Source organism: Lagopus muta, chromosome 8 (genome assembly GCF_023343835.1).
Source record: "Lagopus muta isolate bLagMut1 chromosome 8, bLagMut1 primary, whole genome shotgun sequence".
Classification (NCBI taxonomy): Eukaryota; Metazoa; Chordata; class Aves; order Galliformes; family Phasianidae; genus Lagopus; species Lagopus muta.
The window spans coordinates 35,491,722-35,780,079 of NC_064440.1; the positions used below are offsets into that span (position 1 = coordinate 35,491,722).

A 288,358-nucleotide genomic window follows, 5' to 3' on the forward strand; every position below is an offset into this window, starting at 1 on the left:
CAAGGCTTCTCCTCTTGGCTGCAGCAATATCAGCCCAGGACTCCTCAGACTTGGCAGGGTTACTGGTGGGCTTGGGATGCACCAAGGCCTACTGGGCAGGGGGGATAGGCAGGGACCCTCCTCAGCGCTGGGACCCACCTGGTTTGTAAGCAGCCCCCAGATCCACACGGATTCCTGCCGAGCCTACTGACGGGCAGCTGCTAAGCTGAGCTGGCTGCGTTATTCACGGGGATTGGGAGGATTGCAGAAATTGCTCTGTGCAGTGGGGAAGGAGGGATTTTGTTTTTCTTCTCCGTCAAACTAAAACACGTAATTGAAGAGTGAAATTTGGAAAGCTTTCTCAAGGACTCTAGATATTTAATCCGCTTTAAAACACGGGAATTGCTCCCCGTTCTCTGCCTTATTTAATGGGAAACAGGTCTCTTGCTCCCGCAGCCCTTCTGTAACTGCTGACCGTTTGATAATTCTGCCTTGACACAAAGACAAATGCACTGTGCTGTCTGTACATGCATCCCCAGATCCTCCCAAATAAAATAAAAGGTTATTTTTCCTTTAACATACATTGAATTTGCAGATTCTAAACCTTTCCTTTCATGAACAGCAACTTAGCAGAATGGAGACCACAAGGAGCAGAAATTGTGGCTTCAGCACATGCTCCAGAGCTGCTCTCCTTGCACATATGGAAGATGCCTAGGCAGTGTGCCATCACCCCCAGGTGGCTTCCCAGATTTCTACACAGAGCCATAGAGCAGTCATTTAGGGTCTGTGTCCTTTAAGATCAGAAGTCCAACTATCAAATTGACTTACTGAGTCCTATGGCTCTTGGTGCCACAACCACATCTCTCAAATACATCAAAGTCTCCCATCACCTCTCTGAGCAGCCCCTTCCAATCCCTGACCACTCTCTCCACAAAGAAAGTCTAACATGCAACCTAAACCTCCCCAATGCAACTCGAGGCCATCTTTTTCACATCCCATTTCCTGTCACCTGTGAAAAGAGACTCCTCACCTATCCTTATAACCACCAAAGAGAAATCCCACAGACAAACCCAGCGAGTCCCCACAAAATACAGAGATGATTGCTTTTTTTTCTCAAAGCCCGTAATTAGTTCTTCTGGACTTGCTTCTTCTCTGCTGAAACTTTTCATTAGCACAGCCTGGGAGAGGCTTTATTTGCACAGCCATGAAATATGAATATATTCTCAGCAGGCACTGTTTGTGCAAAGTTTGCTGTTGCAAAACAGGGCAGACAGTGGCTTCCTCACAACCTATGGAGGTTTCCCTTTTATCTCTCACTCAGTTATTAGAACATATCTAGTGGTTGGCAACCCAGCTTGCAGTGGGGTGCTGAAACCTGATGATCCTTGAGGGGACCTTTATTTAAAGCACAGTCTTGACTTCCTCTTCCTCCTTTAAAGATAATCAGGTGCTGCTGGTCCCATAGACACCAAAGGAGGCACTGTCACAGACTGTCCTCCAAAACTCCAAACCTGACCCTTCTAAGAATCCTCCCTCCACCATCCCAGCTTGTTGGGTCTCAAGCCCATCACTCAGCAGTGGGCATTTATGAGAGCCCAAAATGCACATCTGGCTTTGCAGAACGAGACCTGGGGCTTCTTAAAACATTAACAGCTTCTGATGAGCATGCTGCACCCATACTGAAGATGTATCTGAGCATGCTTCACTCTGCCATCTCCAGCCCTCAGCCCCAGGGCCAGATCACCCCATGGTGGCAATCTGCAGCTCCTGAGGCCCTTCCCACCTTGCTGTGAACTCTGGAACGCTGTTCTGAGGGCTGCCCTCCAGGGCAGATGGCATCAGGCTTGTTCTGCAGCAGTTTGCACATGATGGATCTCTCCACTCTGCAGATGTAAACGAGCCTCAGCTCAAGCAGGAGCCCCAGGGACTTGTCTTCTCCATCCAGGAGAATGAAAATGATCCCAACAATGAAAGTATGAAATGCACGGTCTGAAGTGCAGCTTGCCTTGAGGTCAGATGATGCTTCTGCTGATGAGTGGGGAAACAGGATTTTGAATGGTTCAGAGAGCTCCAGACACAAGAAGAAAAAGACAGAGGCTAAAAGAAAGAAAAAAGGGTGAGTCTGCTGCACGCACTGAGATCCTCAGCCCTGCTCCTGGGGAAACCCATGAAGGAATCACAGAATCATAACATGGCTTGGGTTGGAAGGGGCCTCAAGGATCTTCAAGCTCCAACCCGCCTGCTCCATGCATTCAAGTCCTCCAAGACAGGATCCTCTTGAGAGTGGAGCCACTCCCAAAAGCCAGCCCTCGTCAGCTCCTCTCTCCCAAAGGACGACACACCTGTGGTTTCATTTGCAGTGAGTGAATGGGACGTGCCACGACCCTGAAAATGTGCTGTGGGACTGCATGGATGCACTGCAGCTTTCACAGAGATCTTTTTTTCTTCTTACAGACTCTGCATGCAGATGGCTGGAAACAGAAAGGAGACTGGGCAGAAGCTGCAGCAATTCTCTTTGCATGGATATCATGGTATACACCTGGATGTGGGCAGATCAAACATCACAGAATGGTCTGGGTTAAAAGGTGCCTTAAAGCCCATCAATTTCTAACCCCCCTGCTGTGGACTGGCTGCCTCCCACCAGCTCAGGCTGCCCAGGGCCCCATCCAACCTGGGCCCTGAGCATCTCCAGGGATGGGGCACCGGCTCTCCGGGCAGCCTGTTATGATGTCAAACACGACACAAACCCGAAAGCATCGGATGAGAAAAAAGATCAGGCACAGAAACAAAGGTGTTACTATAATTAACTTTTTCTTTTTATTTACACCACAAGAATAACAAGTTGTCATAATGTGGTACAAAATACTGGACTCCTAATAAAGTTGAAATTGAAGTCGGTACTGTCAGAGAAAGACACCATTGGCCAGTTAAAAAAAAACAAAACAAAACAAAAAAAAAAAGAAACCAACAACAACAACAACAAAAAACCCCACGAAACCAAAAAGAGAGAAAAGAGGAAAAATAAAAAAATAAAAAAAAAAAAAAACAAGCAAAAACAAGAGTGAGAAAAATATTCCAACTCCATCAAGTAAAACAAAGGACCATCAGAAAATTTAGCACAAAGAATGCTACCATCACTTAAAGAAGGGTCCATACAATAAGAGTGAAATTGTGTCTAAATTACAGCGTAAACCGGTAGCTGCTACCAATGGTGACGTCATACTGAGCATGTATAGGTATAAAGTAGAATATAATATAGTTACAACTTTTTGATACTACATATCTGTAATAAGCTCTCGGGTGAATAATGTTTCAACCCCTCCCCCCACTTTTATATATATATTATATATATAAGTTTGTCATCCTCATAAATTGGAAAATAGCGCCTCCACTATGGAGCACAGAAAAGTGTTAATTTATTTTCTTTCAATAGGATACTTTTTCATCAATATCAAAGACAAAGTGAAGATGAGCTGAGAACGAGCTCAACTTCGTGACAATGAAGAAACATGATTTTCCTTTCAATGTAAAGTCTTGTTTTAAACCACAGTGTTGCACAGTACACGACTGCTTAAAGTGAAACCTAGCAAGACAGCATGTAAAAGTAATTGTAAAAAAGTTAACACAGCTGTGCTGCAGAGTTAACTCCTTAAAGTCCTCGTCATTCATCACCTCAGAATTAATGACTGCGTGTGTTGACAAAGGGTTGCATCCGACCTCCCCACCCAGCCAAGAAATCAAAATAAAATACCCAACCAAATTAAAAAAAAAGAATAGTAATGACACAGGCAGTTAACTTTGTGTGTTCTGCGTAGCTTCCCTAAAAACACTGTTTCCACATAAATACAATAAACTCTATTATTGGTAAGTCACAAGTGCTAGATAAACGTCTTTTTCTTCTTCTTAAAATGAGAAATGTTTAAGTAGTCCTTTTTAACTCTTTCTTAACAACAAAAAGCACGATCTCTTAAGTTCACTGAGACGTGACAAACGTTTCCCACTCTCCTTCCTTTGCGTGTGTGTGTGTGTGTGTGGGTGCGGGTGCGTGCGTGTGACAAAAACGTCCCAACCTCAGTCTCCGCAAATGCCACGAGAGGAAAAAAACAACAGGAAAAAACAAAAAAAAAACAACAAAAGAAGGAAAAACAAAACAAAACCAAAAAACCAACGCAGCTTTTTTTTTTTTTTCTTTTTTTCTTTTTTCTTTTTTTTTTTTTTTTCCTCCGTTTTCAAAGCTGCCAAGTTTGGCGTGCAAAATCTGTATACAATATAAAGACATGCCAACCTTACAGACCATGCAACCTCAAAGTGTAGGAAACTTAAAAAAATATATTCATATATATTTATATATATATTTATATATATCAATGCCCATAAAAGACGTGGGCCCAAAAAGTTTACAAAAGGAAGAATGGAATGAATACATGACCGAGACTAATAAAAAAGGAATGTTCCGTATCGAAAGTAAAAAACAAATGGTTACTCGTGTACTGCCAGCCATGCCGGCGGGGCCGTGCCGTGACACTGGCACCCGAAAGGAAGAAGCTGTAGGCTCAAAAAGGGAAAAATGCCTCAAAACAAGGGCTCCTCCTCCACTGTGCTGCCCAGAGCTGGCCTGGGCCACGGGCACAGCTTGGAAGCGGATCCACGTGGGCTGGGATGGGGAGGAGACGAGCTCCGGAGCCTCGGGAAGCCCTTCTCTCCTTGGGCAGGCTCAGAGAAATGATGGCAAGAAACAAACGTGGCATCCTGAAAGCCATGGGAGGCCGGTTTTGTAAGAAACCAGCCCAGCACGGCCGGCTCTCAGGAGCGCAAAAAGGTTCGCCCCAACGGAGAGTGGAAATACAAAACCGCCAGGAAGATCTGACAACAGAAATGCTCATGTAAACGTGGTCACTGCCCACAGCTCAGAAACGGCCAAAGGAAAATGGAAAGTCAGTCACCAGATCCTGCGGCCGGGTTGAGTTTAGATCACAGCAGCAAAGTGGTCATTGGAAAAAACAGCGCCTGTGGGCACGCCGTGCGTCCACACGGGAAAGGCTGCGTGCAGAACGCGCCGAGGATGGTCCTAGTGACCAAAGCTATTTGTGACTTAAAAACGTACTTGGGTCTGCAAAACTCAAATACAGTAGTGTCTGGTTTTTCAACTGCATTATAAACCGAGAAACAAAAAACAAAAGCCTCTTGCATTTGCTCACACGTATGGTATGCTTCAAATTCCTTCCACAAGCGAGTCTTGAACGGAATGAAAACAGCCCCTTCAAGAACTGGAAAAGAAGTTACTAGAAATGACCCCGTTGGTTCTCCTAAGAACAGAATAAAAGAAAAATCTACCCTTGGTTGTTCAGACGAGGGATCTGTGCTATCCTACGCTGCTGCAAGAAGGTACACTCGCCAATCTGGTCTCCTCTAAGCTGCTCGCCTCTTCCTTGAGCCAGGGATGAGGGGCTGCTCCCGGGGCCGCGTTCCAGCTCGGCTTGGAGAAATCGCTCAGGAAACAGTTCTTCAGGCAGCTCGAGTTGCAACTTCTTCAGAAAGAAGGGGAGAGGGGAAGAGTATGTGGGGTGTGTGTGTGTGTGCGTGTCTGCGTGTCCGTGTGCATGAGAGAGAAGATGCCAGCTGTCCCACGAGTGTCTGACAAGCTTTCCGTATGATAGCTACTAAAGCCGCGTGGAATCCTCACTACAATCCACATGGAGGATAAATACGTCACCCATTGTAATACTACTATGTCGAAGGTAAGAAAACTCCTTATTTTCTTTACAGAGCTACTATAACAGAACTGAGGAAATATACAGTCGGCGGTATTATACAAAAGAGCTCATTGCATTCCCTCCTCCTCGGTAAACGCACGCTTTCCAAAAATAAACTCTGACAATCTGCAACAATTCCTTACGCCTGCAGAAAGCTGCTCACTGTACAAAAGACTTAAAGGGGGAGGGGAAAGGGGGGGGGGAGGAAGGGAGGAAAGAAAGAAAAAGAAAGAAAATAATGTACAAGCAAGAAAAAAAAATGGGAGGAGAAAGGTTTGGACACTATTGCCATTCGGAAACAAAACCTGCCAAATAGAAAACAAATGTCAGATTCACACAAACAAGGCTTCTGTAGGGTTTTGTGAAATATCGATATAAAAATCAACAGCAAATTCATAGTCTTTGCTATAAAAAACTCATTCTTTTTTTTTTTTTTCTTCTTTTTTTTTCTTTTTTTTTAGAAAAGGATCGTAACTAAAAACCTTAAATTAAAATACAAATGTTTAGGGTAGTTGCCCAGTGGCTAACGTGTTGGCAATCTGAAAACTTTCCAACCTGTTGTCCGAAAGTCCTCAAGTTTCTACCTGGATCCTTTTCCAAAAGCACCTCGACATTCCAATTCACAAATCTGTCCCTAGGGAACTTTCAATGGCTACTGTTATAGTATGCATTTATTACATATATTTTTCTATAAATGCATTATAAATATTTTATCAATAATTCATAGGAATCCGGTTTCTAAGCTTGGAATACATTTGGAATATACATTATACACATATATATATTTATACCTAACAATTTAAGCAATATCTCATGCTAGTTGCTTTTAATAAAAAGCATTCCAGTCTTAAACCTGCATTTGTGTCTAATACATGCTTCAACAACCAAATTGATAAGTTCAATTACTAGATAATGTAGAAGAGAGAAAACGTTTGAAAATTTGATTTTAAAAATGGTTGAATTTCAAAGACCCAACAGTATTTGCCACTTTCTTGGCAACTACCTTAATTTTTTTCTTTTTTTTTTTTTGTTTTTTTTTTTGTTTTTTTTTTTTTTGAAACAGCAATGAAAGAAAACAAAACAAATCCAAACTTGTAGACAGTTTTTGGAGACGCTCTGTTCAGCTGATGCCTGCTTCCCACCATCATGCCAGCACAAGCCAAAAAGTCTTCCTTCCTGATGGCAGTTCTTGGCTTTCCAACCAGAGGAAAAATATTCATGAACTGCTGCGTTTTCTTTTTTTTGTGTGTGTTTTTTTGTTTTTGTTCTTTTTTGTGTTTTTTTTTTTTTTTTTACTTAAGGCATTGTTCCTCAAACTTCAAAAATCCAGCTGCACCATATCCATCAATTAAAAAAAAAAAGGCACAAACTCATCTTCAGATGGCTTTGGAGACAATAAAGCCGACTCCATCTGGGCTACCGTTTCCTTTTCTGCGTTTCCCCCTCTCTTTCCCTTTCCTTTAGATGTAAGACTAGTCCTCTTTCCCTGTCCCTCCCCATTAAAAATACACCATCTCACATTGTTCTGGTTTCGACAATAGCGTCGTTGACTCACAGGCAGGCAAGAGCCATTTAAAAAATCCAAGAAATGAAACTACAAGATGGGTCAAAGTGGTTCAAGCGGAGATTGCTGAATTGTGGGTAATCAAATTGTAAGCACCAGTTTCACGTTAAGGTCTGTTTGTTTTATTTTCACGTGTGTTGTTGAATCTTTGACTTTTTGGCAACTCTGCCAAAGACTTCACGGGCGTCGTTCCCCTTTCCACTCCCGGTGAGGATCAGAGGAAGAGTGCCCAGCATTGTCAGTCCTTTACTGCTCTTCACCAGCATTTTTCATTTTCAGCAAATATATACTGTAGACGCGTATAGATATGGAGAGATTTTTCGGTTGCTTTGCTTTACACCTGGTTGTCCTTCTGTATTCTGGAAAAAACCATGACAGGACGCAGGAGTAACAAGAGAAAGCTTCTTGGCAGAGCTTCAAGACGAAGACAAACAAACAGGAGAACTCCAGCTCGAAGATGAATGCTACAGGGGAGGTTCCTCTTCCATCGGTTCATCATCGGGTCTGAGCAATTTCACAGCCAGGCAGGGAGGGAAGAGGGAGGAGAGAAAAGATGGTTGAGCACGAGAGCCGGATAATTCGTAGCGCTAAATCTCACACCTTATGTTCCTATCACCTTCCCTGCAGGTAATTTTGCTCAGCTGGCTCACCTAGAATTAAAATTTGCCTCCAAAAAGGTTTTTTTCAAACAAAGTGCTTCCACTGTGCAACTCTGAAATTTTTGCAGAAAAATTTATTTCCTCTCATGGTCCAAAAACACATTCTGCTCTGACTGGAGCACAGGGATCAGGCAATGTGTGCACAACACTAAGGTAACATCCGGGGCTCATGCAAGTGAACTTCTCTTGCAGCCCAGGTCTTTAGAGAATGCACGAAAGGAAGGAGATGGGTGAATGCATGTGCAATGGGTAAAAGGCGAAGATTAACCCAGCAGGCTGCCCCCAAGGCCACCCGTGATGACAAAAGCAACTCACCGCTTCTCAGCTGGCTTCACGCCTACCGACAGAGATGCCATGGCTGTCACTGTCTCAGCCTCTTCGTTCTCACACTTCTGTGCCTCAACCAGGGAATAGCCCACTGTGGAGGCGTAACGCTGGAGTGAATGCCAATACTTGCCTGGGGAGAGGTGAGAAAAGCAGCAGTTAGGTCCCCTGCATCAGGATGGGTCAAGTCACCTGTTCAAAGAATCACAGAATGCATGGGTTGGGAGGAACCTTAATGGGATCACCCAGTTCCAACCTTCAGCTGTGGGCAGGGCTGCCATTCATAGGTCAGGCTGCTTACAGCTCCACCCAACCAACCTTCCTATGCCCAGTGATAGATAGCTGAGAACTGACTGGGGAGGACACACCAGGCTCACCCAAAACGCAGTCTTAAGCCATACTTGCTGCCACTTCCAGGCCTGCCATGAGGCTCCTGGGTATGGAGGGAACTTCTAGGGGCACAGCCAAGGGAAACCCCTTGGAACCTTCCAGGCTTGGTAAGTGATGAGACGGATTCCTCTCTCTTGCTCACAGCTCTCTGTCACGAGCTCTGATACAGCAGGAGATCATCGCTGACCCTTATGGTCAAGTAGGCTGCTTGTGAGAGAGGCTGCTCTGCTCTCTGTGCAGAAAAATCCAATTTATTTTCTACACAATATCAAAAGCAACATCCAAGAACTGCCATAACTCCTACTTCTTGCCACATATTAATCAATGGTGCTGCAATTCTGCTGTGTCTTGAAGACCTATGTTTTGAATAAATGTTTGTCTTGTTTTGTTATGTAGGCAAGCATACCATCAGCAGGACATATTTCAGCAGAAAACTGTGCAGCAGGATAACCAAGGTATTCCCTGTTTATAAGGGGTAAAACCCTTGTTCATAAAAAAGAACTAAAAATGGAGGAGGGAGGCTAAAGTAACAGATTTCCACAGCTGGAATCACACAGGAAGAATGGAGACATAACAGCTCTCCTGGGCTGAGAGATGTTTTGTAGGGGAAAACATGCTTTAATAAAGCATCTACAAAAATGAACCAGTTCTCTCCCCCAAAGACAACCAGGATGTCAAATCAGGGCTGAATCACTGGCTTGCAATGAAAGAAGCTCTTCTCCTTTGGCTACGGAAGAAAGGTGACCTGACGGTCTTACTTAAAACCCCTCTTCCGAGTTGCTTTGCTCAGTTTAATGGAAAAAGAAAGAAATGCCACTAGTTGACTCAAGGTGTCACATCGCTGCTGAGCATTTTGAGTCAGCAGAGTGGCTGCTGGAAATGGAATTGAGATTTCTAAAGCTACCGGGCACTTCTGAGGGGGGGGAAATCATTTGGCCTTTTTTAAGCTCTACTTTATTCCTATAAAGAGGAGACTAGCCTCCCTCCAGTTCTACACCACAAGTGTTTGAAGTGGGAAGATGTCAAGACCTAGCACAGTGGGATTTCCATGTTATTCAGACTCTTTTCACTCCATTCCTCAAGAATATCCCCAGGAAACCTTTAACCACAATGATTTTAATCTCAACTAAATAAACCCACAATATTAGCAGTTTCATGCAATGTTCTTTCATCCCTATCCACTCTTCACTAACGAATGCAACAATGCATGATGAGACTTGTGTTAGTCAGAGATACTTGAATTGCATCTGAAGATATAAGCACCCACGCTGAAGTGTAGGACAGTCTGTCCTCTACAGTGATTTTAAAGGTTTTACTGCACTGGCTTTAATACTAATTCCCCCAGTGAGACCAGAACAACCTGCTCAATGACCAGGGTGCCTCCCAGCTTGCTTCGCCTTCCTGAACACAAACTTCTGCACTTAACAGCTTCAACTTGTGCCAGCCAAGCAGCGGGCTCTGCAGAAAAGAGCACTGATACAGTCCTCTCTCAAGAGCCAAACCACCTCCTTGAACTGACTTTTAACCCTGTGCATCACTCAATAAATTACTGAGTGTACAGTAAGACCAGTTGGTGGTTGCTTAAATCCAGTCCACAATGCAGTGACAATCCACAAAGTAGGGTGAGGGTATGCAGTGGTCTGAGGTTGAACAGAGAGCTGCCAGGACAATGAAGAATTGGAATGGGTACCCTCCTAAGGGCAGCCCAGCAGGGAACCAGCTCTGTGAATGGGCTTTACTCACTGTGTATCTCAATCACTTTCTCCATTGAATGCACCGCATTAGCATTTGCTCTCTGCTGGAGAACCTTTTCTGGAAGAGGGTCGAGCTGGAGAGGGAGAGGAAGAATGAAGAAATGTTATCTCAAGCTACAGACGAGGCATTAAGCATGATTTAGCAAACAGCTCTGCCACATTAAGCTTCCACCCCATTCCCCCGATTCCTATTATCTGCCTTTAGTTAAATATCCAAAATAGACAGACTTCCTAAGCGCTCCTGCGATATTCCATGCAGCCTCCTCCCCTGCCCCAACACTCCTCCACAAGCACAAAATGCTGCAGCCCTGGTTGGAGACTGTTTGCCATGAGCAGAAAAATAAGGCAAGGGCTGCTGTCTGTTTTCACACAATGTAAGACTAGGGCTCCAGACTGCCTTGTGCAAAGGTTTCACTATTAATAGTGTGAAAGGAAAATAAAAGCAACTGAAAAATATAACAATGACCACACTTCTTTCTTTCCTCTGAAGAAATAAAAGGGGAAGCTTTTTCATTCCTCTGCATTTACTGACTCAGAGAAGCAGCCGGTTTTCTCACTTGGGGTGCCTTCTCTCTCTTTAAGAGGACTGTCTTCTGAAAAGCTGACCTGTCCTTTTTGCCCTTCAGGAAGTTATTAAACCTTGTGTTGTTGGTATGATGCCTGCCTCGATTCTCATTGGCCAAGAAGCAACAAAAAAAGCCCCAACAACACAGCTATTACCACACATTTTTTTCTCTAAACTGCTGAAGAATATCCTAAGATACACCCATGTGGCTCCTGCCATCCTTTGCAAAGAGCAGCAGCATTTTAACACTGTGCAGGCATGGCTCTAAAAGCAGGCAGGAGCTGGGGCTTCCTCCCTCCGCAGGAAAGAAGCCAGATCTGCAGTCCGGATATATCAATTTATATTAAAAAGAAGAGAATATAAATAATTGAAAACTTTAAAAAGGATCTTCCAAGGGAAGGAAACTGGGTGATGTTGTATAGAGCACCAATTTGCAATGGCACAGCAGAGATGTCTGCTTGGTAGGTGAGGATGTCCAGCAGGGCAGCTCTACTTGGCTCACATATGTGCCTGATGGCTGGAGCCCTAGACATCTCACATCTCAGTGCTCAAGAAAAAAATTTCAGCTGAGTTGATTTTCTCCAAACCCTTTTCTTTTCTTCCCCCCCCCTTTTTTCTCCCCTGGTTCTCCACGAAGAACACACACTCATCACAAAGCCGAGTATCCAAAACAAGAAATGCTTGCAGCTGTTGACTGTGTCTGAAAATATGCACCAGTGCTCATCCGAGGGTCCTCCTCAACAAAGAAGCAGTCACAGTTTAATAGTTAATAAAAACTGTGGCAAAGTTTAACTGCAACTTCTGACCAAAGCCAAGACAAGCTCCAGCCAAGAGATCTGCTCTCGCGACCAGATGGCAGCCATTTGATAGGTGCTCCATCAGGGCTAGAAACTGCTCCGCTCCAGATTTAATAATTACGGATTGCACTTCTAATAAATTCTTTACTCTAAAAATAATTCTGGCCAACGCTAGCTTCTGTATGACATTAAGTGAAGGCGAACGCTATTCCTGGACAAACCTTTAGTAAGAGCTTCCCAGTGCCTTTCGGTTAATGCTGACATAAAGCACACAGCACCAGGCAGCTTAGCCGTGTGCTATTTCACAGATGAATCATTTCCACCGTGCAGCACTCCTCCTGAAACAACACTCACAGACAACAGCCTCACTCATCGCTCACTCGGAAAAGGAAGAAAATACCTCTGAGCATTAGGCAACGTTTTTAAACAACTGCTTATTATCACCTCCCTGTTCATTCAGGATGTCCAGAGTCTGACACTGGACACATCTCTGCTGCTCGTGCATGAAAAATGGCACAGTCTTTGCAGTGCTGTGAGTGCTGCTGAGCACATCTTGTAGCTCTGGCTCTGTCCTTGCCACCAGCAGCTCCCATTGCACAGGCTCTGCTTGGGGCACAGTGCTGGCACCGCTTCCTAACCGGCGCAATTATCTCTTAAGCGATCTTCCCTGCATTCAGCTGCAATCATGCCAGTATCGAACAACTGAATTTGTAACCAAAGCAACTCAAACATTTTCAAGCCACCCCGCACAGCTCTAACTCATTTCACATTAAAATAATCTGCTGCAAAGCTCGAGCTCCGCTTTAATTTCCTGGGCAGTTGGGAACTGCCTCTGCATAACGCTTTTCCAAAGCGGGAGTTTTGATCTCCGCCGGTGAAGGCAGACACTGTGTGGACTGGCACTGCTCCCCTCATTTCCTACCATTTCCTCACGTAACACAACCGGCTCTCTGCAGCAAGCACACTTCCCCGCACCCGTCGCCGGCCGCAGCTGGCTGTCCATGTGCACGCATGCAGAGCTGCCTAGCACACTGTATATCAAACCCCATCAAAGGGCCGCGGGACAAAGCAACAGCAGTTCCCTCCAACTTTCTTGCATTAAAAAGGCTTTATAAAAGACCTTGATAAAACGAGTGTTTCCTGCTTTTTGATGTGCGGGTAAGGGAACATTATCATGATATCTGCGCAGCCTTACAGCCCACCTAGGAAAAGTGAGAATAGCTCCATCTTTAAATATTTAAAAGCGCTTTATAGATGTCCCGATGCAGTGATTAAAAAAACAAAGATTTTTTTTTTTTCTTTTTTTTTTTTACCTTTAAGGATCAATATTCACTCTGCTAAATGGAAACACTCAGCCAGCTGACAACAGCCAAGCTATCGTGAATGCTAAGATCTCCCAGAGCTACGCGCTCCCAAACATTTGTGGCTCGGATCAAGCACTCCTTTATTGCACGCAGATCCTCACCCCACATTGCAGCCACCCGCCCGCACCACAGCGCTACATTAAGTGAGAGGAATGACATCTTTCACATGTTATTTCCTCAGTCTCTCCTTCAAAGTGCATCCTGCCATTAGAGCTGGCTGTGTCCTTATTTGTGTGGAGCTGATGGGGTCGTCTGTGCTGACAACAGTGCCATTGCTGCCAGATGAAGCGACACAGGTGCTGTTATATCAACTCTGCTCTTCCTCTGCTTACTGGCTCCTGAGTTTTTGTCTGTCCCAAGGGTTGGTGTGCTGGACAGGTTACCTATGTTGAGTGTCTTATCAGAGCTGTCTGGCCAAGCGCAAGGAATGGATACTCTCTGGATGGTTGGAGATGGGATGCTGGATGACTGAAGCAGATGCTTTTTATGAATCCCAGCTGTTTCACTGATGATGTATTAGACTGGTTGGTGAAGTTTCCTCAGGCACTGTCATCCTTCACAAAGAGTTTGGATACTGAGAGACAAAGCATTCCTTCAAAAGGCTAGCAGGCAGGGAACACAGGCAGTCTGTACCTCCCTGCTCCAGCTTCCCAGACCAGAGAAAGGCCACTCATCACTGACCTGAACTGAGTCACAACAAGCCTGCCCAGGGCTCACCATCAGTCCCTGCAGTCAGCTCCCACCACAGGCAGACTGACAGCTGAAATTCTGCTTGGTTTCTCTTCTCTGTGCTACTTACTGCACCTTCAAATGCTGACCACAGGGCTTCCATCAGCTCCTGCACTGGGGCTTCTTCAGCAAAGAGAGCCTGGCTGTGCTCTCCATGGCAGCTGAAAGCTTTGGGAGGAACCTCCTCCCTTCACCAACAGGCAGAAAGGTCTCTTGCTCTGCAGAAGAGACCAATGCCTTCAGAGGTCTGTTCTGTAAGAGGTCACCTCAGCAGCCTCTTTGTGTCCATCTACTGCAGCCTTTTGAAACTTGCTCATTAGCACGGGGTACTGAAGGCAAACTAAAAAGGTAACCTAAAAAAAATTCAAACACACTAGCCAGCCACCTCCAACTTCAAGTCTGAATGGATCCTCCAACACAAAGCTAAACTTCTTAGGTATACACAGCCAAGGGAAAAGCCTTGTGCTGCTGTTATGTGCGTCATCAACCCTCAACCATTGCTTTGAGCAGGTCCAGAGTGCCAATCATGCCAGGACAACTGCAGCAGGTAAAAAATAGGGACTGTGTCCATGGCTCCAGCTTGTGCTTCTCTGAGAAGAGTACAGTTTTCCTAAGCAGAAAATTAGTGCAAGGCACTTTTGCAGTCTACTGTACCAGTCCAAGACTCAGCCATCAGGATGAGTGTGGCTGTCCTCTGTGTGAAGAACACGTGTACGGAAAAGAAAGAGGCCAGATCCAAACAAATAATGTGTTCAAACTCATAACCCACAAATTATAAATATGCTTCTTGAACAGAAGTATATGCAGAGGTAGAGACACAACAAATGCACAAGATTCCCAATCTGAGATTTTACTGTTGGCAGCTGATTGCTGTACTTGCTGCAGTATTTCTGTAGTGGATGAGCCCGAACACCTTGAGTCCAAAACACATCAAATGCCACCACTGGGAAGCTTTCCATTATCAGTCGCGCTGGAAGAAATGGTGCCAGCTACAGTAGATGCTAAAGCCTGGCTGCATCAAGGGGAGGGCTGCGAAAAGTCTGAATCATTTTTTCTTTAATCCCACCAGAGAAAGAAGAGGCAGAGAAGCCAAAGAATCTGCCTCAGTAGGAAAATATCCCAACATTTCTAGAAACCAGAAACTAGACTTCCTTTGTGTACTTCTCTGCCTTCTTCTTATCTTGCAATCAAACACCCTGGCTTTTCCAGCCAACTTCTTTAAGAGTTCTTTCAAAACAGCAATGAGCAGAAGGTAGGAAATGAAACGTTGAGGAAAAAATAGAAAAGAAAGCAGCATCAAGCACGCTGCTCAATGGAGCAGATATACTGGCAGGGGGACTGCAAAGAGAGGGGAAGGTGTGGACAGTAACTTCAGAAGCAAATGAAGCTAATCGGTGACTTTCTTAGGAGCACAGTGCAAACTGCATGGATAAAGGTGCGGCACATCCCCTGTTTTGGAGAACAAGAAGCCCACATTTGATGCCACAACTGGAAATTCGGCAGGACGAGGGGGCAGAGGCTGTGGCACCTGGAACGTGCCCCCAAGCACGTGCCACCAGGAGGCCACGGCAGGATTTTTCATTTCTCTGTACCTCGTTTCCCAGCAAAGCAGAAACACATGCTTCTGAGGCATCGCAAATGGCAGTCAGGTCGTGGCCTCCTTCGAGGGCCAGGACGACGCGGCCTCCGGCCAGGCCCATCAGCTGCTTCGTCAGGTACCCAAAGCCTGCGAGGGGAAAAGAGGAAATGCGAGAGAAGGGCAGAGGTTGTTGCTGGAATCAGGCTCCTGGCGAAGGATCAAAGAGTTATAAAAAGGAATTACATCATATTAAAAAACCACAAGGGATCTGAGCGGACTAAACGCATAATATAAGCCAGGTTTGATTTTCATACGCTCGTTTCAGAATTCCAGCCACGCTTCCCTGCTGGAGCGGTGCGGGATGGATCCACAACCCCTGGGCCGCAGCAAGCATCTCACTGGAGGTTATCCCAGGCACCGAGGGGCAACACAGCCCCCCAGCAGCCCTCCAGCAGGCCCCAGGCTCGGGGTGGTGGCAGAGGCCAGGCAGGGAAGGGGAGGAGGAGGACGGAAGGAGGCTGCCTTCGCCCTGCTGTGTGAGAGAAGGAAAAGGCAAAGTCAGAGAAGTTGTGCAGAAGGCATGGGGGGGGAGGAGGGCAAAGGGAACTGGTGAAATTGCTGCCGGTGCTCTCGGTTCTGATCACGGCACTGCGGAGCCCCAGAGATATCTGACAACCGGCCTTTGACAGACGTTTCTTCCCGTATATAATATGCTGTAAAAATTCCTGAGGCACCGGGACTTTGATCATATGACACACAATACATTTCTGCCCTTTAAACAAAACAGAACCAAGCTGTGAGGATTTAAAAAAACATGTCCTCAAACCAACCCTCCCCCCTAAAAATAGAAAAAAAATCCAAACGAAAGAGAACCCAGCACATTTCTACCCTTCATTTATGCTCCCTGCTTTTGTTTTGCAGTGTCTTATAACTCCTACAAGTGCTTTGCAAATCAGCAAATTAACAGCGAGACAAAAGATTCAAGGCTGAGCACGTAACGTGGTACCCAGCCTCATGTTTTAGGAGAGTAGCAAAGCATGGGAAATGCAACACGCAGGTAAACAAGACCCTTTCATTACAAAGTGTTTCTGGATATCTTAAATAACTTCTCTTGTAAATCTATTCCACTTTATTCCTGTATAAAGTTTATAGGCTCAGCTACCTTACGAAGGTCTGAAGTTCATTGTGCAGAGCAAGTTTCTCAACTGACACAATCTCTTAAAGAATAACCTTCTGCTTTTGCAAGAAAAACTGGGTTGATCCAAATAATACAACCAGATAAACCCAGAACTGCAGCAAAAGGCCAGCCCAGAGCTGAGTGCATCTCCTATGCAATGCAAAACATGAAGACACGCAGCAAAATGGGCCAACTAAATTGTTACAAGGATAAAGAAAAAATATTTGTAAAAAAAATTTTGTAAGGGACTCTGGAGAAAGAAATGGATTCCTTCTAGCACTCAGAGCAGGGAATTACCTCTTTAGATCTGACACTGCCTCCCTTCTGCAATTTTGCATTAAAACAACTGTAATTTTTTCAAATTCAGCAGCAGTCTTCTGCATGGATGTGGTTTGGTCACTGAAAAGTCAAATATGCAATGCTCTAAGACAACAAAGGCTTCAGGCAGACTACAATAGTAACAAAACAAATGAAAATGCAACGGAAAATCCAAAAAGTTTGCCACTGAAATGGAAGGTTTCAACCTAGATCCTCACAGGCTAAAACCTGGAAATAGTATATATCCTGAAAGTAATGCCTCCTATTTATTTCCATGGAAACTACAACAGATATAAAGAGCACAACCACACTATTTGACAGAGCAAATTCTCAGCTATGAAACACTCTTTCAACAGTCACCACTGTTGGCTGATTTGCATGGACGGCCTGATTGAGATGTTCTTCATTTCATGACAGCTGCGCATGGCTATCCAGAACACGGCCTGTCTCTCATATTACAGTCACCGCCCAAAGCCTCACATCCACTGTTAGGTTTCCATTAATGTTCAGTAAGTGTCAATGAATGCCAATGGGTGCCATTTTTTCCCCATAGAGGAACTCAATGACACACGTTTGCTTCACCCACACTTCTGTGTCAGATGCCAGTCTGTCACAGTGCCCCTCTGCTGCCATCTGTCACACAGCAACAAAGTGTATACTGGTGAGAAGGTTCGACTTCTACTGCCATACCAACACCCAACACTGACATCCTGGGCCAACATCATAAAATAGGAGGCATTACTTTCGGAGCAAGCCTTGCACGCGAATCCCCAAAATTTCACACCAATTGCAGTATTTGCTGTTTTCTAATCCACAACTTACATTTTGCAGAGAGATTATATCCTCCCAGAGGCGTAGGATGGCCTTCCACCGCGTCAAAACCAGATGACACCAGCACAACATCCGGGGCAAACTCATTGGCAATGGGCATGACGACCGTCCTGCAACAGAATCGAACCATGGCAGATGGGTCACTTTGGATCTTGAACAAACGAAAGGAACATTTAACTGATCTTGAACAAGCCCCTTAGAAAGTCTCATCTTGCTTTTCCACAATGGTTTTTCCTTTTTCTTGGATGCTGCACTTCTCATCGCTTGCTGTGAAAGATTGGGACCCAAGATGCATGCGAGCACTGCTCTGCCTGCTGCCTCGTGCAGCTGTGGAGGGCACTGCCAGGCTTGGGGCACTGCCAGGCTTGGGGCTACAAGCTTGCTGCTCAACCAGCCCAACAAAGGACAAAAAGACAGCAGGCAGCACTTAACAGTTATCACAGGCATTGCACAGCTGCAAGGGACAAAAGAAGCTCTAACGTGCAAATTATTCCACCTAACTCCAGTTCCCCATCCTCTGATATTTTGCTCTCTAAAACGAGACAGAATTGCTTAGCATCTGCAAACTACAGCCTGTTAGGACCAGTACTTTGATGAGACAAGAGGTCCACCCCTGTGGCTTCCCAGCAAAATGCATCTTCACTCTGGTGTATCTCTTCAATATTTCTGTACAAAATCCATGTGAGGTTGCTAACATCCCATTTCCCACATCAAGATGCCAACTAAGCAAAAAGGAAAAGTTCTGCAGAGAGCAAGAATTACTTCTTCGTCTAATAGCTCCAGCACAAACGCAGCAGAACTGAAATTACAGCAGTGAAAAATGTCAAAGCAACAGAGCTTCTGAATAAACATGAGAGACACACACACAATCTTTTCTGGCAAGGTTAGCATTCTGAAACACAGATAATATGCCAGAACACACCTCTGTAAGCACGACAACTGCACCTTTATTGATGACAGCATTTACAGAATACTCTGAAAACAAGGTTCTATTTGCCCCAGCACCAATCTGAGCTCACGCCATTTCACCCTCTGCAGGACATAGTTTTAACAGAGCTTCAGCATCTCCCATGCAATGAGCTACTTGCCGTGTTAGTCAAACCCAGCAAGTCATCTCCAATGCAGAGCAGAGCCCTGGTGTGGGCAGGGACACTGGTACCCAGCATACCATGTACCATCCCAGGTCTGGTGGACGTGCTGAGGCAATGTGCAGTCCAAAAAAACCCTTCAAGCTTTCATTTTTGTCATCTTCCTGGTTGCCACTCTCCATGCACAGCAACACAGAAATCTATGCAATCTACAAAAATAAAACAATTCTCTGCTGGTGGTTACAAGTTGCAGAGCTTTTTGGGCAGCATTCACCCTCTCTGTGCTGAGAAAGTTTTTAATTCTGACAGAGTCTGAAAGGGGAATTTTAATTTTTTCCTCCAATGGCTCGATTGCCGTATACTTCTGTCCTCAGGGAGACTATTATGTAAGGAAGACAAAATAGTGCATTTTTCTGCTGATGGCTTTACAGTCGACAAACGCGCTTAGTGAAACCCACAGACATCTTAAGTGGAAACCACCTCCCTGACAAAGGACTAAAGCAGCACTTCTGTAGCAAGTGCACGTGGCAAAGGGCTTTTTTTTTTTCCCTTTCTGTTTTTTTTTCCCTGAGCTTTGAAGTACTGCTGAGCTATTTAATTTATAATCGTAGCAGAACTGCTAAAATCATCAGATTTTTTCCAAAGCTGCAATGTCGTGAGAGATGCTACAACCTCAGCTGCCATAAAGCCATTGGTGGAGCAAACCCAACCCAAAGCCTAAACCCAAACCCGAGCTGTGGAGCTGCGCGGGCTGTCAGCACTCAGCCAGCACTGTGCTGCGAGGTGATGGCATCTTGCTGGCTGTGGCACAGCTCTCTGTGCCCAGTGCACCTGAGGGAGATGCAGGGCACGATGCTCGGCTGTGAGCAGGGCAGATGCCCTCCGGCAGCACAGGTACCACACAGGCAGTGCCTGAAATCTGCAGAGATTTCAGGAGACAAAAAGCAGTGCTTGCTGTTTGAAAGTAAATCACACTGGTGATAGTTAGAAGCAGCCACACTGCAGAGGAAAATGCCCTTTTTGCTCAGATCCATCACTGTATAGCTAAGTCCCCAAGAGAAAACAGCTACTAGCCTACTGTATTGTCCTGATGACCACACTATAAAAAAAATCCACAGATTGGAGTTGCTATCAAGGTAAGCAAGGTGAGCAGTTTTCTTCAGAGCTGGGTCTTTTAGCTAAGGTGGCTGCAAAGCCATTCACTCAAGAATGAAACATTTCATAACACTGAATCTTCCCTTCTAGCCACACCGATTTGTTTTAAAGTACGAGGGTCAAACATTTAAATTTCCTACATTTTAGAAGATTGTTTTGCTTGTTTAATGCAAATTAAATCCTTTCATTAGGCTTTGAATGTGGCTAAGCTGCACGGCTGTGCATTAACTAATACCGATGGCTGCAAACAGCAAAACCTGCTGATCATGTTCTGCAAACACTTTGGGGGGAAAACAAAAACAATTTTCTATCATTTTCCTGAAGAGTGAATAATGCTTAGTCTACTACTGGCCAATCCACCAGTCAAATGCTTAACAAATGACAGGCAGATTAAGCAGTTCTACAGAGGAGTTCTCCAATGTTCTCCTCCCACTGCTGGCCATACAACACCAGGTGCCATCCCCTGCTCAGGGGCTGCTGGGGACGAAACAGGCATCAGAAAGCATGAAATCTACAAGACAGAAACAACAATTTGAGGCAAAACAGCACCAGGTTCCCCCTCCCAGTTTGTTGCTTCTGGGATGTTTTGTGGACAGAACCCCTCCACCCCACCAACTCAGCTCCCAGACTTGCTCAAGGCAGAAGGAGGGACTTCTCAGCCCTGGTTTTGCTTTTGCTCTGGGTGTCTGAAATAAAACCAAGCCCCACACAGGATTCTAATTGTGTGAGAGACCAGTGTCAGAGTAGGTAAAATTAAGATGAAAAGACAGTTTTCTAGAATCATCAGGGAAAGGTATTTTACATCATGTTTAGAGGAAAACTCCTGCATGTAACACGAATTAATCTCACTAATAACTGCTGTTCTTGTGCAATAAGGAGCTAGGCACAGCCCTCATGTTGCCTCAGCAGCTCTCCCAGTAGGGTCTGCATGCTATGCTTTTATACAGCCTTTGAAAATGCCACGGGAATTCATAGGAGCAACCACTGTTTCTTGTACAACAAGTCAGGAAACAAAAGACTCCAGTAAAAAACATAAAATAAAAAAAAAACTAAAGAGTTTTACAACCGTTTGTTTCTATAACTACGGAATAACAGCAATGAATACCAATAACGTTTTGATGAGTTAGGGACTTTTTAAATTACATGCCCTGCGTTTTACGTGTTAGGCTTTAATACATTTCTGCATAATCTGTGAGATCTGTATTGCCCGCATACTTTGGTGGTGACTTCAGCCGTGGAACATTTGCGCAGTGAACGGTCAGCTAAATTATAACGTAATGCTGCCGAGGGCTGCAGTTAGGACAGTGTGGAGGAGTGCCAAGCTCACAGCGAGCTCCCCAAAGCCTTCCATGGGCGACTCGGGTACCCCACCCTGCTTCCCCTCCATGCACAGCAGCTGGGATTTCACCCCGACCTTCTGCAGTGCTGATTTGGGAACTCAGCTCTGAAGACAACGTGCAGCAAAGCGCAAGGCACGGCCGCTCTATGCTTCAGTGATGAGTTTCATTGGGAGTTATTCATTCATCAGAAGAACAATTTGTGAAGACAATTATCTCAGTTATTATTTCGCTAGAGAGCGTGCTTTTATTCATCAATCATTTTATTTCATTCAATCCATATACCAGCTTATCCCAAAACAGAAGAATAAACGGAAAGCCTGACGCTGGCTTTTTCTTAATGTTTTTACACAGAAAGATGGCTTTCCTCCCTAAAAGTGGGCAAGCATGCGAAGGGTTAAGGCTTAAAAAAAAAAAAAAGGAGAAAAAGTATATCAGTATCTTTGCCTAGCTCAAAGGATTTCCACTGATTCCTCTGCAGACTTCAAAGCCTCACAGTTTGGCATTTGGACTGGTTTGAATTAAAGCTCAGTTCTCCACTGTGAGTTTCCAAGTTCATGGTGAAAATGCCTGCTGCTTCTGGAGTTCATTATGGCCAATTTTCTTATCTTTTCTTCATCTTAGGTTTGATCCCCAGCAAATGCAACGTGGCATTCGATGGGGTGGAATAACAAGGTGCTGCCTTGAAGGCATGCATTGTCTCAAGGGGCTAGCGCAAGAAAAGAAGAAAAAAAAAGGATATATGACCCATTCCCTTCACTTTCTAACTCTCGGGGGACTATAAATTGCAAACTTCAAAGCATTATTTTACATTAAAATCAATAGAAAGATTCAGGAAAAAAATGTTTTTCAAAGAAGCTGGTTAAGATTTGAAAAGGTCACTTGATAATGTATTATCATGACCAATCTTGGCAGAAGATTAAAAAAGCTTCCAATTTAACTTATTGACTGAAGGTGTGCACATGAGGCAGGCTACGGGAGGTGCTACCTATGAGGATGAGTCACAAAGCACTTTGCTTCCCAGAACCCAAAATAAGGGCTGGGGTTAGGTACAAAATCTGCTTCTCACACAGCTGCAGTCTCTGGGCAAAAAGACACCAGCGTCTATTAAGGAATGGCTGGCAAAGGTCTTGTGCTGCAGACTGCTCTGAACAATTTTCCAGGAGCCTTGAAACTCAATTAATATTTAATAGCAAGTATGTCACTCAGTTGCCAGCTACAGGTTCTCTTTATAATGCAGATATCAGTCTTGTTGACTGCTGGGATAAACAGACTTCCACTTTGGAGGAAAGTGCTGCTTTCCTGTACCAGGAATAAAACATCAAGACAAATGAGAGTTATTTGACTAGATGTTACTTTAAATTGTATACATTCTTTGAAGGCTTTTTAATGGCATGCTGGAGGGTAAAAGCTCTTTTTGCTCAATATAACGCAATATGAATACAGGCACAGCAAAGGACAGAAATAACGCTCCCAGATTTCACACACGCACTGCTATCCCAGGAAGGCAATATTCCATCTGGCTATTGCCAGAAATTTGCATCTCACGTTTTGGCAATCATGTGTCCCCCTGAATTTATGCAGGGTGTTTGCCAGAAGTGCACTAAATCTGGTCTGAGGACAGAAAACCACTTCAATTGGTAATTGCTAAAAAAGATGCAAGGTGGGGAGGCACGAGGCATATGGGGGATCAGGGGGTGAACAGGACAGTCTGAAGAAAAAATGAAGCCCATGTATCCACAGGTCAGGGAATTACATTCCTTCTCCTGGAAGGAGTATCAGAGAAGAAAATGTAGTCTCACACAGGACTCTATTCATTACTGTTCTGCTTACCTCTCCACCCAGAAAAACTGTCATTTTATTGTGTTATTCCACTGCTTCCATAGTTCATCTTACTACCTTCATTTTCCCATTCTCTGTGGGTCTGGGAAGCAAATGCATCACACCCCAGGCTTGCAGCAAGCCCCCAAAACACCAGTGTTGTACAATCACCCCATCAGAGCGTTTTGCCCCATAGCTGCCCGGAGCAGCAAGATGTTCAATGCGTGTTTTGCTTCACACATCTCTTCTGATGATACTGACACAAGGAGGAAAATAAGGGTCAGATAAACAATTCCTTGCTGTCCCCAGGTATCACATGTGAGCGTGACAGTAAGAGCACTGGGACACAAACATGTAGGTCAACAAACAGCTCCATGCCCTGCTCCATTTGCAGACTCAAACAATGCCAAGTTTTCTGGAGCACACTTGAATATGCTTGTACAACCCAACATCATGATTTACATTTGGCATTGCTCTTACTGCTCGTCAAGGAAGACATCTCAGCAACACATTAATTTAACTCCACAGCTTTGCTTACCTCCATTCACCCCCTATCAGTGAGTGTAACACTTATTTGGTAGAAGGTCATTAAAAGAGGCCCACTTCCCTCTGCTAGGAACCCTCAGGAGTGAGGTAGGGTGGTAGTCACAAGCAGAGCTCATGTAAGGGAGGCAATGCATGCCAGCATGCCTAGAAGTCATGCACCATCATGTATATCACAATAATGATGCCTTAAGCTTTGGGACGGCTGCACCCTGAAATTCCAACTCATGGTAACTCAGGAAAATTATTTAGGATTCCCTTCCCAATCCAAGTGTATTCATGCACAGAAGCACTCATCCCAAAGATTTTTAGCCAACAACAGAGAGCTCATTCATATCAGTAGACGTATCAGTCAGTGCTAAGCAGTGAGTACGTCAATCCCCTAACGTCACAGACCCACTTCTTGTGGCCAGAAATATCCTCTTTGCTTCATTCAGCTTTATTCCACATGGCACTGCAACTAGATGAAAATCCAGAACTTCTTAACTCGTGATTAAGTTCACGACTGCACAAGATAAAAGAAACCCAATTTAGGTGAAAAATATGATTATAAGAGGAAAACTTCAATATTACCTGAAAGCAGTTAAGTATTCTGTGTCTCCCATCGGTGGATCAAGGCCACCAGTGAAGGCCATGTTAACATTGAACCCAACTCCTGCTCCTGTGCCAACCTAAAAACAGGAAACGGTTCTCTTAATTATACATGTAGAAAAAGCAAACTCTGGCAACACCTTTCTGCTGTATCATGATTCTTCCAGTTGAATATGGATTTTGATCCAATAGCTGGGTGCTAGCTAAGTTAATTTTTCCTTCTAGAGTGACACAGTCCCCAAAGCAAGGATGAAAACAGAGCTTCTCCATGCTCACAAATGCTCTGATGCTTGTGGGAGCTGCAGGCAGGCTGCTTGCCTAAAAAACACCTCATCACTAAGTGGATCCTCTTCTAGGATCCTTTTCGTCTTTTGTAGGACATCGCATTACATGTAGTTTCTTTCCTTAATTTGTTTTCAGTTTTATTTAGAAGTACACTTTTGTGTCTTACTGTAGTGGTAACTAGGGAATAAAACAAGACAATTTTAATCAGAGCGAGCTCCCCCTCTGCTGGGGGAAAATATGATTCGCAGACATTTCCACTGCTAGAGGGACACGAGTGCTAAATGCAGCTGCATCCCCATCCTTGCCCCTACTGCAAATGTGCCTCTCCTTCCATCCACTCCAAATAATGGAGGAAGGTGAGAAGTTAAAAGTAAACCAGAGCCTTCTAGTAACCGTTTGCCAAGAAGCAAGGTCATGCTTCCCTTCATCTGGAATCCTAAAAGCCTGTGCTGGGTGCCTTCGTTGGGTGGGACCTTGCAGATGTCCCCTTGCAGTGCTGCTGCCAGCTCAGCACAGCTCTCCTATGCACCATGGTTTTGTTTAGGTCTCGGCGTGTGAAAGAAACCTAAAAATTAATGGTGTTATACAATACGCAGCCAGGTAGTTCAGCTAGATAAAGCTGCAAGAAGTAAGTCTCAGAGCTTTGCGCATTCTGAGGCAGAAATTAAGTGCCTGCCGCAAAGAGCTGCTGTGTATTCACTATACAGATGTGCACAAGCAGAGTCATGAAGGAATATCTCACTACATTTCAGTCTCTTTAGAAATCTAAATGGAAACAACAATGCGTGCTGGATGGGAAAACATAAAATGGGCAGGGAACGAATTCTAGGAGTTTTAAGATGTAATCTAAAGTGCCTCAGAGAACACAGAACTACACATTTGATAGAAGTTTACTGATAAATCACATATGAAGGATGATAATGGAACATTCCTTAGGCACGACCCATTTTCATTTTAAATTTACAACAAAACTACAGCTCAAATGAATGTACTGTACCTTAAAGGCCAGGGAAGGTTTTACCAACTACATACTTCAAACTGTGATTGTTTCTATGCCTCCTGTTTGCAGCATGCTACATTTCAGCCTGGAGGGTGAGGAAGGATGTGATGAATGTAGTAGCATCTGCCCAGAGAAGAAAGGGCTCCACCTTTGCTTGCCCAGCCCTTCTGCAGCAGTGTCTGAGAAACCACCAAGAATTAGTGGACTTGGTCCAACAGCACTGATGGCAGCTGAAGATTAGCACTGGTGTCTGCTGGGCCAGCATAAGGAGCAGATGGGCTTGAGGGTTGTGCCAGGAAAGCTGACCACTGTGCTGGTGGCATAGCCACGGAACAATCTATTCCTTACACCCACATCTTACATCCATTAAGGGGAAGGCAGGAAAAGTATGCAAAGTCCTGTTCTTTGGAGATGAAAGCACTGTCTGGGACAGCTGGCAAACGGCTCTGGAACAGGTTGTCCCATCAGGAATGGGCAGACTGACTGCATTCACTCCTTTCAGCTTGTTTGCCAAAGTGTGTGCTGTCCTGCCAGCTTCCATGATGCCCACAGCTGTGAGGACTTGGACAAGAACACACCAAGCCCACAAATGTAGGCAATGCACTACTAATCAGACACTAACAAGCAGAAGGGTGGGAGCAGTGACAGAAGCTGCCCTCCAGACCTACCCGAGGCAGGCAGCCCCCAAATTTTGGGGGACACCTGAATTGTAACCCTGAGAAGGTCCTGTTGGACGTGGGAGGGTGCTACGCAGATCCTCTTACCTCATCAGGAGCACCACTGCCTGGAAAGAAGTTCCCATCATCATAGCGATGTAGTGAAATATAAAGAACATTGGGATCATTGTAGAAAGCTTGCTGAGTACCGTTCCCATGGTGCACATCCTTTGGGGACAGAGATTGCAATACATGAGGGAGGTTCGTGTCTCATTCAAAATGACTAAAAGCATCAACCTGGGATTCGGAGGGGTTTCCTCTGGTGTTGAGCTTCATTTTCTGTGCTTCTTTGAGCTAACTGAAGCAGTTCATTGCAAACGAAAGTAATCTGCTTTGTACAGCCAGCTTCAGTCTACACTTCTCATTTAACACACCAGATAAATGGCAGTAAGCACAATCGCAAGCACTTACCTGAGAACAGGATCAATTTAGTTGGGTTTAGAGAATCACATTCATAACTAATCCTGAGGAATGTTGGGCATAGAAAGGCAGTATTAGTTGCCCCGAACTTGCACCTTTAATCAATCAACAGGGTGACCACTGGCACAAGTACCCTGCAAAACTGTCAGGCCTAGCTCAGTGATGTTAAGGGACACAAACCCGTTGCCAAGACCTTCTCCTGCAGTTCTACTTGGAGCAGAAACGCAGTCCATAGCAGGATGGGTTTGCAAAACACTCCTTCTGACATTAAAAATAGTTGGTGGAAAGTAAGGAAAAGGATGCCCATCCAGTAAGGCAAAAAGACAAATACATCCATTTTAACTTGCCCACAAGAGATTTGTTGCAATCTAATCAAACCTCTTGGCTGACACCCAAGGGCTCAGATGTCTTCACAGCCAAGAAAAAACATTTTAAAATCAATAAAATGTATCTGCCACATTTTTAAATCTACACGTCACCGTAGCAAAATGCCAAGCAAGAATATTTCACTGTCCTAATCCAACCTGGAGAACACTTCTGACTGCCTGCCCACATGCACAGAGGCTGGCCTGGCCCAGAAGCAGCACACTGAAACCGAGAGTAAAGCTGTGCTGGACAGCCCATCCCTCTCAGAAACCAGCCCTCACACCTCAGAAAGAAAGCTGGGATGGATCCTAGCAATTGAGACCAAAAAGCTTACAAAAAAAAACCCCAACCGAAGCAGCACAGACTGCAGTTACCTATGCTTGAGACTGTGCTATGAGCTTGTTTTGGAAAGCAACATCTTATTAATTACAATTCTGTTCGGAAAACTATGGACTCATTAATAAGCTTTTTGTTTTGTTTTGAACTAGAATCGTTTTTAAAAAGTACCAAGCAAACAAATTTTGGCTTACAGACTACAGACAACATTTTTTCACTGACTTACAGAGCCTGGGTTGACCTCACAGGAAACCCAAAGAAAACCCCATGAAAATTTCCACCTGCTCTCCTGATGGTAACAAGGAAGGTTTACTCACCCAGTCCACTATGAGGATTTTGCTAACATTCAGTCTTTGCTGGAGCAGCTTGGCTGCAATTGCCACGGAGTTAAAATAGCAGAAGCCCCTGGAGGTGATGAGAAGGAAGAGAAAAGAGAAAAAGGAGAGGTGTTAAATATAGGTCTCCTTGGTCCCAGTGCATCTATCATCTGAGACATAACACAGTCAGAAATTTCTTCTGCTTTCACTCTGCTTTCCTCCCTGGAAGATGTACGTGTGCTCAGTGAGAAACACAAAATAGCCACGCAGCAGCACGTGCCTTGTGATCCATCAGGAAATCCTTTCCTAAGCCCAATGCAGTGAGATGCTGCTGGGGGCCAGCTGCCCACGAGTGACCCTCAGATCCCCAGTGCTTACATGTAAGAGACAGGGACAGGTAAGACAAAGCAAAGAGGACAAAGAAAGGACAGAACCAAGGCCTGGAGTGCTGAGATGCCATCAGCTGGAAGAGAGGAGATACGCTCACGGAGGCTCAGAACTTTATACTGAAGCACAGAAACTCCACGCATGAAAGTTCAGCACGGTAAGCCTGGTACACAAGTCCAACACAATCCAAGCATGGGACCCCAAAGACTGCATGGGATATCTGGTGAAAACCCTAATACAAACCCTGCTGTTTAAAACACACGTCAGCTGCCTGACTTAACTTTGGCTTCGTGAAGTCTTCCTACTCTGCCCCTTTCCTCAGTCAGTGTTGTGACCTCAGGACACAGCTATGCTTGCTATACTGCTATTAATGGTACTCTTGCCTTCCTCACACTGTGTGAGCCATCAATATTGATCTTAAAACAACTCACAGGAGTAAACAAAAGCAGCAGCGTTATTCCAAGGCATGACTGTAATGTCAATTTGTGCTAAGAAATACCCACCCAAAAGCACAAAGTAGGAACTTGCCCTCTTCAAGGGAATTACTGGGAGCTTTGCATATGACACCGTTAGTAAACTAACAAACAGCCTTCTTCAGGCTGTAGATCACACAACAGACAAACACTGAAGCAAGATCACAGAGCACAAATGCATACTTACATGGGTGTGCTTTCTTCTGCATGGTGACCTGGAGGTCGAACAACGGCAAATCCATTCTACACACGAAAATAAGAAAAGGAAGAAATGAGACAGGTAGGAAGGTTCATCTCACAAGGATGGATGCATGCAGGCAGGAGCACTAATTGTGCCTTGCAATTATGTAGTTGTCCTCAATGGTTCCTGCACGGCAGCAGATGATGTACTCCCTTGTTCTGGAGGGGAAGATATCCACATGAATTTTAGGGAAACTGGCTGGTACAGCATTTCCTTCCACTCAGGAAAAAATAAATAAATTCTGCATGAGGTCACTGAGCTGACTGGCCCAGCTGAAGCCAGCAGCAAGACCCTCAGATAACACTGGAATAGGGATTTTGCTTGCTGTTCTGGTTTCTTTCTTCCTTTTAATCAGCACGTAAGAACATTCACCAGGAGTCTGCTGTTCACTTGCTGATATCCTCAAAGATTTTTATGACCAAAGCCAGATGGTGCCATTAAAATGAAGCTTGCTGGATCTCCTGCACAACACAGTCATGATCTGAGCCCTGCTGTTCCCGTACACACAGCCCTTTTCAAAGCAAAGTGTTGCTTATTGTCATACCAACCTTCAGTTCTCCTGTGGCCACTTTGAAAACAAGCTCAATGACGCAGCCCACAGCCAGGCGAGCAGCACCAGATGAGTGAACTTCATTCCAGATCGTGTCACTGTCGACCTAAGTGAGACACACAGGAACCATGGTTAGCAACAGTGAGGACAGCCAGGAAACAGAGACTCGTGTCTTATACAGAGTTACTTGAACGTATTAAATGTGGGAATTGGCAGAACTGATCTCAGCAACACCAGGGCCAGGACCGCCATCACCTAAAGGTGACAACACCAACAGCTGTTCCAACAAAGGTTACTCATGGGATGCTTTAGGGTCAGTGCATTAACAGAGGAGGAAATTCAGCACCGTATCTTGCAGGTGTCTCCTACCAGCACTTCTACCACCACAGCAGCACTTCCCCACAACTGCTGGAGGAAACAGTTCAGATGAAAAAGGAGGTTTTACAAAATCATTCAATAATCCTCTTAATTAAAGCACTACAAGAGGGATACTTAATAATGAAATTTTCAACAACGCCTGCCTAGCCCAGGCCTGCCAGTTGGGTAAGGTTATGCTGACACCAACTTCTCTCATCCCAGCAAAGCTAACAGCAGATCTACAGAATCTAAGTGCTGATCACAGACATCTACTTCAGTGCTGAATATCTGACAGCACCAGCATCCTCTACAGTTTCCCCCAGAAGATGTGCCAGCAGGCCAAAGGCACGGCATCCTTCAGGCATTCTCCGTGCAGTTATGCTACAAGATCCTGCCCTAACTGAAACCAAAAGCAGGGAGTGCTGGCTTTTACCACATTCACGCCACCAACTGCACAAAGATGGGATGGGTTCGAAGACAGATGCTGAGATGCCTGCACAGCTTTTGCTGTGATCCAGCTGGAGGCTGCGGGGGGACAAACGGCACGGGGCCTGGATCTCTTCCCCAGCACTCTGGCCTGTTTGCAGGCTGTGATGAGAGCAGAGCTTGTTTTCTTCCTGCCAGCCCCGGCCCTTGTGAAATTCACACTGCTGGGACTATCCCATGTCAGGAAAGCTCTGCTGTACAGTCCTCCTATCCATCACAGGATAAATGCAACATTTCTCAATGTGAAGGATCACCAGCTATTTTTCACATATTGCTCCGCGTTGAGAGCATTTATGGAAACAATGGAGAAGGAGAATGGGAGAAATGGATTATTTGCTTTGTCTGGCAGCCAACCTGCTTACTGAGTTGCGAGGAGATGCAAGTCACCCCACACAACACTGAGCCACCTCCTTCGTGCCTGTGTTGAAGGCGGTGGAAATCATTCCAGGCCCATTACTGGGAATGCTTTCTGGCACCAGCTGCTCTGAGGACAGTTCTGAAGTTGCAGTTAGCCAGTAAAAGTGCCAGGGCTCCCCTGAGTTAATAAGCTTGGGCAGAAACACGGGAACAGAAGTACAACAGGTTTGAGTTCTATACAACACTATCATAGTCACCTGTGTCTGCAGGTGGCAGACACACCTAACCTAAGCAACTGAGAATACCAGCTTGATTTGTGCAAAGAAAATTACAGCTTCAGCGCTGGCAAATTTAATTTCAGTTCTTGGTATCTTGTGGAAGAAGGAGGTTGGTAGAACTCTGCTGCCTCACTGCTACTGCGGAAGGGCCACTCTGAGCTGGTTCGCTGGTTCCATTTCCCTTAACTTGAGGGATACAGCTATGCCACGCAGCCTGGAATGGGCAGATATAACCCATCTGTCTTAAGTCTTGAAAGAAAATGCTGCAGGACAGCAATAGAAAGAGGCATCCTCTCCCTGTTTGCCCTCCAAGTACCAGGTTCCTCACTTGAATGCAGAGTTTTGCACAGGGTCACATTTACTCACCATAAAGGCACCAAGGAAACAAATAGCTAAAAGCAGAACTCATATACGACCGGTGCACAGCTTCATGTAAGGACCCTCAGATCTCCATTGCGCCAGCCTTCCCATAAAGCACACCAAAGCCACCAGTGCCCAAGCCAAACGCTGCTAAGTTCACGCCATACTGCCTGCAGAAATCAGGCTTGTGCTGGTAGCACTCCAAGAGGAGCGAGGACGGCAAGACAGGTTTTAAAGAGATGATTTCTGCAGAAATTAAGCACTTAGAAAAAGCATTCTGCCTGCAGCATAAAAGCCAGTCTGCCATGCCCAGCTACCCGGTGGGAGAATGACTGGATTAAGAAAGCCAAGCTTGGCACTGCTTTGTCCCACATGCACGCATCTCCACGATAAGGATTTAACACCCAGCCACCTTCCCAGAAAGGATGTCTGGAGATTGCCGGGCCCTAATCCAAGGCAGCACTTCATCATGTTACACTGGAAGTGTCTGAACGGTCCCACTGAAGTCATCAGCACTCTGCAGCAGAGGGGCGTAGGTTCTGCCACGGTGGAAAATCTTATTAATGTGGCCCTGAGCTGAGCTGCACTCCGGCTCTAAAGCTGCTGCTGTTCGGTGCTCGGGCTGCTGTTGACCCCTCCATCATTCCTGAATTCTGAAGTTCATTACAGGGAGACACTATTTGGCTTTCCCCATCGACGAGCCCTTTGATGTAGCTGCCATCACAGGAGTTGTTGCTGGGACAGCACATCAAGCCTTAGCATCTGGAAGGACTTTACAGAGGGAGGAAGCACATTTCTTGCCTTTTGTTGATCTAAGAGCGTGCATTTCTCTTTTTCTCTCCCAAACTGGAGGATTCAACTGCGTCAGAGATACCAAGTCTTCCACATCTGCTGGATGAGGAGTGGATAAGCACGCTTGTTTGCTTGAGAGTAATATTAAAGCCAGAGGAGCTGCTGATTCTGCCTCATGGACTTTTAGGAGAGCTGAGGATCTTTGGACGTGGGAAGAGGGAATTCAGCTCCTGGGGCCTGCTGCAGGCTCTAAAGCCTTCGTAGCATGCACAATTATTAGAAAATGATGAGGGAAGGTCAGTTTGATGGAGGCTTTGTTTTAAGAGGAATGTCTAAGATGTTTCTGAGCAAAACATGAAAGAACTTCTCCTTCCTTATAAATATGAAATGTTAAAAAATACACACGATGAGCTTCCGACTCACGCTGTGCACTAAATTACGTACTGCCAGGCAGCTATTTAAAAAAAAAAATGGGGAGGATCTTAAAAAAAGGTTTCATTAGAACAAGGGAAAACAGAGTGACGGACAGGAGCAAGGGACTGCAAAGCAGAGAGAATCAAAGGAGTTCTGCTCTCCTCTCATCACAGCTCATCCTCACATTCAGGCGACAGCAGCACTCAGCATTCACCCAGTCAGGGAGCCGTCTTTACCTTCTCATGTCTCCTAAAGCTCAGGTTAAGTCACTGCTCACATATTTTTTCTTCTAAGACTCACTATTAAGTTTCTTCTCATTTCCATTTCATGGAATATGGACTTTTTTTGGTCTCTGCTCTGCAAGAATGTACTTTGCTGCACGCTTATACCTGCATAGGTAAAGATTTTTTTACACTCTAAACAGGACCCTGCAATCAAAAATAGGAGAACAAACTCTGGAAGAGATCAAAACTAGTAAGAATCACTAGATTATGGATTTTCAAAGCCTTTTGCAAAATTATTTTCTAATTATCCAGGATTATCTAACACTCCGTGCATGTAAGCCATAGCTTAAGAAAAGTGTGTGTGCTGCAGAGAAGTGAACGGCACTAAATGGAAATGCTACTGCTGCAGATGTTGCTGAAGATCAGTGGGAATAAATGTTTAAATCAGAGCTCACATCTGTTGATATGAGTGGTTCTGTGGTTTCTTCCTTCTCTGCTAGGACTGGGACATGTGCAGGTGGGGAGGTTTGTTAGTGTCAGCTATGATGATGTGAGGGCTTCCTCGTATTAAGCAAACTGATGATGAAAAGAACCCAGAGTTTCCAACCATAGGGGAACAAACCTTCCTCGTTGATCTTGCGAAGCTGTGACTTCGTTTTAGAAGGGAGATCAAAAAGTGTTACGTGGTGAACTGATCTGCACTAAACCTTTTCCTGCTCCTTCAAAAAACTCCTGTTGTAACACCTGTGCTAGCACAAAGAACACGTGGAAATTCACAGCTTCCCTCACTGCTAGGCTGATGTATCTGCTGGCCCCAGAGCACCTGGCAGGCCTGAGCAAGGTTCTGAGCAGCACCACAGCACCTAACCCACTGCCCTAATGAGGAGATGAAAAGGCAAAGCAACACTGCCACACCACTGGAGCACAGCCACTGGAGATGTAACGGCTTTGGGGGGCTTTCCCACCCTCACCCCCCCCACAGCACTGTTCCACATCACCTTTCAGGCCCATTTATTCTTTTAACTTACATGACAACCCCTATGGACAAGAGCTGTCTGTCTGCAGGAAAAGGACTTGACTTCAAGCTTTCCATCCCATAAATACCATTCGACACCCCCAGCTCCTCTCCTGAATTACAAGGAGCAGCAATCACTCAGCTTTCACCCACTCCGGGCCAGGCCTCCCTCATGCCCTCAGGCATTATTTTGCACCCAGCAACACTGCTTTTTGTGCTCTACCTTACTACTTAACTTTACTACTGCTTTGCGTTCTCGTGACATCAACATTTCTCTGCACTCAGCTTTTGTCTTCGTGACCCTGAATAAATTTCGTACCATCACCAGCATGCACTTACAGACCAATCCTTTGCTTTGCAACATTTCAGAGCATGTGTTGGACTTATTCTGACTGCAGCTCTCTCTCTTCTCATCAGTGATGTACCCAAAAGAGGATTGCTCCCAACTCATTCTACGGTAGCCTGATTTTTTAAAACCTTTCTTTTTTCTTTATGGATCACGTTAGCCCCCGGCAAGCATTTGCCAGAACAGTATTGAGTTTTCTGGATCAAATCCTCCTTACGAAGCAGTCAGCCAGCTGGAAAGCTGTCTACTGCCTTGGTGAACCATGAATTATTCACTAGGCTGCACTTATTAAGTGACAGAGTCAGAGAAAACTACCCTTCTGCTGAAATAAATCCCTTCTCCTTCAGCTCTGGGCTACAAACCAGATGTCCCACAGGTGCTCGGATCATCCCGTGCTCCTGATGCTCCCTTACCAGTAAACCAGTGCAAAGCCATAGGAGCTCACACCAACTTCTGTCACCACCAAGGCTGCCTTCCCACAACCTCCTCAGCTCATAAGTTAAAGACAAAAGTGAGACAGTTGACTGTTCAGAAGCAAGTCATGTTCTGCCAACCTGGTGTTCCTGAACAAAGGAGAATCTAAATACAGCTCTGATGCTCCTCGTCCATCAGAGGAGCCATACGGTCACCTTGCAGCCTGCCTACAGCAGCAGGACCCCAAGCATTCTTGCTAAATCAATTTAAAATTATTCAATTATACCATAACAAGCACTCGATCTCTCAGCGGTCTTCACATGCTGAAACCTCTCAGGCTTGCATCATGCTTCCTCTCTCACCGAAATTCTTCACAACTGATACTTTACCCTGGGCCCTGATGTTTTAAAATCTTTTTTAGTTCTTCAAAAAATACTGCATGTGTCTCAAAAATGTCTCATCATCCTCTTTGATGCAGAAAATAACTTGTTTTTCATCTGCTACCGAGAGGCGTGCTCTGTGGCCCAACTAAAATCCCACTGTAGAGCTTCTTCCAACGTTTTCCCATAGCAAATCAAACCGAGAGCAACTTGTCTGACAGAACTGGCATGCTAACAAAGAGTACAGTTTTCCTTCTATTTCTTCAATAGACACGCAACGTTGCTAAGCCAGCTTTCTTGACAGATCTCACACTTTGAAGGACAGCAGAAAACAGGACTGAAAGGAGCTTGTGCGATCGGTGTGCAGCTCTCCTACCCCCAAAAGGAGGGGGTAACCACTTCAACCCACCCAGGTGTGTACTGCTCAATATGCTATAGCCCATCACTGCGTGCCGTGGCCTCATTTTCCCCACAGATGCGTAGCTGCAGTGTATATACTGATCAAAAACGCAGCCCAAAAGCAGTGAGGAATCTGTTCTCCTGCAAGTAGAAGCACACAAAGAGCTCGTGCTGCCTTCCAATGGAACTGAGGGAAAGAAAATCAAGCAAAACAACCAGAATGCATTTTTTTTTTCCTTCCACGAAAAATCTGACAAGCGCGTTGTCCATGACTGGTAAATTACCAGTTACACAAAGCTCTTCCTCCAAAACATGAAAGCATTGGTCGGGATGACTGAAACGCTGCAGAAAAGTGGAAAGCTGTTTTATTTCATATTTAAGGCTCAGTGGAGACCAGGAGCAGCAAGTACTATCTTTATCAGCAGCCTATCAGGAATACCAGCGCCGTGGCGCTTCCTGCCCTGATTTAGGACTTAATGCAAGACTTCTGGGACTGCGTTAGGCTCAGGCACTGTCTCTACTTGTTACCATTCAGTCTTCATTTGCAAATGATAATTTTTGCTTTGAATGGCATGCCTGACTGCAGGGCAGGGTAAATCCAAACCTTTTAAACTCCGGCCAAAAATTTGTCATGAATTAGGAGGCTGCAGCATATTTACAATACAAAATAAAATATCTCTACGAGTGCTCAGTTGTGGCGGTATGAATAAACGCCGATTATTCTCTTTTTTTTTTTTGACGGGATAATTTTCAAAGCAGTGATTTTGCAAAGACTCAGGAAGAAAACAATTTTGTTTCATTTCCATAACAGAATCCAGACCTCCAAATTCAACCTCACGAGCTACAATTATGCATAAGAACTACCACTGTGAATTTTCAAACACAGTGCCTTTTATTGTCTCTTCTCATTCTTTTCCCTTCCTGCTCTATGAGGGTTTCTCTGCTGTCACCCTGCACAGAAACCTTGGAGCAGAAAGTCTGAGCCGAAAGGAAAACTTTCAAGATTTCAGGCTCCAAACAACAAACAACAAACCCAAATCTTCAGCACAAGGCACTGGAATGATATTCCCTCTTTTCAGTCTTCAGGGAATAAATGTCTTTTTTTTAACTGCATGAAAGAAATCTTGACAGATGAAAACTGATGTTCAGCTGCTCTGTGATGGATGGACGGGTATTTCAGTCACTGCTTTCAGAATTCACCCTCAAAAAAAATGAAAGATGCCAAATACCGACGACTGCAATTTTACCCTTTGTAATCAGTGAGGCTTTTTATTGTAGGACGATAACACAAGTCCAGCTGCAAATAACTCACTATTTACTGAAACTTCCCAAACATCATCCTTTAGTATCACCATTTTATTAATAAAGCTTCCACCTGCCCTATGAGACAGGCAGCTCTGAAGCACAAATCCCAAAGATGAAACAGCACATCTTGCTTTCTGCGTGGTTGCAGCGCACTTTTGGGTTCGAAGGTTGCTTTAAAATTCAGTAACCTCTTAGACATTAAGCATCACTGCCTGGGAAATGAGGTTTCTTGTCCCCAAAGCCAGAGACGAAGCATGCCTATGAATGTCACCCACGCTTTCAGTGCTCCAAATAGTTTCAAATCATCGCACTGCTTTTGAAGAAAGGCACGTGAGGCTGTCACTGCAAACCCACACCCCAGGCAGACCCTGTTTATGGAGAACATCTGGTAGCAATTACCCACTTGATGGAATGCAAAGCATCGATTTTTGTTACCAATGGGACTCAGAGAACAAACAGGACATTATTTACACATTAAAGAGAGTACTCACCCCGACACCACCACAAGGAAGCCTGACAAACATCGACGTTAGAGAACCTGTAGGAAAAAAACCATACGTAGCCAGTAAGTCAAAAAGTCAAAGTTCACCAGATTGTGGTCCAATTTTATGGCAATGCTGAAATCTTTCTGAACACAGTAACAGATCACAGTTTTCTTGCAATCTTCAGAAGACACGCAGCCAACCCTGCTATATTACAACATGCACATAAACAATATACACACTTGGACATGTTCAAAAGCCTCTCTGACATAAAAGCCTTCTATAAATCACCCATTTTTATGCAATAGTTCTGCACTGTTCCACGTTTCAGGCAATCATGCTGACTATAAATGATTGAGATGCTACCAACGACTGCTCAGCATGTCTGAGGTGAACATTTTAATCACTTTCAACTGAAAGAGGATGGAAATCATAAAAACCCTCTAATTATCAGTCATCTGCACAGGCACTAGAAGACTTTTGAGTCTTCATAAAAGACAGACAGACAAAAAGTAAACCGGTGGCAAGCAAATACAACGTGTTTTCAACTGAAAGAGCAAAATCCATGTTAATAATTTGGGAAAAATGAAGAAAGCCATCTGCAGAAATAATTTTGTAACTATAATGAGTCTAACATCACTTCCTCGGCTTGTGTAGCAGCAATATTATCCACTGCAAATGTTGCATATTTATAAACCATGCACTGAAAGCTCTCATATCTATTGCTACCCTTTGTAAATGACTTGTATATGTATCTATACACAACAGGCAAGTAGGGAGAAGAAAACATGCACGTGCAAGCACCAGAAAAGAACAGTACAGTGCCAGAGATTAATTTGCCTGATACCTCCTTGAAACTAATGAAAGCTAAAAGTCAGACACATACACTGCCCTTTGACTGGGAGTGGAGTTAGTGCATCTGTGTTGTCAATCCAAGCGCACAGCGAGACTCACTGATTAGATCCACATGAAAACTCTTAGCTCATCCTGCTTTGGACCTCCTGTCACATCTTTCACTGTTAATCCACCTATTATTTCAATATTTATCTTCTTAACAACAATTTATGATTGCTATCCACAAATTAAAAGCAGTCTTATTTGCCTGCATTTAAGCTTGTTCAACAGGTTCCAAAGCTCCAGAGTGTGAAGTGATAAATGGATTCATATTCTTTATCTTGAGACTTTCAATGGCTACAGCAACCTTTCCAGGGGTAGAGTTGTGCAGCCTGCCATCTTCAAGCCCTTCAGATACAACACAGCAAAGATCCCTGTAATGCCCAAAGTTGGGTCAGCCTCTTCTCCCATATGACAGGTGACAGGAGAAGATGCAAGAGCTTTACGGTGTACCAGGGAAGGTACGGGTTGTATACTAGGAAAAATTTCTTCTCAGAAAGAGTGGTGAGGTATTGGAACAGCTTGCCCAGAGAGGTGGTGGAGTCATCATTCCTGGAGGTGTTCCAGAACCATGGAGATGTGGCACTTGAGGGATGTGGTCAGTGGGCATGGTGGGGGTGGGTTGGCGCTGGACCAGATGACTGTAGAGGTCTTTCCCAACCTGAATGATTCTATGATTCTAACTCTATGGAAGTGATCTTCACTGTCAGTGGTGGCTGCTGGTAAAGAAGGGCACCTTTTGAAGAAGGAGTGAGACTAACAACTGCAGGACTATTCTGCTGGACACCTTCTAGGAGATCCCTGTCTTTTTTAAACTGAGTAGCCCAGAACTGGACACAGTAGTCTACATGTGGCCTCACTGTGAGAGAGCAGAGGGGAAGGATCACCTCCCTGGACCTGCTGGCCATGCTCTTTAATACACCCCAGGATACCATTGGCCTTCTTGGCCACAAGGTTACACTGCTGGCTCATGGTCAACCTGCTGCCCACCAGGACCCCCAGGTCTTTCCTCGCAGAGCTCCTCTCCAGCAGGTCATCCCTTAACCTGTAGCGATGCACGTGCTCATTCCAGGCTCAATACTCTACATTTGCTCTTGCTAAACCCCATCAGATTCCTCCCTGCCCAACTGTCCAGTATGTCTAGGTCTTGCTGAACAGCAGCACAGCTTCAGAAGTGTCAGCCACTCCTCTCAGTCTTGTATCATCAGCAAACTGTCCCTTCATCCAGGTTGTTGATGAAGATGCTGAACGAGACTGGACTGAGCACTGACCCCTGGGGGGCACCACCTTCAATCAGGCTCTGCGCTGCTGATGATCACCCTCTAAGCTCTGCCAGACAGCCAGTTCTCAATTCACCTCACTGTCCAGTCATTTATCCCACATTTTCTAAGTTTCATAACGAGGATGCTGTGGGAGATGGTGTCAAACACCTTGCTGAAGTCAAGATACACAACACCCACTGATCTCCACGCATCTCTCCAGCCAGTGATGACACTGACAGAAGGCTGCCAGATTGGTCAAGCATGATTTCTCCTTGGTGAATCTATGTTGACTGCTTCTGATAACCTTCTTCTCTTCCAATTGCTTGGAGACAATGTCCAAAACAAGTTGTTCCATCACCTTTCCAGAGATGGAGGTGAGGCTGACTGGCTTGTAGTTTACCAGATGCTGCTTCTTTCCATTTTTAAAGACTGGCGTGACATTGCCTAACCTCCAGTCTTCAGGCACCTCTTCCATTTGCCAGGACCTTTCAAAGATGAAAGAAGAAAGCAGTCCAGCAGTCTTTTTCCCTAGTCTTCCTTTTACTGTTGACATACTTAAACTTTTCTTTTCATCCTTTACCTTCTTTGCAAGGTTTAATTCCAAGAGGGCCTTAGCCTTCTTCATTGCATCCCTACAGGCTCTGACAACATTCCTATATTCTTCCCAGGTGGGCAGGTCCTTTCTCCACATTTCACAGACCTTCTTCTTTCCTTTCAGTTTATCCATGAGTTCTTTGTTTATCCACAGAGGCCTCTTTGCCACCTTTCCATGATTTCTTACTCTTAGGGATGCTTGGAAGAAGTGGTGTTTAAGTGCCAACCAGCTGTGATGGGCTTCATACCTTCTAATACTCTACCCATGGGGTACCTCCAAGTAAGTCTTTGAAGAAGTCAAAGTTGGCTCTCCTGAAGTTCAAGGTAGCAATTCTACTTATGCTTTACTTCTTTCCCACAAGATCTTAAACTCCACCATCTTGTAATTGCTGCATCCCAAGCTTCCCTCAGCCATCACACCCCTGACCAGCCTTCCTTGTTAGTAAAAACAAGGTCAAGTAATACACTCCTCCTCATCAGCTCTTGCACCACCTGCACCAGAAAGTCACCAACACGTTGCAGGAACCACCTGCACTCTGTGTGCCTGCTTGTGTTGCTTATCAAACAAATATCAGGATAGTTGAAGTCCCCCATGAGAACTAGTGCCAGGAACCATGAGGCTACTTCCAGCTGTTTGTAGAAGGCCTCATCCACTTCCTCCTCCTGACTAGGTGGCCTGCAATACACACCCAAAACAGTGTCACCTATGTTAGCGTACCACTTAATTTTTACCCTCACGTTCTCCACTTGTTCATTATTCCGAGTGAAGCTTGATACATTCTAGTTGCACTCTCACATAAAGAGCAACTCCATCTCCTTGTCTTGCCAGACTGCCTTTCCTAAAGAGGACACAGCAATCCATGACAGCACTGCAGTCAAGTGAGCTGTCCCACCATGTCTTCATGATCACAGTGAGATCACGGCCCCGTGACACATCACGGATCTCTAGTTCGTCCTGTTTATTTCCAGCACTGTATGCACTGGTATATAGAGGTACTTTAGGGAAGCAGGTATCTCTTGAGGGATGCAAGAAGGTTTAAACCCTTCTGGTGATGTTATCACAAGATCCAAATGGACAACTGAGAAGTTTTTCTCCACAGTTTACTAAAAAGACAGCACTATCAGGCCCCTCTCTGTCACAAGTAACTGCATCCTCTTCCCCCATCAGATCTAATCTTAAAGCTCTGGTAATCAATCCAGCCAGCTTGCTCCCCAAAACACTTCTGCCTCATCTGCTCAGTTGCATTCTGTCTGACATCCACATACGTGGTCTCTCAAAGGCCTGCCCAAGATCACAGTGGCCAAAATCTGGATCCCAGCTCCATTTCCCCAGCCAGCAATTTTCCTGATCTGTTCTTCTTCCTTCCACGACCCAGCCAGCAGTTGGGAGGACAGAGAAGAATACTGCTTGTGCTCCTGATCCCTTCAACGTCTTTCCAAGGGATGCAAAGCCCCCTTTAATATTCTGTATTTTCCTCGTTGCAGCCTCCCCTGGTCCTACTTGAATGACAACAAGCAGACAGCAGCCATCTTGGTAGAGTCTTCTTAACATCTCTGACACATGTCCCCAGAAGATGGCAGCTCTCTCTGGAGAGGTTATCTGGCAACAAACGGAGGCCTCAGTGCCTCCTAGCAAGGAATCCCCAGTTACTAAGACTCCTGCCCTTTTTTGGTGGAACTAGTTTTAATATGATTCTTTGCTTACTGCATCCTGGGCTCTGTTTGGTATCCAGGCACTCTTTTGTTTCCAGCCCCAGAGCCTCGTATCTGTTGCTCAGGGAGACTGTGTATGTAGGAGGAAGACGTCTCCTTCTGCTCCAAGCAATCCTTGTTTTCATCTTTCAGCTTCACAAGTTCTTCCTTCTAGACTGAGATTTCTCATGCTTTCTCTTGCTCATAGACTTATCAAAGGCAAAGAGCTTAGACAGAGGAAGTTACCCCATCACAGTCACATATATGTCAAGACACTCAGGTCTTCCAAGCTAACATTTGCATACATGAGCCTCATGTGAAGCTTTGGTCTTGGACTTCAAACCTGCCATACATTTAAGCCCACAAATGTATTTAAAAGAACCCCACAAAGCTGTTATTTACATTTAAAAGCCTTTTAAACTTTCAAAAAGAGAGCACAGCTGAAGGGAATGCTTACAGGCTTGTTCACCTCTGCGCACAGATACATATACCAAGGGTTTTCGGGGGGGGTTCCCAACACATCAGAAGCTGTTCTCTCAGCTCCAGCCCAGAACTATGGAAGCCAACAAGTTAGGAAACCGTAGTGGTTTTTGAGACAGCTGAGCTCACAGCAGAGCAATTCTAAGTGCTACCAAAAGTCCCTTGCAACTAACAATCTCAATGTCCTTTCTACGTCTTCAGCCTCAAACAGTAATAGAAAAGCTGCTGGGCAATGCTAGGACATGGCTGAAGCTTCAGCTGCAATCCCAGCCAAACTCTGGTCTCAGTCACAAATAGGTTATTCTTGGAACTGATTTATCAGGAGTACAGCCCCTTGACAACTTAATGTTCTTTGCAAATTACACATACGCCTGCAACTCTTTGTACTGGAATGCCCTCAGGTGTCAGAACAATTTTTATTCACTAGAGGAAACTTAATTTCTAGAGATATTTTAAAACTGAAAGACATGTGGGGTGCACAGCACACATACTGAACTACTCAAGGGTAGAGTTTTTCCTCCTGCAGGTTCTCTGAACAGGTTTATTTCAGTCAAAATGTGGGAATAACAATAAACTTTCTTTCCACAAATACACCTGTGGAACTATTGATACAGGTTGTGCCGAGAGTTGAATGTGAATGACAAAGTATTTTGAGAGGCCGTGATATTTGAATGAGAAGGAAACACTTATAATGTTTCCCCAGTTCACTCCAAAAACTTATTTACATCTTGCAAGGGGTATCAAATGCCTGACTTTAAGCTGTTTCTGAGAGTGAGTGTAGGGTGATTCAGAGCTTCTCCCAGCCCCACACAGGGTGTCAACCCCATCTGATGCAGCTCGGTGAAGCCAACAGTGCTGAAGGACTGCCTGCATCCCACCGTGAGGAACTCGTGGGGACAGGTCATCATCTTCAGCTCTGCTTCATCATTACAGCTCAATGAAGTGAGGTCAGTCAGAATGAAGGTGGTGCAAGTGCAAATGAGGAGCCCTCTTAGATTTACAGTGGAGATTTACACCCTGTTTCTCTGGATTAATGGATATGCCTTACGAAAAGCAAGAGTTTTACACAACCAAAGATATGACATCATAAATTTCTTAAACTGCATATACTAATTGTGCTATCATTCAGCCAGAGATGTCTATTTCTCATTTCTCTGGGTTTTAAAGAGATGGCAACTTAGCTATAAATACACTGCTAATTACATGTTTAAACAACTGGCTAATAGCTTTCCTCTTTGGGTATCTAATGTACATACTGAATATGTTGCAAAAATCTTTCCAGCTCTTTTGCTATGACTGTTGCAATGTGCAGGTCATCAAGTTAATCCTCTTTTTATATCATTCAAAGTGAAGCTAATCCCAAAATAAACATTGTTAAATTCTGGATTCCAGAACTGTCTTTTTCCTGATCCCCACTGCAAAACTTCACAAACTGCCCCTCCAGATTATTACCTCCTGCTGCGAAGAGGAAAAAACAAAGGGAGAAGAAGATGTTCCATGATGGTAAGGTGCCAAAATCAATGTGAACTGGTTGCTCTGGTTGGAAATGGCTATCCAGCAACCATCCTCTACATAGTCTGCAAGGAAACAGTCTACAGAAGCAGCCCTGTTTCAGGAAGATCCAGTTCCCAGTGAAAGGAATAAACAATCTTGTTCAAAATTAAACAAATGTAGGACTTTTAATAAGAGGCCCCTGCATCTTTCTTGTGGATTATCCACACAGTCCTGACAACTACTTGTTGATGCCTGTGCAGCTGGTTGGTGCTGCAGATACAGGTCCTTATCAGGGTATTCCGGCTCCTATCAGGCAAAGGAGAACCTTCTAACGTGCTTTTGTAGACTGTGCAAAGATATAATAGACTCTAAATTATCTTTTCTCCTCAGAAAGGTTGGTTTTAGGTTTTGAAGGCATTCATTCAAGGAAGCTGTAGCTGGATAAGGTTTAGGGATCTGCCCAAAGATAGGAAGATGTATAACTCAAGACAATGCTGACAGTAGAGGGGGAAGAATCATCTTGGGAACTGCCTACAGCTGGGGCTGGTGAGAGCAACAAGTGCTCACCTTTCACACCAGCAGGACTAAGGGATCACCAGAACTGGGGCAGTGGGCAGTAGTGTGAATGCTGGGGATCAGGAAGGGCAGCCCACCGCACAGTGAACAATACCTAGAAGTTTCTTGCTGTCCAGTTTCTGTCTGTTCAGAGGGTTTGTGCCGTACAGCAGTGTATGAGCTTCCGAGTGAACTGTCTGCAGCTCTTCTAGAGTTGCTTTTCTTCCACGAATGCACTGAAAGAGGAAAGAAAAGGAGCGATGAGATCACTGGTTTAATGCTCAGCTCTCACTGCTGAATATATGTATTTTTTCTTTCCATAACTTAGCAAGTCATAAAGATAACGACCAAAAAACCTAACACTGGTTCTCACATGAAAAAATCTTTGTAGGACAGATTCTGGATTAAACCCCTGTTGAACATATTAGCTTGACATACAAAGTCATCTTTGGATTTTTTATTTCTTTATTTTAAAAATATTTACCAGAGAGCATTTGCTGAACTACACAGGAACTGCTAACTACTGGTTATTTAGGATTTCAGTTATTAACCATTATAAAATGATTTACAGATAAAAAAACTGCAAAACTTCTACTGATGTCAACAGGATCCAACTTCATTCTGATTTTTACAAACTAGGGTCTTTAACACCTCTTTTCATAGAGTTCCAGTATATCTTTCAGGTCAGACGGAGCCACAGGCAACCTGATCTAGTGGGTGGTAACCCTGCCCATGGCAGCGGTTGAAGCTGGATGGGCTATAAGGTCCTTTCCAAACCAAGCCATTCTGTGATCTTTGAGGCTTCCCTTTTTTTTCTATTGCCCATTTGTGATGTAATGTGCTGGGTAGTACAAGCTGGCCTCTTGCACAGGAGCGAGCACTCCCTGGCAGGCAGATGCTGCCTGGAGGATATCAGGTATTCCAGAGAAGCTCCTGACAGTGGAAAAAACATCTTGTCTTTTGCACTGGGAACTTGCAACTGCCTCCAAAATGGTGGCAAGGGAAATATGCACAGAGTCAGCAAGTGCTGAGGCTTGAGGTAATACAAGAGGTGGGGAAGGAGTTATTTTGAAATAGGGATGGCTTTGCTTCAGAAATTCGCATGCACTCATATCTCCAGAAAAAAAAAGAAAATAGAATTACTTTATACTTTTTTTTTCTTTTTTTTTTCTTCTACGTAATAGTAAAATACAAGTAGTTGTCAATAGGCATGCTGGAAGCTCTGAAAGCCTCTTGTGGAGATCCCAGGATCACTCTCATGCAGACATATTCCTCGTCACCTAGTGTGCGCTGCACAGTCTGTGCAGGAATGTGTATGCACACCAGTGTGCATGCACCAGCCCCTCCATCTACCCAGCAAAGTCTGCAAAATAAACTTTAGGGAATTGCATCTCAAAACTTCAGCAGAAGCCCTCATCACGTGTTTCAAAGCATGCAGGAAATCCCTTTGTAAAAGCATTTGAGCCATACGGCAGCAGAAATCAAAGCACTGCAGGAGTGCTCGCGCGCTCTGGCTCTCGTAACTTTGGCATCTCTGCTCTCCAGTTCCTCTTTCATTTTCTCCGTGCTCTGCTCCACCACCTAGCATTTCCTGGGGTTAATGATGAAGCAAAAATACACCATCCCATTAAAGAGGCAATAATCACAAAAATGCTGGACCCAGAAGGGATGGAAATATCTGGCAAATCCCCCCTGAGCTTTCATCCTGTCTTCCTTTTTTGTTCATGGTAAGCCTCTCTCAGTTACCCTCAGAGGCTTTTACAGCTTCCCTTTTGCCCATATGCCAATTCTTTCCCTTTGAATGAGACGTACTGACCCATTTTCGGCTGCTACGTTTAGCGGACAGACAGAAATAGTTTGTTGTATTTCTTGGCATCCTGTGGATGCACAAGAACAGCCGCCCACTGCAGTAAGGCGCCAGGTCCTCTGTGGATGCTCCTGGTTAACAGAGGTGGCCCTACAAGCCCATCAAAGGTCTGTGCTCAACGTCAGGGTGCGGGGACCTCCCTGGCAGTATGAATGGAATGGGAGCTGCAAGAGGACGGAGAAGTTTCTTATGTGCTTCCAGTAAAGTGCATGCGAGGAAAAAGCTACTCCTTACTGAAAAAAGCAAGTATTCACTGACTGTGAAGGATTGTGCCTGAGATGCTTCTGCACCATTCTTATCTCTCAGCTCACATGTCAAAATCTTGATCCTCAGTTCTAATGCAAAGATACCCAGAAAACGAACTCAATCCCCACCCAGACTAAAGAAGGAACAAAGCATTCCTCAGACGCGGGTGATGGGTTTCCAAATCTATCACAACATGTTACTCAGTGTGCTGTCTGTGCTCCAAATTTGAGCAGTTCTTCACTTCAAGAGCTCTTAGCCTTTTCAGTCATGATGCTTGGTTAGTTCTGAGACTTTGTAGCACTTAGGATGAGAAGAAATGGTCTCACGTTTTGCCAGAGGAGCTTTCAATTGGATATTCACAGAGTGGGTGCTCAGGCATTGGAAAAGGCTGCCCAGGGAGATGGTGGAGCTCCCATCCCTGGAATTGTTTGAGATGTGTAGGTGTGGTGCTTAGGGACACGGGTTAGTGGTGGACTTTGCATTTGGGGATGGCTGGACTTGTGGTCTTAAGGGTCTTTCCCAACCTAAATGATTCTATGATTCTATCCAGCTTCTCGCTTTTATTAACACCCCCATAGTCTAACCAACTCCCTGGCTGTCAGAACCATGCTTTACAACTCTTAACCCTACTGGAACTCTTTATCCACTTTATTTGTGCCTTCTTCTGCATGGAACTTGACGTTCACAACATCTCTCACACTGCTTGATACACTTCCTTCTATTTCTTAGCTAGTTTTCCCTCATTTCAAACCACTAAATGCCAGGTTTGCATTTTATCCACCCTTTCACCCCATGATGTTTCAATAGGAGAGGACATGAAACTTGAGAGACAGCGAACCAGATCTTGTCCCACCTACACCCCTCCCTCTGTGCCATACAAAGCCATGAAATGGCAACAAAGCTTTTTCTTTTCCCCAGGCACCGGCACCACCTCAGTGCTTTGCAATGAGGATTTTTTGGTGCACAGCTGATGCCCAGCAGTTCTGCGGTGTCGGAGCAGCGACCGATCGTGCCTTCAAGCCAAACACAAGCACCATGCATTGTCAGGATCTCTGCGTGCATCTCCGCTCCAGCAGATGGCTCAGCCCAAGCTCTATTTTTCACGTCTGTCCTCTGCAGCTCCAATTAACCCGAGGGCTTCAGCCAGCAGTGCTCGTACTCTGAACAGCACAGGATCGCTGCCAAGATGTGCCTAGAGACAGACTCTGACTCAGGAACTAATTCTTCTCAATCCTGGTCGAGCAGTCCAAGGGTTTGATTACATCCAAAACGCACAACAAAACCTATTGATTTCCTGTGCTTCTGATGAAGGCTGGGAGGATTATGCTATACAACAGTTGTGGGTTCTCGTTTGGGGGAGAGCCTATTTTATTGTGATTGCTTCAATTAGTATAATTGGTGCTTTTAAATTCTGAACATACACCAGAGTAATTGCCATATTTTATAAAGCTAACTTAATTTAACAAGTCGTGCTCTAAAACCACAGATGTCATTAAGCTTGGACAACTGCTTTCACTCCAAAGGGTCATCTTTAAACTCATGCAAACCTGTTGGACTTTTACCTATCACACTGCAAATCTGCTGCACATCTTCCCCTCAGCTGGATGTAAAATGGTTTTTGGATAACTTCAGCAAATACGTATCTGTTTCACTGCTGAAAAATGAGAGGAGTGGGTGGGCGGGAAGTGCTGTGCTTTTTCTGTTCTAAAAATATTCATGCCCCTTCTGGATCCCTTCTACTGCCTGCAAGAGAAATGACAGGAACTCGGCCCTTGGCAGGTTGTGCAGGAGCCCCTGGGATGCTTGATGAAAATGGGTTTTCACATTTCTGAAATTTCAAAGCGTGCATTTTTTTGCATGCATAACACAATATTTATCTGTGAGTCCTTCCCCGGCACGAGGCGTGTGCACAACAGAACCACCAACAGAAAACTTCCAGGTGACAGACGCAGAGAATTGCTCAAGCTCGCATGAGAATACAGAGCATGCAGTTGTGTGGGGACCAAGTGTTGAATTGCTTCTGGAAGAGGAATGGAGGTCCCAATGGAGCTGCATGATCAGTACACAGTATATAGGATTACGTGCTATGCAGGGTGCTGTTTTAATGCATTTCTATCAAACACTTGCTGCTAACAGAATCAAATTATACCCACAACCAGACCACAGCAAAAGGCCGTTCAGGAAGCAAGAGGAAACGCAAGAATAAGGAAACTTCCAATTTCAAACTGTCCTTTTACAGACATGAGTTGTAATAAATGGATTAACTAAATAATCACAAACAATTTTCACATCGGGCCCTTGGGCTTACTTAACTGGCTCATAATGTCTGTGGCACAAGACCTGCAACAGTGAATATAAAGTGAGTGCACACAGAAGTGTCACCAATGCCAGCTAAAACACAATAAAAGAGGAGCTAAGGGAGAAAAGGTATGTACACACCTGGCAAACTGCTGATTGCCATAACCCTGGTGCTGCTGCTGACTTGCTGCAGTTGCCACAGACCTAGTACTAGGACAGGGAATGACTAAATTGCTTTGCAACATGGAAATGAATTACTTTGGTCAAGGACAACAGAAGGTGAACGAGTGTCTGCAGCTGCAGGAAAAACCCTATCAAGTACAGAACACTGAAGCAAGGAGGGAGGGAGGAGATGGAGAGAGAGGGAAAGGCTGTGCCCACAAAGCCTGGATAAAGAAGAAAATTTCAATGTGGGTATGAGCAGGAGTAGGGGACAATAGGTGTAAAGGAACGGGGAAGCTGATGAGAGAAAAACAGGACTAGGTATCTAGAAAGGGCAGGTGAGATCTTTAGGAAAGACAGCAGAGAAAGAAACACAGGATCGCAGGTAGGAAACTAACATTACATAGCTAACGCTTTCAGAGAAGGGAAGAGTCAAGATGAAGCTGAATTTCACCAGTGGTCACGAGGGACACACAGGTAGGAAGCAGGTGAACATCAAATCCAGCTCCTACTGCAAGACCAACCTGACGTAACTTCAGGAAAACAACAGTTGCTTGGGATGAAGAACTTCACACACTACAGAACTGTAGGAGACAAGGCAATTACCATAGTGTGAATTAAATACTACTTCTAACCAGAGGAGCTAGACAGCAGTGAGGTGCTTAGTTTATTTTGCCAGACACCATAATCCCAGAATTCACTTGCACGGGTCTCCATAGACTGAAACAGTTCTGAAGTTCTTCCTTACTCTGCTGAGGGATAAACACGCTTATGACAGGGGAGCTTTATCTAATGGCAATGCTGCCACCACGTGGATGCATTTCTTGACTGCTCAGAAAATCCTTCTAGACAGATGCTGACATAACTCATATTTGCAGTGTCATTTGAACCCCTCAGATGCTCGGAGAACCGATGAACAAACACTACTGTTAATTTATCATCATTACTACTAGCTATGAATAATAATTTCTAAACACTAGTCTTTTTATCTTAGCAACTTTCACATACTTTGCTTTTCCAACCATCCGTGAAGGAACAACATTTAGTTGCATCCACCTACCCTCATTCTTTTCACAGTGTTTTCACTGTAGGCTGATCATTAATTACCAGAGAATATTAAAAAGAAGTTAATAAACCTCTGAGAAATAAACTTTTTGCTCCACAGCTCCTGTTATGATTGGAGCGATATCAAATGAGATGGTGACTTCATGTCTGCTCTTCTATTTGGCCATTTTGAAATCTAACAGTTGATAAGGACTTCCAGGTTACAGGGAATAGGGCTGAAAGTTACATGAGAAGCTTCACTGCGAACTCTACAGTTTACATCAGGCAAGAGCCTTCTCCAGCATCTCACAAAATTTTAACAGTCACTGCAATGCAATGAAATCAGACTGCTAGAAAAGCACTCCTGACAAGCAAACACACAAGCATTAACGTCATCTAGGTGTTAAATTTAAGCCACATATGGCCAAACGTTGCCAACAGCTGGAGCTATAAAATGATAAAGCTGGAATGCAGTATAAAGTTTGTACAACCAGGTAGCAATCAGCAGTCTGAGCTGCAGGTTCAGTACACACACATTACTTTCCAAACCAGAACCTGGCCCCTAAAGCTGCCTGTAATCCACCAGTGCAACCCACCATGCAAACCAGATGCTCTCTCCCCCAGGCCCACCACCCTTCCCCCTTGCTGGTGCTCATTTTACCTCGCACTTGCCACGGAGACCTGTCTCCTGCAGCCTGGACCAGATGCTCTGGATCCTCCCCGCATGCTCCGGGTGGCTGTTTGTGTTTCCACAGGTACACTGATGTTTCAGCATCAAGGTGTCATAGACAAGGCCTGCAGCAGAAGTTACAAAATTATCTAATTGAACGAAACTGTTTTGCCAGATATATGGAAGAAAAAAAATCTTTTTTTCTTTTTTTTCCCTTCCCTTTTGGTCTACAGCACTTTGCATTCAACTGAATACTTGCACGTCTCACCAGGAGCCACAGAGCTCTAAGAGATGACAGCCTAAGGTGCCAAGAAAGGAGATGGGCAGCTGCTTTGAAACAGAACCAAACCTACAGCAATCCCCTCCTTTAGAAATCTCAGTAGATACAGGAAAGAGTCACCACCATCACTTCAGGCAGAGGTTGTGAGAGTGACAAATGACAGCGCTGGTATGAGTGCAGTGTGCCAGAGCTGGAACATGATTTAGAAGGGGGCTGACTTCAAACTCGTCAGCTGGGTACTTTAATAGTTGCTGCTAAAATGACTCTAGGGCTTGGGATTAAAAACAAGAAGGAATAAGTCGTTAGCAGGCACTATGTTTTATAACATAGTATGTGCTGAAGTCTTCGCATCAACATTATTTGGCAACAAGCTAATTAAGACTATTAGAGCACACTTGGGAATAATTATTCAGCACGATATGCAGGTATTTAGCTAAATCCCCTTGCACTGCAACTATTTATGGCATGACAGCAGCGTTGGAGACTGCTTCGTGCTCTGGAGCTGCCCGGGTGCAGTTTTGGAACAGGAGCTGCAATTTCACTGCCAGTGTTTCACAGAACAAAGCCAGCAGTTCCTCCCTAGCTACACACTCTGGTGACACAACATTTTTCTTCCCTTATGCAAAAGAGACGCAGTGAAATGTTTCAGTCTCCCCCTCCCTTCAGCCAGGCATTGATCCTCCTAAATCCCACTGGACCTAGCAGTGCCAGGGCAGCTTGCAAGGCCAACCTGAGCCAGCCTCAGGTGAGCAGCTGAAGTATTGATAAACAGCACAATCTGCAGCTGCAAGGAGTTCAAAGAGGACTGAATACACATGGGGCATGAAACCCCAGCTAGCAGGCCTGACCAGAGCTGAAATTGCACCTTCTGACTGAGTGCAGGCATGTTCTGCCACTGCAAAACTTGGCCCTCCCCTCTGAGGCAAAGTCTGGCACTGACACTCAGCTATTGTGCCTCAGGGAAGGTACCTGGCAGCTCCTTGCTTGGCTGTAGGTGAGCACAAAGGAAAAAAAACAAAACAACACAACCCATTCAGTTCTAGGAAGGGAATGGAGTGCTGGTGAATTGATGGGCTCCGGGTTAGCCAAAGTTCAGTTAAATAAGATTGTGCCGCAGTGCTCTGTAAAGGGCTCCCCTGTTTGATTCATCATCAGATGCCATCAGGAGCTGCTGGGCAAAGCCAAGCACTGCAATGCCATCCGAGGAGAAAGTGAAGACCAGCAGTAAGGCTAACTGTCCTTAAAACCCCTCCAGTTTAATTAGACCAGTGTGAGGTCTGTAACTGCTCACTTTTCCTCTGAGGTTAATTAATGAAGTCATCTTCAGGGGATGTCAGGCACTTTGACTAAGTATTTGCTATCCCAAAGGTCTCCATGTAGGCGCCTTCCAAGATCACGTGAGACTGCACTGGGTTTGGGTAAAGTGCTGATACTAAACAAAGGAAAGCAGTTCTGTCATCTCTGGCTTCCAGACACATCTACAGGGACTTCAACTGCACGTTACACATTTGAAGCAAAAGAGTGCACATGTATATATTGAACATATATATTCAGACACGATGAACCTTGAGTTTAAGCAAAAAGAAGCATGAGCAGCAAGCAATTTGCTGCTGACTTGCCTGTGTACACCCTTGACTCAGAGCAGGACCATCCTGCTTTAGGGGTCAGGATGGTAACTTCTCGAGGCACTGACATGTGCATTGCATTCTCTTGCCAGAGACAGGCTGTACTGCAGCACAGTAGGAATACACACAATTCTTGCCAGTGCTCGGTTACTGGTAAATGACAGAACAGCAAGTCCAACTGGAATCCCATGCTGGAGATGTTCTTGCTGGCAATGCTCAAAGCTTAACTTTCTACAGAGCAAGCAAACGTGGGGATTTACTCACAGCCTGAAAGCTTTAAAGTCAGCTGTTTGGAACTGTTTAGAAAAAATATTGTCATGTGTAATCAACAGTTTCTACTAATAATGACTAGTTGGAAAAGCAATTAAAAAATACCAAAGCAATACCACTCCCCAGCAGTGAGGACAGCATACAGAGAAGCCTGCAAGCAAACACAAAAAGACAGAACAAGTGAAGCACTCTGGGGATGGCCAAAGAGAAGGGCAAGAGGAAAGCATGCTGCATGGAGAACTGGTGAGAGAGTGCACCAGGAATTCACTCATAAATTGAGAAAGTAAAATATAATACAGGAACATGCAGAATTAGAAGCTGGAAAGGACATTCCAACCTGCAGCTAAGCCTGAGGCTAGCTCAATATCACGCCCTTAGACTCTGAGGAAGAATCAAGCATTTCCAAGCAGTTGTGAGTAGTTTTTAAGCAGTCTTTAGTTTCCCAGATTGTAATTCTGACAAATCTTTTGGCTTCTCAGGAACTGGTCACAACTTGACAGTGAATTATACTGAGTGCACTGCACAGTTGGAGAAGAGGCCCAGCACTATTTAAATATTAAGTATGAGAGCCTATGTTGCAATTTGTGCTTCTTTTTAAAGGTGTTTTTCCCAAGTTCCTAAGGTTTAAATATTAACTCCTCTAATACCATCAGGATATAACCCCAGCTATGCAAACAAAACAATATCTGGCCAGATCAGCGGCTTCTGTTTCATGCCTGGGTAGAACTGGCAGGGCAGAATGCAACACAGATCAAACCAGTGATAAAAACAAAGGAAAATTCAGATTTTTGCAATGTCTTACACTCTTCTGTCACTCTCCTGACATCCTCCAATCCCAGTTTTTTTTGGAGGAGCCTGGTGTCAGCTCAGAACCAGGCAGTGGCATCTACCAGCTCACCTTATTCAGTGCCACAATGAGGAGAGCAAACACAAGCACCTGTGGGCTTGATCCCCAGCCACATAAATCAGCACCTCTTCATCCACATCTGCAAATGCCAGAAAGCTGCAGGTGTGTTTAAAATGCATCTGTACATCTAAAATGGATTTTACTAACCGAGCCTGTTAAATACAAGATAGAAAAAGGAGTTAAAGGAAAAGGTTTTGGAAAACGTGGTGGTAGGATGCCTACTCGTCCTTATTTCTGAAGTTAATGGGAACTGCAGCACTACAGCAGGGTTTATATAGCTTGGATGAGCTATGAAGTTTCTCCAAAGATTCACCGATAACAGCAGTCAGCCACCTCTCAGCGAAGAGAAGGGAACTGCTCCAAGTTGCTCACTGTGGCCATGGACACTCAGATGAAGACATATACACAAAGGAAATCTTGATAATTTAAGCTTAAAATATTTAATTACGTTGGCCATTAGGAGTTAAAGTAAGTGATGTTGGAAGCAATGCTCTTTCAGACACGACAATCATTTTTAAAGGTCAGCACTACACTACAACCAACTCGCCTTTCCTGGCAGAACAAACATATGATTTGAGGTTCAGATAATTACATCACTCTGCACAGGAGAGAACAAATGCCTTCATCAGAAAAGAAAAATACTTTAAAGCAGAACATCAGAATAATTTGTGGTGCCGTTTTTAGAGGAGATCAGAGACTGGATAATTGGAGCTATGCAAATTAATGGCCTAACCTGAGAAGCCCTATTGAAGTGTGTAGAACAGTGCATGCAGAAGTACTCATTAAAGTCAGGGGGCTATTCATGCTAGTGAGGGCAAGTTCAACAACTAACTTTCTTTCATATTTTGCTATGAAGGAAAATTTAATGCCATGCTTCAGGATACAAAATGAACTGCTTGCAGAAGTCAGGGAGGGCACTGTTTTCACTTTCATGTGCAGTAACACACATCATGTTTGAGTAGTAAGTACATCATGTTGCTGTTTTTCTTTACCTTTGAAGTCTCAGGTACTAGTCACTGGCAGAGACAGGAAAACAAATTATACATCAAGAACAGAATTACGGGCTATCTGGTCCTACTTCTGCCCAGGGAAAGCATTAGCCCTTTTCTGTACAGTATTCTGAAAGTGAAAGTGAGGAACTATCCCTTTGTTTGTTGGACAAGAATTGATCTGTAGGAGCCACATTTGTGTCTAGAGTAATCATGCTGGCTTCATTAGGGCCACTGAAAGAGGCCTGTTTTTCCACCCCTCCCACCAAATGATCACAAGAATTCAAATCTTAACTTCTCCGAAATCCAAAGCACATATTTGTGTTGGAATCAATCTCCAAAGCAGCCACTTATCAAACAGATGGGTTCTCCTAGTGAAAAAGAAGCCCGATGCACTTCGGCATCACTTGCTTTGAAAAATCCCCAAGGCTTTAATTTCCTGCCTTTCAAAGAAAAGTTCAATCCCAGCGATTAAGCTTTAGTATCCACCTCCAAAACACAATCACTGATAGACTACAGACTGCTTCAGGAAAACAGAATCAGCCTTAGCAGCGCACACATGCTCAACATTTGAGATAGCTGCCTTTCCTTTCTGTGCTCAGAGCAGTAGGCTCTCTTTCCTGCCACTGTCAGCAAATAGTGCAGGTTAACTAAACAAGTCCTTTGCCTGGGTAAGAATGCATGTGGGGTATACAGTAACTCTGCTTGTCTGAAAGATCTCTCTCTGGGAATTAAAAAGGGAAGGAAACAAGAGATTGCCAGCCTGAGTGTGCAGAGGGCTTCAAATTTACTAGTGCCAGCGAATGCCAAGAACCACCTTCTCTCTTGGCAGCAATTAATTGTGTTTTCCCTCCTCCATCTATCTATTGTAAATGAAGAGACGTGCATGAGATGCAAGGCAGTGGAAAAATCAAGCCCTTGGAGTCTGGACATGGATAAATGCCATAAAAAGGAAGTTTAACAGGTGAAATAGACTGTACATTGTGCACGTCATTGCACTGGCTTAAATACATGTACACCACCATATAAAAGCAATGCAGGGTTTTTTTTACTTCTTAATGTAGGCCGTTTTTTGTAACCTTTCCTATAAGGAACACAAATCATAACACTCTACCAGTGTCCTTCCAATGCAGCATCGTTCTCCAGACCTGTGTACTTCCTGTCAAATTCTGATGTAATTTTAACCAAATTCAGAGGCACATATCTGAGTGACACATACATCTTCTGGTAGGAAATGTTACTGTATATTCAGTCTTGTGCATGACTGACAAGGCAACTTAAGTACTGGAGGTGAAGGGAAGAGAGAGAAGAATGAATAATCTCCTGTAGTAGGGCCATGCTTCCATTTGTTTTCAAAGGAGCAAGGTTTGGGACTAGGAGTGTTAGATGCTCAAGTTTCATCTTGGTTTGACTGTGAGCTGGAGGATTACCTTTCTTTACACTCCTGGCTAAAGCCAAAAGCTAGAATAATCTTGGTGCTGTAACTGGCTACACTGGAAACGTATTTTTGCTAAAATTCAAAGTTTAAATATTAGCAGCAGATGGAGACTTGAAAGGCTGATTTTCAAAAATTAGCTACTACCTGGACTTTTAGAGAGCTGATTGCACATGCCTCCCACCCAGCAATTAACAGCTACAGAACAAAGCCAGCTTTAATGCATCACTATCACTATCCCATCAGTATCTAGTTCACAGTGCTGATTTTAATGATGCAAAAAAAGAGTGGGTGAAATAAGATTAAATGGATAGATTATGAGTTGCCCTTACTGCAGCATTTTTTTCTCTTTTCCTCAGGGCATATATCAGATGGCAAAATGTTCATTCACAAAATAAGAGCTTGACATCTTGGGAAGAAGGCAGAACCTTCAAAATAAGGTTGCCTAATTACCTAATGTGGGTTTTGACAAGTTGCACGTAATTTACTTTTATCTGTTATGAATAGACAGAAAAGATTTGGATGAAAAAAAGGCACTCACAAGCCCTGCCTGATGTAGGAAGAATAGCTATTCTCGACCTTAAATCTTTGTGGGGAGACTAACATCTTTTTTAACATCTTTTTTGCATTTCTGATTTTCGTGAGACAAATACAGAATTGCACTCATAATTTTTGTTTTGAGATGAAGACTGAACAGGTATGAAAGTGCTCTTCCCTCTGTTTCTCCACACTGACATCTTGGAATGATCAACTCGCCTCGCTTTTCCTAACCCACAGGCAACTGACTCCCAGGCAGAGTGCTGTGGAAGGAAGGGTAGTCTGGCACAAAGCCCAAACTGGATAACTTATGGCATGAGATTACGCAGGGACTGGAGAAGGTGCAGAAAATACAGCCGACTGATACTGCCTTTGGCACGCTGTCCTTCGTCAGTAACATTGCCTTCCTCCTCCTTGTACCTAAATCAGCCTTGTCACAGTGTATGACTTGCCCTTTTCTTTTTCTTTTTTTTGGAGATACATAATTAAAGTACCACGCTATGTTTCTATTGATTTTTGCAGACTGCTTTCTGTCTGGACTACAGGGTGTCTGTCCCTCAAAGGAATGCAAAAGCAGGACAACAGGGCATAGGATGACCAATCACATTCTCAAAGACGACAGGATGTTACGGAGCTCACAGCCAGCTGAGACTCAGCCCTCAGACAGGGGACAGAAAAGCACAACGTGAAGCAGAACAGCTACCACAGCCCCACCGACTGGTTTCCAGCACTCTCCAACATTACCTGTAGTGAACCTTGGCTTAGTGGGTGGCTCCTGTACGGACATAGGGAAGGTGGCCGAGGCGGGTGAGGACTGTGCACGGGACAGGGGCCGATGGCCTCCAAAGGAGACTGGCATCCCAGCTGCCTCCAGCGATGCCTGGTAGTTTCTCAGCTGGTGAATGCGCTGCTGCTCCAACAGGAGGGCTTGCTGTGGGGAAGAGAAGCAGGTAGCTACTGAAGGTAGCCTCACAGAAGGTCCAACATCAGCAGCACTTCACATCATGTTCATTTATTCATTCTTACTAGAGAAATGAGGCCTACATGTGATTGCATAAATCTAGGAGATTGCTTTGCACAAGCATGGTTGGCAATGGCATCAACCCCTCAAGGCAGCACTGTTATGAAGAGAATGCTCCTCAACTTGGGACTGAAGATGTCCCTGAGCTGCAGGCAGTGACATGTGGGGCCCACAAGCCGGCCCCACAGTGCCAGGGAGACAGCAGCAAGCAGCTCAATGCAAACATCTATGCAGAGCAAGCAATTTGCACCTGATTCAGACATTACAACAGCAAGCCTGGCACCAGTCTGCCTTCCCTAGCCAAGGGTTGTGGATTTATTCTGAGAGCTACACCCTGGCAGTGCTTCAGCAATCTGTTCTTGGCTGCAGGGGCTGTGCAGGGGTTCACGAGGCTCAAGGTACAGTCAGGCACTAAGGGCAGCAATGACAAGCTGAGCACTTCAGGTCCCTCCAGAGAATTGTAACTTTCTCACTCGTTACTGCTATCACAGACAGTGTTTTCTGGGAGACTGCCACGTAATTGGGAGGTAATGCTATACTACACGGTTACTGGATTTTATGCTTCTAATCCCAAGGCTCTGGTCTTTCCCATCAAAAGGGAGCGCACCTGTGATCTCTGGGATGTGCAGTGCTGAAGAAGGAATCCTCTCCAAAAAAATGACTTTGACACTCCAACCCTTATCTAGCCCTCCTCTGCAGTTGTCAATTTGCTTTAGAATGTTAGAATAAATGTTAGAATAAAACAAAATCCTCTGCTACGATCCCTCGCATGAGCAATTTCTCTGCTAGCATTTAGTGCTCAAAAAATGTTACGAGTAGTCACAAAAATCAGAGTGACCATTTGGGACTTGGCTAATAAAGGATTTACTTTGTAAAACAATTACACTGCTTTCCTGCAAGGCTTTTTCCCCACCGCCCTCTGTCCCAGAGGCTTGTATCATCACCCTCACAAACACCAAGTCCTGTCCTCTCTGGGACACTTAGGGATGTGTCTGCAAACACAAGCCAAGTACGTCCAATTAGTTTAGTACTAACCTTCCCATTCTCTACACATAAAAGGGAAGTTTGATATGATGATTACAAACTGCCATTGAAAGGCTGGGAAAATCTTAAGCTATTTTTCAGGAATTGGGGTCTGTAACTAACAGATTTCTGACACCCTCTCCTAGCAGCTGTAAGTATCTGTGAGGTGAGGGCTGGTTATCTCCTTGACTTTCATCCACAACAGCGTACACAGATTCAACCTGTCACTCTAGATGCTGCTAAACACCTCAACTCCAGGAGCCCCCAGCGCATTCTGAGCTCACCTGGCGGAAGAGCAGCTCCTGCTCAGCCTGCCTCTGCCCAGACTCCAGCTCCTGCTGCGGTTCAGCTTCCTCCTCATCGCTCTCGATGGGTTCTTGCTTCACTTGCACCATATTGGCCAGCCCTGGGACCTCCTTTTGGCTCGACACCCTGTCACTGTACGGCTCCTCCAAAAGGGCTTGGTGTTCTCGAAGCTCTTCTTCTGTCTCCTCTGGGTGGCTTTCATGCTGGCGAGCTGGCTCGTTGGGTTTTGATATTATCTGCAAACATCCAGGAGGTTAATTGATAGTAAAATGTAACTTACTGCAGGTCAAGTTTACTGTGCTCTCCTGAGTCAGTTTCGTGAAAAGAAAAATCATGAACTATAGCTCTTATCTTATAAACAAGGTCTGAAGCAACAGTAAAGCAACAGAAAGGTCAGTTTAGTCTCAACATTAAGCGCTACTAAAGAAATACTACATCCTAAGTAATGAAGGCCCCTTAGTTTGCACTTGATTTTCCCCCTTAAGCAATCAGAACCTCTTATGCCTACTCATCTACGGATGCTAGTGAATTCACAAATAGCGTAACAACCATCAACATGTCCTGAAAAAATAAGAGAGACAAATGCTCTCAGAGGGCTTCTGCTTCGCTGTTTGTCCAGCTTCTTCTGCAATCATCCCATGAATTTTATCAAGAATTTTCACAAATTACTGTAAATAACTGTGAGGATTTTCCCTGAAGACGCCTCCAAAACTTGTGCTCTTTTGTAGTCAGTTAAGAGGAAACTGAGGACGCTAAACTTGCAGCATCTTTACAGAAACCAACTGCAAGAAGAGCATCATTCTAATCAGACCTCTCCAAACGTGCCTGCTAAAACAAAGGGAACAATGTAATTTCACTGTAATTCAACAAGCCCAAGTGTTTTGCAAATGGATCAGTGAGGCAGAATTCTCAGCACCCGGTCTCAAACTGCTTATGATTTTTATTTGGAGCAAAAATGTATGTGCACTGTTTTTAAACCCGCAGAGGTAAATAGATTAATGTCCTTTCTTTTAAGGAGTTCAGACTGTACCCGTTTCACAAGCTTATAAAAAAAGTGCTGAACTTTGAAAGCTGTCAGGGCAGAGCTTTAATAGGGATTAGGTCATTGGTATGAAAAGCAATATTGATTTTAAATCTAATAAAGCTAAATCAAAACACGGTTATTGAACACATGCAGGAGTGACTACTTAAAAGTAACTCATTCTTTGAAGAACACTGACTCAAATTTGAAACTAAGCCTTTTTTCCTAAATGTAAGTAGAGAAGCTCTGCCGTGTAACTTCAGCAAATCTATTCAAAGAAGATTCAGGCATAAAAAGGCCATACTAAGGATTAATTGCCTGAAAGTATCACACTAAGGACAGCAACAAACTGTTCGTAACTACAGCAGAGGGTGTCACAGAAATGGGGTTCAAAACTTCCCTTATCATCAGAGCACTGTAAGGATGAGGATGCAGAGCTTGAGCTTTCCAGCACTTACAGATTGCTGAGTTTTGTATATCTCAGCTCCTGAAAGAAGCATAATATGCAGAAGGGCCTTATCTTGCTTAGCATAAGGCAAACCCTGTGGGGTTCATCTGATCCCCAATGCGTATGGTGGGTGCAGCCCGTCCATCCTAGTCACAAAGAGCCAATAATCTTGTACTGGTCAGTGACTGGTTGAATGGCTGCTGTTGGCAAGAGTGAGTTTCCATAACTACAGGGTTCTCTCTGAGAGTCAACAGCTGCTTGGAAGAGATAGAAGCTACCTACCTAGATAGAGCTTTCTCAATGGGCTGGGCAACCTGGTAGAGTCAGCCTAACCTAGAAAAGCCTAGGGCAGAGAGTGATTCCTGAACAAGCATCTAAGACACTTGTGGACACTGTAGTCAAGCCAAGGACACAAAGTGGTGTGAGAAAATAACAAAACAGCAATTAACAAAATAGCTGAAGTGGCATCCATTCGTGTACAGGCATGTGATAAAGGAGGTGGCTGCACTACAGCCTGGGGGGGAAAGCTCTCAGGTCTGTCCTGGGGAATTAGCAGACTTGGGTGATTCTCTGAAATGCCTCTGTACTACTACAGGAAGATCTGAGTTACCTGTGCAGTTCCTGGACTGTGAGCTGCCCTGAAGCATGGAGATTTGGTGGAATAACACAAATGACTGGAGTGCTGTGATGGAGGGATGTTGGTTGTTTAAGGGGGACAAGTTGGGATGTAAGGAGAAGGCCCTTTACACTGAGAAAAAAACAGTAATGCATGGAATTCTGCATGTTGGTATGGGTCTGGAGTTAATCAAGAACAAGCAGGCAGACCAAAATGGGTGCTCATGTAATTACGTAATGGGTAAGCTGCTGTAGGCTTCCTGATCAGATAGAAGTAGGTGAGGGCTACTTTGAAGTAAGTGTTGGTGCAGTGTGACATCAGTGTGACAGGTGACCCACAAGAACACTGTTTCCATATGATCTTGCAGGGATGATGCTAGGAAACCCAAAGTTGACCTGGAATTGAATCTGGCAAGGGATACGATGGGAAATAGGCAAAAGGAAGATCAGGGAAAACGTGGGCCCACTGCCAAAGGGAGCAAAGGACCTGGTTACATGGACATGGGCACGATACTCAATGTCTTCTTCACCACTAAGACTGGCTTTCAGCTATCACACGCCCATGAGACCAGCGGGGAAGTCTTGGAGCAAAGAAGCCAGTGGATGAAAGACCAGATTTGGCAGTATTTAAACTACACAAACACTGGTGTGTTTCACTCACACGACAGAACAAGAGGCACTGGACAGAAATTAAAGCATATGAATTTCCTTTTGAACACTATATAACTCTTTTTTTAATGTTTTTTATTTTTTTGCTGTGAGTGTGGTCATGTCCTGGAACAGAGCGCCCAAGAACAGTTGTGGAGGTCTCCATCCTTGGAGATACTGCAAACCCAGTTGGATGTGGTCTTGGGCAAGCTGCTCTAACTGACCCTGTTTGGAGTAGACGATCCCAAGAGAAACCTGCAAATCTAAATTATTCTGTGATAACTTTTGAGGATTTTTGCGGGTTCTTCCCCACAGAGCCTTCATCTCTCCAGTTTCATGGTTATTTACACACTCTGCACAGCTTAGCCACGTTAAGCTAAAGGCAGTTCTTCAATCAGTTTTCTTTAAGCTCACCAAGGCTTGATGAATATAATCTGGCTTAAAGGTAATTTAATCACCATAAATCGCCATTGACTTTTTTCTGCTTGGATCGCAGCTCTCAGGCTTTGAACTTGATACCTTTTCAACTTATGAACTATGCAAGGTGAGTTAAATGCTGGTAAAATAACTTACAATGTCACTGTCAAATCTAATGGAAATGAGAAGCAGCGTAATTCCCTAGAAGTTTAAAATTATTCAAATTCCATTAAGACATAGTAATTTAATGAAAAGCACATTGTAAAATGCTACAATGCGGGCTGAAAGATCAAGTGGTCCATGACAAGGTCATTTCAAACATTCTGTTTGCTGTCCTGATATAAACTGAGTCTGTCGGTATGTCACTTGCTCCAGCGGCTGCAAACCAATTCTTCTTCAAGGACAATTCTGCATAGGAAGTACTGCTATGAACAAATTTCACATCGTTCACATCATTCACAATGCTGCACGCCCCCCAGGCCCATAAAATGACTAAAAATGACTTGAAAATCCTCCTTTTTTTCTAATCCTATGGACACGTGCTCAAAACCAAGATGTCGACTGAAGAAAAGCTATGGTGATCTAAGTGCAGGGGAATGGATATAAAGTTAAGAGAGCATTTAAAATGGTCACAGATGTATCTTAAATAGTAAACAATTACGCAGTGAACCATAAACAACCCCTTCCCTTTACTTAGCTCTTTCATATCCTTTTGCAGTGAGGTTATTCCTCTATTTTTAAACACTGTCACCTCTGGCAATGACACACTGCCACCATAAAACAGTGAAAGGCACTGCCTCTCTACTCGTGGACAACTACTTCAGTACAGAAGTAACAACTCAATTCACGTGCATTATTAAGAAATAAACAGAATTATTCATTTTTCCATGGAATGCTTCATATAGAAAATTTTTAAAAAGAGGCTCTGTTCTTTGTTAGTAAAATTTCACTGGGCACCTGTTGTATCTACTACATACTTCTGTATCTACTGCTTCTCGTTATCTTTTCTGATGCTAAGAGGCAGATGAAGAGCTCCTTGGGAAGTACATGCAGAGATGAAGTATTTCAATGAGGCTCTATAGCAAAGCTTCCTATTGGAAATCTCTGATTAAACTGTGCACCTCTGAATCTGTCCCTTAGAAGATAAGCAGTTACAGAAGAAATTTCTGATCCTACACAAATAAAAGGCTTTCAGAAATGAAAGGCTGACAGAGCAGGGCATGACTGTAGGTAAAACTTGAAGATCTCAAGACCTCTGCCAATTTCTGAGTGCAACAAAGGAACCTGGTGTTTCTCCTCATTGTAGTTACTGAAAAGTTAGAAGAACTAAGAATCACTGACAGGGCTGCTTTCAAAAACCAGATTAACAACAGTTTTTTTGGAATACAGCATACCTGCTGAAGGGAATACATCAGTCATGTCCTCAGAATACTCATGGCTGCCAGACAGACTGGCGTGTACAGGACATGGGTTGGGGGCTGAAAGCACCACACACACCTTTGAACTTCAGGATAAACTGTCACAGTTCCATACAACCCGTTCAGGGTTATCTACAGGTAGAACAAGCTCATAGAGATCATGCTTGACAACGTGCCAAAAGCCCACTCCACTTTGCTAGATAAGTAGAGTGGGCCAACTTTGCATAGATAGGAAGATGCTGAAAGGCAGATCAGACAACATTACTGTTGAGAACAAGCCCTTTTCTGTGCTTGGAATGGCAGAGCATATCCAGTGGGACGGAGCAGCCTCCTTGTTTGGGTAATGGGGAGGAACAGTGGATGCTACCAGCTGGGACCCCACTCTCCTTCACTGCTAACATCAATCACGCAGAGGAAGAGAGAAGAGGAAACCTCCCTTTCCTTCCTCTGCTGGAAGATGAAAGAGGACACTCAGGGAAGAAAGAACAACTCCGGAGAGCTGGAGAGGCAGCTTTGGTAAAAATGAGAAGATGAAGCGACAATAAGGGATCAGCTCATAAGCATCCTAAGCAAAAAAAATGTCTGTCGAGTTAAGGATATAGCTAGGAATTGAAAACTGAGAGGCAGTGGAGCGACTAGCGGCAGGGATGCTCAAGGAAAAGGGAAGCACCAGCAGGGAGGCACAAAGCATCTCGCGAGGAGCAGGCACATATACAAGGTTTTGGAGGAGCAAATATAGTGCTGAGGGCTTGAATTAACCACTCACAACTGGCAACACAAGCTCTCCTCTTCTGGCTATCAAGGTTGACTCATCCCACACAAGGTATTCCCCTGAAGAATGAGAGAGTCTAGCATTTTATTTTCATAGGCTAAAGAGAAGAGATGATATGGAACAATGGGGAGAGGCAGCACTGGGCACAGGCCTCGATGCAGGCAGCTGGCAGAATGTTCTGCAGTGGCTGAAACTAAGAAAAATTCATTTCCTTTTTTTTTTTTTTTATCCTGTCAAGTGATGAGACAGCAAGAACACCACCTGCTGGAAGCAGCCTACCTGCTGGAAGGACCACCAGCCTGCTCACCTCTGTGCCTAGGCAAGAGGGAACGACTGAGCTGCAACAAGCCAAGGAACAGGGACTGTCTGGGAGGAGAACAGGAAGGGAAGCAAGAAAAAAAATGCTCTGGCAACAGCAGAAGCTGTTTTTTTCCTCCCTCCCCCAAATAATTGGGATTATGGACTTGATTATATCAGGTGTGTCGAGCTTTGCAACAACAGCCCACAGAGCAACGGCTCCTGGCAAAACCCCTTAACAGCATGTATGCAGCAACAGGCACATTTCTTGACGAAGATGAAAACTCCTTCTTACTTTATCCATCAGCCTGAAAGTAAAGAGAAGAGAGTGCAATCGTTTGAGTGATAAGTGAGTAGGGACTACTCCTAAACAGGTTTTCCTTAGGCTTCCAATGGATAACAGCCCTAGCTGAACGTTGTGCAATACAATCTACAGCGTATTTTTCCAATCGCTACAAATTGAACATTATATATTAAAAAGCACTCCAGAAGTCACTTGAGGCTAAACAGCCGACGTGTTCCAAAAAAGAAAAATGCAGGAAATAGCAAGGTTAAATTCTAGGTGTTAGTAAAAACGTACCCACCCAACGCTGCTGCACCACAGACAAGTCAAGGCACTGTAGTCTGGCATATATACATCGCCATATATACGCCACAGCTGGAGAAACACTGCTCCTTCCAGTGTGCTCAAAACGGGGTTTACCCGGGAGAACCATAATTTGACCACAGAAGCTCTGTGTTAATCTGCTTAACAGTACAATTCAGGACTAACAGGGAGATTATCTGATCTATAAAGGCTTCGTGAATTATACATTCGGCGGACTAATGCCAAAACACTCATCTTCACTACAGAAAAGCAAAAAGTTGAGCCTTCTGGCACTTGCATTTTTCTCTTCAGAAAGGGAATGGCTGCTTCAAGATCCATCGTGCTGCAAAGCTATTCTTTTAACTCAGAACACTCAGAGAACACTATCCTGCTTCTCCAGGCTCCAGAAGGCTGGCACGACAAAAATACCCCTTGATGCCAACCTCCAATGACACAGAGATCTGTAAGCAACACACTGCTTCCCTCTCACACATAAAAAGGCTAAAACTGTGTCTTAAAAGAGACCGAGGCCCGCAGAGAAATGACTGTTACTGAAGGTGAAATGCTGCCAGGACCATTGTATATATTTATTTCACAGCAAAATAACAATTCCTCACCCCCAGCAAAGCTCCTCCGACCATGAAAAACAACCCACAAATATTCCCAATGAGTGTTTGAATGTTAAACACGCAAAAAAGGTGGGAAACACAGGCGTGTGTTGCTAGTGCAATTTAAGGTCATTTCTCCAATGCACCTGTGTTAATGTGTAGCTTTTTTTTGTTGGTTTCTTTCAGGCTTGTTTAGTATTTACTGTTCCAGGGCTCATGCCTCATTCAGATCAAAGGTTGCACAGAGCTCAGTTAACAAGGAGTCATCCAGTATCTCATCCAGAATCTTCTCTACTGAACCAACCCCTGGCTCTGAAGAAGGAACTGTTGAACCTTTGTATGGACTGGGGGCACGATCATCCCTGCAAATGTTACTGCACTCAAACTCACAGCAGCTTGACTGAGGGAAAGGAGAGGAGCTGCTCCGTGCCACTCAACAAGCAGCCCAGGCAGAGCACAGGGCTGGGCAGCATCAGGGAAAGCCAGGTCTGCAGCAGCCCTTTACCCCTTCCAGCCATCCCTTGTTGCTCCTTGTCTGCCCTCCATTTGTCTCCATTTTTAAGGGAACAGTGTTTTTGGGGGAGTTGTGTGTGCTTTATTTTCCCTCCTCAAAGCAAACACAAATGTCACCACCAGGTGACAACATGAACACTGAGCGTGCAGCCCCCATACGTCTGTCAAATTCCAGGTTACTGCTCCATAGCCTCAAGCACCAAGGCTTTACAGCAGAATCCCCTAGGTGATCATTCTTACTCTTATTATCAGGGAGCAAAACTACCTATTTTCCTTAGCTGCCCCTTTGGAAACAACAAGACTTGTTTTAGCTAAAATCTAATCCAACACAGATACCAAACAGGGAAAGTTTAAGGCCAAAATCTTAAAAAATCACAAGCAATTGAAAACAGTCATGTTATTTACAGGAACTATAACCCAACCCGAACAGACAGCGCCATCAGTTCTGCTAATAATTAAAAGGCAGCAATCTATTACATTATTTTTAGTTGTGCCCTCACGCTCCTGCACACAAGGGTCTTAAAATATCCGTGTGTCTGGGAAAAGTCTTCTTCCGTGTCAGCACTTGGATGCTGTCCCACGGGATAAATTTGCCACACACATACAGAGCGAGCACCGAAACGCTGTTAACTCCTTGCTTCTATAAATCAAACACACGGAAACTGCCCGTGTGATGGGTTTAACTGCGCTCCCCCCGTCGATGTGCTGCATCCCCAGGCTAACAAAGCTGAAATTCAGGCTTCTCCAACGGCACGCTCTGCAGCTTCTGGGAGGTCCGAGTGAAAGGCTGCATGAGTTGGGGAGGTACGTCACAGCGAGCCTTTGGACACTTGCAAGCGCTGGCAATGGGAACGCTGGAAAACTAAAACAAACAAACCACTGAAATGGACTTCCTAACAAAGAAACCCTACCTGGCGCCCCGAGACCGAACGTCTGCTGCACGGAGCGTGTCAGGAGGGAGGGAAGGGAAACTTCTCTGGCGACAGCAGCTCCCAGCAGCCTGGTGTGTGGGGCCAAGCCGAGCCCAGGGCTGGCACAGGCAGTGCACGATGGCCATCATCCAGAAGTACACGACTGACGTCAGCAGCTTGTGTAATCATCCTGCCTTCGCTCCAGTCCGTAAACAGCACTTTGGGGGGCAGGGGGAGCTTTCTTTAAATTGTTGCTTTCTCCTCACTGGAAACTTGTTTTCTGCTGGTTTTTTCACCCAGCTCTCAGTAGTTCTGTTTTCTCATACGACAGAACAGTGGAAATATTTGGAGAAATCTCCGCCATAAATTAAACTGCAGCAACCCCAAAAGGTGTACGTCTGCTGTCTGACTCGTCTCCCTGAGCCCGAAGCCTATTTGTAAAGAAAGCCATGGTTTCTTGGAAATGAACCAGCACCAATGAAAGAGCCAGAAAAATATCGTGCTGCTTATGAAGTATTTCCCCCTTTCCTCACAGCTTTTTTACACTGTAAGTCTATCAACAGACTTTGTCTTCTGACAATATCTCAGCTGGGGCCAGCTGGCACAGCTCCATCCTTATCACTGGTGATCAGATCTCACCCTTAGAAAGCAAGCTCTACCTTCCAATGGGCTACAGCACCAGGACAGATGTCTTTTTACATGCATGCCCAAGCAACCACCCTAGAGCAGCTTCTGTTTGAGCTTTATCCATAACATTGGGATGCCCAAGTTTGGGCTGCAGAACAGCTGCAAAACTTGCATGCTGGCAAAGTGTTCTGCAGTGTTCACCTGATGCTGCCTAAGTGATACACAGAAAGCGAGATATTAAACGTAGAGCTTTCTTTCTTCAAAGTAATTTTTGAATCACTTCTAATTAATCTCCAAAACAATCTCTGCAGGATGTACAGCAACACAGCCTTCATTTTCAGGAGAAGAAATGGATAGAAACCTGTCATGTTTTACACAGGGACAGAGTTGAGAGAATATAAACTGGAGATGGGAACAGCTTCTCCCTTTTCTCAGTGAAAAATGCCTCAGTGTGTCTGGAAGTCTTCCCTTTCAGTCATTTTCCAGTTTTGTCATGTCTGAAATCTCTCTCTGCTTTCTCTTAAATTCATATTACCGCTCCTTCTCCTGTTCACACCAAACGTACACACAACAGTTATTTTTCCCATATTACCTGACAGCTTTTTAACTTCTCTGCTACAAAACTGACAAAGATCTAGATGTGGATGAACAGAAACAATGACAGCTTTAAAAAGTATTACTGCAAAGTTCCAATCATACTGCTTCCCACTGCTTGCAAGGGAGGCATCGATCCTCAGAGCGGTGATGCATGCCCCCATCCTTGTTGATGTATTTCTCAAAATCATGAAAAAGAGGCTCAAAGATGAAGGCCAATTGGTTATGGAGTCAGACACCACGTACGTTACAACACAAGAAACCATCAAAGTGCTGGCTACTGCTTGAGTTGATGCCACGTGAGGAGAGAGCCTTTAAAAGCGTTGTGCCTACCTTGTTGATGTGCAGTTGTTGTTGCTGGAATTGCTGTTTGTGTTTCTCCAAGAACTGCTGGTGCTGCTGCTGGATCACTAACTGCTGGAGGGCTTGGGCGTTCTGGGGAAGGGGAGCAGACTGCGTGCGCCCCAGTGGGCGATGCTGCCGGAGTTTGTGTATTGAAGGGGAGACCCGTTCTCCACCAACCAGAGACTGTGCGTGGAGGGGCAGTCCTGAAAGATACCAGTCTGAAGATAATATGGAGGAAAAAACAGCAGAGAAGAAAAAAAGGAAGAAGAAAGGAAGGGAGAAAACGGCTGTTGAGTAACACTGATGGTGACAACAACATATAACGTTAAAACCAGCCACCTCACCATTTACAGCTGAAGTATCCTTAGAAGGGAACAGATAACCGTTAATGACCACTGGATGGAATAACACTTTTGAATTCTTTGCTTGCCTGCTTACTCAGAGACCCTGGACAATATTTCATAAATTCAGCAATACCTTACAGACCCTCGTATCACTCAGTGGATGACATCAATCAGATGCACAGTGATGGCTCTGAGGAGAAGCTGAAGTCTAACGACTTGCCTTGGTACAGCAAGTCACCCCAGCTTCATTTCTAGGACAGCACCAACCTTTGCTGCCGCCCTGCAGCACGCAGCAGCTCTGCTTCAGAGAATGCTCTCAGACGTGCTGAAGGACGATGGCTGATGATGGAGCTGGTTCTCTCTCTAGATCATGTAGGGAAGCCCTTGGTGGTGCTATAACTGCTCTGTGGAAGTGACTAAGGATGTAGACATTCATGCGATGAACTGCTGACCGTGTTTGCTTTGGAAAAACATGAATGCATTTCAGGAATTTGAGAGCCAAGAGGTATCATTATTTCTTTAGAAACAAGTTAATTTAGAGGATAAAGCGTTAAAAAGATTTCCATCCCTGTCCTGTATATTCATGCTAGTAACTTAACTAAAACACAAGGCTATTTTTTGGGATGTCATGGGTTACTCATACGCCCTGGGCAATTTGGATGACTACCATGTGAAACCTATTTGAGTTCTTGTAAGGGCATACCTGCAGGAACTGTCTTCTTTTTTTCCTTGGTAAGCCAGTTCTTGCTCTGCTCTCGTAAGACATACCTTTATGTGCTTCTTAGAAAGCACAATGCCAAACCCAAGGGTGGAGTTGCTGAGGGAAAGCCTTTGCAAGCAAGCTACACCTTGGGACAGAAAGTCATAACTAGTGTGAATGGTCACCTCCCTGACGTGGATAAGGGTGTACCTGGCTTTGGGAAAAAAAGTACCTCATTGTATAAAACAGTAAAAACTGCTCGAATAGTAACGTTGAGACCTGGTTCTAGGCTTGGAGAAGTTGAAAAAAAGAGCAAAGCTGCACAGAAGTCTGCAGCCAGCTGAATGAAGCAGTTCAGAAACACCTGCAAGCTTCTGGCCCAGGACAGCGCCTCCTTGTCCCGTTAATTTACAGAACTGCCCTACATGGAGGAAACCAATTCCTTTAGAGGCCTCTTTTCTTGGGCCAGTTTGCCCTTTACTTTTCTGAAGAGAATGGTTTAAAAGAGTATCTTATTTTAGAACTGTGTGTGTGCGTGTATATACATACATAAATATACGTGTGTGTGAATATATGAATAATTTGAAAGGATGTGTCCATCTTCCTTACAGCAAAGTCCATGTTAGACAGTTGAGGAAGGGATCTTTCATGACTCTACAGGATATCTTGCAAGACTACTTGTCTGCAAGTGAATAACAAAGTCCTCCTGCGAAGGTTTCCAAGGAAGACACATTGGTCCTGCTCAGTATATACATGTCAATCTGGCAGGGTGCAGGAGCAATGCCAGATCTGCTCTAGTGGGGGATACAATCATACTGCCTAGATTCTATTCCCACTTTCTATGCAAGGTAAACCACTTACCATGCTCCAGCTAAAATCCAGAAATTAGATTTGCAAAACCCGTACCGAGCTCATAAAATCAGCACACCACTGTCCAGCAGAGACTCTTAGCTTCCCCAAATCCCCATGTCTAACTGCACGGAGCCAGCATGCTGTGTGCTGGATAATTCTGCAGTAGTCAGGAGACTATCTCCACAGCTGAAGGCTACCAACAGAATACTAATAACTCCACTTTGCTTCCAAGGAAGTTGTAAGTACTAACTGTAGTCTGGCAACCAGTCCACTTAGGGCTTTCGAGACCACGTGTTAGCTTGCTCTGTTTCAGCTGCTGCATCTGGAGCGTGTGCTTCTTGTTGCTGCTCTGCTGTATAGTGAATATTTCTCCTTGGTGTCAGTTTGTTACAAGTTGTACTTGCTCTAAAAACACCACACACTGCAGGTGGACTAGAAGGAATACACATAATAGACTGTAAACAGATGGAAGCTTTGAGAGAGGTGGAATAGGAAACAGAACAGCACTCCCTATGAGCTCTTTAATGCAAATACCTGTACGAATGGAGAAAAGTTCTGGTGATATGATAAGAGAAAAAGTCTTTTGCAATGACTCTTCATCAGCAGTCCTCAGTCAAAGAACAACTGGTGTCATGACTCTGGGCACAACATCACATCATAACAACCATGACGGAATGCAAGAGAAAACTACATTAAGGCTCAGGGAATCTGCACGCAGCACTCTCACAGCTCGGAGGGTGCTGGTTTAACACCACACTCTGTGTCTCAGATTCTCCATATGTACATGCTTATAAGCTTATCACAACCCCATGTATATTCTTGGAATTCGAATTTAAAACCAGACACGATTCAAATGCAGTGCTGTAATGTTTCAGCAATCAACATCTCTCAGTAGTTTCAGAGAAACACAGGATCTTTTGTCTTGGAAAGGACCTTCATAGCCCACCCAGCCCCAACCCCTGCTATAGGCAGGGACACCTTTAAGCTGCCCAAAGCCCCATCCAGCCTGGCTCTGAGCACTGCCATGGATGGGGCAGCCACAGCTTTTCTGGGCAGTCTCTGTCAGGGCCTCACCACCCAAGAAATTTTCCATTAGAAATGGAATGAAGAAATTAAAAATCAACATGTCTGTAACTTAAGCAGAAAATCCTTTGTCCCAATACTACTGTAAAACAGAAACGAGTCCTACTGGGAAATATTGCTTTGAATCAACCCTATTTATAGAAATATGCCTTCCCACAGGTACTTAATGCTGAAAACATGACACAGGGAGTGATTCAAAGCAATTAGCATACTGCAAATGTAACATATACAAACAAATACAATCTGTTTGAACGCAGTTGGTTTTGCCACGTTTTTGCCATTTGTAATAATGATAAAAAGCCAGTATTTTAATCTGTGATTTTGTAAATGAGTGCTTCTGTTAGACATGGAACAGAAACCATCAGTGATAAACAGGAAGGGTAATCACAAGACACAGCATTTTTGTTGCCTGTTCACAGTGGCTAGAACGATATTCTTACAGTTGTTACGCACATAAGAAAAGCAGAAATAGCAAGTTAATGCTATTTAATTTCCTTTTGCCAAACTGACAAGGCATCTTCCTCCTGCCTCTGGATGGTGTGGTTACCCTAGCTGGAAATGTATTCACTGTATACACTGGAGAGCCTACAAATTTGTAAGTTAAACCAACAAAACACATAGATAACGGTCAAGACCCTGCATGTCAGTCTCTGCACGTTATCTACCACGTGCTCACCTGTGACTAAGGGAGTTTGTGCAGTTGGCTGTTCCAGTAAGACCATGTGCTGCAGAAGAGGGTTGTGTGCTGTTCCCCCATCTCTTTCCAACGTTGTAGTGCTCAAGTAGGGAGTGAGGTGGGTGCCAGGAAATAAAGAGATGCGCTGCTGCAAGGCTGGGATAGCAAGTCTCTCAGCATCCTGCTGTGCTGATCCTCCCTGCGAACGCACAGGCGGTGTCAGGGTGGGTTAAAGGAGAAACGAAGCACCAATTCAAAGCCCGCGTTCCCCATCACTTACGCTGGAAGGGCCAGTGGCAGGCAGTCCTAGTGTGATGTTGGGCAAAGAAGGAGATGTGTAGAGTGGAAGCTGTGTTACAGAGCCTTCACGATTCACCAGTCGGTGAGCCAGGCTGGTCTGCAAACAGAATGAAGAACACTGTCCCAGTGAGACTGCACCACCGATGGGGGGGAGGACACTGCACAGGAGCTGAGGGCCCATCAGGAGAGTACAGAGCAGGAAATGTCACTTCTGACATTGAGGATACTGAAAGAGGGAGCTTCAGATCCAGCCTTACTTCTCTTTCTATAGAGAGTTTGCCCTTCTAAAGCCACAACAGATTACCGTAACAATAAAACAGGCATTACTCTGGTGGTTGTTCTCTTTAGCAAATCACAGACAATTTATTCTATTTACCAGTGTGCTTTAGCTTAAATCAGACTTCAAAATTTCATCAAAGAGCCTTTTTATGTTGCTATTCCCCGATTTTCAGGATGAAATGTGAGATTTACTGAATTACCTTGCGGCCATTTAAAGCAGGAACACTTAAGCAGAAATGCCTAATTACAAAATGAGATTGATTTGAAATAGTTGGTAGAAAGCCCATTATAAAAATTACATTATTTTAAACCGCCTGATTTTTCTATTAAGCAACGAGTGTTCCGTTCACTTAAATCAGCTTCAGTAGAACTTAAATAAACAGCTTAAATCAAACAGCCTTTAGATTTCGGGAAGATTTTCTATGGAATTTCTATCGTTTTAACTCAGTTGCTGCTGTGGAAAAAAAGTAATAATGATTAATCTGGTATGTTACAATGACATACATTATTCCCATAGTATAAGAGATCTGGATAACGGATTTATACATTTCAGACCTAAATAGTTATGTCAGGAAATGGGACTTGGCAGGTTACTTCCTTGATTGCAAGACTGGGTAACAAAAACCTGTTTTTCTCCTCAAAAGGTGAAACGTGGTGAGTAACATCACTGCAGCGACCACCAGGGGGGAAAAAAAGAGCACTAAAATAAGAAAAAATACTGAAAAACAAATAATGCACAGCAACCTTCAGAAGCAGTCCTGCCTCCTTGGTTCACAGAGATTCTGGTGGGCCAGCTGATATCTCCAATAGGAGAGCCCAACTCTGTGAGCTGGGGTTACAGATGCCCATGCAGGAAGAGCAAACCTTCCCATGACTGCATGAGTTCACCTTTATGTGATGCTGGGCTGGGCTTGCAGATGCAACCTGTGCTGTGCCACAGACCTGCAGCCCCTCGTCCCGGCATCCAACCAGGTCTGAATTCCATACATCCAAAGCAAAGCTGCTTAGCTTTCATACGATACTGTGCAAAATTTCACCTGCAGAGTGAATTTTTTATTTCCCTTTGTCTTATTGTGCCTTCATTAATGTCAGTCAAGCTTATGGGAAATACATTAAAAAGTAAATCTGCTTTTAAGATCTCGGTTACAAATTTGCTGCCACAAAGGAGGAAATTGGAAAGGAGCATTTTGCTGTTGAATGGTACCTGCTAAGGGCGTATGGTTGTGCATACCCACACGCTCATTTTTTTGAGTAATTCTGAACACTACTGGCAATTTGCCTTTAATTTAAATAACACAAAATGTTAGCATGCCACGTTGAGAGCAAGATAGTTACTGCCAGCAGAGTAATGAAATATTTTACTGATACCGTAAACGAAATAAACCAACATCCATTTTCTCCTTGAACAATCGATAAAGTGCAGTTGTGCCTCAAACCATCTCCTGGGGATTTGTTTTAAAAACAACGATGAGAAAAACAGCAGCTTGACACCATAAGCACAAGATATTTAGCAGCATTATCATCACTTTAAATATACAAATCCCATCTCTGGATTGTACACAAACAATGTTAGAATTGCACAGAAGAGAGCAATTTCAGCATGCACAATTTTCCCCTGCAATCGAATACTTTTTATAGGCTCCTACCAGCTATAATGGCAATGAATACCTCATACCTTTCCAAGGCAAAGAAAAAAACTTCAGACCTAAAAAACATTATTTAAAAATAGGCACTGTCTTTTTTAAAGGAGGCAGAGGGCTTGAGTCTTTCTATTTGGAAGGCAAGCACTTGAAACTGCCAATGAAGTCCATATGAAGTAATGAAGTCCAATACCACATTCCAACATACCTGGAATGGTTCAAGAGGTGACCTAGCAAACTAACAAGCAGAGGGGCACACTTCTCACTTAAAATTAGAAAATAAAGGTAAGCATAGAACAGAAGGCTGCCAATATTAATTTCTCAGAGGCATTTCAACAAATATTCTACACAAAAGTGGGAACATAATGCAAGCCTGGTCAGCTGGTATCAAATAAATCTCCTAGGCTGCTAGGGAGTATTTCTTACACCTAAGAGGATTCGAAAGAAACCAAAACCCTGCCACATCCAGTTCTTCCCAAATAAACCTCTCCAGGCAAAAGGATCATGCAACACAAAATGCAGGGCCATTTTCCCCCAAACTGATGCCAGGAACTAGGACACTTAGCTAAGCCATTCAAGTATGCCTGAAATGCTGGGAGAACAATTTGTGCGATGGGTTATCGACGTCCTGTTTGCCATCACACATTGATTTATACTTTATTCTGTTCTATGATGGCAGTGATCCAATACACTTTATGCAGTCCTGGTCAGCTTTTACATTAGAACTGCACAATCTTTCGTATGCTATATATTCATTATTAAAAAAAAATAGAAAAAAAAAGGAAAAGGTGAAAACACCCCATGCATTCTCTTCAGGGAGATTAACAACTACATTTTCTTCCTGCTTTTTGTATAAGAAAATGATACATGACATGTTGTTCTTTTAAAAATTTTAGCTCAAGGTGCTTCCTTCCTCCCATGCAGTGGTATTGATGTGAATTAGCCACTGCAATACAGCTGCAAAAAGAGGTGAAGGGAAGGTGGTGGCCTTTGATGCTCAAAGGCTTGCAGTTTGCTAAGTATAGATAAGATTGACAGCTTCTGCATCAGCAAAGCTGGTAGATGAGCACTCATATCCTCCTGGGGCTAACAGCTACATACCTAGGAAGTGCCTGCTGTTCAGCCAGCCTTCAGTTTCACAAACCCAACCAACAACCCCACTCATAACATCTTTTCTGAGATCTGCTCCAAATTATTAAACAGAGTGCATCTAAAAAACCACATTTGATCAGAACACCACCAGTTTCCAGGGCCAAGCTAAGACTAACTTAGACTGCTCAGCCTTCACAATACTTGACTTAATCCTTTAAGATCTGCAGTAGAGTGGATGAAGACAAGTTTTGGATAAGTCATCAGGGGAGAATACAGAGTGGAATGCATATTCCCCATGTAAAATCATAGAATCACTCAGGTTGGAAAAGATCTTAAAGACCATCAAGTCCAACCATGACTTAACCATACTACCCTAACTCTAACAACCCTCCTCTGTATCACGTCCCTGAGCACCACATCCAGGGATGGTGGCTCAACCACCTCCCCACTGCATTAGGAATAAAAATAAAAGGAAAATTTGTAAGGCAGATGCTATATTCATTAGGGAGAACAACTGAGGGCAAGCTGGATAAAAAGAAATGCCCCAATGGCGTGACACAGCCACCCTGGTTTTCTAAGGCCTGTAGTGAGGGCCAGTTAACATGGCCTACACCCCATAATATGCCTTTAGGAAAAGGTGGGCTTCAGTAACACCAAACACAGTGTTGTGTTGAATCCAGCCCTTCTACCCAGCCCAACACCCTGCCCCTGACAGCAGATGCCTCAAGCGATGGTGGGAGCTTATGGGATTGCAAACCTCAGCACACGCTATCTGGCAACAGGCTTTCAACCCTAAATGGGGAAGAAAAAGTTCAATCTGTTTAATCCAGCTCTGCTTTGGCCATACTCATAGCAACCTCCTGTGAGCAAGATCACCCTACATACAATATATGAGAACAGATGCCCGATATGTTAAAACCCTTGTGCCTGACCAGGAAATGCTCGTCGTGTTTTACCTTGTCAAATCACTCTATTTTTACCCTCCACTCAGAATAAAACCAGCACAAGTCACCACAGGCAGCTCCTGAGCTGGTTCAAACTGGATTTAATAAACAGGTAATGCATCCTGTCAGCCCAGCCCGAGAGGTAATTCCCCAAGTCTGCTCCAAGTCATGATCTGGGGTTTGCCGTGTTCCACACGCCTGTCTGTGTGCCCCAACACCTAAACCTCTGTGCAATCTGATTAGAAACCCAAGTGTTAAACTCAGAGAAAGGAAGGGCTCTGTACCTCCGCCTGAATACTCGTGACTGATCCTGTAATTCCATTCTCAGTGCTGATGTTATTGGAGCTGTTGTTTGGAGAGCTGGGACCAGATCCAGGAGCACTGTTGCATGCAGAGTCTAAAACACATCCAAGACCAACTTTTAGCATGACAAGCAATCTCTGAGATGATATTCAGACAGATAACAATCCCTCAATCCTTTGTTTTGGAGGAAGACAACCCTCCTCCCCATCTCCTCCTTAAATTTTCACAGGGCTCTTAGAACATCGATACACACTTTCAAACGGCCTCTCCAAGCACCTACTTACCTTATTTATGTATTCTCCTCATGGGGATTTCTCTTTAAAAGAGCATTCATGACTTTAAATACAATTGGAAGCTGATAAAAGACACGGAAAGCTTGCAGAGGCCAAACAGCAGTTATGTGGGATTGTTCTGCATCATTTTTCCAGTACGTTTCTTTAAACCTCATCAGCCTCCCAGCTCCTCGTCAGCACGAATTGTGCAGGACTTTGCACTTGCCTCAAAGGGAACCATTTCAGTAGGGATGTTTCAAAGAAAGCCAGGTGAAACTCCACTGGATTTAAGAGAGACTAAACCCGCTTCAAAACACTGCCTTCTTGTTTGGCAAGTCTTCTCCACTCTGAGAGCAAACCACTTTCTCACTGGAAGACCTAAAGCAAAATTAATGCCCCCGGATAATTCTGTTATCATCAGGACTTGCAGAAAATCCTCTCACCTCGCTATGTTTTATCAACACACTCCCTGTGAACTCGCCAGCCAGAACCACAGAGATGGCCAGCTTGAAATCAAAGCCTCCCCTTAATTATGTAGAACTAACAACAAACAAAACCAGAATATGGAATTGCAACAGCCAGAAAACTTCCCTCCTCACGTCTCTCACCCTGTGCATGGCACAGCTTCCAGTGTTTCTCTTTTTTTTTTTTTTGAAAGTAAATAAAATTAAAACATTTTTTTTTTTCTGAGCTTTCCTCTACCCTCAGGCACAGGATTTGCCCAACATCAGAAGAATCTCCCAGCAGCTGCAAGGGTTCAGGCTGCAGCAGTCTCATAACTGCTCTACGATGCCCCAGAAGAAATAAAAGCCAACTGTTACAACTACTTTTAGTTACTTTTATTATTATTATTGCTATTTTGATCACTGCAAGGACCTCCAACAAATTATCAGAGATGTCTGGTTGGCTTTTTTTTTTTCTCTCTCTGCATTTAACAGGCTTCTTGTTATCAAGAGCTCAGCAATGAGTAACACCAAATTAAACAGCTGACGTTGAACTTCTCTATGAAAAAAAACATTCTGACTGCATGCAGAACAGTCTGTTGGTGGGGTTCTTTTGGTACCATGTCATTACCAACAATATAGTGGATTTCACGTATACTATCTAGACGTAGGAAAACTACTACATTCAAACTTTGACTCCATGAAGATGTGTTCTTCAAGGATTAGAAGTGATTTCTTACCCTTGCAGAGGGACTGTTAAAAGTGATGTTACACTCAGAAGTCTGCCCTTACCATAACTGCTCCAACAGACATTTGAACCCCCTTCATTCACATCTGTGCACCCAGAGCCAGCACCAAGCACAGCTCTGTTCCTGCTCAGCTTTGCTCAGATATTTCTCCAGGCAGACTCCAGGCTGCCTTCCAGGACCACGTCTGTGCCCAGAGAGAAGCAGGAGCTTCCACTGCTATCTCTGAGGGCATCACTGGGATCACACAGCCAGACACTGGGGCCTGATTTATCCTAAAAGCTATGTGACATATAACAAGATATGAGAGGTAAATTCAGTTTTCAGATCTAATACAAATTATACATAGCTCTTGAAACCCATTTCCTTTACAAGCTGAGAGGTGCTGACACAGAGCCCCAGGACCTCCTGAAACCTAAAGAGAGCTCACTTGGAGTTTGGGTGAGTCATGATAGCATGCCTTAAAACCCAGATGAAAGAAGAAAGCAGTCACATAGTGGTATTACACAGAGGCATCCCTAGATGGTGCTAAGAATTAACTTTACAGTGATCTATCCAAACCAGTTTATTCAGAGCCCTCTTTACAAATTTCACTCTCAGAAGAATGCTGTTTTTCAACAAGGAACTGTAAATACGCAGTCAAAAATACCAGCTATATATATACTAAGTAAAAAAGCCTTAAATGTTTTAAAACTGCAACATAATTACTTAACAAGGAAAAATGGCAATCTTCCCAAATCCAAAAACATCCCAAGGTTGTAAAGCATTTACTGCTGGACAAAGACAGCTATGAGTTATGGCCTCCCCATGTATATTAGGAGAATCACCCTTGAGAAATCTTATTTCTCAACCACCAGTTGCTGAAGATCAGAGAAATGCTCAGGAAAAAAACAGCAGTCCTGTGGCACATCTGTATCTGTCTATGTATCTTAAATGTAGCTCAAAAAAAAGGTCATTGTGCTGGCAATGCTGTCTCTAGATGGGTACCTGAGGACTTCTGTTGCTGGCACACACCTGCATCACCCACTAGTGAACTATTATAGAATCACAGAATGGCTTGGGTTGGAAGGGACCCCAAAGCCCATCCTGCCCCTGCTATGGGCAGGGACACCTCCCACAGACCAGGCTGCCCATAGCCTCATCCAGCCCGGCCCTGAGCACTGCCAGGAATGGGGCACCCACAGCTTCTCTGGACAGCTGCACCAGGCCCTCACCACCTTCACTGTGAACAATTTCTTCCTAATATCTAATCTAAATCTCCCCTCCTTTCATTTAAAACCATCACCCCTTGCCCCGTCGCCATACTCTTCTCCAACGTTAAGACCCACACGAGATCCAGACTGCAAAATCAGCCAGATGCAAGAACAGCTTCTGGAAAGGGACGCCTCCAGTGAGTTTGCAGCTTTTGTTGCTGGCCCAACACACCTGTGACATCCAGCGGGCGCTTCTTCAGAGCAGTGACCACCGGCCCGTCCTTCCTGCGCAACAGGGGGCTGCTCCGTCGTTCAGCGACTTTTTGCTTTAGCCTGGATCGTAATTTCAGGTTGGGTTCAGACGCTGAACAAAAGGAGGAAGAGCAAACGGTGTTTTAGTCAGTATTATTTCAGTAGCTGTGTTACTCAGTGCAAAAGCTAGGTTGCACTTCAGCATCGGCAGAGCCTAAAGAAAAATAGTTATTTCATACTGTGTATCCGGAGCAGTGACTTCTAAATATAATGAATGGTTTCCCGCCTATGCAGTATCTGAATTCACTGATAATGAAAGTCAATACTGTTTTAATTAAAAATAATAACCGTCCTGCAGCATTGGCTCTCCAGCGCCTTACAATCTGCTGTGAACTCATTTGGACCAGACCAGAGAGCATAAATTCACCTCCCCCGTTTCCTGCTACTGCTCAACTTTCTCCCAGGCCAGAGGTGGAACCTAAATTAACGAGATCTAAAAATCAACACAGGGATAGGCGAGACAGCTGAGATGTTGCTGCTTGGTCAGCAGGTAGCAACACTGTGGGGCTGGGAGGCTGCCTGCTATGGCTTGGTGCAATGGGCAGCCCCACACCCTTGGAGTCATCAGACCGTGATGAGAGCTGGCCCTGGGAGGGACACCGGGAGAGATGGAGGGGAGAAAACACAAATCAAATCCCACAACAAAAAACACAAACATTTTCTCACTGGTTCAGCTCCCCAGAGCACCTCACACCGGGATGCAACGAGCATCAGCAGCAACTGGAGAAAAAGGGCATGGGAGTGCGGCCAGTGGCAAAGCCAAGGGCAGGGAGGAGGAGGTTTATTTATTTGGAGAGATACTTGATTACATCATCTCGGTCACAGAGTAACACCGTATCTAGAAAACACATCAAATACTTGGAAAACTCAGGGCTGCCCAGAGTGGGTGTGCATCTGTTTGCTGAGACCACAGTCTGACTTGCTTTGTGTACATCACACAGCTGAAATATCCTCTTAAATAAATACTTCTGTACCCAAATCCCGGGATTTCATTTCTCTGAAAGTCAAAGCAGAACTGCTGGGATCCCCTAATACCTCTGGGCTAATGGCAGCTGGCAACACCAAGCACCTTTGTACTGCGCAGCTTATCAGGTTCTTACAAAGGTAATGAAGCCTTAAGTCAAGATTCCTCCTGCGAGATGATTTTCTCTGTAAACTTTGCAACCTCCGGAGCATATACAAAATATCTGCTTTGGTGCTTGAGGGCTCCTGACAGTTATGAGATTTGTGAACTGGCCCAATCTTTTCCATTCCTCAATCTCTTAACAACTCGGCGGCTTAATCCCTTTGAACCAGCAAATCCTGTGCTCTTGCCATTAACTACCAACGCACTCAGCTCCCTGCACTCCCAGGCCAATAATCTGCATTTCTTTAGAAGACTTAAAATGGGGTTTACAAACTGATTTGAATTAACTAAGTCTGGCTGCGGATGTATTTCCCTACAATTGGCTTTGACCACCAGGTCATGTAAAAGATCAAGACCAACCGTGTTAATTGCAGGGCTCAAAAATCAGAAGCTGATGAATTCAAGATCAAATGCTTTAAGTTAAGCCATCAAAACAGTTCTTTGATGAAACTTTGGGAAGGGGAAAAAAAGAGCTTTTCATGACTGTTTGGGACAGAAAAATGCCAGTAAGAGATAAAGGAAGCGCTAAAAAAAAGTGTCACTCATCAAGATGATGCTTAAAATGCAGTATGAAGTGCATTAGCAAAGGAGAGAATCATCTTATAGGACATTTGCATATGCAATGGCAGGAGGCTGAATGCAAATCTGTCATTTGCTTGGAGGACAAAATTAGAGGAGTGGACTAGATAAAGTACAAGCGATTGCTCTGACTAGTTCCTGTATGAAACTCTCTTCAAAGCCAAAGTTGGCCTTAATATTTCTAAAGTTGTCTTTGGACATGAGGGAGTTCAGTATCTCAGGCTACGTGCTTCAAAGTTGTTGCAAGTATCATTGATTAGTAACCATCGAGATGCTACTATCGAGACCTTAAAGAATAAATGGGGATGTGTCACAGCTAGATGCTGATCCGTTCCATTTTAGACACATTTACACTGCCAGCTCGTAAATGAAATATAAGCCCATGCCACAGCTGTTGCAAGGATCTATCTTCTGACAAAGAAAAACATGACAATATAAACTGTACTTTGGTGTAAATTTCATTCACACACGATTTATATTGTGCGTGGCATTCATCTGACGTACGTCTGCTGCTGGGAACAGATGAGTAATTGTATGATTCTCAAGCACAGAGAATGAATGGATTGGGAACACCTTAAAAAACGTCAGGAAGGACGGATCTGGGGATCACAGTCTACCAAGCATTACCAGATATGCCCCCTGCATGCAGCCACAACAGAAAATCCATCCGTGTAGAAGGAAGGGAACAAACATACAGCATTACAAACCTAAAAGAGAGAAGTTATGGCCAAAATGGCGTGTGATAATTTGCCAGACAGAAGCATTTTCGGGTTGAAGTATCCTGTGCACTCCTGCTTTGCTCCCCCAGATGGAGGATCAAATTCTGAAACACAACATGTCTACTTAAGAACCACACTCGTTTAGATACAATCCCTGCCTTTGTTCCGTGATAGAACTCTGAGTTTTTCTCCTAAATATAATCCTAAATCTAACATGTCATCGAGACCTCAGAAAGCATTAATCCCTACATGCCTTTAATTGGGTGTTATACAACCCAAAGCGAGGGAATTAAGGCTCAGCACCGGCAGTGCAGAACAGCCTCCAGTTCAAAGAATGTACATCTATCACATTTCATAACTAAAGAGTAAGTTTTCAAGAGGCTTTTCCAAAACTCAGAACAGTAATTTCAGCTTATTCACGTGGCTTCTAAACTACTACAGTTTTTAAACCAAAGAGAGCTGTCCTTCAGAAGTATAAATTCTGAATTTAGGCGACATACGAATTTGAGCAATTCTCTGATTCCATGCTGCTGTTAGAGTTAGGGTAGTATGGCTATGCTGTGCTTGGATTTGATGATCTTTAAGGTCTTTTCCAATTCTATGACACACAGCTATCAATACCAGTAAACTCAATTTTCAATAACCCCAGTTCCACTGAGGACCTCTTGAGGCCCATCCTTCAGGCTTCACATCCAAAGTGTTGTTCCCAGTGACTGCTAACGAGTGTAACGTGGAGAACTTTCAATTGAAACCCAAAACATTCTGGTCTTTTATAGCTTAAGGTGATGAAGTATTTTAAACAAACGTTGTGAATTTATTAAGAAATCAGTTTGATTCCTGCTTAGCAAAGAAATGAAGCACAGCGCCAAGTCTGAGTCAGCTTCAGAGAAGCCAGTGGGATTTCTTAAGCAGTGACATACTTAATTTGGCCCATAATAGGGGTTTATTCAAAGAATATTTTGTTTTTCTCTGAGTAAATTAATAATTAGAACACAGGCCAAAAGCTTCCTTAGTTTTCACAGACTCAAACCCAAGTTACCCCTCTTTTACTTCACTTACTGCAGCAGGACTCATGTAATCCAATTCTCCAACATTTATGTCACTCTCATTGTTTTCTTCCTGGAACTGCATCCACTAAGCTGCTGAACTAATCTGACATTAAGTCTCTGCAAGTTAAAAACACAAAATCCTGGGCAGAGTTTGCCCTGTTCCCATTACACATCTACGAAAAAAGCAAACAATGCACCGTGAAAACTCTAATTCCAGTCCTCGCATATCTTAATTTTGGAGGCTGGGATTGAGAAAGGCTATTCTTTTTTTTCTTTTTTTTTTTTTAACCACATTCCAAGCCACAGCAGTCAGGCAAAGGCCAACGCAATTACCTTGTCACTTTATTCTGGAGTCCAGGTTACCCCATGGCTAAACAAAGGAGAGGAACAGAGAAACCTGTCTGAAGCAGGCCTTTTGCACAACACTGAGTCTTAATGAAGACAAATGATCTTTTGTTTAGGTAGGAGGGACCACAGGTTGTGCAATTTAGAGTCTGTCTCTCCTCCCCAAAAATACCTGATCAGCCTCAGCTGGTCAGAAGGACCTGGTAAAGCTGGCAGTGGCAAAATTCACCAGTGGCAGAGCAAAAGGCTTCAACAGCCACAGGACTGTTTCACCACGATCCCTCTGGAGCACAAGGGTGCTCACACTCTTGACTTCCAATCCCTGCAGACATCGGTATGGAGGAGAAGCATCTGATCCTTGACAAACATACCCAGAGCAGAGAGGTACCACAGGGCACAAACAGCAGCAGCAAATTCCTGAACTAGAAAGGAAAATGAGAACAAGAAGACCTGGATCTTCTGCAGAAACAAACTCAATTTTTCGTGTGCTAGGTACCATGCTAGGGAGCATGACCTGAAAGCATCCATCTTGGAATACAGATGCATTAGAAGAGTTAGAGATGATATTTGCAGAGTTTTCTCTTGTGTGCTGGCACAAGCACTGTTTAAGAGCTTTGTGAACAGGCTATTTTGTATATTTGTGGAAGGTTGTGTCCTTAAAATGAAAACGTATTGAAGGCTAATACTTGGCATTTCTTCATGCTGAAGCTTAGCAGTTTCAGCATATAAACAGTACAAAGGAGGCTTCATTAAGCTGAGCACACAACGTTCACACTTTTTTACAGCTTCACTATCATTTGCCTGACTATAGAACCATGCAGAAAGGCAGCGTCACAGAGTGCTGCAAAGGTTTCCACTGTGAACAGCCAAAACTGGACTAGAAAAACAAACACATGGAAATGCCACATCTTGTTTCTGTCTTCCCCTTTCCAAGTCTAAATAAAGACAGCAACTTTGCAGCATTCGAAGTGTTATCTGGAAGGAAAGATAAGAGATGTGGAAGGAAATAAGGAAGCGAAAGAAGGAAGAAAATGAAGTCCAGCGTACGAGTTTCTCCAGTAAGGTGTTTAACACAGCACTGAGCTCTGCAGGAGGGAAGGAGACAAACATGGAATTTCCATACAGACCCAAAAAGCTGCAGTGCTTGTCCAGAGAGAGCTCTGATTGACTCGGCACGAGGGCAGGGAGCAGCTCCAAGCAGCAGAGATGGCAGTGGAGGACCACAGCTGCTGGCAGCCCAATGCCATTTGCCTTCTTCCACCTCCTTGTCCTGTCCTTCCAGCATCGTGCCTCACTCTGATGCCGGGCTACTCCTAAGACAAACCTGGGCATGTATATAGGTATTTGCTCCAAAAGTGCTGTGAATGAGAACTCCAGTTTTCCCTTTTTGGATTCCCCATACTCATGCTAGAAGTGCACCCTGGTTGTTTTAGCAGAGCTCCGGAGCAAGAAAACGGGGTGACCCCTCCTTTGGCTTCTAAACAAACCTCAGCACTGCGCAGGAGCCCAGGCAGCACATTTCATAGCTGAATTCCCTATTATGCCAGTGAGGCCCTCAGAAGAGATGGAAGGAATAAAGAGAGCATTTGCTGGTCCTCCAGCTGCACTTTGTTCTGTTCTCCGAAATGTCAATGGTCTGATCTGAAGAGCTATTCTGTAGCATTACAGCAATAAGTGATTTTTTTCTTCATTAAGTTATTTTTGGATTTGGACTGACGTTCTCCACTTGGAGCAGAGCACTATGACAAGATAGAAGCCTTCACACAGCAGAGCAGGGCCGGGGAGGCAGGACCCCCAACCACACTGGCAGGGAGGACAGGGTGGGTGGAGAGCAACACTGCTTTTCAGCTTGAGCGATGCTCCGCGCCGTATAAAGCTCAAAGATTTCTCTAAATTACACTCCCACTACACACCAGGATTTCAGCCTACTCTATTTTCCTCTAAACAATCTTTGTCACAAAACAAACCACTCAGAACGTTCCAAAATCAGAACTCACAGAGGTATTGTGCCTTTCTTGACAAATACAGTATATTAATTATGGACTTTCATTTTGCCCTATATTGTTTCTAAGCACAGGCTCAGAACAATTTCACCTGCTTAGCTCCAACAACCCTGTGCGTCAGCAACACTGCAAGGAAACCAACAGCATCACAGAACCACACAATGTTGGGGTTGGAAGGACTTTAAGTCCATCCAGTTCAACAGCTGAACTGCCACCCACTGAACTGGGCTGCCCAGGGTGGGATGATGGCTGCCTTTCTCCTTTATACTCCTCATCAGCATCCATCTTGATCCAGCACCACAACACCTAGCTCCCTTTTAGGGCTGAAAGCTGAAGTGGTTGCTGGGATCAGCACAGGTGATGCGTTTCTCAGATTCCCTCTGTGGCACTTCCCAGAAGCTGCTGAAGAACAAGAAAACAAGCAGCTGTTGTGGCCTTCCACCTGTGCTACCCACGGGGAAGTCCAAGGAGCAGCTCCCAGTGTGCTGCCTTGCTTTGTCCCTGGAAGGAAGTCACTGCAGTGAAGAGATACACAAGCCAGGCCCTGACAATGCTGAGCCACAAACTTCTCCTTGGAAAAAGTGGGCTGTGAAGGTTAAGGACAGCTTGCTTTTACCACAAGCCCCAAGACACAGTACTTGACCTATAACCAGTTCTCCTTCGTCTGTCAAGAGGCATTGCTGGGAATTGAGCTGTTGTGCAGGATCCCTGTTTTTGCCTGGTCCCCAGCGAACAGGAGCTGAAAAAGGGGCCTGTGACACTTCCCAGTTGTCGTTTCTCCCCAAGTACACACCACACACATGCACATGCTCATTTACTACCTAGCCAGGAAATTGAGAGACAGACACTTGCCAAAGATGTCTTTGTAAGCTCCCAGTCTGGCATTACATTCAGACTGGCTTTGGAAATAGTGGAAATTCACACCCTGAGACGCTACTCCATGGTTCTGCAGTGCAAACACACGTGGGACCACAGGAATCCCTTGCCTCTCTAAGATCTCCATGCTCATCCTGATCATCACCGTGCCAAAGCAGCCAGCAGACAGGCTGGAGGCAAAGCAAAAAGCAGGAGCCAGAGCCTTGGATTCTCCACAGAACGGGGACAGTGGGTGCAGGGTCTGAGCCAAGCACACCAAGCAGCTGTCCCTCGCTCCTTATCCAACAGCAGAAGCAAAACCACAGCGAGACCTGGGCCTGCCTCACCTCACAGCCTGCCTGGATGATTCCTGCGGATGCAGGCACATTCATGCTTACAGTTTCTCAGAACATCTTTTATAAGCTTGCTGAAGAAATGGCTTTTTTCCCCACTTGGGTGTCAGGTTTAAATATAGATGCACAGACAGGGAGATGTTTCCAGTTCATGCATCCCAGAGAGCTGAACGCATGTTGGCCAGGCGAGTCTAGCAGGTGCTGTGCTTGGCAAAACCACTGATTTCAGTGACAGCTAATTGAAATGCTGTGGCTTCCATTAGAAATCCTGATTAGCTGTCAAGTCCCAAGTAATGTGAGGAATCCTCGGCCCTTTGCAGAAGCCAGAAGGAAAGCTAGTGTCTGGTGGCTAAGCCCTGCATGGCACATTAAAAAACAAGCAAAGAAAAAACCCCACACAAGCAAAAGAAAAAGCATGTTAACAAGTTAAACAATGCTCTTCAGTCTTTCACGAATCCCTGTGATGTAGGTCATTCCAGCTTTCTAATTAACAGCATGTCAAGATCATGCATACAGCAAAGGAAGCATGCATATACGTAGTTAAGGAAACTACACAAGTGGGGAAATAAGAAATCCTTGTCTGAAGTTATTTAAAGCAAAAGGAGAAAAGCATGAATGGCATCAGCTGAACTATTCTTGGTTCGGTTAAGGAAGGGAAGGCCACAAAGGGTTCAGCTAGAGAGAACTCAGTGAAACGCACCCTGCAGCCAGGCTAAGTGCAAGTTCAGGCCATTGGTAACTGCACCAGCCAGAGCCTGGCAGCACAACAACCTCAAGCAGAACCTGAACAGCCAACAAACCGAGACGTAATTTGATAAAACAAACCAGAGGGGGGATTTCAGGTGGCAGGATGCATTAAGAGCACGCTGCAAGTGTTCGCTGTTTCACATGCTGACTGTTTCCAAGCACTCTCAGGACACTGCTCACGCACACATGTACTTTTACTCAAGAGAGCATGGCCAGCCGATCACGTCTCTTATGCAACATTCACACTTGAGTGTTCCACTACCAGGCGATCCCCAGGGGTGCACAGAGGGCTGCTATACACCACTCCATGTCACAGTGCTTTAAGTAATCAGAGCGAAGAAGGGTAGCACTTTTAAACCCACTGCAATTACAGGTTCATTCTTTCTGAACAATTTCTCAACATGCAGAACGTGCTGCCAACTCCAGAAATGTACCCTAGCAGAAATCACTGCTCCAAGTGCCTTCCTGCAGCGTCCCGAGTCCCCCCTGTCCCTAACAATGACACTGGATTGATGCCAGCCCCGCGGATCACAACCGTGCTGCGATGGACTCTGTTATTTGAACTGCAAATATTTAATCTAATTTAATAAAATTGGACTACGTGATACGGCGGTTTTAAATTACAAATACAAAGCCAGAGTTTTGACTGGTGCCAAAAATCTGAAAAGCTCACTTGTAATAAAGAACTTTATTTAGGATGGGCTCCAGCCTTCCCTGCCTTTTGTTTACACCAGGCTGTTCAGGAGTCCAAGCAACTTAACATTCTTGGCAATGGGGTTTCTGCAGGATATCACTGTGTTAGAGTCTGAACTGCTGTTACATTGAAAAGAAAATAAAAGAAAACAACAAAAAAGGTCTCCTCTGAACCTTGCAAGGGAACTTGCATGCGCTGCATACAAATCCCCAGAAGATTAATGCCAGTGCCCACAAAGAATAAGCATCGGTGTTCTGGAAAAACAAAATCAGCTAACTATCCTCCCATTTTAAAACAACAATGATTTTTAATAATGCCATTAGATACGTTTATCTTCTTTAATTCACTCTGTCCGACAGCAGTTTTATCAGCAAGAGGCTTAATCAGAACTCAGTCTAGGAAACAACAGGAGTATGTTCAGACACTCTTCTGCAGAAATCCACTGTTAGAGCGTTTGCAATGAGAAGGATGATCTATTCTCAAATTAAAACTGGCAAGAAATGGCCCTAAAGAGAGGGAGGCTTTTGATAAAAGACCATTTCTGCCATGGGGTTGCTAACGTGCGCTCCCCCAAAGCGGAGGTTCTGGTTTCAAAAGAGCAGAAAGGTCTTCGGATTCGTGCTGTCCACAAGCATATGATGCCAAGGGACATTTCCTTGTGAGGACATGCTGTGAATTTCCAGAGGAGACCAACAGCCTTCAGCAGAGAAGAAGCAGACGGCATCAGTGGATTCTAGCAGCCCAGGACCAGTCTTCCTTCTTCCTGACAGATGTGTATGCAAAGCACATCTTTGTGTGCTGACAGCTCCAGAACTGAAGGAAATCTCCTTTGAGGGCAGCCCTCTAGCAGCACTCATCTCCTCCATGCAAGGACAAGTCCTGAGGCCCAGACAGCGCCACTTTGGCTGTCTCCAACACTGACTAGGCAGCAGCAGATGCTGCACCTAACACAGCGTTAGGCTTGTCATTATCTAGAAATGGAGATTAGAGGATGCTCTACACTTCAGCAAATTCTTTTCCCTCTCTGCCCTTGGAGTCCTGCAGAAAGGGCCTGCTTTCTTGTCAGTCACTTACCCTGAAGGCACAGGGTGTGTACAGGAAGAGCCCTCACCCTGGGAAGGACTCTCCCATCCTAAGTTGATTCTTGTGCAGCTGATGTCTCTGGTACCTGCTGCCCAGCCCAGCGTGCCTACTGACTGGGAGAACCATCTACAGATCCATCCAGCAGTACAGGTACTATGGTGTGGAAGCAGTTCATAAAAGGCCTTCAAAGGCACAGACCTGGGAGGCAGGAGGCACAGGGTAGCAGTGCACAAGTGTTATGTTTTTCTAGACGGATGACAGAAGAAAAAAAAAATCCACAAATAAAATATTCCACCTTCACATCAATTTACAGAGATAATGAGAATCATGGTGAGGACACATAAGACCCAATTGACTTTCAGCTATTAGGGGAAGAAATGTTGTGAGAATACCTACGCCTCTCCTGGAAGGAAACAGAGGTGCAGCCAGCTCCTGGGAACTGATTTAGGACAGCCAATTTGACCAAAGGCTGTAGTAAATCCATAGAAAGGTCTGGTTAACATACCACTACCATTCCTGACCACAACAATCACTAACACCAATGCTCATCCCTGTACATTTAAAGGTCCACAAAACAAACCTGAGAAATAGCTAGAAGCACCTGTGGGACACACAAAGCTCAGTCAAGACAGGATTATTTTCCTATTCTGAAGCAATTTTCAACATGCACCACAGTGTGCATCATCCATGCAAGCAGCAGAGCTCCCCCACATTGGGGTGAGCTTGTTGCAGCTTGGCTCTTCCCCGAAGGGAGCTGGCTGCTGAGGATCACAAGCCTGCAAGGTTAGAAGCTGAGGCAGTGTTGGCCAAGGCATGTGATACGGAGCTGAGGACCACAGCCAAACAAAACAAACTGGTTTACATAATATATAGCTCAGAAATAACTGACTTGCTTAGCCACCATGCAGAGAGAAACCTAACTGAGAAATAACTGTCTAGGTGTGAACCAAAACCTTTGCAGGAAGTCCCTACACTTTGACTGGCAGAAACGTTTTTATTTATTTAAAGTATAAACTTGTATATAAAATGCAAATCCCAGAAGAAATGAACTTTTCTTGGTACTTTTCTCACTCAGCAAAACATACTTTGACTTCAGACACGCAGATCTCTGTATTAGTTTTGACTCTGTGAAAACATCTCACAAGCTTTGACACACAACGAAGCTGTCTTCTGCATGGAGCTCTGCAAGCCTGCACAACCAAAGCCTCCCTCTAACACTGCTTGCTCAGTGACAGCTGGAAGGGGGAGAGGAGAGTGGGGCGGTGTGAGCGCTTCTTAAATAAATTGCTCCATGAAATACAGCTTTTTGGCAACGTATACTTTTTTTTTTTCTTTTTCTTTTGGAAATGTAAGGACCAAGTGTCACAGCAAAGACAGCAGGTAACATAGAAAATCAATGGGAGCATTACCTGTTTTTCTGAGTGGGAAGTCATCTTTGGAATCGTACATCCCCAGGACAGGGTGATTGTAGGTGCCAGATACGCCACTTTGAGGTGGGGAGCTCTGGTCCAGGGAGCTGTGCTGTGTCTTCCTGCATGGTCAGGGAGAGAAAGAGAAGGGAGAAATGTAACACAAGTGAGGCATAAAGGGAGAGAGTTCAGTTTCACTTTGTCTGCTCCACTGTGAGCAATGAAAAGGAAAATCTCTTGGGACCAGCTTTCTCATTCTAGGTACTAGAAAGTGATTAAAAGATCATCTGAAAGCTAATATACAGGGAGGAGACTAAACATATGCTTAATTTTCAGTACTGGAATGACCCCGCTGAGGAAGGCTCCACATATTTGGGTATTTAACCACAGTTTTCAGCACATACTTGAGCCAGGTTTCGATAAGTTCTATCTGTAAAGCTAAGCACAGGTCTCGCTGCTTCCCTTAACTACAGCATGAATGAACAATTCCCCTTCACTGCATAAAACCCTGAGAGAAAGCCTAAGGATGAAATCAAACAGAGGATGAGCACGTGAAGGGCCACATGTTTAGGCAGGCCAACAGCAGCTTTGCTGCTGCACTGTGCCCTGACCCCAGCACTTAGCATGCATCAGGCCAAAGCACTCAGCACCCTCCAAGGTAACTTCTGGAGGCTGGTGATTTATAGCTTTGTTTGAGCAGGCTGCTGGAAGGAAAGCACATGCTATTTGCTAAGGATATTAAATAATAAGAGAGTTTTCTAAACCTCCTACCTCTGTGTGTTGGCTGCACCTTCCCTACTTAATGCCTTGTGTCCAGCTTTGCCATGAACCCCAGTTGGTAAAGACTTCTGGAAACCTCCACGTTACCACGTTAGCAGAGCAGCCACATCACTGATTGAGCAATACAAGTGGCAACCATACAGCTGTCAAGCAATCTCAGGTTTTAATTCAAGTAAAAACAACCTAAACCCTGTTTTACTTCTTCAAATGATTGAACAATACAGGACAAGTACTTAGCTGAGAGACGCAAAGAGCTGAAATTCTACCCTGTTTAACAATCAGGCATTCACTGAGATTTTGACTAAAATATTCTGCTCTAAAAGGCTCTTTAAGGAACGAAATTGAGCCATTCCCAATTTGAAAATGACTCTCCAGTCCATCAGATTCCTTGAGCAGCACATTCTGAAGCTCGAGTCAGAAGGAGGCTGTTGGGTGAGATGCGGCATAGCGATTCTAGTTACACCCTTCAAGAAAACAGCAGAAAAACACACCGTGCTTTCTAAGTGACTGTCACAAACACTTCTGAAAAGTTTGTTCAGTGTCTATATAGAGTCTCATACCAGCAGTTCCCACCAAGCAGCGTGATTCAGTGCGCTTTCCTAATCCTCCCCCCTTTATATCCCGAACTTCCCTACACACAGGCTGAATAATTGTGTGTTCTCACACTGCTGCATTTCACATGAGCGTTCGCACACATCTACACATGTCCTTTGTCACGCTGGCAGCACTAAATGCCCATATGCAGCACTGTTTAATCATCACCTGAAATAAAAACAGAACCACGTTGAAAAATATTTGAATCCCTCCTGAAAACAGACGTCGCTTTCTCTGCTCATACCGTAGGAAGGCTGCACAGAGAGATGTTTCACAAACAGGAAGCCCAGGCTACGCAAGCCAAGAGCCCCTCCAACCCACCACGGCACACAATCGCATTTTTCTCTTGCCTATACAAGCAGTAGGATTTTTTTCTTTCCTTTTTTTTTTTTAAATCATGACTTAAGCTGAACAATCACGTACATTGAAGCTATTTTCATCACTTTGTTAGGGAATGCGCAGGAACTCAAAGGGCCTGTTTAGATGTGCTCTGGAGCTGCTGAATGACAGACGTTTCACTCTGCAAACATGAATGCACTGCATTGCTTGAGGACTAAGATCCAACACCCTACAGTGCTCAGAGCAAAATGCACTGGTCTGCATGCCTGTTCAGGAATTTCAGAGGTCCTGAAAGAGGTGAAATTGTATACTAAATCGAGTTTGCAGGCATTCCTGGAAGTACATACCTTCACATAACACATTCTCTGTGCTTTGGGCTGCGAGGTCCATCCAAAGCCCATGCACACAGCAAAGCATGTCTGACACTTCCAACATATTCATGCAATGTAAACTGAATATGTATTTGAACGAGTGTCTCTGTTGGAATCCTTTGCGCACAGAGAACAACAACATTTATGTACGTTGGCATAATTTAACGTGTAATTATTTCTCTCTATCTCCTTAGCATGCAAATACTCGGTTCAACTCCCTTTCACGATGGTTACTGTGTCGAGTGGCTACTTCCCAAGAGCACTTCTGAAAACTTCCAAGGGAAATAACAGCCGTTTGCTGAGCCCGAGATGCTCCATCTTTGCTCCTGGTAAGTCACTTTTAGTTATGTTAAGTGTCTTCAAGAGCAGGACCTCCTGCGAGGAGGGCTGCCCAGCAGATTCAGAATCCACAGGAGGGACAGTCTGACAATGGAATTCAAAAGAACCTCTTCTTTTGTTGCCTGCCATTAACATAATCTGAAAATTATAGTTCACCACAGAATCCCAAACAATTGCATTTAGACTGGAGCTGCATATATTAGAGAGTGTACAAAATGGCTTGAATACCATGGAGTCAAATACTGAGCAGGATCTCTGTGAAAGCCTGTGAGAGATAATAGGAAGCAGCTGAAGGAGCTGGGGTTGTTCAGTGTGGAGGAGGCTCAAGGGGTCCTCATTGCTCTACAACTGCCTGAAGGGAGGTTGTGGTGAGCTGGGGGTTGGCCTCTTCTCCCAGTTAACAGCAATAGGATGAGAGGTGATGGTCTAATGCTGCACCAGGGGAGGTTCAGATTTGTTACTGGAAACAATTTCTTCTCAGAGCAGTGCTGCAGTGGCACAGCTGCCCATGGAGTGCTGGGGTCACCGTCCCTGAAGGTGCTCCAGAACTGTGGAGAGGTGGCACTGAGGGATGTGGGCAGTGGGCATGGCGGGGTGGGCTGGGGTTGGACGTGGGGATCTGAGAGGCCTTTTCCAACCTGAATGATTCTATAGTTCTATGATTACCTAGTTCTTTCCTTTAGTAGATCTTTTGGATCATGAGTACATCTGGCAAGACCTCTGCAGCTAGCTGCTTTCCATCTCAAGGCTTGACCTGCACATCTGCCTACAACGCCCTTTAATATTGGTGATTAATTAGAAAATATTCACCGATTATAGACAAAAGACAGTGCTGAGTGAAGCTCAAGCCCATACAAGATACAGAAGGTAAATTATCCACACATCTTAGTGGGCAGTAACAGCTATTTCACATGCAAAGAGCACATATTTCATGTCAAAGCGACTGACGCAGAACTGTTGTGGTGTTCAAGACCCTTAAGAGAACTGCTGTTTACAAGTAACGCTTTTAAATTTTTTAAAGGAAACTGCAAACCTTAATAATACCAGAGGAAGTGCTTAAAAGCAGGCGTGTCATTTAAGAGACTATTTCAGCATCTGTTACCATTTAATTGGTTTGCCTGCTCACAGTAGGAGCATCAAATCTATCTTCTGCAAGCCTTGTTTGCGTGTGTCAAATCCAACCACCACCCAATTAAATCACGTTACAAGTATGTGCGTAAATATCCCTGTAACTGAATTGGTAACCTATGAGATGATATACAAATAAATAGTAATACACAATTAATTTAAAGGTTTTCTTTCTCTTTTTTGTGTGTTTTGTTTTCTTCTAAATTTAAATAGAAGGGAAACAAACAAACAAACAAAAATCTTCAGCTCATGCCTTAACAACCGAAGGGCTGCATTTAGAACTCTCATCTGCAGTTGCAGAGCCTTGCTGCCCTCCTCAAAGGCTGGGCAAAACGAGCTGCCATCTGCCTGCAACTCATCACTGAAGCATGCCCTTGGAAAGATTTGTGAGGCCTCTGAGGCTCCTTCTTCCTTCCCCATGTCTTGTGTTGGAAACCAAACCCTGCTACTAAACAGATGGAGGGGAGATGAGGGAATGGTAAGCCTGTAAGAAAGGGGCTTAGCCTGTTGTGGAACAGTCAGTATGCTGGCTCTACCTGTTGCATCCCCGAGGCACCACAAGAAAGGGATGTTCAGATGAAAACGCACCACATTAATAACAAAAAATCCTAAAGATAATGAACCTTAAAGAATGTATCCTTGTTCAGAAGGGTCTCAGCATTTGCTTGAAGTGAGGAAGGAAGACTGAAACCCAAAGCACAGCTGGGCTCAGTAAGTTACTGCACTAAAGCTGGCCCTGCAGCATACCCCATGTCACTGACCTGGACTCAGCCGAGTGCTGGCATCTCGGTGAAAAAGCAGTTAATTCTAAACTGTAAAACATAAGGCATGCAGACCACTCCCAAACTTCTTTTTTCCCTTTTAGTCACAGATTGCAGATCATAGAATGGCCTGGGTTGCAAAGAACCACAACGATCATCTTGGTTCCAACCCCCTGCTGTGTGCAGGTCGCCAACCAGCAGCCCAGGCTGCCCAGAGCCACATCCAGCCTGGCCTTGAATGCCTGCAGGGATGGGGCATCCACAGCCTCCTTTTCTAACAGATTAAATTCATCTATGATGACAGTTCTAGGTGAGGTTTCTTCAAGGCCAAAGAGCAAAGATTTTGGAAGAAGGCATTTATTTACTAGCCTTAATTCTAATATAATATTATTTCTGCATTTAGGCATTTTAAACAAATAAATAAATAAAAAGAACACAATGCCTCAGAGAGCCTTCAAATGCTTCCAAAATCCCCTAATTTCTTTGTGAGTCTCAATAAAGAACAGTGGAAAATCAGTTATTTAAAAATGCATATTTACGTTGCCATGATTTAGATTCATTTTTTCCTATTTCTTCCACTATCTTTCACACCACCTTAGCAGGCCTTAAACATTAGCTCTGCACACCCTACCCACATTTCACCACTTTAACCAACGTCACAGCCATACAATTTTCAAATCTCAGATGAGATTTTCACAGACGTATTAAGAGTTGCTCAATCTCCCCCTGGCAGAATAACATCAGAATCTTCTGCCAACTACACTTCAGCATTTCTGTTCTGGCTCATAGCTGGGATATCTTTCCAATTTAATTTCAGCTTAGTTTCTTGCATTTGGAACCATCAGCTGACAATGACCTCATCAACCCTACATAAATGCTTATTGCTGAAGACTGAAAATAATACCAGATTCTCAACTTGAAAACAATTTTCACAGCAAAATTTTCTTGGATTTTCTCATTCAAAATTTCATCAATGTTATGGTCAATAAAGCAACATTCCAAACACATTACTTTTTTTTTTTTTTAAATAGATATTTTTATGATGTTTTAGTAGTGAATTTTTTATATATTTTTTTTCAAATTACATCAAATTTCCAAGTTTTCTTTACAAAGAAGTGGATTTCTAGAACTGGAACTTATACCTCATTTCTAACGCCACCCATGGCTCTTTGGTGCATTAGAATTAATTGAAGAACTCACTCTTTGCTTCTATGACATTCTAAGAACACCTGCTATCTTCTCACTTCACATGACATTTGGATTTTCTAGGATATCCACAGCAGAGCATTTTCAGTAGAAAATGTAGACATCAGCAGAATTACACAGGGTGCACTTCGTGTTTTCAGCAGTTTACAGGGAAACAAAACTTCCAGCTTCGAGAGACTGAGATGAGCAGCAGGCAATAAAAGCAATGCTAGCTCAACTATCCTGAGTTGCAGTTCACTAAGCATAAAGCCTAATTTCCTGAAAGTTCATGTTTTATTATCCTTATCTGGAGCAAATCCTGGTGAAAAACCAAAGAACTTACAAAGGCAGATCGTGACAGCAGAACCTCTTAGTTTAAATAATCACGGATCCAAGACGTCAGCAAAGACCACTACTCACAAAAATACAGCGATAGCACTGAAGATAGGAAAAATATTCACTTTGAAACCCCTTAAAAATGCTTTTCACTCATGTCATTCATCAAATTCAAACTCTAGTTCTATCAGTGCTACGGCTGATCAGTAAATAGAATCATGGAATCATAGAATCACAAGGTTGGCAACGACCTATAAGATCATCTAGTCCAACCGTCTCCTCATCATCATTGCCACCACCAGCACTGTTTTTTTTGCATACATCAGGACTATTCCCCAGCTGCAGCAATTGTGAGAAAAGGTGGCACAGGCTGCATCACACAGACAAGCCCAGCACCACTTACCCATACCAGAAGCGAGGGTCACTGGAAATGCAGTGGTTGAGATTCCGGTGTGCCAAAGCTTTCTTCTTATTTAAAACAAATTCTTGTAATTTCATCTTTACTTCTGTGCTTGCCACTGCACCTGAGAAGTCAAGAACAAAAATTAAAGATATTTAATCAATTGACTTTGGACAAAAGCCGTAGCAAAAAAAAAACAACACAAAAAAACATACTTTAAGAATGAACATTTCTAAAAGGATTCAGAATTAAATGCTTGGTTTTTCAGTCCAATAGAGGAGCTTCTGTTTCAAAGAGAAGAACAAAGTGCCTCCAGTAAGGAGCTCTTTTTTTGCCCCTTCAGCTTTGCATATAATCGCAGCGGATGTTTGAAAGCGGAGATCTAATCAGAGATTTATCATTTTACTACAAAAGATCTCTGAAGAGGATTTTAACACTTGCATAGAAGTTAACTTAGAAGAAAGCACCGCACGAGGTACTGCAGCTTTCCTTTAATCAAAGGTATTTAAGAAAAAGGGTCTTGTGTACACTCAAATGAAATTTTAAATGTCACATCTGCAAGCAGAAGGGGAACGAAACGAATGTCTCATATGTAGATGCTGCCTTGAAAAAGCTTGTAAATAAGGACTTCTTTGTTCAGAAGTATCTGTGTACAATAAGACACACATAATATTCCAATTCACTTACAAGTGTGCAATCTGTTTCTTCAAATAGAAAATCTAACGTTTAAAGAAAAAAAGTCAGTAATTTCGTAGCGTAGAGTTAAAATGTCAACTGTATAATTTCTGATCATTATTTCCTCCACAATAGAGACCAGTCTGTTTTACTGTGGTGATGGATTAAAATTATCATTCAGTTGACAGAACAGACTCACAGGCAGAGTTCCTGATGGAGTAATGCATAGAAAGTTTGGCAAGCAGAACATGTGGAAAATTATGGTTCATCTACACCACAGCGTAAACCAAGAATTCCAAAAGGAAAATAACTGGGCTACAAGTAAATGAAAAGGCCAGGAAAATCGTCTGCTCTGCTGGCATACCTAAAATACAACAGGGTGATCTTCTGTCTCCTGGATCCTACACAACACCACGGTGCCATTTGACAGACCGGGGAAACAATTTCACTTCATTTCATTTTGTTTTTTAATATCTCCACAAGAGAAGGAAACTGCAATAATTCTGCAAAGCACTGCCTGAAAATGTAATATTGCTCAACCACTGAAGCAGAGTTGAAAAGCTTGAAAATTCACTTTTTTGGAGCCCTGCATTTCTCACTAGTTCTACAAAATGTAGGTTTGGCATGCACCCCAGTGGGAAGTTCAACTGAGGAGCTGGAGATAAATTCCTATGGGTTTGTGAGCAACATGGCTAGACCAGAATAGGTGACAAATTCACACATCAAGGCCTTCTCTCTCCAAAAAGTGTCATCTTTGATCTATTAGCATCTTAAAAATACTCAAACATGGTTGTGTTCTATTGGTTTTAGATAAATCTGACATTATTTAGAGGAATCTGAAGCCAAATGCTGTTGGATTGTGAGGTTTCCAAAAGCTTCTTTGGCACATCTTCCTCCTAAACTAGCAGCTGAAGGGCCCCACATATGCTAACAGGATAAAAACGTGGAGATCTTCTCTACCCTGAGCAATGCTGGAGCTGTGGACAAAGATGTCATGTTGAGCAGATCATCGTTCAGCTCCTGATCCTTGAGTCGGAAGATGAGAAGAAAAATCTTATTCATTTTCAATGTATCTCATATGTAGTGATAGGATAAAGGCAGAACTACTTGGCAATGCCCAGTGGAGACATTCAAGAAGAGGAAGCAAAAGGCAGGAAAGCACAAGGTGGCACATAGACAGTGGTGTGTCACCATGCAGGGAACAGGCAATGAGGGCAAGAGCAGAAGTCAGATGCCCACATGCATGGAATAAATCCACAGGCAGGAAGCCAGAAGAGACAGACCACAGAAGGGTAATATGGAATGAAAGAAGACAGGTTAAATGTTGTCCCAGAATCGAACTATAACTGTATGTAGGATAAAGCACGGGTAGAGGTAAGAGAATAAAGGTCAGAAGCAGGAGCGAGCTCTGCCAAGAAGGAGGGGGTTGCACAGTGCAAGAAGAGAGGAGCAGAACCAATGGAAACTAACAAAAGAAAGCCCTTTGTGATAGTGTAGGTTGATCACAGCCTGCCAGCTTGTAGGAGAAAGGCCCAGCCTGAGACTGCCTGAGCAGAAAGGCATGGGATGGTCCCTGCCCAGGAGGAGGGAGACAGGAAGACAGATTTGGTCTGTCTGGAAACACTGATGCACACAGCTGGTTCTAGGTTCAGTCACAGCAGTGGAAAGACAGGACAACCAACTATCACTCCTTATCCTGCCCAAAAAGCACCTTTAGTCTCATACAGACTTTCCTTCTTCTCTTAGAAGTCATGCTTTGATCATATGCTTTGTGATAACAGATTCCAGTTCATAAGGCTCAAGGATCCTGAGATGAGAAAGCAAGGGATTAATACTACGTTATGCTAACTCTATTTGTGATTTGCCTTCTAAAGGGTACAAAACAATGTCTTTTGGCTTACAGTGATGGAGGAAGGATGGAGAATAAACAACGTTCTTCAACTATTACAGACTTCATATTTCAGATTTGGACAACTTTAACTATTACTCTGTAAAATTTTCTGATGTGAGAAGGATAGGTACTCTTAAGAGGTAAGCTTCTATAGTGATCATATGCTGTAGTATTTCTCAAATAGAAGTATTTTTAAAATAAAACTGTAGACACAGATTCCTTAAGTTCTGCTCTTTCCTCTACACCTATGGTTCAACCAGAAGGTGCTTCATATGCTTCAGATTCAGGTGCGTAGGCACTCAGGAGCTTTTGTTTATTGCAAACTATCTTAATGAGAATAGCCAGATGTCAATTTCGCAGAGGGATCCATTGAAACACTGATACAGTATAAGCAGTTGATGAGAATAGCAGGATGAAGTGGAAGGACTTACAGATCTCACTCAGTTCAAGCTGTTTTTATTTGGGAAAACAGCCCAGTTCAACTGCTTCTTTCAGGGAAATTCTGATCCTTTGGTTTCTCCCCTACAGCTTAAACACAGAAAACCCAAACAAAACCCAACACAAACACAGACGTTGGACCTCCTATGAACTGCTCTGCTGAGATATTGGGGCAGGTCTGCAAGTTCCCTCCCTTGAACGCAGGTTAAACAAAAGTCTCTTCTAGCATGATGTGCGCGGAGGGAATGAGGAATTCAATGAGGAAAGTATTTGCAGCCTCCTACACCCCAGCTTCTTCCTGCTGGAAAAGTTGTTCTGAGAGCTTTATCTCATTCCTAGTCCCCAGACAGCATCTCTTCTGCTGGTAGCCCTTAGCCCTGTCTGCTGCTTCCATCACAGGCTGCCTTATTTCACACGGAATGGAGACCTAATGAGTTGATAGTGCAACTCCACAAGGTATTTTTCCTCCCATTCACTTCTAAAAGAAAACCGAACAAGTAACCAAAGTGTCTTTGATAAGGGGATTTGCGAGGCCATAATCATGTTACTGAATCTTGTGAAGTGCATAATAACACGTGGGGAAGCCAACCACAGTCTGTACCTCATGAAAGAAGTGCTTCTGAATGAAAACACTTTAAAGCTAAAAACTGAGAACTCGCCTACAACTTAAAAGGGTGAAATTAAGAAAAGAAAAAGAAAAGCAGTGTGCATCTGGTGTATTTTATGGTTTTAATATTCTGCCTCCATTAGGAAAGCTGCCAAAAATACTTCAGAAAATGTTAAATCAAATGAAGAGATGATACACTTCCTTTTGAAAAATGCTAAAACGGCATTTAGAAAGACAAAAATGAAGATAAAGCATAGAAATAAATTCCTCTTTTACCCTCAATACCTCCAAAACATTTACATAAGCTGCTGTGCAGAGAAGCTCTGTAGAAAGGCTATCAGGGAGGCTTCTTCAGCTTTATGAAGCTGCTTTATGGCTTCCATCCATCTGCTCTACCTGTCATCGCTGAACCAAGTGAGCTTTTGCTACTTACTCTCCTTTCCTTTCTCTTTGTTTTTCAGCTGTTGAAGTTTCTGCTCCCGGTGCTGCTTCTCCAGCTCCTGTTCCTGCCGGTGCTGCTCCAGCTTCCTCTGGTGCTCCAGGAGCTCCTGCTGATGCTTCATTGCCAGCATCTCCTGCTGCTGCTGCGGAGAAGGGACGAGGGAAAAGCAGCAAATTAACACAGTCAGACCTCCTGGTGCTAGAGCAGAACTTCCCATCAGTTGACACTAATCATGTTTAGACCATAGAAAGAGGACTGGCTGCATTTTCTTTCCGGAAAGAAACACTTCCAGGCACTTTGTGCAGCCCCATTTTCTAACACTGCCCTGCCAAAACCTGTGGATCCTGTCCTAACAAAGCACAAACCACTGCACAGTTGCTGGACAACTGTCTGACCCAGCTGAGTTGGACAGTTTTTTTGTTTTCCCCCTGCTATTTCACTTGGGCTTTTGTTTTCCCCCCATCGCAAAACTCCATTATGACATCTTACATGCACTCTTGCTGAAGGAATATGACTGAGCTCATGTCCAGGTGCATGAACCAAAGAATGCTACCATCAACGCTGGCTCAGCAAAACCAGTTCCACCGCACAGATGTTTTTCTGAATAAACCTTAATTACACAACTTTACACACTGGTTTCTCCAAAGGTCCCTCTCCTCTATCAGTGAACAGAGAAGAGTTCCCATGGACCAACTCAACTACTGCAGCCTTTTAATTTCATCACATGCTGGTCACCTCCTGTCTGCTGTGCAGACCTCAGACCCGAGATAAACGTTTCCTCGAGGAAAGGATCACCACCCATTTCTAAGCTTAATTATAGAGCATTCCTTCCTTAGAAAAGCATCTTCCAATAGCCTCTCAGGAAGGATACACCCCAGCCCTTCCAACACCCATGCAAGAAGCAGAGATGGGCTGCTTAATTAAGGACAAAACTTGCAAAGCTTTCATCAAATGGAGTGTTCAGGAGCTGAAACACCAAAGGCTGATTTACCACAGTGATTCTTCACAAGGCCTTCACGGAGGCAGCAGTCAGCAACAAGGGTAACTGGGATCAGGCACTTGTTTATTTATTTTTAACCAAGAAAAAATTGATTTTGAAAAGGCAGTTTTTGGCAGCTTGCCCTCTTGTATAAGATAAGGAAGGACATCATAGCATATGGCGGGGAATCATAAAAGCATTCTGGTTGGAAAAGATCTCAGATCTTTCTCAGATCTTCTCATATCAAACCCCAAATCAGCCTACCATGCCCACTGACCATGTCCCTCAGTGCCACATCTCCACGGCTCTTGAGCACTCCAGGTACATCACCTCCCTGAGCAGCTGTGCCACTGCCTCATCACTCTTTCCAAGAAGAAATTGCTCCTGACATCCAAGCTGACAAGGGGCAGTCAGGAAGCTGCCAAATGATTCCTTCCCTAAAACTGCATGGTAACCCTCCAAGCCTATAATGAGCTTCACTGCCACCAAGGCAGCTGCTCAGGGTCCCCATCCAGACCTGCAGTCTGCACTCATGTCCCCAGATCCAGCCACCTAATGGATGTATGCACACACCAACCTGCTGGGACACATGGAGTTATCCTCTCCAGCCCCAAGCATCCCTCGTGGGGCTGTTTCAGCAGTGGACTGGAGGTGGTGTGCAAGGCTGTGGGGCTTTGGGGCCCGTCTGTGATACCTGTCAGTGATCAGAGAACACCCTGTGCCCTGACAGTCAGCCAGCAGTGAGCTGTGCTGAGAAAAGCAGGTGACAAATGACAAGTCTCGGCAGCTCTCAGCTTGGCAAGGTGTGAACTGATCTCCATAGGGCTCGCAAATGGTGCTTCCCCCTAAAAAACCTCAAGTTCCACTGAAAATCGCTTTATTTGTAAGAAAAAGCTGACACTAAGATCCTACCATCTTATCCTAAGAAAGGTCACTGCTATTCCTCTGCCACTTCCCAACTTCATTTGCACCCTTCCCAGCAAGACAGGCACTGAAGTCAAATCGCCAGGCTGCTCCAATTACCCTTCATCTCCCCGGGGATGCAGGCACCCCTGTCACCTCACACTCGCCTGCACTCTTTATGTTGGCAGCTTATAAATTAGCAGATTGATCTGAAGCTGGCAATGTTAGCATTCAAAACCTGGAATGCTGCATACGCTCTGGCCGTCGCTGAGATTCTCAGAGCCTGGGCTTAATGGGCGCCTGTGCTCCGATGCCACCCACTGCTCCAGGCTCCCGAAACTCTATGGGACCAGGCCAAGCCAAAGCCATTGCGCCAGGGAACCTGCTCCCCTCCAGCCTGTGGTTCACTGCATCCTTTCTCAAGCCCTGACATCATATGTGCATGTGTATGCAAGACTTCTACACCCAAAAGACTGATTTTTTCCTTTTCTTCCACATTTTCTATTTATGATTTGACAGCCATTTCTCATTTTAACTTGCGGTATCGTGCATTTGTACTATTGAGTGTTTCAACCGTGGCTGTGCTGTACATAAAATTATACAATTCTATATAAAGATGCAAAAAAATAATGCAAGTGCTACTGTACAATCTGCTGGGCTATCTGCTGGAAGCTCCGGATCGAGGAGTCCCTGCTGCTGCTGGCTCCAGGCAGGCAGACTGTTGTACAACAGCGAGCCCAAGCTAGCACAACTCGCAGGGACTGCACTATGCTTTCCTCCATAATGCTATTGTATTCTAAGGAAACAACTAAAACTCCGACCCTGAAAACCTACAGAAGTAAAAAAAAAAACAAAAATGAAACGTTAAAAAAAATAATAATAATAATGCAGAAAACAAGTTATTTTTGTTTTATAATTAAGCAGCAGCTTCCACTAACACATCTCCATTTGGAGAAAGAGTATCTTTTCAGACTTCCAACAAGTCCACCACATGGTGGGCTTTTATAACCTAGCCATAGAAAGTATGCAAATGAACAATATTTAATGCACAATATGTTAAAACAGGTTTTGTTATTTTTATGAAATCAGGAGCCTTTTCTCTCCATCTGCAGTCTCCAAGGCTCTGCATGCTATGCTTCCCGCAATGGTTTACATACATTATGATGCTTTAGGAGGAACTGTGCTTTCATTGACATCTGTAGTGAAATGTAAATGAAAAAAACAATGCGTATCTGGACGGCTTATGGAAAGAGATGCTCACTGAGAGGTGGCTCTGATAAAGATTATTAATTACTGTGTCCGATCTGGCTCACGAGCCACACACTGCATTTGGTCTCCCTTGCTGGTAAATGAAATCAGTGCCATCCCTGCAAGGCTTGCGTGCTAATTGCACATAGTTGAAGTGGTGTGCTTTTCTGAACTGCAATGAAATCTAAATATCTGTGAAATACAAAGTGATACAGCAAGGGAAATCCCTTGCACTGACCAATAATTCAGCTCCCAACTTGAGAAGTGTGCTGAGTGACAAATACACACACTGTATTAGTGAGCACAGCTCAGAACATCTGAATATTTTGGCTTTTGCCAAAATAAATATTTGTAAATATTTATAACTATGGGGATTCCTGCATATGTTTAATGTCACTGCTTCCACTATTTATGAAAACTGCACAAATGTTCAACTGTACCTGTAGTTGGTGTTTCTGGTGCTCCTCGAGCATATATTAATATTAATAAACGTAACAGGGAACATGTAGAGCATTTCCAGCTATTTATCAATTTTCCACTGGCCGTATGGGCTCAGCAGTGCGGTGGATTTTGCCATCACATTCCACAATTGTCTTCAGTTCTCAGGCACATCTATCTGGAACACAAGCTGACACCATATCTGTACGCAAAACTTGCTCTGCACAGAGAAACTTCTTTTTAAGTTACGTGGAGCAAAATGGTTTTCTTTAGCAATTACAACAAAACTGGCAAGTGAAACCTTTCAGCAGCCTCAGCCCAAAAGAAAGCCAGTGTCCTCCTGGAAAGAGGGTGGTACTGACACCAAAAATCCCATTTACTGGAAAGAACGAGGATGTGTTTCACAAAGGTGTGTATCATTAAGGCTTCCATAACCCTTCCTTCATTTGCTGGATGAGCAGAAGAATGCAGATCCTTCCTGTGTCCCCCCATCTGCTGCAGACACCACCCTATTCTTCCCCCAGAAGCCAGACACAGCTCTCTGCCCACATTCTGCTCCTTCCTTTCCATACAACAGCTGCTATAAAGGTCCTTCTGTCATTCACTTGACACACCATGGTAAAAGTGTTTAAAATCTGCATAGCAGGAGAGGTTTTAAAGCTTCAACTATAGCTCCTACATCTTTATAATATATATTTTGAACGCTTTACCTTACAGCAATTAGTGAAAGGCAACGTAAAACTACCTGTAGCCAGACAGCTCACCCTTACTCACGCAGCTGAAGATAACCACACAGGCAAGTCTGGGTGAGCAACAGCCAGCACACTTACTGCTGATAAAAGTTTGCTGTGATCCAAAGCAGCTTTGTTTTGCATCTATCTCCTAACTGCAACCTCAACCTGACATCACCTATGGAAGGTGCTACCACGCACAACAGCATAGCAGGACATCACACTAAGCACTTCTGCTCCTCTTCGAATCTGACGTTTCTAGCTCCTTCCAGAGCAAGGCAGTTGAGCAGAAGCACAGATGAAAGGGTAGACTGGCCCCATGGCCAGCATGCAGCATACCTACTTGTGCAGGTGGAGATCAGTGACAAATGGTGTCCCTTGAGTCTGTCTTGTGACCAGTGCTGCTTAGTATCTTTATCAGTGATAAACAGTAAGACTGAATGCACCTTCAGCACGGATGATGCCACGCCGAGTGATGCAGCTGACACAATAGGAGGAAGGGATGCCATCCAAAGGGAGCTGGAAAGACTTGACATGTGGGCCTGTGTGAACCCCACAGGGCCAAGCGCAAAATGCTGTCTCTGGGTCAAAGCAATCCCAAACACCAGTACAGACTGCGTGACGAATGGAGTGGGAGTAGCCCTGTGGAGAAGGACTTGGGGGTTCTGGTGGAATAAAAGCTTGACACAAGCCAGCAGTGTGCACTTGCAGCCCAGAAAGCCAGCAATATGCTGGGCTGCATCAACAGAAGGATGGCAGTAGGGCAAGGGAGGTGACTGTCCCCTCCTGCTTTGTCCTCGTGAGGCCTCCTCTGGAGTACTGCATCCAGGTCCCCAGTACAAGACAGGGAGCTGTTGGAGCGGGACTTCTTGCAGGAAAGCTCAGAGGCTGTGTACAACAGCTTCAGCTGCTGCCCATTACCACCCCTGAACAACAGGCTGCTCAGTGATAGAGACAACAGCCTCAAAGAAGTCACAAAGATGCACAAGTAAAATACATCTTTCAAAACTGACAATGCTGGACGTTACCAAAAGCATCCCATCATCTTCTCAGCACTTGCTGAACACACAGCTTAAAGGCAGAGGCACGACCCAGGAAATACTTTCAGAGACTTCACAGGATTACGCTCTCGCCTCTCAGGCAACGAGGCTGGGGATTTGGAGCAAAGATGTTTTTAAGGTAAATCATATGCCACTGGTTTTGGCAAATTCTATAGTCTGTGAGAGGTTAAATCATATATTCAGAAGGATCTGTGGCTCGGATTGTATGAAATTAAAGGAAAATTGTAGGTGAAAATCAAGGAAGCACCAGCTGAGAAAAAATATATACATCAAATCACCTCACAAAAAAAAAAATATCACAATGTATGAGTGGACAGCATATTTTGATATACTCTGGAAGGTATACATATATATTCTATGGGGTCATTTTAAACAAATTTCAAAGCTAGCCATTCCTTTGGCTGAATTCTCCACTTCGTGTTCTCCCCATCCTGTTTACTGCAGTCTCAGGCTATTGCTCTTGTTTCAGGATTCTCTCTCTTGGCTCCGTCACAACGGGTTTCAATTCCAAGGACAAAGCCAGTCAGGCTTTATGGAAGATACCTTCTGGAATACTGGAGACAAGTCAGAATTAATTGGTTATACTGGGAAAGGAGGGGGAAAAGTTGTGGTTTTCATCAGGAGCCAAGTAGCAAGAGCTCCTAGTCACAAACATCTGTAAATACAGCTCAGGCAAACAAATGCCTATCACCTCTTTTCTTGGACATATCTGAACGTATATTCAGCCTGCCCCCTTCCAGCTATCAGACAGGCTGACAGCAGCAGTCCTGTGCCAGAATTTGCTGCAGCCAGCCTCTGCGCTGCGCAGGAAAACAATCCTTCCCTGCTGACAGCTTCCTGGGCAAGAGATGGGTCTGAGGTAGACATATCCAACTGAGACTGTCTGGTCTTCAAGTTTATGAGGCTCAGACGTCTTCAGGAAGGGGAACGATGGCTAAGTTTCCTTATTGCCAGTCCTAGGTGAAAAGATCCCACGTTATTAGTTTAGCAGTTCATACATGGATATATACTTCTGTATCTCCATTCCTTTCACACCTACGACTGCTCACCATTCCTAAAAGGCTAAAAGTTTGTGCACTAAGTTCAATTTCTGTCCTCTGCGTATCCAGAATTGACCATGATGATAAGGACTCTCGGTAAATTGGAGCCATGCAATTCCCTGAATAGGTATGAACCTCAGATGTTTAATGCCACACGAGATTTTGCCATGCCCTCGCTGATCAGATGTCAGTCCCCAGAAGAAAAATTCTGTCTTTTCAAAATTGCTTCAGGGTGCAGGGAATGGAGGAGCTGGAATGGAAATCTTATGCAAAAAATCAGTATCAGGAGTAGAGATGTTGGGCAAAGATCCTTCAGTGGGAACAACCAGAGAAATCACCATCAGATTTTGGTCATTTCAATGAAGGAAATATGAAGAGAGGAAAGAAGAAGCATGGCTGCACTGCTGATCCACCACTCCTGGTCATCTGTATAATGGAACAGGGGACAGAGCAACTGAACCAGTAAGCTGGCAGGCACAAGAGGAGGGGAGGGAAACCTCACCAGAGAACTTCTGCCAGGCTTCAACACGTGCAAAGCACCTGTGCAAAGTGAAATGAGACAAGGAAGTGCCTTCCACTCCTGAACAGAAAGGGACTGGAGGGCAGCAAGACGTGTTCAGCTGCATCTTTGGCATTCTCACTGTTGGCAGTCCAACTGCTGCCACAAAGCATCAGCCACCGCTTGTGTGTCTGAGATTTCTGGTTCAGCTCCATTTGTCAGAGTTTTAATGCCCTGAGATGAGGTGAAGCAGACCACTTTTCGTTCCTGTGCCTGAAAGGAGACAGTGACAGCCCACATGCCTGCTGTGCCTGCAGGAAGGCTACTGACTGAAAGAGAGTGGCCAACATCATCCAATGCTCATGCAAGCTGAGCAGAAGAGTCGTGTTTAAAGGTAGCATGCCACCAACTGAAATACCAAGCATCTGTCATTCTTACACACCATCACCAGTTCAACAGGAAACATAAACATGGAGATTAAGCCTAAAACATCGTTCGTACTGTGTGTAGACAAGTGAGGTTATTTACTGTATGATTTACATTTTAAGCACAACTTCACCCTCATGTACACCAGCTGAATCTTGCTGAGACCATAGACAGTAACAGGAATTCTCAGTTTATGAACGTTAATTTAATCAGTGATAGTGTATATTAACAGGTCACTATTTCTGATATTTTAACAGGATTTGCTTGGGTGTTTCTCTGCTCCTGCCCTGATTCTCAACGTATTCTCTTAAACCTTATACCGATCTAATTTTATCGAGTTCAAAAATAACATAAAGTTGAAGCTGAAAATTTAAGTGTGAACTGGAAATGTGCTTTTTTTTTTTTTTCCCTGCTGTTTATTTTGAAATTCTAAACTGAATAGAAACCATAAGGCCTTAAGCTTTAAAGAAATACCAGTGTGCCCCACTCACATTATGCCAGGAGACAAATTCATGCTATGAAAAGAACACATTTAACCACTTCAAAAGTAGCTTGGATTCCTCTGAAAAAAATGACTAAGTGCTATCAAGTAAGCAAGATCTTGTTATTTGTGAGCCAGTGAACCCTGGCATTTCTCTCATTTACATCAGTCAGGCTTTCAGAATATCCAAGAGCCAGCCCAATTTAAGACTCCACAGAAAGACTCCACATTCTGATAGAAAGCTGGGAACCTTGAAACAAAGGTGATGGTGCAAGGAGGGCATGGCTTGCTCCACAGCCAATGCCACAGACGCTGGCACAGGGCTCCACAGGATGAAAGCCACCGAGTCCACCTGCTGCAGTGAGATCTGTGATTTGCCATTCTGCTCCTTCCACCCAGCAAACAGGGTCCATCTCAGAAGGATTCAAATGAAAACATGTTCCTTTAACCACTTAATCTTATGAGACTGTCTGTAAGGACTACTGCAGACAGTTCTCCCGGCCAAGCAATCCAGCCTCGGTCCAGAAACCACTGATGCTTCTCAGAATTCTCTATGAACCCAGCATTACACACACCTCCGCGTGCAGATCTGCCCCTCACTGTTCTTGGAAAAGATCTTGCCTTTGAGCACGAAGAAAGTCACCCCCAGCTTTCAAAGACAGCAAACGCTCTGATCTTACAAAAGCTTTCCCGGGGGCTACTGCCATCAGAAGTTAAGTTTTGCAGGATCCAGGTTTAAGACTTTCAGGCCACAGAGTCAGCTACGTGTACCAGAAGAACAAGAGAAGGTCACTGACAAAGAAGAGAAAACCATCTAGAAATAGCAAGAGAACACTGTGCAATGAATTCAAGTCGTAACGAGGCACAAAATGTTCAGTCTGTTTTTACCACTGCCTGTACCCAGCTGCAGTTCTCTAAGATGAATAATCTATCATATCAGAACACAGAGGCAGACACCTGGTATCTCCGGGCTTTTTAAGTTTCTCTTGAAAGCGGTGCAGACTGCAAGGAGTGGGTGCTCTGCAGAACAGTCACAAAATGGAGCTGAGGGAGTCTGGCTACATGGAGGCAGGTCAGATCCAACAAGCAGCTCAGCAGCACAACAGAAGGGGCAGCAGCAGGGCAGGACAGGCCTCTGGCCAAGGCTTCAAGGTGTTTCTTCAGCATCCCCAGCCCACTGCATGGGGAAGGAAGCAGCCAGCAAAGACGTGGGATGAAAGCAGACGACACCAACTGTGTCAGCAGGTTTTTAACAGGAGTACTTTTTCCTGTTTGGAAAGTAAGAAACAACTCATCTCAAAGAGGCCACCAAGAAGAGGCTGGGCAACACAAGGGCTGAAAAAGCAGACACACTAACAAGGGCAGCTGTCACCAAGTGAAAGCAAAGAGCAGCTTTTCACTTCAGCATCAACATGATACAAACTCTGGATATCGTTGGAAAGAAATTCCATTTTATTTACAGCATTGGAAAATCTTTCAGATTCCCTGGAAGACCTCTACCCTCAAACAAAATGAAGGAATGGCTGGAGAGCTCCTCCCCATGTCTCTGAATAACCAACTCAGATGCTACCAGCTTTGGTATGTTATCTCCCCTCCATCAGTTCCATCAGAAGTCGTGCTAATGGAAAACACGTCATTTGAAAACAGCAAAAACAAATCCATCTCCCTGTGTTTTATCTGAATGTTGCTATATATAAAGCCAATGTCTGAAAACATTCCACATATTTTTATTTATTGGCATGAGGCCACTCAGCAGCACAAGCATACTGTTGAAAGTATGAAATTTCTGTGTTAATAAAAAAAAAAACCAACAATTCCAGCATCATTCCTTGGTGAACACTGTTGCAGAGCTCCCTCCTATGCACAGTGCTGTCACTTATGCACGAACCCACGATGTCTCTGAGCACCATATAGATGCACTTCTCTGCCTTATATACACACAAACAGCACTGTGCTCTAATACACATTCTGACAGTCTGTTACCTGATGCCAGAAAAAAAAAAAAGAGTTGCATGGCAGAATTAACACCACTGCATTCCTCCAGGTTAAGACTTGAGTTTCACAAGGAACCGTGAGCCTTAGCTGCTTGCCTGCAGCCGCCCCATCGCCATCAGCACACTGCTGCAGCCTGCTGCCACGTGCTAACACTGATGTACGTCAGCATCCTGAAAAATTTTCCGGCTCTGGCTATAAAACAGCCAGAGCTCCTCCGAGCCCTGCTCCAACCTCGAGCAGCGCAAAGGCAGGGATGAGCTGCATCACCCACCAGGCATCTCGCTGCTCTGTGGAGCTCACGCTGCCCCAGATGCCTCCAGCACCGCCAAAGCACACGTCCTGCCCCTCTTCGATCGTTTAGCTCCAGCCCTTGACCAGAAGGCAAATGGAAAAGCTTTTGGTAACTTCCAGCTGATCTTGGCTGGGAATCAGTGACTCAGAAAGGAAAATATTCCCTGCCGGTGGCTTCACAATCAAAGGTCAGGCCGAGCTCACGCTGGAACCTGCAGAGAGCCTTTCCACAGTCTCACCGGCAACAGCCTGGGCGCCGGGCTCCTTGTTCCATCCTTGTTTTTATTTCAGAAGGCAGATTGGAAGGCTACAAGCACTGCTGCACATCTGGTGAGGCACGCCTCCGTGGAAAATCTGCTTCACCAAAGGTGAGCGGCCGTGCTGGAGCCGAGCTCCTGTCCATCCCTCCAGCAGCCCCGGCTCCCATCCTGCTCCGCTTTCAGATGTCAAGTTGCAGCAATTTATAAAGCTGCACTGTAGTTGTGAAAGACAGTTTTCTGTATTTCCATATGGTGTGAAGTCTTCAGAAGGCTCAGCTAATTTTCCCTAAACAAGTCAGACTTTTCTCATTCCTCCCTGTGCGCGACGATCCCGCTCCCTCAACACGTCGAGCTGCAGCTACGTCCCATTACAGCCTTTCCTTCCACAAACATCATTCTGCTCTCAGCCTGCTCCTCCAGATTGCACCATCTTCCGGAATGTGCCCCCTTTTACATGAAGACCATTTTTTCCCAAACGTCAGTTCTGCTCAAATGCGAGCAGCTGACGAGTGCCTGTGACAGCAGGGACGGATGGGGGGACAGGGGACGGTGGCCACCCGCCTGCTCCTGCTCTAGATCAGATGATTAAAGCCTGCTGGAATAAAATCAAGTTCTGGAAAATACCAGAACTTCAGATTAAGTTATCTACTGGAATAGAAATGCAGAAAAACATGCCAGCATTTCTCAAGCCAAATTTAATTGACTTAAAAAGAATTTAAGATGTTTCTTATAGTACTGCTTTGGCTGGGACGGAGAGGGAGAGATACCACCCCACTCCCTTAGCCTTCTCTTGAATCAGAAGTTTCTCTGCTCATACCAACAACATGGTATTCAAAAGAAAGAAAACAAACACAAACCACAATTGCAGCTGTATTAGCTGAGAGTTTAACACATTAAACAAAGAAGTGCTTTAAAATCTCAGCTCTGCTTGCTGCAACTCGAAAACGCTAAACACAAACTCTACCTCCTTTGGGTATAAGAGCTGCTAAAGAAATGCATCAAAACCATTCTTATCCTCACCTCTACACCCCGTGTGTGACACTCTTTGGAGCAGACACCCAGCCGGCGTGTTCCCTGTTGAAAAAACTATTCAACATCTACAAGTGGAAGAGTGCAAAGGGATTTGATCCAAACGTCTTGCCAAAAGGGAGACCCAGTGCCGTATTTGCTCTGTGTATGGAGCTGCACCCAGAGGCTGCCCCAGCACACCGAAATACAGTCCCTACATTGTAGGTGTAGGCATGACGTTTCAGAAACAGGCACCAGACAGGGTAAAGCACAGAAAGCCCTGCCTTTGCACTTGTTGGTTAAAATGCTGGATGCTAGGCAGCAATGAGAAAAGCCAAATTAATAAATTCTAAGTAGCATCACCAAGATATGCAAAACACAGGAAGGTGCAGAACTCCCCTCTCATTGCGGAAACAGTCTGCAACAAAGCAATTTCAGAATTCAACAGCATGAATAACAAAGGTCCTGACCATTTCCAAGGAAACCAATGTCAGAGAGAAAGTCAAAGAACTGCCATTTTGTTTGATACGACTGTAAGGTTTGAACTTTTATGTTTGTATTTTAATTTTTTGATCTGTCTCAGTACATTTTGAGGTTGTTCTGACATTGAAAGTTCTAGTTAATCTGCAGGAGCCACTACTTTTTTTTTTTGAAAGCATGCAAGCTTGCAAGGTATGCAATTACCTTGCAGGAGCTGCTGAAAGGTTGCTTTCTGCACCAAAAAAAACCCAATATCTGGAGGGAGCTGAAAACATCTTAGAACTAAAAGTGATGTCGCAGTAAGGCACACTGCAAGTCCACTCTAGTTGCCAGTGTTAACATGCAATCTTAACAGAAATCAGGCAAGCTCAGGCTCTTCTGCAGCCTTCAGGCAGGCTACACGTCTGCCTGAAGAGGAAATTGGGAATATAAATTTATTAATGAGAGTGATAGACACCTTCACTGCAGTGCTGTAAACTACTCAGGCTACAAAACAATATTTTCAGTTGAAGAAACTCATAACTACATCACTCAGTCTGAATTATTCCTGCATACTGAACAGTTTGCTTTGGAGACAAGAGACTAATGAAATTCTTAATCTCATCAGTGACAACATAAACCAATCATCTAATTCTGAGTGTCAGGGATTTGCTGTTTCCTTCTCACAGTTAATCTAAAGACTCGGCGTTGGAGTGAACAGAAAAGATCAGGAACTGCATCCCTGTCTTGTGTTTCTGTTAAGAACACAATGGATCAGAACCGCTCTGCAACAATGCTTTAGACCCATCATCTTCACATGCACCAGCATTTAGGTCCCAACGACCTTAAAGTGCTGTGCACCCCAAGTCAGCAGCATCAACAGCAAAGAGGAGGATAAAAGCAGTGGGAAGCTCTCTTGACTCAATGTAGAGTCAGTCCTCCCCTTGCATGCTTGGAGCAGAGCGGTATGTATGCATGATTTTCTAGAAGCACATGAATTTCTCCATAAAAAACCTCTCCACCTTCATTCAGAGCCGCTTCTATACCATATTTCACATCTCAACCCCTTATGCTCAGATTTTTATTTCTTTCCTTTAATATTCTCTCCCCTCCCATGTTATTTTTCATGAGCCATAAAGCAGCGGAACAGATCTGAGTTCAGAGATCAAATATGTGGTTGTAAGTTTAATTTCTCCAGACAAACTAACAAATTCCCTGCACTTACAGCCACCACACCAAGAGCAGTTGTCAGCCTCTGAAACTCAGTAACCAAAAAACTGGTGAATCTAGCATCCAAATGCTGACTGACAAACACAAACACAAGAAGTTTGCTCTCACAAAAAACCTACATTCCTAATTGCTCACTGGTTGGTCTGGGGTTTGTTTTCTTTGTGAGATACAGTGGGATTGACTTATTTTAATATAACATGCCATTTCATTTTAAAAGAAGTTCTAGGCAAGATGACACACTTACTACAGGAGATGGCCTCACAGGTCATCATCCTTCATTGTACAGGATTGCTTCATTTCTGTTTTAAGTTTTTATCCAACCAGCCCTACAGACTAGAGGAAGACCTTCATTACTTCATGGTCTAGATATACCATGAGAACTGGCTTCTTAAAACTTGATCTTGATTTTCTTCTAATGCAGACTTTTACCCAAATCAGCTTACACATAGGCACACATGTACACAACAATTACACACGCACCCACACACATCTGTGCATACAAACATATGCATGTACATCAGTGCATATACACACGCACCTGCCCACACCTCTGTCCCAAAGACAGCAGACTGCAGGCAGGACCCACTAAGGACAAAGGCATTTGCTGTTAGTCAATCTACTTTCAAACAGCCTCTATTCTCGCAAAGGCAGGCTAATAACGGTGCTTGAAAAGTCTGTAAATAATACAACATTAACTTTTAATCCTATCTTCCCCGCTCTGACATATACTTTATATTAAAATGAAAGTTATATAAGGTTGAATTGAGGTTGCTTTTTAATATTACATTAACACTATTTACCATGTGCCATGCTAATCCCCCTTTGAAAAGGGAGCCTATTAGCAATTCTGAAAGCTTATGTTACCATAGCAATAGTCTATCACTGTGAAATATTTATATAATGTCTAACATTTTCACTATGCAACAGCCATCTTCTGAGCTGCACTTCCTACTTACCCAGTGTGTAAAAAGATTTCCTTTTTGTCCTGCATGACGGAGCCAGGTAAAGCGCCCGGCCTGAGAGCTGAACTGGGAAAGCCTTGTGGCGTGCCGAGCCCAGAATGTCATCTCCATCCCCAACCAGCAGCCCCCCGCAGCAGGGCCGCCTGCCGCTTACCTTGATGTGCTCGTGCAGCTGGGCCTCGTGCTGCCTGGAGAGCTGCTCGTGCTGCCGCTGGAACTCGGCAATGAGGATCTGCCTCTGGATCTGCTGCTTCTGCTTCAGCGCCAGGAGCTCCTGCTGCAGCTGCTGCTCACGGAGCGTCGGCTCTGTCACGGGCATGGGGAACTGGTGGTCCAGGCGCAGATCCATCGGGACTGAGGTTGGGGCAACTTGCAAGGGCAGTGCTGTGCTCACGTCAACTGCAGATGGAGAACACACGGGAGAGATGAGCGGTAAGAAAGCACTATGGGAGACAGAGCTCAAGCAGTTGTTCTCCAGCCACCGTCTCCTATGAATACGTGCATCTTCTCAGAGCAAAAACTTCAGTGAACTGCACGTGACCCTACCTGTTATCACTCCAAGCCTGTGTATTCAAGCACACGTCCCTGTTGCACTCTTCTAGCATCACTTGAGATTAGATGGATAAATATTACTCTGGGACTTCACAGCAAAGATCCATCTTGTCTTACAGCTGATCAATTCATACACTCTTACGGTCAGAAACATGAAGCTCTCAATAAAAATTACCCAAAAAATCACTACACACTGTATCCTTCATAATATTTTTCTGAAAGGAGCTTGAACAAAAGCAAATGGATAATGAAGGGCTCCTGTGACAGTCTAGAGTTCGCTGCTGCAACAACCAGACAGGTGTAAATGTTTGGGCACGGGGAAGTGCCCCAACGTGCCTCTAACTCAGACTCTGAGGAGACAATGCTGAAACACAACCAAGAGAAGGGCAAAGGACAGCAAATTTCCCTACAAATTAAGCTCTTATTTCATTTTAAGCCTGACCAGGTAGTACTCCAGCCACCTTCCCGGGGAGGTGAGACAAGCACACAGGGCGAGCAGCCCACATCCTTCCATTCACTGCACTCTCTGGGGCACCTGGACCCAGCTACACAGTGCCCAACACAAACAAGGATGCTTGCTTTGCTGTCAGCACCCTTGCCATGCAACACCACAGCACGCAGCCAGATTTGGGCTGGGAGGAGCACGAGGTGCCCGCAATGAGACCCGCAGGCACCTACCTGCACTTTGCCCAGGGAAAGGAGCTCAGCTCATGCAGGGAGGAGGAGGCTGTTCTTGGGTGGAAATATTTTCTGTAAAAGGTCACGTTGCTGGAAGTGCTGCCGTTATTCAGCCCATGAGTTCTTCCCCCGTGTTTTCCTTCCTGCATCCCTCTCTCCAGGGCTCTCACCTGCAGGGCAGGCTGGCAGCACAGAGTGTGGGGGGCAGTGCCTGGTGTGGCTCTCAAAAACCCAACCGAATCATCTGAATCTAAGCATTATGGCTCTCACACTCTCACACTAACGTGAGGACCGAATGTTGTGACAGATGCTGAGTGGCTGCTCTTGGAACAGCAGCAACTTTGTTTGGCAGCAAATGTTGGGGACTTTGTGCTTCAGCCCCATTTTCTGCAAGTGTAGCAGCTCCACAGCAAGGTTCAGACTCATCTCTAAAAGGAGATGGAACCAAATTAAACAACTCAGCAGGGCTTTACTCTACTTCAGCCCACCAAATCATAGGATCACAGGATGGCCTGGGTTGAAAAACCCACAGTGCTCATCCAGCTCCAACCCCCTGCTGTGTGCAGGTCGCCAACCAGCAGCCCAGGCTGCCCAGAGCCACATCCAGCCTGGCCTTGAATGCCTGCAGGGATGGGGCATCCACAGCCTCTTTGGGCAACCTGTTCCAGTGCCTCACCACCCCGTGTGAAAAACTTCCTCCTAATATCCAACCTAAACCTCCCCTGTCTCAGTTTAAAACCATTCCCCCTTGTCCTGTCACCACCTACCATCACACACAGCCATTTCCCCTCCTGTTTATTCGCTCCCTTCAAATATGGAAGGCCACAATGAGGTCTCCCTGCAGCCTTCTCTTCTCCAAGCTAAACAAGCCCAGTTCCCTCAACCCTTCTCCATCCTCTGACCATCCAAGCCCTCTGACCATCTCAGTGCTCTCCTCTGGACCCTCTCCAAGTCCTTCCTGTGCTGGTGGCCCCAGGCCTGGAGATGGGGCCTCACAAGAGCCGAGTAGAGGGGGACGATCACCTCCCTGTCCCTGCTGGCCACCCCTTTTCTTAATGCAGCCCAATCAAACCCCAAGTGATCAGAAAGCCAACCCTGATGTAACAAACACATGAACCCACAGCTTCTCCCAGCCTGCCTTCTTCCCTGTCCAAAGGCACACATTGTCTTTTTCCAGAGCTCCTGGACACACCAGAGTATGGTTTGGTGTAACTCCATAGTCCCAGTGCTGGAGAAGAGCTCCAAGTATTTAATGTGGGAGGATCAAACCCACCGATCAGGACAGCAAACCAGGCACTCGCTACCTAGGAGCACGGGAGCTGGGAGCTCAAACTGTGCCAGTGACAAACTGCCCCGCTCTGCTCCACAACAAGGGCCCGAACCCGCAGAGAAAGGCAGCCGATCTCCGGGGAAGACCCAACAAACGCTCTGTTTCCTGGAGCTGGGGACAGCAGCACGCAAGCCTCCCCAGCGCCTGGCACTGCGCACAGCTGGGGCGCCGTGGCCACAGCTCCCATTCATCGCCCCGCAGAGCTGCGTCATCCCGGCCTCTTGCTATTTCGGTCTCAAGAAACTCTTGGAAACGCCATGAGTTCCCAACAGAAGCTGCGAGCGCTTCTGACCTGCGGGGCCCTCCCGAAAACAATAAAACCTTCTCTAGTTAATGAACGCATCATCAAAACAAAAAAAGCCTGTATTCTTATGAATTTTTTATGGTAGACTAGAAAATTGCTTTTATAGGTTCTGCCTTGAGAACATATTAATACAATCAGATTCATGACGTTAGCAAAAGCACAAAGACTATATTCAGAGTTTTAATGAGAAATGCCAAACCCATGAATTACAAGACAAGATCTCAATTATGAATAATAAACTATCTCATGTTACCCTGCCTCTTCCTTCACTGTAAGAACACAACGCAAAAAACAGGAGGAATTATCAGCATTATTATTATTTAACCTAGGCGTGCAAAGATTTTTTCCACAGTCCGGTTACCACTATTTTTACACCAAGTTGGAAACACTCTGATGCTTTTCCCTCCCCGCATAAATAAAACATGGCTATACATCAAAGGCCGCCTGCGTGCCGCACGTTAATTAAGACCTAAAGCATTCCAGCCCTCATCGATTGCAGGCACAGAGCAGCCTCGTGGCTGGGACTGTAAATTTGGCATCTCCCAGCTCTGCCCACACCATCTATCAGATCAACAGAGGACGGAATCTATCAGTTAAATGTATTTGCTGTAACAGACCGATCAGCTCAGTTTGCAAAGCAAGGGTCCATTTCCTACAGAAAATGTCTGGCATTAAAATCATTTCACATCAAGGCTGCATATAAATACATTATCAGAGAGTCATACGTTGGGCTTGTCTGCAACAGAAAAATCACCTCTCTGCAAGCATCGGGCAGTTTGGAAGGGATTAGAAGAGGGAGATGCTATTTAGATATGTGCATGCATTATTTAAATAAGAACTGCAGTAATAACTGTGTTTTCTCCCTCTTCTCCGAAACGGCATTTTCTTGGAAGTCCTTAAAGGACTGACAAAATAGAAGGATTCAGTCCTGAAAGCACGCTGAGATGTACGATAAAAGAAGATTTCAGTATGAGAAGGACACGGGATATCTGAAACATTTAAATTCAAACCTTGTTTCAGCGTAACCTTTACTGAAGCTGAACTTTAAGAACATTTTCAAAACTACTTCTTTAAAAACCAAAAGCTGTCGCCAGAAGGACTCTTTTCATTTCAATTTAAGCAGCACAGAAAGCTGCCTCCCCTCTATTTCAAACCAGCATCAGCTTCAAATACAAAGTGCACGGAACGTGCTCCCCGAGACCCCCCTCCCTCCAGCTCAGAAGTCCCCACATCCACTGCTGGAGCTGCAAGAGGACAGAAAGTGACAAAGAGGAAGGGAATCACAGACGTACCACCACATGCCTGTGACAGCATGAGCTTAGCAACCCAGGCACACCAAACCCTGCTGGGCGAGCAATTGGGCTCCCATAGAAACCCACAGCTCTGTGGGGCTGTGACTGGACATCCCTGGCCAGCACTTTCCAGACACCACTGACTCAGCTTCTCCCCCGTGCTTTATTTCCAACTAATGAGTTTGCTTTCTAATTACTGGTGTGCCAGTGTTGCCCTCTGGCCGGATTTTGCCAACAGCAGAGCAGCAGCCACTCAGCAACAGCCAACAAAAAACTGCAAAAGCGAGAGTCTGTGCTGTGCAGCCTGATGGCCGGGGACGTGCGTGCACAGACCTCAACCCAAGCTTGATTTTCGGCTGCTTGCATGCAGGTTCCAAAACCACGTTGTACAATTTGCAGGGGAAGAAGGCACGCCACCAGGCTCAGGGCAGCGGCCCCAGGCAGGCGGCTGTGACCGTCACCCTGCGATGGGGACACAGCTCTGCTTGCACAGCTCGGCTTCCCAAAATGTCACAACTTGCCGAAACACGGAGAGACAGTGAGATCAGGGCTATTAATAGCAACAAGCTGCTGCAGTATCTGCCTGCAGTGCCAGGATGAAAGCAGCATGCATGGTGCTGTGCGCACCGTAAGGAAACGGCTGAGAGCACTGCGCAGCGCTGTTAGAACGCCTGGAAGACAGAGCTGCTCTGAGCCGACAGCACGCCGATTACTACAGAATGCCTCAAAGATAAGCAGTATTTCTCCAGAAGAGAACAGTGAAAAAAAAGGCCACGCATCACCAAATGCGTTTGGGCCACTCTCTAGGCTCAATCTCAGCCCGATCCCCGAGCTCGGCCATGGCACACTGCAAGCATCCGAGGGAGCTGCAGGCCGCCATGATTCCTCCTCCCCTCAGCCTCCTCTGCTCCACACTGAACAAACCAAGGGACCTCAGCCGCTCCTCACGCACCCTGCCCTCAGACCCTTCCCCATCTTTGCAGCCCTCCTTTGGACCTTCTCATACTGTGGCAGCCAACCTGCCCCCAGTGCTCGAGGTCACACCAGGCAGGGCAGAGCAACACGATTCCTTTCCTCACCTGGCTGGCAGGGCCAGGCCTGTTCAGAAACAAGAGTTTTAAAGGAAGAAGGTTTTAACCTCTACGTAAAACTAAAACAACGTTCCCCTAGTCCAATCAGGAGATGGAGCCATCCGCCAGAAGCAATCAGCTCAGCACACACCGTTATTTTTGCAGAACTGTGTGGGTGAATGCGAAAGCAGCCTGGATCCTTCCTCAGCACACAAGCCATGAGCAAACAGCAGTGAGATTTCCTGCGAGCACCACACATGCTGCAGTTCAGCAAGGGCTGGAGTCATTCCCCACTATGAGAACATGTCATGCTGCATGAATGGGAACCGAAATTAATCATCCCATCAGCCACTGAAACACATCGTGAGGCACCACACCGTAGGCAACAGATGGAGTTTTAAATGTCACTCATTCATTCATGGCAAAGAAAGTTTCTTCTCATTACTACCAAGACCTGAAGTCATGATCAGGATATAGGGATTCTGGATTTCTAGAATCAACTTGTTTTTATCCTAATACCTTTTCTTGCAGATTGCTCGTTAACATGTATTAGCAACCTGTGAAAGATAAGCATGCATGTTTTATTCATGAATGTAAAGAAAGTAACACTGTAAGACCTGACCACATATCCCACTCTCTCCATCTTAGGCTTTAAACATTAGAAAGTATCTCTATAGTAAAAGAAGAAAAAGAAGTCACTAAACTACATCAACAACAGACACGGATATAACACACACTGCAGTGTTTTGTAACCTCAGAACAGCACATCACAGTTGGGAAAAATGCACTCTCCCAGCTACACACCAGGATCCTACAGGCAGGATGCATTTCTAAGGGTCCCATCTGAAGGACCACGAAAAACTTGGGGACTTGAAGCACCCTGATCAGCTGAGTACCTTCTGAGCTATGTCCTTCTGCAGCAGGAAAGCCAAGTACTTCGCAAATGAAACAGCACTGCAGAACGCACAGAACAGGAAATAAATCCTTAACGAGACTCTAAGGATTTCACATTATAGCACCTGCAGGAAGGCCAAGCATCAACCCTTGATCAAGAGATGAGCATGGGCAGGACAGAGTGCTCCAGAGGGAGACATTTCCTGCACTGCTGCCTCCTTTTCTCATTGCTCCAATCAACACCTTTAACAAATGAAGATGATGTCAGTTCTTTTACTGAAATTTTTTAAAAATGGAATTGAAAGAGTAAGCCTGGAAGGTATCTCACTTTAAACGTCATACAACCGGGGTGAGTCCTTCCTCACACAGTTCCCTTGTGCCACCCTTTTGTCCTGAGGGGAACAGCCAAGTGAAAGCCACCTGAGTCTCCATGGGGAAAGTGCCTAAATAAATAAATAATAATTTAGAAGACATTAAAAAGAAAAAAAATAAATAAAATCATACCGCCCTTCTTCAAGGACATACCTCGGAACATAATTTCGCCTGCATCCTCATTTCAAGCATTATTCAACAAATGAACTTCTTTGATCCATCTGTCTGGCTGTTGGCTTCAGAGACTCCTCACTTTACCAGATACCCGACAGAAAAGGGAGGTAACAAACCCACAAGATTTTTCCAATGCTTTTTCTAATCTTACCCTGACCTTCCTTGAAGAGAAAACAGTACTTTAGAAAGGAGGGCAGGGGAGATGGGAGAGGAAAAGGAATCAAGTCTCATCTTGAGATAATACATCAAAAACACCACCCAACCAGGTATGCACAGCAGGGCTTGAGGAACCTGGGCAACCTGATCTAGTGGGTGGCAACCCTGCTCACAGCAGCGGGGTCAGAACTGAATGATCTTGAAGGTCCTTTCCAATCCAAGCCATTCTATGGCACACAGCAGAACTGAGGCTACACAGATGTCTGGACAACCTGATGAGCCAGCAAAGCAGCGACCCTACATCATTAAGAACACAGCAGGTGAAGCAGCTACAGGGCACCTCAGGAGTGCCAGGAGTCAGAGAGGACTTCTAGGAGGACGGCACATGCTGCATCTCCTCCTCACTCTGATGTTTCAAGGTTCTCCCATTGTAACCCCTGCTTTGCAGACAGACGAAGGGGATGCTGGGGCAAGATCACAGAATCATAGGATCTTCTCAGTCGGAATGGATCCTTACAGGCCATCTGGTCCAACTCCCCTGCAGTGAACATGGACACTTACAGTTCCACAGGTGCTCAGAGCCCCCTCCAGCCTGACCCCGGGTGTCTCCACAGACAGGGCATCCACCAGCTCTTGGGGCAACCTGTGCCAGTGCCTCACCACCTGCACAGTAAAAAACTTCTTCCTTATATCCCATCTAAACCTCCACTGTTTTAGTATGAGACCATTTCCCCTTGTCCTCTCATCACAGGCCCTGCAAAAGTCTGTCCCCTTTTGACACTGAAATGCTGCTATCAGGTCTCCAGTAGATGCAATGAGAACTGAAATGGTTTGCCTGCAACTTGGGATGGTGCCAGCTGGTGAACAGCCAGGCCATTTGAACGAGTTGTGCGATAAAAGCAGCTCTTGCTCGGAGGAAATGCTGTCAGCTTCCCAAAGAGATGGAGAGAAGCTGGGAGATCAAAGACACCTATCTGTTGCTGGAGAAATGCTGGTCCTCTGCCAAAACCTTGTGGAGCACACACAGCCAGCCCGCCTTCCTGTGCCTGCTGCATCCACCAATTCACCAGGCAAGAGACTCAGGATTGCCAAAAGGGGAAAAGCAGCAGCACCAACAGTGCAGAGCACAGAGCTGGTTGCCACCAAGGGAACTGCACAGCCTCTGAGATCAGCATGGTTGCTCTGTGAGAGCCAAGGCTTTAGCTAACAGCTCGAGATCTAATGCACTGATTTATCCAGAACGTAAGCAAGAGTATGCAACTCCCCATGATCAAAAGAAAATGTAAAATGGAATTCTAAGGAATTTCCCTCCCCATTACATGCGTGTGCTGTAGTGTGCCAAAAAGATATATTCTGACTGTTTCAGGCCTGGTTATTATTAATAGGCTAGGTAGTTAATTTATATCACCACTCAAGTGATAGAGACTCCCAGCTTTACAGCAGGCACTGAAACATGCAATGCAATCTCTTCAGTCATGGAAAAGCAGCAAAAATAGCAGCTAAATCACAAGCTGTAAGAGGAAAGAGTTCAGCAGCTCTCACAGAATTTCATGGATTGCTGAAAGGCTGCAGTGTTTTCAACAGTTTATTAGAAACCAAGATCCCGATCCCACACAACCAGCATATGTTCATGCAGGCAAATAGCCACAGCTTTCTGTATTGCCCTCTGGGGGCTTTTGTTCTCAAGCAGTTCTAACACACAGGTGCATAAGCTGTGTCAGGACCCAGGATGGTACTTCTAATCCACTCAGAACGAATAAAATTAAAGATATATATATATGCTATTTTAAGAGAAGGTAAAAACCAAACAGCTTTCTAGAAGAATTCAGACAAACACAGAACAGTCAGATTCCAGGACATAATGGAGAAACTACACCGAAGCCCTTCCTCGTTTCCCCAAAATGAGCAAATGCTGTCTTTCAGCTCCTCAACACAAACACTTAAAACTCTCACTTCAGATTTCTGTAAAAAAAAACTTTTTTAAAAAGAAAAGAAAAGCACCAGATAAAAGTGAGCGTATTTAAACACAGCAGGCTGATAAAGGACAGAGTAATTACAAAACCCTTTTGTTAAGGAAACCCATCTGAACCAGCATGGACTAAGAGAAACAATCAGCCTTTCAGTTAACTGGATCCAAAGCCCTAAGAGCGGATGGCAGATTTCTCTTGCACCCCCCATCCTGGTAGCACTCCATGCATGACGAGTTTCCCAGCGTCACAGCAACGATTCTCACTCAAAGCAAGCTTTTTCTTGGCATTTATGTACAGCCTTCAAGCCACTGACATCAGCATGGCCTTTTAAAGATGGAACAACAATTCAGCAGTCATCCTGCTGAAAACATCCCCAGCCTGGGAAGACAAGAACATTATTTTCTTTACTGTATTACATAGGCGCTTCTTCCCATGTCGAGAGCCAGAGTGACACAGGGATGAATTTTAACACGAGAGCTTCAACAAAACACAACCACAACAATGCAACAGTTCAGATTCAGATTCAGTTATAATTCCACCGAATTCTGAATTCTGTTCCTTCCAGTTTCTAGAATTAAAGTTGTATTTTATTAAAACGTAGAAGCTGGGTGGTTGCCAGCAGCATCTGACACTGTGACAGTGCTGTCACTGCCCATCCACCCTGTGCATGCAAGTCTTTAAGCAACCTGTTGCAATTAAAGAGTCTGAGCCATTGAGAACAATATTTGAATTTAGCAAAGCACTGCATATATGAATAGTAGGTCAAGCACTCACAATGCCCATTTCCTAGTTTTCCCAACATCAATGAAATGTGGAACACAAAATGTGTCCTGCCTACCCCTCACCATTTCTCCTGCCATTCAGCTACAGTTTACCCGCTGACTAATGGGTAAAAGCAAGAAAAAAGTACACACTTATTGTAGGGCTCACAAAAATAGCTTGCCCTAAAAAAAAAAAATGCTCTGTCCCCTTCCTATATTTTCCTTCTGTTGGATGACTGCTTAAGTACAACTGAATGCTGGAGCAATGACCAGCACTCCCACCAGGCTCTGCAGTACTCTACTGTGATGCATATCATCAGCGAAACAAAACACACTTAAAGGGTGGATGGAAGAGGACAGACATCTAAATGAGGTCCCTCTTCTCCTATTCCTTCATTGTGTTTTCACCATCTTCTCCACGGCACCCATCAGTCTCCAAAACCTTGGTAGCATGCATGGAAGAGTAGGAAGCTGGGCAGCAGCTGGGCGCAGAAGTGAAAGCTTCAACTTTGCTTTGACACCGCTATAAGAAACTTTTCCGACATTCTAACTCAGGAAATAGTAAGAGTTTCTTCCACAAGAAGAAACAAGATGTCGTGAGAAACAAAGGTGAGAGACTCTACCTATAACTCTGGAGATATATATGTATCCTTACCCAAAATAAAACAACTGGAAATATACACAAAATAAACTGGAACACAGGGCAGGAGCCAGTAACAACCCTGGGGAGCTTCTCAGCAGGAGAGGGAGGCCAGCACAGGGAGGAGGAGGATGCTTCCCATCACATCTCCTTTCTCTGACGGTTTAGAACGGGATCAGCATCCCTGCTCTCCCCAGAGGGAAACAAGAGCAGCAGAAAAGCAAAGGCTGGGTATGACCTTATCAGAGTCTGTCTGCAGACCCAGAGTCTATTTTTACAGCACATTTCAATACCTGAAATGTGTGACAAAAATGGAACGTTCAGTTCTTCTAAACGCTTCAACATTTCTATACAAAAATTTGTTTCAAAGGTGGCTGCCAGAGCTAACCAGGCAGATGATCACTCCCAAACCACAGCTTCTTCTGGTAAAATTCCTGCTTGATACCGATACACAATTCATCTCTGTTGATTATGTTCTCTACAAATACTAGCTTATTTTTAGGTCGCTTTAGGTAAGCATCATTTGCAGCTTCATTCCTCTCGTCTGAAACTCTGTTTTCTAGGAAATGTCCAAAAGCCATTTGCATTAAATCTTTTTTAATGCTTTTTATTTTTCTTCTGAGCAATAAATCTGAAAAAACAAAGAAGGACAATGCTGCTGAAGAGGCACAAATGGCAGTCCAGCAAGTGGCATCAGATCGTGCTTAGCTCTGGGGCAACTCACCATTGAACACACTGCATGTATGAAAATGAGCTGCTCAGCTCTCTTTAGAGCATCAACCTCAGAAAAGCAATTCTTGCTCACAAATCCTAAAAATAGACATAGCATAAAGAGAATTTTAATTATAAATACTGCTGATAAAAATTCACAGTTCCAGTAACTAGTTTTTAAAATGTGCGTTGAACTCGAGCAGCCACAGAGAAGAAGACCACAACAGCCAGAAGGCAGTGGAGAATACACCACTGTGATGGATGTGAGGTGGGTAAATCCATGGAAACTGCAAAGCTATCAGGTTATAACGTGCAAGCAAGAGGGCTCTTGAGCAGCAGCGGAGGGCCTTTCAGCTGGAAGAAGCAAGTTTAGCTGAGGTCAAAGTAATTATCAAGATGGAGACGCATAGTAACTACTGAGAGGAGTGGTACATCTGCCCCCCTCACTTCACAGCTCTGTCTTACCAGATGGAAATCCTTTGCAAAACATAAGGAACTGACCTAAATGTCTCTGGATGGCATTTAGTTTTAAATATAGTGCAAAGCCAGGCAAGATAGTCCAATGGCTTTCTATGTGATGGACTCCTAGAGTAAATTCAGAGCTGCAAGATGAATCTCAGACCACGCATCTCCTGCCATGCCAGAAGCCATTGCCTGAAGGCCACACAAAGCTCTTACACCCTGCAGCATGCCAAGGCTGCAAAAGCCCCTTTGCTTTGCTCTGTTCTGCTCTCCCAGCTCCCAAAGGAGCTGGAATGGAGCTTCGGAAACAACCATTAGCAGAGAGGGAAGAAAAGAGTTACGCAGAAAGTTTATTAACTATCCTCTGATCATCCTCTGTACCACCACAGTGGGGAAAAAACAAGCATGCAATTCCATAATTTAACCAAACATAAACCACACAGGAGTGCTCCAGTCTCTTCCTAGAGGCTGCTCCTTCCCCCAGCACACAGTACTGCCCTGAACTCTGAGCCTTAAGATTACAGATTAGTTCTCAGCATTTCCAAAACACCATTGTTACAAGTTTGTGTATGAAGAAACTTCTAGAAAGAGGGAGATTTCTGTGTTTGCCTATGGGTCAGACCACCCATCTGAACGACAAAGAAAACAAGTAGAACCTAATGCACAGTAAATTTAATGTAAATATGTTTCCATGCTGAAATAAAGCAGTCTTAAATCACTGCAAGTCTAAATCCTCCCATGATTTAGCGTGCTTTAATTTGCATGTTTCCACTTCACAGCTGATTTGCCTCAAGCTTGCTTCACTCAAGGTAGCAGGCTTTCACTGCGGAGCCCTGCTTTGGCAGGTATCGTGCGAGAGCACCGTCCCCACTGCGCTGATCTGAAGCCTTGCAAAAAGCCAAGGAGATCTGCTAAAGCCTTCACTGCTCATGCATAAGGTACTTGGGAATCCAGAAGCGATGCCTGAAAACGAGGGAGGGCTGGAGCAGCAGGAGCTGGTAGTTCTCCAGCCTTCTGTGGCAGAGGGGGTCCTGCCACCCATGCCCTGTTTCAGCACAACAGTCCATCCCCAGTGGGCATTGTGAAATTGGGTTATTGAATGACCAGAGAAATGGGTGCTGCTCTGCAAGAGGAGGCAAAAACTAAACAGAACGGAATCAGTTTGGCAAGAACCAGGCTGGTAGGCACAGAAAGCTGCTCGGACTAATCTGATCCAATGGATGATGTCCCTGCCACCGCAGCATCTGTCTGACTAGATAGCCTTCAAGGGTCTCTTCCAACCCAAATCACCCTGTGATTCTCTAATTTCTAAGGATGTGTATATGAAGTAACTGTAAAGAAGCACTATTTGCTGATAGTACATTATTTAGCAAGGAAGTTGAGCCCTATTTCCAGGGAGAAAGCATAGAAATAGGAAAAACCAGAGCTGTTTCCCACAAGACACTTAGGCCTTCAAACTGATACAGAAGGTCTGCTGTAACAACTTTGTTTACAGATAAGAATGGAACGAGATAAATCTGACTGCAGTTGCAGGCAGGAAATAATATCTGATCGGCAGTGTGTACTTACAGGTAGCAAAACTCATCCTTGGCCTTACCCAAACTTTGACTTCCTTGTACAATCAACATTTTGTCAGAAATGTCATCTCTGAAGCTTTAGGTGACATTACATTTGTCTGTACTGCATATTTCTGGAGAACAAGCCTGCTGTATTTGGTAGGTCACTTTGCTTTACCATCTGCCTCGATTTATGCTTAAGAAACATGTTGTTTCTGAAATCCCTGGTGCTGTACACAATTGCATCATGACAAAATCACTGCAGGCATAACAAGAAGCCATTCGATTTTGTGTCACCTCAATGTAAATACTCACGGCTAATGGAAAAAGCGGTACTACCAAAAGCTTGCACAAGAGCTCCACAAAGGTGCTTCGTGGTACTTGTCCTGCCCACTCAGCCCCACACTGAGCCAGAGCAATTACTGTTTTCTCTGGAAAAGCCATTGTGGGACAGCCTGAAGGACACGGCCAGTGCTGGGCACTGCTGATGGCACCACTCAATGAAAGAGTCACAGGGAGATGCCTGTCCACCACCACCTGTCATGCAACAACTGGAACTCATCCACTCCTGCATCCACCCCTGGGAAGATTCACAAGTGGGAACACAGGCAGATCAACAGTAGATTGAAATGAAATCACACATTCAACATTTTCTCCCAAGAAAACAATTGCAAGGTTTCGCAGGAAACCTTTCACAGGAAAGGTAGCAGTGTTTTTCATTAATCGTGTTCTAAACTTCAATAAAGAAAGCTTTTAAAAGCTTAGCACCATGGTGTGCTGAAAGCATTGGCCCTGGGCTGCAGATAAATACAGGTGTCAGTGCTGCTCACCCTCAACTCAAAGTGACCACGCTTCTGCAGCCTGACATATGCAACAGTGCAGAACACAGTTAATTCATCAGAGCATGCATGAGAGCAAGAAGCCCGCGCAGTTGTGTGGCACTACACAACAGGAAACTAAACCCATGGCAGGACAGATCCTTCACTGCCAGGTTCTTCCTCTCACTGTGATCTCAGACGCAGAAAGAAGCTTTCCCAGCCATACTAGCAATGACAAAAACACAGCAACACAACCAGTGGTCCTGTAGATGGAAGAAAAATATTCAGTAAGGTCTTGGAATGTATGCCTGATTTCTCCTTGCTTTGACCATAATCTCACATGTGACGCCAGTAGCAAATCCATCTGGCACATATAAAGCTAAATATCTACTGCTCGTGAAAATGACTGTCTTAAAATTAGCATACATGTTAAGATCTGGCTTACAAATAGCTCAAAGAACAGGAATTTCAGTGTAATTTAAAACTCTCTGCGCCTTTACCAAGGAAGCTTAAATTGGTTTAAACCTAAAGGAAAAAGGGAAGGTTCCAAAATTCAGGCACACTCTTAGCATAGCCCTCGGCTGCCTGAATCTGCCGTAACAGTGACTTGGTTCATCTCACAGGAGGCAAACAGCTTCCTGACCACAACACTGCGGGACACCCATTACCTGATGAAGACCAACAGCACAACATTCATGACGTTACAGCTCTCCTTTGCTCAACAGGATCGACTGTGGCAGGTAATGAGGCAGAGATAGCACTGAATCCATTAAGGAGGCAGGAGATTTAAAAAGGGTTTAATCTTCATTATCAGCTGTATTAGAGCTAGAAGTGTTCTCAATACTTGCAGACAGCTAGAGTCACCAAGTGATGCGCAACACGCTCTTTTAGATGTAAAGCAGTGTTTAGGTATAAAACAGCAGTTAATACTATAACTCAAAGGTGCAAAATAATATCAGCATCATATAATGGGTACTTAGAAGCAGAAATTTTCATCATAGGCAGGAACCTGCTTTCTGGGATAAAGAGCAAAGAGCATTTCAAGCTGCATGCCAACTTAATATCAAATATGCTCTAGGAAAGCTTGAAGAAAATGAAGAAAGTAGCTTTGAAGAGCTAGAAACTTAGTATTGCTGACTTCTACACTGCATGTAAATCTTACTGTCTGTCCCCTCATGCACTTCGTTCAAAAGTAACTTTTTTTCTTGTGTAGAAAAACTGTCGTATGTTTCCTGTGCTCTATCCTGACATCGGTAACGTTGACCGCATCAATTATTTCCTCAGCTCTTTCACACACAGCTACATCCCTCAACTGCAGCCTAAGTTCTTAGAAGAACACAAGGAAAAGCACACGTTGGTAAGCATGTGAGAAACAGCACAAGAGAGCTATTGCTTGGCAGAAGCATATGAGTATTTACGAGCTTCAGGAATTTGGTCTGATTCAATGATGTACAGAGACAAGTTGCCAAGTAACTGCATTTTCTGCTTCTCTCTTGGCGCGGCACTGCAGCAAGCCTTTTCAAACCTAGCGAGCAGCATCAAAACTTCAAAGCTCCTGTCTCTGTGCAAGAAAACATGAAATGTTTCCTTTTTACAAGAACCCAATTTCCTTTTTACAAGAACCCAATTTCACAACAGAGTTTATCCAACAAAGGATTCTCATTGAATATGACTAAACCATCTTTTTTGACTCTGAAAATGCACAACTGGCATCTGTAAGTCAATGTTTTTTTGGGGGGGGAAAGATGGTAAATCAGCACAGGTAGCATCTAAATCAAATCCAAACTATCTTCTCTTCTGTTGAAGGGGGAGAAGCAGTTACAGCCTTACATTTCGATGAGGGCAGCGTATCAGCGCAGCCTGCCTGCGCTTACCTGAAATGGCTTACAAGGCTGTTATCAGCACCCTGAGGGCCACACTGAGTGCAACACTTACAGGCAACACAACTATAAACAAGAAGAAAGTCAGCACTTAAGATGGCTGCAAAGAACCCAAACGGCTTAAAAGAAGAGGGCTGCCTCGGATGTAATATTTGAACGGTGTTTCGGAAAGATTTCAGAAAGGTGAGCTGGATTCCAGGATGCTTGTGCAGTAGCTGTGCCATTTCATACCTTTGGTTGAGTTTACACACGAAAGCACCCACAGCTATCGAGACAAAAAGAAATCCTCTTCAACTCAGCAGCTGGTGAAAGTGCATTGAAGACTATGCTCTAAGATGACTCTATGTGCAGAGCTGCAAGGCTCTTACCTTCAGATGGAGGGACCTCCAACAACAATCAACCCAAGGGACCTCAGGCACCCCTCACACACGTTGCCCTCCAGATCCTTCAGCATCTTTGCAGCCCTCCTTTGGATGCTCTCCAATAGCTCTATTCTCATACTGTGGTACCTAACCTGTCCCCCGTGCTTGAGGTGAGGCTGCACCAGGTAAAGCACAGCAGGACAACCCCTGTCCTGTCCCTGCTGGCAGTGCTGGGCCTGCTGCACCCCAAGGTATGGTTGGCCTTTTCACAGCCCTTCTCCCCATGGGGCACAGAGGAAAGCTGGTGATGGTGACGGCAGCTCCAATCTCAGCCTGTGAGCCAACATCATGGCCACTGCAAAACCAGACTGAGCCCCACATTCAGGCTGCCTTTGCTGCTCCCTTATCTCCCCAGGACTTGCACAAGTCTCAGGGCTCTGGAAGGGTGCAGAGATGAGGGCGACAGATCTTTGTAAGCCCATGATCACTTCTCACAATCACGGCTCCACTGCCATCTGTGGGAGCAGCACTTGCAGGGAAGCAAGTCAGGCAGTTGCTTTTGAAAGGTTTTGTGCCCCTTTCAAAGCAGCGAAATCAGCCCTAAGCGCTGCGGCTGCTATAAAAAAAACTGCAAAGACAGCACAAGAAAAGGATACGGCACAAGGAGTAACAGTGAAAAACGCAAACAGGAATCCATCAGGCACCCAAGGCAGGCATATTTTCTGTATCACAGAAGGTGCAAATCAATGGCGTGAACATTCTCTAACCAACATCCCCTGTGATGCTCTGGGAAGGCAGAAGAGCATCCGCAGACCTGCAGTACGTGGTCTGACACCAGAAGCCTTTACTAAGAGCAAACTTCCAAACCCTCTGCCACCATTGCTCAAAATACAAACCAACCTCTTTTCTAAGAGCATCCATATAGTGTCATCACTGTGATCACTGTGAATGTATATGTTAAAAAGGGAAATCTGTTTTTTTCATTTTAAGATCCATGGGTATTGCTTCCATTCTGTTCGTGCACACAACCTTAATTTTTGTATGAATGGTGAGATCCCCACCAGCTAGCTTCAGGAACAAACAGTTTAAAGCACAGGGGATTAATCTCTGTGTCCCCAGCACATGATGAATAAGGAATTTTTGTGGCAGTTCTCCTAACTCCCTGTTACACTGAACAAGATGAAATTACACCCCTCCCCACCTCTTGCTCTGCCTCAGCACAAGAAAAAGCCAGTTACAGACGTTGTACATATTTGGCTTCACAGAAGGCTAGATGGAGTTTCTTGGCTGCCAATGTCTTTCCGGCTATTTTATTTCCATCTCTTATCAGTATTTAGACACTGCCACATCATGTCTCAAGGCAAAAAAGCAATGGTCTAAACTGAAGTTAAACTTTTCCCTACGCTTTCATCCCAGTTCTCTGCAATTTCAAGGATTACTTTCTTACTCATTTTTTCTTTTTTTCCAACTATTGATTTTTCATTTTAACTACCTCTCCCTTTAAAATACAAACGCACCATCAAAAATAAGCAGCCCACCACTAATCCTCAGGCCTCTTACATTGCAAGCTCACTTGCTCAGCCAAGAAGAATCTACAAACGATATGAATTCCAAAACTGGGAACTGTAACTCTTTCCCCAAAGAGCACAGGATTTCAGAGCAGCATCTGCACAGGAACATGTCTGAGTGGGGCACCATCCTCCTCTTCTGCTCCAAATGAAGACACGGCACAATTAACCACAGAACAGAAGACCCTGTCCTGTTGGAGAGCACATACTGTGACAGAGAGAAACGCAAGCACTGCAATTACTCCTCAGCTCTCCCTTCCCATCCTACTTGCTTGAGTAGCACTTCATTTTTGAAGCACGCAGGAGAAACTCTTATCAAATGGGTCATCTAAGTACATAACAGGAGAAACAAGTATCGTAAAGTTATTCAGGTGCCGGCTTTTCCCTTATTCGCTCTAATTGCACTGTCTAGCTCATAACACAGTTGACTGGTAGACAAAAAAAAGCCTCCACGAACAGAGAAATGCAGCATGAGTTTGTTTGCCACTCCAACACTCATCTCTTAAAACACACTGAGTTTTAATGCTGCCAGTTATAGAATCACAGAATACCCTGAGTTGGAATTAGTCAAAGGGGTTGAAGGGATCATTTGGGAACTGATTGTTTATTTTTTTCCAACAAACTTTTCCCCCACAAAGCGCCATTACCAATGCTGCTGACTTCATAAGAATCCTGAAACACACTTCAAAAAAAAAAAATAAAAGGAAAAGTGAAGTGAAAGCTTCCTATTCAACCACAAGCATGCAGTCACTGTTACTGACCCATATACCTGCCTGATACAAGATGCATGGGGCTCTCCAGCTTCCTCAGGCCATGTTTGGACCAAAATACTTCTGTCACAGCCCTGTCTCAACCCTCTTCCTCTCCAGCCTTTATCCTATCTTCATCACACCACTACCTTATAAACATGAAGGAGCTGAAGGGTTGCAACTCCACAGCCTGAAAAACAAAGCTAAGGATGGAGGACAAAGATCTAAAGCAGTGCCATACAAAATCTAGGACATGACAGTCTGTCACACAGCAATGCAAACATGATATGCACTAAATCTTATGGGTTTCGTACCTATGTATACATAAACAGGTAGAGAGATGTGTGTGCATGTGCTTTTTCCCTTCCCTTTTTAATCCCACTTGCAGCTTGCCTGCACAACATACTTTCCACCGGGAAAAAAAAGGCTGCTTTTTAGCCCCTATATACTACCTGAAGCAGAAAGCCATTCCCTCTACAGCACCCTAACCAGCTCTAAAACCCAACACATAGCTTGTGAGGCTAAATACCCTAACACAGACACTTCAAACAGCCAGCAAACCCAAACTGTGCTACATATTTAGATTCAAGAGGATGGTGCTTAGTGCTTCTGTTGAGCTCCGTGCCTCTGCTCCCACCTGGGAATGCCCCATGGCTACTAGCAGCAGCATGGCAAATCCTGTTCAGCTTGTGTAATGCCATCTTTCACTCTGAAACGCAGTAATGAAGTCTGCTCAGAAATAATTTAAGAAAATTCATGCAAGTGACAGACGTACTCCTGAAGCAGTTTTTTTCTGCCTGTATATTTAGAGGTAAGTAGCGCTTCCAGCTCAGGCTGCATCTCAGTCTGGGTAAGCAAACGTGCAACTGCTGAGCACAGAATCACAGATTCTTAAGGTTTGGAAGGGACCTCTGCTGCTTATTTAAATGGTGCTCTTTTCTGAGTAGCTGGAGGAATCAAATAAATACACTCCTGGACCCCAGGACCGAGGTGTGCTACATGTGAGTGTATCACACCAGAAGCATCAGCACATTAGGTAAAAGGAATTACTGTCACTTTTATCAGCATAACTTCACTGCTCAGTTAAGCAAAATCCTTCGCCATCTAGCCTGTGCTGAGACAGATGGGGCAGGTCTAATACCATCTTAAGAAACTTTCAATTTGAATAAAAAGCATATCGGTTTCTTGGCTTACTGTCAGAAGAACACGAATTAGATCTGCTTGCTTTTTCCTGCCAGTGGATCACAAATATCTTCATAAACCTATTTCTGAGACCTCAGATCATTACCTTTCCCTAACAACAACAAAGAAAGAAATACCACTGATCATTATACAACAATTCCAGAAATGGAAGAGTAAGACCCTCGGGCTTCTTGTGAGCTCATCTGCCATCTTGTGAATCCCAAAATGTCTCGAGTAAATGCCTGAGTGCCTAATGGGCAAGCAGCTAACAGCAGCAATAATGTGTTCATTTGGATACCAGACCTTGTGAGACAAAGTTGTGCCGTGTGATGACTGCGTAGTGACTCCTCCTAAAAGGAGATCTCTGCTCACAAGCCTAAAGCACTGCAATGCTTCCGTGTTCCCTGTTCCTGCAAGTCCTACAACATGGGCATGGCATTTGAAAGGGTCTGCTTCGCTCTCCTCCTCTTTTTAACCAGCAAAAGATGCCTTGCAAATTAGTGGTCATAATTATCCAAGTGCTAACAACGCTGTATCTACCTTCCAGAGAGTTCATGTTACAATTCGGCCATTCTTCTCTGTATTGCAGTAGGAACACAACAGAAGCAACACACATCAAAATGAATTTAAGAAAAAAATCACAACAGACTGAATAGATTTAAAAAATGATGACAGTGGCGCACAGAATTCATAAAATCTACATAAACATGAAATCTGGTGCATTCACCTTCAGGTGCATTTAAGCAACGACACAAGGAAATAAGAACATTTACGACCACGAGGATTAAGGAATGTTATCTTTGTGACTGCACACCAAAATAAAAAGCAGCTCTGTGTTATAAATATTTATCGCCAGTAAGGAGATCAGAGACATGAATATGCAGATAGGACTCGTGACACTGAGCTGTCATGTGTTGTCTTGAGCAGCACCAACTGAAGTGCAACACGACGGACATCCACTCCTCATATTGCACACCTAGCACTAAGTTTTTGGGTACTGAACAGGCATTGGTTGCAAGAGCAGGTGAGTCCCCTGGGCTCCACAGGCACACACATCCATGCTGACAGCAGGAACATCTCAGGGCTTCCATATCCACCTGGGCATTACGGCAGACCAGCTCTACTGGCCTACACCAACCAAACGAGCAAGAGGGGAACTGCTTGTGAGCAACCAGGACTTCGACATTCCTGCTCTGCAATTGTTTGGGGAGCGGTTTTTTGATGTGGGAAATGATTTCTGAAAGAAAATATATTATATGTATAAATACACACACACGAGCAACGAGGTGGGTGCAGGATTCGGAGCTGCCCATTGCACCATACGCCTAAGGGAAGATGCCCACAGCCCTGCCGACACCACACGGGTAAGATAACACTTCTCTGGCCCTGAGGCTTATATCAGCACAAGTTACACTGCCTTCCCCGTGCAGTAAGCTATAAATAGGACAGCTTATGGGAAACACAACAGAAGTAAATGCCAGTTCCTGCTGGCTGATTCAGGGCACAAGAATAATATTCAGACTGCAACAACTGCATTTACGTACAATTAATCAGTCATGAAATGCAAAGCTTTAGCCTCTTATGAAGTCAGTTACCAAAAGAAGGTATGAGCACAGTATTTTGTTCAGGTCTCCAAAATCCTCCATTTAAATGGCAGCAAGGAAGGCTACTGCTGTTTCAATTAAGGACAGCAACTATCAGGAGAAGCCCGACCAAAACGTTCCAAGTTCAAAGAAAGTACAAGAACAAAGAATTCAGACAGACAGTATTAAAAGAAGAAAAACACACTGAAACGCAGGAAACCACTGCCACTTCTCTGAAGTGTTCTTTCGCCTCCACCATTTCAACTTTTCCCCATTTAAAACTCCCCTGGTGCTGATTTAACATTGAGAATATTCTAAACATCTTCCAGACATTGCTATGGCTTTCATCCTCACACAAGGTTTTCTCAGTTCTTGTCACCGTTCTATTTTCCTTCATTTCCAACAGTTCCGAAGCCCAGATTATTTCCTGCAAATTCTTTTCACCTCCCTCCAACTCAGTCGCTCTCACAATACATTATCTGCGCAATAGGAACTAATTGTGGATGCACATAAAAATACAGCCGTGGAATGAGTTAGTCAATGTATTAACATTTAACAGAACCTATGTTGTATCAGAGCAAGAGATTGTACAAATAAATAAATAAACAAACGAGGATTAATCTTACATTTACTGCACACGAGCCCTGATGCTAACAGTAGGCTTAACATGGAAAAATCGATTTTGTTCAGAGAACCACCAAGTCAAGCTTTGGCTTCCCAAAGAGGACACAGACCAACAGCTGGTAAGACAGACTTGAGGTCAGATGCCCAGACGATCACCCAGGACCAAATTAATTTTAATTCCCTACTACCTGCTGCAGGTATTGAGCAGGTGACAGCTACAGCAAATCCCTAGGAAGACAGGCAGAGTCTGTTATTTTGGGGGGAGGAAAGCCAACTCACTTGCCAAAGGTCACCGAGCAAGCTGGCACCAAACGCAGAGCCTCTCATACCAGAATAATGAACCTCTGGAACAAATCCTGGATATTTTAAGCCTCGTGAGGAGCTATCGCATTCCCTCAGAATGCCTGGATACACACAAGCCATGATAAAGCACTGCTCACACAAGCCCAGAATCTATGCAGGGGTTACAGACCAGGCCTCGAGGTGCTGGAGATGCTGTGCAAGGAGCCTTGCTATCTATGCCCATCTACTTCCAGGGGGCGGGTTGCAAGCATGAGGCTTGTATTTGCAGCAACCTGTGCATTCATTCCCCTTCTCGATGAAGATATATGCTTGCTGGCAATTTTACTGATCTTTTGCACAGCTGGCATCTGCAGACAACCCGCCCATGCTCCAGCTAATGGGCCTAAATCTCCCAACTCCTCTTCATGTGTACAAGCCTTATCCCCACACCTCGGGCTCCATGCAGCGCCCTTCCAAAAACCCCTCTGAACCCAGGGCTCCACTCCTGAATCCGACCGCAGATGAGGAGCGGCCATTTTCTGCCACCCCTCCCAAGGAAGGCAGGCCCAGCAGCTGTGCTGCTCCTCTAACACATTATACAGGAGTTTGTGTGCTATACCTTTTTGGGACTGCCTTCAGTGATCTCCGAGCCGTGCTAAATATGCTGCGTCATATCTTGTACATCACTATCTTCAGAAGAATACGTTGTGGCTGAGGAGCAGCCTGTACAGAGCAAATGGTACAGAAACTACAGCAGAAAATAACGTGCTCTAATATTCTTCTAATAAAACAAATCCCTAAGTATTCAAAGGACAGATATGAGCTGTTATTACGTACAACTGAGAAGTCTGTAAGATCTTAAGGTAGTTTTGGAACAGTAAAAAACAGTGCACAAATGCAGTTCCTCCCGTTACTTTTATTGTTATTATTATTTCAAACACTCTATTTCAGCAGCTTAATCAAGCTTTAGAAGAAATTGAAAAAATACTGCGTTCATTACTTTCATCTGAGAAACAATTTGCACACAAGACCCACTCTATTATTGAAAATAAAAACCTGCCATTTGCCAGATACCCCAACAACTCAGGATCTTAAAGACCTTCACCATACCGTTACGGCATGACTGCTGTTATGAACAGGACTATAAATATGGGTTAAGGAGGGCAAAGTCTGACCTAAATTTCACTGACTTCACCCTGACGTGCCACCTGGATACAACAGCATTGGAAGAGCTCTTCTGAACAATGTTAATGCTCAGTCCCTGAATTCTGTTAGAAACTTTTAAACGAATTCACCTCACACGATCCACTAGCAAGAACTGCAACAGGAGAGAAAATATATAGAAAAGTATCATTAAAAATGTGCAGTATGTTTATTCTGTATGATATTACAATTACAGCTCCAAGTCAGTGATTCCGAAGCCTTTTATTAGATCATAAAAACTGAAGACCAGCTTATAATGAAATCTCTAATCAAATATGAATGAATCATCCAATATGACACAATTTCTTGAATGAAAAACAGATGGAGAAGTAGTAACAATTGAGTGGTTTAAGTCACAAGATATTAGTCAAGCCAAAGGAGCAGATATTTAATCATAAGCACTTGTTTTAAGTTAAAGGAGACACCGGCTGAAGGCAGACCTCGATTCAAGCCATTTAATTGGCAAATGACAACTCAGCGTTAGCTGTAAACTTAAATGAGACCCCTGTAGTGTGAATGAACGTGTTCCTCTGTACGTGATGCAGAGAAAATTCTGACCGCACATTTGCTTGGTGACAAAGCCATTGGTCTGACTGCAAGAAGATGGCAAGGAGGTAAAGAGGACATTCCCACAGCAGCTCTTAGAGAGGTTGGAGAGGAAGGGATTTTGGAGAACAAGGACACAGAAGGACAGTACTCGTGGGTTGGAGTGTTTGCACCACAATCTAGCTCTCAAAAGAGCCAATCTATTGAAGGCAGTGTCCCTTCTTTCATGGCCTGAACACGTCAGACATCCACACAAAGTCAGGCCATTACACACTGGCAGCAGTCTCGCATTAACTTGGCCCAGCGGTGTCGCTGGGACTTTTCGTTTTGAAGTAACTAGGTTACAGTTTTTATTTGTTTACTTGGCAAACTCTATCTTCATCCAAATTATTTTGGGGTTTGGAGTGGATGCTTTGAGGCAGGGGTAGGAAAAAGCAGCGGAGAGTAAAGGTGTGTTCCATTAATTAACAGCAACTCTCCAGATCAGCATCTGGATGATTTTAAGCATCGCTGCAAAAGCCGTTCACCTGATATTCCCTCTACTGCCCAACAACAAAACAGAGCCAAATACAGTCCTGAAAACCAATATATGCTGGGGAAGAGCTTCTAGGATTTTGATGAATGCACGTCAAAAGAGGTATTTCTAAAACCCCTGGAACGCACATGGCTGCTGGGCACAGACCTGACATCTATTTCCCCCATAGCAATAAACCATACCTAGTTAATTTTGGCATAAAGCACTCTAGGGAGCTCTGCAGTACAGAGCACACCAATAAAAAAAGAACTTGGATCAAAGTAAACACACTGCAAATGAAGCAGCTAATGGGCACGGCCACCTAGCAGGCATTAAGAGCAGCTGGTGGAAGAAGAGGACAAGGTAAATCAGGCCGCTCCAGAACCCTTATCAGCCTTGGAAGGGAAACACACAGGTTTGTCTTCCATCCAGATGAAACAAAATGTCTGTTACGAGCCATGGGGCAACAGTGTCACCTGGAAGAAGTAGAGAACAAAAGGCTTCATCTTGATTTTCAAGCCTCTCCAGGGCTGCGGATGAAGACAAAACACAGACTATGCTGCACACACGGAAAACACGATGGCAAAGGCACTGAGAGATCACATCTGAAAGAGGCACAACTCTCCCCCAAGAAGTGCCTGATTCCGTGATCAACTTTCCATGAAATATTTATCACTTTTCATTCACTGCACAGAACTGTTATTTTTAGAAGAGCCAGAGGCAATGGGAACAGATTACTGATTAACAATTCAAGTGAGCCTTTAAATGTCTGCTTGTATCTTGCCATCTCCTCCTTCGCTAAGAAGTCAAAAAGTTTAATATAAATTCTGTCATGCATTCAAAGGCTCTTCCCTCCTTCACCTGCTTTTACACGACAGCAAAGGCACAAAGCAGCCTTTCCCTTGGGGGGGGGAGAAGTGAGAGAAGAAGTATTGTGAAAATAACACTTGGTGAACATTCAGGGCCAAGCAAATCCAGGGAAATCTATAGTCAATTACTACAAACTTAAGCTTAACAAGATGAGGGAAGAATAAAGAAAAGCAGCATGTTGAGTCTTGTGATAAAGCAGACTTGCCTGCCAGTTACCTCTCATCAAAGAAAAACACTGCAGTGTTCACACACTCAAGATTTAAGTGTTGCTTTCAGCTTTTAGAACAGGAACAAGCCATTAATTCTTCCCACCTCCTCTGTTTAATAGCCGTTTCCTTGTGCTTAAGAAAGGAAGTGACAAACGTGTTTTTTTTTCCCAAGAAAAAGCACAACAAAATAGAAGTTAAGAGTTCTGAGCTCCTTCCCATCACCCAAGTTCAGGGACCACGCTGTGGGAAAGCACTCAAGTGGTCCCCACTCCAGCAAACCCAAAGCAGAAGGAAAAGTGGTTCAATCTCTTGGAGCTTCACATGCTCGACACTCACACCTGGGTGCTGACTGGAACAGCCAAATTTGGAATTTGGCTGAAGCATAACACAACGCTTTCCTTGCTGAACAGTGGATTGCAAAGGTGAATTTCACCTCTGCCTCCAGTTGGAGAACAGTAACTGCCATCACAGAGGCTGCATTTTGCACTGCTAGCTTAGGGCAGGAAAAAAACCTTGTATTTACTACAACAGGTACTAACTCGGTTTTACAGAGCAACTACCAAGGCTCTAATCTACATCAACCCACAGTTTCTTTGCTGTCGTATGTCAGAGCATCTTAACGGTGAAAAAATTCACCCACCAGGTCTGACAAAAACAGCTGCAGCTAATAAATAAGCAAACAATAGGCTAACAAAAAGCTAATAAGCAAACGGTGATTCGATCCTAGCGTACTGTTTTGACATTACAGTGATTTCTCCACAACTCGCTTTGCCCCCCTTGCATGGAGAACAGACGAGGATATTTTTAACATTAAAGCACTGGCCTTTCAGAACGCGAGCTCCCCTCCTGCAGCACCATAAAATTGCACAGCATCCCCATTCCGACACGTCCCAGTGTGAACAAGGAGCAACGAGCTCCTGTCTGCAGAAGCACAAACCTGTCGGGAGCTCCAAATCCTGACTGACCAGCAGCAACCCGGACCTGCTTCAAAGCCCCACCGCGCCACACCGGCTCGGTATCGCTCTGAAGGAGCTTTTGAAGCAGACGTGCTATAGAAAGCAAGCAAATATCTGAAAATGCAGTGTAGCGAGAGGGCATTCTCTTCCTTTGAAGGGATAAATTAACAAAAGCACGCTATTCAGCTCTGTTAGGCCAAATGCACTACCACTCCTTCCTCGTCAAGGCTGGGATTAATCTTGGATTTCAAAAGCCTGTAAAATCGTGTAACAATATTAGTCCGGAGGCTCTTGCAGACCATTTGTTCTCAGATACATCAGCACTTTTTCAAATGAATGTGGAAGTGAGACTGGATAATGAGACCAGGGAAGAAGCAAAGGCTCCGGCTGCCCGGCACGGGCTGTGTGCTCATGGCAGCACCGAGCCCAGCGGAGCCCCAGGCCCATATGGGACAAGCAAAGGCCTGTGGGCAGGGCTGCGTGAACAGGAGATGGGGCAGCCTGCTCAACACTGCCACTGGGACATCCCCTGCTCATGGTTATTGCTACTGCCTCTATCACAGCTTGACCCAGAATGCCACAAACACAGCCTTATAGAAGAAAAAAACACCCATTCTAAGTAGTGAAGGTATGCTTAAGGATGATCTGTTTGTCAAATCTAGAGGATGGAGTCAACAGTACATAAGTGATGTTCTTAAGAGGATTATCTACAACATATCTCATACATTTGAGGTCTTTAAGACTGGCTCCCCAGACGTGCGGTATGGAAAGGCATTCTAAAAGCATGGAAGAATAGGTAAGGGGACAAGAGAATTCTATCCCTCCCTCCTTCATGTTAATCTGTTCCCAGGCTGTGTGCACTCACTGCTAAGAAAAAAACAAGAACAGTACCCTAAAATCACAGGGCACTTAAAACCAGCATTCCATCACGCTTCTGCAAGTGATCCACTGCCACTGGTCACAAACAGATAACAGCCACCTGCGTGCTCACAAACCTGAATGCTTTCTCTCCTGCTGACCATAGCGTCTGTACCTGTGCAGCCCCTGCTCTGAACCTCTATGAACTCGGCAAGCAGAAGTTAAGGAAAGGAAACACAGCACCATCACCTAACAACTGATACCCTTTCCGACCCCAAGCCAAGTGTGCAGCAATATTCTGATGCTGTACAACCAGAAAGCAGCTGGAACGGGTTGTTTATCATTAACAGCAGCTGATAATATTCCTGAGCGAGATACGGGTTGTAGGGAGTTTGTCTTGTTTTCCTTTTGCAAGCAACTGAAATCCAGAAGCACCAATTACAGACGATACATTTTTGAAAAGGGAAATTGCATCTTTTCTCAAATTCATCCTTACTTTTTGTGAAAGGGAGACAAAGCACCTCCATAAAACCCGACTTTGTTGCTGACTGAACTCCATTCTACTCAACCTCACTCACTCCTGAAGCAGATTCATAGAAATGCCTTAAACACTTCAGTTCTGTATTTGAGGTGCTGCCACGAGACAGGACAGAGCGTGCTTTAGACTTGGGTATTTTACATCCCTTGGCTACTTTTTCACACCAGAGAAGAACAGTGAACATAGATCAGACTTCTCCTTTGCTTGGTTTGTCTGAGAAAACATTTTGGTTTCCTATAAACTCACCACAATGATTTTATCTCAACTGTAAATGCAGTACTGGGGATACAGGTTGCTCACCATCCTCTGCCACACAGCAGTGGGTTTATTCATCATGAGGGCTACAAATCAGTTGCTTTACCACAAGGGGATGAAGTTTGGAGGGGAATATCCCAGGACATGACTGAGCATTTTCTTTTTCCTTAAGCTGTTTTTCAATCCCATTATTTCAGCCATGCCTGAGACTTGGAGTAACACCCCACAAAACCAAATGCAACTTCCTTCTCCAAAGCAAGACTTGGCATTTCTTTCCCTTTCCTCTCTCAGACGGATCTGCAACAAACTTTCTATACACAGCAATGACAAAAAACATGGAGGACAATGGTCTGCTCACCATTATTCCATCAGTTCATTTCAAAAACTCATCAGGATACACAGGTATAGGCAGGCACCACACTTGAAAGCCAGCTGATAAGCCACTCAAAAGGTCGGTGGTATCTGCTTGCCATTACAGATTCACCAAAATACCTTTCTGCTTTTTGCCAGGCTCTGCCTCCATGCTTTAAGATTAAATTAAAAATATAAGATGCACATTTCTGGCTCATGTACAAGCAGCAAGGCTGAGAAGATTTCTTCAGCAAAACCCAAGTTCAGGATCCCAAGTGAAAAGCACCAAGGTGACTGCTGATCAGAGCTGATGCTGCTTCTTGTGTAAGGTCACTTTTTCATTTCCCTTCCCTCAGAAGTCTCTCCTGCCCTTCACCCACCACGCAGCCAGCATGACCTAAGCTTTCAAGCGTGAGACAGAAGTTTCTGTGGCTCAAACGCTGCTGGAAGTCATCTAACAGAGTCATTGCTGCCTGTCTCACATTATGCCCACTTCACATGAGCACAGCTCTCCATTGATGTCTAGCTGCTTATTTTTCAGTAGGCAGAGAGCTGAACTATTGAAAATACTCAAAATGCAGTACAAAAGGTAAGAATTCTATGAATCCTGAAGAGTTCATAGCCCTTTAAACAACCTTCTAGCATCTGGTGAACACAGAGAACGACGAACTCTAGCATCAGGTTACCCAAGCTGTTTAACCAGCAGCACCCTTTGTCCTGAAATACCTCTAAAGAAAATGTGAAACATTACAAGCAACAATGAAATCAATTCCAAAATAGAGTAGAAGGCTAAAAGTCATCACACATTTATAATACTGCCCATTGATCTATTTACTGACAGAAGTGAGGAATGTGATTCCTCTTGTGCACTTAAGCAGTCTCAGAAAATTCCATCTAGCACACAGATACAAAACTAGTAGGAAAATCTTTAAGTTGACCTGTGTTATCAAGGAAGAGTTAAAATGAGAATCTCTCTCAGGGTTAGGAAAATTTAACCTGCCTTACTTGACAGACGAGCTTTGGAGCACATGCAGTGAAAAGAGATTTCTCAGAATGCAAAGCCAAACCTCCATAGCTGGTAACAACGGTCTCCTCTCTTCCCCCAGCGCAAAAGCTCACCCTCCTTAAAGGTTTCCTTTCCCAGAAATGCATTTAAGTCCACAAAAATCTAGGTTAGATCGCAGCCCATTTCCCTCCTCCTGATCTACTCAAATTGTTTTGAATATACTTCATTTACATTTTCCCAACTTGCATTACCAGAAGCTCTTACATCTTCTGCAAGATCTCTTCCTTAATATAAAAGGACCTAAAGGGATTTTGGAAGGCAATCAAGAAGAGAAAGCTGGGGTTTGGGAAAATTTGAGCTCCTACCTGGAAAGTAGATGATGCTTCATATATCAAATCATCCCTAGTATAAACATTTTTATCAGTATGAGCCTGGAAACAAAACACTTTTGGAAAAGAGAAGGCAGAAGTACAAAAGAAAGCAAGAGATTGCTTTTCATAGCATTTCATGTATTTTGGATGCAAACAGTTGCTTTTGTTTTTTGAAGTGCTCTAACTGCAAGCCGTAAGATTTCTCTCCTCTGCCCTGAAAGAAGCAGCCAACCTCCAAGAGCAGCACTGGCTGCTTTGCTTGCTTCATACCAGAAGGACAAGACACAGGAGACAGTGCAGCAGGATCATTAGGACAGGGAAGAAAAGCAAACAGCCAGGAGATCAGCATGATATGCTTTGATCAGCCTGAGTTTGGCTCCGACTTTTTACTCATTTCAACAACAAGGAGGTTTTTCCCCCAAATAGAAACTCAGAAAACCTACTTTGGTTTGCAGCTCTCCTTTTAAGCTGTGAAAACTCTCATAGGGTGCTGCACTGCACTGCTGCTCCCTCCTTTCTAAGCACAATGAGAAGCTCCCTCTGTCAGGCCAGCCTCCCCTTAGCTCCCTGCCGAGGGTTGGGGCTGAGTTATTTAAGCCTCCACAACTGCTGTGCTCTGTTCTCCCCCTCCACTCCCAAACCCCACTTGCTCAGCCTGGGAAAGTAGATGTGTGCAAGTTCTGACACACTTTGTTCCAGCGTACTGCATTTGCATTCTGCTCATCCACTTGTAAGACAGATCTGCATAACATTTTACTGCATTCCCAGAATAGGAGCAACGTTTAATAAAAGTTTCTTCTTACCAGAGCTGGGCATGTGGTTCACTCTAGGTGGATTCAACAGCTCTACTGGCTGGTCTCTGCCAGAAAGCCCATCTGGAAAGAGAAAAAACATCACAACAACTCTTTGGTTAGCTGAGCTATTTTAGACATTCCAAGCAGAAAAATAATAATAATAATAAATCACTAACCAATCAGCAGTGAGAATCAGAAACACACAAGTAACACAAATCAATAGAAACAAGAACGTTAACAGCACAGCAGCTGCCTAACAACTGCTTGCTCTACAGCAGAAAATAAAAGACTCCCAAACCACGCTCAGGTTTTCCTGGTCTTTAAATCCAACTGGTACTGCTCCCAGCTCACAAGAACAGGCACGGCGGCTGATAGACCTCACCATACAATTGCTAACCAGCTATTCCTTCCTTCTTCAGGAGAACGGAGCAGAGTTCAGACAGAAACACATCCCTGGTGAAGCGAAGTTGAGGAATGGTTATAAAATGCCAGGGAGATGCTAAGGAAAACTGGCAAATCACTGCCGGAGATTAAAATGCGCAGACATACATAACAAGTCCCATTTTGCATAAGTTTGGATTTCAGAAAGGCATTAAAAACATACTTTGTAAATGATATGCAGAAATCCATCGTGCTGAAGCAGTTCTCTGTTTAAAATATTTCAAAGATTACATCTCGCATTCAAGTAGAGCTAAAACAGAAAAACATGATCCCTGCTGCTGTAGACTGCCAGACCAGATTTTCTAGTCATCCACTCCCCTCCACTCTGCCCCCCCAATAGGAGCTGAAGCATAAAAATGCTAAATTCAAGTAAGTGATGCTTCACTACAGTACGTTTCCAGTACTTCGGTTATGAATACTCCATCTCAGATTGGTTTGTTCCACTGTAAATACCCACACCTTTGGCAGTTGTGTCTCACTTGATCTCCTCTACCATGTTACCGTGCTGCAGCACAGATACCATCAAGCCAAACCCCGTCTGGAGACATCAAAGAAGCCACCCCATCTCTCAGTCAAAGCCAAGTTCACTGCTATAGAACGTTACGCTGCTGGTGGAATGTTAAAAAAGAAAACAACACAAATCACACTTTGTTTTCTTCTCCCTGTTTGCACCGTTTTGGGCTCCTGGACAGAAAGAGTGGTTGGGTCTTCTCCATCACTTACACGGCTTTGCCTCCACTGCCAACGCCCAAGCATCAGTGCTGCCCCAGGCAACAAGTAAATGAACCAAACTACAGCCACGCTGAGCTTTCCTTCCCAAGCAAGTAATTACTGTCCTGCAGATAAAACAGGTTGTTCCCATCACACGCTATTTGCTTTTGGATTGTTACCATGAGACCAACAGCACAGCTGGGGCGGACAGCTTTGTGTCCACAAGCAGTGGGACGTGCACAGAGCAGACTCAAATGACACTTGAGTCTTTATTTCGGTCTGTGGACTCGCTCCCACACTGCTGTGTGTGCTGAGTGTCACCAGAGCATCACCAACACGTGTGTTGGCAAGTGGGGATTTAGGAGCTGTGTCTGCTTTTAATTCTAAGAATCGAAGTATCTACATTTTCAATCAAATGAAGAACCCAAACCAACAGTCTCTGCTGCAACATGAATGATAATCACAGAAAAACACGGATGTTTTTTAAAGCACTGCAGTCTAAATAATTGAATCAGGCAAGACAGAGGTTCTGTACTCCCTGCACTCACTGACAAAGGAAGGCTCCACTTGTAAGAAGGGAACATTTGCACCAAGCACCTCTTCTACCGGTAACGATAAAAGAGGTCCAAGCAGGGTTTGAACATGCACACTCATTGAGGGGTGAGCTAGCTCACAGCCAGAGCATGCACCTGGCCACCCTGACACAAGAAATAATGCACTACCAGCTCAGCTTCCTACAGCCACCCAGGGATCCTACAAGAAGCAAAGGATCCATTTCAAGAGAATGGGTTTGTTCAGAAAGTCAGAACAGCGCTGCATTTAGTGAAGCATCCGATCTGCTGTTACTGCTATGCTGCTTTCTTCTTACAACCGTTACCGAAGCCTCTCTCCTAAATCAGCTGCTACATAACTGACTTCTGCATAACAAGAAATGCATGATGTTTTATACCAATACGTATGAGGAAGCAATAAGATAAAGACTGGCCTTGGTCTGCAAATGCCAAAATGAATACCATCGGTTTCTGTCACAAAAGTAAAAGCTTTTCCCCCACTCCCCCCTTTCCAAAGAATTCAGCTCCAACCCTCTAGAAGCTTCACCCTGCATTTCTAGAAACAGCTTTGGCAATTACAGAACTAAAAAAAAAATCAACAGACAGAAGATGCTAAAAATATCTGTGCCACACACACAGATCTCCAGTTTTGTCCTTGCTATTGCCTGGAGGGAATCACAGGGTGCTTCTGCAATGCTGAAAACCTGGGCAGGGATGGGAAGCAGCTTGTCTCACTGCTGCAGAAGGGCAGCAAAGAACACGCACAGAGGGCAAGCTGTGCAATCGCTGCTCGGCACTTCCACCAGCCACAATCTCGCAGCTACACACAACAGCACAAAGCAGATTACCTACGAAATACTTTCAGCTCTCTACTAGACGAGTGTTTCCTGAGATACTAAAATGAGATGCCGAGAAAACACAGTCTTGAATGGACTGTAGATGACTCCACTAACAGGCAGCACCCCCAGGCAGAGCGAGTTGTCCCAGCCATGTGGGAGCCCTGCACCCTGCACACAGACCCAGGCTGGCTGCACGCAGGAGATGCCAGAAGCGATGCTGCAGACCGTCCAGCCCAAAGCCAGGCGACAAGGAGATGTGCTGCAGCATCCAGCAGGTCTGCGAGGAGGCACACGTCTCACTGATGGCTCAGGTTAGATGAGATTTAGCGCAGCTTCATTTTCAAAGGGGTAATTCTACTCACTAATTAATGAGATGAAGCTATTACTCATTGACGGGGACTTGAACATTTCATTTCTATCACAGTCCGTCCTGAAGCGTTCCACAGAGTTACTTTAAAATATATCCAGGTCACTTTCTGAAGTAGCTGGGCTTGCAGGATTTAACCTCATTGAAAAGAGCAAAACAAAGACAAGATGGCTACAGTACACACAGAACAACAGGGAGAAACCTGCATGGATAAAAGCCTCCAGAAAAGATGAAGAAGCCAAATGAACTAGAACAACATCCAAGGTGAAACCAGATTAGACAAGGAAGCGCAGCTTTATTCCTTCTTCCCACTAAAAAAAGGGCAGATGATGAACGAAACAGAAGGCTGGAGCACTCAGTTCACTTCCACCAGAAAACTGTATGCAGCCTTCCTATAATTAACTCTGATGAGTTAAAAAATGCGGGGCAGAACTGGAAAAGGTTATTTAAATAGCTTTTCATGTATTCAGATCTTTAGGCCTGATGCAAATCAGCCTGCTCTACTTGAACTCCCCACGCTAAGTGATGAACAACCAACAGTTGTCTTTAAAGACCTCCCAGAGAACAGGGAAAGTCCTAAAGAGACACAAAGGCAGTTTCTGAGGGAAGGTGGGAAACAATTACAGTAAATAGGAGTTATTTCTGTCTTCCAGAAAGAAAGGACGTGGCAGCACAGAGATTAGTGCCGCCAATGGATGGAGCTGAAGGCAATTACTCAGTGTTGTCAGTGTGTCAGCCCAGTAAAGTGGTGGTTTTTAAAAGATGTTACTTATTATTTTGGGGGATTTTACCCAAGATTTATAAAAAAAACTTTGAAAGGTTTCAATGGGCACGTTATTAAGAAAGTCAGGTCTGCATGAATCACCCTAAAGCAAGCACAAATCTACTTAAAAGGTCCATTCAGTCATCATCTGCTTTTAGATGGATTATACCCAGCATGGTGTGGTAGTTCACTATTTAATGATAATGCATTAAAGTTGTATTTAGATCTCAGACCTGACATCACACCACAGAGGTCACACTTGGGAGCACGGCAAGAAGAATTCAACGACAAGTTGGCAAACGGGTGCAAGGTTCAATCAGAAATGGGAAGATCCCTCCCCCCTAAATAACAATAATGGTTAAACGCACAATTAGAGGATGAGCAATGCCCGGCCGAGCAACAACACAACAAAAAAGAAGCACTTTGCAAACTGAGAATCCACCGCTTGGCAGCGATGCAGAAGACACAGGTTCATTCCAGGATGCATTAGCAGGCACATATGCAAGACACGGGAGGTAATTACTCAGAGACGTGACAGCCTGCTCGGCAAAAGAGCTGCCCTTGGTTTTAGAAGATGAATTGCAGGCAATCAAGGAGAAACCTCTGAGAAAACACTTGAGAAAAGTTGGCATCTAAGAGAACATCCCAACCACATCCTTTCAAGAGCGTGCATCCACATTTAAAATTCAGCTTCTGCTACGGTCTCTACAGAGAGAAGGGATGTTTCTGGATCAATGACTCCTGAGTTTATATTTGTCATCGAGCAAATAACTACCTTGCTCTCTTTACTGCTTTCTAGCAAAAGCAGTTGTGAGCCTGTCTCACAAAGGAGAAGAAGAGACCCATTCCCCTTCTCCCCAAGCCCACAAGGATCCTGCTTTAAGGTACGACCAACACACGCTTAACACAGCAACACACAGAAATGCTCGAAGGCAGATGACCAGCCTTACTGAAGATGGAGACCGACTTTGTACATGACAGCAATAGGACAAGGGGCACCATTTTAAACCAAAAACCGCAGGTTTATGTTAGATGGTAGGAAGAAATTCTTCACTCAGGGGGCAGTGAGGCGCTGGCACTGCTGCCCAGAGCTGTGGGTGCCCCATCCCTGGAGGTGCTCAAGGCCAGGCTGAATGGGGCCCTGGGCAGCCTGGTCTGTGGGGACAACAGCAGGAGCTGAGATTGGGTGAGCTCTAAGGCCTCTTCCAACCCAACTGTTTTATGATTCTTTGATAAGAGCTCACTTTGATAAGACCAGCACCACATCCACAACCTGTAAGAAGACAAGCAGGGTGGTGGCAGATCCCCCTCCATCTGCACACCACCTTGCAACTGCAGAGGGCTTACAGCCAGCCCCAGGCCGCGCTCCTGGCCGCGCTTCTCCTCTTTGCACGTGTTCAGTCCCAGCACGGAGCAGGCTGAGCACAGAGTTGCATTTGAGAGGGATACAGCTCCAACTCGGTGCCTGCCAGTTCACCTAATGCAGTCCAGCCACTAATGCAGACCCTTGCCTGGGAGACTGAGTTTTAATTCAGCCCTAAAGCAAGCTTAAAAAAAAATAATAATAATAATAATAATCAAATCAGAATTCCACTTTCACAGCCTGCACACAGCCTCCTCAGCACCAACTGTCACACTCGGCAGAGCTGACCCTTTGCACAGCGCTTGCTCTCCCAACCACAGCGCTGCACACAACCTGCGAGCAGCATTCATCTGCAATGCCTCCTGGGGGTGGGGTTCTGCTCAGAGGCATCACTGCAGTGCTAAAAACAGGTAAGTGCTAACCTCACAGCCTTGGGATACCAGGTGACAAACACAGAGTGGCTTCGGAATAAAAGTCTGCCCCCGACCATTAGGCACAGCCCGCTAAAACATCCTGACTTGCATATTAACAGCTGTGGTGTATAACAACAAGTTAAAATATTAGTAATGAGAACAGTAATTATCATGGATGTATTATTTATTTGTCTACTCATTCGGAATTTACAGAGAAAAAAAAAATCTTCAACATTTACAAGAAAGCAATTAAGGCAGCAAATGGATTATTTCTCTTTAAACCTATGAGAAAATGCTCAGCGCATATTTCCTCTCTAATTTGTCTGCACTCAAGAATCTATTTTTGGACGTCTCCCTAGACTGTATTGTAGCACCACATGTACTGTAATGGCATTTTAATTAGCCCAGAGAGCTGGAAGATGCACTGTGCATCCGAAAGAGAAGCAGCCTAACAAAATGAGAGCATCCTTCTCTTCCTTTCTTTGAGATTTACAGCAGCTATCAAGTAGAAATACCAATTATGGTTTCAATTGGAATTGACTGCAACTACTATAAAAACCCACTGCATCGCAACAGCATATAGAATTGAACAAAAATAAACATAGTATTTAAGCACTGTTTACTCATACTTTAAGGGTGGATGGTAAAAATAAAATGCTGCAGATACCTACAGGAAGAACAAGGGATTAGAGCAGAGGAGACAATTAAAGTATTTTAGAGTTGGGCTCTAAATATGCATGGCCTGCGAGCATAATGAAGAAGCTACCCACAGAAATGAAAGCCAATCCAGTCCTGTTTAGGTAGGGTTGGATTTGTTTTATTCTTATTTTTATTAGCTCTAATGCTCAAGGTTAGCCACCTTCCACTGCCAGCACGTGCCACAGCACAAAAACACTGTCAGCAAGTCTTGCATGGAGCCTTGTTTCCACTGCTTTCCCATGCAGAACCCAGCAAGCAGAAACCCAGCAGACTTCCCTACAGTTAATCTTAAGGTAGAAACAGCACTCAAATAGCTAGCACGAAAAGCAACCTTGCATTGATTGCCATGAAATTTTCCTAGAAGCCAAACAGCAAAGATGTGAAGCAACGCTGAGGTCCTCGAGGTGTCTACAGACCACTGCAGATGTGTCCACACACTACTTGTCAAGCACCAGATGATAGAAGTTCTGTGACCCACCTCTTAATGCCACTGTTTACTTCAGTCCCTTGCTGTCAGATATTCGTATTTCATCTCGTTTTTCATTCCATTCTTCTGTATCCATTTTCCAAACCAACTGATGAGCAGGAATCAACCCATTCTGGACAAGCTGGAGCATGCACCCGCACGAGAAGCAAAGCAGCATCCTACACCCCGACTACTGATTGCATGCACACCGGCAGGCTGAGCGATCACTCAGTCTTACAGGCAGCCAGGCAAGATGGGAAACCAAGCACGGAAAGCTTACCTGCTCCTGTTTGACACCAAGCACGACCCCTAAGTCGCACTAAGCGCCACTTACAGCATTTGTTTCTTCACAAACACCCTTCTGGATCCCAATGTGAGCGGCTCAGCTTCCCTGCGACACTCAGCACCTTCTGCACGTGGTCAGCCCAAACACCCGCCGGTTCTGCTCTTCAGTTACAGGCAGAAGAGATTGCTATTACATTTCATACACACAGCTGTAGCCCAGCACGCGATACCAGGAAAGCACGGCATCAGATTCAGCTCTATTTTTGGTTTATCTTACCCAACCATCTCCCATAGGCTCTCTTCTGCAGCCATCCATCCAATGCTCCCACCTGCCTGTGCTGTCCTAGAGCTCCAGAAGGACAGGAGCTCGGGGCTTCCATGGGGAATGAAACCGGGATGTAGCCGTGCCCACGTCCTCAAGGTGGAGGCTGCCAGATCCCGCTAGGGCCTGACACTGATGGCTCAGACACGGTGCTGTGTGCAGAGCCAACCTGGTACCTTGGCACAGCATCTCCCCGTTATCCCAGCCCTACCTGATGGGAGGGCAGCTACTGCCAGCTGCAGACAGCAGGAAAACTGCCCCAAGATACCTGTTCCTGAATACACCAACGCTGGTACCTACTGGCTTCAGACAATCCGTACGTAACAACTTAGTGCCAATTAACGTTCAGATTTCTAAAATCTGCAATTCAGATATTTCTAAACCCCAGAAGAATGAAGAAGAAAAAAGAAAAGACTACCATTTCAAAGTATCTAAAAGTAGATTTGACTTGCACAGACTGGGTGGAACAGCAGTACCCCTGCTTGCAATGAAGGAGCTGAGACTACACTGTTTGTTACTATAAATATATGCCTAGATATTTTCCCTGGCATGAAGCACTTTGATTATGCAGGCAAGAGATTCATCAGCCCTTACGGATAGCTCCATCCCTCCTGCTTTTACCCTGCCAGTGAGCACGCACTGCTGGCAGGAGGGGAGGAGGGTGCAATCTGCCGCCATCTGCAGGGGGCTGCCATCTGAAGAGGTGACTGTCCTCAAGAAATTAGCATAGTCCAAGTACTGAGCTTAAATATGGAACAGAAGTTCAGCCAAGCGTTTCTTTCACGGGCCGTTCTGCAAAGCGTTCCCTGTTAACTGTATGGTGACTTCTTCTTAAGTTTTAATGCAGATTCGTTACCGAAAGGGAACAAAACTTTCCATCCTAGCTAGATACAGGAAGATGAAGCCAATATTCCTACAGGAGATCCCCACTGCCAGTGGAAGGTGCTTCATGTGCTGAGACAGATGCCACGAGCTCCAGCACAGCAGAAAAGCAGAACCCGTGCAGCAGGAGAGGTGCTGCTGGCTCCCAGCCATCTCACAATCACCGACTATTCAGAGCACAACAATTCACGTTTGATAGCTACGAACTCACAGACACAATGCCTCCCCTATCACAACTAGTATTTAAGCAGGTTTTAAAAAATGATCGGCGACACAAAAGTGAAGAGAGAGAAGAAAGAAAAAAAAACCCATGAAATTATCACCAATTCTCAGCAGAAGGAAACCTAGGAAGCACATTACAAAGGCGGGAGAGAAGGCTGAACAACCGGCTTCAATTTCCCTTCTCTCCAGGTGAATAAACCAGCAGGAAGAAAGAAACCCAGCTGAAGGACAGCCTGGGTCTTCCACAGGTTCCAATGGGATTCCAGCTCCGATTCACACGCTCCCATCCCGGCCCTGAAAGAAAGCCTGCACCAAACTGACTGCTCTGACACCTGCATTAAACACTGAGTGCTGGCAAAACTCATAAACCATGGCAGAATTGTTTGCAACTGCAGCTTTGAAGCCTCCCAAAACAAGCTGCAGAAGAAGAGTGAGATGTACTGCAAAGCTCAGCTCACCCTCTTAACTCTTTCTTCTATTCCTGCCTTGGCCAGCATAAATTTGCTCACCTGAAGAAGTAAACTAACAAGTTGTATTGCATTCACAGTCTTCAAGCTAATGAGCTGCTAGTGGGGAAAAAAGCTTGTCTCTTTAAAGAGGGAATGGATGGCATTCTACTTGCACAAAGCAGCACGGGTTTTTTCCTTCTTCCAGCCCACACCACACAGGACTTGTCCGCGATACTATTTCCATGGCAATCTGTGTCCAAAGGCTCTGAGCATTTCCAGCAGTGAAGGGAAGCAGTAATAATTCCTCAGCAACCCATGACACCAGCGCTTTCAACAAGCAGACAAAGCTGGGGAAAATTCCTGGATGGAGCAGAGGGCAGGGAGAAAGGAGGCAAAGGAAACTGATGGTCCCTGGACACTGGCAATGGGATCTCGCTAGCTGATAACCAGATGCTCCCCAGCCTCACAAGCTGCAGCTGCTTGGGTGCATGGCAGAACTGGAAAGAGCAGAGGAAAAAAAGGAGAATTCCTCACTGAGGAAAATAAGTACAAAGACATGGAAACAGATCTGTCAGCAAACAGAGGACTTGGGTTTGATGGAGCTGCAGGGTCCCAGGCAGCTGTCAGCGTGCCCAGCAATCAAAGCTGCAAGCTCTCAGTGCTCCACCAAGTCTTGGTGAAAAAGCAGGAGCAAAAACACCTGTGAAGACATCCCCCAGCCCAGGTAAAAGCCTCCCACAGGGGTCTGAGAAAGCTTCCAGCCAAAGGTGCAGAGGCACAAGCAGTAAGCCCAGGGTAGCTGGACTGGACGCATCTCCTGCGTGGGGAGCAGCTATTGCAGAAGCTTGAGGGACCCCGAGAGGTTGCACAGCCCCCGGGCTGCATTACAGAGAGCAGCACCATTTGTTTGACCCAGCTTCTGCTGTTTTCACAACACATCCAGCTGGCAGAACTCAGGAACAGCCCTCACCAGCAAGCAATCCTTTCTGTCAAACGTTTTAAGGACCAGAGCCGAGCCAAGCATGCTTATCAGCAGCCTGAACCGTAGGCAGGTTGAAGATGTATGCAGGAAAAATGTTAGCATTTTAAAATGCAATCCCTCCTCTTAAAAGACAAGACAAGAGACGAGTTTTGTTCGCTTGCTCCATTCATAATTCCAAGAGGTATCATAAAAAATTAAGAAACTGGTGTATAAAGTTGAGATAATTCCTTCTGCTCACTCCTGTGGAGGACCAAAGCAGCACCTACCAGACGTGCTACAGCACAAAGACTTGCGGCACGGTGAGCATGTAAAGTAACAGCCCAGGTGGAAGGAGCAACCACTAATCACTGGGTTTTTAATTGCTAAGAACAGAACTAAATGACACACTTCCAGCTGCCATTGCGTACCGCTCCAGGATTAGGATTTTGGATGTTAGTGACTGAGAGATATCCCGAATCCAGCCCGGAGCCCTGCTCTGACATACAAGCACTGCAGTGAAGGAGCCGCTGGCCATTTTTCATGCTATACTCCAAATCTGCTCTAAAAATAAACAAACCAACCCAAGGAAAACGCCAAGGAAGAGAGCTGATTTTTAACAGAAGGTAAGGATGCAGCAATCAGAGCCACTCAACAGCAAACTCTCACTTTAAAATACTCAAACGAGGCTGCTTTTGTGGAAATGACCATCTTAGAGCCAGGAAGACCCGTGCTTTGTGCAGAGGACTGGATGGAGATAGAGAAAACCAATTAGATGTGTAACAACGTGTCTGTACTCACATGAGAGGAGGACTGCAAAGGACACTCGATGGATGCTGTCACCGTAATGCTGACAGCAAGGACAAGCCTTTCATTTATTGCCAGAAAGGCAGAAATCCCATCAGAACCATTAATGCACCTTTTAGATTGCATGAATTTTAGTACTGTCTCAGCAATGGAGTATGTGGAAGAGCCCCTCCCAGAGTATCTTATGCTTTCTTTTACTGCATTAATCACCAGCACATGTGCTCCCCCAGCCTCATAACAGACCCCAAAGCCAGCTGAAATGGCACAAGATCTCAGCATAGAGAGTTTCAGTAGGATGCAAATAGCAGCATGCTGCTTCATGTTTTTACATTGCATTTTTAGCAGCTCTGACCTCCGCCCATAATGGTACCAACAGCTTAATCCTGCATGCCACCAGCTCTGACTTACTGCCAAGTTCAGGCTCTTCTGCTGCCATGACCCTTTCTGCTCTCCAAGTTCTTCACAAGAAACACCGCTCCTCTCACTCCACTGAGATGGGATGTTGCAGTAAATTCACATCAGCAGGATGCTGGGACACAGGTGAGCGTTTGGGTAAACAGTGGGCATCTGCACCGAACTAAATAGAGTAACCTGAGAAAAGCAAGTTTTGAAGCAGAAACTTCAAACCCTGGGTCTGTTCAGGAGCAAGCCCAGTTTTCAAGCCAAGTAGAATAGAATAGTTTCAGTTGGAAGGGACCTTTAAAGGCCACCTGGTCCAACTCCCCTGCAGTGAACAGGGACACCTATCTTGATCAGGTTGCTTGGAGTCCCATACAATCTGGACTCGAATATCTCCAAGGAGGGGCATCCAACACTTCTCTGTGCAACCTGCTCCAGCGCCTCATAGCTTGCGCTGTGAAAAACTTTATATCCAATCTAAATCTCTCCTCTTTTAGTTTGAAATCATTTCCTCTCGTCCTGTCACAACAGACCCTGCTGCGACAAGAGGCAGCCTGTCCTTGTAGGAGAGGTGTTCCAACCCTGGAAGTATTTTTTGTGGTTCTTTTCTGGATGCCCTCTAACAGCTCCACATCTCTCCCGTCCTGAGGACTCCACATGTGGAAGCAGTACTCAGCATTACCGTGGTGTCAACCCAAAGCACCAAGCTCTGTATAAGTTCAGAATGAACTCAGGCTCTTGGTAGCAGGGCTGCAAAGGTGATCCTTCCTCCTCCAGCCTACCACAACGGCAATGCTCCAGTTGCTCATCACTGTAGTCAGCTGGAGGTGTGCAGTCACAGGGGATCATGAAGGTAAGGAACATCACCTTCAACTGACTACAGCGATGAGCAACTGGAGGATCCACCCACACTGGCATCGTGTACTGACCTCTAGAACGGCTTCGTGGAAGCTCAGGATTATTCCTTCCTATATGGACTCGACTGAGCCAACACCTCAGGCTACAGAGTGTAGCCACGCTCTGCTCAACATACAGCTCAGTGTCATTCCCTATTCAAAGGGACTACTGAGAGCTGCAGGATGGGCTCCTCCACACGGGAAAACCATTGGACACAGACTGCAGGATGTGCAGCGGTGCCGTGCAGCTTGATGAAAACTAAGTCTCCATTCCCTACCCAACCAGCACGGGCTCCATTTCCAGCCCAACAGCACACCTGACATTAGGCTCACCTGCTCGATGATGCTGAATGGCTTCAAAATAAGGGAAAAGAGTGCTAACTTTAACAGCAAAATGTGCCAAGAGAAATTCACAGCACCTATATTCTGTGCTACGTGATAAAGAGGACAAAATAAACATAAGAGCATATTAACAAGTATTACTTGGTCCTTCCTTTTGAGCCCACGAGCTTTTACTTGCAATATGAAATCACACAGAGGTCTGAAAATCAAGAGCAGCAAACAACCCCATAGATTGCATCTGTGTAAATACCACCAGCACCTGCATGAGGAGAGTGCTCAAGGTCTGTCCAGAGACCGTGGTAACGACACAGTAAGAAAACTCAGGAGATTGTTAACGTCAAGGTGAAGCCCAAAATCCACGGGGATTTCTTTGAACGCAGACCCAGATGGCTGCATGATGAAATGTTTCTTGTGTATTACAAAAGAAAAAAAATGTTTTCGTTAAAAATTAGATCACAGAATGCTTAGGTCGGAAAAGACTCTACCAACCATCCAGTTCCAACCCCTCTACCATAGGCTGGTTGCCACCCACCAGATCAGGCTCCCATCTACCCTGGCTCTGCCTCCTCCAGGGACTGGGTGCACTCACAGCTTCTCTGGGCAGCCTGTGCCAGGTCTGGACCCATACAGGTCTACAGATGTTACAGAAATGGAATATGTGCTGCGAGCGTGGGTATCTGACCTCCTTCTCAACTGAAGACACTACTGCCAGGACTCACACCTTCAGAAGCAGAGAAATTGCGAGAGAAACAGAGCAAAACCTACTGGAACCAACCCAAACATCACGCAAAAGAACGCACTGAACGTCCAGAAGAGCAGATACAGCGACCCAACAGCCTGCGTGCCAGGCAAAGACTTGTTAGGAGGCCTTTCCAGCCTCCTTGCCATTCCCTCCAGGATGCTGCCTTAAAGGTAAATGAAAAATGAAAGACAACAGTAAGAAGCTAATTCCAAAAATGAAATGAACGTTAAGTTTCAAAACAGAATTTCCCCTATGATCACGGCACATTACTGATGTTTTACTTTAAAATCTCACTCCACACTTCAGCAGAACCCAACGCTGACTGATGGCACTGACAGTACCAGGCTCTGGGCTGCACAAGTTGGCCAAGCAGAGCCCAGCAGGTGGCTTGCACGGAACCTGAGAGCTGCTAGAGGAAAGGCAGGCCCACTATTGGAGCTAAGGGGAATTAACAAACACAGGCCCCACCGCAAGCAGGAAATTCAAAGCCACAGCTAAATAAAGCAAAGACTGAGAGTTGCAAGCAATGCAATAAGGCTGCTTGTCAAAACAACCATGCCAAGAAGTTTCATCATTCTTAGTAATCAGAAAGTATCTGAAAATCAAGGCTTCAGCAAATGGGGGCGTGGGGAAACCCACATGAACTGCTGACAGCACTGCAGAACAAGGTGAGCACGGCCACGCAATGCTCTGCTCCTGGAGCTGCTGGGCTGTTCCCTCTGCTGTGATGCCATGGAGCAGGCAGCACGTGGAGCAGGCAGTGCCACCAGGAGCTGTTCCACAGCCTCACAGGCAGCAGAACGGCCCAAGGGTGATTTCACATTTCAGAAAGGCACAAAACAGATTCAGGGCTGCTCGGGGATGGAGGAAAGCTTGTTATTTAAGGTCTATAGGTATAGCATATCAGTACCCCATGTGGCTGCTGCTCTGCTGCTGGAGAGGCTGGGCTGTCCCTGTTCTTGCTGGAGGACAGGAGCTGCTGCTGGGCACAGCATCTGAGGCATCTGCTGCCAGCACAGCGCTCACCTCCTTGGTTTCTCAAAGCAGTGTATGTGGTTATTCTGAACATGATCCCACCTTATAATAGTTAAAGAACAAGAACCAAGCCCCAGCTGCAAGCTGTGCACCAATGCTCAAAGCCACATGTCTGACACAGTGTAGGCCAACAGGAGCACCTTTCAATGTGCCGCTGATCTTGCTAGTGGGATCCCATCAGCAAAGCAAACAGAAGCAAAGAGTCCCAGCTCCTATAGTTCCTCCCCCTCCCCAGCTGTGGATCTGGCCTTTCAATTTGCCCTCAGTTCAGAAACCCCTGAGTAATGCTGGAGAAGTAATGCTGGAGAAGTCAATGCTGCTTTACCCCCAGTACCCAAGGCATGTACATGAAGAGCTTTCTCTGAACATATTGTTCTCAACCTACAGTTTAAAATTCATCCGTGCCACTGCGCTGTTGTCATCCCGTATCCCCATCTCCAGTACATTGGGGATTGACCTTTTCAGATTCGCATTTACAACATACAGCAGCTCTGCAAGCTCTGTTACAGAGAAAAATGAACCGAGAGGAATTTCTGGAATGGTGACTGGACTGCTGCTGTTTCCTAGGGCAAAACACGCACTGTTTGTGTAGCAGTTTGCAAATACCCTGGTAAACAAGGGAGAAGCGAATGAAAAAAGCAACCTCACAGGCTGGAATCTTCTGAAAGATGGAAAACAGATCTCCACGTCTGCCCACACAAAACGAAGATGCTTCAGTAGTCAGTGTTCGGGGTAATGCAAACAGCTCTCCAAATTCAGAATGAAAATAGTGGTAAGACCAGCAACTGCAATTCAAATAAAAAAATACACAAACCACACACACAAGGCACCTGGTCGGACACTTCTCATGCTGCTTTTCTTTTGTTCTGCAGATGCCTGGTTTTACTAAAACAGAGACCCTCCCCCCTTTCCCCCCAGCACAGGACTTGTGGGCACAGCCTTACTGACTTTACCTGCACAGGACTGCAGAACCAGATCCCCAGCTCCATTTCCAGGCACAGTCACCCTTTTTACATGCACAATCCTTACCCTTGGGCTCGGCTACCTAAAGCATCACCCAAACCAGGTCTCCTCAGTCCTAAAGCATCACCCAAACCAGGTCTCCTCGGTCCTAAAGCACCCACATCCAGAAACCCTACTAAGAACACGAAATAGAAGTTATGGCATGACAGACTTCTCTCGTTAGGGGAGAAATCCTCTTGGCCAGTAATCTTACTAATTGACTGTTAAAGCCTTTTTAATATCCTTTAGTCTTTAGCATGTTGATTACTGCAAATAAACGGCATAATGAGGAAGAGATGGGATATGTTAACAGAGATGGGTTAAGCAGCATCCCCAAGCATCTTCCCACACATCCCCATACCCAGACACGCCACTTCACTTGGAGTTTTACCATCCTGCAAAGCAATGGGGCTCCTTTCTAACACCCACACAATTTCTTCTCATTCCCCAAAAGTTCTGCAACATCTCATTACCAGCATTGTACGTGGCATGGTACATGTAGAGCACCTTTGTACAAAATGAGAAATACTCGCCTGTGTTTTCAGCAATTATTCCTAAACTACTGAAACGCAGTCTGTTCATCTCGTCCCCATCAATAAAACCTATTGACCAGTGTCAGGCACAAAAATCCTGCAGAAAGGTAAAGAGAGAGAAAAGAAATTGATAGCTGACTGCAGAGGAGACAGCACTGTGCCTTAGCAGGGCCAAGTGTTGGGAAGAACTTTGCAACGTGAGACAAGGAGGAGTCCAAGAAATGTATCAGGAAATGGGAAACGAGCCAGAGCCAGCTAGAAACACACCCTGACAGTGCTGCTTGGGGCCACCCGCTTGCTCACCACCAGCATTTCTCTGGTAGCATCCCCACACTCAGCCTAAGCCACCGCAGACTTAAACCCATAGAGGTGGTGTTTGAATCATGGAATCATTGAATCGTTTGAGTCGGAAGGGACCTGTGAAGGCCCAACTCCCTGCAATGCACAAGGACACCCACAGCTCCATCAGGTGCTCAGAGCCCATCCAGCCTGAAGTTGGGTGTCTCCACCTCTCTGGACAACCTGTGCCAGTGGAAGAGTTAAAAACCAGCCCCAAAAATACACGTTCATTTTCTTTCTAATCAAAGCTGCACCCCATGTTGCAGTGTACACGGCCTGGAACAAAGCTGCTGGCCCTTACGTGGGAGCCTTGAGATCTCAAGGAAAGCAGCTCCATGCAAAGCAGTGCTCAGTTTGAGAGCTGAAGTTTCCAGAAGTTGCATTCTATTCAAGTGTCCTGAGCCCATTTTCTACTAGAATATCATGCATCAGCCCCACGTGCCAAGCAGCTCCTAATGAATGAGGCTCGTCAGGTGCTACGTGCAATGTAGTAAATGTGAGTAAGGTTGCAAAGTGCAGGAGTTTAAGTCACAGCTCCTCCACAGCAGGCAATGAACTCATGCAAGGAGCTGGAAGGCAGGAGAATTTAGAAAGTCGGGCTGCAGTTAAACCCTGATGTATGATTCATTGTCAGTCCTTAAGAGAATGCCTGCAATTAAGCCGTGTTAATGATTAAAGCAGACTAAAAAAGCACACAGCTCCATTATTTTGGATGTTATTCCCAGGCTGTGAGGCAATCACTTTGCTTATCAATGCTGGAAAGCGAGTGGTTTGCTCCCTTTGAAGACAAGCACTTTACTTGAGTTAGGAGGCAAACAGAATCAAAGACACACACAAATACAGCCTGCATTGCACAGCAGCAATCCCCAAAGCCAAAAGCTTCACGTGTGACTTTGTCAGGGCTCATTTGGTCTCCAGTTTGCACAGACACACAAACAGATACAGAAGATGAGGGGAAACACTGCATAGTGGGTTTGTGGGGTGAAAGGCTGGAGCTCTGGTGGAGCTGTGCTGCTCCATGAGTGCGCCCAGCAAGTTCCTGCTGTCCTGGAGGACACAGGACCATTGTAAATGCCTTACGATATGTGTGTGTGTTGTTTTTTTTAACTCACAGGGTGCTATTATCTGTTCTCAAAGGAGATGCTATACATAAGAGAAAGAAGGACTTTGAACGCACAGTTTGGAAACACACAGATCAATCAAACAGGCTCTTGTTTACCTGCAGCAGGGGCATTTCCCCTTTTAAGGAGGCACAGCACTCATCTGGTGCTGCAGCACCGCAGCTCAGCCTTCCATAGGCACAGCCGGGCTCCACCAGGCACACAGCACCACGCACTCACCACGTGTGACAAAAAACATTCCAACCCAGAATGACAGCAATCCCACTGCAAACCTTTTTTACTACAGGGTTGTCAAAGGTCCCCGCAGACCAGGCTGCTCAGGGCTCCATCCAGCCTGACCCTGAGCACCTCCAGGGATGGGGCACACAGCTCTGGGCAGCAGTGCCAGCTCCTCACTGCCTTCTGAGTGAAGGATCCACGGGGATATCAAAGAGCTCAGGACTCAGTGCTGGAAGGACATCAGTTTCTATGCCGCCAGCACGTAAAAGCTACGTAGTTATCTCATAAAACCTAATTTCACCAGTAAAACACCATAAAACAGGTGGCACTGCCTGGTGGATTTTGTGTTTACTTCATATTGACAGGTCTGAGCCCAGGAGTGCTATTTACAAAGAGTTTAAAATAAAACAACACACACACAACAGAAGATCCTTTCGTTGCTCAAACACTGCCGAGCCACCCAAGCACTCAGAAAGGTGGAGAAGCAGTGAGAAAACATCCCAAAAATCTTCTCACTGCAGCTACAGCATAACAATATCCTGGAGGATTTAATAATTTCCACTGAACTCAAGCAAATAGAAAGATTAACTTGAATTTCCACTGAATTACAACCAAAAGCTTTCCTTTGGTTCAGGATGGAAATATTTCCCCTCCTACTTTCTCGGCTCGCTTCGGATACAGCTCCAAACAAAGACGAGGCACAAAGGTGCCAAAACTTGAGCGCAGTTTGACTGACTGCATCTCCCCTTTGCATTTGGCCCCTGCTGGGGCAATCCCTCCCTCGTGCTGCTGGACTCGCGGGCCGGATCACAACCCACTCCATCAGAAAGCAGCTGCTGGGTAAGACCTGCATTCTTCCAACATTTCAAAGCTTCTGTGGGTATAAGAAATTTGGAGATGGACTGTCAAGCTGGTCACATGCAGCCTTATAAAAACAAGCCTGCACTATGCTGTTTTTGTAAGCTTTCCCTTTTCCAAGTCCAAGAACAGCCTCGGCTTCTTCAAAGCCTTTTGTGGCACCTCCACTTCAACTCACTCATTAGCCTTAAGTGCAGCCATTTGCTAATTTCGAAATGCAGTTATTCGTAAGTCAAAGTTCAAAAGGTGCTTAAAAACAATTCAGTCACTGCAGCTGATGACCGCTGATCTTTCCAGCTCTGGAAATACCCTCCTAATGGCAGCATCATCCTAGGCACCTTACCAAGTACTCCCTGGTTTGGAGCAGTGTGCTTGGGCTTTATTAGAGGCAAGGACAGGTGGCCAAGTGTCAGTGAGAGCACTGATGAGAGGGCTGTGACCAACCACACAGCTGCTGGGCATCCGCAACAACCCGCATGAGAACTCAGAAGGGACCCAAAGAGGGGCTGTCTCAGCCAGACTGATAGGCCAAGGGCATTTCCAACTAAAAGGAATCCATATGTGCACCAGGTGAAACAACTGCCAGATTGTGGCACCTTCCCAAAGAGCTCCTGGCCCCACTGCAATTTATCCAGTGTTCTTATACAAAAGCTCTGCTACACAGAAGCTTTGTCTGCACGTGGTTATCTGTGATAAAACACAGATGACCAAGATTTCTTCTTAAAGTTCTGCTCCTTTAGCATAGCAAAACAGGAAGTTTTCACTTAAAAACCTCAATAAGGAAAGATACGGTTCCCACACACGCCCCAAACATCTCCTCCCATGTACCTTCAATCAAATAAAACCAATAGTGCAGCCAGCAGGACGAGAAGTCATCGTCCCCTTGTAGATGGCACTGATAAGGCCACACCTTGAGTACCATGTTCAGCTTTGGGCTGCTCACTGCACAAAGGACATCACTCCTTCTGTCTCTATTCACAGAACACAAAGAGGAAAAAAAACAACCAACTAGTTTCACAGTCATATAAACCACAAGCATCAGTAAATGCATGGAACGGCCCTCTGCCACCACCATGATCAGTTCTTTGGCCCATGATAAATCCACCGGCGTCAGAACACTGAGCAGGGATGGGGGTGGTCACTGCTTAAGAAGAATATGACAGTGGTTAGGAACAGGAGAGCACTCTGCAAAGTTAAAGACTGTTTCCTACCTGCCTTCAAGTAATTGTATAGATGCTAAGAGCTGCTATGCCATAAATACATGATGTAATGAACTGAGAAAGCAGGCTGAAAGTAAAAGCATTTAGAAGTGTTTCGATTCTTGTTGTTGTTGTTTTTTTGTTTGTGGGTTGTTGGTTTGTTTGGGGTTTTTTGTTGTGTTTTTTGTTTTTTGTTTTGTTTCAGGGCGGAGGTTGGAGTTGGTTAAAATAAACCTGCTTACCGGCAGCTCTCAGCATTTGCTAATTACTTTTTATCAGTCATCTTCTTTCCCTCTACAGGCAGCCAATGCCATCCCCAAGCCCAAAGGAAGAAGAAAGCAGGTCCTGGTGTTTATCTCCACAGGGAGGCACCAAGGCTGTCCAAAAACAGGACAGTTAAAACCAGCTAAAAGTTAATATTTACAAGTCCAGATGAGTCAAATGCAGAGAAAAAACACCGCCTGCTCTCTAGTGTTTTATCAACATTTGTTGGTTTATTTAAAAAGTTGGGTAGAGTATGAGTAATTAATAGACTGCCATACGCCCATATGCTGCATCTGCTACAGCAATTTATTCCTATAGTTATTTTATCACTTTCTTTGGGAACTGAATGAGATCAGGATCAGCATTCTGACACTGGGAAATTAGCTCTTTTCCATGGCTGTCAGAAGGAAAGCAGGAATTAATCCTCTAATTTCATTCTAAAAAACAGCGAGAACAAATCCAATGAAGAAAAAAATATTGTCTCTCCGTTTGTAAGAGGGGAAAGAAAAGTGTTTGGAAGAGCAGTGGCCTTATTATGCTGGCAAGCTTACAGCCCATGAGATCAATGTTTTGATGAGCACAAGGACCGGTGCCAGAGGGGGACGGGAAGGAGGAGAAAAGGCTTCAATGAGCTGCAAGCATGGGGAGAGAAAGAGGTCTGAGGATGAACTGGGTCGGGTGGGTTGAGGAAACAAGGAAGCAGAGTGCACTCATACAGGGATGATCAGAGCCAGCGAGGAGCAGCGGACCTCACACACGGATTCTAAAGGCTGGGAGAAAATGGCTGCTCTCAACTGCAAGGGCAGAAACGATAGCAGGGGGTTAAGCCAAGGAAGAGAACCGACGCTTCACGAAACACGACAGCACAGACCTCAGTGCGTCTCACTTCGAAGGCGTCCCTTCATCAAGGGGAACAAACAAACTCGGTGTATCTCTGGGAGCAGCCTGCTAACTGCTGGAGAGACCTCTAGCAGGGCACAGCAGCACTCTTAAGTGAAGAGCAGAGAAAACTCCCGGATCCAGACTGTTCTTTTTTCCAGCCCCTCTGCAAAAGGGTTCCTGCACATCAGTGGCACCAAGTTGTCTCCCACCCCATGGCTGAGCTTGTCGTACAGATTTATTTCTGGGCTCGCAAATTGCTTCAAGGTGGGAGCTCTGCTCCAGTGCTGACATCGCCTGGCTCACAGTCCTACTGCAGTCCCAGTTTCTAGGTCAGGAAGCACAGAGTCACTGCCCAAAACTAGAGAGAATTCTGGAAGAAAGGACTCCCACGTCTGGAGATGCGGAAAGGTGATTCTAACAAGCTTAGCTTCATTGAAGCCCTTCTGATCTTACAAACAACTGAATGTAAAGACAAATCTATATCCTTTTTGAGAAAACACTGAAGAGTAACCTTGGGGGAAAAAAACAAAACCAAAGAAACAACCACCACACACAGAGAAACCTGGGTACATAAGTGTCTCCAATTTAAGCCCAAACTGACAAACAGTTCGGAGCTCACCCAGCACATCAGCAGGAGAGAATGGCAGCTCTCCATCTCCCACTGCAACCACAGCTCCGTCCCCAGAGCCTGAGCACCCACCGTTGAGCCTCCATTCCAAAGAATTGAAGCCATCGCTCACACACTCGCCTGGGTCTTGTGATCCCAACAGCGAACAAAGCTTCTCTTAAATGTGGTTTGATTGACGCAAATCAAGAGCTGAGCGGGTGATTCATAGTTGTCAGACCGTAACGCTCGCATAAAAACAGCATGTGGACAAACTTGCTGATGCACTCAAATGCTCAGCACGTACCGTGAGAGGCAGAGCCGAACACAGACCTCTTCCATAACGTCATTTTTAGTCCCCCTACTCCCCTCTAGGACACGATTTGGATTTTCCTAGGTAACAGAAAGCATCATAATAAATCTCCAAGCATAGTGTGTGCAAGAGCCATTTTGCTGCGCTTCCCTGCAGCTTGGCAGGGAACATTTATACAGTGAACAGAGCGAAGGCATAATCCAAGCAGAGCTCAGGGATAGCCCATAACCACACCCCAGTTGGACACAGTTGCCACAGTGCCAGCCATGCATTCTGACCTTTCCATTGCCTTTTGCAGACTACTCCCTTTTTCCTTTATGGTAGACATTTTTGCTTCCTTCTCCTTTTCCCTTTCTCCATGTGAATACACAGGATAGGGTTATAAGGAAGGTCCAGGGAACTACATGACCATCAGCCTGAGCTGCATGCCAGGGATGGTCACAGAGCAGATCACCTTGAGTGCAATCACATGGCACGTATGGGACAACCAGGGGATCAGGCCCAGCCAGCATAGGTTCATGAAAGGCAGGTCTTGCCTGACCAACCTCATCTCCTTCTGTGATTGAGTGACCGGACTGGTGGAAGAGCATGCAAAAGCAGTCAGCCCTTAAATGAGGTCTGAGAGGTGCAGTCAGGCTCCATCCCTTCTGGTCACACAGCTGAACTGCCTTCACCTGTGCTCCCAGGGCTGACCCAGTCCTTTCCCCAGGTGCTCAATCAGTGCTTCAGGCTGTGACTCAACAGCTCCCATACAACGGCACTGCATTCTGACAGCTCCATTAGCACAGCTGGGACCAGCCTAAAGAAGCCTTCCCACCCACACAGGTCCAACAGATCTACTCACCAAGATGGAAATAGGGAGAGGGGAGCAGAAACTCAGAAGAAAATTTGTCAGAAGGACAAACATCATGAAAGAGTGAATTACAGCACATTTAGCACCGTGACACTGAAGCAGCCAGCCCTCCTCAGTTTCTGGTTTAGTCATCATTTAAAAACAAACGCAACCTAAAGCACAAAATCCTAATTGAAATTAGCTGATGAAGCACAGCAGCACATCGCTGCAAAGGAAATTAAGAAGCTAATCTGACGCGCTGTTTCTCGGTATAAACACACACGGTCCCACGTTGGCTTTAAGCACTCTGTCAAACACACAGCCACCGGAGCTGAACAGCCTCGAGATTCCAGGTATTACAAGCTGCTAGAAACAAGTGGTGCCTAAAAACCTTCTGGCAGCTCGTGCATTTCCAGCGACCCCTCAGTAAGTACGGCTGCAGGTAAAGAGGTGCTGTGGGAAAACAGCGCTGGAGCAACCGCTTCACCAGAGTTCCCACAGCCTCAGAACTGGTAGCTTTAAATTTAGGGCCCTCCCATCTATGCTCTGCTTTTTAGTAAGTAATCTGATTGATTGCAAGATGTTATGGTTGGTTTTTGTTTTGTTTTTAAGTAGCATTGAGTTCCCATTTGCTATGAGCTGACCACTGAGCGCCCATGCAGCCACGGCAGGATTTGTGTCCTGTTACACTGCTGCCCAAGAACCTGGCAGGCTGTGCCTTCAGCTGTGCTCTCCAAACAACAGATTGCCTCTTGTTGCGCTGGCCGAGGGAAGAGAGGAAGGGATTTTCAGCAGGATGCTACCAGCAGCTGTCTGCGAGTGTCAGCAGCTGGAAGCCAAAGCGTGTTCTCTTCAAATAGAGGAGAGGGCGGCAGCAGCACGCCGCGCGAGGCAGGACAAGGTGACAGACAAGAACACATCAGTGCTTTCCAATATGGTCCCCGCAGGACGTTTCTATAGCTCCTGGGGCCAGGGCTTAAGCAAACATCAGTGTGACTAATATATTTAGGAAGTCCAGAAACTGAAGCTTGTGTTGTCTTTGGCTTAGTGCAGCGAATCGGCTTTAATGACGACCTACAGTCAGCTCTAGAAATTTTCTTTCTTCTTCACTGACATCCATGAGAAGAGTTTATTAGCGGGGCTAAAATTAAAAACAAAGTATTTTTCCCTGCTGTGAAGCACGTGTAAGCATCCATTGACATCTTGTATTAGGAGACCAAAAAACTCTGTTTCAAAGCAATTCCATCACCTCCTTGTATGTCACTTCTCCCTAATATTGCACATTGGAAGTTTTATGCTTCGTACATCCACCACTGTGGATTTTTCACAATCAGGATTAACTACTGTGGAAAATAACTGCCATAGGAGGAAGGATGCATTGCTTTATCACAAAAATTATCACTTATAGCTTGAAAGCAATCCTGTTGGGCACCCCCAGTCTGAAACACAACTTACACACAGTATCACCCCCAATGGCATTCCAAATCCAAGCAGTTTTTATCACACCATTTCTCATCTCCTTTGCCCAGTGGCTCTTTCTAAAGACTTTTCAGAGGCTCGGTGGTACCTTGGGCTCCCTTTGAGGAGCCAGAGCCTATTAGGACCCCCAACACCATAGCAGAGCAGCTGCTAACTGATACAGAAATGACACGGCGCAGTCTGAGATTATTCCTCCTGAATTTGAGCTGTTCTTGAAGGCTCACAGCAGAACTGTGTAACACAGTTGAAGAACACCATGCCTTCCAGTCCTCCCAGCACAGCTTTCCAGACAGGCCCAGCACCCCAGCGCCCCTATCAGGAGAGCACTTCTATGCACTCTACAGCAGGCTCCAAAAGCACCAACCCAAAACAGCTTGCAATCAGTAAATAGATTACGGTAACAGGTTGACAAGCGGGAAAAAGAGCTGCTCTGTTTATTTCAAAAAGGTTTCATTTCTAGCAGAACTTTTCCTGTTTTTAAATTTTGTACAGTAATAATCTGCCTTCCTCTCTAAGGACCTCCCCCTTTTTCCAATCTCAACTGTTAAATAAAGTAAAAAGACAGCAAACTACAGCAACGTGGAGAATAATGTGGTTGGAGGTTTTATTGATGCTTGTTTGGAACAACCTCGGTAGCTCATAGGGCTTCACTGTTTGTGAATAACGGAGACATCTGCAACCCAAAGTCACTAAACAGGGTGCTACATAACCGTGAGAGGTACGTTCAAAGGGCAGGTCTGTTTTAGGGTGTTCACTCCTCAACTTTCCTGTATTAACGCTAGGAATTAGCGAGAACACATTGAACAGAATGAGGGGCACTCAGAGCCACGTGAGAACAGCAGATCAGGTGATGGATGGAAGAGACACAGCGACAAAGGTCTGTGCTTATACCTCAGGAAGAGCTTCCCATCAATAGCTACAAACCACCAAATCCGAAGCAGAAGCATGTTGTTTCAGAAATGTAAAGCACGATTGGTGTTGGGAGAGCCTTTAAGGACTCTGAAAAAAGAAATCAAAACCTGCAACAGATTGTTCGATCTCCTTTCTCTGAGGTTAGAGAACCTCAACTTTAGATGGGAGAAATAATAAATAACAGCCGCGGCAAGGAAGCTTGTTTTCCCTAAATCCCCAGACTCCTACTGGGAAGGGAAGAATGCAGGCAGTCGAACCTGCAGCACAGACCTCCCTGGACTTCCCAATCCAATGGAAATGCTCACCTAAGAGCTCCCCAAATCCCAAGTACAGGAAATAAAGCATTCCCCCTTACTGGAAGCGAGCGCACGCAGAGGCCTTGACACGGCTGCCAGTATCTTCATCTGGCTGTAAACGCTCACAGTGTGACCGAGGAGAAAGAAAGCCCTGCTGTCTGTGTAATGAGTTACCAGGCTATGCAGAAAAATAGGATGAAGCAATAAGAAATCAGGGATGGCCATCAATGCCGCAGCTCAAGGCTGCAATACCTCGATTCCTCTTTGCTCCTCGCAGCTGGAACTCCTCGTACTAGTTTATTTTTTGCATGTCTGTCAACAAATTCATCTGATGCAAGCTTGTGAAGTGACTGCCATGTCTATATATGACTCTGGATTTGACCTCAAGCATGCTTTTCACACGTGCAGCTTCAGTCATGCTAAGTCACCAGCTCTGAGTAACACAGAATGATAAGAGTTTTCTAGATGCACAAGGAACCAGCAACTACAGGAACCCCCTGGGAGCTCTGGCTGATAGGTATTTGAGAAATAAAGATGATCTATTTGGCAATTAGCGGAAAGAAAAGGAAGAAGGTGTTATTTAAGAAGTGAATGCGAGCAGCAAGTCCTGTGCCACTGTGGGAACCGCTCTCCCTTCAAGGATCAGCTCCCAATCCGTGCCCACACTTGCAGAGCACAGAGGTGGTCACTTGGGTTGCTTTCCCTGCAACGCTGCTGTTCGCAGCCATGCACAGCCCAAGGTGCAGCAGCACCAGACACGTAAACGATTTGTTCTCGCCATCACTGATCTATAGAGCATGGATTACATAAACAGTTGTTTCTTGCTCATTTCCACTCCCCCAGCATCTCCCCTGATAGAAACGTGCTTGTCAATACAGCAGCTGCCATCAGGCAGCAGAGCTGTTAGCAGCTGCAAGGTCTGTGGCTTGGAACTCTAGGTGAGCTTTGTGAAGATGTGCAGAAATACAGCTGTGAGGCTGTCACGAGCAGCTGCATCCAGGAACAGGAGAGCACTAATCTCTTCCCACACTGTTCTCCTGCAGCTTAAACAGAGCACCAAGCCAGTTTTCCCACTTTGAGTTGCTGAAAATCCCAGTTTGAAAATATCTGCACAGATCTTCTGGAATTTTTATAGCAAATTTCTATCTAGATTCCACTTCCCAAAAAGGCAGTCCTACTTCTCTTAAAGCCATTACCTATGTGTCAACAGAGTGTTATTTTCTGCACATACCCTTACCTTTCTGCATCTCTGCATAGAGGACACAGCTACAACATGCCCTGGAAGCAGGCACAGCGCAGTGCATACAAAGCTGCAGACCTCTCTCTTCTCAGTGCTGTAGGACTGGATCATCGTCTGCACTCTGCAGGGCTGCCAACCACTCTGCCTCAACAGCCTTGTACAGAAGCAACCCCAAATGTCAGGAGAAGCGGTTCATTTGTTCAAGAGAGCAAAAAAAATTCCCATTGGCAATGAGAAGAGGAACCGCCGCCGGAGACAGAGAGTGCTGGTGATGGCTGGGAGCTCCAGGAATAGCCGTGCACGGGCAGAGATCAGTGGGTGAGGTGGTCAAAGGTACGTGACAAACAGCTCAGCGTGCTGAGGGCTTGTGTTCTCTGCTGGAACACCTACAGCTGACACCAGTGACTCCAGTGAGAAGAAATGCTGAGAGATGTGCTTCCTTCTCCACCTCCTTAGAGGGGAGCAAAACCTTTCTACGCCTATCTATCTCACCAGGCTTAACACAGAGCTCTGCATCACAGCTGTCCTCCAAGAAAGAGTTCCTGCTCCTCATTCTGGGGGCATCTCCTCTGGCACACATAGGCCTGAGCTGCTGCTGCTGCTCCCCAGTGATGGTATCACAGCAAACAAGGGCTAGAAAACTGCTCTAAACAAGCAGAGATGCAACAAGTGAGCTGTTAAACACGTGTTTGAGTGCCTTCTTCTATCTGGCATCAGCCAGTGCACACCTTGTGTCTTTTGAGTCAATCAAGCTATCAGAGCTCCATCAGAGAAGGACCCAATGGCTGCATTTTAACTTTATGGTGCAAGGAGAGTCCCCTGCATGCAAATTTCTCATTCCTCCATTTTAAAATTTAATTACAGCTTGAAGAAGAGAACGTGGTTAGCATACATTTAGAGCTCAGGGGTCTGAAACTCACTTTCATCCACAGATAGAAGCCATTGGGAAAAAAAGAAAGAAAGAAAATCTTTGTTTTCCCATCAGTGATTTACCCAGCTTAATTTTGCTAGTTGTGCATTGCAAAATCAATGCTTACCTAAAGAGCAGCCTGTTAAGCAATATGCTCTACAGCTCTGTTGTAACCGAAACCGAGCTGGACAATGCACTCAGGAATACCCTCTGCCTGCTCCTCCCCTCAGGTTCTGCTCCATTCCACCAACAGGACACTCCACTCTGCTTTGCAGAAGGCAAGCATCCATTGCAAAGCAGAGAGGATCATAACAAACAACCTCTGGACAGCAACTTTCAGCTCTGCTTCTAGCAGTTTGTTTCTCTATTTTCCAGATCAGGATTTCCAGTCTTTAAGCAGGAGTATTCATTCAGTGCTAAGCACATACACAGCTGCCCTGTCCTGTGCCACCCTTTGCATAGCTCAGACCTTCCTCTTAGGGTCTACAAGTTTCTCATCAGAACATTTGCTTTAAAACCCAGATCTCAAGTAACCATAAACCAGCAGGCCTGCCCAGAATCACAGAATGGCCTGGGCTGAAAAGGAGCACAGTGCTCATCCATTTCCAACCTCCTGCTGTGTGCAGGGTCACCAACCAGCAGACCAGGCTGCCCAGAGCCACATCCAGCCTGGCCTTGAATGCCTGAAGGGATGGGGCATCCACAGCCTCCTTGGGCAACCTGTTCTTGAAGAACTTGTACTTAAAGAGCATTATCTGAACATCAATTATCCCTCTTCCTCTTTGCATGAAAAGAGCCATACACCAACCAAAGATATTACAAACACTTTCTTGCAGCCTCAGAGCCACTTGTCCCATCACAGCCCACACCTGCACAACACGTGACCAGCAGGTACTTTATTCCCCTTTGCATTTAAAGAGAGCAAGTTCAAGTTAGCCTGTCACCCTAGCTTATAAGAAACAAAATATCTGTGTAATGGAGCCATTCTGTTGAACCAGTACCATCCCTGCATATACCACCAAAGGCAAACAGCACACAGACACAAGGTGCCTGCTTCCCCTTGGAAGATGCATATACGTATGTGCAGATATTTAACAGCAGCAGAGTTCCTATTTTTCATGAAAGCCCCATTAGCCAGTGATGCTGCTTCAATACACACAGACTGTTCTATTCCTCCTCCAAGTACGCGCTCCACGGAGCTCCCATTGCTCACGGAGCTCAGCAGCAGGGAGGACAGCTTGCTCTGGCGTTGGAAGGCACTCTTTGCATCCATCACAGTGAGGAGGTGCCTCCCCCACTCCCTTCCCAACGTGCTGAAAAGTTCATTTATTCAGGAACCGACTGCAGCGGTTCTCTAGCTTACCTGGGAAGGCTTCCCATTCACCACAGGCGAGCGGAGCTCTCAAGACATGAATGTCTGTTTTATGAACATCTGCACTCCATGAATGCTCAGACTAAGATGTGTATAAATGCAAGGACTGTGAACATGGCAATGCATTATATCTTCAAGAAAAGAAACATCAGATGCAGGATGGCAGAACAGCTGAAGACAGCACCAGTCAGAGATCTAGTCATGTTGTCTTCTAAAACAGCATTGCCACCCATTTCTCTCCAATGCACTCTTTCAACACAAATCAGAGAATGCCCCACAAGGTAAAACAGTCCCCAGCTGAAAGATGGAAGGTATAGGTACCACGGATCCCTAAAAGCCAGCCAGAACTCATGGTTCCAGCATCTTCAGCTTCCCCACTGTAAGTCCGCATAGAACCCCCAAACCAACATCCCAAGGACTACCTTACAACCTTCATTGAGATTCAGGTGACACAGTGGAAATTAGATTTTTGGGGAGAAGGGACAGAAGGAATGAAGGCAACACCTCTCTTCAGAACAGCCGACACAGGTCAGCAGCTCTTCCGAGCTCTTTTTTTCCAGATCACAGAACTCAGAAAACAGCAGCTGCCTTTGGGCAAATATGAAATGATCTGCTGGACTCTGTGCCATGCTTATTATCTTGGTGTCAGTGACAAATTAAAAGTCAATATAAAGATGCCAAGTGCGCCTTCATAATCATCAAGCAACTTCAAGACTCACCACCACTGGTATCTGTTGCCACAGTACAGCTCAAATCCATAAGCAAAAGACACATATGCAAGCCCAAATAATATCAACGCCTTTTCCTTATGCATACAGTTAAGTTTCTCCCATCTCCAGAGGAAAATCCCAGCATTCAGGCCCGCAAAGCCCTCATCCTCTGTTGGGTGCATCGGACAAAGCTGCATCCTTGGAGAACTGGCCCAGCCATGAGTGAGGAATGCACCAGCAGCTCTGCAAGGCAGCTGAAGCCATGCTTACAACACGTAATGTCTCTTTAGCTAAAAGTTCTTGGTTAAGTGTGTGGTCATGGGGTAAACTGAGCATGAGAATAGACTGTTTTAGTACCTGGAATTCAATCCTCTGTCACTGGCTGTTTGTTCATCAGGTACTGTAACAGCAGAAGCTTTAACACTTGTAGCAGAAGCTGAAACTTTCCCGTAGATGCCAACCTAAGTAAAAGACCAGTACTGAGGGTGAAAAATATTCAAGCTGCAAGGTGAACTTTCTTCAGCTTGTTTGATCCAACTACTTGCAATTTGCCTGAAATTTTTATTGTTGGGCATTTCAGTGTGAGAGTTTTTCTGCTGTTTAGACCCAAACAGGTTGCTTAAGGACCATCTCAGAACCCCTCGTTCCCAGGAGCTTGCTCCTCAACACAGTCCCAGTTGATTTCAGGCTCCACCTGGACATGAACCCATCCAGCATTCTGCTTAACTTGCACTGGTGCTTCAGCTGTGCTATGTTCCGCATGAGTAAGAGATCATAAAACATCTTTGCAAGGCAGTAGCCTTCCAGCAGTGCTGCATTTTCAGCTCAACACCACGGAGTGGCTTCTTTCTTATAGCCTTATGATTTTAAAGCATCTTTATTTAGAGACTATAGGATGATGTCTTGCAGCTGCAGAGTTGACCAGGTAAAGCATTTCAGCATTTAAAGACTGTCAAGTCAATTTTATGAAGCAGCATCATTTTCACAGTAGCCTCAATAACTCTTCTCCATGAGTTACTTCTGCTTGCGTGAGTGCATGCAGGAAACAAACCAGTAAGTAAAAGAATTAAGGCAGAAACTGAGCTCAATTCCTCTTGCTTCCAATGGCAAACAATTTGAATCCTCACATCTTTCAAGAATTAAAAAAAAACCAGCCTGCTTTGCTGGAAGGATCATGTATTGAGCTCATCAGTGTGATTCTTCTAAGCTCCTCAGAAAGTAAATTCACTGTATGAGAAAGGACCATCCAAAGGATCATCTGCACCTGCTCACGTCTCAGGAGTCTACCAACCTCCTTCTCCTCTCCTCATCCTTCGGTCAAAACTATTTCCAAAGGGATCTGAGTACCAGCAAGCTGCCTTTCTAATCAAAGAATAGTAAGAATGGAAGAACCAAGCATGGAAACACAGGCTGAGTGCTGCATTCAGACAGCACCACCATTTAGTCTTCAGTGCACGCACACCTGGCCCCATACTGCTGCAGCATTCACAGACCAATCCTTTATTCCATCTGAGCTGCTATGTCGACCAACAGCAGCAGCCCTCTGCCTTCTGAATGACTGGAAAAAGAGTGGGGCTTTACTCCCATAGCAATGCCATCCCTATGGTACCATCCTCAGCAGCTGCAGCACCTCATACCACAAAGGCGTAATTCCTGCTCTCAGTGCTGCTCCGTGCCACTGCAGCTTACAAACAAAAGCCTGAGAACTGTACCCACCTCTGACTGGGATTTGCACAGAAAGGTGGAGGAACAACCTTTCTGCCCTTGGATTTCAGTTTCTTGAAACATACATACCATCCAGAACCAGCTTTAGGGAAACCCCACGCTCCAGCAATCTGATTTTACAAGGAGTGCTTACAGAACACTGCTTAGCTACCTCTGCTGCTGTCACAGCAGTGGGACTTGGGGAACCATAAGCATTACTCTGAGAAGATGGAGGAGGCTCTGAGATGCTCCAGCAGCTGCACACCCAAGTGGTATTTGCCATATGAAGAGCTTGTCAATAATTCAAACTAGAAATCAGAGCAAATGGCAGCAGCTACTATAATACAACCTGAACAGGTAAATGGTTGACAAACACATTTTGACGCTACGCTCAAAACCACGCTCGTCTGACACCACTCCCACCTTTTATGTACACCTCACCTATTTTCTGCTGTTTGTAGCACATCCACTACCCATTTATTACTGAAGGCATGTATTTATGGCCAGTGCAGGCTCATGCCTCTCTTTACACCTCTCCACGCCTGCAAGCTCAGCAGCATCCTACCTGCCTGCTTCTCCTCCCAGCTGGTGCCCAGCATCCTTGCGACAGCATCAACACATGAAAAAAATCACCCCGTTATCCCAATGTAAGAATCAAGCAGTAGGAGAGAGAGCCAAGCTCCACGAACACTAAGGGCAAGGCCACCGTTTGAGCTGAGATGTTCCCCACTGTCCTCGCAACGGACAAAAATATTCCCACTTGTGTAAATACAGCCTTAGTCAACAGCACGACAAATCCGTACACAGATAAATGTCACACGCTGACGTCAGTGCCAGAGCAACCTAATCAAAGTACATTCGTGTATTTTTAAACCCTGAAGTGGTTTTTCTTTAAAAGAAGCTAAACAAAAAAGTCATTAAAACAAGTCTTCAGAAAACCTCTTAAAAAATTCTACGTAATGATGTAACAGGGCTGAAGTCTTTAATTTCCTCTGGTTCTGCACACATAAAAGTGGAGCTGTACCCAGCCCTGAAACTAGCTGTTCCATCTGATGTGTCACTGCACTAGAAAGCAGAAGATAAGGATTTGGGAAAGCGTTACACATCAGATTGGCACTCACATTTGTATTGGAAATTTACCCAGACAGGTTATAAATAACACGGCGAACGTTCGCAGCCATTCTGAAGGTCGCTTTGCACAGAAGTGCTGCTTTTATAGTAGGAGCCCCTGGCTGCACGTGACCACCTACTGCTCATAGTTTGGAACAGAGTGCTTTCTGGGGACAACCAGGTTCCCTTGGCTGAGAAGGAAGGTCACAGAGTGTGGTCACAACCGACACGACAGAGCTGCAGCACAGAAATCGAGCCCAGCAGCCACTGGATTGACTCGTTTTCTTTTGAAAGTGCTCCTCCTTGTAAATCCCCGCTAACTTACGTTGGAAAGAAAAAAGGTCATTTCTCTCAGGCCAGCGCGGTCACGACACGTTTCTATGGTTTTAAGGTCGCTCGTGCAGTGCCTGATTTCAGTAACATGAGAGGCAGTGCAGAGCAAGAAAAAGCATAGGCACAGGTGAGGCAGGAGAGATATGCAGTCTCGTGCCCGTGGCAGCAGGCTCAGCAGAGGAGCAGCATCCTGCCCAGCACACAGTGCCCAGAGGCAGCGCTTGGAATGGCCCCTCCGTCCATCCGCCAGGATGCTGGAGACAACAGGAAGCCATCGGCCAGAGAAGAGGAGAGAAAAGACTGCAAATTAATATCGTAAGGTTGAATCTAAATAATCAGATCAGATTCAAATTACAGGAGGAAATATTTTTTTTCCTATCTGCATCCCACACAGAAGCTTCCTGAAGCTCAGCGTGTTCCATACATGATACACTCAGTACAGGTCCAATAGGATGAAGCTCCAGTGTGCATTTCTGTGCAGTACTGGAACTGAAGCGAAGCTCCCTCACTCCTTAGCAAGCCAGGCACAGCATTCATCACCAAGGCTCACTGATTGCTGCTTCACGTGGTACCAGTCTCACCTTCCCAAGATCATTTGCCACCATCCAGCAACACGCAGAGTGCCAGCCTTCTGCCCAGAAAGGAAGAAAACCCATCTTGCATCTGGTTTTGCAGAATTGGGAAGACTCCACTCTTGTGTTCCTAATGGCAGTTCATTACAGGAATGGGCAGAAGTCGTTACTTGGCATTAGCAGAGATTTCAGCAGTAATCATATGTAATGAACTCCTTTCCAGGTGCTCTCGTCCACTTTCCATCTCATCCTTGAGCGAAGTGGGGAGGATTGGATGCTATTTGCAGAGACTGGCAGTAAGAGTTCACATTGATCTCATATCCTTCTGCTTTGCTGCGTTTAAAAAGCAGAAACTTGCTGTTTAAAAGAAGGGAGAATCTTTAATTCACTGCCAGCACTTCCCTCGGCTGGAACAAGCAACTGATTTAAGAGTCTCTTAAAGTTATCTGAGGAACACAGATAAATGAAGATAGAAGCTTCATGAAAGATTTCTGACTTATTATTCATTACAGAGAGACAGAAAATAAAGGCCTGCTTGCATTGAAGGTATGCTGAGCGGCAGCCACCCAGCAAAAAGCCGTCAATGCAAAATAAAAAGATTTTTACTCGTAGGGACATGAAAGCTTCATCCATAACAAACTCCACAGCTGTCGGTGGAACAGAGCACTGAGAGGAACCATACATCAGTGGCGTCAATCCCAGCCTGCAGGAAGCAGCCAGAACGCCCAGTGCACACATGAGATCTGCACTTCCAGCCTCCACCTCCAACCTCCCCATGCACCAACTCCAGCAGCAGAGCAGGGCTGCTGTCCCCCGAGCTTCACCAGGCAGAGCAGGAGAGAAGGGAAGAGAATAAATCTTCAGCAATAACAGCAACAAGGAGGTTAAAAAAACAAGAGGGGAAAACAGATGAATTCAATTCAGCTCGCACTCTGTGAGTGTGCCTCAACTTGTGAAGGTGCATATGAAAGGTGCCAAGGGATCACCTTATTTAATGCAAAACAGCAGAGATAAACCTCACAGATGGACCACGGGGAGGAAGAATCCATTTCCCCAAAAGCAAGGATCAGTGATGATCTATTTTCCCTTCTATCCCCCTGGTCTCACGGTGAATTTGAGACAGCGTGCTGACTGCAGCTTCCATCCACCCTCCTCCTAGATGTCTCCTCAGCTCAAGAATCCATGGCAAGGTCGGCACCAAACCTGTTTGGGCAGGATTTCCTTACAATGCTTAATCAGCCACGATAAATAAAGCAGCTTCGTTTTGAATGCTAAATTTAGAGTAAGCCTGCAACTTGACCATACAGCCTACACAGCTGGACACAGAGGTGGTGTCCTTGGACTGTGCAGTTCCACCCAGCTTGTTTCGAGTCAGAAGTACCCCAGCCAGCAGAGCTGGAGCAGCACACAGACCTTAATTACATGAAAGAACATCAGTGCAGAATAACAAAGTCTTTAAGCAAGAATCACACAGAGAGCTCTCAAGTCCCCTGCAGCACTTTCCCAGTCCCCCAACAAATAAAGCTCCACGTTCAGGGGGGAAAGCATACCGAGTGCATTTACTGTAATACCGGCAGATGAAAAATCGTAATTGCTCTGCCTTGACATCTGGTTTCTATTTTGCTGCCATTATATCAGATTACATAACAAACAGATGATGCACTAGATTTGCCGAGTTCTTCTGCAAGTCTTGTGTGGATTTGGTGTTTACATTCTTGCTCACAAAAATGTCAGCGATGGCACACACACACACAGCTGTGTGTGAAGCAGGCAGAGGCACCGAAGGCAAAGAGAAGTTTCCAAAGGCAAAAGTAAGCCTGATCTGGGGAGCAGGGACGGGTGCTTAAATCCATATAGAAAAGATCCCATTTCACAACTCAGTTCAGAAAGGTTAATCTGCATGTCACAGCCCTCACAGTTGTGCAGATGAACGTTTATAGGAATAAGCCGCGAGGAACACACAAGTTTACACCCAGGTAATTTGCTCACATAACTGTTTCACAAGTTTACTGATGCAAAGGAATTCCACTTTGCCCCATCACGTTACTATTATCTACCAAAAAAGCATCTCTGCACCATGTGCATCACCTCCTTCTCTTATTTTTGGTCTGCAAAGCCTTAGAGACAGATACACTATGTGTGCACACAGCCATCTACCAACATAAATACACACAGGGTATTTTCTCCTCTAACCGGTGCTTCTAAGTAATTTCTGCTGTCATGGTGATTTATGGTTTTAAGGGCATGCAGTAAATACGTAACCTTCAAAATCAGACGTGTATTTGCTGACCTTAGGCACATGGTATACCTTCTTCTGAGTCAACACATCCTTCCTCTGCATCAATTCAGGCAGCCATGCGGCAGCTCTCCTGCAGCTGATTCAGCTGAATGCAGGTGATTCTCACATACCAGTGATGTTTCAGCCTTATTTCATGACACAAAACGTGCAGTGTGCTGCATCAGAAGAGATGAGATTTCTTCCCAGAACGTGCCTGCACACTCTTCCTTTGCCAGCACCGAAAGATGCAACAAAACACTTGCATTCTAGTGTACTGCATTTCAGATACAGGACATGATAATGGAATTACAGAGTTAATATACAGTTATGTATTCTACCACCTCTAACGCTTCCAAATCATGCACCCAAATGTGATTTTATTCCCACAGTTACAGAAGCATAGAATGGTTTGGAAGGCACCTTTAGGATCATCCAGTCCAACCCCCCTGCTGTAGGCAGGGACACCTCCCTCTGGACCAGGTTGCTCACAGCCTGATCCCGAATGCCTCCAGGGACAGGGCACCCTGGGCAATCTCAGTGAGCATCTCACCACCCTCACAGCAAAGATAGAATGAATCCTCCCCTCAAACACAACATACAGGAATTAAAACCCTTCAGGCCGCAGTGTTCCGTAGTGTTGCATTGCCTTCTACACGTAGCTTGTGCTGACCCACAGGGACTGGCAGCCTGTGCTCCCCTGCAGGATGCTTTTCTCTGGAGCAATCCTGACTCATTCATAAATCCCACATTCACAGAAAATCACATCCACGACGTGTTCTCCACAGTCACAATGTGCAGCAAGAGACACCAACTGCAAATCGCCTCCAGCCTTCGTGCTGAACACGATTCAACCATTTCACCTTTTTTAAGGTGCATTTTTGCACACGTTCATTCGCAGGCAGAGCATTTGGGCCATCAAAAGCTAACAGCAAGAATTGCTCTGTATTTCACTTGGCTTCCCCGTTTTGCTTCCCAGGTCCTAAAAGCAGGACAGTGAAAGAGAGACACGGTCAGCCTGCCCATGTACCAACAAGCTGTACGGTGGGCCTGGCAGCTTCACTGAAGGCCAACTCCAGCTGAGACACCATGATTTTTGGCTGGGAAACATCTGCCAGGGCTCCCTGCTGATGGGAGCTCTCAGAGCAGGAGGCTTGTGCTGTTCAAGTCAGAGCCAAATAGGAAAATAATAAAAGCATTCACAGATATCAGCCTAATCTTTTCCGATTAAATCTTCCGATTCCAAAAGGTCAAGTAATTGGCTTTTCCCCTCGTCTTATTCTTGCACAAATCTGCACGTGTTTACATTATGTGGTGTGCAGATGCCACCAGGAATGCTGGAAGTATTAGTCATGGCAGGAAAATACAGCACCATCCCGTAAGACTGCAGTTGTTAGGAAGTCTATCCCTAACAGGTACCTGCTGCTGGCACTGGGAAACGCAGCAGGAAAAAGGATATTTTGCAGGTGAAAGAAACACTTCTGGCCGTGTCGTAACAGGTCCATCATTACACACCAATTAAGAGTATTAATTTCACAACAAGACAAGCAAATTCTACGTCAAGGTCACACTGCACGCCTAAAACAATGGAGCTGCAATAGCTTTACTACAGATAGAAGCAATTATGGTGGTTGGCTGTGTAGCCCAAGGTCAGCCTGCCTGCTCAGTAGTCAGGCAACATCGTAATTGGGGTAAAAACACTTTATTGGGACTACAAAAGTTTTTTAAAAAGGGTCAACCAGTTCTCACCACAACATGTCAGTGAGGGGAGCTGCATCTGTGCCAGCCATTTCTGACTGCAAAGCTCAGAACGGATGCAGCTTTTGCTGCTGTGCAACATTCACCCTCCACACTCTGAGGGGAAGTCATTGCACAGCACGAGGGTGACCATCTGATAGCCAAAGGAGAGCCAGCTTCACACAGCAGGGGGATGAACCCACAGCACTCCTCCTCCAAAGAAACCCCCACTGCAAACACGAACTCACAGTGCAGCACCTGAAGTCCATCCCGATGGGATGCTTCCAGCTGGGGAAGGAGCTCAAAGCAGCAGATCCTTCCTTAAGCATCTCCTCAGCTGAGGAGGGGAAAGCTGTCAGCAAAGTAATCCTTCCCAAAAGCTCAGCACACGACCATCTCTGTACCAAGAGCCCCAGCAGGCTGAGAACAGAGCAGAGAGCTCCGCATGGAGAGCGAGGGATGCATGAAATGAAGGCTGCCTCCTTCACGGTGCTTTGATTTAAAGTGAGGAAAGGGGCTGTGAGGCTGTGGCTCTCTCGGAGGCCAGAACAAAAACAGTGTTTCTTCAGCGCTGAGATTTTAAGTGCTTATTCATTCCTCCTTGTCATCTGTAAGCAAACTACTCCTCCATTCATTACAGACTGGCAGAATGCAAAGGCGTAGCGCACAAGTCGTTGCTTTTACTATTATAAATGATGCTATTTTTGCCTGTAAGCCTCCAGCATCACAAATCACACATCCTTCACACACATCACCCCAGCTCCCTCTGCTCAGCTATTGTCTCCTGAAGCTGTGGGTGTTTTCCTCCCATCGCTCTACCTGGGGGGAGTTGTGGCAGTCTGCACAGAGCCGCGTGCTCATCTGCAGGGCTGTGCAATTAGCAAAGGGCTCCTGCAGCCACCAAGCACTGCTGCTTTGGGGCTACTGTCCAACCCGTGCTCAGTCCAGAGCTTTCCCTGTCTGCATCACCTCCTAGCAGAGAAGGACACAGTGCCACCACCGTTCACCGTCAGACACATGAAGCGAGCCTCGGCACACGCTGCATTTTCTGCCCTCTCATCTGTTCCCACCAGCAGTAAGTTTTCAGTTCTGCTCAAATGCCAGACAAAACATCTTCAAGCTGCCAGCGTGCTCTCTGCTGGCACAGCCAAGGGCACTCTGCAAAGGTCAGCGGTTTGAGAAAAATCTGTGCAGCGCATCAGAAAGCCTTCTGAGCATGCGATGCTTGGAATGAGACACTGATCCATAATTAGATGGTTCAGGGTTTGTTATCCTGGAAAGAGGTCTGCAGAGGCATTTGATGAGTCCAAGATCAGGGGGGAAAAAAAAACCCGTACGGCAGTTTGTTTTCTCAGCATCTAAAAAAGGATTAAGCTGAAACCAAAACACAGAGAGTGGCACTGATGCGCACAGCAGGCTCCCACCAGCAGGGCTGCCTGCTTTACAGCCTCGCAGCTCTCCTACCCCTGAACACATCAGAACTGCGAGCTGGGTGAGGCAGAAGAACCATGTCAGTCGTTCTCTTACTGAGGGAGGAGAAGCAGCTGGCAGCAGGGCTGTCCCTGAGCAAGTCCAGGAGGCTGCTAGCTTCCATGTGGCAGAGACACCCCAGGCGGGATGGGTGCTCTTCCTTGCAGCATCCCTGCACACAAGGCTATCTTCCACCCAGTTACTCAGCAGAATTAATAACTCGGAAGTGGCAGAGCAATACATAAAGACTATCTGAGCTGATAAATCACTTAAAATTTATCAATTAAAAAAAAAAAAAAAAAAATCAACTGATCAGGAGGCTAACAACAACTAACAAGCGTGACAAAAGCAGTCAAGTTAGTAGACACGATGAAAATGTGTGGAGGAACATACAGTGAAAAAGCAAATGCTGAGCATTATGCCTCCTTCAAAATAAAAGCCAGTTACAATCTTGCAGACAACAGTTTATAAACACTACACATGCCTTTTTTTGTGTGAAGTACTTCCACTTTAAGATGTTTGAAAAACAGACTGTACTGTTCACAAGAAACAGGTTCACATTCCATTGGCTTCTTGTAAGAGGAAAAAAGCTTCTAGCACAGCAAGAGTTATCTTCCAGCACAACTGCCTCTTACCCTTTTCCTTGCTAAAGCCACCTATGTACATCACCTCCACCTACTACACATGTAATTTCCTTCTGCATGAAAACATGTACTTTCAGTGAAGATCTGCAGCCTTTGGGCGGTCAGGACTCAAGGCCATGCTCCTCTGGTTCACCTGCTCCTGGCTGCTGAAGGGTGCTGCAGTCTTCATGGGGCAGCAAGGCGGATGGGGACTGCCTGTGTGTGAAAGCAGCCACTCTAGCTTTGGCACCAACACACAGAACCAGCTCCTTGCTAACCAGCTGGTATGTAGTGGCTGCCCTGTAAAAGTATCCAGTTTCAACTTGCTTATCCAACCTGTCTTATCAAGACTGACACTTGCCTAGATGACATCTGTCTGGCCGAAACCAAGAATCTACTAAAATGCTGCTAAAAGCCTCCTGCTACACTTCTGACATGTGGAGATGCCATCTCAGGCGGCATCCAGCTCCAGGAATGAGCACCAGTGCAGCTGGTCCTGCAGCAGCCACTCGAGAGCAGCAATGCGTGAGACATTGTTTCTTGGGAATTCAGGCATGAATGAAGTCAGAAAGAAAACTCAGGACGTGATAACCAGCACATTTCCTATTCCAAAGGTGATGCAAAAAGCTCCTAGAGCAAGCAGTCCTCTTCAGGGAGGGAAACAACCGCTCCACCTCCCTACCTGACTAACTCTCACATTCAACTCCAGCTCTTCTGTGATCAGTTTCCAAGGGGAAAAAAAATAATAAGGCAAAGCAGACCTAGAAAGCACACACAGCTTTACTCAGCACTTACGAAGTCTGTGCTCTCTTCATTATGAAGTGCCCAGCTTTGCTTACCATGCTCTCAACACCATGCTGATGCTCAGCTTCCAGGCATGCCAGACACCTGGAACAGGGAAGGTGAGCAGATGTTCGATGAGCCAGGTCAAGCATCAGGCTCCCACGCCTTCCTTGTCACTCTGACAAGCACAGCCCAGGGTCAAACACAGCCCTCAGGAACAGACCTCACCAGTCCAGAATGGAGGAGCCTGGCCAGAGACAAGCAGCCAGACCACAGCACGAAGCGTGCCAGCTAAGAGGAGCTGATCTGCACCCACTGGGAATCATACAGTCACTGCAGTTGAAAAAGACCTCTCAGATCCCCAAGTCCAACCCCAACCCACCCCCCACATCCCTCAGTGCCACATCGCCACAGTTATGGAACACTCCCAGGGATGGTGACCCCAGCACTCCTGGACAGCTGTGTCACTGCAGCACTGCCCTTTCTGGGAAGAAATTGTTCCTAATATCCAACCTGAAGCTGGTATTTTAACCAAAAATAAGGCTCCACACACACAGACACACACACACACAAAATCCTTGGCAAGTTAAAGATTTAGCAACCAAAGTAGAGTTAAGATAGATACACACACAGAAATATATGCACACATGAATACACATAACCCTCCATTCCTGAGCCAACTCAAAACAGCCTTGTTGCTGTCTAACAGCATCGTACACTCCTGAGCAGCCACTTTCTGCCAAGATTCTCCAATTCAGGCTCACTAGGAGAACTGCACAGAAGCACAACCAACACCCAGCTGACTCCACAACGAGGGAATGGCAAGCACACACCATCTGCACATCAGTACAGGTAAGAACAAGCTGCTGCTAAGCCAGCTCCAGCACCCCAATACCCACAGGCTCATCCTGTACTGTTGTCACTGTGTGGCTTAGAATCATAGAATGGCTTGGGTTGGAAGGGACCTCAAGGATTACTAAGCTCCAACCCCCCTGCTGCATGCAGGGCCACCAACCTCCACATCTCATAGCAGCCGAGGCTGCCCAGGGCCCCATCCAACCTGGCCTTGAACACCTCCATAATGGACGGGGCATCCACAGCCTCTCTGGGCAGCTGTTCCAGCACCTCACCGCTCTCACAGCAAAGAACTTCCCGCTGACATCCAACCTCAATCTTCCCTCCCTCAACTTAAAACCACTTCCCTTCATCCTGCCGTTATCAACCCTTGTAAAGAGTTGACTCCCCTCCTTTTTGTGGGCTCCCTTTAGGTACTGAAGGCTGCAATGAGGTCACCCCGCTTCCGCAGCACCATGAGGCACATCTAAGCTGTAGGAACAAAATGACACCATACTGAAAAATATCACTTCCATTCTCAAAGCTCAAGGTGTAACAGGAAAAAGGGGAAAACCATTCTCCGCACAGACTGTGCATTAAACTGGACCAAAACACATAAATACCCCTGTGAATGTCAGCTTACAGCTAAAGAGGGGAGGAAGAAGGTAAAGAGGAGGCACCTGCCCCAAAACTTGGCAAAAGATGAAGGATCTCCTTCTAAAAAAATACAGGGCTTGTCAAATCCCTGCTTCAAGCTGAGAACAAGCCACACTCTCCCTTCTCTCAAGGACAGTGAACTCTAAGTGGACAACTTTCTCATCAAACAGACACGGACCATCACTGCAAGTACTCGCTAACTGAGCTCACACTGAGGCCTGCCCTTCCAGGCTGATGCATGCCTGCAGCATGCTGACATATACATCAGGATCAACAGCTTGTTATTTTAAAGGACAGAAACAACTACTCAGAAAGCTCAATAGCACACTGCTTGCTAGCAGCCAGTTTCTCCAGATTGGTGAAATAACATCTACTGCTCTGATGCAGAAGTGGCATTTCTAAGTATTTCCCTCCACCCCCTCCACCAGCAGGTTTTGTTTTTGTTTTGATACAGATTCAGAGAACGAGGGGGAAAAAAAAAATAAATACATTAAAATTTAAGAACATCCTTGATATTCCTCTGCCACTTGTGCCAGTCTGCACAGATACGTTGGACTCCTGGGTGCCAAACCTACCAACAGGGCGGCTTTGAGCCATTGATAAGTGATCCCAGCAGAAGGAAGAAGCTTCCAGAAAGACTGCAAAATACCTCACTCATAGGAAAAAAAGAAAAGGCTTTGTATTGTATTGCTCTTTCCAACAGAAAAGCAACCAGAGAAGGAGCACTAGCTTTACCATTCGGTTGTACTTAAAACAAGCAGATAAACAAAACAAGAAAACAATAGCAGTGTCTGGAGTACTTGAAATATGCTGCCATCCTCGTGGTAAAATTCCGATCTTCGTGCTCCCAGCTAATAAACAAACACAGTCTTGACAATTCCTGAAAATTAAGTTCTACCTCGTCTTTAAAAGCTGCAAAGTTATTCACCAGGTTTCCTCCCATCCCTTTCCTGATGTGCACACTGAGAGCTGTTCAAGCTAACGGCCTTGCAGAAAGTTTCTCTCATCTGATTGCTAGAAACCTCTAAAGATTAAGTAACTGTTACCCAATTACTTTGAGCAATTACCCCCAAAACATCCCATTCTCCTGTGTAATAGCATCCACATTCGCCTTGACAAAAGCAAGCAGCGCACACACATTTTGCTGGTAACTAATGCTTTTTTTTTTGTAAGGTAGTTTTAATACTATGTATTTAATATAAACTACAACTACAGAACTACAGAAAAAAGAAGGGCAGAGAGGGCCCAGCTTGTAACCTGACATGCAGCAGCTCTGCTCTCCCAGCAGGAATAATACATCCCGCAGCACTTCTGGACCTGACCGCTGTGCAGCTGCAGTGTTAGCAACCTCTGGCCTACTTCTGGGCACATTAGAGTCCAACTGTATTTACGCTGACAGAGACAAGCAAAGGTTGTGACGACTTATTGACGCAAGAGCTATTTGGTGCTCTGTGCCAAAAATTAATCAGTGGAGGAGGAGGAACTCTCCTCAAGCACCCAGTTAGAAAGTGATTTGGTGAACTGCTTACAAAACAAACTGAAGTCTTGCCTGACAAACAGTGAGAGGTCAGGACACGGCAGCTCCGGTTTAAGGCAAAACCCACTGACCAGAGGGAGATGTTGTGCATGCTCTTGTCACGTAAAAAAAAGTGGGTTTGATCCTTCAGCAATACAAACCTGTGCTATATTTCGATCGCATCTCAAATGCATTCGGGGTGATAATTATTACAGGATACCGACCTTGCAAGACAGCGGCTGGTCCTACCCTGCTGCAACTCTGGGTGCTAAGAAAGAAAACAGAGTCCAACGATCCATTTAAAACAGCTACTGCACAAAGACAGATTTTAAAGGAAAAAATGTCAGACTCAAGGAGGAGCATCACCCCTACCTGCCAAGAAGCCTTCACGATAAACCTGTTAGGAGCTACCAGCCCGCAGAACAGGCCTTCCACCTGCTGGAAAGAAAAAACACCTAATGCTAATCAGATCCTTGCTGTCAGCAGGGAACACATTTCCTAAGCCCTCCTCCTCTGTTTGTTAAGCTGTAAGGACTGCATGCCTTCTCCCAGCAGAGGCTGCATGAGATCAAGGACACCTTGCTCAGAATAAAGCGCTCAGAAGTTTCACACTTTTCTCCCAAAGTGACAAGTCAAAGACTCAAGGCTTGGATGGACTACAAGAGCCTGGTCTGTATGTGCCAGGCTTTCTACTGTTCTGGGTTGTTTTTTGACCAGCAAAGAGAAGGAATATCAGCTTGGTCTAGTTCAGGCTTTGATCTCTCTCCACAAGAGCAGCTCAGGCATTTTATAGAACAGGAACGTGCTACTGTAGGGGAAAAGTGTTAAAATAAGATGCTTCTTTTTAAATCCACCTTAAAACTAAGGTTACAGTAAAAGAACAGAAACCTGTCTGTTAAACTAGAAAGCACAAATTTTAAACACTGAAACAGAATAAAATCCACCTCAATGGATCATCTTTATGCTTTTCTAGCTCAAGTGCATCTTAACATTACTGAGCTGCAAGGTTTCTCTGCTTGAAGAATTTTCAATAGATCAAAATAGTGGAACCAACTTTAGAGTAGTTTAACAGTAATAAACCCACAGCCCCCTCTTTGCTCAGCAAGTAAGGCAAACGAGTGTGGCAGCAGCTGTGGCAGCTGGGCAGCACCCAAGCTGGCTAGCTGGATGTCGCAGTGACTACATCCACAAATAACTGCATTGATCCTGGCCTATCGACCAGAAGGTGAAACCTGAGAGCAAAGAGTCATTACACAGTAGTTCATGGACAGCAATGCCTTAAAAAAAAAAAAAAATTAAAGGAGAAAAACAACAAGCACTCAACATACACAATTCAGTGTGTGAAGTGCCAGAGAGCCATCCAGCCCCACAGCCCCCGGACCCTGTTAGCTCACAAAACCCAACGGGGTTACATGACTCCAGCAGCAGCCTTTTGGGACAAGATGGGTACCCGAAGCCAAGGCTAGCGGGTCAAAGCGCACTGGCTACACCTCACTTCTATTACAATTTTCCCTGTAAAGCTATTTATGTGGTTTGGCAACATAACAGCTACAAACAGAATGAGTACATAGATTCTTGAATAGTGAAAGGCTCAGGATTGATTTTTTTTTCTTTTTTTAAAATGATTTCTTTGAATTCATCTGTCATTCCTCCAACATCCTGATCCCAGCCCTACCACAGAGCGCAGCTGCAGCACAGCCAGATTTTCCACAAGTTCTCTCCACTGCAAACAACTGCATCTTGCCCATGCTTACAAGTACCTAGAGAAGGATTAGGTGGCCCTGGCAAAATCCTTCTTGCTCATACATCCAGCTGCCGCCACTTTGCTCCTCAGTCAGCAAGAGGGTGCAGACCCCCAGAGGCATCAATTTGTGGCCATACACTCGCCACTCACTGTGGAGGGATTCAACATGAAGGCCAACCGTGCTATTCCCTGCAAACACCAAAGCAAAGTAACCAAACAGATGACAGAAACAGAAGAAAGACTGAGAAAGTCAAACTTAACACTCTCAGTCCCCACTTCCAGGAAGATCCCAAGCAGCACATTAAAGCTGTTCATGGAACCATAGAACGGCTTGGGTTGGAAGGGACCTCAAGGATTACTAAGCTCCAACCCCTCTGCCACAGACAGGGCTGTCAACCTCCAGATCTGGTACCAGACCAGGCTGTCCAGGTTCCCATCCAACCTGGCCTTGAACACCTCCAGGATGTATGGGGCATCCACAGCCTCTCTCTGGGCTGTTCTTTCCCTCTGACAGATCCTCACAAGTAGAGGTGATCAGTATCCTGGCTTCCTCAGACTTTTGGACCAACCCTGCACCATCACTCTTGTAGAATGCACAGGGAACCCCAGAATTCAGGCTCACAGGACTGCTCTGAGGTGGCTTTTACAAAGATAAACAGGCCAGACGCAAACACAAGAAAGCTTCAGCCTCGGCTGCAGGTTCCCTGTCAAAGCCAGTGCTGTGGGTCATCAGGAAGACTGTTGGTGCACGTTCACCACAGGGCGAAGAACCCCACATGTGCTTCTACAGCACCCCAAAAATGAGTGCCACCAGTAGCACGTTCAGGCTTAGCTGCCCCAGGGACACTGGCCAAGAGGCAGGCAGTGCAAGGCCTCCCCAGGTAGGAGGCCATGCTGTGCCACCCCTTCACCAAGGCAATGGCAGCCAAGCTGGCCTCTGCTCCCTCCTGCACCTCGACATCTCCTTTGGGCACAGAAATAGCTTGGTAGTAGCCTACAGAAACAGGCTTTACAGCTAAACTTATCCACCCAATTACATTAACTAACACTCCCAATTACTGTCCTCATACACGGATCCTCACTGTGGGCTGCAGAGGCACAGGTGATAAGTCAGAGACCACGGCTGTGGTGTGAGGCTCATAAACACCAACATTTGCCTTCCAGTGTATTTTAAAGCAAGTAAGAACACAGCAGGTGAAGCATCCCCAGCAACTAGTAGAACAACAGCTATTTGGTTAACTATAAAACAACTTTTTGTTGTGTGGTTTTTGTTTGGTTTTTTTGTTTGTTTGTTTTTTAAACAGATCCCCTAATACACTGAATTTTAGCTTTCTTGGGGGAATAATTAATTGCATATACCATTTCTCATTGATTATGATGTTTAATATATTAGCAGAGATTCACTTGCCTGTTCTCTTCTTGCACGGTCATAGCAGCCATAGCCCCTGCCCAGCCAGTACACCCATGGAGGAGGAGAAAAGAAAAGCAACCACTGAAGTTCAAGGAAAAAAAATGAAAAATTAAAAAGCCACAAACGGAAGAGGTAACAGAAACCCTTCTTGAGACACAGCCTAAATAGATACAAACAGAGAGCACAGAGATACTCATGAAATATTGCAGCCCAGGGTGAAAGAGAGATTTGTCAAGCCTTTACTAAAGAATTGAAGAATCAACTCATTCACAGTTCTTCCTTCTCTGAACCTGATACTCCCTGTTCAATCCCTCTTGGCTACAAAGTCAGTCTTGGTAGATGTAAGAGATACAAAACAAGAAGAAATCCTAAAAACTGCAGTAAAAGAAGCATCAGTGCAATTTTTTCCTCCATCCTTCTCCCTCCCAACCAATAATAAAAACCTTCTGAAAGAAATCAAAAAACCTTGGTCAAAGCTTTTGACCAAGAGCTCTCACAAAGCAACATTTTCTTTTCAAGTGGAGGCAAACAATGCCTACCAAAGCCCAGGTAATCAGATGGCCAAATTCCTACTCTTAAAGGAGGAAAAATGCTACATATGGCTGACATTCATCCGAGAGTAAGTGGATTTTCTGCCTCTGCTCTTGAACCAGTCAGAGTTAGAGGAATGACTGAAGCACTCCTTCGAGATCAGCACTGTCCTAATTGATCTGACCACAGCAAAGCAGACAAGCCTCATCAGTGCAAGAGCCTGGCACTTAAGAAGGCAAGCTGAATAATTCAAAATAAATACTGAGAATATACTCCTTACAGTCTAGTAACAAATTTAACTTGGGGGAAGCATACATGAGAAGATACAGGTCAAACTAAAGTTGAGCAGAGGTGAATTCCAAAAATGCAGTAAGGATATGGAAAAAGGTCTTTTTACTTTCCTAGTAAGATACAAGGGCCCAAGGACTATCTTAAACATTATCATCCGACTTCAAAAGTGCAACCTTTTTTCCTACCCTTTTCCTATCCCACATCTCATCAAAATAATCCGGTTATCTCTCTCTCACCATAAGTACCTGCTTCTCATCTTTATACTGCAGGATACATCACAGGCTAAAAAAACTACTTTAGAATTCTTCAAAAGCCTGCTTTAAAGTGCAAGAACTGCATTTAAAGAAAAAATAGAAGCAAGAGGAATGTACTTAGCAGGGACGCTGACCTAGAAGGAACTTCAACTTGAACCTCAAGTTGAAGCACAGAACAATTTTTCTCTTTTGAGGGTACAATAAAAACCTTATACAGAAAGTCTCTGCTATTTGATGCTCCAGAAAGTAAAAACTTCACAGGTTCCATGGCAGCAGTCTTAACTTGCATTGTCCTCACAATGATACTGTTCCTGTTAGAGGAAATCCAGCTTACACATCTGTACGAATCTGAACGCAGGTGGAATATGCATTCAGTCATATGCCAAAGGAAGAAAGGTAAACACACAGTCTTGGTCTTGCAAAGGTGTTTAGCTCTTTTAACCAAAGCTTTTTTGCATAGGCTGGTATCACCTTCCTGAGAAGAACCATCTCTGCAGATCAAGCACACCTTGTTTGGATCACAGAACTCGTGAGCTCTAACACAGCTCATATCACTGTCCTTGTGATATGAGAACTCCCATCATTCTGCAGCCGTCACACCAACTAAATGATCAACACAACTTTTGCTTCCCCGTTTGATGAAATACAGCTCTTTCTCCCAGCCACATTACATACGACAGTGCACCACACCGCTTTTCACATGAGTGACAACCAAACCCAGAGAGACGCATTCTAAGGATCATGAAGCAGCCATTTCTTATGCACAATGAGAAGTCTAATCTTCCACTGGTACGCCTTTCAAATTTTCTTCCAGAGCTGACAACTTTACTGTAACAGGAGATTTTGCAGAACACCTCCTACCTCCACTCACTGTCAAAATAACACGTAGTCCTCAAAGCAACTTCCCCATATGTTGCAGTTTAAGATAGCTGCCAAAGCTTTTCCTTGGCTGATAGAATATCTACAGTATAGCCACTACAATTAGCCCCTTCTGAAAAGCAACCTAGGGCACTCAACCCAGGCAACAGAAAGATCCCCTTAGCACACGCTTTCTCAGTAACGCATTTAGAGAAGAAAAAGCTGACAAGTACAAAAACAAGAAGAGGCTTCAAGATGCCAGCACTGACCAAGAACGGCAAAAAGCTCTCCAACAAACACAGGGAAAAAAGTCAGTCGTAAGTCTGAAGCAGGCGCATCTTCTCAGTGTTTCTTGTACTTATCACCCCCGTGGCCACGCTGCCATACAGCTTACTTTATCCCACATGGATCAGCAGCAGCAGTGAGTATTTCTTAGTGGCAGATCTTGCTGCTGAGTTTATTTCTCAGCTGATCCCCATGCCTGGAAGGAGTTTCTCAGGGCAACAGGTTCAAGACTGAGGCTCTTGCCACTGAGTTCCTGCTCCTCTGCTGTCCTGCCCACCAGCTGAATGCTTCCATTTAACCAGCTTCACACTCTCAGCAGTGGGGAAAGCAGGGATACTAGAAATCCCTGTCTTCTCATGTAGAGAAGAGACAGAATGTGAGATAATGTTTGTGCCCAAACTCACGAGTGTTCTACTTGTAAATAGAGCCCTGGATGCCCAATCTAAAATAACTCAGCTGTAGCAAAGTAACAAATCATCTTCCAGACAACAGCCACCAAGGATCAGCCGTGCCCAAGCTGTGCTGAAGGAGGACTGGAATTTACTCGTATGCTCTTTATGTTTATTGAAAGAATGCTCTTGTCCCCAGATAACTTACAGAAGCGGACTGATTACTGCCAGAAAGTAGGTCAGTGTCATTTAAAGCCAGTTTGAAATGCATCTCCACAGAAACTTCTTAATCTTTAAAAAGAGAATGCATAAAATATTTATTTTATGGTGCAAAATGTTTGAAAGACTAACAGGGAAAGCTCTTATGTATAGTGCATGAAATGGCTTTCCATGCCTCATTAAGCCATGGAATGTGAAAGGAGAGTGGCTTCTTACACTTGGCAGATAAAATGCCACACAAAAGTACTTCTCAGTCTAGCAAAATCACAGCACATGACTTGCTAACTCATTTTCCTTGTGTTCTGTGATCACTTTTCTGCTTTGTCTGGTATCTCCTCTCAGCTTTAATGATCGCACTGCAGATTTTTCCATACTAGATAGGCAACTCATTCTTAAATTTCAATATTCCTAATTATCAAACATTCAGCACTTCAAGATGTAAATAACATTTGCATCCCTGCAGGAGCAGCTCTGAAGAAGGAATACAGCATTTGCATTCGGACTAATTCCTGTAAGATAACATTTCATAAACAAAACGCTTCATTGAGCACAGAGATTTCCAGTTTTTACAAAGGAAAGTGAACTTTAAACAAATACAAATCAGTCGAGTGACTAACTTTAAGCATTTAGGCTTTTTTAAACTGGTCTCTATGTATAACCGGTATCAGTAGAACAATCTTTACTGATTAAAGAATGACATTACAGCGAAACTTAAGCCACTGAAAATTAGGTGAGAGAGGCAGAAGATGACAGCCAAAAATCATTTCAGGTCAATGAGAGGAAATTAAAAAAAGCCCACATCCATGCCTTGCCTGGGCAGACTTGGTTGTGCACAAGAGGTACCAGCACTAAAGGTTACATAAGGTAAGCCTAAATTGTGGGCGACATAGCAAGTTAAGAAGTGAAACTAAACATGCTTGTCCATGCATCCCGAACTTCATCATAATCCTAAACGTTATCTTAATTTGACTAATTTTCTTAATTACGCTTCGCAGCATCTTGATATTTTATAGCACAATTTCAGCATTTTTTCAGCTTTGTTTGAGCACTCAAGCAGCAACTCCTGTGCCAAAGGGCACCCGGTGCCTCTGCACTTTGTGGTGATGAGCTCCACATAGCTCCCTCCTTCTGCCTCCCCAGCCTTCAACTGCAGCCCCATCCCCTCCCCCTGCCCCCAGCCTGCCCAGCAGTTCCACCCAAAATGATTCACGTTCCTGCCCAGGCAACCACAGAGCTTACCAGTACCTGCAGGGAGCTGGATGGTGCTTCATTAGGAGCGGCTGGTGCTTGTGGAAAAGAGGGACCCCAGCACCACACTGCTGTTCCCCCTGCTCCTCAAGCTCCTAGGAGCTGATTATCCCAACCCAGAGCTCAAGTAAGAACTGCAGAAAGCCTCCAAGCCAGAAATCAGCAGTAAGAGGTCATGGTCTTTCCCCTACAGCTAGGGCTTAACACAGCCTGGAACAACCACTGGAAGCTCCTGAGGAGTCACTTCCCCTGGGGGGGGGGGACACCATTTCTTCTCCACAGATTCTTATTCTTTTAGCAAAGTTACTCCAAAGTATAATAAAAGAAATGGCAACAATAGGGGAAGAAAAGTCATTTTCCTTAGACTACCTAATTGTCCATATCTTTTTGGCCTTGTTCAGCGAGAAGCCTTCAGTATGCAGCTATTCCCACAAGACAGCTTTGCAGAGTGAAGGAAAAAAAAATAAACAAGAAAACACTTTCATGCAGCTACACTGCAACAATTTCATGGTGCTGCTCCTAAAAAGTCCCATTTGTGATAGGTTTGGAGAAGATTAAAGAAAGCTCGTATCCACTGAAGCAAAATTTAATAGGCTCTTGAGTTAAAGCAGAGCGTTCCCTTAAACAACACACATCATTAGTAATAATTACCCGTAGCTGTATAATCAAAATAGCTATCACAACTGACATGAGAAGTCCAGATGTCATCTTTGGCCATGCTTGGATATTGTTTCTACTAAGTGTTATAAAATTGACTCTCAAAGAGAAACAAGCAGTAAGGACACCATGGTGTGAGCTAGAGGTAAAAACCCACCACAACACACTCTAGAATATCAACCCAGCACTTGGAGATATGGCCAAACAAAGCCAACATCTAAAACACCATAATGTAAAAATACTGTCAAATCACTTCTTGTGCTTTTATTTTATTTTTTTAAGGTGAAGAACTTGCAAAAATTAAGAGATCTCCAGCAAAACAGCTGACGACAGGAGTCCTTCACTTTAAGGGTTACTGCCAATATGAAATTTCCTCCCAAACACTGAGGATTCACAGCTTCAGCTCACACTGAGCCAACGCATACCTCACTCCAAGCTCCTGTGTGTGACAGTGGGCCAAGAAGTTTAGGAGCTGTAGCTCAGGAAAATGCATATGTATCCAGAACCACCCAGTTCTGCTTCTCTGGGCTTGAGGCAACCAACTATTCCAGCAAGAATCACACCAAAACATGTCTGTTGCAAAAGTCTTAAATTGATTTTTAGCACCACAAAAACTCCTCTTTGCATGGCAAGCTTCTGCCTTCTGTCCTTGGCACTTCTTACAGGACTCTCTCACACATCTTGGGAACCAAACGAGGGCAAGGTGAACAAGGGATGAGCTTGCATTCGAATTAAAGGAGAACAAGACAAATCAGCCATGAGAGCCAACAGAACAGCCCAGCTATGAATGACATCTCTCTTTCCAGAACATTGGGAGAGATGCTGCTCATCATTAGGTTTTTATTTGCTGGTTCTTAACGTAGCTGTGTGCTCAATCTATCCAACTACTGTGCAGGAAAATGGAGAAGGCCATTAGCTCCTCAGTGTCTCATGGAGAAACACAGAATGGCCTGAGTTGAAAAGGAGCACAGTGCTCATCCAGTTCCAACCCCTGCTGTGTGCAGGTCACCAACCAGCAGACAAGGCTGCCCAGAGCCACATCCAGCCTGGCCCCGAATGCCTGCAGGGATGGGGCATCCACAGCCTCCTTGGGCAGCCTGTTCCAATAAGAACCATCCACATACTTCAAAAACAGACTTCTAGAAAAGCACTGTACTGCAAAAACTGTATCAAAGCTGAATACCTACATGCAGAACACTACTCATACATATTTAATTTCCCCACTCCCTGTAACACCAGAAAGATGTCTGAAAATCTAACAGACTGCTACATTACGGAATTATAAAACAGGTATTATGCAAGGTTCAGATTTTCAGCCTTGCTGCTTCTAACCTCCAGCATCCAAGTCTGCTGCAACATTTCTTGCTCCCAGCCTCAGAAGCCACTAATGGACTGCTATTAATCATCCTGAAGCACATATAAAATCCTTCCCCTACAAACACATGGTTCCTTAAATCTATGGAGATGCTGACTTAACTTTAGTCTTATTCAGCTGTTAACCCAAAACTGATTCAATGGAAGTCACAAAAGCAACCTGTCGAAAGCATAATTAAACAAGCAGTTCCATGTGCCTCGCCATTGCTGGATTACCTTTCTGTGGTCACTGTTCCTAACCAAGAATTGAAACAACCAGCAATACTGGAACACAAATAAAAACTCTTCTTCCAAGCTCACAAACCTAAAAGCCTAACAGTAGCTTACCTGACACTCACTAAATACAAATCAATACATCTCAAAAGCACAATTGAAATGCACAGTTTTGTAGTTTTCATGTCTTAAGTTACAAAGCACATCAGGGATAATCCCCCAGCCAGCACTGAGATGGATTAATGAACTCTTGTTCCCACTAAACTCTGCTTTTGTACTAAAAAGTACTTCCAATTTAAAAGAGGTTTCTTCTTAAACATCGACTAACACTCACTAGCAGAGCTGTGACCACTCCCTGTAGGAATACCACGTAACATTAAGACTTATCAGTGCAGTTTTGGCAGAATTAATCATCAGGTTCACATCTCAGCAAACACCCAGACCTTTCAGTGCGTTCAGGTGCACATAACACAACCATCAGAAAACATAAAACAGGCAGAAATTCCTCATGGCTGATAAGAGCAATGCAACTTTCCATCTTCACAAGATCTCAACTATGAAGAAAGAAGCAAAGACTGAATTATTACTCTGACAAAGCAGCAAAAAGCAAAAAAAAAAAACAACGAAACACAACACAAGGCCTTCTCATGCCACATAAACTATTATGCAGTTCAAATACAGCACATTTTTGGCCAAGCCCAGTGATGTCTGGCTCTTGTTTCTAAATTCAAAGGGGTTTGGTCCTTACCTGGATGGCTTTGGGAGCTCATCGCTGGTAACGTCAAGTCCTTTGGAGAAGGGATTGGAGACGGATCAGTTTCCACACAAGTAACAGCAGCTCTAAAGAGCTCCAATGCTTCACTGATACATAGAAACTGAAAGTGGGGGTTAAATTATGGCCACCTTATAAAATCCAGGGCAAAGTGACATGCTGAGTTGCACACAAAGTAATCCAATATGGTGGCAAAGTATCTTCTAACTGTTTTCAAACTGGGAACCTGCAATAAAAAGATGTCTGCATTAGAGAATTAAGAATTACAACTATTTTAATTATGCATTATACTTCCCCCCCCACACCCCAAGGGAAGAGATTAAGTGAGGATATCATTTTAGGCACTGAAAGTTGCAGAAAGAATAACTTTCACAGCTATGAGTGTAATCTTAAATAACCATGAAAATGCAAATATTTAACCTTGTAAAAACAACCCAAAAAAACTTTTCAGCTACACATTCAAGCCTTAAAAACCTAAACTTGCACGTTCATTCTGATCCTTCAACAATACCATATGAAGCCACTTCAGTCCAACAGCTTCCATATTTTAAAAGCCATATGCATGAGTGGTAACTGTACTTCACACATCTGTTCCCCAAAGAAGTCTAAAGAAAAACTTCTTGGTGCCAAGAAGTGGTCTTGGAGCAGGAAGGAAAAAAGCCCACACAATCCATTTCACACCCACTCTGCACAAGCCTCCAGCAGTTTACTGAGAAGCAACATCATATTGCCAAGGAAAAATCCACTGCTCTCCATTATTTTTAAGCTGCATATTAAAGAAAGAAGAGAGCAGAGCGCCAAGTTAGCTCACCTAACGTCCTTTACACACCCCAAAAATAATCCAAACAGAGACCTGCCGCAGATACACGCTATCAGGTAGAGCCACTGAAGCAGGCAGAACGACTCGACTCCTTTACACAAAGCATTACACGAGCACAGATTATTTTCCTCCTTTGCACTGAAAGCATCGTCAGCACTCAGGCCCTCAGCAGAAAACTTGTAGACCCTGAGGACACCATGGTAGAAGACAACAGTCCGGAGGAAACAGACTCACTGCCCTCACAGCTTTGCTAGCAAGATCAGTTTGCACCCAGCACCCCATAACCCACTTCACGCTGCAAGCCAGGCTGGCACAAACCAGCCAGCCCATCTCCATTAAACCAGCTGATGCTGCCGAAAGCAAAGCAGGCAGCACTCACCCCAAGCTGCTCCAGCAGCAGATCTGAGGGTGTGGTAGCCTTCAGCAAAGGCAGCAATATTCCCTGGGCGGAGGACAATTATGATATTAACTACTACTGCTGCTTGCACAATGAGCATCTGCCCACAATTTATCTTTGCCATTGCATTCCAAACAGTCCCATTTATTCTTGGAAGAGCTCTTACCTTACTCTCCCTCCTGTCATTAGCTATTGGTGTTCCCTTTCAGTAGGGCAACAACAGTGGGTCTGAGACTTAAACACCAGCACAGCCACTTCTGTTGGGCTCTGCTTTATGACTGTACTTCCTTGGTTTGCAGAACAATGCAAAGCACACGTTGTTTCAGAACAACAACACAAAAAAAAACCCAAAACCTTTCATTGTCTGTTTCTCCCTACTGCAAGTTTTTCAGCATTACAGCTCTCCAAGCTTCCCTGCCTATCTTGCATTTTCAGAGACCTGGAATGCTCTCTTACGTTACACATTAAATTAAGAGAAAATTACTTAAGTGTCATTTCTAATCCCTACAGGTCTCTGCCATCTCAAGTGTTCTTCCAGTTCCATTAATTTGCACATCCTGTTGAAGACTCAGGTCAGCTTGGACCAGACATTAGCAAATATTAGTATCATTCATTTCCAATAAAAATAGCAGGTAATGCTATGGCACAAGCAATCTCAGCTGCAGATAAAAATTCAGAACAGAGCTAACAGATTCTGGAACACACAGGCTCCTCACAAAGAAGGATTTCTTCACTGTCTGATTGATGGAGCACTGGACCAGGCTGCCAGAGGGTGGTGGATTCTCCTTCTCTGGAGATATTCAAGACCCATCTGGACACCTACCTGTACAACCTGCAGGGCACCTGCCTTGGCAGGGGGGTTGGGCTAGGTGATCTCTAAAGGTCCCTTCCAACCCCTACTCTTCTGTGATCCCCATCTGCCCATTTACATGATGCAAAATGAATAACAGAGAAAACAATGAAAATATATATAGATAGATAGATATTTTTTCCTTTTCTTGAAGAAATTCGACTGACACAGCAGCAGCAAATCCATATAACAGCACTTCTGGTTTTACCTGTACCCAATCCTTCCCCCAAAGGTCTACCTAAATTCAGTCATGCATAAAAGAGATCTTCAACATTAAACTTCTGCATGTTTGGGGCTACTACTGCCCGGGGAGAGCAAGAACAATAGAAGAACCACACTCAAATTTAGTTCACCTATACATTTGTTACTACCTTTAAAGAATTCCTACACTTCTTACACAGGAGTGACTAAATTACAAGCACAACAGACCTCCCCAGAACAGGCACAGCAGCCGTTTTCATGACTTATCTCACACTAGCTCCTTGTTTTCAGTTACCAGTTGAACTGATCTCAATGCAGTCCAATGAGAGGTTCCTACAGCAGCCAAGAGTTGTTTTCGGGGTCCTACCTATGACAGTTCTTCCATAACTTTGTCATTTCGCCACCACCTTACAAAGCATTTCTCAAAAGTGGAGAAGCAAAAGGTTGCCCGCTCCTATGCATCAGATGTTTTGAAGCCTACATGGCTTTTCCAAGAAGGTTCTCTCATAGAAGGAAAGAAAAAAAATACACACAAAAAAAGAATAAACAAACACAGGGCTTGTTTTATTTCTATGCCACTGCCTTCCAAGACAAGGGCAACCACCACCTTGGCTGTAACACCTGAGGCTGTTCAAAGCCAGGCTGGATGGGGCTTTGAGCAACCTGCTCTAGTGGGAGGTGTCCCTGCCTATAGCAGGGGGTTGAAACTGGACGACCTTAACTGTCCCTTCCAACCCAAACCAGTCCGTGATTCTCTAAGAAGGAGGGATTCAGCCCACACTGCTCACAGGCTCTCTCTCCCAAGCCCCACAAGCACAGGAAGGACTGGGTCAAGACCTGGAAGAGCTGCTTTGGCAGCCCACCTGGGGATGAGTGGGTATTTGTTTACAGCAGCATGATCCTCGGCAGCTTCACAACTCACTGCTTTGGCCAGACAGGCACCCACAGCCCCAACTCCTGCAGCGCAGGCTCCAAAGCTGCAGGGCTGCTCCAGCAGAGCCAGCGAAGGCTGGTTTTGCTTCAGCTGCACCCTTGTCACAGCCCTCAGATAGCTGCTGATGCCTGCCTCTGCTGTCACCTTCTTGCCATCAACTGCTCAGGAACTTCTGTATCTGCAGCCACCATATGGTATGACACCGGGGGGTTGCAGCTGCTTGAGCCCATGGCTTCTGAGTTGTTGTGGTGGCTCAACAAACCAGCATGCCTTATGACACAGCTTCCCTAGATGAAAGGCACTGATGTTAATTTCGCTTCTTATCTTACTCATCTCATACCAGCAAGCTCAACGCACCGCACACTCAGTGCTCAGCAGTAAGCGGGCAGGCCTTCCATTACGCACCTGCACAAAACACCTTCACGAGGATCCAACTACTTCTTCCAATATCTAGAAAGAAAGCAAGAGCAAATTCACCAGCAGGCATCAATTCATCACATTTCCCAACAAACCACCTATACACCGGAATAATAACACGTATGAAACAGCCAAGAGAGAAGGCGTTTGGCTCCTATACACAGAATCACTTAACAGTTCTCTGTAAAAACCGTGCTTCTAACCCTGAGCAGTGCTTCCTTGCCTGCCTCCTTTCTAACTGCATGACCAGCTTAGATCCTCCACCTCCAAAAGCACACCCATGCAGACAGCACTCCACCGCTCCGCTCTGCTGCACTCCTTCCATACACATCTCAACCTGTTTTCCCCCACCCTCCCTCCCTGGCTATCTGAACACAATCAGGACGCAGGACTGCACGTGAACCAGGAAGTCCAAGAAATCTGACTGTTTTCCAAGATTATTTCCCTGCATTTTGCAGCTGCTGGAAGCTTTTTTTTTTTTTTTGTGGGTGTTTAGTTAAAAACAATTAACAAGACTCCTGCTGTTCCACCATACAAATGTTTTGACGGTGCAGATATTCATCTCCCTCTTCTCAGCCCATCTCAGATATGCCCATGCTAGTCAAACCTGCAGATGTGCAGTAACCAATAATTAAGATTACCATAGAGTTGTGTCTGCAAAGCTCTACTTTTCAGAGTTTAAATCACTACGGTATTTCAGCCAAGATCAGAATCTTGGCCTGAGGGTTAAGTACCAGGATCATTTAAAGCCAAGTAAGTCCTTTTGCTGCAGGATACCCATATCTCAGTGACCTCATTTCATCTGCAGCCCCTGTCAGACACATCCCATCAGCAACCTCAGACAGCAACACTACAGTGAGCTGACAAGATCACTTGAAAAATCACAGTTAAATGAAATCTGTCTGCTGACTCAACGCATCTAAACATGCTGCAAGTCATATGCATGCTACACAGCCCATCCTGCTTTGAAGTTCATTCTGGAAGTCCAATGAGTGCTGCTCTGCCTTTTGAGAGGACAAACAAGTAATCTCAGAGAAAGCAGCACCAGAAGGAATACAAGGCAAAAGCCTTCTGCCTGCTCATGCTTCTTTAGCATGCAGCAGCACTCCAGCACCTTGGAGCCTCCAAAAAGCCATGGAAACACCTTCTATCCAAAAAGCATTAATTCATCTGTGTTTACATATTCAATGTGAAGCAGAAAACAAGATTTTCTTCAAAATCTACCGAGGTTTTACAATTCTTGCTCTGTAAACAAGCAAATAGTTTTAAGCTCAACCCCACATGCTCAGCTTGAGATGACAACAACCACAGCTTGATGCTTGCTTGGATTCCTGCTCATAACACGCAGCCTGCAAACGATCCAGTGCTGCAGAATACACGAGCTTCGTACAGGCTTCTGGATTTCATGAGGCAGCCCCTTAAAAAAAAAAAAGAAAAAAAAGTGCTGCCTTCACTGTCCAGGGGTTGTTTTTTAAAGACTGTCAATATAGGATCTGTATATGAAGGAAGGAGGAGACGAGGAAGAGAGAGCAGGCATACAGCGGTTCGAAACAATAATAATAATAATGATTTACATCTATTTACAGCAGAGGCAGTGTGAAACAGCCTCCTGGGCTGACTCCTCTCTCTAGGGACCGTGCCTCCAGAGCCACCACTTTGCAAGATGATAAAAATAGTGGTGGTAGTTCTCAGGACTCGTGCAACCCTTTGGCAACACCACTTCAACTCTTCTCCAGCAGAAGACAGCTTCACTGAAGCTGTCCCAAGAGACCAGGATTCAAAAGCATCGTCCAGTTCCACAAGCTTTTATTTCTTATAGTTTCAACAATACCCAGAACAGAATTGTCACCGAAAACATATTTGGAAGCCTCAAACAACACGAGGCATCTTCTCAATGTGTTTTAATTCTTTTAAGACTGTGTTTCTGTCTAAGCACGTCCTGCAGGAGTAATAGCTTTTATTTTTTTATAAACAGACTGCACTGTAAGACACAGCATCCTCTCAATGCTCACTTGACACATACGTGTCAGCATACCATGACAGTAATAGAAACTAAAAGTAGAACATCAATTTGTATCCCAGTTCTTCCAAAATAAGAAATATTTTGTGAAAAGCTGGACTCCCCTTTCCATTCCCGAGTACACTGTATAACCAGAAGCGTGACAAAACAAAGGGCAAAGTGGTGTGGAATAAATTCCACTCTGTAGACTTTAAGCCTTCAGCCCGGAGATCACTGAGGGGCATTACCATGACAGTATGCAGAAACATGATTAACAGAAGTCACCAGTCACCACAAAAGGGATTTCCATTCTTTCTCTAGGGAAGACTTCACGTGGACTCCTAAGAGAGGAAAGTATCAGTATATACCAGCTGGAAAATTACAGCAAAGCATTACATGCCCCTTCTTAGCAGTACGCAGAAACTCTGACTCAGGGTGCGAGGAGAAAGTTCTCATGAATTACAAAAGCAAACAGACTAACAGCAAGTCCTTCTGCAGAAGACCATGACACAAGTCACTGCCTCACAAGGGGTGCTCCAGAGAACTGTCCTCTGGCACACTGCATCAGCTATCCAGAGCTGGCTCTCCAGTGGAAAGGCTGAAAGGAGATCATACTTGCGCAACTTCTTTTCCCTAGAATGTAAGTGACAAATGTTTGTTTCTTGCACCAATGCATGTTTCTTTTCCGTCATCAAGAAAAGCCACACGCTCAGCTCTGCTTTGCCCCACACTGACATGATGGAGGTCCATCTTGCAAAATGCTTACTCCTTACAGCTGTCTGCATTGCACTAAGATTACACACTAAATTCTAAATTAGTTTCCACAGCAGAAGTTGGTAGACATGCATTAAGTTAATACCTGAGTGAACTGGCAGATGGAAGTACCTGCATGGCACTCAGCCATCCACTTGGAGAACAGAAAACCAGTCTGAGTACCTGAAACATGGGCTTTAGACCCATTTAACTGACAACTAAACGAAAAACCTAAGCTAATTCAGCTATTACAAATAGCTTCTCACCAAAGGTACAAGAGGAGCCTGCCTGTCACCAAACCGGATGGTGGTGTGCCACGTCTGTGCTCAGCTTCTTGTCTCTATACTTCTATACCAGCAAAACAAGAAGTACTTACTGTAAGATCAAAAGCCCAACACAACCAACTGAACGCACTAACCAGCTAAAAAACACAGAGCATTACCCACTACTTCAAGGAATTAAAACACCACGTTTGTTTAGCAAGTGTTGACATTTCAATGCCAGCCCTTACAAGTGCTATTCTCACATGACAGCCAAGGGTAGAACAAATATTGTGTTTCCGCCTCTCCCTTCAACTTCCACATTCAAGTGCACGCTGTGAGGATTTATTACTTACATGCGTGCACCACACATTTTAACTCTGTGACAGGTTCTGTATGGTACGGCGCTAAGAAAGGGATTCAGTATCCAACTGTATTTGCTCTAAGTGTTAAATTATAGTATATGTACATTAAGACTACAAGAGTAACTGATACCTACCTCGTATTAATGCAGTTTCTTCAAGGAAGGCTATAATACACTGCTAGACAGTTCCTGGCAGTTGCTTTTGGAGCAGTCCTGCTCTTATTTTTAGACAGTGGCTTGTCAAGCAAGGCCTTGCAATACAAACAGCGCTGCACAAGCACCGAAATCACCACCCAGTGCAAAAGGAAATGAACAGCAGCAACAAATAAGAAAGACTTAACTGATTGTGACCTCACTGAATCAATCCGTAGCTGTTCAAGAGCAGCAAGCATATGCATGTAGTGACATTATTTCTAACAAAGCTTCTCAAAAATAATTAGAACAACACATTTCCTACAGTTTCTTAGTCTTTTACTTTTTGTAAGAAGAAACACACAATTACAGATGTCCACGGCAAGCAGACTTCTGAAGGTTGATTTTCCAAAGCTTTTTTCAGTTGTGCTTCAGTCAAGTCAGTTGCTCAAATGGATCTCCAGTGGCAGCACTTGCACTGCAACCATTTAACTCCAAAGTACCAGAGCACACGGAAAATACAGCGTGAGTCACTGATACTACAGTAGAAGTGAATTTCGAAGTTTAAATTAGCTTGTATCTGCCTCTATTTAAGGTTGGCCCCAGCAGAAGCCTGCAAGTTATACAGGCCTTCCTCACCAATTTTTGCACGCCAGGGGTTGGACTGGGTGAGCCTTGTGGGTCCCTTCCGACTTGGGATGTTCTATAATCAAGTACATCACAGGCAGGTCTGAATTCTCTGACATGTAACCCAAGTCTGTGAATGTATCATCTTCAGGAGCCCTAGCAAATCTGTAAATATCACCTCATGTTCAGCCTGTGGGAGCTCCAAGTAAAAGTGGGCAATGGCTTGGATCCTCCCCCACCTCATTTTAAGCCAACACAGGTCACAGAAGAGCAACAGTTTGAGAAATACAACCGACTGTGTGTAAAACCTGGGAATATGTAAATTTGCAGGATTACAGAACCTTCCCTGACTAGCAAGACTCTGGCAGAGGGTCTGAAAGAGCAGGATGCTTCTGAGCTCGATCCAGTTTCTCAGCAAGAGCAGCAAGAACAAGCAGTCTCACAGATGGATCCGCGTGGGAGGGAGAAAGGATAAAAGTCTGCCTCGAGAGCCTGCTCCAGCTGCCACTGAAGCCTCAGAGGAGTTGGTACAAATTGGGCAGCTACCTATAAAAATCTACTCTGTCTCAGCCATTTCTGAAGCCCAGCTCTTCCCTCACTCCATTTTTCTCCTCCAACCTAGTATTCCTGCACTAGAAGGAGTTCAAGTCAGACAGCTCAGCACAGCACTTAACAGAAGGTGGATTAATACCAGCGTACTGAGGGCAGCATTTGTCTTATTTCTCCACTCCTTTGTAGAGCACCCTGCACACAATTCAACAGCTACAATAATTCAGAAGCACAAGAAGCCAGAACTCTTGGAAAATACTTGATTGAGAAACGACCAAAAAAAAAAAAAAAAAAAAAGAGTATTAGTCTTCAAGCCTCCTCAACAACATCCTCAGTGCCAGGCAGGTTTTCTGACCAGCAGACAAGTCCAGCTGAAGCACCACACCACGAGCACCGGCTTCCTGTCAATACCTGTGATCCAAACACAGTCCTTCAACATTAACATCACCCTCATCTGTTCAAGTTTCAGCAGTGTTTCAAAACTCACCACTGCAACACATTCTAACACTTCAGCAGCACTGCTTTCTCTCTACCCTGCTGACCAAACCAAGTGGACTCAGCCACCACTTTCCTGCAGCTTTCAAAACAAGTCCGAAATACAATTTCTTACCTGCTTGCACAAGCATACACATACAGCTTTCCTCTTTCCAAGTAGCACAATACAGCCAAAGAAGAATGCCAGCACCTTTAAGCACCTAGTTTTGGGAAACCACTGAAAACCTTCAGCTTTCCAACTGCATTTTCACTCCAGCTTAGTTTTCTCAACTGCTGAAAGCACACAAATCACAACTTTTTTTACCTAAGATTGTCTATTTAAGCTTTCTTATATAGGTAGGGGAAAGCAGAGAGAAAAACATCAAACTTTACTGTTCTACTTCAGCTGTTACAGCCCACATCTGAACTTCATGTTCCTTCTGACAAGAAATCAAAATTACTGGTCACTAGCTGTGCCTAACCCATCTGGTCTACCAACAGAAAATAGCTAAGTACATGTGTCATCAATCACTGTTAATTACTTCATTAACTTGAAAAAATATCAATTTTTTTTTTTTTTTAAAGAACAAACATTGTAATGCTAGTTTGAACTAGCATTAAGTTCAACCAGAAACTTGATGAAGGCTGCTCAAGCTCACACTGCACATCGTTAACCAGGTAGCCCAGCTAACAGCACAGTGCTTGTAGCTGTACTCTGCGTGCTGGCTACAGCTCAACTCATCCAACAGCAGCATGTTCTCATCCACAAAAGCTAGAATTAACAAAGTTTTCATGTTTTCTTGCTTCTTTCTTGTGGTGAAACATTTCTTCTATTTCATTTCTTCTTACATGCAAATACTAAAAGCAAAACACACTTCCCACTGCAAAGCAGTAACCCAGGAGCCTTCTGCATTTTGGGCACAGCTGGAAGATGCCACTTCTGATTGCCATTGCTCCTCCACCTCCATAGGAGTGGGCACATCACTGAATCTAATTACCCCATTCTTCCCAGTGCCAGATCTTGCTGCATGGCAGCTTTGCACTGGTGTAAGAAAGGTGGATGCGAAGGTGGAAGCCTTCTGAATAGGCACCATGTCTCCCACATCCTCCATCTTCCACAAACTGATCTCAGCCCTATCCAACTTCTGGTGCTACTTCACCATTTCTTCTTTTAATCTGCCTCTGTTCTCCTATGCTGTATGGCATGTAGCTGTACTGCATTACCTGCACACCTTTTCTCAATGCCAACATGGCATCGCAGAATCACAGAATCACCAAGGTTGGAAAAGACCTACAGGATCATCCAGTCCAACCATCCACCTATCACCAACAGTTCTCACTAAACCACGTCCCTCAACACAACATCCAAATGTTTCTTCAACACGTCCAGGATCAGTGACTCTACCACCTCCCTGGGCAGTCCACTGCAGCATCTTTTGGAAAAGCAGTATTTCCTAACGTCCAGCCTGAATCTCCCCTGGTGCAACTTGAGGCCATTCCTTCCAGTCCTATCTACCCCCAGATTTTATATGAAGAGTACATAGGATATTGCACTGATCAAAACCTAGAGCTTTGCCTTCAAAGTGCCTTCCTCCCACCCCAGTGAACACAAGGCGCACTGTTCAGTCTCTGGCTTACCTGCCCAAGCTGTTGAGGCAACAAGAAATTAACTGCAGGAACATGCCCAACAGGCACCAGTCACCATTAGAAGATAAAGCAGAGGTATATCCTCCTATGCACAGAAAATCCAGGCTTTTCCACCCATTTTGTTTTTAAATTACAAGTCAGGCTCTCTCAAACCACAAACATGCCCAGAATAGAAAGTTAATCACCATCACCAGACAAATGTTAACTCGCATGTTGAAGTAGAAGAGGGTTAAATTGTAATAACAGAGAGCACTCTTTAATAAAAACTTGAATCTTCAGTCAAAAATGTCAAGCTCGTGGCCAACAAGCAAGAATATTGTAGTATGTGCAAGGAAGGAACAACTGGCACAGGAACTGGGACATACTTTGTGGACTGATGCAGTACCTGCCATGCAGTCCCTTTTTGGTGTATTTTAAAACACTGTCAGCCACCACTTGAGAAGACTTCAGCTCCGTGCCATCAAGGAAGGCTTAACTCCCCAGCTCAGATATGCAGGGCTTCACATTTTGTCAAGTTTCTGCATCTATCCTATTTCACACCAGGTGCTGTAGATTACAACTTACACTGCTCTTTACGGCTTTATACATTACATGACAACTTTCACCTCTCTATGACAGGCAAGGAATCAAGCAAAGCAATTTAAATGCTGTTTTGCCTCTCTTCAGTCTTCACTGTCAATTATTAGAGCATCATAGCCTAAACTTGAAGTCTCTCATTCAGACTCCTGGGATTTGGCTTTTTGCACCTTCGCACTCTTTTAGATATCCTCCTCACTAGGCCATGTTCAGCTTCAGCAAACACACCACCAGGAATTGGTTGGCTTTGATGAAGACTCTGGATTTTACTATTCTCTGAAAACGTATGTTTTGGTGCCAGTTTTAAATTCCAGCAACCTCAGACACCGCAAAGTAAACGTGCCTCTGTCACCTCAAGACATTCTGCACACAAAGCATGCTCCAAGGCCAGAGCGAGGGGAAGCAGACTGCAGGAATTTAGTTCTGAAATGGAATGGAGAGATAAGATCAAGCAAAAAGGAGCAGAGGCTGCTGACAGATCTGCATGCACGCAAGCCAGTGAATATGCAAACAGACAGACATTTCTACTGAGAGTTCACGTGCTTTTGGTTTCTTGCAAACTACTTCAAGCCCACTAAAACACACTGCATACAAGCGAGCTACACAACTCCAACAGGACATCGTGCAGGACAGTTCACCTTGACCTTGTTCAGAGGAATGCTGAGATATTTTTGGGGTAGAAAATTTGGCTCAACTCTGAATATCACAGTACTTAAGAATCACTTCGGACATTTATCTTTTACTACTCTCATGTGGAAGTACACAAAGGACTTGACATTAAGCTGTAAAACACCCTGACAAAGCTGCCTCGGGAAAGAGCTTCTTGCCCAGAAGATGAAACAGTGAATTTTGCAAAAGATTTCAGAGAGGGGAAAATAAAGGCTGTCTTGACTGTGCATCCCTGTAGACTGACCTTACAGAGCTGGTGCTGCAGCTGACGTGACTTGGTAGCAGATAACCCCAGAAGCATAGAGCTGTTTCCAAAAAGTGATACTAGGACATCCATCTGCTGTTCTTGAAGTTTTGAGAGGAAGAGACACCCGACAGATGCATTATATACTATTACATAGATATATTCTATGTCTATAGATATATATTCTATGACATATATTCTATATATATATATGACATATATTCTATGTCATAGATATATTCTATGTCTATAGACACTGGAGCCAAAGAAAGCATTTATTTTCATTTTCACTTCATTTTATCTGCTTACTAGCTCTGAACCAGAGAGACAAGCTCAGGAGCTGGGTTTGGACGCAGCACGAGACGCACATCTTGTATTCTGTAATCCAGACAGTGCTGGGAGCACATACAGCCCTTCACTACCACGGTGGTAACAGCGCTGCTTTGGTAACGAGCCTGTTTCCTAAGGGAGGAAAAAAGCATTCCAACTGGAATACCTGCTTGACAGTCCTCGGCCTCTTTTGGGACAAAGTGCGGGGGTATGTCATCTACCTGGCAAGCATAGGGAGCACAGAAACTTCAGTGATTGTCGGTATCAAATAGTAAGCATATAGAAAAGCTTAAGTAAAAAAGAAAAACAGACCTTTTCCAAGCTAAGTCACCCACATATGGCACAACAGATCCGAAACAACTTCCCAGCAACATAAATCTCTGCAGAGAGATGAGAGCAGCCTACAGCTCCTCAAAAGCAGGAGCTTCAGCCAGCAGCGAGGCTTCGCATCATCACCCATAAATCTGTGCAGAGCAGCAGTACTCCGCAGGTAGCACTCAGCACAGCACTGGAGCTCCAGCAGAAGGCTTAGGACAAAACAGGCGTGATGTCAGGGAGGCTAAGGGAAAGCTGAAAGGTTTGTGAACGCCTGCTCGAGGAGACAAAATCCACAAGGCGAGGAGAGGGACAACAGTCAAGTGCAGGAACACCACGCCTGCACCCAGGCAATGCTCCATCAGCAGCCACCCCAGAAGCCATCACTGGAAGCAGATTCCCTGCTGCCAAGAAGACACTCAGTGACACGGCCGGCTGTCATCCTCACTCAGCAGCCTCCTGCAGCTGCAGGAAGACGGTACCTTTTCCTGTGTTTGCTTGATTTTCACACCCACTTGTTGGCTGGTTACAACATATGCTCTGAACTCAGTTATCTGCATTCAGTGGATGCGATAATTTAGGTTTTCGCTGCCAGTGTTAAGAACGAGCCTCAGAGCTATACACTGAGGCCCTGGAATTTAAATATACGATAACACTGTAAATAAAAGGAAGCAAATTCCTTAAGGAAAACCTTCTCGCATGCCAGATCAGTTCCCAGTAGTAACTGCTGTGCTTTGACAAGAGATAAATATTTACAGTCTAGAACAGAGAACACCTTGTGTTGCAATACTCGGAATGCAAGCCCCACTGGTACTCTGTATACTTTAGTTATTTTGATGATTTTACTTTTTTTTTTTTTTTTTTTTTAAACAATCTGAGCATCTAAAGGCACACACATTGCATCTGTGCTACCAGAATGAAAGCCCAAATATAAGACGTACAGAGAAATTGTCAGATACCAAATCCGGAGCTGATTTTCACAAGAGACGTCGGCTCCCAAGTGGCTTTACATTATTCACAGCAAAAGTCTAAATTATCACCAATAATAATACAGCTGTAAGGTTTGATTTTTCTTAGAAGGGCAAAAAGACAGTGGGTAGGAAGTCTACATTTAACTCTTTAGCCTGGGGTACACCACACTAGCAGTATTTCCAGAAGGAGGGACACATAAGCTCAACACTTTGTTCAGCTTTTCAGTTTGCCTCCCAACATCCCATCTTGATCAGCTGCTTCCAGCAAAGGAAAGAATTAGGGGAATGTCATTCAGAATGGCACTTGGGGGCTTTAAGAAGGAAGGGGACAGACTCTTCATCAGGGTCTGTTGTAAAATGATGAGGGGAAATGGTTTCAAACTAGAAGAGAGAGATTTAGATTGGATATAAGGAAGAAGTTTTTTACAATGCAGGTGGTGAGGCACTGGCACAGGTTGCCCCAAGAGCTGGTGGATGCCCTGTCCTGGAGACACCCGGGGTCAGGCTGGATGGGCTCTGAGCACCTGTGGAGCTGTAGGTGTCCCTGCTCACTGAAGGGGAGCCGGACCAGACGGCCTGTAAGGATCCCCTCCGACTGAGAAGATCCTATGATTCTATGAAGGTATACAACTGGATATCCTGCTGACGAGGAGGGATGATAAACTCCACGCAAAGAAGATGCTCTCATTTCTAGAATTACACGTCTCAAGTTGCTTGGTTTTTCTGACATTTTAAATTAGGTGAACACCTAATTAAACATGAATGCCTTCTTTTTTCTATGCTATCTATACAGTCCAACCTCCAATTTCAAACACGATCTACACAGATAAGAGTACGGTTTAGCTGCAACACTACAGGATTTCACGTCTGCCGTCTAATACTCCTTACCCAACTGCTATTTGGGCTTCAGGGGCACAACCTCTGTGGTGTGGCAGCCTGGCTGCTGGTAGGCTTACAGAAGAGTTTGATGTCTATCTATGAGTCTCAGTTTCCTTACTTCTCCCCTTACAATGCAAGTACTGCCTGGTGCAGAACTTTCCTGCCTTGACCTCACTCGTGCCGCAGTCAGCACTACTCTGCGATAACTATCTCCTCAATCAGTCAAGCATAAGTTTTCATTTGTTCCCCTGCTTTCAGCATCCCCGTACTTCAGTTTATTTTTAGAACAGCATTTTCATAGCAAAGACCAGCAGCAGCACACTTTCACTGCCAAACAGAATTCAGCTGAGATTTCTCATACTGTCACTAACTGGCAGAAGGATGCTTTAGTCTCATGGCCTCTGAAAACTGGTACCAGCCGAAGGTCTGCCATCCAAAAGAACTGCCTAACCCCAGGCACTGAGGAGGACTGGATTCTCCCTAAGGAATACCAGCTACCTTCAGATTTGCCATGTCACGGGCCACATGCAAGTACCAGGTACCACTACCACCCATCTTTGTTTATAAGGCACAAACTAACACAGAGAGCACGAGGAAAAATAACAACCACACACAGTCACAGAGGTGAACAAGACCACAACCTGTGTAAATCCACCTGAAAACACCACAGAGCACTCATACAGTTATGTAGTATGAGTCTCTCCTATTTGCAGTGGTTGACAGTCTGCAAACAACATTTCAGCACACAAGGCAATCTTTCTGAAGGAATACTTGAAGTGCTACACTTTGTTTTGTATCACACTGATATGTACACAAGCCTTTTCTGTACAGATCCAGAAGCACCCAGCTCTTCTCATTACATCAGGGTTGATAACTCAGAACACAAAAAACTCAGACTGCCTTTTGCTGTTATACGTTCCCATGCACCACTTCCCTGCTTTAGCAAAGCTTAAAGCGTTTGTTTTTTTTCCCTAATGCTGTGACTTCATTCATAATTATGATTAAGCTCATCAAACACTTCATGCTTACGGCACTGGGAACAGATGAGGCAGCAGCCTTCCTTCTCTCCAAGGATGAGGAAGAAGAGTGCAGTGGAAGGATGGAGAAGCACAACCCCAATGAAGCAATCACCACCTACCACGTGCAGCACAATACACTCCCTGCCGTTCACTTCTGAAGGGTTAGGGAGAGAACCAGCCTCCCTTCCAGGCTGAGCATTTCATTCAAACACATCTGCTAGTGGAGGCTGAAGAAGAAAAAAATAAAATAAAATTTCTCCCAACCAAAGTATTACCATTGGACTCAAAATCAGCCTAGTAGAAGGGATGAAGTGCATAAATTAATCTTCTGCATGGATCCTGTTATTTTAGGAGAGATCTGTTTACATCAAATAGGTGAGGAAAAACTGAGATGTAAATGCAGAGCCAACGTCTGTTCCAATCCACTGGAATAATCAATTACCAGCAGGAAATCTCACACCAGGCTCAAATAAACCTTCCATGCCATTTCACCTTCCCTTTCTCTTCAGCACAGGCTGAAGACAAGACACCTTTTTGAGCATATTCAGTACTAACCACATCTGGTTCTCCCTATGTCACGGTGCCCGTGAGCAGCAGTGGCATTAATTTGCAAAGCTTCAGTTTGTGGCACCAATCACTGCCTACAGAAGGTTACAGAAATCTAAGAGTTTGTCAGCCAGCAGTGGAGAACAGCAGCAGAGAGCAGGCTTTCTGCTTCACACATGGGGAAGGAAAGGGCTGTGCTTGCAGCCCCGCAGAGACCTTGGTATCATAGGCAGTGCCCTAAAATCTAACCCAGCCTGCTAGGAACTTCAACTTTACTTACAAATTCTCCCTCTAGGGCCTCCCTTGTCCAATAGCCTGTATTCCCCTCCCATTGGTCCTAGGGAAATGGACAACCTGTAAGTCCTGACTCGTGTCCAGGCTGACTTATCCCACCCCACACAAAGGCTGATGCTCCCATTCTCTTCAGCCCACCTCCTCCCAGACCAGCCACAAACTAGATAAAAATGTAACTTTAAACAACACTCCCTTCTCCAAAGCCTCACAGGGAACAGCATACAACAGAATCCATTCATTGTTTCAGGCTTATGTTTCGGGACCTTTTCTAGGAGCAATCCAAACAAATTGAAACACCAAAACTAAGTGGAATATTACAGAGCACACGTAATGCGACTGTGTAAGCTATTTTAGTGTAATTTCATGCAATAAAAATACGTTAACCTACTACAAACAACCCACTGAAAGCTGCAGGCCTCCCCTTTTGTTGAGGTGATACGAAATGGGAACAAAACTGGAAGAAAGGAGAACAGAGCAACATGCTCATCTATCTTTAATCTTGAGCAGCAACCTGGAAGAACTGCTTATTCAGCATGAAACTCGAGGATAACAGCGTGGATGCAGCTGTGATGCTGCACCTTCCCTTTGCTGGCTGTAGGCACAGGCCAAGGCACAGCATAGCCTGCTCACCCACTGGGGCCAGGCCCACCATCACAGCTAGCTCTCAGATATAAGTTAATGCAAATTATAGCTGCCAACTAATGCTATCTTGTGCGTTTGACAAACGCAATTTGATTTCACATAAAGCGAGTCATAGTACGCTAACGTTCACAGAATTTAACAGTAATTAAGTCTTGGTGACAGGCACATCATTAAAGCACTGTTTCTTTGGAAAATAAATCAATAAACTAAATTATTTCCTACACGTGAAACATCAAGATTCCTCGCTACTCATAATAGATAAATGGAATTAAGATTAATCAGATGTCAGTGCTTGCCGAGATGAAAGAACGAGATGCTTTAAAAGGCCAATTAACACAAAGCACAGCTACACCGTCAGTGCCCAGATTTTAATCTCCTATACATTAACTTATCCTACACAACCACGTCAAGCAAACACTTACAATGCACTACTTCATTCACTTTGGCAACCCTGCCTATGGCAGAGGGGTTGAAACTGTATTACCTTTGAGTTCCTTTCCAACCTAAGCCACTTTATGATTCAGCAGCTTACTGACTCTTTATAAAACATACTGATACACACGTCCAGGACAGCAAACTCAAAAGCAAACAAGAGTCATCAAACCTCACCTGCCTGTACCTGCAGGGTCCCCAGTGTGCCACATCACCTCCTGGGTTCCAGGGCTGCAAAGCTTCATCAAACCCTATGAGCCTGCTTGAGCCACTGATGCCCCGAGGCAATGCAGCATCCTTTCCTCAGCCCCCTGACAGGAGCCGACACATCACCTTCACCCCCAGCCTCCAGCTCCTCCCAGCAGCCTTCTGCCTTCCTGCTGGTCCTACAAGCTAAGCAAATGGCCTCAAGTTGTGCCACAGGTTCAAGTTGGATGTTTGGAGAAGGAATTTTTCCTAAAGAGTGGTGAGGTGCAAAGAGGCTGCCCAAGTCATCATCCCCAAAGGTGCCAAGAAACGTTTGGATGTCATACTGAGGAACATGGTTTAGTGGGGAAATAGTGGCAGTAGGTGGACGGCTAGACTGGATGATCTTGGAGGTCTTCTCCAACCTTGGTGATTCCATGATTTTAAATGGCTGCCTTGGAGCACTCTCAGGGTTAAAAACAATGAACAAAACCTTACCCAGACTAGAAAGAGCTTTTTCATTGGCCTAAGATTCAATTTCCAAACTGCAACTTCTGTTGTTTTTTTGACTACCTCTTGTGTCTGAAACAAACATTCAGTCATTCCACGGGGGCAGACGGCGGCGGTGCCCACGACCACAACTCAGCACATATTCCTCTGCACCAGTGGACAGCAGCATCGGGCAGATTTGTATCAAACTGAGAGAAAATCCAGCAGAAAAAAAAACATGAAGGAAAAGAATGAAGTTGATTAAAATCTGTCCAGTAATGACTGCCGTGCAAAAAGATTCAAGTATTACGGAGGCAGGCCAAGCTGTAATTCCTTGCAAACGGAGAACCAGAGGATGAACACGTTCCAGGAGATTTTACACTGTTCTAATTGCTCCTCTTTCCAACATCATTTTACAACTTCTGTCTGCTTTCCTACTTCTCTGTCCCCACTTATGTTACCCATTTTTGCCCCTCTGAATTCACTGAAATTTGCTGACTTTATCCTTTAAGACAGCCAGAAACGCACGTCTACTTGTTCCCTCCCCTTCTCCCAGCTTAAACTGCCTAAAATCTTCCCAGTGAAGGAGCACTGCCCAAAATCTGCTTGCTATTCAGGCAGTCCTGGCAATGACAAGCAGCACTTCATGAATCATCTGTTATATACTGCCTTATCAACATGGTCCGCTGCACAAGAAAGTAAACCTGGCCCACTTCAGTTTCCTGCATAACATAATCAAAATGTGAGTGGCATTAATTACTACAGCAGTTTTAAGACCCCTCAAGCCAAGGTCTCGAATGCAGCAGATAAGAGACTGCTGTAAGACACAATGTAAGGCAAAATCATATTTTCAGTTTTGATTTTATTTGTTTTTTTGATCGCTGTTGCTGTTTGCAAGTCTGAAATCAGCAAGCTGAGGAGAACCACGTTCCTTTCATCACTGTACAGAATTGGTGTGCTTAGACCTCGAGTACCTGTAAATGGAAAGCATGGGTTATCTATAAGGGAAGCAGATGCAGAACTGAAGAGCACTCCTGAGTGAAGTGACAAAACGCATCCTGACGGCTCCTCTGTCCAATGACACGCATTTAACAAAATAAGCTCCAGGTATTCAAGCAGGAATCTGATAGAATGCAAATCCAATGGCCGACTTTGCAGGCTGGGTAGCAGGACTGAGAAAGGAAGGTGAAGAAAATTGATGGGATGCCTAAAAATAAGCTACAGATAAGCTAGGAGAGCAACAAAGCAGAAAGAGACACCACCAAAGAGGCCAGCAGGAAGAGTCAAGAACACTTGGCAAATATGTAATGAAGATCATTATCACTATCCAAACAATACTTCCAATTAATATTTCTTTACGGTCTTTATGCTTGGTAGTTTGGAACAGACCAACAGCAAATACCATTCAGCAAATAAAACGTTCTGGTAACATGACCATGTGCACCAACCCTAAACCAACCGAGACAAGTCCTAAGGGTTTGAAGAGTTGTGTTATATACACATTATTACACACATACACACAGCAGTATTTCCAGTAAATACAAATCCACGTATTGCCAACCAGCACAACACAGCCATTTTATCAGCTGGAAAAGAACAGGAGACCAGAAGAGTGCTTTCAGCCCATGATGAAGTCAGCCCAGCTGGGTCCTGAACGTTCAGGTTGTCAGACCCCGCGGAGCATTGCTCAGCACACACTTGGCCACTTAACCCACACAGCACATGCTGCACTCAAGAAAAAGAAGGATTCATTTAATTTACAGTGCTATTACAAAGGCATGGCACACAACAAGAGTTCCAGGAATGCAGCCCAAAGGTGCTGAAAAACAATGGCAGTGGGCTTTCAGTGGGGCATGCCCAGCGTAGCCAAGCAAGAACACAAGCACCTCATGCTGTCAGCCTGCAGTCCTTGAGGTTAGGCTGTGCAACAGGTTCTAAAGGACATTCAGCATGCAAATTCCTTTTAGCATAAGTTACTTGATAAGTGCATAGTAGCTCTTAGCCATTCTCAGCTCTGGAAACAGAAAGATGACCTGGAGTATCTGACTGTTTCATATACTACATAGGTGGTGGAAACGTTCTTCCTCGATGCTTTGTTTTATCAGGTTTGGGGTATGTTCATGCAATAGAAAGGCTGTAGCTGCCTCAGAACTGGAAACCCACAAATGATCACAGAGGGAAAGGTTCAGCCATTGCACCAAGCTTCCAATCCCAGAGGCATCTTCCGATGGCTTTAAAGAAGTCTGCTCCAGGGAGCAGCAAGCCACTTCAAAGGAGGCAACATAATCTAAACCCACGGGCTCCTGCTCAACTTTACCTTTTATTTTCACGAAGCCCTTCTCCCTGCCCTTGCAGGTCACTGCACAGTTTAATGCTGCAGGCTGGAATCAGCTCCACCTCTCCAGCAGCCCATAGCCAGGCGGCTCCCATGCTTCCACCTCTTTTTGCTTAATTCTTCCTTCTGTTTTATTCTTTTTGCTCGTAAGCCAACACTAAGTGATAAATGAGACTCGCTCCCACTGACCGCATCACGTACTTGGGGCATGGAACCCAGTGCCCCCCACCCCAGCTGTACAGCTCAGACCTGCCTACATATCAAAGAACCGTTAAGGCTGGAAAAGACTCCTAAGACCATCCAGTCCAACTGTCCACCTAGTACCAATATTGCCCTCTAAACCACAGCTAGCAACACTATGTAAGCAGAGATGGCAAAGAAAGCCAGAGAGCTGAATGGCTTTGCAGGTCATGGACACACACTTCTGAAAGGGCAGCTCCCGTGCAAAGGATGAGAGCTGCCACCCCGTGCTTCCATCCCATCTGCTAAAAGATGGTCATTTTCAAAATGCATTTCTGGCTGTTCTAAAGCATCCTTGCTCCAAAACCAAACCCTGAAGCAAACCCTTCCCCTTTCCTTCCCCCCCCCCCCCCCCCCCCAAAAAAAAAAAAAAAAAAAAAATCAAGAACGGGAAGATCAATTTTCAAGATTTAAGATTTTTAGAATCATTTTTTCCCCTCAATTCAGCCAACTGAGAGCACAGCTTAACGCCAGTGATGACACCTGTCAGGTGCACATGCCATTCATGCACAGAGAGAAGCAGAGCATCCTGGAGAGCCGTGCCACGCACGTTTCGCTTCGTACAGAAAATCTGCAGTGCTAAAAACTTACTCTTTCTAACTGGGTGGCATTTTACATTTCCAAATGTAATTGAGTGAGCACGTCGCCATGGTGACGGTAGGATTCTGCAATAACTTTGGTGCCTTGTAATTGCGGTATATTTGTATACAAGCAGCTGAGCTTTCTTAATTCAATGCCCTCTTAACTCTTTCTGAGAGCCTGCAGAGCGACAAAGGCAGCCTTTGGGCTGGGAACTCCACGAGGAAGGGCTGGAAACATCAGAGCAATCAGAACAGAGGGGGGAAAAAAAGGAGAAAAAAAAGTAGCCTTGCCAAGAAGCAGATTATTATATAAACTTCAGAGCTCCTTAGCTTTTAGAAACATCGCTGTTATCAAAGCCTAATTCGGATAATTAACTTCAGGTAGCTTTTTGGCAGGCAACGCGGCCCCAGCTGGAAGCAGCCCCTGACAGCAGCACATCGCAGTGCTGTCAGCATGGCAGGGAGCTGAGGACAAGCACGGGGCACCCATCCGACCCAGCACACCCACACCTCGCTTCAAGGGAGCATTTTTGGGGCCGGGGAGCAACGAGCCGCGCTAGGAAATGGGCGTTTAAGGCAACGAGCCGGGTTGGTGCCAACCTTCGGAGGCGAGCAAGCAACAAAACCTTCCCCTATCATGCCCCAAACAATTACGCAAGTGCTTTGAATAAAGGGCCGGTTCAGCTCCCTCCGTAACGCCAAATACAGCCCTACCATAACGGCAAATAATCGCTCCGCAAACACATTCCCCTGCTAAGAGGCCACGCTGCGCTCGCCACGCCGCTCGGATAGCGCTGAGCATCGTTCTGACAAATTCCTGCAGCAAAACCCGCACCGGCGCTCGGCAGCACCTCCCTTACGCAGCGCCACGCGCGTTACAAGCCCTTTCTTTTTTTCCTTTCTGTTTTTTAAGTTAGGAACCCAACGTCGCAGCACAAACCTTATCCCCCCAACCTAGAAAAACAGCATTTTAGGGGACTTCCACCAAACCCGGGGCGGCGGGGCCGTGCGGGACCGAGGAGGCGCCAGTCGGCGCCTCCTCGGTCCCGCACGGCCCCGCCGCCCCTGGCCCATTCCGCCCCCGGCCCCGCCGCTCACCGCTGCCCGCATCGCTCCGCGCCGAGCCCCGCGCGGCTCCGAGGCGGCGCCGCTGCTGCCGGGGGTGGGAGGAGCCGCGGCCGCCCGCGAGGGGGCGTGGCCATCCGGATGCTCCGCCCCCTTGCCTCATTCACAAAAAAACGCCAGCGCCGCCGCCCGCCGCCCGAAGGAGGGCGAGCCGAAGCCACGCCCCCACCGGGCTCGGCGTCCAATCGCGTGGCACAGCGGCTCAAATCCACCCGCCAATACCACGAGGGCAAACGCGATTGGTGCGGGGAGCTGCCCGTCACCTCCCCCCTCCGGAACCCTCCGCGCCGCACGGCCGGAGCCCGGAGGAAAACAGCCGCGCGCCGTCGAAGCCTTAGGGAACCACAGCGAGGCCCGGGCCGGGATTAAAAGCCGGCGGACAGAAACTCGCGCAGCCTTAAGACCCCGTGCGGCGGGCAGCGGGGCCCCGGCGTGGTCCGGCCCGGCGAGAGGCGCCGCGTACTGACCTAGGTGACGGCGGGAGAAGCGTGGAGCCTTGCGGCGAAGGCCCGGCGGCGGACACGGGCGGCGCGCGCGCCACCAACGGACTCAGCCCGTGACGGGATCCGCCATCTTGGAATTTTTAGATGGAGAGTCACGTGGTGCGACCATTTTTCCCGCCGGCCAATCAGGAAGCGCGGTTTATTTATAGCCGCGGCTCCCTCTTTTTTCTTTCCCCCCTCCCGCTCTCCCCCCGCTCCGACTCATCCCAGCTGGGCGCGCGGCGGGGGAAGGGAACCAATCGGACCCCGCCTCGGCTCTTAGCCCCGCCTCCCCGCACGTCGCCTAGGTGACGGCGCGGCGCGCGGACGGGCTGCGGCCGTTGGGCGCCGTCCGTTGGGTTGCCCCGTCCCGCTGCCGAGCTGCGCCGCTTTAAACAGCGCCTGAATCACCGTGTGAGAAGCGGAAGGGGCAGAGGCACGGGCCGGCTGGGACCTGAAGGGAGTTGCTAACGACTTTGTTCCTCCTTCATAATGTACAGCTGTATTCTAGCATACAATCACAGCTCTTTTATCTCCTTTTTTTTTTTTTTTTTTTTTTTTTTTTGAGATGCTTAACAATTACAAAGCCATCTAAAAATCATATTCATTTGACATTGACCCCTGCGGTTGCTTCTCTTTCCATGCCATGAATAACATGCCTGCTTCTTGGCGGAGTTCAGAATCAGTCTGATGGTTCCATCAGCAGAATCATCCTGTTGAGTTCAGCTTTCCTATCTTACTTTATTTTTAAGAGATTAATTTGTGAGCAGCAGTTTGGAACAAACATTACATCTTCCAGCACCTAAAGGGAGCCAGCAGACAAGAGGGGAGTCAGCTCTGTACAAGGGTTGATAACAGCAGGACAAGGGGAAATAGTTTTCAGTTGAGGGAGGGAAGACTGAGGTTAGATGTCAGGGGGAAGTTCCTTGCTATGAGTGGTGAGGGGCTGGAACAGCTGCCCAGAGAGCTGTGGATGCCCTGTCCATTATGGAGGTGTTTGAGGGCAGGTTGGATGGGGCCCTGGGCAGCCTGGGCTGCTATGAGACGTGGAGGTTGGTGGCCCTGCCTGTGGCAGGGGTTGGAGATTCACGATCCCTTCCAACCCAAGCCATTCTGTGATTCTACAATTTTGATTATTCTAAGCTTGAGCCTACAGGCAGCACAGTCTGCCTTGTAGAGGACCTGAAGTTTGGGGATATTCTCACTTCAGTACGTGTCTAAGGCGTGCACCACTTCTGCATAAAGCTGAAGCCTGTTTTTGTCTCATTTTTACCATATACTGGCTTGTGGGCTTGTTTGTTTGTTGTTCTTTGGTCGGTGAGGTTTTAGGTTTCCTTCTACGGTCGTTCTGCTATCTTTATTCAGGGCCAGTTTGTGTGCTCACGTGCATGTATGTCTACATGTATAAATAAGCTTCTAAATTATTTTAAAGTGTCCAGAGACATGTGGGTGTAAGTGCTTTAGGTCTAGAGGTTCACGAGTGCAGACCGTGCAGCCAACAACAAGGCAACATTCACATATGCCAGAAGCTGCCCAGTGGATCTAACGAGCGGTGGCCATGGCAGGATGCATGTAAGGACAGCTGCATGGCTGCCTGCCCCCTCCTAAGGCTCCCCATTTCTTGTGCTGCTGTGAAGTGCTTTGCTCACCAACACGCTTACAGCCATTGCTTTGCCTAAGTGGTCCCTGCAGCATCCGCACCCCCTACATGTTCCCCGGATGCTCTCCTGCAGCTCCAAGCTGCAGAGGCCTCTGCAGGCTGGGTCTGTCACCTCCAATGCCTTCTGCATGGCTGGAGGTGTTTTGAAAAGATGAAAGAAGAGAAAGAAAATTGCACCCTTAAAGTTGCCATGGAGTGTAAGTTTTATCTTCCAAATTTGATTGATGCTTTACTTGTGGTCGTGGGTGTGAATATGTGTGTCTATTAATATCCAGTCTAGGCTAACCTGTGCATAATGACAGAAAATTAAACCCTGCCATTGTTCCTGTAAACTAGAATTCAGACACGAGCAAAAAAAAAAGTGTTCTTCCTATATATTAAACCTGACTGTATATTGTATGGTCTGTTTTTACTGTAATTGCAGCTGAAAAGTTTACTTAAAAGCCATTTGAATTAAAATAAAAAATTGGGGAAAAAGAAAATTGGCAGAGCTAATTCATAAAGACTGAAATAAAATGCAATTACGGAGCTTCCCGCCTACCTCCACCTCATCTCTACCTGAACTCTACTTCTTGTTTGTCAAAAAGGTTCCATTTTTTGATGTGCTTAAGCAGGTAACATCCATCACAATGCTGCAGCTCGTTTCCTTCCCCAGTCACAGCAACCTGGAGGAAGTAAAAGAGGGTCTCTCAGCTTTGCATCCTAATGCTGCCCCTTTCACCACCTCCTCAGCCAGAAAGAGAGCATCGAGTTAGGGAGAAAGCCAGCAAGAGCTTCCTCTAGAGCCTTGCCACTGAAGAGCAACACCTACTCCAAGTGCCAGTGCTGCAGTCAAGCCCAGACACAAGCGTCCATGTGTGGATTGCTTTCTCTCCTTCCTCCTGATCAGTTAGTTGCCATCATCTCTCTCCCTTGATATTTTTCTCCTGCCAGTCACCCTTCTTTGCCTTATCTCCCACTCCCATCTGTGTCCTCTCTACATCGTATTCATTTCATCCTTTTTGCCATCAGGAAAAAAAGAAAAAAGAAAAAAGAAAAAACAGCAACTACCAGATTTAGAGCACAGCTGTAATTAAACAGACAATGTTACATCCACATTGCCCCCCTCCTGCGTTTTCCTTCAGGTATACCTTTTCTATTCTTGTCTCGGTGAATTCTGATTCAGCTGGGATGCCTTCTATCTTTGCACAGGACCACAGGCAGCAGAGATACTTCTCTCTTGTGGTGGTTTTTTTCAATACGCTCTGAAATCTGTCTTCTGTGCAGAGCAGTCCTGTCTGGCTTAATGTGAGCTATAAAGGAGAACAAGGTGGTTCTCATTCACTAAAGAGTGCCTGCTGAGTCTGAAGAAGCCTGTATTTGGCTGCAGAAGGTATTTTTCCAGCTTGTCTGCAGACCCAGCACTTCATCAAGTCTTCATCACTCAAGGACTAAAAAGCTTAAATTCTGCAGCACCAGGGCCAGTCTCAAAGAAAAAAGTTACTGCTGTTGTCTTGAACAAAATCAAGTCCCCGTCCCACATTTCAAGAAAATAAGTTCAAAATAAAGGTCACAATGCAAAATTTGTTCTTCAGGTTCATGCTTCTCAGAAAATCTTCAGGCATACGTACTCTGTCTCAAATTGTGCTCTTTATTTCAGCAATACCAAACATAGAACACACAATGCTGTATTGCTGAATGGAAGAATGAGTGATAGGAGATTAGGCAGCCACACAGCGGGCAGGGCTTGCTTCCTATGCTGCAGGTTTGGCAGAGGGAAAACACACCTGGAAATAGCTGTGCTGCAGCAGCGTGCAGCCTGGGGAGCAGAGGCAGCTGCGACAAGGAAAAGCCATGGTGCTGCTGTTGGGAAAGAAAAGACTGGGTAAAGAAGACGCACAGAAAAAGCTTTGCAACAAAGGTTAACGGAGATAATGTTGGATATTTACAGCAGTCATTTTATCCTCGGCTTGATACACTTTGCAAATGTTTCCTTGCCAAAATTTGCTCCGAGTGTTTTTTGCTGAATTTTATAAATTCCGTATTTGTTTAGCAGTAACATTGGTTCTCTGAGCTGTGTTGTAGGAGATGGAGAAGGAATGTGGTGCAGCCACTACAAACTGCTGTCCCTAAGATCTTACCTTAAGATGTTACCCCTCCTGATCAGCCTGATGAGCTACGAGACAGAGCAAATCTCTTCTCCTTCTTCAACTGCCGTCAGTTGTCAATGCTAGTAGCATACTGAGGCTTGAATTTAGAAATACACAAGAAATAAGTCTGTACTTAAGATGAGATCTTTGTGAAATTGAGGCTAGGATAATTGTTGGATCATTTAGCTTATCAGTGACTTTCTTTTTCCTGATTCTTTCTATATATGTTATTGAATTCCTTGAATTTTCATCCTTGGCAGCTGCTGAGAGGAAAAAAAAGACACGTGTGTGTGTGTGTGTGTGTGTGCATGTGTGTGTTTCTCTACAGTGGGAGCCTTAGAGAAAACATTGATTCATTTTTCTGTCTCTTTCAACCAGAAGAAAACAAAGAAAAAAGAGGAAGAAAAGAAAAAGAAAAAGCATCCTGCATGATACAGGATTAAAAAAAAAAAACCCAAACAATTAAAGTAGAAATAACTGTGAGGAACAAAAAAAGAACAAGAGAAAGAAAACCTACCAAAAGCAACAAGTTACTTTTTCAATAAAAATATATACGCAGCCTGGCCCCTGGGTGTTGGTTTTAAGTGAAGATATTGACTTGCAGCTGAATGACAAGTAGAATACTTCTCTACTGAAATATTGATAGTAGATTACACTAAACCACAAACTATCTCCATAAAGCCCATCATTTCTTATCCTAATGGTGTTTTCTTTCCCTTGGATGACTACTACATTCACGATACAATGTCTTTATTCTATCTGCGGGAAAAACTTTTTACCATACAGCTAAATTAACTTGTCAAAAGGCTTCAAACTTCGGAAGCTTTTACAGCTCAATTCAAAGCTATTATTCAAGATTGAATGAGAAGGCTGTGGACTGTAAAAGCTGGCAAAAAAATGAATTTCACAAGCATTCACGAGTTGAATGGAATACTTACTTTTTGTTCAGGTTGTGCGTGTTTCATTGAGCTGTCTGGGAATGGCTGTATTTTGCCCATAAGCCCCTTGCTTTGCAGAGAAGGAATGCTTCTTACTGCTGCTCTCGGAGCTGTGACCCAGTGCTTGCTCTTTCACACACACTTGATTGTATTTCCTTTGGCCCAACCAAAGTAAGTGCCAACCAGCTCTCCAAAAGAGAACAGATAGCTGCTAAACTGAGGCAGAGCAGAGCAGGAGACAAACCTATATCCACACTTTTTTTTTTAAAGTGAGATCCTAGGCTCGCATCATCTCACAGTCAGTCACAGCTTTCTCGTGCAAATACGAATGCCTGGTTTCAGGAGCAGCAATTGCCTTTGAGGAGAAGGAACTTTCATATTTCACAGGTAAGTAGCAGCTGGCAGAGCTTGCACTCGCAGACTCCTTTTGCAGATGCGCTGCTATTCAGTCTCTTTGAGACAAACACAAGAAGGCAAGGTGGAGCTTACAGAACCAGAGATCTCGGACCCAGGATGCCTGTGGCAGAGGTTGCACAGAATGACATTTCTGACCTGTGAGTCCACTATCTTGTGGCTAAAGCCTACAGATCGCTGCAGTTCACTTTGAGTCCACGACTCACCTTCCCTCAGTCAGAATCTCAATCAGAGTCACTTTCCTTCTTTTTATTCCTTCTCTCTTTATTTTTTTTTAAATCATTGTTTTATTCTTCTTTAGCATGCCTACCGTTCAGACCATTTTCAAGAGTTCATAGCACTTACCCATGAACTGAAGGGTCCAGGGTCACTTGTCTCTTCTGCCTGGCAGAATCCTTAAATGCAGCTTCCATCTCTCCAAATGCTGGTGGTCACAGCAGCACAGGATAGCATCCTCTTGCTGCAAAGACAGGCCACTGGACAGAAGCACGATGCACAAGATGATAGAACAGGTGAGAAGTTACATCCCTTAGCTGACAGGCTGTGGAGGAGGGTTAAAAAATACTTATTTTCTGGGACATCATCTGAGTGTAGACCGGTGTTGACAGGACCAGCAGCACAGCACCAAGATATCTCAGGGCTTTGCACTTCAGAAGCTGAGCTCTGGGGAGTACTTCATAGCTGCCTCCAAAATAGGATAGCAATGAAGTGTAGTCTGGGGAAGAGCATCTTTGATCTTAAGTTATTAATTGCAAGCTAATGAAACTACTGGATCTGGCCCTTTCCTCATTAGTGCCTTAGTCTTACATCTGTAAAACAGGAATATTACTGTTTCCCTACCTAAGAATAAGATGAGGATAAAAGGCTATGACTTCTTATCGATTACTGGGAGACCTGAAGATACAAATGAGTATAGCACCAAAAAAAACCCACATCAGAATCCATCACCAGGCACTTTTGTCATTGCATAGAAGAATGAAACACTCAAGCGGTGGCAAACCAACAAAGTTCCTGACAATTTCTTCCTACTGTAGGTTTATTCCATTAAAAACAGCCATTCAGAGCATATCATGATCGTGCAAGATTACTGATCACAGACTCTATGCATGGACATCATTAGTTTTGCCCACTGCTGGGAGATTGCCACGGGCATCGGTGCTGATAAGCACGCTGGAATCAAAGCCCCATAGGCCATGAGGTTTATTCACATGGAAGACAAGAGCACACAGACACAAATTAGATCAGCACAGAACAAAGTAAATCATCTTCTGTTGGACACAGTACTTTTTGAGCATGGTCCAAAAGAAGAGATAGATCTTGCTTTAAAAAGTTGGGAGTGAAAGGGGAACTGGTAGGTGAAGTATGTGGGCAAAACTGCATGCACCTTTCAGATTCCTAATTTCTCCTCCCTCTGTTTAGATTATCTAAATATTGTCCTATTCCTATTGCACATAGGTCAAAGTTTTAGGGTTTTTTTTTAAATTTAGAGTAAATTTTTATTTTATTTATGTTATTTCCTGAATATATTTATCTACTAAAAGGTTTGGGCAGCTGTGTTTTGTTCTTGGCGAAACCTCACCTTGCTTTTCCTTTCCTATGGCAAAACTAAAACCACAGCTGGTTTTGGATTTGAACTTGCTAGGAAACACAGGAAGACACCAAATTTTCTGTCTACTTATAGGAGAGCAATCATAATGGCATAGAACCATCGCAGATAGAACCTTCCTTGTGCATTCAGAAAAGATGGGGCAAGAGGAAGGGCAAAAAAAAGAAGGTATATATAAACTGAAGCATGAGCTGGGTGCACTCAGGAGGCCAAGTAGAGCACTAGAAAACAATATAGCAAGGACAAAGGTTCATTCTTGCTGAATATAACTGGACTGGTGTTCACACAAATCATCCATTTTTGAAAGTTACAGCACTGAGCTCACGTCAGGAGGCAGTCGGTGGGTGTACAAGTCTCATGCTGAACCAGAACATCCATGGATCATTCCTATAGCACTGGTTCAGCTCCTTTATGCAGAGACACCGAAGCATCTACATAGGGCAAAAGCTCAGGTCCTTTATCTCCTTCTTAACACCATTTTCTCACTGCATTTACCTTTCCTGTTGTATCTTACAGCCTTGCTAGTTGCAAGCACTTTATCTGACTTCTTAAAGAGCTTCACAGCAGATGATGATGTATCAACACAAGTCCAGGTGTCCAGAACAGCAATAGTGAAATGGAACTGTGGAAAATAGTATCATGAAAGGAACATCTCCAAAGGCTGAAGAGTTATATCCTGCTTGGCTCTATTGGATAATTGGCTGTGAATTCTGAATCTTGGCCTCTCATTTGAAGGTATGCTGTTCAATGGACAACTAAGACATAAATAATCAGCCATTAATGTTAAAAATATCATTCAGAATCTGCTACGACAACCTCAGATGAATCAAAACCTCTCCAGCCCTAGAAATATCTGCATATGCTCATAAAATATGGGCACAGAAGAAAGGTACTTCACTTTTCCAGGATCAGTAGGAAAGATCAGTCTTGTAAGAGGACAGGATGTCTCTTCCAGGAAAAAGGGGGAAAAAAAGTCAAATTTCACATTTTGTAAAAGAACAGATGAAGGAAACCCCATCATTTCAAGGACTAGATTCAAGGAAAGGGCTGAGTGGGACAGAGAAGAGACCAACCCAGAAAGGACAGAAAGAGATGGAGACTAAAACTGACGAGCTGTTTCATAAATCTGCAAGGCAACGGAGTCCAACCCAGAAAAGGAACGTAATTGAGATATAGATCAATAATATCTACATTGCATAATAAGCACCACATATTTTTTTCCTTTAAGAAAAGGAAGAGTTCACAACAGGTACCTCTTGAGAGGATGTTGCAATGGAATGCATCTGTGCCTTTCCAGCAGTTTTGGTTTAGGCTGTTCACACTGAGATACGCTGGCATCAAAGAGACAAGACTCACAGATCTTGATTCATCCTTATCAGGAGCTTCCTGCCTTGCTAGTAGGTTGCTTGGTGCATATTAAAGGATCAGTTATGAACACCCGTGGAAGCTTTCCAAACATCACATGTTAGCAGGCTGATATGGATAACTTCTAGGAAAGCTGCTGGTGTGGCTTGGAAATGAGAGTAGGATTAATTAAACAAGGCCTTCTACCTTGCACTGAATGAGGGGCAGGAATGTTCTGGCTGCTATATAGAGACGGCAAAGCAAAACGTTGAGATCATTTGATAGGAAGTGTAATGGCCCGAAACTGGGCTGTGCTTCTCTATGAGCAAGGAGGAGAGAGTGTAAGCATACAGCTCTTTGGTTAGATTTGGTTTGATTTTTTTGTCTGATAAGAGAACACGTCAGATAGCTCACTAGTGAAAGGTCTGTGATTTTGGATGAGGTGAGTAGGTGTGAAAGTGTTAGTGGGGGCTGGCAGGGGAAGAGGCTATCAAGTGTTTCAGCCTTGCTGCTAGCACCCTTGCAGTCAGCCAAGAGTAAAGTGGCTATCTTTGTCATGATAGAAGCAAAATAAGGGCTATCGAAGTCAGAAAAGCAAAGGAATCGCAATGACCAGGCTAGAGGAAGGAGCTGTGTCCTACACAGGTGCATGGATGTATTTTGGAGGTGGCTGTGCCACTGCAGACCTCTGCTCTTCCCAAGGACACCTTGACACAAGGCAGAGGAAGGTGGATTCTTACATCATTGTGAAAGAAGATCTCAGAAGATCTCTATTTAAAGGCAAGTTCTGAGGAACATCACTCTGATTTGAGCACCTCTGTCACTGGCAGCTTGGCTCAGCAAGGGCCCGACTGACTACCAAACAGCCTCAGAAGCCACAGTCCAAAACTCCAACCTTAGAGTTATTTTTAAAGGAGTGCTTTTGCTTTTCTGGGCTTGAGCCCAAAATCCCACTTGGAGTCATTCACATTCATGTCAGCAGAACAACATAGCCAAACATAAAGTTTTTTTCTTTTTCTTTTTTTTCTTAATTAAACTGCTCTTCTCTCAAGTCAAATGGAGCTTTATCCTCCCTCCAAACTAAGAACGGGCACAGCTGAGCGTTGCCAGTGAAATTTGAAGTCCACTAGAAATAGCTTAGCAGAAACTATTGTGTCTTACAGAACATTTCCTTACCAAGGCAAACGTTAGAATTGAAATAGGGCAGGTTTCTACAATACCAGCTGCAAGAAACTTCTCTCATCTCTCCACCTGCATTTAGAATCTTAGAATTGCTCAGCTGGGAAAAGACCTCCAAGATCATCAAGCCCAACTGCAGCCTCACCATACTACCCTAACAACCCACCATTTAGAAGAAATGCATCTTTATTTTCCTACGTACCAGAAATACACCCATTTACCACAACTGCTTGCTTCGTTCCCAGGACCACAGCAAGCTTTCCTGTCGTGTTTCTGGCTGAGAAGCTTGGCTGACAGCTCTGCAGACAGCAGCGTTCCAGTGTCATTCATGGACCAGCACCAGAAGAGCACTGCTTACACCCAGCCCATAGCAGCACTATCTGCCACTACCTGACGTGGGAGCTGGGCGCTTTACAGCACGTGTGCTGCAGTACCTCTGGAGAATGGCAAAAGCCAGAGATGAAAAAACAGAGTGGAAGCTCACATCTACGGCTCATTAGGTGACTTGAAGTGATACTGGTGGGTTTTGTGCATGTGTCTACACGTGTTTTCTTCTCCAACCTTAGCAGGGAATATTTTATTTGCTTACTGAAGTTTTCACATGCTATATGTTGTTGCTGTTTTGTTTTGTTCTTAAATCCCTCACCTATATATTTATTATAGGCGGATATTATACCCCCGCAGTATAGAAACACTGTAAAGTGCTAGTTAAGTTCTCAGAGCTGACTGAATAATACCATAAATACAAGGGTACTGAAATGACAACAATAAAGAGAGCTGTACTTTGAGCAATAAATATGAACTGTAGCTGTGCTTTGAATTTTATGTGTGCTCTTGCTAATAGGTATTCAGCTTGTGTGGGCCACTGACATTTAAATAAACACATGTGCAGTCCAAGGGGGTTGGCTGTGGAGCCTCTTGTCAATTGAATCCAGCCCTGGGAGTACAAATAGAGCAGTTCAGGACTGCAGAAATTCCATGCTGGGCCAGCCCTTAGTGGTATCGCTCCTGAAACCATAACAAATCATCCATGGGGGAAACAGTCACAATGGGAATGAGGGGAGTGGTGGAAAACCCCAAAAACATTTGGCTTCAAAGAGATGCTGTAAATATTGCTTAAAAAAAAAAGCCTGCCCTTTGCAGACTCGGGGAACACTCAGCTTCTCTGGAACTGAGCTGGTCAGCCTAAGCAGTGTGCCTACCCTGCAGCAGCACAAACTAATCACCTTCTCATCAAAACCCTTGCTTTTTTTTCTTTGCATAGCAAGGCCACGTGACACTGATGCCAACCCACTCCTGACATAAAAGGGACACCTGGGTTATGGGATGCAGAGGGACCTGGACACAACCACCTCCTGCAGTGCATGTGTTTCTCTCCGCATGCAAAGACAAATTTGATTATGGTAGAATAGTTTTGATTGCATTTCTGGAAAAAGCAAGGACTGACACCGAGTCCTTTTTCATGTGCTTTAGCAAATTATTCTGCAGCTCTTAAAATCAAAAATAACTTGGCAGTATCTGAGCAGCAATGGGTCTGCTACTAATATGCAGCACCTTACTCCAAAATAGATAAATAAAAACATTCTCAGTGCCCTGAGCATTTGTTTGAAGCAGTGCATACAAGCTGCAGGTGATGCCATAAGAGTTTATGGGACTTCAAACATTTCCCATCTGCCAAGAAAAGCAGAGTTTCACATCCAGATGATGCCTTGTCTCACCACCAGTGTACTGTCGTAGGTGAGATAGGAATAGCCCAGGAATAAGATGGCATCAACTCCAGCAGTGCCAGCCTTTGGAAAAGGGAAGTGGGCAGAAATAAAACTGAGAGGGAAATCAGCGAGCTACTTAAAGTCCAGATGTAACACTGGGCAAAGCAACAGAGGCTACGTAACAACACTGAAGAGGTAGGATGAAGAAAGCACGCTTCTGGGGAATGCTCTGTAGGCATCAGTGCGCGTGTAAGCAGGGACAGTTTGGCTGACGCAGTGTGCTCTGGTTCTCAAAAGCTCTCTCACCAGGGGCTCCTAGGAATTTAATCTCTCCTGGGATTAGAAGAGAGGTTCTCAAGTGAATTCAAAACTAGTAGGAAATAGGAAGGGGCAGGTAGGAATAAATGGTTATTTTCCAAAGAGGAGGGAATCCTAGTAGAATCCTGAATCAGTTCGGGCTGTGGCACGGGCTGCTTTCAGGGCCTAAATGGTCCAGAAAAAGAATACTTAAAAACAAAACAAATCTGCTGAGGTTGCTAAGAAAAAATTACTTAAGGTTGCAGAAATTAGCGCTGTCTATAAGGAGCTGCAGAAGGACTAAGGAGCACGGTAATTAAACAGAATAGCTGGTAAATAACTAGCAGCACATAACCAAGCTGACCTCACTATAGTTTTTTCACTTTATATTAAGCACTCAAGAAGGAGAACCCAAATCAACAAGAATGCTGGTTCTTTCCCAAGCAGTGAGCCGAGAGGTGAACTGGGTGTGAGGAAATGGCACAAGAAGTCGTCCCCAAGAAGGCACAGCTTAGGCCTGTCCACTTCCTCTGCTACCTGAGGAGAAGCAACTTCTGGATCTCCCACCACACCAGGAGGCACACGGTGGCAGTGGATGCATTATCACTACTAGCTGAGTACGATGAACATCCTTCACCAGGCAGCAGATGGAAAACCAAGCTGAAGCACTTTTTCCTGCATGTTATGAACTTTGCTGCCATAGGTGGTTGCAGAAGCGTAAGCTTGCTCCAAAGGCAGTTAGCCAGAATAAAGGAAAGCAAGCTGAACATAAAGGTCTAGCAAATATAAAAACAGAGAGAAAATCTCTAGTGCAGTGAGCTGTTAAACTACAGCTTGCTGGGAGCGTTTGCTGGAGTTGGTAACTCCTGATTTTAAGCTCTTCTCTTTAAGCACACCCTACCAGGCTTTGTCAGAGATAGTGCACAAGGCTTTGGTCTGCCTTAGTACAGCTGTTCTTGTGTTTCACAGATTAACTTTGGATCCAGGCATAACTGGTACAGAAGGAAAACACTGAAAAATCCTGGGAGAGAATGTCTAGCATGCGTTCCTAATGGAGCCAACGCTTTCAAAACTAACGCTTTCATCTAAATATAGTTTCCAAAAACCACTGAAGTCAATAGGGTTTAAGCGTGGATGTAACTTCTAAAGCAAGCTACTGGCATAGGAAGAAAGAGTATTTGGAGCAAGGGGAATTTTTCCTAGACCAACCTTCTTGACAGGAGACAAGACCTAGAGTAAATTTTCCACTCAAGAGGCTGGTCAGATAAAGCAACCACAATAATTAAGCCTCCAGATTTAACGACTTCTCATCAGCAAAGTCATTTTTGCTTTCTAAAGGAAATAAAAGATGAAATAACTGAACTACCAGTCAAGCTTGGTAGTTAAGCTTGCCAAAACACCAAAGGACTAGATATTGGTAAAGTGAACCACTCTTCAAACGTGGAGATCCAGGGAAGTGAAAACTATCAAGACTCACACCTATGCAGGACAAATTGATAGAAACCATTCTGTTGTTGTATTTGCAAAAGGAAAAGACATGGATGAGTAAGAATACATCCATGGGGAGTCAGCAAGGGAAAGTTCTGTCTCATCAAGATATGGCAGCGTGGAGAAGGAGTTGGCAAACACACGGATAAGGTAGGCACAATTGTCTTTATTTACTTGGATTTCTCAGAAGGTTTCAGTGCTCTTCGCCAATGGATGCTCTGACACGCCCAGCATAGATTAGAAAATAACAAAACCCAAGAAAGAAGAGCAAGCAGAAGGTGCAAAGCTAACATGAGCTGAAGCAGACAATCCAGAATTAACTTGGATCTTTCGGCATGTGCTCGCTCCTGCTTTCACAGGAAAAGAACAGGATAGCTGCTGTCTCACTGCTGCCCACCATCACAGTGGTAGGGCCTTTCCCCTCACAGCTGCTTCACTCCCCTGTTGCAATCATTGAAGCTCTGGCTCACCTTCCCTGTCAAGGAATGAGATCTCTGCTTTGGTTTGCAGTTCGTTTGGTTTTTCTGTAGCAGTTTGATTTGTGGTTGCTAGCAATACCTTGGTGGCTGCTCTGCCGCATAGCAGAGGTTCCCCGCATCTCCGTGAGCCTTGTTTGAACAATCTTACCATGCAGGTAGTGGGTTTGTTGGAAAGATATTTGCACAGCCACAGTACTTTTGAAGCAGGCTAGAAATCCACAGTCTTCTACATTTTATTTTTAGCCAGTGTCCCGGGTGAGGCTTCTTTCCAGAGGATTGCCACCAAGCACACCCCATATAGAGGCAGCTGGAGACAATGCTGAGGCTATGGATACACCTGCCTGGGATAATTGCTCTGTTTAGGAAAGCAGGGCTGTGAGTTTAGGTGGCAGCGCACTCTTAACCCAGACTGGAAGTTGGAAAGCTGAAAGCATAACAGAGGGGAAAACAAACAAACAAAAAAATAAAGGTTGTGTCGAGGAGTGCAGGGCTCACTGGAAAAGGTGATTTCTCTTCTGCAAAATCACTGTGAGGAAGAGAATGCTGCACTTATACGTACTTATCCACACAACGCAGCCCTGACTCTACTCATCCCCTCTCTTCTTTTGAAAACTAACCTGGAATGTGACACACATATATAGAAACACATTCAGTGCTCACTGAGGCCAACAGAATAATTCCTGTTGATATCAACAGATAATGGCTCAGCCCTTGGGAAAATCACATCGCAAAGTCAACCACAGGGGTGCCTGAAGATACCTGAAGTCCCCAGCCCAATGCTCAGTGCAGCCAGCTCATTACCAGCAACCAGGGGGCTTGCAGTGCAGGATCCCAAATCCTGCAATGGCACAGCACCCACTGGGAAGCACAGCAGCAGGTTCCAAGTGCGATAACAGTCTGAGGGCTGATATGCAAACACCTGCCTGAAGGCAACTGCATTGGGTGCATCTTCTGCTCTGCATCTTCTGCATCTTGCACAGACTGCAGAATATTTACTATGATTTCCATTCCCCAGCAAGCGAAGCTCAGACATCAGATTGATTGGGTGCAATATAAGAAGCCTGACAGGCAGAAAGGATGCAGAGCAATCCGGAAAGCAATGGGAGGCTGGGTTCCACAGAACAGCTTGTTATTTTTCAGCACAACCACAAAACACAAGTTACTGCATGTAGGAACAAGAGGACATGTTGCATTTTCGGGACAAGGGACTGCATTCATTGGGGACTGAGCAAGAGAGTCCCTGGCAAATAACCAGCTGCATGGGAACCAGCAGGAAGGAGGAGGGAGAGTTCACTTCAGTGCCTGTATAAATACAGAGCAGAAAATCTGCAAAGCAGAGAGCTTTGGTGAGACCATGGCTGGAGCAGCACGGGAAGCACATCTGGAAAGCAGTGAGGCAGAAGGAGCAGCAGATCTAGGCTGGAGCCTGGAAGACTCACATGGAAGGCCAGGAATAAGACAACTCATTTCTAAGGATGGAGAGGTGATCTCACCAGACCATAGCAGTCCATGGTGGAAAAGCAGGAGAAAAGATTTCTAGCAAGAGAGGTCTGCCCAACTTGCACAGCAAGCCTCAAGCTGTGGACAACCAGTGAAAGTGCTGACGTGTTAACAGCAAGAGTAATTGGAACAGCTCAGCCACACAGCAGAGTTCTCCCCAGCCACTGTCAGACAAGTGGGTAAGCCCAGAAGAGAAGCTTCTCCAAAAGTTAGGCTTGAGAGACCCCGCAGGAAGCCTATTATTTGGGAACCTGCATCCTTTTGAGGTGTTACTGCAACACCTTCTTTCTTGAGCAAGATCAGATTTCCTACCCTCAGATTTTCACACCCTTGGCCGTGTAATGTTCCCAAAGTGGCCATGTTATTTTCTTTCCACGTATTATTACTAGGCAATCTAATTTCTTCGTTTGACTGTAGTTATCAGACAGTTGAATTTATTGCAGCTAGGGGAATATTCCCTTCAAGAGCTGAAGATAGCCGAATGCCCCAAAAGATCATTTTAATTCTTAGAGAAGCAGTTCTATGATATTATGATAATATCTGCCATATATTTTGGTGATCTACTGCTATGCCTTAGGTTCTGTGTTTAAACAGCTGACTTGTGATACAGAGCATTATGTAGATTTGTTTACATTCAGCTGAGTTATTGCTAACAAATAGCCTTTGTTAAGCATTGTAGGACTATATTTCTTTGTGATGAAAAGGTGGTGCAATTGGACTAGAACCAAAGCTGCAGCTCTGTGCTTTCCCTGATGGACTGAGTGCTGTTATCAGGGAGACCCGTGATCCCTATGCACAGCGTGACACCGCTGTGCCAAACACGAGATCCAAGGATTGACAAAAAAGGCTACAGAGAACTGCCCCTTTCTGTCACCAACAAGGCAACTAATCAAATGCAATTCAGCTCAAAATGATTGGCTGCAGTACTGCTTGTGGCCGTACAGGAAATTATGCTGAAGAGGAGAGGAGGTGGAGAATTTGAGGGCAGGGAAACATTTTGCCTGTGACAGCGACAAAACCAAGGAGAAGCAAGACTTGGATAAAGTGCTTAGTTTGGTGACAAAGGGATAAATTCTGTTCTAAAACCACACTCTGTATGAGTGGGACCAAGCACATGGCCTCATCCACAGCTCTCTTCATCCTGCAGCAAGCAGTGAGCGCTGGGTGACCTCCTAACTCCAGTTCTATCTCTAGAAAACCTTCCACTGATCCACCAGGTCTGTGTCTGTTGCAAGACCAGCGCTTGGGCTGTGAGGCAGAGAAACCTCTGAAGAAGCCAGAAGTACAAAGCAGCATCTCAGCTTCCCTCCCTGTCCACAATTTCCAGCTTTTTTTGATGAGCTCTCCCATGATCAGTTATTCCTTAGCTTTCCCACTGTAAGCGTAGTAGTTGCCTCTTCCATTGATCCCAGCTGGCCCTGCTAAGAAACAGCCTTTCCCTAGCAAGGTAGTTATTAGAGAAAACTGGTGCTTGTCTGCTGTAGCCCTTCCTAAGGCAACTTACATGAGAGCTTGGCCACGGGAGTCCCCCATGCAGTCAGGCTCATTTTAGAGGCTGATAAGAATAAGAGATAAATCAAAGGATGCTCGTGGGAATGTCTCCGTGCAGCTCAGCTGCTAAGCCTGTAGCCATTGGCCCTTACTGTTTCTTTGCAGAGCCTCTGGCTAGAAACTCTTGTGCTCTTAATAGCAGAGCCTATGCCAGTGAACTCTTACAGCCCTCACATCTCTGCACATGCTGCCATGTACATGGGCGCTGTTGGGTAAGGTCCATGGGGCTCCCCAACTCTTACTTAAACCTTTACTCCAAAATACATGCTCAGCAGCCAAATGATTTGTCTTTATTTCTTCTAAGCAGCAGCCTCAGAGAGATGGGGAAGTATTTTTAGGGAAGGAAAACATTTCAGCAAAATGAGCTGGAAAGGGGAGGAAATCCAGGGGGTTCCAAGCTGGTTAGCATAGGAAGACAGGGACACAAACTTGAGGTCCCAGCCAGGTGGAAAACTCCCTCCCCTTCACACCCTGAATTTTCAGGCACTGATAGTTTTAACGTTCACTCTTTCTAGTTGCCAAAGCAGCAGTAAATCCTAATCCACAGATTCCACTGCCAGCATGAGAATCTTTTATTACCAGCTACCTGCTGAGAGTTGCCTGTGTTGATACTTTACTGACAGCAGAGCTCTTCATACCCTGCTATTATCTGAAACCACCTGGAAAAATAACACATCCAGAACGCTGCCGTGAAGGCATCCTGAAGATGGTAGCTGCCATCAGTGGTTCTGACATTTCAGGATGTAATCTAAGACATTATTCATGGTTAGATCATCTATGCTAGTCCAAAACAAACTCCATTAATTGTGTCACTGAAAGCCAGAGCAGCATCCAACAGGTAATGGTCTTTTTTTTTATGAAGAGACAGAACGAACTGTGTCTTTATGAGCACCCAGACTGCACACTACTGTTGTCTTTAATGTGCTCACAGTTTCTTACTCTCACTTCTCAGCTTGTTATATGAGCTGTAATCATACCTGCCTTGCAGTACTCCCATAAAATTGTCATATCCTAGTGCCAGTTGCTCTGGGCCTGATTTAAATTCGTTTCTGACATGCTGGGTAGTTTTTCCCAGTCCTAATAATGTCCTGAAACAGTTCCACTATTCCAGAGAGAAAAGCAGGCTGCTTCACAGCTAGCAAGCGATTTTGCACTAGCTGGGAGTACAGGAAGGCTCAAGCCCTTGGTAAGACAAAGGCAAACATAAGCTGAACCATATACTGACAAGACAGTGTCACTGCTTCCCCCCCAATACACACTGTTTATAGAGCTTCCAAAATATTCAAGCTTCCATAGCAAACATTAATCCCTCCCTTCCCCACCTTGCCCCTTGCCATGAACAGAGATAAAAGAAACAGCTGGGCTGCTCCTGCCAAGAGCAATTTTTACCACCCAGCAGTGCCAAAAATGCCGTTGCCTGCATCCTGACATCAGCCATTTCAGCACAGCCTCAGGAGCAGGATTTGCACGGCCAGCAGTAGAGAGAGCTTGGCTTTTCATGTCTGCCACCAAAATAACGGCTATTTAAAAATATCCCTGGCAAGGGAATGGCAGAGAGCCATATACATCAAGCTATTTAAAATCTACAGGGACTCAATGAGACATCAGAGCAGAGCAGCTTAACTTTTCAGACAGCAAAGAGGGTCATTGTTAGAGCTGCATGGGAAGAAAGGCACTTCCTTTTCAAAGGGGAGTCGGAAATCGGGTTTAGTTTCAAGAAGGGATTTTTTGGTCGGTTTGAGGTTTGAGTTTTCTTTTTTTAACCTTCCCAGTGGAAGGGGAGGCAGCCAAGCTGCAGGGCCAGGCTGCCAGCCGGCACTGGGAGGAAAAGTGCCTTGCCCAGCAGCAGAGGACTCTGGAAATTAACGCTGGGGCAGTTCTATCTTCTGCCCTGTGGCCAGACAGAGGAAAAGCAGGAGAGGGAAGAAAAAAGAAAAATGAAAAGATAGGCATCTAATGGAAATCTGTTTGGACTCCCCGACACCTTCCTTAATGTCAAAATGAGCCAGTGAAACATTTCAGCTTCAGCACAAGAGGATTTTTCCCCCAGTAGTATTACCAGCTGCCTGGAGAGTTTCTCATGTCGGTTACGAGGAGCAAGCAGCACAGCACAGATTGTCCCAGAAGCAGCCAGGTATTCCAGGTTCTCTTCTCTGGAAAGCATCAGCTCCTTTTTTCAGATCTATGAAGCTTGTGGGCTAAGAAAGCAGAACAAGAGCCAGCAAAGAGGCCAGCTGCCCAGCACCAAGGATTTCTACAAGAGGTCCAGAGCACAAAATAGCGTACAGAACACAGAGCAGTAGAGGTATGGAAAACAAGTATTGCTGAGCCTGCCAAAGGGGAAAAAGAGGGAGGGATGCTATTGCCAGGATTACACCTGAATCAGCTCACTGTGGTAAGAACAGCAAGAGTGGTAGCCAGGACAGAGCAAGGCACCAGGGGCGTTTCACTTTGCTTGGTGCCAAGAGTTTGGAATGGGATTAACAAGGTACAAAGCTGAAACTCTCACAGTTAATTTTGGATCTGTAGCAATTCCTTTAGAAACGTTGGCTTTCAGGAAGAACTGCTGTAAAGGAAGAAAGCTGTGGTCAATGGGAATTTTAATTCTAGAGAAATAGCTCCAAATAGTCAGAACAGAGCTATCCATGGAAACCAGTTAAAGAGCAGCCACTCGTGCATAAGCACTGAGGGTCAGGACACAGAGAGACTGGTGTGGGAGGCACAACCAGCTCAGCTGAATGCCATATCTGCAGTACTAGGAATTCTGAACAAAGATGCCTGCAGCATAGCTCAGGCACATATGAAGATGTTTTCTATACAGGGCTTGCAGAACAACACGCAGCATCAGATGCTGTAACGCAATGGAAGGTGCAGCAGTGACAGCAGAGCAGCAAGTTCCCAGGCTACAGCAAGGGAGAATTTGCACAAATGCAACGGCCACAAGCTCAGAAATAAAGGGAAGAAGCTGCCTACCTTTAGAAGGACTCTGGTAGAGAGGGTTCTGCAGCAAAACACCCTTGCCTCCACTGCCCACACTTAAATGAGGTCTGGGAAGGGGTGGATCCTGGCTCCTTCCCTTCTGGTCATCAAGTACATTGCATGCACCTGAGCTCCCCAGAGTTGGCCCTGCCTTCCCACCAGGTGCTCAATCACTGCTTCAAGCTCTGACTTAGCATTGCCACTACAGTTGTGTTGTCAGCATGTTCAGTTGCAGCCAAAGCTAGAAGCAGATAAAGCTGAAAGCAGCTTTCACTTTGACAAAGGAGAGAGAAAAGACAAACTGCATTAGCAACAAAGAATAAAACAACGTTGCACATGGACCCACAATCCTCCCTTGCAGCAGCTGCACACAGACAAGTTGGAAACCAGTCCAAAGAGCACAAGAAATGAGGAACTACGAGGTTTAACATGAGCACAGATTATCAGTTCCCATGCTCCAAACTACGAATTTCTCTTCTGCTAAGGAGCTGACCAGAGAGCATCAATGTGAAGCAGCACTGCAAAATAACAGCAGTAGATTTGTAGTGTGAAACAGTTATTCTACATCCATACTATCCATGTTTTGGGGTTTTACTTTGGATAACTAATCTGATCTTGTAACACAGATGCCCATTAATGGCAGCCAGGCATTACACCCCTGATCTGGCAGAACACATCACTGCAAATGCGTCCATTGTTAATGTGGTCTGTCCGTGCTGTGTGGGAGCCCACAGCAGTGCGCTCAGCACAGATGTTTCAGCATCTGCTTTGTTTGTCACTGAGATGCTGGCAGCATCAGGACAAGTAGGGGCTTGGAGAACGTGGGTCTTTGTGTCAGAAACTACTTGCTGAAGTCGAGTTTTCAGTTTCTAGGAGATGCAGCATTACCCAGGAAACAACATGTTGCATTCACACAGCACATGGAACTTTACCCAACTGTAAGTCTCCTGAAGGGCAGTGTTGTGTTACACCACACCTCTCTGTTTCCTCACCTGACTGATAGTACCTTAGCCTGATCACCTGCTCGTGCTCTACCTCTTCAGGTCAGGAGCCCCGTGAATGTGAGAGGAGGACAAACAAGCTTGCTATTGATGTGTTTTGGCATTGCTCCATTTATTATTGATGCAGTGGGTAAACGATGGCCTATCGTCCATTTTCTTCTTTGTAGAGTGTTAATATCAATTATTTAAAATAGTCTGAGGGATGAAATGTGGGGCATAAAAACACTTGCCTGTGAATGATGGGCACAGCTAGGATACAGCTACACCCAGGCTGCATCCTTAATGTGACAGCTCTGAAGGCTGGCGCTAACCGCTCAGACAAGCAGCAGCAGCCTCTGCATGCCATTCTATGATTCTATGCCACTTCCTTCCCAGAGTAAGGCTGGGGGTGGATCTGCTGGAGAAGCACTCTCTGAGTGTGAAAAGCTGTAGGCAAAGCTTTCTGAGGGGAACTAGAGGTGGAACCTCAGTGCTGGCCTCCAACCCTGCTGCGCATCTTATACCAGAGCCACACACCACAGCACAGGGTCACGTGCAGATAGGCAAGACCCATGCCAGAGCTAGGGGAAAAAAGAAAAGAAAATCTGACTCCAGCTCAGCCATTTCAAGTCATCTGTTAAGCTCATGGAGCCCAGGTACCCGACAACCACTTTGCTGCTTTGCTTGGCGTGCTGTCTTCGTGCAGATCAGTGATGCCCAAATTCTGCTGTTGTCTCTGTGGTACAAACAGGACCATATGCTCCTCTTCCTCAGGCACCCCTGTAACTTGCACTCCAGCAGGGGAAAAGCCTTGAAGTGTGCTGCCTCAGGTCAAAGAAGCATAAGGTGAGGGCCACCAAAGCCAGGCTCTCAGTGATGCCACTGCTCCAAGAAGGCCTGTGTGATGGAGATAGATATTTTAACAAGTTTCCTCAGCTCTATAGAAAACAGTTCTTAAAACTGCACTCCTGGAGCCTGTTTTTTCCTCCCTCTCTCCTCCACCCCCCTCTTTTTGGGACGGCAGGCGAGGAGCGAGCGCTGGGTTTATTCATCCCCTCTCCACTGATCGCAGTGTGCGTCACCGACTGCACAAGTGTGGGAGGTGCGAGCGTGCCTCACAGTCAAATCAGCAGCCTTTCAGCGTAATGACACCTCAGGGGATGCAGGCGCTCTTCCCCTTTTCAAAATAAAAACAGGAGAGGAAATGTTCCAATAATATAAACCAAAAAGAAGGGGGGGAGGGGGGAAAAAAAACCCAGCCCACACAGCAGGAGGTGAGGGAAAAAGCAACGCTTGGAAATTAAAAAATATATCTAGTTTTCTTTTGCGTGAGTTATAAAGGATGGATGGAGGATAGTGAGAACCTGCACCAGGGATGCTGGGCCTCACAGGATAAGACCACAGATCTGCACCGGCCCTGTGACATGAGCATGAGTCATCAAAACACAAAGACCTGGGCGAGATGGTGCTTAACAACACAACCAAACCATTTCCCCAAAGTGGCGTTTAAGTGGGCACATTTTGAGAACTCTCTTTGGTTGGGAGGCTCAGGAAGGAGCCTAACCCTAACCCTAACCCTTACTGCCCATTGCTCCATCACTCAGCAGCGATCCCAAAAATGCAAGTGCTCAGGGCCATAGGAGGAGGAAGATATTGGGTGGGGGACAGCAGGCATCCAGGCCGAGGAGAGGGACCTGGCATCCGTAGGCACAGCAGCCACGTGCCAGCAGAGCCCACGTTCCAGCAGGGAGATGATGTTTTTCTGAATGCGTCCCCGTTTATAATGAGACATTACTCACAAGCTGGAGAATAAAATAGAATAATAGCATCTATCAGCGTTAGTCATGTTTTAAACACTTACCTTTCACAGAAGCATGGGACTTGATAGGATAATCTTCCCATAGACACGTAGGAAGTGCTCATTGAGGTACACAGCCCTGCTGGCAAATTACAGCTTGCTGCTCTCTGTGTTGCTGCTCGGGGTGCTTCTGCCACGGGGCTGAAAGCAGAGCGAGGGTTGCCCACAGCTCCTGAGACAGAGGCTCAGAGCACAACGGGAGGTTTCTGGAGTTCTCTGAACCCTGAGTGCATAAATTCTTTTGGCTGGTGATGCCATACCTGATCAGTTTTGAAAGAGCTTTGTAATCCACTCTGTCTAGTCTTTTTGCCTCCAACATACTCAGTGGACACATTTCCTGGCCCAAACCAACCCCATGTTCCTGGAAAAGAGCATACAGGAGGACAAACTCATTTTACACATGTGGAACCAGGGCTCAAACTTCTGTGAGTGAGGAATACCACAGCCTCCCACGAGCTCTGAGCTTGGAATGCCTTACCAGAAGTGGCTGGGAATTCTGCAAGAAGCAGATTAAGCTGGGAGAATGAAGTTTTGTCTCAAACCCCAAAATGCTCTACTAGAGCATCTGTTTTAATGATCTGCTGACAAAAAGCAGAAGCCCACTTGCTCGCAAAGCCCAGCTCTCCAGCATCCTATGTGGGGTCTGCACCAGGACTGCTTTGTTTTGTTTGAGAAAATTCACTGCAGGATTTTAGCTCTCTGAACAAGTGGTTGGCTTTTTTTTTTTTTTTTTTTTTTCCTTTAAAGCTCATGCTTGAGGGGTGGTAAAATCTGCCAAACAATCTGTATGCTTAAGGAGATGATGGAGAGGAAATTTGGCCCGCAGTCAGATGCTCTTAACCAATTTCAGCAGTGGTGAGACACAAGAGAGTAGCAATTTTGCACAGCAGTGCAGTGATGTTCGCTGTAGACTCCTGCAGATCTGAGTAAAGCTTCTGTGATACATTAACCAAACAGAAGGGAGGAGGTGGGAGAAGGGCTGGTGCCTCGTGCCTTGTCCTTGGACAGAGCCCAGGGAACGGGCTGACCTGGAATAAGGTGCTCTGTCTGGTGAAGGAGATCACCTCACTCTACACCAATAGGATGGGAGATGGAAAGTCTTCCAATCCTGTTAGAAGATCTAGGCAGCCTTCAGGACCACTGAAGGTCACTAGCTGCTCTTGTCTGCGGGCTTCTCTTCCTGAAAAAATGGGTTGAGGAAAGGAAAAAGGGGAAGGGAAAGAGGCCCGGGAGGATGCTGCTCTTCACCCAGGCTCATGCAGTGAGGACCAATGCCCTCAGGCTGAGAGGTGCTGTGTCCCATCGGTGATGTCTGTCACTGCAAGGTGAGCCATCCATCAGGCACCCTGCTCCTATGCAGGGCAGCGGGAGGGTCTGGGGCCTCTCAATGCCCGAGAGAGGGATTGGAGCAACCCTCTCACCACAGGGCTATGCCATGCTGCCACAACATCAGCAGAAAAATCCAAAGTAACAGAACCGTGACGCTGTCCCTCATTTTGTTTTGAACCCAGAAATAGAACGAAATTAGGAAAAGAAGCAGAGGATTGACAAGAAGGAGTTCTTAACGGAAGTGACCCGCACTGCGGAGAGAAGGTGGGAGAGCAATGACTTCCCTTTTAAACTAAATTGGGGTGAAAAAAATAAAAAGAGTATTCTGCACGTTTCCAAGCATGAGACTCCCATACAAATGGTCCCCGCAATGTTTAAATCATTTGGGCTCCTTCCTTATGCTGTTTCTAAGTTTGAAGAATGCCTGCTGGGTATGATTAATATTCCTCCTCCTACACTTACCCGTTACTCCTGACAGCAAAAATTAAAAGAGGAGCTTCTCTTCATTCAACCCCAACCCACAGGAACGTGGCTACATGGAGAAAGTTGCTAATATAAAAGGGGAAGGTTTGTAGATTGGCTGAATTCACAGCCAGGAGAGGTGTAGCTCTCATTTAGCAGCCCTGATGGATGGGCGATCCCTTGCCTCCTCCCAGATGGATGCTGGGCATGAGCACTGCTCAGCAGGGCTGGGAGGAAATTCAGGTCCCTTTCTCACTGCAGGGACACCCGTGGGATCGGAGCAGCCTCACTTGCTCCAGGCAGGGTTGCTATGGGCAATGCTGCTAGGAGCAGCCAACAAGGCAGAGTACAAAGAAGAGCCATCCCAGAGCCTTCAAAATGCAGCTGCTTACTATGCTGCACGTGTTTCTCCCCTCGCCTTCCTTCTTTCTGCATGTTTCAGGTTAGCATTCACTGTAAAATAAAGCTCTATCCTTAGCACTGTTGGTAAATGTGTTAATTCCTTTGTTTAAGCAGGTGTTCAACAACATGAGGGAGTGGCAGCCTCAAATAAATCATTATCCTGAGCACCTCGTTCCACATCAGCTGTGCCCTCCATATATGTCCATGTATGCAACATGCAATGGTGTGTGAGCCTAATACCTGCTGCTGGTATGTGGAATGAGAGCATGGAGTCCTGTGTCTCACTGCATGAAGGACAGCTGGGCAGCGCAATGCATTTCCCAATTCCACCTGCAGTCAGGCTCATCCAGAATAAGTCCCAAAAGGCAGGGGAGCCACCAGAGTCTGGTCCACCCCATAGGAGAACAGCATTTCTTAGACTGAAAAAGTCCTAAAGACTTTCTGAGGCTGGCAGCGTTCTGAACTAGGGACTGAAGGTACCAAGCACCTCTGAGATGCATAGCATGGACCTGCAAAGCTGGTATCAGAGGATAAACCCACAGAAGCCCACAACCAAGCACTACATTCACCATCGTGATTCTCACTGCAAGTGGAGCAGCAGCTGGATCCAAGGGCAGCCTCACAGAATTATTTGTGTGCTCTTTCTGTTTGGCCTGTAGGCTGTATGAATGCGAAGCAGAGCAAAGCAAACTTCAGTCCCTTGAAGCAGGCAGCATCTGGCTGAGAGAAAGCTTGAAGTCACCCACTGAAGTCACCCATTGCCCTCTCGGGACATTTGGAGACGCTCTCTGTCCCAGACTCTGCATGGCCATGCCCTGACTTAGAGCCACCAAGGACCACATCTTCACATCTTGACTTTGGAAGAAGTTTGGATGGAGAGATAAAAATGCATTGCTCCTTCCCACAAACCACACCTTGCAAAAAATAAAATAAATAAATGGGGTGAGTAAGCCAATTATTTCCCTTTCTTCACCATCAGCCTAGGCTGCAGCAGATCACTAAATACCAGGGGGCAGAGATCAGCTTTGATTCTGGAGCGCTTCAAGGGACGTTGTGCAGGAGACAGCTACATGATGCTAATGAGCCAGAGATTTCCTTAAGGAAAAAAAAAAAATGACAAGAATCATTTTAATTGCAACCCTTTCCCTTCCATTAGCCCCCTCCTTTGCTTAGAAGTGGGAACGAGTCATCAGGAATTGGAGGCAAACCTAAGAAAACTGCTGCTTTCAGATGTTTCACTAACACCTGAGCGATGGGTGCTGGACCTGGGTGGCTGAAATCACAGCGCAAAAGGTTTGGAGTCTTTCTTCCTCCCTTCACATCCCAGGTAAAGCTGGGGAAGTGTTTTCAGACCCGTGAAAGTCTCTGTGCTCCATATCACTGGGCACAGCCTCCCTCCAGAGGAAGGAGAGGGCAAGGCTGGGCTGTGTGGGAGGAGAGATCCAGCTCCATCACCGTGACAATTGGGAACTCCAACATCAATGGGTCCGCTGCCATCATGAAATTAATCACTGCACCTTCACGAGTGGGTGCGGAGGGGGAAGAAACAGCAAGCAGCCGGGAACAGCTACAATCCACTTTAATGAGGCTAAAGAGCAAAACGGAGTCAATTAAATCTGGTTCTGGTAGCATTGTCTAAGTACATTACAATTGTTATAAGCTAAAGCAAGACAAGCTGTTTGAACTTCGTGGGCAGGCTTTTTTTTTTTTTTTCTTTTTCTTTTTTCAAAATTAGCTTTTCAGGATGCATTTCAAGTTTTTCCTCTGTTACTGCTAGGTTCAAAGGACATGTGGGACAGATTCAACTCAGCAGTTTGTAAACAGCTGACGTGGGAGGGAGAGGGGCACTTAAGTTATTGGAATTGTTTTCATTCAAAAAATTTTGTAAATTAATTCCTCCCCCAACTGCCTGCTATAAACACCACATAGCCGTGTTCCTCCTCTTCAGATGGATCATGCAGACAGATGTGCCTTCTGTTCTTTCGCAAACATCGAGGCTGCCTCGCTCGCTGGGTAAATGTCAAGGTGCTAATTAGTTGTAACGGGAGTCAGGCGGGGACAAGTCACAGCAGTGGGAACACGATGGCAGAGACGCAGCAGAAGGAATCACTGCTGGTTTGAAAGCAGCCCCTCAGCAGCAGAACGGGCGGTACAACATCACGGGGACCAGGATTTGGGGGCTGGTGGCACGTGGGGTGACCCTTCCTGATGGGTGCTGGGGTTGCGCAGGCAAGGGAGGACATTTCTTCTCCCCCCTCCATCACACCGTTGTATTTGAAGCCTTCAGTCTCTTTTGGTCAGACAGTGCCTGCTGGCTACTTAAATACATAGTAACTGCCACGGAACACCACAGTAAATGGGAAATGCTGTTTCATGGCAAGTGAATACTCCTCTCTTCATACCTTTGATGCTGGCCATGCAGCGAGTCCTTCTGGTTCCCACACATGTGACTCGTGCAGTCATTTCCCAGCCTGCATTTGCCAAACTGTTACTGGGTGTTTACCTGGTGTGCCTCAAATTAACATTTAGGAAAGGAGAGAACAGAGAGTGGTACCAGAAAGGGATCTGCTGGAGAGGAGCAACACTGCAGAACATATTCATCGGCTGGTTTCTGCATTGGAGCTGCAGGGGAAGGATGGTAGTGGGCTGACAAATGGAGGAGGAGGTAGAAGAGTCCTGGTAGATTTGGCACATGCTTCCAGGTGTCAAAATGGCATCTGGAGCCAAGGCATTTCGTTTCAGCAGCAATCAACTCCTTCATTACCTTCAAAAGGAAGGGAAACCTGGCCTGCATCAGGAGCAGCGCAGCCAGCAGCACTAAGGAAGGTAGTACTAAGGAAGGTCCCTTTTGCACATTGCTCTGGTGGGACCACACCTTGAGTGCTGTGCTCAGTGCCAGCAGGGCCGTACCAGGGCTGCAGCCCAGCCCAGCAGGGAGGCTCTGATCTCTGTTACACAGGCTTGTTCTGTACCTGAGCAAACAATAATCAACCGCAGCCAGCACATGGGTGCCTCTCCAGGCATTAGAGGCGCAGGATTTCACTAGGAGGAAGCATCAGAGATCTTCTTTCCCAGACCAGTAGGAGTGAGAATTAAATGTTATTTCTCACTATTTATTGCTTCCCCTGCCTCTGTGAGCAGCTGTCTCCTGGCTCCCGCTCTCATTTGGAGCTTGTTGGAAGCATCCCTGGGTTGATCCTTCTGCTCCACAGCAAGCTGACTTCCCTGAGAACTCTCTTATGCACTTCCCCGTGAGAAACAAAGTACTGCCTCCTCTGCCAGTTCGTAATCCTTCACTCAAACACACAGATTATTTAAGCATAAGCAGGGATTCCATACCAGGTTTTGGAATGCAAGCAATTCGAGAGTATTAAATTCCACCCTTTTATCTTTAGCATGCTAAGCCCTAGCATCCAGCCATGCAGAAACAGAGCAGTGAATGAAAGGAGTGGAGAAACAAACGTTCTTTCAGCCTGGAGATGAAGCACCACACCTTCTTCTGAGTGGGGAAATGCATGTGTTGTATGCCAAGGCTGCCCAACTCCTGAAAGCACTGTAGGGAATATCCAGAGGCTCATGGCTGCACCTGCAGGGTTCAGATTTGAGTTTGGCTCCTGGAGGAAGGCAAGAATTGCCCTTCCAGATCACAATAAGCAACAATGTACCTCCAGCGAGCACCGAAAGCAGCCTGGAGAAGAGCCTGCCAGAGGGTGGTGAGATGGGACAAGCTGCAGCATCGTGTCCATGCTGGCCAGGAGGGAGATGCAGCTCCTGGCTTCTCTGCCAGCACAGCCATGGGCTCCCTCTGCACCAGGACATCACCCAAATGCCATCTCTGTATCACTCTCCACCTCGCACATTTCATGCCAAATTCCTCAAAGAAGGCTCAGATCTTTAATGCCAGAGAAACACCTCCAGCAGTGATGTTGTGCCACGCACTCAGCTCACATTTTCCTTCTCTTTGGCACGCAGGCTTTTCTTAGGAGTCTCCTGAAAACCAATTCTCTGCTGTGTTTGTCAGTCTGCTAAGACCATAAGTCAAATAGCAGAGGGATGGAAAGGCAGATTGTCTGCCATGGCTCCAGCTTCTAAACAGGAGAAGCCTCCGACACCACATGGGAGTGAAGGACATCGTGGAGCGCTCTGCATCCTGAAATAAGGGATGCTGTCTACTGCTGCACCATGCTGGTGTCCCCATGCATGGAGCTAGCTCCCCATGCTGCTGTGCTGGGAATGGGCACTGTGCAGCCCCAAAATGCTGTGCCCTGCTGTCTCTGTGTGCCCTGGCTGGGGGCAGACAGGGAGACGAAGCAGCTGTGCGAGTGCACGGGAGCCAAAATAGTGAAGCTGCGTGGGAGTGAGCCTGACTCTGACTTACCCACTGCTCTCAAATACCCCTTTCTCCAGAGGAAAGTGAGGTGGGAACCCACGGGAAATGTAATCTGTCCTCTCAGTGAAATGGCAACCCTGCTGATCATGGGGCTGTGAGGCTCGTGCCACAGCTGCTCTGCCCAAACACCATCCTCTTCACTCCCCATGAAGTCCCATAAGCATTTTTCTTATAGATAAGTTGTTATGTAACTGGGAACGAGAACTCCTAGTTATACATCCGTTCCCATGTGCCATCAGTCCTTCTGTTTTTACCTTTCCTTCCTCCTTTGATTCTACCCAATTAGCATGCCATAAATAAGCCGTATTTCTTCATCCAAAAGAGACAGTACTTAATACTGACTCCACATTCACCACCTGTAATCTCTTTGCACTGGTTTTCTTTTTCCTGGCTACAACGGCTTTGCACCATGATTGCTCAGCTTGTTTACTGATCTGTGACTCTGGAAGTCGACACTGTGCTCAGAGAAACCTCCCTCCAGCACTTCTCTCCACCCATTACAGCTTGCTAACTTTGCCGGCCTCGCTTTTGGCACAGCGGTACAACAGCAATCCTATAATATGGTCATTTTCACACAACTTCAAACCGAGCATCTTTATTAGCAGGTGCTAAATTGCTGCTCCAGCTGCTGAATGGTAACAATTAACTCAATTAACATCTAAACAGATGTAATTTTTGAGGAAACGAACAACATTAATAACCACCAAAAGGGGGAAAAGGCTGCAATTACAAACGTGGAGAAAATCATGCACAGCTTCAGACAGGCATGTGCTGCTTCCAGTGTCCCCTGGAGAGCTGTTAGAGCACGGCCCTTCCTCCAAGTGCTGGCAGTGCATGCGATCCATAATGTGCACTGTGCTTGCTGCTACGGATGGGGCTGTATCTGCAGAGCATGCAGCGTGGCTTCTCTCTACAAAAAGGGGTTTGTGAGGCCGGCCTGTCACACCGAATGGGCGTTCATAAGCAAAGCAGACATAAAGCTGTGAGCTGCCAGGCTTCGTGCTGCTCCAGCTCCGGCCCAGTGACCTCTGTGTACCAGCAGTGACCCGAGCTGCAGCACGCAGAGACATCTAATGGCAGAGGAACAACACTGCGAACGGCGCGGCTTAAAAACATGTCATTGCAACGGGGGAAAAGAGGGACAAGAGGAATTTCCCACCTGCGTTTATCACTGCACACCGAGCTCTTGGAAAGAAATGATTTGCAATCTGGAAATGAGCCTTGGCACTCGGAGGACATGGAGGTGGGCATTTCCCCAGGGAAAAGCAGGGAGTTGGGGCAATGCCACCCACGCTGGGATGCCGGGAGGAAAAGCAAAACAGAGACTCATCCATGCTCCAGTCCCTACTTCAGCGCGTGTTTCCCGCTGACACCAATAACCCTGCTCCCTGCTGCTTTTATTTTTATATCCACAGCTGCTCCCTGAAAGCTCCACTCTTCAAAGTGCCATTCGGGTGTGCTGGGGCTGCCACAAGGCAGCTCTCACATTGAAGGCACGGCCCTGCTGCTCAGGAAGCCCAGCAGATAGCACGGGGACAGGCAGGTGCTCCCCGGTAACACAGGCAGCCCCATCCCATCCAGTTTCCCCATTGATGGTGAGGGCTGAGGACGTGACGGGCACGAGAGACGAGGTGATGGGGGGCTTCAACCCGGAACCCTCTGCTCTCAGAAGTTCTGGGCAGATTCAGAATAATTCATTCTTCCCCATGAAGACGGTGAATTTTGACTAAACAGTCAAAAAACAAAAACAAAACAAAACAAAAAAGTTTGGGGCTAATTATTCACAAAGGAGCTAAATTGGTTCTGGTTCTCTTGCGACTTTAACTCTGCCTTTATTTCAGCACAGATGCAATCTCTGGAGCCACTTGCTCTGTCACGGAGCTTGCATCACATGCAGCTGTTGACGATGCTTACCCACCGCTCACTGCCTGTCCTCTCTTTTAATTTTTAATTTGCTGTAATTAAGAGGCCTACTGGAAACAAAGCAAACTTCAGGGATAAAAATCCTCACTGCATAGGGCCTGGCAGGCCAACGGCTTGCCTGCAAACTGCTCAGGGAAAGGAAAGGAGAAGAGATTCAAAACCTCTCCTAATGCAAATAGGGGCATCCGTCTCCATTTCATCTTTCTTTAGTCTCTCATTCAGCTGAAGTGTTATGCACAGCACTGCGATGGCCGTTTGCGAACATGCAGGCACAGGCTGCACAAATTTCCCTCCCAGTGATGCTGTGATGCTGTGATGCTGGCACGGTGCCCTCAGCCTTCTCAGGCTCACCGGGCTGCAGCAGGTATGGGATGCACAGTGGGGATGAATGCAGCTGCAGCTGAGAGCTGGCAGCAGGGTCTGCCCCGTGTCACGGCTGATACTGAGCTGGGTACGTGAGGATGCGCCTACCTGTGGGGAAAGGGGAAAAATAAAGAAAGATCAGGAAGGCAGTCCTGATGATCTGTGAGGTCTGTGTCAGAAGAAAGCATTTGTGATGATAATAATTTGCTCCCAGGTGGCACTTTGTGCAGGAGGATCTTGCAACTCACAGACACAGAGGGTGTGCTGTTATCCCCTCCCTAATACCCCATCTCTGGAAATGCAAACAGGGCAGACCGCAGCCTCTTTTCATGCCGATCATTAACATAAAACGAGCTGGTTAAAGGATCGTACAATCCTTTCGTGGACAAAAGGGATGAAAGAATTTTAATTTCAAGGCTTCCTGGTGCACTGTGGCAGGAGCTGCTCCCACCTCCTGGGGAGCCCTGCAGGACAGGGACATTGACACTGCCTGCACCCTACAGAGCAGAGGGAGCTGGGGAGCACCCAGCCATCTGCACAGTGCTTGTCACCCTTTTGGGCCATCAGTCCCATAAAAAAGCTTTTCAAGTAGGGCAGGATCTGCACAACTTCCACTGCATTTCCAGTCTCCAAGTGTGTGCCTGTTGATAGATGGGTTTATTCGTGTCACTGTTTCTCTGTGCTGCGTGCAATATCTGGACAAAATAACCCCATCCCTCAGTGGGGAGTCTCCAGCACAGTGGTCTACACAAACAATAACAGATCTCGGTGGCTTTTTCAAGCAAAAAATGAAAGTCATTCAGGATACGAGCCAATTCCCTTCTCTTTAGCACTCGGTCTCTACTCCAAAGCTTTTTGGAAACCCTTAACTGGTAGCTTTGAAGCATTTGGAAAAAAAAAAAGAGGAAAAAAAAAAATGGTTTTCCTTCTTCATTGATGTACTGTCTCTTTTTTCTGCCAAAACCCACACTTTTTTTTGCCAAAATAAAAACCCACTAGTGTATGAAAGCAGAGCTCATCCTCCAGGGAAGGGAAAGAAAGCTAGCAAGTAAGATCTGACAGAAATAGAAAATCTTCCAGGAAATAATATCTTCAGCGCTGTTTTTTTTTCTGCTTCATCATATTGCAGTCAGAAGAAATTCTACCAGGGTCCATCTGAGCCCAATTAAAGCCCTCGCTTTCTAATTTTCACAGACCCCTCCAGAAAATATGTCGCAAACAAAGGCTGCAAAGACCCCGTGAGGACTGTGCTGCTCTTCATGCCTTCTGCAATCTGCTCACTGCCGTCCTCCTCATTGATCAGAGACGGCAGATAGGCTCTCTCTATCTTCCCCTCCTTCCTCCCATGGCTGTGGCAGGCCTGGCTGTGAGCCCTGCGGTGTGGCTCGTGCCACGTCTCTCTTTGTTCCCATGAGAGCAGAGCTGGCCATTGGACAGCTGTGTCTCTGTTGGTGAGGTTGTCAGGAAAGAGGTGGTGGAAGTTGGAATGGTTGGAATGGATGGTTGTAACCAGATAATCTTGAAGATCCTCCCAACTCAAGACACTCCACGATTCCATGATTTTAAGTGACTCAATCTGGCTGGAATTTGAGGCCAAGAAAGCTGATGCATGAGGGGCATCCAGCCCATCGGCTCTGCAGGGCAGAGTTTCCTGAGTACATCCATGGCCAGCAAGCCATGTCACACAGCCCCCCGGCACCCAACCACCATCACAGCAAACCTCAGGGTCACAGCCTTGGTTTGCAATTATCACGTCCCCAGAGAAACCCACCAGTTTCAAACCTCTCCCTTAGCAAGGACAGCCCCAAAACTAACAAGCCTGACTCAGTGACAATGCTGGTTTGATTTCCAAGGTGCCAAGTGTGCAGCCAATGTTCAGCACTCACAGAGCCAGGAGGGACACGTATGTCAGCCCTGTGCAAGCCAGACTCCCCCTCTGGAAGATGCTCTTTGGGGAAAGCAGCTGCGGGTTGGGCCGTGAGCATCCTGCTAGACCACGTGCCATCCTTTATGGGTCCAAGGGGAACATTTCTCATTATCTCTCCTTGCAATTTAATTAATCTGCGTTCAGTAATGAACCTTGAAATTTCAATTAAAAACATCATTACTAATCAGGACAGGATTCAAAACAGTCAAGGGGTTCTTGATAGCCTTACAGTAGCAGGAGGTTTGGGTTCAAACCAGGACTTTTGCGCACTGTGTGACTGATCTCTTTGTTTTGGATGTGGATCCACAACATTTCACACTTGTCTGTTTCTCCCCCCTTCCTGCTCAACCCAAGAGAGATGCATTTTGTCACCAGCACCAGAGATACAGCCTGATTTTCCTTCAGCTTTTGACAGAAAGTCACAAGCCTCAAAAATAAATCCCCCCAAAAAAGGGAAGTCATCAAGACTGACAAAGGAACACCAGCTCTGCAGCCTGATCATGTTACTTCCAAGGTGGTTCTAACAGAACCAAGGCATTTTTCTGCATATTTTCTGGCAATTAAAGCCTTGGGAAGGAGATGTGTGCATCATCAGTGCCTTGACATTGCCGAGCTGTTCTGCCTGGCAGCAAATAAGACAAGCCATTGAAGGCAAATTCTGTCTCAGCAATGTCAGTATTCCCTGACCCAAAGAGGATATCCCTCCCCATCCCAGGCTAGAGCCTCTGGAGGCACTTTCTTGAGCAAAAACTTGGGCAGAAACTCAGGAGAGAATTATCTTGGAAATCCAGCACCAGTGAGCCATAGAGCAAGGTAGGAGTGCACAAAAGAGAAACCAGTCCTGCCTGCACTCTCCAAGTAGCCTACAGCCTTTCAAAAAGAAAATAAGTACAATAATGCATACATTCAACAGAAGAGGATAAAACTGAGCTCTTACTGAGGTGTGCCAGTCCAATGTCCTGGCAGTGCAGACTTCAGAGGGAAAACAGACAAGATTTTTATTTTATCCCACAACATTTAAACTGTAGTTTTCCAGCCTGGGCATCCAGGAATTGTTGAGAACGTGTTTGTTGTATAAATAAATTACAAGTGGTGTTTTTCAGAGTGGTCAGCACTTGCATTTCTGCAGAGTTGCTGTGGGTCTGTCTCTGGAGCATTGCATGTGCATTATTTCCCAGATACACAATTGAAGGTTGATTGTAGCCTTTTGTAAAGGGCTGAGCAGATTAAATTATCCAGGAGCCAGGAGGTGTCTGTGTAATGATGCTTATGTTGTTTCCAGTGCTACACGAGACTGAAGATCTTGTCAACCACTAAACTGCCATGAAGACCCATAGGACTAGCTTGGAGCAGAGCTGAGGGCTCCAACAAACACACTCGAGGTGCTTAGGCTGTTCCAAGGACACTTGATGTCCCCATGTTGGACAAGAAGCAGCTCCAGCTGTATGTACATGTGCACCTGTATCAAAATGCAAAACCTTCTTTTTGCCATCCTAGTGACAAGAACACTGAGGTGAGGGGCATCTCTGGGAAATTGGGCAGGACCAGTTTAAGAAAGGCAATGACTACAGCTGCTATGTTGCCAGGGGTAAAACAGTGCCTGCCCCAGGCAAGGCACGGACAGTTGCACAGATGAAGCAAGGGGCCCTGCAGGTAATTTTGAAGTGTAGGAGAAAGACTGATGTCCATGTACAGTTCCTTGAGGTGTGGTTGCTGTACAAGCCCTGCCATCCCAACTGCCTGTCTGGGGAAAATGAGATGACAAAGGGTAAATGAGAACTCTAGAAAACACTCGATTCATGTGCTGTTTCCAATGCCTAGCTGGCCTACATCTTGGATAATTAGATTTCATCCACAGAGGCCAAATTTGCAGAATAAGTTATTAATCACAGATTGTTTGCCCGATATCAAGCAAGAAAGAAGTGAGCACTCACAAAGCCAGCAGCTCAGCAACATTCCCTCTGTCACACTACATGAGACGCAAGCACCAGATCCCACAGCTGGGGGACATGTGTCTGTCCTGGGTGCTCAGACACTACACTTCCAGCCTGGTGGGGAGCATCTCTCCGTCGTCAGCACACGTGATGGGAAATGAGATAGCGCTTCGGCTTCGCAAAAGGAGATGGGATCTCTTCCCACCTCACCAGCAATAGGCATTTCCCAAGCATCTCTCCTCAAAGCCCATCGTCCCCTCCTGCACCCATTGGGCCTGGCCACAGAAGACGCTCAGCCCTATGCAAGGTGTTCTCACTCCAGACTGTGGCTCATCTGTGCTGTCAGGCTTGCTCTAGAAGTTCCCAACCTTTCTGAGCCTGGGTGGGTGCAGGGCTTGGAGATGCTCTCTGGCACAGAGCACTGGGGTAATTCAGCGTGGGGCCCACACCCAGGATTATGGCTTTGAGAAAGGAGGAAACATGGGAGCTTGGCTCAGAGGAACACAATAATTACCTGAGCAGAAAACAGAGCCTTTTCTTTCCTGGTACAAAACATCTGATAAAAGCTTGAGACCAGCGATATTTATATTAGCAGATTTTACATCCTTCTTGTGTGTACTTGGACTGCAAGATACAAATCAAAGCAGGGGTTCATTCCAAGAACAGTTTATTTTTATCTGAGTTAAGTACGTGCTGGCAAACCAGATATTGGTATGCTGATTCTGTTGGTCTGGTGTGATTTATAATAGTTCCTATTGTTTTATACTGTGCTTCGCTCCAGAGTACTTAATTTCTCCAAGTTGTGGGTTTCTTTTTTTTTTTTCTCTTTGCTTCATATAATGTATATTTTCTTACGGGTGGTTTTAGGTTTTAGTGGTCAGCTGCAGTGTTGTAACGCTTTAATGCAAAGGAAGAACATAAAACCATGAAAAGTAATTCTAAATGGGCCCGCAGTCAAATGTATCTCTCTCTACACCCACCCACACGAGGTGCAGAGCAGAGCAGCACGAACAAAGTGCCACTCAATAATTCATAGCTTTCAGCCTTGGTAGCTCTTCACTTGAGCCTTTGGTTGGCTGATGTTGGGCACAGGCTGCCCAGAAGGGTGCTGTGACCAGCCATTGACACTGTCAGCATAAAATATTTGCTCTCCCAAAAAAATCCCAAGGGGTGAATGGATTTAGCAGAGAGGAGGTTGTGGGTCCTCCCTGGATCCCATGTTGCTACCGCTGTGTTGGCGTCAACTTAGCTGTACAAAGGAGAGGAGTTGCAAATAATCTGCAGTCCTGTTTGCTGTCACTGTGTTGCCATCCCTGTGGAGCATAACGGAGCCCTTGGTAATCTCCATAGGGATGGGTTTTTGGCAATTCTGCAAGGACACCTGCTGTTAGTGCCACGCTGGTGCATAGCTGGCAGGGCAGGATCCATGCTCAGGACAAGACAAGGAGAGCATGCCTGGCACAGTGCTGTTCATCAGTGCCATGCCTGTGGCTGGTAATTAAAGAAGGGAGAGAGAGAGAGGGAGGAGAAGAAAAAAAAAAAAGAAAGGAAAAATCACCTTCTTCAAGATTTATGAGAATATAAACTCAGGAACTGAGATGTTCCTACCATCGCCTATGAGACCCAAGGGACAGCTTCTACTTAATGCAGAGTCCAATGCTCATCTCAGTTATGAATTCAGAAGGTGATCCGGAGAGTTTGGAGTGGAGACATACGAGTGCTTGAAGAGGGGCGTGCAAGAGGCTCAGTGCTGCCAATATTGGTCCTTATTTATTGGTCTTGTACCTTATTTCCACTGCAGTACAAAGCCTGTCCAGAACCTAGGTGGGCAGGAAGAAGTCTGGGAAAGGGCAGGTGGGCAACAAGATTAGTGTTCACCTGCCCAAAGGAGCACAGGCACCTAATGCAGTAGCAAGCAGGATGCAAAAGACCTACTTATGAGCCAAGTCACCATGACCCTCCTCCTCAGTTCCCCCATGCAGGTGGAATTTGCAAACCACGTTTAAGGAGAAAGAAGAAAGACACACTCAAAGCACCTAATATTATGCCTGTGTGCAATCAGATGTTTCTTTCTTGATACACCAGTTGTTGAAAGCAACACTGTCTGAAGCTATCTCCTTGACTTTCACGACTCTTCCAGCTGCCACAAATGGGAAATCGTGTTGCTAGCTCAATGACATATCTGCCAGCTCCAACACAGTGGCTGAGAAAGGACAGTGGGTACGCAGTAATATCTGCACTGTCCATCCTTGGGTTTGGTCACTGGAAGCTGAAGGGATGCCAGCTCCCCCAGAAAGGGGTGTTCTGTGGCTGGTTCTGGACTCTGCCCCAGTGGGTGTGAATCCCTGTACCTTCACTTTAGTGACCTCTCTCTCAGGAAAGTTATGGGGATGTTTCATCTCCTCCAATTCCCTCAATTCTAGGGGCATCTTGTGAAATTATTCACAGGAGAGTTGAGATGGGTCATGGCCCTGCTCCAGCAAACAACTCTTAAGCCAAGTAGGGCAAGAAAAAGCATTGCTAAGAGCTTAACTTTGGGGCACCTCAGTGCTGCATCCAGCTGGACTCCGCAGCAAGCAGGAGTTGCCCTGCTTTAGGGAGGCCCTAATGGATTTTAATAAGGCTATTAAATACCTTAATAGATTTTAATAAAAATAAAGGTAAAATAAACCTTTGCTTCCACCCAATAATAATAATAATAATAATAATAATAATAATAATAATAATAATAATAATGCAAGAGCAAGTAGAGCTCTCGGGAGGAAGTTATTAAAAAACAAAAATGAAAACATCCAACCTGAAGATGTTTTTATCCAGTCCAGAGCAGGATGGAGTGATGAGGAGCAGAAGTTTCTGTAAGCTGTTGCAGGCTTCCCGTAAGAGGTGGGGAAAGCAAGGAGAGCTTTACAGTTTCAGGTTTCTAAACCTCCACGGGAAACCTGTCCGTTCCTCAGAGCGATCCCCAACTTCACTGATGGAACAGCCACATACGTTCCAGTTAAGGTAATCTCCCTCCTTAATAATTCATGACCTGCTTTAAAGGAGAAATTGAAGCTCAGAGGAAATCTGAAGGCTGCTACACACATTCTAATCAGCAGCATTGCTTAGGGGCCTATCTCTAGTAAAAAATAGAAAAAAAAAAAATCAGAGTAAGCATTTTTAGTGAGCTACATGGCCAAGTAAGAGCTCCTTCCAAGTGACAGAAATCACAGCTGGCTTATTTACACTCTTTATCTCTTTAAATCATATAATAAAGGCATTATCCTGAAAAGAAGAGAAAGATCTTAAGATAAAAGGAGTACTACATGACAAGTGTACTTTTATCGGCCAGGCAAACAGGTGCCTCGCAGAGAAGCTTGTTCTCAAGAAGTTGTCCCTCGGTGAGATGATAAGACAGCCCAAGTGGCATGCTCCTCAGAAAAAGCACGATGGGATGGCTGTAAAGTGCCAGAGCTTCATGGAGGTCCAGCAAACTACCTTACTACCACTCTGGGGGCTAACCAACTCTTTACAGCTCTCACACATCATTCATACATCATATTTTGCTGTAAAAAGAGTTTATTTAGCAATGCATGGTCTTGTGAATCGGATGTTCAAAGCATGCACACAACATCACATGAAGAGCCATGATGCTGCCTGCAATCCTGCAGCACGTCATCTCGTTTGATTGCATGCATAACCATTTGTGGCCTGGCTAAGAGAAGCAAAGACATTGTCGATCTAAGTGCAAAGCTCCACAGGAGCGAGTGCTTCTGCTCTCTCTGAGCAGCACCATCTTACTTTAAGATGCACCCAAGGAAGCCCTGCCTGAGACAGCTACTAGGTAATCTGTACCTAAAGATTACAGAGGTTAAATCACAACTCAGATCCCTTTCAAAAACCAGCGAGTTTTATTTGCTTAAAAACATGGGGATTCTCCATTGCCATTGATTCTGCAAAGCCAATTTTGGATCTCAGCATCACTTCTACCCTCAGTGATGCTTGGCTTTGGGTTGCTTGGGCTAATGGCACATTGGATGAAGAAAGCATGTAGCTGATCAGCTTGTGATTTACCTTCTCTGCATATCATCAAGGCGTCCTTTCTTCTCTCTTTGTCCACCCTCATCAACGAATGACTCTCCTTCCATGTTAAGCACGCACCTCTACAAACAAGGTTTTTTTCTTCTCAGCTGAGACACTCCTCTTTTGATTCTCTCACTACATCCACCTATTTTCTTTTTACACACCTTCTTGATTTTACAAGGAATTCTGTCTTTCAGCAAGGTTTTGTAATCCTTTATGAGCCTTGTCTGATTGAACGTCACACTCAGAGATGATTTAGGGGAAGGAGGCAAGCAGCTGACTGGGAAAAAAACAGTCTTGTAGCTTCTAGGTATATCAGAAGCTGGTCTGAATATCCTGAAGATACAGACAAGGTCTAACATATTGCTGAGGCTCTGGAATCTATCTTCCAGCAATTGGAAAGATCCCAGATGACTGTACACTACTCATAAGGTCTCACATCATGGCCTGCATGCAGCCTACAACCACAGCAGCCAGCCTTTGAAGTTCATGGGAACTCCCCTGGTACTCTCACAGGAGGTTTTTCCTGTTAAGACCCATCTCCAGGACTCACTGCCTGAAGACAAATGCTGCTCTTACAGATCTCCAAGGCTTCCATCCTCCAAAGACTTTGATCCTTTTCTTCCCCCTCACAATTCCAGTGCTGAAGTGCTGCCTGGTGCCACCTGCATGGCATGGGCTACTTTACACCAAAAGACTCAATGAACACCACAGAGTAGATGTGAGGCCCTGTCACATTCACAGCCATTTTGCTTTTCTTTCAGGAGGTACAGAATAATCTTGCAGTCAATTACTCCCACTTTAGGGAGTAATTGTGACCCGTCAGGTGTTTCAGACAGCATGAAAGATGCTCTTAAAATATTCTGAATGAGTGCTCCAGGCTGTTGCTAGCAAACACTTAACCCAAGGCATGGAAAAGATACACCCCTCTTTGCACTGAGGGACTCAGTGGGCTGCATCTGTGATGAGGCAATATCTTACTCTGCAAGGTGCTACAGCTGCAGCAGCAGTTTAGACTCAGGACAATGCATTGATGCAGCTGCAACCATATTTAATGGCACTGAAGAGTTCAAGTATGGCCTAAATCAGTCCAGTGATTCTCCTTTCATCTAGAGAAAAGTCAGTAAAGGAACGAATAACCCAGAGGCATCTGGGACCAGAGAGAAAAGCAGCTGAAATTGTGTAGCAATAGCTAAAAAACAATACATAAGATTGCTCTTTACTCCAGATTTCAGTTGAATTCAACTAACACTGAGTTCCTTTCTCAGGAAAGGGAAAGGATGCACACAGAGCTAACACTGGACATACAAGGAGCAAGTGTAGCAGAACAAATGCACTGTTTAGCAGAAGATGAGCTTTTAGCTGGTTGGTTTAGTGTTTAGTACCTACATTCAAGAAAAAAAAAAGCTGAGAGGAGCCAACAGAGATTGTCAGTCAAGTTGTACTAACACTGCATAACCAGTTTGACCAGGACTGCAGTACAAACACTGACTACATTCAGTTATCTCTCCACTGAACTCCACTGCTCAAAGAGTCATAGAATAGAATAGAAGAGCCATAGAATCATAAAATCATAGAATCATAGCATGGTTGGGTTGGAGGGGATCTCAGAGCCCACTCAGTCCCAACTCCCCTGCCATGGGCTGGTTGCCCCCACAAGCTCATGCTGCCCAGGGCCCCATCCAACCTGGCTCTGGATATCTCCAGGGATGGGACATCTGTATCTTCTCTGGGAGGCCTGCTCCATCTGAACTGGACAGAAAATGTCCACTTTGAAACGTTCCATACTGTCACTTCAAGGAAAATGCAGAAGTGCCACAAGCAGCTCCTGCTCATGCCCAAACGATGCCCTTCAGCTCCATGGACATGTCTGCAGATAATCTGCCTCACCATCAGAAATCTCTGACTCCCATTCTGAGACACTATGAATAGCCGCATGTGCAATTAGCAGGTTTCAGGGCAATGAGCAGAACATCATAATCCACATAAGATCAATAGGATCATCTTCCCTGTCTGTAAAAGCAAAGGTCAGAGGGAGATCACAGAGGCAGGAGATACGACCCCTGGGATGAACAGAGGCACTCACCTGGGTCCCTTCTGCTCCCCAGGATGACCCTGACAGCCATAGGAGGCTGGAGATGCAGAGCAGCATCTCCTGGCAGGGTGACCTGCCCCACTGCGTGGCAACACGTGTTGCTGTGATTAAAAATGCATGGTATCAACTGTGGCTGAGGTACCCGCAGCCATCTATTTAATAATTAATCCATGCTGGCTGTTTGAGGGCACTGCCCGCTTTCCGGCCGGACGCTGACCCACAGCTGAGTTCACACAGCCCAGCAAGGAGTTTTCTCCTTTCTCAGCCTTGCAGCACCCCACCAGCAGCAGCAGCAGCTGGGATGCTGCCTGCTGACCATTGCTACAGCCCCTGGTGTAGGCAGCCTGTGTGTATGCAGCACATCATCTGGCTCTGAGCTCACTGCTGGCCAGGGTGAGCAGTCTGGAAGGCAAGCAAACTGGCTCAAGTTAACTTTTCATATGTATGCAAAGCAAAGCTCAATCATCAGCTGATGAAGTGCACTGGGGTAGCAACAGAACACTGATTCCCACAGGCTAGGTTGTTTCTGCTGGATCTCTCAGATAGGCAGACCGTACCTCACTTAGCTACTGCAGATCCTAGGGCTAGGGAGATACATGGGGACAAACCATATGTGCTGCTCCAGCAGCTCATCAGCATGGGAGGGACCTGGGGAGATCCTCTTCTGGGACCTCAGTGCGACTGATGGGGGGAATGATCACATCTCAGGCAGGAGCAGAAGGGAAGCACCGAGGCAGCTCATCAGCAGCATTTGCAGCTACCTACCTTTGAGGTGTATGCTGGAGCTTCTTCCTAATGTGCTTGGCAAGGACATCAGGTGCAGAGGTGGAGGGAGCAGGGCTGAGAACACCTCCAGAACACAGAAAAAAGAGGATGGAGTTCAGCCCATACTCTCTTTGGAGGCCATCAGAGACATACACCCTTTTACAGAAAGAAAATAAGTGCCTTTTAAATATGGCAAGTATTTCACAAATGCCTTTTTTCCTTCCAAAGACAGTTCTTTTCACAGCCTTGCAAGCAGCAGATGAGCAATCCAGCACACTCCTGGGTTGTACCAACCCGAAAGCCACGGCACTTTGCAGCCATGTCACCTCCAAGACCAAGAACTCCAAAAGCAGCTAATGTTTGTGCAAAACTGGTTTTGACCAACAACCATCTCAGGGCCCCATTGATAACTGCACACTTTATTTTAGCTGGAACTCTCTATTTTAATGCTTCAACCACATCGCGTTCACCCTCCCCTTTCTAAACATCTAGTCTTCCTGCTGTTCCTAATAAACCACTTTTCATCCAAATATCTCCATTCTTTCCTGGCAAAAATGCATAAACCTAGTGACTAACGAGCAATTAATGCATTAGAACGCTACAGTTGACTCTTCTCTACATCATAAACACTCACAACAAAAGCACACTACACACCCCCACTACAAATCTATGTTATTCTCTCTTTTACAGCTTCTTGTTTTTATTTTTTTTAGGTGAAAAATAAAAGTTCATCCTCATTTCTGACCTTGACATGCATGCCTTAATCAAGCTTTGCATGAGGGAAGTGACCCACAATCGGAAAGAACAGATGCTTATTCCCTGGCCAGAAGAAATTATCAGGAGAGACTTGAGCCTTTGATACCACAAATAAACTGTCAAGCACAAAAAAATACAAAAATGCCTATGGCAAGCATGGCTTTCCATGACAGGGGCGTTTTTTTTCCCCTCCAGAAAGTGGCAAGGATTTACTGTTCGCTTCTATTAATTCACACACGTTCCTGATGTTATGATTGAACATTTCTACACCGAGGGCTTTAACAGCTGCTTTCCTCCAGATGCTGATGGGATGCTCCAGCTGAACGCAGGCCATTGGGATGCGGATATGCATAGCTTTATGATGGGTGGGACTTTTGGACTGGAAAGTGGAAAATAAGGTTCCCATGCTTCGTTAGAACTTGACTGGGCATGGAAAAAAATCAACTGCAAACTTTCTAATACGCTTGTGTTTCACTACATGCTCTGTACTGTGAAGAGCAGCATGGCAGTGAATTGCAATAATAACCAGAGTGGCCAGAGACATGTGCTTCATATCCTACAGCCAACTTAACTCCAAGAGATCTCTTGGCATTCCTGGTTTCCTTCCCAGCATTTCTACTCAAGCACCTTGGTGGAAAAGCTATGCCTCGTTGGAATAACAGCCTCTCCAAACCACTGGGATGCAGGGAAGGCACCTTCTTGCACTAAAGCATCTCCAAAGCCAAAGTCTGGTACCCAAAAGCCTGTTAAGCAGTCAGCATCTGGAGACTTGGCACAACCCTGTGGGTCAGATCCTGTGGAGATGAGACTCATTTTTCCATTCTTATCATTAACAGTACCTGGATGAGGTCCTCACAAGCACATCCTCCCACAGATCCTGCACATGACAGGGTAGGCCTGGGCAAAGAGCCGCCTTTTCACCATCACATCACAGTACGTTCAGGGTTATCTGCACAACCACATGGATTCACCTTGTATAAATGTACTGGGAGCTGAATTTGTGGGAACTCCAGCTTCTACCATAGACCTGCACCAGGAGGAAGCATCACCAGGCTCTAACAGATGTTTTACTGACTAAAAATCACACAGAAGACTCACACAGTCCTCTCTAAGGATTGCATCTACAGGGGAAAGTATGAGCAGTGAATGTTCCCCCTCATTAGTCTCCACCACAAAATCCCCCAGCACAGTTGAAAGAGATTTTCTCACTGTTGTGTTTCACATGAAATTCCTCAGTCATTCTGAGCTCCTTTCTCCTATCTTTAAACATACCCCAAGCCAGATGACACCTTTTGGACCTTCCCATACTGCACATACCTAGGAAAGCCCTATCTGCTGCAGCTGATTCTGGTCCTGTTCCTCCACGTTCATCTGAAGGTTTGAAGTAGATAATATTTTCCCTTCCAGCCTGAGGCAAAAACACACAGAGCAGGGGTAACACCTCTGACCACCCCTTTCCTGCCTTGTTTTGAGAGCAGAGTAACCTATTGAGCAGAGTAACAATTGAGTGACTTGGTGCCCATTTGCCGAGGGATGAGGTGATATTTCAGGTCGTGTCTGCAATTTATATGGCTGAAACAGAAAGAAAATTGGGCTGCACATCTCAGGTGCTCTGTTCCTGGATCCCAGGCTGGAAACGTTCCTGACAACATAGGAGAAACACAATAACAGAAATGTAACTATTCTGTCGATTACTGCATAGAATTGGAAAATGAAAACATGAAACTGTGGTTGCATTCCTTACCCTGGAAAAATGCACAGGATGCGTGTTTGCAGTGATAGATACAATAGCTCTGCAATACAGTGGTACAGCTTCACCAACAGCTCAAGAAACAACATCTCTGGTTATAACATTCAGCAGGCATTTTCCCTTGCAACACGCTGCGCAGGATATAAGAACCCATTGGATCCATGTATGCAGCAAAGCAAGACTCACCTGGCAGCACTGCCCAGGCACTTGGAGAAGCTCAGTGGAATGGCAGAAGCGTTTGGGAACTCCTTCACTGACAACCTCAGAAAGGTGGGACCCTTGCCAGAGCTTCTTTCCTTCCTCTTGCCACATCTCAAAGGGCAAACCTTGTTTCTTTCCCTTCACAGAATCCAGATGGTGCAACCAGGAATTTCTGGCTGGCAGGACTGTGTTTGGAAACGCACTCAAAGAAAGCCAAGAGCCTGCTATAAAGTTTTCTTGAACACAGCTGCAGCCCTGTGATCCAGGTGCCAACCATGGGCCTGACCTGCTGTGGCACTGCCTGTGGCTTGCTGCTGAACTCAGAGCCCAACAGGGCTCTTGGGGCTTCTTTCCCCAAACCAAGGAGGAACCAAAGGGCTCTGACCCTAGACCTTGCCCAAGGGTTGCACATTTTGTATGCATACAATTCAGCACACAACAAACAGCTGATATTTAGGTGCACCACAGCTCAGGAAGCAGGGTGATACACCAACTTCAACACCTTCAGTCAACATGAAGAGATCGCTGTGTCTGGGCTGGGGACGTAGGGGCAAGAAGCAACCAGTCCATACTCAGAAGAGATGACCAGAGGAACAGGGAGAAGCAGAAAGAAGTTGCCAGGTGGGATTTGATAATTATGGCAAAACTAATTCCATGGCACTCTCAACCAGCCAATCTGTCCCCAGTATCATAGCAAAATGTGATGTTCAATTTCACCTGAGGCAATGAGAAAAGCTTGCTTTCTCATCCTAGAAATTGCCTAGAACTCACTCAAGACTGGAGCAATGACTCAACAAGCCAGAGAGGGGCCAGGGAGCACAGGGAGGCAGGAAGATGTGTCTGTACCACCTGGGGCAGGCAGGCAAGCTGGGAAAACTTGCAAGGAGAGCAACCTGTGCCAACCTGAGAGTAAGTGTGCATCTCCAGCTTACACACTGCAGTTGAGCCAAGGGCCTTGCTTGCCATGGCATGCCAACTCACTGCTGGCCCCAAGGGAAGATGAGCTCCAAAGCTCAGGGTGGGCATGAGATGCACCTCTTGCACAAACTGGAGTTTCATTCAGAAGAGATTGTTCACCTTCACAAGGAGCCTTATCATACATTGCCTCAACACTGCCCTGTGCACAGTTAGTGTAGCTTGTGCTGTCCATGTGCCAGGGTCAGGAGCACTTTGCAGAGGTGGCAGGATGCCCTCCAGCTTTCTTGCCACAGATTCATTCTTTTGGTTCCATATAGAAATTTTCCATAATATTTTGATGCTTAATCAAAGAGTTGTTCATCTCCAAGCTGTACGGACAGCAAAATGTGATTCCAGCAGCTTGCAACTTCTTATTAAACCCAATGATCCTTAGAAGAGAATAGGAAGGAGGGAATGAGGAGAAACTCTGTCTTGCTGCATCATTAGGCTTGTTTTCCTGGGAGGGTGTGATGGCTGGTTGAGAGATGGGGCAGGTTTCCTAGAGCATTCCTCATCCTTCCCTCCAACCTGATAAGAACAGCAGTTTGGCTGCAGACTTCATATACACAGGTGCCCAAAACCAACCCATAGACTGCTGACATAGCTACCCTCCCCTGCTCATTCAGACTGCTGTGCATTGCTCTACAGCACCTTTCTACTGGGGATCCACAGGCACGTTTGAATACGTGGCAATTTGCAGACACCCATAGCTTGGCACTGCAAGGTTATTGAGTCTGCTGCAGGGAATTCAGCTTTCCACTGCAGATATTCAGGGGACCATGCAAATCTAAAGACTATGGAGAAAACTAAATTGGGTTATAAGTTCTGCTGTAAGGATTCAATGGAAGGAAAGACTTTTCCAGCCTGTATTCCTCTCATTCATCCAGTGGGAAATGTGACCTCTGAAAGGAAAGCATGAACGTGCAATTGCTTCTATAGAAAAAAGTAGGAAAAAAAAAAAAAAAACAAACAGAACCATGTATTACCATGAGTGATCACTCCAAACTGTGGGTGTTCAGCACCTGGCAGCCTATTTTCTAAGGACACACAGCAGTACAAGGCAGGACTGGCTCCAGAGACAGTTGAAAAGAAGTGTCAGGACCAGGCTGCGCTGAAAAAGGAAAAGAGAGAAAGGAGAAAATGATGAGGAAGAATGGCAGGGCGTCTAACACTTTGCATCTAATGCCTCCACATGGCTGCAAGTGCCGTGGCAATTTGGCCCTGATAACACGGATGAAGAGACGTTGCTAACATATTGCTTCCTTGTCAAATGTCTCACTGGTTTTGCAGCCAAGTCTCCTGCCAGCAAGGCCACAGCAGCGCCTCTCCGTTACTTTCATATGCAAAGAGGTTTTTAACTCAATTGCCAATAAAATTCTAGTGGGTGGAGAGGAGGACATCTGCCTGTCTAGTCCTGTGCTTGCCAACATGGTTCTTTTATTCCTTCAGAAGCTGCGAGCTCCTACTCGAGCTGGTATTTTGACAAGCATTTCTGTTTTCTTGACACAATGGGCAAAGTGGGCACAGATCTTGTATGCCACTTGTAATATGTCTTCTGTGCCATGATTTGCATCCTTTCTGGAGGATGCCTGGCACAGCGCTGCACAAAGCAGAACGAGCAGCTTGGACAGTGGGCTTAGTCTGACATGTAAATGTACTGCTTAATTATGTGCAATTGCGTTAGGAGAAATGTGAAGAGGACGCTTTGCAGGCTGTGATGGCTACAGGGCTCTGATGAGTTTTGCTTTGCAGGGGATGGGGGTAATGGAAGAGAGGGGGGAAAAAAAAAGGATGGAATGATATCAAAGCAAATGAGTTTTCATCAGAACTGCACAAAATGGTGACAGCCATTTGTGTTAACTACCCAATGATATTCTTGGCTGCAGGAGACCTGAGGGTCCCAACTGATAGAAGCCCCAGCCCCTCAAAGACACTTCCCCAGAGGGCAGGGGACTTACAGGGCATCTGTGCTTTTGGCACAGTCTCAAAGCCAGTTTTCAGATCCATCAGTAAAACCCCAGTTTAAAATGAAAGCAATCAAACAAACCCCAGTGGCAACCTGGTCACCGGGAGTGGAATAGGTGATCTTCATCCCTTGGGGCTCCACGTCATCTCTTCCAGCCCTGAATTTTGGTTCGTCTCTGCCTTCTTTCCTGAGGATGAGCTGCTACCTTTGTAAACACATAATGTGTTTACACATAAAATAAGAGGTCAAAAAGCCAGAGGGACTACTCCAGAAAAGGTTTAGACACATCAGACTGTGCTGATGATCAGAGCCAGAATCTCTCAGGTATCACACAGGGCACAATCAGCTCTCCTCTATCCTCATCTTCCCCAGGCGCTCTCCACATGCCAACCATGCTGCCAAGCCTCATAAATTCCCCTCTCTGAGCACTGCTCAACAGAAGGATGCTGAAACGTGGTCCAAACTGCATAAACCTGCAGCTGCCCAAGGGCACAGCAGCCAGCACTGCTCAGCCTTCACCCCAAATACAGACTCCCTCTCCTTTCCAGGATAACCATAGAATTAAAGGACAGCTAATTTCATGCCTTATAAACCAGCTTCACTTCAGCACAAGAAATAAAAAAACTCTCTTATCTCTCCAGGGAATGTGTTGAGACTCAAGCTGTACTGTTATCTGGGTTAGTTTGACATCTGAGAGGAGAAGATTACAATCTGAAGTCTGGAATGGAATGGGAGTTAGTCAATGTAATTTCCTATGTTCATAAATAAATGACCAAGAAGAGATACATGTCACTCTGCTTTTACTTACTGAGCTGAAGGTTCATCTCTAAAGCGAAAGACCAGGAATTTATTGTCTTAATAAATACCTTGAGGCTCTTAATAAGGTACCTTGACCGTCTTACCCTTCCATAATTTGATTACCCAGTCTTTCCAGTTCTTAATTGATAATTAATTTGAATAACGTGCAAAGAATTGAATGATGGAAAAGAGAAAGAGAAACAGATGGTTGGTCTACGCAGTTAGAAAACATTTAATGGGGGAGAAAGGCTTTGCATTTTGAGCATAACAATATACTTTGTTCATCTCCAAGAAGGAAAAATGGCATATGCTGCATCTCACGTCTTCAAACTTCTGCAGTGGCAAAAGAAAGGACAGAAGACTTATTGAGGCTGTGCCACATGAAGGTGGATAGTAAACATACAAGGGTTAGAAAGCCAGCAGATGCGAAGCCTAGCAGAGACCTCACTGGAAAAAAAGTGATCCAGGACACAGAAATTGTTGGAAATCACACTGTTGTGGACAACCTTAAAGTGAAGATCTTCTTCAATGAACAGAGGGATGCAAAGCCACAACATCAAGAGTTCTTTGGAAGGCACCTGTATATCTTACATTCTGAGATGAATTCATTGCCTCTGACTACATCACAGAGAAGATCCAACTTCATGAAATAGAATAAAGAAATGCACTGAAACCATATAGCTTTTTCCAAATTCCCCTAATGAATTTTTGTTAAATAAGCTTAAGAAGCTTAAAAGCTCACTGGTTGTCTCAGCATAGCATTGCCATTGTAATGCTATAATGTGATGGAAAACACAGCAGTGACAGCAGGGTAGCAGAGTCCCAGGCTGCAGCAAGCAAGGATAAATGCAAGCACAGCAGCCATGGAAGCAGAGATAAAAGAGCTGCTTACCTTCAGAAGGCCTCAGACAAGCAGGAACCTCCAGCAAGAGATACCATCACCTCCCCCTGCCAACCCTTAAATGAGGTCTGGGAAGGGGTGGATCGTGGCTCCAGCCCTTCCAATCACTCAGGTGCATTGCATGCAGCTGAGCTCCCATGAGTTGGCCCTGCCTTCCCACCAGGTGCTCCGTCACTGCTTCAAGCTGTGACTTAGCATTTCTGCTACAGTCATCTTCAACATTTCTGTCAACTAATGGATCTTTGGGTAGAGAATGGATACCAGAGTGCCTGAAGAAGGCATTTGCTCGGGAGTTTTTTCCACTTCAAACCATCAGGAAACACAGCAGGCTACTGCTTGCAAACATTATGCTGATGTTCCTCCTTCTACAGGGCATTTCAGGACTGAAACTGACCATGTATTTTTCAAGCCATGGCCTCTCATTGCAGGGCTCTTCCTTTTGGTGTTTCTAGCCATCACGTGGCTAAGTCTCCTACAACAATGAGTTCTAAGTGAGCATTTTTCCTGGAACTGACACCCACATTTTTTGTAAAGGAAGGTACTCAAATGTATTTGTTTTTCTTCCAAGAACAGTCTATACTTACAGAGACAGGATAGAATAATAACTAAAGGTAATTCTGGCTGTGACTCCAGGAGGGTAAGAGGAACAAATAAGCAATATCTTTGCACCCATGCACCCACGGATTTGAAAGACTTTACATGGAGCAGACCAAAGCACTTACATCACTTGAAAAATTAATCACTTAAAAAAACAGCTGTTTCTGTCCCTTGGTTGGTGCCACGTTGGTTCCAGACCTGAAAGAAATCACCGTAACACATAGATTTTTCAGTGCTGAAATCAACACTGAGCACATATAACTCTTGAAGATGCTGTTTGCTGTTTCCCACTTACCCCCACCTTTGCTGAGGCACTCGTAAAGCAGTGGGCATTGATAATAACGGGGATCAGAGCTCTCTCTGCTCAGCACAAACTGAGTGCTGTGTCTAGCAAGATGATAAATAATAACAACCACAACTGCAGCTGTGATATGACTACTCCTTGCAGTCTTCTTCCAGTGTTCCTAAGGAGACAGAGTGCCCAAGGTCAAACAACAAACATGATGCATTTTGATAGGGCCTACAAAAATGATTCCTCTCATTTCTTCCAGTTTTACAACCTCTGTGATGGAGTAAGGAACCAAAAAATGTGATTAAAGAGTATTCCAGAATATATAAGATGCAAATGGATTGCAACAGTTTTTAAGCCAGTTAAATTTGCAGCCCAAACTACTTGGCAGAATCTCTCTAATAGTTATTCTTTTATTCATAGCAGCAATAAATAATAACAAAGCTAAACATTTCCATGGCCCCCACACCTCCTGCATCTCCCTAGCTGCAGATCTCAAATATGAATAATAATTACAGCTTATCAAATCGGCCCATGATTAGAGACAACAGAAAGACATTTCATATTGTTAACTTCCTTGCACAAGAGGGAAAAAAAAATCAGGTCATAGGGGTATTAAAAATTTATATCATAGCATTTGACTTGACTCATCTCTTAAAAAGAAAAAACCGAGCATGTATTATGTATTTAGGCAATTCCTTTTAAACCCTTACTAGAATGAGCACGAGATAGGCCCATCACTCGGTAGATGGATGGCTCTGTCTAGATGTACATATTTTATACTCACACGCGTGCATACACTTAACGTGCACTCACACCTATATATAAGATCATATCCATAGAGAGAAAGGTGTAAATCTATTTATATCTCTTTGTTCAAGACAGATACAGAGCTGATGTTAACAAAATCTCTGCACAGATAGCATCTCACTTGAAGCCGGCAGCCTCAGAAGAGGCACTATTTTGCCAGTTTTTGTAGCGTTGCAGCAGCCCCAGCAGAGCTTGGTTCATAACAGCCTTGTTCCTGTTTATATTTGGTGGCTGGTTTATCGAATCATAGAATCATAGAATGGCCTGGGTTGCAAAGGACCACAGTGCTCATCTGGTTCCAACCCCCTGCTACGTGCCAACCAGCAGACCACGCTGCCCAGAGCCACATCCAGCCTGGCCTTGAATGCCTGCAGGAATGGGGCATCCACAGCCTCCTTGGGCAACCTGTGCCAGGTTTTTTTGGTTTTGTTTTGTTCTCTTCGGTGATTTTTCCAGATCCCTTAGTCAAAAAAACTCATTGAGGAAAAAGAAAGTCCTTCATTCCTGCTTTGATGGCTGAAGCACACGTAACTGGAACACATCAAGCCAAAAGAGAAGCTAAACTTTCAACTCAGGAGATCAGCAGAGGAAATCAGCTGCTGCTCGAGAGGTTTTTCAGGACCCACTTTGTGCCCACTCAATCACTCGCACTGCTGGGGCTGCAAATTTGCAGCAGGAGTTCTTCCTGCAGAGGCACTCAATGAAGGGCCATTTGCTGCATGCAGCCCGTATGTAAATATGCAGCACTCCTCTGACAAGCAGATTGTCCAGAGTGAAGAAAAGGCATTTGTCCTCTGTATCAAACCTGGGAATGCAGCCACTGCTCAGGATGCTCTGCACGAGGAGCACTGCAGGGATGGCCTCCCCCAGGCATCCTGTGGTGCTGGTTGTCCCATGGGTCCAACAGCCAGGCTAGTTTAAGGGAAGGGAAAGTAATTTCAGTGCCCTGTTGCCCAAGGTTGCCCTGATCTGGGTGCCCGCTGCGCTTGATGGAAGATGATGGATCTCTGGATGCCTCCTTGCTGCTTAGAGCCTTGCTTGTCATTTTCTTCCACCTCCAACTTATAAAATGCAACGAACATCCTCGTGGTGATCAGAAAAACTCTCCTACATGTTTCCATGTAAAATGTACTTTTGTAAGAGATGTGGTTCCGTGTCCAAGGTTGTCAGCAGTGCATGTTTCCCAAAAGATGCTGGAAATCTGGGAGAGGCAAAGCCTGCAGAGAGCTGCAGTGAGCACCTCTGTGTAAACACCCTGACATCAGCTCGCTGCTTTCAGGAGAGGTCAGCAGATTTACATGGATGCGTTAATAGGGCAGCAGCCAAAATCTCCTCTAAGATGTTTTGAAAGCTGAAAAAAAAAGGCCCTCAAATATATATTTTTTTCAACATCTGCAGTCAATGAAAGGAGAGATGCAAATCTGCTGTCATTTGCATGCAAATTTTTTTACATCAAATCAGAGACAGAATGCACAATAAACACACTTTAAATTGAAATATTCCACATTCACTTCCTCCTACCCTTGCCTGCAGCTGGGATCCGATTTTCATGCACGGCTCCACACAGGTGACCATCCTCCAGTGGCTCTGAAGCCAGGAAGAGTGTGAGGAAGATGGAATTACAGAGGCAAAATAATTGCAACCAGCTCATGACTCAAAAACCAGCTGTCATGAAAGAGAGTAAAGATGAAGGTTCTTCAGAAATAAATGCTGTTAAAAGAGTTCGAATCTGTCTTAAACCCTGAAGTATCTTTGTGATAACTACTATTATTTTGATCAAGGGGAAAAATGATAATTAGTTACCCTGGAGTCCACACAATCAGAAATAATAGCAAATATCTCTGTAAGGCTTGTTTGCTACAGACAGCTCATTTGATGCACAACACGCCTGCAGGGGAGGGCAGAATTCACAGCACCAGTGCAGAGAAAGGCAAAGTATGTGCATTAAGGCTTAGGGTTTTGCTCAGGTCATGCTGAAAGTGCAACAGAGATGCAAATTGAGCTATGTTCACTGTCATGTTTTTGTGTTCCATCTCCACCCCATCTCCATCTCCATTCACATCTCCACCTCCATCCCCTTCCCTATACCCATCTCAATCTCCATCCCCATCCCTACACTTTTTACTTTCTTTTCCATATGGGACACATTGATCCAACTAGATCTCCAGTCTCATGTGATGCCCTGATACACTGCTGGGAACAACTGAGACTTCCCCAGGGAACACACAAAACAAACAGAGACCATACTGGTAAACAAAGCATTCAAATTCCTGAGGCTGGTCTCCTTGCAAACCTTTGCACTGCATGTTGCTCCTGGTACCTGGAGAGCAGATTAGCTCAGGTTGAGCCCTTCCAGGTCCTGGCTAGATGGTTCATGGCGTGGGAGCCTTCAGCAATCCCTGGGTCCATCCACACCCTGCAACAGTTCAGCTGCTCGCCCTCAGTGCAGACATGCCTCACTCTGACTCATGAGCTATTAAAAGCCACATTTCCCCCCGTATCTCTCTACCTAAAGATACAGATAGGCACCCAGTGAGGGCTGTAAAAGCATTTAGGCTGGCTAGTTAGATCTCACTGGAAGTTAAATACCAAATTCACCTGCCTGTTAGAAATGAAATGCCTTTTGCAATCAAGCCCCAGGCATTTCTTGTGCAAGCTGGAAAGCTTGGGTCACCGAGACACAGGTCAGCAGAGCACAAGCTGCGTGCACTTCCCTGTCCTCACCTCTGCAGGTGGTAAGGACCTTGAGTCTGGGGAGCAGGGGAGCATGCAGCAAACACTGCACAGAGACAAGCATTATGACCCACTTGGGCACATGTTTTGGAGGCAAGTTCTCAACAGCACCACAGGAGGGAAAAAATGGACGCTGAAAGAGCCACAGGTATATCTGTTTCTTCCTTTGTCTGCAAAGCTCTCTGTGGAAACTAAGAGGAAATGTCGATGGAAAGGGCAGAAGGGTGGGATGCAATGTTATCTGCCCACACTGGTGTTAGTATGCAGGCACACTTACATACACGTGCCTGTGCTCTCCTGAAGGAGACAGAGTGTGCATCTGTTCTCCGAATGGCATCTCAAATGCAGAATCCCTTTGTTGCTGCATTTCTCCTTTCCTCTTTTTTTTTTTTTTTTTTTCCAAGAAATAAAAGAAACTATTTGAGATCACCTTATCGGGTAGGTGACAGGATAATTGGATATGCCACAGTGTGGCTGACATGTCCACAGATACATAGAGGAATAGCATGAACATCTCAGCGACAGGCTCAAACTTAATAAGTGTTAGGGACAAATCTAATAACCGCTCTGCCGGTCTCAACAGCTCTTTAGCTGATAAAAGCACCACAGGCTCTTTCTCAGTGCCTTCTCTCTTATTTAACCCTGAGGGAGCACAGGTTCTGCAGCAGCAAGCCCAGTGCTTCCCAGGTGGAAAGGAAGGGGCTGGGGTCACCTCGCTGCCCAGTTTGCCAGGGCTCTGTGGGTGCCTGGAGAACACCCAAATGCTCAGACGTGTCCTAACTCAGCAGCACATCTGCCTCAGGCCTCCTTGGCAAGTCCTGGTGGCCACCCCTGGAGAAGCCCAGATGTTGTCAGCTGCAGGATGGAGATCCAGCCAGCAAATATTTCCTCCCTAGTTTGTGATGGAGACAGCTGGTAGGAGGCTGGAGAGATATGGTTGCCCTCAGACAGATACAGACATGTAGCAAGCTTGCCTTGGGTGAGCTGAGAAGGGCATCCATGACCTTACAGCCATGTCCTGCAGAGAAGCTGCATGATTTCCCAGGTGCTCCTAGGTTGGATATTAGGAAAAATTTATTCTCAGAAACTGTGGTAATGCAGGTCAAGTCTTCCCTGGGCAGCCTTGGTTCTGTGAGATGGAGCCAGCTCTGTCCCATGGAGGATGAGCCACCTCTGCAGCAAAGCACATCCACTGCTCAGTCCAGGCTGAGTCATGGCCAGCAGGAGTGGCTTGGCATGAGAAAAGAAGCTGAATGTGTGAAGACAGACGGATGGCCTCCCTCCCCAATGGCTTCAGTTAAAAAAAAATCACTGCCCTTTTCCAAAAGTGCCTTGCAACCCAATTGCTCTTGTATCTGTTTATTAAAGAGAGGTTTGGGAAGGAAATAATGCATTTCTGAGGTTATCTCAGAGCACAGAGCAAGACGGCAGTCATTTTTCATCCCCATAATCAGAGCAATCATATCAAGCACTGAGCAACACTTACATACAGTAACATGGTTATGGGATGGTGCACCTAATCAAATTAAGGGCCACATTGCTCATCCACCCTTGCAGCAGGCAGGACACAGCACTCCTCCCCGGGGCTTTCAATGCCCAACCTAAAGTCCCTCCAAACTTGACTGCAAGGTGTCCACTGGCTGCCACCAGCTTTGTTTCAAGCATCTGCTTTCTGCTTTCCTTGCTGCTCACTGGATCATGGGGCTCCTTCCAAGTGGTGGTATTAAGGCCCATGTCCTTCTGCAGTTTGGATTTCCCAGCATGGGTGAGCTGGATTTTATTTGCTCACCACTGTGTAAATCCCAGCCTGGGTCATGCAAGGCTCTCTAGAAGGGTTTGCGTTGTATCTCAACCACAGCCACAGCTAGAGCTAGGCAGGAAAACTTCACTGGGAGAAGCTAGCATCATAAAAACGCTAAGAATTTGGGATCTATCACAAAGTTCGTATTTTCCAGCACATCAAAAAACAGCTTTATCCAAGCAGAATAAATACATATTTCTGCTGCATCCCCATGCTGGGAGCCCACCAGCTTTCCTGCCCATGCAGAGCCACCAGCAGCATCCCTGGCTGGCTCCAACACAGAGCATTTCCAGGCTCACCCAACCACCTTCGATGAAACGCTCTGTTTTCAGCAACCCCCCCCAAAAAATGAAGCCCAGCTACCCCCGGCTCTTCCATAGCCATTTTCAAGGTTCACACACTTAGCTGTTGAAGGCTGCAGACACATTTATTATCTTTTTGCAGTGCCATCTGGCATTTGTGTATCAGAAGAAGATTACATATATGTCAAACAGGGGGAAAAATATCTTTTCCTGTAACAGTTGTAGAAGCAGGGGGGGGAAAAAACATAAAAAAAATGAAATCCTGGGGACCATATGGAAGGCTTTTTCTTCAGCAATCCATCTTGAGCAATTAGGAATTGTCACAGCCAACGAGCAGAGCCTGTGTCTGCTGTGGGCGCTGGGCAGAAGGAAGGTGACAGGGTCAAGATACCTGGGACACTGCATGGCCTGACATAGCCTGGGAGCACGAAACCTCCCCCCCAGCTCCCCACATGGGGAAGGGAAAAAAAAAAAAGAAGAGAGGGAACAAAAGAGGACAGCTTGCAGCATGCTAAGTGAATCAGAGCAATGGCCTTTCTTTGCCTTTCAGGGTTTTATCATCGCACGTCTTGCGAAAGCAATAGGTGTGAACCCGCGGTGGAGCCTCGCCAGGTTTTCAGTGCTTGCTCTGTGCCTCCCTGTGCTGGGGATAGTGGAAAATTACCAGCGTCTCCTCCCAGTGCTTCCATGCAAGCTGGCACCTTTGGCAAGGTGAGGGAGTCCACCGCTGGCACGGGGTGGAGACAGCATTGCAGGGTATCCTACAGAGCAGGTGAGCATGGCACGCTCACGGTGCCCTCTTCTCAGCCCTATCTACCTGCTCGATAAAGCAGCCGCATGGTCACAGCTTCACCCAACGATTGCCAAAAGCATCCCCAGCAAGGGAGACATGCAACACGTGGGCCTTTCCCTCCCACCCCTAGCTGCAGTAGCACCTTGCCCATAGGTGCCTTGGGATGGAGGTGTCAGCCCCTTTCCCCACCCTGCCCTAGCATCCCCCTGCCCACGCCCTGCCTGCGCTGCCCCATGCAAACACCTGCAGTGCCATCTCTGTGCAGGGCCATGTGCCACCACTCCCAGCAACCAGCAGGCCTGAGTCACCGGCAATGCTTTGTTAAGCCTTGACTCTATCACCCCAGGTTCTGGGGAGGGACGTGGGAGGGAAGTCAAGGGGCAGAGAGCAAGCTGAACATCTCCAGAGTGATTTAAAAGACTGGGAGTTTTAAGCTGAGGAGGAAGTGCAGCGGTAGTTCACCATGAGAGAAAGTTAACTAATTAATTAATTGCCTAGTGAGGCACAGCCTGACAGTGAGAGACAGGTGAGAGGGACAGGTGAGTTGGGGGAGTCAGAGGATGCCCAGGAGGATGCCCAGGAGACAGCTCAGGCTTCCCTACCTACCTGATACGGGCCATGGCACCAGCCTGACCCTAGGGATGCTCCTGGTTTCCTCTCCTCATCCTTCTACAAAAGGCTCCTTCCGGCTCTATGGTTTGGGGTGGGGATTGGGTAGGAGGTCTAATCCCACACATCAGGGGCAATTCCTGGCCTGCAGGCTGCACAAAATGGGGAAAGCTGCTGCTCCCATGCAGACACATCGGCACCACCACACTCCCGTCCGCTGGCCTCGAGGTTATTCAGGCAGCATGAAACAAAAGCGAGTCACCAAAGCAGCAACTGCCTACATAAATACCTATACAGCCATGCTGGAATTCATAACCTGCTTGCTGCCAGGCATGGAACCCCAGGCCTGTGAGTCCCTGCCCAGTGGTGCTGCCCATCCACAGAAGGAGTGAGGGACACAAAGAGGTGTGATGGGAGGTTGTCTGTAAGCATCCCTGCCTTTGATCTTCCTATCCATTACTGAAGATTTTTTTCCTAGTCTGAAAACCGGGGGGAAATGTGTCTAGGCTCAAACGAAGCATTTTATTTTGCTAAAATGGGAGGATTTTGTCTCTGCCTCAGCATTACGGTAATTTCCATTTCAGAAGATGGACAATGATTTTGAAGTGAAAATTCAGACCGTCCCATTCCCAAAGGCTAACAAGGGATGTTTCCACCTTTTTTTCTTTCCTCATTTTTGCCTGAAATCAACACACTCCTGCAGCAAGCTTTACTTCTAACAAGCAGCAACATTTCACCAGCCAAACATCCCCGTGGATCTGCAGCAGCCAGGCACTGGCGTGCCATGTGCTCCATCCTTCCTCCGGGATATCGCCTGGCAATCCCACACGCGCCTCTCATTAGCACTTAATACACAGCAAGAGGAGATTATACCTATTTCTTCCAACCAAATTAATCTTCTAATGTTTGAAAATAAATTGCGGTAATATGTACCAGCAGGTGTTACCTCTTCAATGTTGTCTTGTTTATAGCCAGTCACAAGACAACATTCTCATAACATCAGAGGTAAGCAGATGGCACTTATTAATTTACATTGCAAATATACTGCTAATACGTACATTGAAAAGCCAGTTCTGCTGAATGCAGCTTTACCTGGCTCACGGCACACATCACAGCCCAAACTCCTTTGCTGAGACCAGAAAAGGTGTTGGAAGAACTCTGTCCCATTGAGCATTCAGCTCTTGCTGAAATAAGACAACAACTGGTTTTCCCAGCCCCCTAAGTAGTGCTCTTCCTTAATTATTATATTTTAGAATGTGTTTTTTGGGGAAGAAGATGCTATAGCCATGCTGGTGAATTGGACATATGCAACAGGGCACTGTGGCATGGAGCTGTGGGCTCAGCAGCCCCTCCTGGGGCATTATTCTGGAGTAGTGCTCAGAAAGTAAGGAAGACCAGAAAAATTGGGATGTTGTGCTATTCTTTTTTCTGCAAGGAGAGATTCTGTGTGTTAAATGCACACCTCCCATCCACCCATGCAGCTTCCAGATGCAGCAAAGACCTCACATCCTTGAGACAGAGAGAAGAGTCTTCGTCCTTGGCAGCACTGTTTGCTGTTTCTGAGGCACATGTGTCTATCATTATAGCTCTGTACACTCAGCCATGCAGATGCATGCAGATGCAGACATCTCAGCCCTCCTTAAGGTTCCTAAGGTGTTCAATTGCAGCATGCTCCTGGCTCCTCCCATCTCCTTCCTGTGACTTCTCATGGAGGATCTGTGCCTCAGGACCAACATGTGCAATTTTTTTAATAGCAGCAGTAAATGAACTACCCCAGGGGAGCAAAGTATTTTTGCACCCCCTCGGAGGCCTGTTTCCACAGGTGTCAATCAGTGCCCCAGGCATCAAACCAGAGGAAATTACACCCAAAGTTATTAGAGGCAGCAAGACTCCAGGCTGCATGAACACAGCATATGTTCAAAAGTAAACAGATTGCATGAAACTTTTCTAGCACTCTAAGGGGCCATCAGTGCTGAAATCACTGTTCCTGTGATGCGGAACTGACTGCAGGGAGAGGAACATGAGGTGGAAAGGAGCTGATGGCTCTGTGTGTTCCCCTTGCTGGTGTCTGCTTTTGCAGCTCTGCTGGTGGCTCTGCCGAAGCATGTGCTGACCCACCATGCTGCAAGGAGAGATGCATGGGCGTGCAGTAGCTGAAGGATTTGCAAAGTACGGAATCAGAATCATGGTATCATTCTGGTTGGAAAAGATTTCTAGGATCACCAAGTTCAACTGTCAATAGCGGTGATGCAGTGGCTGCCCAAGGAGTGGTGGGGTCACCATCCTTAGAGGTGCTCATGAGCTTTGGAGATGTGGCACTGAGGGACGTGGGCAGTGGGCATGGTGGAGCGGAGGCTGGGAATTGGACAAGATGATCTTAGAGGCCTTTTCCAACCTTAATGATCTTATGATGCTATGGCAGCTCAAGAACATGCACCCTGTGCAAGTTCCCAGCTTGTTCAGCAGTTTCTCCGAGTGTTGCCTAATGCAGGGGCTAGGCCTGAATTTGAGCTACCACAGACACAGGCTCAGGGCTTTCACAAAATGGGAGCAGGGCTCTGCCCTGCCTCGTGTGTCTCCAGCAGAACTATATTGGGAGATGCTGTGGGGCACACAGGAGTCGTGCCATGGGAAAGGAGCGGGTGCTGGGGGAAGGAAGCCTGGCAGCTGTCAGCTCAACCCAGTGGGGAGCAGCGCAAGACAATAGATGCCTCTGTTCCAAAAATAGCTGGCTATGTGAATGCTTTCCAAGGAGGAACCCAAATCTGCAGCGTGCACGAGGCAGGCAGCAGCATGTTGGATGCCAGAGGAGCTGGACAGGCGCATCTCAGAAAGCCAAACAAACATACCGACAAATAGGCAACGTGGCAACCAGAGACCTAAAGGAGCAGGTGGTGAAACTGCACATCTTGCTGAAAGATACGCTGGGCTTGGAAACTGGTCGTGCAAGGCCGGCAGCGCAGCTCGCCTCTTTGCAGAGCCAAAATGCATGGACTTCCCTGAGCAGGGCCAATCACCACAGCACTGCAACTGTGGTCATACCACGGCCACTGCAGCCTGCTCTGTTCCTTCCAGTGGATCTCTGTAGTGCTTCCAAAGGGATGTGCCATGATTCCACTCCCACAAGTGAGCCTCTTCTCTCTTTCCCAGGCACAGAAAAAGAGGTAGAGCCAGATGGTGTCCGGCAAGGCATGCCTAGCTTCTGGAGCTGTCATTAAACTTCCTTGAGCTCTATGATATAGCATATCGAAAAGCTGCTTGGACGTGGTTCTGGGCAGCCAGCTGTAGGTGGCACTGCTTGAGTAGGGGGGTGGTACAAGATGACCTCCAGAGATCCCTTCCAACCTCAAACTGTGAAGAGGAAGCAGCAGCAGAGAGAGATTGCTGTAGGTTGACCACAACCTCCCATTCCCCACCCCCACTGTGCTGCTTGTTGGGGAGGAGATAGAAGGGCTGGGAACAAAGGACCTGGCTCCAGCTCGTCCCTGTGGCCCTGGGGACTTCCTGACAGTCTTCCCACTGGCCAGGCAGTTCAGAACAGTAGAAGTGTTGCTTCTAATCCAGGTCTCCAATGTCACTCATATTCAGCAACTACTGTGATCTCAAGGGGGAAAAAAAAATCAGGAGGCCTTGTTAATAAACACAAGCTTGGGTTCGTGTGCATTTCAAAAAAGCTTCTCGAGCCTGCCTGGGATCCATCTTTGAGATCTGCTCTTCAGGTAGAGGAAAAGAAGTGCCCTCATTCTCTCCTCCTTCCAAACAGAAATAGATCCACTGACGGAGGTAGGTTAGCAAATATTGCAAAGTTTAAGGGTGTACAGTCTTTTTTGACACAACTTGCAATCTTCATGTGTGGTGGACCCTAAAGGTTGCATGCTAGCTCCAGAGGGGTCTAGGGATTGAGATTTAGTTCCTTACCCTGAGTCAGCAGTCGTATGAGCAGCATCACAGTGATGAAGATGTTCTGGCTCTTTACTAAGCTGTTCTTCAGTCTATTCAAAACCTAGGTGCAAAATGAAGGCATCTGAGCATCCTGGCATAACGTTATCTTCACGTGTTCTAAAATCCACATGCCACTGGGTCTGAGCAACATGCCTGTGGCAAGGGCTGGATCTGCAGGACCCAAGTGATGGCAGAGCATCACCCACGTCTGCATAGTCTGCACTTGGGAGAGGAAATTCACCCTGGCTGCCAGCTTCAGGTGATAAGGCAATCTTCCTTCTTCTCTTATTATCAGTTGCTCCACCTCTGATGTTTTGCACCCAAAAGCCTGCTCTCCCCAGCATTTCATATCCTGCTCTGCATTTTCCCCTGATTACACTGAGTCACATTGACGTCAACCAGGCAGAGAGGGGCATGCTAATGGGGCATCTTTCATAACCTGCCTGCCCTGGGGCACTCATTACATGCTGGGGCTGCAAGATACAGGTAACGGCACTGGGACTGATTGCAAGCAGTCCCCAGGGAACCCACACTGGTCTTTCCTCACAGAAAACATGCTGGGAACAAGGCTGGAAGGGGGCAGGTACTTTGGCTGGCACGCACCAAGCTGTTTGCAGTAGTTATTTTTATGTGCAATGATGAACACAGCACCCATATGAGGGGAATCACTTCCAGAAGGTGAAAGAAGTTAGTTTACAACTCAGGTTGTTGCACAATTCAAAGCCTGGCATGGCTTTTTTCATTTTTTACTTTGTATAGTCTTGGTCAAAGGTTGTCACAGGAGCTAGATTCCAACAGAAAACTCCTGTGAGAGGCTGGTTGGGGTATAAGAGGCATGCAAAAAGCTGGAGGACAGGGATACGGCTCTCCCCCCAGAGCTACAGGACAGACCCCTGCTCCCAGGCTCAGCAAGGTGCCTCCAGAACACATCACCTGCACAGGACCCACACATCTATCCCAGGACTAAGGTCAGAAGTCTGGCCACAAGCTTCCAGCTCGAGTGATACTTCTTGCTGATTCATCCTGAGGGTATCTGTTCTGAGCAGCAGACCCGTCAGAAGTCATCCCTGCAGGCCACAGCTGTATTGCAGCACCAGACAGGACTTTTTCCATTTCCCTTCTACCAGCACGTCTTCTGAAAAGAGAGCAAAAAATCACTAATAATAATTAAGAACTCCCCAGCCCTGATTCCTTTGCCCGCGTATCTGCTCCTTGCTGGAAAACTTCTGCTGGATTTCTCTTCCTTAAGGAAGCTTGTTTGCATATCTTCTGCCATGGTAATCTGATAAATGCTGGCCTAGTTTGGGATTCAGAGAGACCACAGCTGGGGAAGAGGGAACAAATCTGAGCTTTGCTTTGGGCCACAGCCTTAACTGTCAGACTACAATGTCTCCTTCCCACTAATGGAAATCCATTTCTTGTCTTTGGGAAGTCTATTGTAGACAGAAGAGACTGGCACGGTTTGCACATGGGAAAGAATTACTATGAGCTGCTTTTTAAAACATTTTTATTGATGTGCTCCCGGTCTCCTGTTTGCTGGTGGGTAATTAAGTCAATTAACAAGCATCTGTTTATTTATTTCCCTCATTTATGAATGTAAGCAGTTTGGGTAGCAGTTTGTAACATGGGCCTGCTGTAGCTTGCCTGCTGATACATAAATATTCAGGCGATTGCTAGTCTCCATCCACGGCGACTTGCCTCCTCCGCCCCAGGAACTGGATGGAGCTCCGCACCCTGCACAAAATACCTGTCTCTGGTTCCTCCTGGGGCAAGAACCAGCAGCAGATCCTTGGAAACTCATCTCTGCTTCTCTGAGCAGACCAGAGTCCCTTCCCAAGTGTTGGTCCTGACCTACTGGTGGCCTCGACCTTACCCTTCGGTGGCCATGATCTTCTGGTGGAGGTGCTGGTGGCCCCTGAAGGCTCTGTCCGGAGCACAGTGGTGTCACAAGAGTACCCAGACTCTGCTTTCCCTTGGCTCCTTTGCAAAAAGAATTTTGGCTCTTTATGCCCAGAGCCAAAGCTACAAACTCGGCAAGTGACATTCCTGCAAGGAAGAAATAACTTCTGGTGATGTCTTCAAAGAGTTGTTTAATCACGGGGAGACTAAGGAGGCCTAGGAGCAAGAGAAAAGGGATTAGCTGTATCTGGGAAGAGCATTCATCACGGCGAGCAGTTTGCAGGGGCACATCTGCTGCTGACTCCTCTCTTCCAGATGCACCGGTTTTATTGCCGTGTCAGCAGGATGAATGTTTACTCCCTTCTAAAGCCGTCAGGCGACTCAGATGCTGAAACTGTGTAAAGCTAAGCATGCTTGTTTTGTACAAGGGGGAAATGATCCTTTCAGATGAGAGAATTGCCAGAGAGAATTAGATTGGGCTGCATTTTCTGCTCCTGATGTGAGACATCATCAGCACCTCCAGAGGAGGCGGCAGGAAAGCCCACAGCCTGAACACGTGCTGGGGAGTGAGAAGACAGAAGTCCTGACAACCCACTCAGAATTCCCAGAGTTCAGTGATTGAATTAGTTTAAAGAGACAACAGGAACTCCGTGTAGTGTTATTTGGTTGCAGCATCCACCAGTTCGTTGGACTTCCCTCTCTTCTTCAAAGCTGATGACCTCATGCTGGGGTTGTCAGCACCAAGTCTGGTGTGCAAACTAAGATGGAGTCCTTGCAGGTCGAAAAGGCACAGGCAGCAGGGGTGAGGGAAGGAGGCAAACATGGAGGTGCCACCTGCAAGCACAGGGAGCTGTGGGTGCTGCAGACCTCATACTGGGGTGTGGAGGTGTGTGGTGTTCTTTGGCCAGAAATCGCTCTGGGAAGGATCCATCCCTGCCTGGGAGGCCCAGCAGGATCAGCAGTAGTGAGGACTTCGCTAGTCTGTGGGTTATCACCACTGCTTGAGATGTTTTCATCCACTGCTGCCCTGGGACTGCACAAAGGACACCTCAGGGGGCTGAATGCACCAGTTCCCATTTGGGCTCTGGCCACGTTTTGCTGAGTTGCTGCTCTGCTGGTTGTTTGGAGCAGATGGCCTCGATAAACAAGAGCAAGTGCTGCCAGTGCCTGCCACTTGGATTGGCTGTGAGCTGTAAAGTGACACCCATCCATCTCCTCCCCATGCTCATTGCTGACTGCCTGCCCCCAGCTCCCCCTACGGCAGCACCCCAACCTGATGGTGCCCCACTGTGTGTCAAGGTAAGGAGAAACAGCCTCCTTCCCATCACTGCCTCGCTGCCCTCCTTTCTGCAGGCCTCCTCCTTCCTCCCACTGTCTCTCCCCACTGCAATCTTAATGCTTGTAGCTGCAAGCATGCCAGGGTGCTGACAGGACTGCAGCTGGCAGTAGAAGGCTGTATTGATTATTGCTTCATATTTTGGTGGATAACAATTGTCATTTTTATCTTAAATGAGCGTGGTGAGATCGGAGTCTTCAGCAATACTGGGCCCACCCACTACAGGAGCACCTCAAAACCTCTCTGCAAACCTTACTTCACCTTGCCTCCCTCGTCTCCCTTTTTCCATTGGGGAGGTATGGGGAGGTGGCTCTTATGTCCGCATGACTTGTGACCATGCTGCATCACACTAACCTCACTGTGTGGACATCCCACTGACCAATCTGTGTAGAGGTCCCATCAACCTCACTTCAAGGACATCCCACCATCACTCTCCAGGGATGTCCCACCAGCCATGCCGCACAGAAGTCCCACTGGAGCACAGCGTGGTCCCCCAGCCAGCATTAAGCTTCATGGGCTGCCCAGGACTCAAGGATGGTGACAACAAATCTAGCCTGACAACAGGGAATGCTGACTTCAGCTCTTGCCCCTCTTCAGGGCTGTCACTGCTGCCAAATCCCAGGAATTGCAGGCTGACACCGGGTTTGGAGCACAGGAACATTCTTTGGCAACAAAGACTGAGGGAGATGTTCTGCCCTCCCTGGATAGCATCCCATATTGGGTGGGATTCAAATTAAAAGCTAATCATAAGCTGCTTCTTATCAGATTTTGATATTTGGCCTGTTCCGGTGTTTCATTCTACATTTCATTCTACATATTTGGAGCGTAGAGTGGGGGGACGAGGAGTTACCAACACAACAGTAGAGGAAATGAACTTCAGCATTAGGGCAAGCACAAACCTCTGGAATATGACGGAGGAGGGGAGTTTCTTCCTCCTGCTTTGCCCTCGGAGAAACCACACTCATAATTGTATCCTCTAACCCCTCATTTAATCCAAACCTTCATTTAATTCTTTTTAAAGACTCTGGAAGAAACACACAATGAATGAGTATTATTTTCCTGCGCAAATGAAATGGTACATGTTTCCCCAAGGAAATAATTTCTGTTCTGCACCTTTTCCTTAATCCCACACAATTTGAGAGGCAGCTGATTTATAGAGTTTGGAAGTTCTCCTTTTCCCCTCCACTGCTGCCAGAAATGAAATGGATCCTATGTTACTTTATGTGGGGTGGGGATGAGCTGTCTCAGCTGGCGCAGGGCTTGGTGCACTCAGCATGGTCCTGTGCTCTCTGAGCATAAAGCTTAATGCAAAGGCATGCCAGAGGCTTCAAAGACCAGCAGAGGATTCCTTGGTATTGCAAAGCAACTTCTGAACACAGGACATGCCAGGGATTGTCCATGCTTCTCAGTATTTGAGGTTCCTAAGCAGGACCCCCAGCTCCACCTTTGATTCTGGGGTCAATAGCACCAGATGCTGCAACATTGCAAAGGAGAAGCTTGGGGGTGAGGGAAGCTGGGAAGCTTGCCGTGCCCTAGGAGGGGAGAAGGGGGCCCTTATTCCTCACTGTGTGCATCCAGCCGACAGTCTTTAATGACTGTTTCTGGCAACTGGAGCTGAGCTATGCATCTGTGCTACCGCTTTGTCTGGCCTTTGGATCAGAAGACACAGTGAAAGGCATCGAAGGGCTCACAGGGATTAAAAGAATTATTATTCTTCCTTCTTCTTTTCACATGACAAGGTAGGAGGAAGACACAATGGCAGCATATCGTGACCACTGAAAGGGGATCCGAATCTCAGGGAGGAGAAAGAAATGTGAAGTGGGATGAATCCAGTAATTGGTGCACAGGAGGAGAAAAGACAAAGTGGAGCAGGCAGAGAGGTTACTTTGCAGATGTGGGTGTTTTCACTGCATTTTTGTAATGCAGTCCAAGCAGGGTCCCTCTCTGCAGTTGTTTTATTACCACTAATAATTACCTCTGTCTAACGCCTTTTCTCTTCCAAGACCTTTCTAGACATCACATGTTGCACGTGGAGCCAACAAAGATGCTGCAAGCACTGGGGTTGGGTGGAGGAAGGGAAATGCTGTTCAAGTAAGACTCTGTTCAGTTAATCTTCCCAACATGATATCTGATGGCTCAGTCCACCCTTCACTCAAACTGTGTGCCTGATGCACCGTGATTTTATTGTCTCCTTCCACAGGGCAGATAGGAAGCTGTGCATCCCCTGTGGCCGGTTGCTGGAACATCCTGTCCTTCCCAAAGGGAAGCTCTCCAGGGCTTGCACATGTTTGTGGCTCCTGCCCTGCGATGGTGTAAGAGCCCCACACAGGAGGATTTCACTGACAAAAGGACAGCTCTGGGCTCCCGTTCAATAGGGAGATGAAATAATCCTAATGGCATCATCTCACTTGGCTTCTCCCTTGCTCCAGCTGTTCCTGCTTCTCCTCCAGAGATGCAGCTGCCTTCAAGAGTCACTGTATTTGAGAAGAGTTTTTGGCTTCTGTCCCCTCAGTGCCCCCCGCACTTTCTGTGGTGGTGGAGCTGCTCCTGAGCATGGTAACATGAGCAAGACAAAGGCTGTCTGTCTTGTGTGGCCACGTCTGGATTTCAGGGCAGGCTTTCCTGTTTGGACAAATGCACAGCTCGGGCTGAAATTCAAGAAGGTGAAAATCCGTGGGCTGCACATCCAAGAATATATCAAAGTGAAGGAACTGGGAGAAGCCATTTCCATGCAGTGCTGGGCACAGCCACTGGCCTCACATCCCTGTGCTGCCCGGAGCAGGGAGATGTCAGCAACAGTGCAAGCCACAGTTTGCCTGGATTACAGTCCAGAAGTGACCAAACTGGGAACTTGGAGGGGCTTAAACTAAAAAAATACCCATATACCTAGAAGTACTGGAGGCACCAGCATGGCTAATTACAGCGTCTCCATCATTGGTAAGGTTTTGAACTGGTTGAAAGCAAGCAGGGCTGTGAGCCTACAGCAAAGTCAGCCTGCTGATTTCTGACCTCCCACCCACTGCTTTGGTTCAGGCATGAGTGCTGCTGAAATTGCTCCTGATTCAGGGAGGAGGGCGTAAACCTCAGCTGCAGCAGAGTTTGTGGGCAGAT

The 288,358-nt window shown here is 45.5% G+C and overlaps 1 protein-coding gene, 1 long non-coding RNA gene and 1 pseudogene across 11 annotated transcripts; all 3 read right to left on the bottom strand.

Moving 5' to 3' along the window:
- Positions 1 to 2,505: 2,505 nt before the first annotated feature.
- LOC125696687 (uncharacterized) lies at positions 2,506 to 6,989 on the bottom strand (annotated as a pseudogene).
- Positions 6,990 to 7,080: 91 nt separating this feature from the next.
- On the bottom strand, positions 7,081 to 221,168 carry HDAC4 (histone deacetylase 4). Of its 9 annotated transcripts, none has more exons than XM_048953284.1 (27): positions 221,030 to 221,168; positions 198,242 to 198,491; positions 145,378 to 145,449; positions 115,082 to 115,326; positions 100,908 to 101,058; positions 96,867 to 96,987; positions 90,631 to 90,752; positions 79,589 to 79,720; positions 76,684 to 76,796; positions 72,425 to 72,541; positions 72,145 to 72,343; positions 68,478 to 68,707; positions 58,648 to 58,905; positions 57,064 to 57,250; positions 50,268 to 50,401; positions 44,105 to 44,225; positions 37,028 to 37,074; positions 29,408 to 29,515; positions 28,806 to 28,861; positions 27,759 to 27,846; positions 26,368 to 26,487; positions 24,301 to 24,398; positions 17,775 to 17,893; positions 15,471 to 15,604; positions 10,413 to 10,497; positions 8,271 to 8,412; positions 7,081 to 7,800 (listed from the first exon to the last, which is right to left on the bottom strand). In XM_048953284.1, exons 2-27 carry the CDS (start codon positions 198,261 to 198,263, stop codon positions 7,761 to 7,763), a joined length of 3,261 nt encoding a protein of 1,086 aa, XP_048809241.1. In that variant the 5' UTR covers positions 198,264 to 198,491; positions 221,030 to 221,168; the 3' UTR covers positions 7,081 to 7,760. The 9 variants fall into 9 exon arrangements, with proteins under 9 accessions (XP_048809241.1, XP_048809242.1, XP_048809244.1 ...); XM_048953285.1 differs by lacking the exon at positions 221,030 to 221,168 and adding an exon at positions 220,536 to 220,632; XM_048953287.1 differs by lacking the exon at positions 221,030 to 221,168 and adding an exon at positions 201,873 to 201,917.
- Positions 221,169 to 257,018: 35,850 nt separating this feature from the next.
- LOC125696929 (uncharacterized) lies at positions 257,019 to 262,958 on the bottom strand. 2 transcript variants are annotated; one of them, XR_007378612.1, is made up of 3 exons: positions 262,808 to 262,958; positions 258,683 to 258,916; positions 257,019 to 257,705 (listed from the first exon to the last, which is right to left on the bottom strand). It is a non-coding gene; the product is annotated as an uncharacterized LOC125696929 (long non-coding RNA). The 2 variants fall into 2 exon arrangements; XR_007378613.1 differs by having other exon boundaries at positions 258,683 to 258,919.
- Positions 262,959 to 288,358: the final 25,400 nt, after the last annotated feature.

Bases quoted from the DNA above. Each gene is read 5' to 3' on its own strand.
- HDAC4 (XM_048953279.1), bottom strand. From the start codon at position 171,477: ATGCACTGCGCTGTGCCTGCTTCCAGGGCATGTTGTAGCTGTGTCCTC. The intron at 79,721-90,630 runs GTAATGCTCCCA...CCTTTTGTTCAG, and splicing joins CTTCCCACTCAGAAAAACAG to CGTCTGAACCCAACCTGAAA. The intron at 26,488-27,758 runs GTGAGTAAACCT...CTGTCCCCAAAG, and splicing joins AAATCCTCATAGTGGACTGG to GATGTGCACCATGGGAACGG.